The following is a 243069-nucleotide window of genomic DNA, read 5'->3' as shown; positions in this document are numbered from 1 at the left end:
TTGCTTTGGCTCCCTGCCTCCCACTTCGCCTGTAGGGTCTACCCTACTGTCTGAGTTTTTGCCACCGCTTTGTTGTCCTGACCCGACATTCTCCGCTGCCCGCGTTTCAAGCGCTTCGAGCCGCCTTTCCAGATCGGCGCTCCTTTCTTTCTCTTCCTCAAGCTCGGCCACAGTCCTTACTAACTGCGCGGCCTGGGCCGCCTCCACTTTGACGGAATTGTCAACTTTCGCCTGCAGTGCTACCCGCTTCTCCTGCTCCTCCCTTAGGTCAGCCTTAAGCTCTTCGAACTTGGCCGCCCAATTCCCTTCCAGTTTTCGGACGGCTTCCCGGACACCCTCGCACGACCCGCACGTGAAGCTAGATCCCTCCGCGTCTGCTAAATTCTGGAATGTAGTCTCGTCGAGGAAGTACCATTGCAGACACTCGTCGCACTGCACTTGCTCGCCGTCCCCCACGGCCTTCACGTTCTTCCATTTCATCGCTAGGCCCTCGTCCCTAAGCCCAACGAGCAAGTTCGCCAAATCACTCAAGCAAAGCCGACTCAACCGTTATCCCAAACAAAAATAGAGAACTATCACTGCGTACCCCATGTAAGAATCCGAAGGGCTAGCTGAAAGAATTAAATAAGCCTATCAAATAGGTCCCTCCTACCCCCTAGGCCTAACGGGGGAGCCGCCAGAACTAGACAAAGCCGGTACGTTTACTACTCTTACCAAGAATTCAAAATTTGCGCCCCTACTCCATGCAAAAGAAAACACTTCAAAACACTAGCTAATAAAGATGAAAGAGCACTTAGCCACGAACGAAGTCGCTGAAGCCTCGAGCAAAGGAGCGTCCGCGAGCAATCCAACCGCAACCGCTAGAGTTACTGTATATGCTACCAAAGGCATATACAGTAACTCTAATAGAGGCGCCACTGAAAGCCACCTAGCGGACGCTTCCAACAGTACACGCGATAGCAGTAGCAGACGACAACCCTTTGCAGCAAGGATGACTGAAGTTCGCGGCTGCGATTTCTCCTTCGTTCGGGTGCCAGGCTGCTTCTTCTGCGGTGACAGCTATAGGGAAGATGCCGACCTCTGTGCGAGCGGGTATGAAAACGATGTTACCGGTGTTTGGGACAACATGGTCCACATACGTGCACTAGGTGTGTCCCGCAGACAAACGCCATGAACCCCATTTACATGACGTGGAGCTCATGTTCACTAGCCGATAAATTTTGTTGAGTGATGCGATCTCTCGATGGTTTTTTTTATGCGAAGCATACTAGCCGCACAACCACGCTCTTCCTTGCTGCGCCGCGCGCGGCCGCGTAGCTACCATATGACGTCATAACAGCTGCAAAAGCGGAGGCTCAACCAAGGAGGTTAAAGAAAAACTGCTACGTTTTTTTGCTACGTGTAGCTACGTTTTTCTTCAACCTCCTTGGGCTCAACTCGTGCGCTCGCTTGCGGCCGCGTAGCTACATAGTCGGGTCTCAGCTCGTGCGCTCGCCTGCATGAGTTGTTTCTTCGTCTAGCCGAACCAAATATAGCCAAGCAACAGCAGTTCACAAGGCTAAACAGTGGTTCAACAACTAAAATAAAGGCTAGTATGCTTCGCATCCTGGGCTTAACCTTAGCTAAGCCACAGCCATTTTTTTATTCTACCCTTGCCGCAATGCTGCTTCTGTACCTGAATTATAAGCACCCGTCGTTAGTGCAGACTTATATCAAACAAATCCGCACGGTGCAATCTCTGCATATGCCGTTGTGATTTTTCTGCCGATGAATACATGTGACATCGCCGAATAAGTGCAGTCGAAGTCGCCTCAAGAACAGTAATTGCCAATTTATTGATGGAAACGCGTACACTAGCCAACGAAGTCACCAAACACACAGGTTAATAAAAGCGCGTGTTAGTGCTGTACTGCCGATGCAATTCTGCTGCATACGCCGATGAACTACCGTTCCCGCTGCAGTTGGTGCAATTTCAAATTCTCTAATGGTGCTGCTTGGAAACGTACAAAGCTAAAGACTGACTAACTTTTCAGTACTTTTTTATATTACTAGAGAAAGGTGCCACATGATATATTTAAAGGCAGAGCAGCGCCAGTCAAAGTAGATGAGCGCTGGCGGCAAGGCCCGGTTTAGTCGTCTGCAGCGCAAGTATAAGAAAGAATTCAGTTGAATACAAAACTCACATGCAAGACGGGATTTGTTGTGAAACAAACAAATCACTCGGCGTGTTAAGTTTACTCAGGCAGCATCGAGGTGTGATGACTTCCCAAACGGGACGCGAACTTTTCAGCGAGAAATGGAACAAAAATACCATATGCAGCAGCTATTAGCCATTCTCGCCCTGAACTACCTATTTTCTAAACACATTTCCAAAAACGCAAACAATATCTAAGATGCCCTCGGGCGAAAAGAATAAAGCTGGTAAAGAAGCACTTCCTTGGTATCATTCCGATAAGACACGTACAGCGTGATTTTACCCTTTACAAACAAGGCAGGGTGAAAACTTCGCAGCTCAAAAGAATCGACAAGAGTTATGCATGGAGCAACTAGTAGCAGTTAAACATGTGCAAAGCCACGCATAAAATAGATGTAAAAACATGAAATGCGCGACAGCTGGTGCGAGGATTTACCGCGCCACACGAAACCAACAATTTCAGTTCTTGCAAACTTCAGTAGCTTTAACATACAACGCAATGCCCTCGTGCAGTCGTGCTGCCTAGCTAGCGCAACGCGGTAATGAAGCGGAAAACGATATAAGTGGCAAACAGCATTCCGAACTTTAGCGAAATGCCTTTAAACCTCATGCTGCACAGCAGACGAACTTCGTTGCTCACGCGTCTAACTATGATCGAGTGGAAAAGAACACCGACGAGACAAAGGAAAGGATGAGAACAAGAAATTTCCCTTCGAAGCGACGATCCGTTTTTGCTACCGTTGCTCCCGCTGATGAGGCTTTGCCGGGAATGATTAGAACCGTATCGCCGGCACGTTTTCACCGGTATTTGAGCCCCCCCCCCCCACCATGCAACAATTCTTCTTCGCTGTCCCTGAAGCTTTGGCCACCCCACATGTGCGAATGATGTTGCCTATCTTGCTCTGAAAACGTGAATAAGACAGAGAAGCACGATCAACGACACAACAAACTACGGCGCGCGTCAGGCTCCTCTCCCGCGTGTTCTGCGCAAGGCCGCCACCAGTGGCGCGTCCGTCGGCGTGCACGGCGAGTATATGGCATGAAAGGAAGCAATTGCCATCATGTCCTTTTGCTCACACTAGTCTGTGACGCACCAAGTGTTTGTGCCAACTGTGAGCCTCACATGAATTGTTCTGGCCCTTGCCAGTGCACGGGGATACACATGCTCAGAAAAAAGTGCAGTAGCTGCTGGAGAATGCACTGGTAGAAAGAGCGAGTAGGAGGAGGAGTTATGTCTCATAAAAATTGTTGAATTCGCAGTGCTCATCTGCACTGAAACATGCGTATTATCCTGTGATTCTAGATGCCGGCTACCTCGAGGTGAAATGCACCATTAAATCTGATGGAGGACAAACTCTGACACATGCACAGTGGCGTAGCAATAGGGGGGGGGTGGGGCGGGGGGCCGTGGGCCCCGGGTGCAAGGGGCCTGTGGAGGGGGGGGGGGGTGACAGAAGACCTATGGGCCCCGGGTGCCAGACGACCTAGCTACGCCACTGCACATGAATTCCGCCAGATATTCCAGATTCGGAAAAGACAAAGACAAGAGGAAAGCTTGTAAAACTACAAAATGGCAACTTTATTGAATAAATCAAAGGTTGTTTCCAGTAAGAAGCACCTGCACCGACAAAAGCTGTAAGCTGCAGTAAACGTTACACTAAAGAAAATTAGTGCACTGCCGTTACACAAATAATAACCACAATTTCACTACACAGATGAACGCAGTGCTTCCTCATCTATGGCCATCGTTCTCACCTTTTGCTTTCCTATTCGCCACGTAAGCGCTACATATTAAGGCATCGTCTCAATGTTTAGTGCAATGCCTTTGTCACTGGATAACTAATAAAGAGGTAGATATACCAGCATTAGAGTGTTCATCGCCTACTTTTAAGACTCATGAGCCGGCTCTGTTTTCATAGGGCTGGATCCAGCTCCACAGATTCACCACTGAACTGCAGTTTCTTACAGGAGCATGGACGTCTGCCTAAATAAAGTTTCCCATTTTTAATCACTGCAAGTGCCCAGAGGTTTTATCTATCTTTTACTCACGAACATAGGCGTACGTTATCCTTTTCATTCAATAAAGAGGTGTAAAGATCGGTGAAAAGCTATTGAACGTGTTTGTGTTTTCGATCTGCAGTCACCGAGAAGGCTCGAAGGCTCGAGCACTGCACCATGCCGGTTCCCTACTGTTAGCTTCGCCGTAACGCACGTGAAGCATACACAATGTATTGCGGTGAAGCATACCAAGCGTGTAAAGGGGCCACATTTGCTGGATATAGTGCGATACTCGCGGCGTTCGCCGTCACGTCCCCTGTCACAGTACAAACACAGAGGCGCCTGATAAATGTACTGGCAGGCTTTCGGAGATATTTCGGACCTAGCTGTGGTGATTTGAGCGCTTCTTTCGCCAGCCTAGCACGCTCTGTATAAACGATTGTAACGGGAATTCGGTATGCGCTCCTTATATACAAGCACGCACGCGCCTCAGAGTAACCACGAATCTGTACCGCGTGGCTGATCAGTGTTGCTGTACAGCTTCGGCAAGGGTCTACATAGAGCTATGAAACATTGCATGGTAACGTCCATTTTTCGCACTTTACCATTACACGATACGATATGTGTTTCGATTAATCAAAGCGTCAGCACGGCTTAATGCTTTGCCAGTGTTGCTGTACAGCTGTCAGAATTATGTAGGGCTATTAAAGTGCTTAGCGATGTTCAGTTTTCTTTCTTTCACATACAAACAGTAAACTGTTTCCGTTCCCGCGAATCCGCTGATCGAAGTGTGCTGCATGCTCAGCTACATTAAGAAGTAATGCATCGGCACGGCGTAATCCTTTGCCGCTGCTGCCGTGCAGTAGTCACAATTATATACGGCTATTACATTGCATGGCGAGGTTCAGTTTCCTTACTTTCACGCACAAAGTACAAAGAGTTCAACTCAAACAGTTTCTGTTCCTGCGCGAATCTCCTGAAGTGTGCGGGTACGCTCAACGACACTCATAGACGATACATCGGCACTATGTAATGCTCTGGCATTAAAGTCATTCGAAAAGACACCCGACTTCCAAACGTATCCCCCTGCGACTATAAGAATTTAATAACCTATCGTAGCAACAAAACGCAACGAACTCACCTCGGACGCGGCTTCGCCACCCCAGCGAACCTTCTGCCGATACTGCGACGCCACATCGGATAGGGTCGAATGGAGCAAACAACTTTCTCCTCTGTAGTACCTAGACGAAGACAAATTTCAAGGACCACAAGTCCCCACATTTTCTCTCTCGCAACCTCACCTCCTCACTCATGCACAGGAAGAGCAGCTAAATATTGCAATTTTGATGTGCAGGTCGGAATCAGCGGCATATAATGGATCAATCTTCATAACACATGCTAGTTGGAAGAAAGCGCTACTGCAGTCATTTCTCCTAGCTTGCGAATTTCATGCGTTACCACGAATCGAGCCCAGTTTGGTGCTAGATTAGAGTTGTTTGTAGGTGCAAAGCTTCTAGGGCTCCCGCTAAATCAGTGAAATAGCGTGCCCGGCGCAAAACTCAAACGCAATTTGCATCTCACACATGCACAGTGGCTTCGACGTTACTTCTTTGGGGCCCCTATTATAAAACTAACAACACATATGGGCCCTAGCCTTTGAGGAAACAGTGCGAAGTTTAGTACCCGTCACACACTACATAAATCCATTATGTGGCGTTCGGTGACTGCTGTAAGCAAAGCATGTGACGATGTAAACGTGGACATGTACTGTACACTTGCGGCATTTGTTGTCTGCTGCACACACGCTTGCCAAGTGAGGGCGCCCAGGGAGGAAACGGGCGAGAAGCACAAGTGTGCTTGCGGCACCCTTGGGCGACACACGGGGAATGTGGCGCAAGAAACGCTCAATAAGATTGCTTTTCTTCTTTGCAGGCAACTGATAGCTAATATATTTTGCTCTCTTGTAATATTCAACGCTAAATATTATTAAGAAACGCATGACAGTATAGTTGAAAACATTTTGCAATGATGTCCTTAATCCAAATGTCTACAATAATTAACGCATAAGACAACTTTCTTTCACATCATTGCAAGTTCAATGCAGTGTCTAGTAAGATTTGATACAGTTCAATTGTTTTTAGTTTAATTTATTAAAGTGATGGAACTTCTGTGCATTGTAGGAGTCAATTCTGTGTGGAGTCGTCTGGGGAGCCCTGCGTCGCATGAGACGCTGCCAAAGCGCAGGAGAGGTCCAGGGGAGGAATTCTGCAGGAGTCCACCTAGTGGACTGTCCATTTTGACCGCTGCTGATTGGATGCAACTGTACGAGGAAGGAGGAGATGAGCGGTCCCAGCCAATCAGCAGCGACCGAAATGGACAGTCCACTAGGTGGATTCCTGTTGTTACGTTTCGCCTACGACGCGCGGTATAGCCGGCGCGGATGCAACGGACGCCGGGGCTTCGTTCAAAGCGGCGGACATTTTGGCCCGTTCGGAGCTCCCGCAAAGCCTCCCCGCCAAGCGCGTCCAGGCCTGTTTCAGTGCCACGTGTCTTCGTGTGTGCGTGTGTGTGTGTGTGCCCACGCTTGTCAAAGCGCGGCAGCCGGGGAGAGGAGCTCCCCAAGTGTGAAGCGAGGAGGTCTGACAGGCGCCGGGTTGGCGGATGCGTCACTACACTCGCCTCAACATGTCTCTCAGCGTGTCCGTGCCAGCCGTCACGTGGTCTCGTCACGAGGCCTTCCTCTTGCCCTCGACTACGAGAGTATAAGAGCAGCTGCCCCCGGACGCCGAGAGAGAGGCTCCGATTTCTTCTGTTGAGTAACGTGCACTCCCGTCTCTCCACTTCGGTCGACCTGACCGGCCGCTCTTTTGCGATGTTAGAATAAACAAGTTGTTCTGTTACCAGTTGACTCATGCTTTGCCGGGACCTTCAGATGCTTCCAGTGCCCCAGGCCGCCAGGCCAACGCTACCCTTGGGGCTTGCGACCCATTTGCAACAACGGGCGTCAGCACTGAGATTCCAACAACTCGTGCCAGCGGTGCGGTTCCAACAGCTGGTTGCCAGCGGTGAGATCGCGACAACGGAGGCCAGCAGCGAAGATATGCAGTTGACTGTATGCTGAGCAGCACAACGACCATCCGGGAGCAGTGCAACGAGCCCTGTGTGATGACTGGTTGCCTGCAGCGGAACGACTGCGCTGAATTCTTGGCTGCGAGGTTTGGTGAGTGCGGGACTTTCTTCTTCTGAGTTTTGCCAGGCTTTTGTTAGTGTCAGAAACAGAGCTGGTAATTGTGGTTGTCGTTGCTGCCGGGTTAGTTTGCGGCAAGACAATAGTAGGCAGTAGAGAAAGCAGCATTCAGAGCAGCCATGGATTTGAAGTCGTTGCGCAAACCGAAATTGCTGGAGCTTGCAAGAGAGTTGGGTCTGGATGTCTCAGACAAACTCAGAAAACCAGAACTGCTAAGGGCTATTCTTGAGTTAGAAGCTGAGGATGACGAGCTGTCGGAATGCCTTGAGACCATTGAGGAGAGGGAGACGGCAAAAAGACAGGAGCGCGAACTTAAAGAACTAAAAGAGAAAGAAAAGGAGGAGCGCGACCGTCAACACGCTTTGGAAATGAAGCGTCTCGAGATAGAGATGGAACGCGCTCGTAATGGAAGTCAGGCACACGGTGCAGGAGAACGAGTATCGTTCAAAATGACTGACCTGATGCGGCCGTTTAAGCTTGGAGAGGACATTGGTTTGTTCCTGGTGAACTTTGAGCGAACGTGCGAGAAGCAGGGGTTCTCTCGGGAAACGTGGCCACAGCGCTTGCTCACTTTGCTACCCGGCGAGGCGGCCGACGTAGTCGCTCGCTTGAATAGAGAGGAGGCAGAGGATTTCGACAAAGTGAAATCGAGTCTGCTAAAGAAGTACAGGCTGTCAGCGGAGGCGTTCCGTCGGAAGTTTCGGGAAAATGAGAAAGGCAGAAGTGAGTCATATACAGAGTTTGCCTACAGGCTAATGTCAAACATGCAGGAGTGGCTCAAAGAAGAGAAAGCGTTTGGTGACCACGAGAAAGTTCTGCAGTGTTTCGGGCTGGAACAGTTTTATAGTCGGTTACCTGAGAACTTGCGGTACTGGGTCTTGGATAGGCCAGACGTTAGTACGGTTGTTAAAGCCGCTGAGCTAGCCGAGGAGTTTGTGACGCGTCGGGCTCGCGGAGCTAAGGACGGTCAAAAGGGTGAATTTGGCTCGAAGTTTGAGAGGCCGAAGTTCACGCCCATGAGAAAGCGGTTCGAGACGCGGCAAGCGCGCGTGTGTTATACGTGCCAGAAGCCGGGTCACTTTTCAGCGCAGTGTCCGACCGAACCTAAGGAGATGGCGGCAGCCGAAGCCGAACGCAGAAAGCGGCTCGAGACGAGGCAAGCGCGCGTCTTATACGTGCCAGAAGCCGGGTCACTTTTCGGTGCAGTGTCCGGAAACAAAAACAAAAGTCGTGTTTTTGTCATTATGCAGCACTGACGAGAACATGAAGCTTCTCGAGCCTTACATGCGAGACCTCCTCGTGAACGGGAAAGAGTGCCGAGTGCTTCGTGATTCCGCAGCTACAATGGATGTAGTTCACCCCTCTTACGTAGAACCCGATATGTTCACGGGCGAGTGCGCATGGATCAAGCAAGCCGTGGAAGCTCATAGCGTGTGTCTGCCCGTAGCAAAAGTGCTTATTGAAGGACCTTTCGGAGCGCTTGAGACGGAGGCCGCAGTGTCATCTATGCTGCCCCCCCAATACCCGTACCTATTTTCGAACAGGTCCGATCACCTCCTGCGCGAGAAGGGGCTTTTGTTTGGTGAAGCTAGCGTTCAGGCCTTAACCAGATTGAAGGTTCGGGAGGTCGCTGCAAAGGCGGTAGTTGCGGGGCCGACGTTGTCGAACAATGAGAAAGGGTCAGAGGCGCAGCAAGCTGATATTCAGAGCACGCCCGAACTGAATAAAATTGAGCCTGTAGCGTTAAAGGCACCAGATACTGGAGAGGAAATGCCCGACACGGGAAAGTTAGAAGAGCTATCTGCAGATTTGCTCATCGCGCCTACGTCAGACGGACTTAATAGGTTGCTAAAAGTCAGCCGGTCGGCTTTGATAGCCGAGCAAAAGAAGGATGGCAGCCTAGAAAACATACGCTGCATTGTCAAGGAAGGTATCGCCAAGAAAAATGCTCGCTTTGTGGAAAGAGGTGGGGTCCTGTACCGGAAGTATCTAGACCGCAGGGGGAGTGGAGTTCGATCAGCTGATCGTGCCTCAATGCTATCGTCAGGATCTGTTGCGCTTGTCGCATGGGGGTTCGTGGTCCGGACACCTAGGAGTTAAGAAAACTAAGGACCGTCTCTTGCAAGAGTACTATTGGCCAGGGTGTTTTCGGGACGCAGACCACTTTGTGAAGACATGCGACACCTGTCAGCGGGTGGGCAAACCAGGGGACAAATCGAGGGCGCCGTTGAAGTTGGTACCTATCATTACGGAGCCTTTCAGACGGCTCGTTATTGATACAGTGGGACCTCTGCCGGTAACAGCCACGGGGTACAGACACATTTTGACTGTGATCTGCCCAGCGACAAAGTTCCCTGAAGCAGTGCCGCTTAATGAACTCAGCTCAGTTGAGATAGTCAATGCACTACTGTCCATATTTGCGCGAGTTGGTTTTCCTGCGGAAATACAATCAGATCAGGGCACAGTGTTTACGAGCGCTCTGACGACAGCCTTTCTCGAAAGGTGCGGGGTAAGGCTGTTACACAGCTCAATGCACCACCCCCAGTCGAATTCCGTTGAGAAGCTCCACTCCGTCATGAAGCGCGTGTTGAGAGCATTGTGTTTTGCACAACAAACTGACTGGGAGCTGCATCACCTGGGGTGATGTTTGCATTGAGGACAGCGCCGCATGCGGCTACGGGGTTTTCGCCAGCTGAGCTAGTGTACGGTCGCTCGCTGCGTTCTCCGCTTCGCATGCTTCGAGACGGATCACTGCCCTCTCCAATGGCTGCAGACCATCTCTTCCACAAATGGCCGCCTCCTGCGCTGGAGCCTCGCTTTGCAACAACATTCCTTTGAGGTGCGTTACAAAAAGGGGAGTCTCAACGGTAACGCCGATGGCTTAAGTCGAAGCCCCTAACGTGGGAATCAGCCTCAAAATTGTTTGTTACTGATGTTTTTCTTCCTGAGGCAGGATTTTTAACCTATTGCTTTTGTGTAGTGTTTCAAAGTGATGATGTGCTTTCTAGTGCAATTTTCCGATTTGTGGACGCGTTCTGAGTGCTGCTAAACTACTGTAAGGAACTAGGCAGTAGTATAAAAGGGGAAAGAGCCTGGCAGGGCTTAGTGAGGGTTGTGCCGTGCTTGCTGACTGAGCGGTTGACTTTCGGCGTAGTTCTAACGCTTGCCGGGAACGAGAACAAAAATGTCAACTCTCCCGAAGTCACTTTGCAGTGTCCTGTGTGAACCTGAACGAGAGAACGAGGCCTTCTCTGTGCGCTGCGCTCAAGAAACGCCGAAGGACGACCGACTTCGGTTATGAGCATCATCAAGCGACATCCCTCCGGACAGCGGATGCAGTCCCCTGACCATCGGGATCTCCTTCCCCCGGCGGGGCGGTCTGTTACGTTTCGCCTACGACGCGCGGTATAGCCGGCGCGGATGCAACGGACGCCGGGGCTTCGTTCAAAGCGGCGGACATTTTGGCCCGTTCGGAGCTCCCGCAAAGCCTCCCCGCCAAGCGCGTCCAGGCGTGTTTCAGTGCCACGTGTCTTCGTGTGTGCGTGTGTGCCCACGCTTGTCAAAGCGCGGCAGCCGGGGAGAGGAGCTCCCCAAGTGTGAAGCGAGGAGGTCTGACAGGCGCCGGGTTGGCGGATGCGTCACTACACTTGCCTCAACATGTCTCTCAGCGTGTCCGTGCCAGCCGTCACGTGGTCTCGTCACGAGGCCTTCCTCTTGCCCTCGACTCCGAGAGTATAAGAGCAGCTGCCCCCAGACGCCGAGAGAGAGGCTCCGATTTCTTCTGTTGAGTAACGTGCACTCCCGTCTCCACTTCGGTCGACCTGACCGGCCGCTCTTTTGCGATGTTAGAATAAACAAGTTGTTCTGTTACCAGTTGACTCATGCTTTGCCGGGACCTTCGGATGCTTCCAGTGCCCCAGGCCGCCAGGCCAACGCTACCCTTGGGGCTTGCGACCCATTTGCAACAACGGGCGTCAGCACTGAGATTCCAACAACTCGTGCCAGTGGTGCGATTCCAACACTGTCGAATACCTCCCCAGGCCAGCCTGTGTTGGTGGAAGTACGGCGGAAGTCACTTGCTGTTTTTCGCAAGAGCACTGGGACTGGTCGCCCAAATGTCAATGTTGCCATAGCAACTGCACTCCTAAAGCTCTCGCCGGTGCTCTCGGCCTCTGAAAAGCTAGATAAGATTTTTGGGCCCGTGCCTTTTTCGCAGCACATTCTGTGTGCGAGGCAAGCTGACTGGAGCGGGTTGTGTAAGTTTCAAAGTTGTGTTTAGGCTCTACGAGTGTAAGTGTCAACCAGCAACAGAGATACTGAAGTAGTTACGGCGTGCGTTTTCATCTTCTTCAACGTGCCACGGAAAAGCACAGGAGTGCACCTGCTTCACTAAAACTGTTACAGAAGTTTCGTAGGCTTTGTTTTGACGCGCTTCAGCAGCCCACACTTCTGGCAGCTCGTGGCAATGCAAGTTCAAAGCTCCCACCTATCTGCTCTGGTGAGGTGATAGGCGCATAGGCAGAAGGCACACCAACATGGCTTCAAAACCGTGACGTCAGGGCCTCTCCTATCTTGTTTCTTGCCTCCATGGTGCCCGGGCGCCGCCCGAACTGCAGCAGACAGGCGCGAGTCCGTGCACCGGCGTCACGTGAGTGACGCTTGCAGTGCCCCTGCAGGTTGTTCTTGGGGCTAATAACTGCCGGTCCATTAGTAACTTGCCATCTTTTACCTCCGTATTCTCATATGATCCTCGACTCGACATTCTTCTTCCACTACACCAAGTTGAGCGCAGAGCCGCCCTTGGACTGAAGGCACCACGCTTCTAGAGAACTGCTGTGGAGTGCCAGTGCATGACCTTCCAGATTGCCATGGTCACTGAAGCGCAATGACTTCTGTCGAGGAGCGGCACTGCCGGCCACATTCTTGAGGAACTTATGGGATATTCGTAAGCATGAAAGCATAGAGGACGATTTCGTGGAACTGCTGAGGAATATATATATATATAGAGAACTGAGTACAAGTTGTATGGGAAGGTCGAAAAGGAAATGGAATGGCGGGAATTCACCAAGGACTGAAGCAAGGATGTCCTCTGTCTCCACTGTTGTTCACACTTTAGGTTAAGGGCATGGAAAGACGACTGGAAAACAGCGAATTAGGGTTTGATTTAGCCTACATGCATAATGGACAAAAGCTGCAACAGAAGTTCCCTGGACTGATGTATGCGGACGACATAGTGCTACTAGCAGACAATAAAAGTTTTACAGACACTTGCAAATATCTGCAGCAATGCAGCAACAAATCTAGGCATCAGGTGATGATCTTCAATGAAGAGACACGCAATAATGTGGTGTCAATCCAACAGCAAGTCATACCCATAGTCATGCACTACAATTCCCAAGGCATACACATAAACGAAGGAAAAACTTACTGAAACACCCACCAAGAGAATATGAAAATAAAGGGGAAGTGGAACGCTGAAATAATGAAACACACAGCGTTATGGGGCCACAATAAGCATGAGGTGGTGTCCGGAATCTGGAAAGGAGTAACGGTGCCAACGCTAATGATGACAAATGCCATTCTGTGCTTAAAATTGGACATATTGTCAGGGTTGGAAGTTAACCAAAGATTGGTGGGCCAGATGGCTTTCGGAGCCCACAGCAAAACCACAGACGAGACACTGCAAGGGGACATGGGTTGGGCCTGGTTTAAAGTGAGAGAAGTGCAGCGCAAAATTAGTTTTGGAGAAAGACTCAGGAACATGGATAAAAATAAACGGGTGGCTGAAATGTGCAAGTATCTGTGTGTGAAAGGCGCGGACACATAATGGCTGAAAATGTAAAGAAAGTTAGCAACCAAGTATACGGTAAATGAAACTGTACTACAGTGCCTACTGTCACTGTACATAGACAACCAGGAGTCATCAGAAAGAAAGTGAGAGAAACAGAGACAGTTAATCAGATGCAGAGAATGGATACAAAAAGGACCATGGAGATTCCCAGAATCAGAAGAAATTAGAAGGGAAAATCTGTATGATAACACAAAGGGCAGTGCCTTGCTATTTGAGGCTCGAGCTGGTTACTAAAGGACAAAAACACACTGGAGCAAATATTTCAAACTAGATGAAGCATGCGCATGCTGCAGCAAAAGTCTGGAGACCACTCAGCACATCCTAATGAAATGCAAAGGAATTCACCCAGTGAGAACTGTAGGTAACGCACACCTTCCAGAAGCGCTTGGGTTTAAAGTGAACGGAAGCGTCAGCCAGTCAGCAGTCTAGATAAGCAAGAGAAACTTAGAGTATAGGTGGAAAAAAGCTGGTAAGATATTGCTACGGCATGAGCCAGGCGAGGAGAGGGGGAAGAAGACGTGAGCTGGTGCAGCCTCAGGACGCCATCTTGACTTTACCATCAATCTCGTCCCTTGAATAAAGCCGGTTTAACATTAACCGTAACAATATTTATACAACCGAATCTCTTAGTCTCTAGTGGTACAAGGTAGACCTTGAAAAAAAAGAAAAAAGACTAACTCACTGGAACTTTGAATAGTTATTCTTTTAAGGATATGTACAGCATGCATATTTCAATAAAGTTATTATTCTTCTTTTAAGCAGATGTATAGCATGTACAGATGTATAATCATGTATAGCATGCCTGATTAAATCAAGCAGGCTGACGGCTATTTGTCCCTGCCCCATTTCAAAGGGGATGCCATTAAATCATCATCATCATCATCATTGAGTGCTTTCTTGAGTTGGGTGCAGGACATTCAGAAAAAAGATTTTGGAACCCTCTAAGAGGACTAGCAGCACCAACTGAAAATTTCCAAACTTTCTAAGGCAAGAAGACTGTTACAGACGGTAAGTGTGAGAGCTCAAAATTTAACACAGAAACTTTTTACTAGAAAAATACAGAAGAAAATCTCCCCAACAACACCGAAAGCAGGATTAGATGAAATTCCTATGCAGCTAATCAAACAGCTGGGTCCATAGAGAAAAGCACAGCTGACTGTAGTACCATTAAGCAAGTTATTAAAGCTGAAAATTCCCATTGGGTGGCATGAAAGCTGAATGAACCTCAGCTATTAGGGCAAAGGGAATAAGGATAATACAAGCTCGTACAGGCCAGTAATGTTGGTGACGTATATAGAATGGCTAAATGCAAGTCATAAAATTAGAGCTGTCGAAGTGGGTGGAGAAAAGTGATATACGTACTGGGTGAACTACAGAATTGGTTCAGACCAGGCAAAAGCTTAGATAATAATATCTTTGTACTATAACCCACCGCATAGAGATATCAACAGTTCATAATAGACATTTATGATTAATTAGTATTTCTAGATATTAAGGGAGCTTACAATGTAAACAGGGAACTACTATCTGATATTCTCAAGCACGAGGGCCCAGATGACGATTTTGTGGACCTGTTAAGGGACATATATAGGGGCAACCAAGTACAAATCGTGTGATAAGGCCGGAAATGTAAAGAACTAGTAAATGTTTCCGTAGGACTCAACCAAGAATTCCCTCTGTCTCCATTGTTGTTCATGCTTTATGTTAAAGCAGGGTGACTAGAACGAGTTGGTGTTCTTTAAAATTATGAGGTTTTACGTGCCAAAACCACTTTCTGATTATGAGGCACACTGTAATGGGGGACTCCGGAAATTTTGACCACCTGGGTTTCTTTAACATGCAGCTAAATCTGAGTACACGGGTGTTTTTCACATTTCGCCCCCATCGAAATGTGGCCGCCACGGCCGGGATTCGATCCCGCGACCTCGTGCTCAGCAGCCCAACACCATAGCCACTGAGCAACCACGGCGGGTAATGGGTAGGTGTGATAAGCGCGAAGCATTTCGCCTGCCGGGCGCTGTTGCCTTATGAGCCGATGCCGTGAGGAGCCGTAAGGATGCTACTGCTTGGGGTGTGGGTTTCTGTCACCGATTACCCTCGGCACCATCCAGAAAGGCAGCTAGCTGTGTAGTTTTCTTCTAGGGCTATTGGTTTTTGTTATTGTATGTGATGTACAATTCTACATCTGACAGAGCTCACACTTGATTAGGCGTTGGAATTTTTCTATTTACAGGAAGCCATGCGAGAAAACTTAGGTTCTTTCATGAACAACTCAATCGGGCTGTGTGATTCACTCACTTGAGAACAAGCTACTCATTTTTATTTCACAGGTCGCTTCCTTGCTTAATCTGCTTTAGACATATATATGTGGCAAAAAATAGGCAGCTGTGGTACGTGTTCCCTACCTAAATTTATGGAACCATGAATGGAGGCTTGATATGGCAGAAAAGATACAGAAGCAAAAGAGATGTGGGGATGCAAACTGGAGTTACCCCACTATACTCTATTTCATACTATCAGCGAATGCTGCAGAAGCTATGCACATAATGTGCTCATCCTCCCCCTCGCGTTTCACAGTGTACTTGGACTTTGATATGCAACACTCTCCATATGGAATAACTACTACTAGTACTACATATATTACAACTACAACTTGTGGGTTAGGCTTACACATTATTTGTGCACTTTTCGCACGTCCCTTATGCAGTGGATTATGTGTTGGCTAGTGTAGCCGCTGGTCGTAGAAATGTGTCACTCCAGTGGTAAGTAGGTTCAAGTCTGCGACACCTTTAATGTAATAAGTAGTACCTCATACTTTGTGAAGTTAAAGCATGAGACACATCTATGAAATTAGATTATGAGACAATGTTATATTGAATTGAATGACACATATTTGTATCTATCTTTCATACGTGAAGCAATATATATTGGTAGCCAATGCAAGCTGTGAGAGAACCCTCTCACCCTTCGTAGCATTGCCAGTCATGTATGACACAGATTACTTATATGTTACAGGAGAACCTAATAGATACGATCCCGTGCCATACAATTTCCCGCACCAATGTTTGCAATTGTGAACACAAAAAATTACCCAATCCAGTTACACTTCTTTTTAACTAGTTAATATGCTCCTGGGAAACACTATTTTTCGACAGCAACATTCAGTAAATCGCCAAGCTGCGATCGCATGGCACATTTTCTGACCACAAGATCCCACGTGAACAAGTACAGGTACAAAGCAGGCACAATCGAGAGCAGTAGGTGCCCACCATGGCAGCTTCTCTGCATTACTTGCCCACACATGCCATGTGAAAATTCCAGCACGCACTCAGCTTCCTTTACCGGCACCAGCAAATCTCCTTCGCGGCCATCACACGTTGCATTTAGGGATATCGCCGCCGACCCTATTGCGATAAGTATCTTCACTAATCTGTTTAACAGCATGCGTGTGGGCGTAGTGCCATTAGAAGCATATTGCATGCACTGGATGTGCATGCAATATTAAAAGCCATTATGTCTTGCAAATATACTGGTGCTCTGGTTTGGCCATGAAATTGGGGAAGGGAAGCTTTCACCTGTATTTTATTTGCTAGCATCCAACCTTCTTCAAGAAATAAATACGAATAGAGTATTTAATGAGACTACTATGCCAGCCTGAAGTGAATAAGTGTAACTCTTCACTGTACCTTTAATAACAACATATATGCACAATGCTATTAACAATTACAAGGTCTGTGTATGCCAACTAGTACTTCCACTTTAGCCGCAAGTGACCAAGCAGTTCCTGCAGGAGAACAGCTATTACACTTCTGCGTTATCAATGATAGCCATTAGCTTGCAGCATTCTCCTAATGTACCACTGGTGCCACATGAACCAATTCCGTGACCAGTCCATGGCAGCTCCACGAACTTGCAACTGTGGCAAGGAAGAAGGGAATGAGGATGCTGCTGTGGCAGTCCTGAGCGAGTGACGTTCTCTGCAGCACGTCGCCCTGATGGCCTCACATTTTTGCACACACTTGTAACACAAGCTTGTTCTGATGGGCTCGCAACTGTCGGGCAGATGACTAAGTCTCACTGCAGAAGTATGACGCCATGTCAGAGGCGGCAGGTACGTCGGACTTGTGCCAGCTGAATGTGTAGACAGTGTCCACTGTTGGCTGGGCGTACTGCTTCTTACGCATCCAATATGCAGCACTGAACTGTTCCCATCGTCACTGCCTCCAGCAAAACTGGTACTCTTCGGCTGCTTTTGTTTTCGATGGATTACACTGTCATTCTCTGTCGATGCATCCTTCAAAATAGTTTTTCTCAATTCTTTGCTGATGTCCATTGACCTTGGCGGTGGTTGGCCACTTTCAAGTGTTCTACCTTTCATCCTTACTGCTAACTCTGGATCCAACGATGGTGGTTTGTGCTTTGACTTGTACACAATTCGACGCTTGTTTTCCATGGTTTCTGCTGTCTTACTTGATTTGTCAGCACGCATTTTCAGTGAACCATTGGTAGCATTTGCTTGAGCAGCACCATGCCTTTCTTTCAGCTCGCTCTCTTTAGGACCTAAACTACTCATTTGTGGCTGTATGGAGAGACTATCAGATTTTCCAGTGTCCACCAGCTCTCTGCTGTTATCTTTAGACACCGAAGCCTGCACATTAGCTTCCTGCTGTCCCTCGCTGGTCTTCTTGTACGCGCTTATATCAGAGTGCAGCACGTGGGTGGCTCCCTCTGTTTTCAGTTCTTGCTTTTCGTGGCTAGAGACAACCTTTTCTATATCTACCACCAGTGAAGAAATGCCACTTAACTCCCATTTTTCATTCACGTTGCTTTGATCAGCTGCTGTAACAAACTGACCCACAGGTTTCGTTCCCTCTGCCTCTGCTTTATGCTCGTCATGGCTAGGAATTGCTTCATCCCTTGAAGAGGATGCACGAGTCTGCTTAGACCCTCGCTGAGCAACAGCAATTTTCAGTGACCTGCCAGGTTCAAAAACAACACCGTATGCTTTGCTGAATGCCTCCTTCTCCTCCTTAATGCGGGCTGCCAGTTCCTTGCCTATTGAAGGATCTGGTGGCCACTCAAGAATAGGCTGGACACGTGGAGGCACCTTGTGGCCCATGAGGATTTCTTCAACTTTCAGTGGAGGGTACATCATGGGCTGCAGAAGACCCTTCTTGACTCGACACGCACCGTGCGTTGGTGACAGTTCGACGACTCTCACAGATGACTGCATTAACTGTGCACATGCTTCCTTGGAATCACTTTCTGTGGATGATTCAACTGTGCAAATAAGCTGCTGCATTGTTGGTGCAAGCGGTTTTCTTGAACCATTATCAGCAGGTGGCAACACTGTGTTCACTGGTGGTGGCATTGCCTCTGCAGAACCACTCTGAGAAGACAGTTCAGTTGTGCTTATTAACTGTATCAACTGCGCACAAGTTACCTTGGAAATGTTTTGAGCAGACATTTCAGCAATATCAGAACTATTTTCTTTAAAGCTGTCTTCTTGAGGGCTTGTGACAATATCAGAACCTGTTTCATTGGAGCTGTTTTCTTCAAGGGCTGTGTCAATATCAGAACCTGTTTCTTCAGAGCTATTCTCTTCAAGGGCCGTGACAATATCATGACCTGTTCTCTTGAAGCTGTTTCCTTGAAGGGATGTGACTTTTGTTGAAGTTACTTCTACCACTGGCACACTCATTTCGTCTGCAACATTTTTGCTTACATCACCATTTAGCTTGACATTGCTACTCCCACGTTCAAGGCTTGGAAAACCTGCAAACCATGAAAGACAAACTTCATGAGCATGTCTTTGGCAAATCAGCCACCACAAGCAAGAAAACAACCAGCAGCCAACCGTGAGCCTTCAAGGCCAGGCCTACAGATGCCTAAAACAACCAAATACAGTATTCACTTCAGTCTTGCAAGCATTAAGCCATGTGTCACATAAAAAACAGCAACTAAATCCACCATCCTGAAAATAACTTGAGCAGCTCTTGCTAATTTCAAAGGTTTAACAGCTGGGCTCTGCTGCTGGCTGCAGGCACTAAATGGTTGCATAGCAACAAGAGCTAATAAATCTAGCGAGATGACCTTAATCTAGACCTAGACTGTACATACCAGGTACTAGACCACCAACGCAAGAAACCCTTCAGATTCCATGTTTCAAAATGTCTCTATAGTGAAGGGTGGTCAGTAAGTTTACCTGCAGATTACAGAACGGTGATTATGTCACCCACTTGGTATATTATGTAATAAATACGCAGAAAGGGCGCTGAGGAAAGAGACAAATGAACACATTAAAATTTGTGTTCTTACACTGCCATTTCTACATTATTATATTACCTGCCAAGGTGACTCACGGCTATGTCCCTCTGTCACAACAGGCACTTTCGTGACAATGCAATGGGGGCAAAAGGCAAGAACGTCCATGTACACCCATATTTATTTATAAGCACAATTAGGGAGCCTAGATGGTCAAACTTAATCTGAAGCTGACTGCTTTATTTATCACAGCTCAAGTGTTCATTTGGGACGTGAGAGCTAATCAGTCAATTATATTTACATCTGTTTAAATAATGCTATTATTAGTGCACATGACTAAAATTATGTTTTTACCTCAGGTAGAAAAGGCAGCCACATCACAATGTTCATTTATGACACTTATCTTCATTACGCATTCTGTCCAACATGTTTTTTCACATGTAAAAAATGTGCCTAATAGTTAACACCTCATTTAGCATACTTGCTACTTGCACAATTTTCTGGTGTTTGAAACATTTACTAAAGCCTAGATCAAATTAATTTCTGCTGGGATAGCATAAACACGCTTGTAGAGCACTGGTGCATCAGAGTTCTACCTAGACATCTCCCTCTTGTCATTTGTGTTTATACACAACTGTGCTGTTCATGAATTAAGCCTTAAATTGCTGCCCCCATCCTCCCTACCCTTGATTCAGCTCCTTGTAACTTTCTTTTGCGAAACATCAATATCTGGCTTTGAAGGTAAGAGATTGCAGCCTGATGAGGCCCCTGACACTGTGTACAAGCATTTTCAAGATAAAAAATTCATTTATTCATTTAACTACCCTCGTACTGCAAATTTTGTAATGGCTGAGACCATGGCAGTGTTTTACATTTGTATGCAGTGTAATCTGACGTGTGGTGTGCATTGTCAAGCTGCTTCAAGGTGCAGATGTCCCTTTTAACAGTGATTGTGCAATGTTGACAGCGTAGACTATGTTCACGGTGTCTACAAAGTTGACATTTCCAAATTCCCTGAGTTTTCCAGGTTTTCCCCGAGTGCCTTTGCAAAATTCTCTGAGTGACACAGAACTTTGTTCTACATCAAGACAGGCTGACACTATGCCACCCGATGCCGTCACTCTCTAGTAAGCATGCTAAGAAATGACATAATCCAGCTTGAATAGTAAGGAGTATTATTTATTTTATATATAAAAAAAATCTCTAGCGAGGGGTTAGTAAAATGCACAGCGAATAAAATAACTTTGAAAAAAAAAATGATAAAACTCATTGCAAATCGAGTGGAACTTTCTCAAATATAAATAAAAACGAGATGCAAACATAAACAAATGTTTTCGAATATCCACTTCAGTCACGAATTATGATCGACTGTCGATACATATGTGAGAAACATAGGTAGTGCTTGAGACTCTACTGAAAGCAAATCAAGGTGATAGAATAACTCTTTGAGCATCTTATGATGAGTCATCACAATTACAGAGTAACTAAATATTTGAATATTGTAAAGTAAGCCATGCTACGCTTCTTCATAAAAAGGATTAAATCCCCCGCTCGAATTACATGCACAAGTTATTCATTAGCCTCAAGCATTTCAAGAAATACAAACATATACATATTTCAAGGTTGCTATCGACATGCCCCACATCAAGCGTCACGTAAAACATGGTAGTGCCTTCACCAAAGCGATACTCTATAACGATACATATCACTGAGAAGCAAAATGGAAGTAATTTAGGTTAACAGAACGTTCCATTTGCCGTAAGCTTAATGTTCATGCTCTATTTCTTGCTACCACTGCACAGAAATGGCAAAAATAGGTCGCGTCTACAAACGTGCACGCCGTGACTGAAGGTGATATGAGCTACTTTTATAAATTTATAGCAAGCTCATTGGTGTGAGGCCCGAACTTCATCACAAATGAGATTCTCAACAGCTGGTGTGTTAACCTCAACTCTCCTGACATACTCTCAGCCCGCACACAACAGCTCAGTGTTGCATTTCACTGCTTTAGCGAGTTTATTTCGGTTTGGATGAGGAACACCTGCATTCCAGTGTCAGCCAACACTGTTTTTTGAGCTCAAGCTCCTTAAAAAAAGCAGTGGCAGGCATCCTTTCCCGTTCCTTCCTCAATGCGTAGGTCCTTTCTGTTCTCGTCCTCCTCCTACCGTGCGTTTGCCCCCCAGACCATTAGAAGCATCCTCTTCATCAGCTGTACAGTCAACGTCCGATTTTTCGGACTCCCTAAGGGCCGTGAAAATGTCCGTAAAAATGAATGCATGGCTTTTACTGCCATTAAAGCCTCAAATTGCCACACGCACACCCGAAAAGCTCTACCAGAGAGAGAAAGAGAGGGAAGAAGGAAAGGCAGGGAGGGTAACCAGACTGAGTCCAGTTTGCTACCCTACACATGGGGAAGGAAATGGGGAGTGAAAGAAAGAAAACATGAGTCTATACTGCACTTTCACATGCACTAAGTTAGGTGTAGGATGTCTATAGTCGGGCACTCAAGTCTGTTGCCTTCAGATAGTGAAGAAGCGCTCAAACTGCTTTCTGACCTAATAAACTATGAGGCTAGGCTCCCAAGATCTTTGCTTCTGTAAATAGCCTGTCATCCACCCTACTCAAGGCACACTGGAGAATTTGACATTGCTTATCAAAGCTAGAACAGTTGCATAGAAGATGACTGATGGTCACACTTGCACTTAGCGCACATTGGTGAGTCCGCCATTCCGATACTATAGCTGTAGGAGTTGGTGAATGCTACTCCTACCCACAGCCGACACATCAGTGTTTTGTCACGTCATGATAATTTAAGTTTCAGTGATGGGTCGAGGCTGTATAAACGGCACTTAGAGTTCTGTTGTGTGTGCCAGTAACTTAACGTGATGGTACGAGCAAGACTACAAAGCTCTCTTGCAGCGTCTACCCTCGATAAAGGTATAAGGAGTGTCAGTGCGCCATCCTGGGCACGTCGGGCAGCGTCATCGGCGAGGTGATTACGTACGATGCCACAATGTCCCGGCAGCCACTGAAAGATGATATCATGTCCAAAAAGGCCTACCAGCACGCTTTTTAGGCATATCGGTGCCCGTACTGTGACAGGAGATGGCGGATGGACACGTGTATAATTAAGGAATAGATACTGTGCCCTGTGAAGGCGGCAGACCCAAGGGCTGGAAACCGGTCTCGGAAAGTGACATTCACCTGCTCACTCAGAGCGGGGACCCGATACCCAGGGTCGACACCATCAGAGCCCTGGGTGTGTTCATCAAATCAGGTGGCAGCAACGGCACTGCGTTGCGCAAGATCATTGCGAAGACCGACAATACTTTTTGCCTGGTGCAAAGGGTCACGAACAGAAGTCGTGGCCTCAAGGAGGACAACCTGCTTCGGCTCATCAATGCCTTTGTGCTGTGTCACTTCACCTACACGGTGGCCATGCACAACTGGCTCAGAGCCGAGCAGGGAAAGCTTAATGCCCTCATTAGAAAATTCGTCAAGAGAGCCCTTGGGCTTCCAGTCAGAATGCATACCGAGGACCTCCTCCAACTTGGCATACACAACACCATGGAGGAGATAGCCGAGGCTCAGGAACGGGCCCAGCTAACTCGGCTGTCCACCACGCCCGCCGGCAGGCATATCCTTGAGGAGATCGGACTCGCACCCACCAAGAACTTAGCTTGAGCTTTATCTTATCTCTTGAGTTGGACACTTTAATTCTTTGTCGTTTCTTTATTAGGTCCCTTCTTACTTGGGAGAGCTTGCCTACTGGTTGCCTTGGTGCCTTGTCTCCTACTTCAATTGCTGCCTCTGAAGCCAGCGTCGTTACGGTTTCGTTCATTACCTCTATGTCATCCTCCTCATCTCTCTGTTCTAAGGCTGCATATTTGTTTGCAAGTACCAGTCTAAATTTGTCTGCTGTTACCCTTACTGCCTCTAAGTTGACCTGCTTTTCTTGATCAATTTTACTCTTTCTCTGTTCAAATTGAGGTGAACCCTAGCCCTCACTACCCTATGATCACTGCACTTTACCCTACCTATCACTTCTACATCCTGCACTATGCTGGGATCGGCACAAAGTATGAAGTCAATTTTATTGAGGTCATTGTATGATTAGCTAGAAAAGTGTTTCATCATCATCATTATCAGCCTGGCTACGCCCACTGCAGGACAAAGGCCTCTCCCATACTTCTCCAACTACCCCGGTCATGTGTTACTTGTGGCCATGCTGTCCCTGCAAACTTCTTAATCTCATCCGCCCCCCTAACTTTCTCCGCCCCCTGCTACGCTTCCCTTCTCTTGGAATCCAGTCCTTAACCCTTAACCCTTCGAGGGTCAATGACGTAAATATACAGCGCTGCGAACAAGTCCGCAAATGGTTGATGCCGTATATTTACGGCACCGTCCGTACATTTAAAAAGCGCGCCCATTTCCTAACTTCTTCTTTTCTGCCATGTGCTGCCACTATGTGGGAATACAGGAAATTTTTTTCGCGTGCCTCCCTCTCTGGGTGTTTTGTTGTATGGTTTGTTTTCGCGCTAGTTCGCTCCCGCACGTCTATATAGTACCGCCCGCCCATTGGGGCGCGCGCGCGCGGGCGGGTGGCGGTTCGGGTTTTGTTTTCACGGGCAGTTTTGGCTTCTTGTGCTTGCAAAACTGATGGCTATCTTATTACTAATCGCTCAAAGGGTGACCGCCTCTTTCCCGCTCATTCAGTGCATGCGTTTCTGCTGCATTCTTGTTTTTTTTTTTTTGACACTCGCCAAAACTAACTGCCTCTGATTGGCGATAAGATGAAGATTAGCGAAAGTTTGTCACATGTTTGGCTTTTTTGACGGGCACACAACCACACAGTTTTCGTGAGTGCACGCACCTACGCAGTTCGATTATGCTATGGATGTACATACTAGATATCAGTGTAACAGCAGGAACATTTGAGTCTTGCAAAATATTCTCGTGTGCGCATTTTCAAGGCCTTGAACTGTGTATAAAAATGCATCAAATTTTTGAATATTATAAGTTTATTTCCTTTTTTATTGTTGTTATTCATGAATAAAGAGTACATATATACCAACACAAAATATTTTTTTCTCACTTTACGATCTCCCTAAGAAGAATTGAAATCTGCAATAAAACAAATCGACCCTGGGCAGTCGCATATGTCGAAAAAAAAATTGACCCTCAAAGTGTTAATGACCATCGGTTATCTTCCCTCCTCATTGCATATTCTGCCCATGCCCCATTTCTTTTTCTTGATTTCAACTAAGATGTAATTAACTCGCGTTTGTTCCCTTACCCAATGTGCTCTTTTCTTATCCCTTAAAATTACACCCATCATTCTTCTCTCCATAGCTCGTTGCGTCGTCCTCAATTTAAGTGGAACCCTTTTCTTAAGCCTCCAGGTTTCTGCCCCGTAGGTGAGTACTGGTAAGACACAGCTGTTATACACTTTTCTTTTTATGGATAATGGCAACCTGCTGTCCATGATCTGAGAATGCCTGCCAAACGCACCTCAACCCAATCTTATTCTTCTGATTATTTCAGTCTCATGATCCAGATCTGTGGTCACTACGTGCCCTAAGTAGATGTATTCCTTTACCACTTCCAGTGCCTCGCTACCTATCGTTAACTGCTGTTCTCTTCCGAGACTGTTAAACATTACTTTAATTTTCTGCAGATTAACATTTAGACCCACCCTTCTTCTTTGCCTCTCCAGATCAGTGAGCATGCATTGCAATTGGTCCCCTGAGTTACTAAGCAAGGCAATATCATCAGCGAATCGCAAGTTACTAAGGTATTCTCCATTAACTCTTATCCCCAATTCTTCCCAATCCAGGTCTCTGAATACCTTCTGTAAACACGCTGTGAATAGCATTGGAGAAATCGTATCTCCCTGCCTGACGCCTTTCTTTACTGGGACTTTGTTGCTTTCTTCATGGAGGACTACAGTGGCTGTGGAGTCGCTATAGATATCTTTCAGTATTTTTACATACGGCTCATCTACACCCTGATGCCTTAATGCCTCCATGGCTGCTGAGGTTTCAACTGAATCAAACGCTTTCTCGTAATCAATGAAAGCTATATATAAGGGGTGGTTACACAGTCGGAACCCACGATAACGAAATACCGCAACAACGAAATTCCCGCGACAACGAAACATTTTCGTATCCCCGGCGAACGCCCATAGGATTCAATGCATTTCGTACCTCTCGGCAACGAAATGTAGCTGTACTGCAATCTCGCATCAACGAAATTTGCCGGAACGTAACTCTGCATATTGCGTAAGGCTAGCAGGCTCCAAAATGTGCTCAAATGCGATTGTTTTGCATTAAAATTGCGTAAAATACCACCACATTACACTTGTGTGGGCGCCGCCATTTTTGTTCACAAGAACAACCAAGCACCGGAAGCGATCAGTGCGCTGGAAACACGTCATGGCCACCATCTTGCTTGTTGATCGCCCGTTTGAAGCGGCACCATGAGCGGCATGCACGTTGCTACTGACATGTGACGACGGTGTTTGCACGCCTACCAGGTGAGATCGTTGTTTGAAACGCGCGTTCATTTTGCGTTCCCCGCGGTTGACGACTCTGCAAGGCCTAGGCCAATCGCGTGAGGCGAGACTGAACGCAAACTGGACGCGCGTTTTGAACAACAATCCCCGATCGCGGCAGTGCACTGCGTAATGTGCGCCTCGGTGAGAAAAATGCTGCAAAAACAAAGAAATCCACGTCCCACCTACGTGGAATTGTTTATGGCGCTTGAGATGGCGGTCACGGCATATGGAGTGTCATGCATGGGGCCATGATTGACCGATCATCCGGGAATACGCATCCCTTGCTTCAAAAACGCTGGTTTTGGTGCCATCCGACAGGCATCGTGTGCGGATTCTACGCCGGATGTAGATTTGCGCGAAAGGGCCGTTATCTCGATCGTTTGCCTTCGCGTACACGAGATACGATCACTCTTGCGATCGGCACCGGCCGCGGTGGCGCCTACGGGCAACAGCGTGCGCTGGAGAAATGCTGCTGCATGCGCTGTTGCTCTGCGTCCGGTGCCGAGTTACGCAAAATCTCGGCAAGTGATCGCACCTCCGAAAGCAGTTGACCGAGAATTCGGCGCTACGGCAGTACTGCCACTGCTGGTCGACGCATGCGGCACACTTTGTACTGTCAACAATGCGGTTCTATATCCTCGAGCAAAGCTTGCAAAGTAGGCTAACGGAATTTGGACAGTAAAGTTTTGTTCTGCGATGCATTACCTATCTGTGCTGTCTCTTTTCGCAACAACGAAATTCTCGCGATAGCGAAATTTTCGCGTTTCCCGCCGATTTCGTTATTGCGAGGTTCAACTGTATTCCGCACATTTCTCTATCACCTGATTGATAGTGTGAATATGGTCTATTGTTGAGTAGCCTTTACGAAATCCTGCCTGGTCCTTTGGTTGACAGAAGTCTCAGGTGTTCCTGGTTCTATTTGCGATTACCTTAGTAAATACTTTGTAGGCAACGGACAGTAAGCTGATCGGTCTATAATTTTTGAAGTCATTGCCGTCCCCTTTCTTATGGATTAGGATTATGTTAGCGTTCTTCCAAGATTCTAGTACGCCCGAGGTCATGAGGCATTCCGTATACAGGGTGGCCAGTTTTTCTATAACAATATGCCCATCATCCTTCAACAAATCTGCTGTTAACTGATCCTCGCCAGCTGCCTTCTTCCTTTGCATAGCTCCCAAGGCTTTCTTTACTTCTTCCGACGTTACTTGTGGGATTTTAAATTCCTCTAGACTATTCTCTCTTGCATTATCGTCGTGGGTGCCACTGGTACTGTATTAATCTCTGTAGAACTCCTCAGCCACTTGAACTATCTCATCCATATTACTAATGATATTGCCGGCTTTGTCTCTTAACGCATACATCTGATTCTTGCCTATTCCTAGTTTCTTCTTCACTGCTTTTAGGCTTCCTCCGTTCCTGAGAGCATGTTCAATTCTATCCATATTATACTTCCTTATGTCAGCTGTCTTATGCTTATTGATTAACCTGTATTCAGCACCTGTAATAGGCACACAGGCCAAGGTAGTTGCGCACTCCCTTCTTGTCGGCGGGCTGTGGAAAGTCAGTGATGGCATATGTCTTCTGCGGATCAGAATGGAATCCAGATTTGCTGATGACGTGGTCTAGGAACAGAAGTTTTTCATAAGCGAAACAGCCCTTTTCTGGCTTCAGGGTGAGTCCAGATGACTTGATCGCCTCTAGTACTGTGTGAAGTCGCCTCAGCTGATCTTCAAACTTCGTGGCAAAGACTATGACGTCATCCAAGTAGACGAGACAAGTTTGTCACTTCAGTCCTGCCAAGACTGCGCTGGAACATTGCAGGCACGGAGTAAAGTCTGAATGGCATCACCTTGAACTTGTAGAGGCCGTCTGATGTGACGAAGTGGTGTTCATGCAATCCTTCTTGTCGACTTCCATTTGCCAGTACCCTGTAGTGAGAACCATTAACGAGAAATATTTAACACTGCAGAGCCGGTCCAATGCGTTGACTATGCATGGGAGGGGCTATACGTCCTTCTTTGTGATCTTGCTCAGCTGATGATAATCCATGCAGAAACACTGAGTTCCGTCCTTTTTTTTTCTTCACCAAGGCTACAGGAGACACCCACGTCTCTTCAAAGACTGGATGAGTTCGTTGCGTAGCATTTGATCGACTTTTCGCTTGATATTATCGCTTCTCGTTCTCGCATCAAAACTCTGTAGAGGCTCTGACGGAGTGGCCGGGTGCATTCTTCAGTTATTATGCAATGCTTAGCAACTGGTGTTTGTCGAATCCTCAATGACATCGAAAAGCAGTCTTTGTATCGTCAAGTAAGACTGCTGAGCTCTTGCTGCTTACTCATGGGGAGACTCGGATTGATGTCAGAGGCTGGCTTGGGAACCACAGCTGTCATCGTCGATGCGGCAGAATGCGAGAAGACCGAAGTATTGCTGGTTTTTGCAATTTCCTCTTATGTGCGATCGTGGTCTACTTGCTGCAGTGTTTGTACTCCTGGTTGAAGCTTGTCAGCATTACTTTCACTTTTCTTCCTTGCAGTCGAGTGATTCCTCTTGTGACAAAAATTTTGTAGTCTAGCAGTAGATGTTGGTGGCCCTCCATGATTCCTTCTACATCTTCCAGTGCTTTGGTGCCGATGGAAATGATGATACTAGAGTGAGACGGGATGCTGACTTGATTTTCAAGCACATTGAAGGCATGGTGACTCAGAGAGCACTGTGGCGATATCACATGGTCTTCCAATAGCGTTACCAACTTAAGAGTTCAGGTCAATGATTGTGCCGTGTTGGCTCAGGAAGTCCATGCTGAGAATTATATCTTGTGAGCACTCCTGGAGGACGAGCGTCGCAGGGCATATCTTGTCATGAACTGTAATTCTTGCCGTGCAGGTTCCAGATGGCGTAATCAGGTGTCCTCCAGCTGTCCAAATTTCTAGACTGTCCCGTGCAGTCTCAACTTTCTTCAATTTGGCGGTGAAAAATCCACTGATGATAGAGCAGTCATCTCCAGTGTCTATAAGAGTGGTGACTTCATGGCCGTCGAGAAGCAGGTCGAGGTCGGTGGTTTTTTGTCTTGCGTTGAAGTTAAGGCGCGGCATCGAGTAATGGCTGCGTCGCATTGTCCTAGTGATGTTTTGTCGGTTAGTCAGGTCTTCGTTAGGTGCCATTTTCTTTTCTTCAAGGCTTTGTTCGGGTGGCGCAGTGTCGTCACTACATTGTTGAGAAGGTCTTTTCAGCGTCTTCGGCGGTAGCGGAGGACCTTTGGCATTCTGCTTTTAGTTTTCCACATATGTATGGCTTACGAACTGGTGACGGGCCAGTCCCGTGCATGGGTGGCGCTGCAGCAACAGGTAACATCTTGGTGACAGCGAACGTGAAGGATGTCAGGGCCTCCACTGCATTGCGGCGATGTAGACGACGATGTCATGCAGTCGCTCACCAAGCTGTGGATGCGGCACATTGGCAACAAACCCTCGTAGTCCCAAGTCGCTGTATGGGCATCGGTGGTATACATGGCAGGCTTGTCCACAGTGATAGCAGAGTAGGTGGTGGTCTGGAGCTCACCATACATCTGTCTTCCTTGGGCAGCTGCACTGGGCGACAGGCAGACCCAACGTTACTAGACTAGCTTCAGTTTTCAAACTCGGCGCCGTTGCATGGAACCGCCACCTGCCTGCGCCTTTGTGGCGCTGCAGTTGCGCCCAGCTTCACTTCCTCACTAGCCGGCTACGCGGGCGGGCCGGACTAAGCACGCAGTGCAGCGTTGGTGTATTCTGTGGTTCGTTGTGGACGGCGAATTTCAGCAAGCATGTCATCCGCGAAACTGTAGCCTTCGTCGAGTTTGTTAAGAATATCAGCAGATGATGTCGACAGTTCGGCGCGCACCTTTTCCTGTGCTTCCAGCAATGCGACGCTTCACTCGGCGTGCAACAGAGCGATTCATCGTGCCGACTGGGAACTTTCTGCGAAATCCACGGCACACGCTCGTGCCACTGCTCCCGCGTTCGTCGCCGTCTTCCACAGCAGGCTGCATTGCCGTTCATAATTCCAGCATAGAATTTCACTTCTCTTCTGTCGTCGTAATGAGGAGGCCGCGTTTACAGGGATATGAGCCATTGCTTAAGGAAGTATGAGCCACTCATTATCTTACGTTACGGACAGATTTAATTTTGAAGAAATTTAATTTCGAAGAATCACAAGCGTCAAATGGCGGGCGAAGGCTGCTAACCACGCCGCCGAGCAAACTCGAGACATCGAACGCAAGCAACAACGGCGGACTGCGGGCAGACCGTCAGTGACGTCGTTCTCTCCATCGCTACCGATTGTGTGAGTAACCTCATAATTGAGAAATACTTTAATGAACCCTCCGGATTAACCCAGTGATAAACACAGGGGCCGCATGTTTCAGCGTCGCTGGATAACCATCTTCACGGAGTGGAAAAGCCGACGACTTTTTTTTATGGCTTGTGTGTTCAAACACTGACTTCATCTTTCTTTTTGTAGTGCTTCTTTGGCGTGGTGAGAAGCTTCGGCTGGGATGAAGATCATCTTACAATCACGCACTTTGCCAGATCTTCAGGCTCCTGAGCCTAAACTGCGCGAAACGTTAAGACGACAGGAAGAAATACAAGACATTTAGAAACGTAGCTTCTGCGCTTCAATGTATGCGTTTGTTCCTTTCGTGCAGTTTATCCTTCTTTCAGTATGAACCAACGGGCCTGATAAATCTTATTGCTGTAGGTGGATACCGCTTTCTCATGGTGTCACTAATTCGGACAAGAGAGAACACCAGTGAGCGTAGAACACGCACAAACTGCCCGTCCGCGCGAGCTCAAGGCTGCGGTGAGGCGTCTGCAGTGGAGCTCGATGGAACGGCGCTGCCATCTGGCGGCTGCCACAGAAGTGGTGACAGAGGCTGTAGGCGTGCTGGCGGAGAGTTTTACAACTGACGCTAGTCTAGTAACGTTGGGCAGACCAGCTGGTGGCCGCAGACAGCGGAACTGCGGTACTAAGTGGCCCTGGCGTGGGTGCAGTGGGAGACCCTGGTGGAGGGCGACAGCGGCATAGGTAATCGCTTCCAGCAGGGGCTGCAGCGAATCTGGTTGCACCTCAGGAACTCCGAATGATCGCTGAACTTTTTCTTTGATGATGTCAGCAATTGAGGCCACCTGAAGCTGCAACCTTGGAGCTTCCGCAGTTCATCGCGAATGACCACTCTAATGGTCTCCTGCAGGTCGTTGGTGCCGAGTAATACACAGAGCTACACAAGCTCTGTGTAGCTTATGGCAAGTGTTAAGCAGTTGTATTGCCTTGTCCATATATTAAGCATCTTCTCAATGGTTATGGCCTCGAAAACGAATTCAGAAACGGTTTTGTGCGGGTTACGTATCAATTTGGCAAAGACTTCTTGCTTCTCACCCTGCACCAAGACGGAAACTTTTCTTTCTTTTTTGACATGTCGGAGTCGGCATGTCTGAACAGGCGAGTCATCTCCTCAGTGAAAATCGCAATGTTCTTATTCTGTAGTTGCACTCGGGTTTCCAAGAGAACTTTGGCTCCTTCCGTGTGTATGACATTTGTGAATGTCTTCAAGAAGTTCTCACGAAATTGGTCCGAAGTCGCTAGGGTTGTCTCTGTTCTCGAACCAGGTCCGAGCAGCGTCATCCAATGAAAACAGACATGGCCCAGCCTGTCCTCGCCACTCCAGTTGTTGAATGTCACAGTCCTCTCATATGTCTCCAGCCAGGTTTCAGAGTCTTCAAACAATGGTCCACGGAAAGCCGATGGCTTCCTGGGCTGTCAAAGTACAATGGATGCTGACGATGCTTGGTCTACATCGTGGCTCCCTGCTTGGCCTTAGTCTTTCTCGTCGTTATGGGCTGAAGCCCGTGCTCTAAGGGCAGGTTTTGTAGCCTGAGACTAGCTCGACGGTTTAGGATGATGTTGTACTGTCTTCAGAGTTCAGGCTTGGATCATGGCTTTTCGGGGACATCCGGTACATAAACGCATGAGTACCTCCACTAGATGTCACATAGTAGTGACAGTGAAAAACACAGTAGCAAAAACTGTGAATCCCGAAACTAACTCTTTATTGGGCATACCTGTGCCCAGAAAACAGTTGCACTCAAAGCACAACAATAGTGGCAAACACAGCCGGTGATTGTCGAAAATCTGATCCGCAGGTCAAGCATCAGCTTTTACACAGGAATCGTCGAAGGTTCCAGCGTAATCGCTGGTGCCCACGTGTCTTCCAGAAAGTACTACACAATGCACGTTGAGCATACAACCAGATTACACAAGGTTCGGTAACAACGAAAAGCATATAGAACCATCAATAACATTCGAGAAACTTCCGATACATGTAGGTGCATCTTGTGCTGAGCAATAACGTATAACATTTGTTAGCCGGTGAAAAGCGGTCACCCGAGAAAGGTAAACAAGTACATGTGTCAATAAGCCACATTTCCTTTCCAATAAAGTTTCAGCTATCTTACAGCACTTATCTCGCCTTTTCCCTTCTTAATATGTTGTTTATTGTTGTTATGGCTAACCAATGCTGTTTTACTTGGTAGGTAGTTTGTGACCAAAAGCTGCAGTGTGGTGCCAAGTCGCTTACAATCTCTTCACAATGACTCAACAGTACTCAGAAGGTAAAAAAATCCCCGAATGCAAGTGGGAAAACAAGCAGAAGCATGAATGGCGGCCACTTTTTCACGGCTGCAATTCTTGCAACCCATGCAAAGTCATGACTGAATAAATTGGGTGGGGCACCATACGAGTGGCCAAAATTTTGAGTGCAATTAACCATTTGATTGCAGCTATCAAGCAGTACTATGGGCAAGTCCAAATTATTAAGAAGGTTGGGCTCTGGATTGCTACTTGCCATGAGGGAAGGCAAGAGAGAGAGAGATAAAAGGCAATACAATATACAAGATGAGAATGCAAGATATGTAGGGTTGTGTAAATACCGAATAGTAGATTTCTAATCGAATATCGGATCAAATCAAAAAGTAAAAGCCACATATCGAATTGAATGTAGAATATCAGAAGATTTCTCACAGAATTTCATGCTTACAAATTTCGTGCAAGAAAATACGGGGCTGCACACGTTTGGGAGTCTCCTAGCATTGCATAACAAGAATGTAAAACAAGCTATTGGTAACGCAGGTTGTTAGGAATGGTCGTACGGGGTGACAACGTGCCAGCTTTCAGCCCGCTGCACGTGTTCCAATCCGGCCGGATGGGGCACACTTCGGAGAACTGCGAATGGCCGGCAGCCACGTGGCGCGTGGTCAGCTCAGGAATGTGGTCCTCGGCCGCGCCGCCCGAGACAAAGCAGAGTTCTACGAAGCCCTCTGACGTCGGCTCCGGCCCTTTTCACCTGTGTGTATGTGCGGCACGTGTATGTGAGTCATCCTCCTCCTCCAACAGCCCTCGCCCTCCTCCAAAAGGACGGGTCATCTACGGTGACGCCGAACGATGACTGGACGAACGTTTCCGTTCGCTTGGAATCAAGGGGGGAACAAGTGCTTATAAGCAGCGGTTGTCGGCTGCGAGAGCGTGCTCGTTGTGTGCTCGTCGTCGGGAGCTGAGTGCTCGTTGTCATGCTAGAAATGTACTAGTGAGATGTGTGCTCGTAAGCTGTTTGCTGTAGGTTAGTCTTGCGGGCTCCATATGGGAGTCACGCTAGACTGTCGATGTATCATCATCATCATCATCAGCCTGGTTACGCCCACTGCAGGGCAAAGGCATCTCCCATACTTTTCCAACTACCCCGGTCATGTACTAATTGTGGCCATGTTGACCCTCCAAACTTCATAATCTCATCTGCCCACCTAACTTTCTGTCGGCCCCTGCTACGCTTCCCTTCCCTCGGAATCCAGGCCATAACCCTTAATGACCGTCGGTTATCTTCCCTCCTCATTACATGGCCTGCCCATGCCCATTTCTTTTTCTTGATTTCAACTAAGATGTCATTAACGCGCGTTTGCTCCCTCACCCAATCTGCTCTTTTCTTATCCCTTAATGTTACACCTATCATTCTTCTTTCCATAGCTCTTTGCGTCGTCCTCAATTTAAGTAGAACCCTTTTCGTAAGCCTCCAGGTTTCTGCCCCGAACGTGAGTACTGGTAAGACACAGCTGTTATACACTTTTCTCTTGAGGGATAATGGCAACCTGCTGTTCATGATCTGCGAATGCCTGCCAAACGCACCCCAGCTCATTCTTATTCTTCTGATTATTTCACTCTCATGATCCGGATCAGCAGTCACTACCTGTCCTAAGTAGATGTATTCCCTTACCACGTCCAGTGCCTCGCTACCTATCGTAAACTGCTGTTCCCTTCCGAGACTGTTAAACATTACTTTAGTTTTCTGCAGATTAATTTTTAGTCCCACCCTTCTGCTCTGCCTCTCCAGATCAGTGAGCATGCATTGCAATTGGTCCCCTGAGTTACTAAGCAAGGCAATATCATCAGCGAATCGCAAGTTAGAAAGGTATTCTCCATTAACTCTTATCCCCAATTCTTCCCAATCCAGGTCTCTGAATACCTTCTGTAAACACGCTGTGAATAGCATTGGAGAAATCGTATCTCCCTGCCTGACGCCTTTCTTTACTGGGATTTTGTTGCTTTCTTTATGGAGGACTACAGTGGCTGTGGAGTCGCTATAGATATCTTTCAGTATTTTTACATACGGCTCATCTACACCCTGATTCCGCAATGCCTCCATGACTGCTGAGGTTTCGACTGAATCAAATGCTTTCTCGTAATCAATGAAACCTATATATAATGGTTGGTTATATTCCGCACATTTCTCTATCACCTGATTGATAGTGTGAATATGATCTATTGTTGAGTACCCTTTACGGAATCCTGCCTTGTCCTTTGGTTGACGGAAGTCTAAGGTGTTCCTGATTCTATTTGCAATTACCTTAGTAAATGCTTCGTAGGCAACGGACAGTCAGCTGATCGGTGTATAATATTTCAAGTCTTTGGCGTCCCCTTTCTTATGGATAAGGATTATGCTAGCGTTCTTCCAAGATTCCGGTACGCTCGAGGTCATGAGGCATTGTGTATACAGGGTGGCCAGTTTTTCTAGAACAATCTGCCCACCATCCTTCAACAAATCTGCTGTTACCTGATCCTCCCCAGCTGCCTTCCCCCTTTGCATAGCTCCCAAGGCTTTCCTTACTTCTTCCGGCGTTACTTGTGGGATTTCAAATTTCTCTAGACTATTCTCTCTTCCATTATCATCGTGGGTGCCACTCGTACTGTATAAATCTCTATAGAACTCCTCAGCCACTTGAACTATCTCATCCATATTAGTAATGATATTGCCGGCTTTGTCTCTTAACGCATACATCTGATTCTTGCCAATTCCTAGTTTCTTCTTCACTGCTTTTAGGCTTCCTCCGTTCCTGAAAGCTTGTTCAATTCTATCCATATTATACTTCCTTATGTCAGCTGTCTTACGCTTGTTGATTAACTTCGAAAGTTCTGCAAGTTCTATTCTAGCTGTAGGGTTAGAGGCTTTCATACATTGGCGTTTCTTGATCACATCTTTCGTCTCCTGCGATAGCTTACTGGTATCCTGTCTAACGGAGTTACCGCCGACTTCTATTGCAGACTCCTTAATGATGCCCACAATCTAGTCGATGTATGCCTAGTTTTAAATGTAAATCCTGCAAATAAATCCTGCTCGCCTAGTCCTGTCGCACCAAGGTCCTCCCGACCAACTACAACCGCTCCAATCCCAATAACTGAATGGCAGCGGTGAGATCGGCCTGTGGCTCCTAGATCGGCCTACGACTCGGAGACAGCAACGGCACCTGACGGACGTTGGCACATGGTGACCGACCAGTATCCTGATCAAGTTGGAGGCGACTTGGGATTGACCACCTCTTGCAACTGACTGGATACGGTGGAGAAGGACTGGTGATATGGTGCTGCTTCAGTGGGTAAGCATTTGGTTTTGGCTGTAAAATTTACCAGGCTTCAATTTCTCTGTGGTTTTGGATTTGATTCGCTGGGATCTTTTACTTGTATTTTGATTTGCGTGGGTATCGCAACAAGTATTGTGTGACAGCAGAGCCAAAGCTTAAAGTAGCGACCATGGTCCTAATGTGTTTGACGAGAGCTGACCTGTTGTGGTTGTGTGAGGAGATCGAGGTAGACGTAGAGGAGGACTTGAAGGAATCAGAGATTCGCAAAACCATTCTATAAAGTAACAATGATTTGAAATTCATCGAACAAATGGGTAAACGAATTCTAAACAAAAAACGGGAACAGGAAGCAATTAGGCAAGAGCAGGAAGAATTTAGGCAAGAACAGGAAAAAGCTAGGCAGGAACTGAAAAGAATTTCTCAAGAAGAAGGCCTAACAGAAATAACGAGGCAGTACACTGAGGCATTGAACAAAGAGATTGAAGGTTTTGAGAAGTTAATCGATGCAAGTCAACAGCGGCTGGAGAAATCTGTAGGCTGGACGCAGCGAAAGTGGCAGGAAGTAGACAGCAGATTTCAGTCGAAAGCCGAGAGAAGTAGCAGTACCTGCGAGACTAGCAGCACGTTCACAGGTGAACTCGAAGTGCTAGCAGCTAACAATGCCTTAGTGGCGACAGAGGCCGTTAAAGGCCAGAGCGAGAGCGACGAGGTGCTATGCCAACAGGTGACTGTAGAGACAGCTAGGCCAGCTGCGAACAAATTGGCACAGTTACCGCAAGTGTGCGTCGCATCTCATGGTAGCGAGGTCGTTAGCGAGGTACAGAATACTGCGGACTTGACAGACGCGAGCACCCATGTCGATTAAGATCTGCGTGCCGAAGTGAGGTGCCAGCTGGACGATGCAGTTGAGGGTAGGTCGCAGGATTGCAAGCTGCATAGCTCCAGGGAAGACAACTGAACTGTTCAGGGATCAGTGCGACTGTCCGCCAGTCTAGGTAGCCAAGAGAGGGATGATTTAGTTATGAATCATTCGGACTATGCGGCTGAGACAGCGATGGAGACCAACGAGCTGTGTGCCAATGCACAGCGTGAGCTGGGCAATGCAGTAGAGGGCAGTTCGCAAGAGTGCGAGTTGCATAACTCGAGTAAAGCCTGCTGCATTTTGCCAGAGTCAGTTGAGCTGTCCGCCAGTCGAGGCAAAGATAGAGTCGATTTAAATGATTATCAGTCAGACTGTGCGGGTAACAGACTGATTCGGGCCGATGAGATGTGTAACGGCCAGCACGAGGCGCCAGAAGGCGACATGCAAGAGAATGCAAAGAGAAAGCGCCGCCGAAAGAAGCGCCTTAAAGATAGGAATGCGGTGACTAATGTAGCGCCGCCAAAGACGGCGAGAGACCCAAAAGGGCAGGGCACGAAGAAAAGAAAGGTGCGGTCGTCACTGACGATGTTGACGCATCAAACCTGTTCGAGCCACCGGTCAAAGGGGAACCGCGAAGCATGTTTTGCACGGACGCGGACAAAGGGCACGGGGCAGTTAAATTCCTCGTCGTTCCGTCGTTCTCTTCGAAGCTCAGCGTGCAGTATGAAGAAGCGCAAGGTGGCAAGACGAGACCAGGTGGGGAGTCGCGACGCGGTCAATCGAGGTCATGATGAAAGCGGGGCGCCAGGATGCAAATTGGCAGGGGACTGTAACGTCTTGGGGGAGCTGATAGTGAGTCAGCCCTTTTGTTGTGCCCCGGTAGCCAGAATAGCTTTCAAACCGCGACCACCTCAAGTACGGCTCAAAAGTGAGTCAGTTGAAAACGTTTGGAACGGGAGGCAAACAGAGCTTCCGTAGAAGTAAAACGTTCTGTTTTGTTTTATTTTTTGAGCATCGGATAATTTTCGCGATTTAAGTTTCTTTCAATATGTAAAAGTATGAGCTTTGTTTGTGTTTTGTTAGAGAAGCTTGAGATTTGAAAGACGCGTTTTTTGTAAACATGTAGTATTGCGAGGTGTTCATTAATAAGTATACAGTCGAGCCCACTTATAATGGCCCCACTTAAGACGAACGCTCGCTTATCACAAACAAGTCCGGCATGACTGTCAAAATATACGTTTAGGCTATGGCGCTCGGTCTCAGCTACAACGAATGCCCGCGAGCCTAGCTGATCGGCTACAGCGAACGCCTTGGTGTCGCGGACCACTTTCCACGTGGCGAGATCCGCCGACCCTGTGCTGTGCACGCTCCGAGAATTGGCTTTCCCGCGGTGTCTTGCCGGAGGCACGGAGGAGCGGCGATGCGGCGAGGGGATCGCCGCGATAACGAGAGAGCGAGAAAAAAAAAAATGCCGGCCCAGCACGCATCAGCAACGTAAACACACAAGTCGAAAGTGCCAGCTCATTCGCCACGGGACCCCACTCGTCATCGTCGACGTCAGGGCAGCGGCGAAGTTTTCCACCAATTGACAACGTAGCACGTGATCACATGCTTTCGTACCCCCTCTTCACCCCCACCCCCCCTTAACGCCGCGCCTCACACCTCACACGACTGCGGGACTGTCTTTTTCTTACTTGTGGTTGTGCTAGCGTTGTCGGCGTTGTTTCCTACTGGTGTGCTCCTGTGCCTATCCGAGATGGCAGATTGGCCGGCGTCTACTTCGACAGTGAAGCGAAAAGCTTTGGACTTGGCCACGAAACTGTTGATCTTGAAAGACCTTTCCCCAAGGCGCGAAAAACCACGAACTGGTGAAAAAGTATGGTTTGTCGAAATCGACAATATCCACGATACTAAAAGAGAAGGACAAAATCTACAAGAGTGCCGCCACGGACTCCGCGACGAGGAAGTGCCTACGGAAAGCCACATATGCAGACGTTGAAGACGCGCTTCTAAAGTGGTTTCTTGATACTCGAGCACGCAATGTTCCCATCAGCGGGCCACTGATGTTGTCCAAAGCAAAGGACTTAGCGTTCCTCCTGGACTTCCCAGATTTTTCTCCTGGCAATGGCTGGCTCCATCACTTCAAGCTCCGCCACGGAATTATTTTCAAGACCATCAACGGCGAATCGGCATCGGTAAGCGACGAAGACATCAACACATGGATGTCTAAAAACTTGGCCCGTGTATCAAGTTATGCTGACAGGGATGTGTATAACGCCGATGAAACGGCGCTATTCTATCAAATGCTGCCTGGCAAAACGCACGCTACGAAGGGTGACAAATGTGCTGGCGGCAAGCACAGCAAAGTTCGCACAACTGTGCTTTTGTGCACCAACATGGATGGAAGCGATCGATGCTTGCCATTTGTCATCGGTAAATCAAAGAGGCCACGTTGCTTCCGCACATATGTACCAGTGTGTTACAGGCATAACTCGAAGTCGTGGATGACACACGAGTTGTTCGCGGAATGGCTTATTGACTTTGACAGCAGCATGGCGAAGTAAAGGCGCAAAGTTCTTCTGATTCTCGACAACTGTACCGCCCACCATGTCCAAGCTGTCTTAACGGCAGTTGAGTTGCTTTTTCTGCCGCCAAATGTAATTTCAAAAGCGCAACCGCTGGACATGGGTGTAATACGGTCGTGTAAAGCGGCCTACAGGCGCCGTGTTGTGCAGCGGATGCTGATTGCAGTTGATCGCCCCGCTGCCAATGTGCCTCTGCAGGTCTCGCTGTACTCGGCGATAGAAATGATCAAAGCGGCGTGGATGGAAGTGACACCCGAATGCATCCGGAATTGTTTTTGCAAGGCCGGCTTCGCTGATGCACCTAAAGCAGGCATTGAAAACACTGAACAAAGCCAGCCTGACGACGACTTGTGGCGACGCGTTGTTGACGCTAACCTGGCCGGCTGCGATCTTGATTGGCAAGATTTTGTTGATGTGGACGACGCTGCTGAAGTTGCGGAGTCGTTTTGCGACGAGACCGCCGTCCGGGAAGTGCGGGCATCAAGCGACGCCGAAGCATCGGACGATGACAACGATCCGTCGGAGCCAGCACCCGTAAGCGTGACCACAGCAGTGAGCCATATTGAGGCACTTAAAAATCTTGTGTATTTTAAGGCCTTGGGTGACGAACACATCGCAGCTTTGAACAAGCTTGAAACCGCCGTCATTGGGTGTGCTCTGACGAGGCAGACAACGATCACCGATTTTTTTTCTCAATAAGTTTTTGTTTTGATTGATGTCAATTTTTGTGTGTGGCCCACATACCACGAACTTCTGGATAGAACGAACGAAATCCGCGTGACGCTCGGGTTCGTTATAAGCAGGCTCAACTGTATAGGCTTTCTTTTTTTGTGTGCGTGAGGAACCTGAAGGTCAAGGTTATCGTTGAGAGGCCTATCGTAACGCGCGTGTGTATTAGTTAACCTTCTTTTGTTTTATGTGTTTTCTTGATTTTTTAAGGTTAAGCGCGTAGATCTTCAGTAAGTGCTTGATTTGCACTGAGAAGAGCTCTTAGGTCCTTTAGCGCGCGTCCTGTGTGGACGGAGTGAAGCAGATTGTTAATGACTTGGTTGTGCTCGTGTGTGTAGAGGGCAGCCGTATTCTGGCTTCTCTAGTACGCGTGCATAGAGCTAGTCAGTAAAAGACACATTTGTTCAAAGGTTCCTCTGTGTTGCGTAAGTTACGCAAGTTTGGTTGTTTGTTTAAGGAACGTGTCCTGTGTGGATTAAAGGAACAAATGTGAGTAAGCGACGCAAGTACGCGTTCGGAATAGGGACCACAAAGTTAGCGCGTTTGTGATGCCGTACCTGTGGAGTTGGCCAGACGGTTCAGTGGCAGCAGTACATGAGATAAGTACGCCACTGTGATAGGATAAGAACAGGCTGTTCGCAAAGTTAGGCTGCTTAAGTTATGTTTGGGTATTGGTGTTTGAGAGCCTTCGGTTTAATTCTGTGTAAACCTTTGCTCTTGTGCAGTGCGACGGTCGGGTTTGGTCGACCTCAAGAGGAACGTGAACGCTCGCTTTGGCGGCACAAAATTTTGGGGCAAAATTTGGGGTTCCCAGTTGAGTGACTTGCATTGAAATTTTGATAGGAAGCCTGGCAGGTTAACAGCTAATTCCGGGCGTTTGAACGCTGAGCGGTATTGTGTTGCCGGGTCGACTCTTCTGTGCCAGTTGTAAGATGGTTGAAGGCATTCCAAGTACGCAGGGGTTGCAGAGAGCAAAGCCATCGTCTTGCTCGCCAGCCATTCTCTTCCTGCCCAGCGGTTGCCAGCACTGGCCAGGCGAGATTTTCCGGGCCATGGAGGAGCTGTTAGGAATGGCCATACGGGGTGACAACGTGTCAGCTTTAAGCCCGCTGCACGTGTTCCAATCCGGCCGGACGGGGCGTACTTCGGAGAACTGCGAATGGCCGGCAGCCACGTGGCGCGCAGTCAGCTCAGGAATGTGGTCCTCGGCCGCGCCGCCCGGGACAAAGCAGAGTTCTACAAAGCCCTCTGCCGTCGGCTCCGGCCCTTTTCACCTGTGTGTATGTGCGGCACGTGTATGTGAGTCATCATCCTCCTCCAGCAGCTCTCGCCCTCCTCCAAAAGGGCGGGTCATCTATGGTGACGTCGAATGATGACTGGACGAACGTTTCCGTTCGCTTGGAATCAAGGGGGGAACAAGTGCTTATAAGAAGCGGTTGTCGGCTGCGAGAGCGTGCTCGTTGTGTGCTCGTCGTCGGGAGCTGAGTGCTCGTTGTCATGCTAGAAATGTACTAGTGAGCTGTGTGCTCGTAAGCTGTTTGCTGTAGGTTAGTCTTGCGGGCTCCATATGGGAGTCACGCTAGACTGCCAATGTATGTCTTGCCTAAAATGTTAATATGTAAATAAATCCTGTTCACCGAGTTCCTCTCTACGACCTTCAACTCCTTCAAATGGTGGCAGCGGTGAGATCGTCCGACAAATCTTACAAGGTACATAGAATTCAAGATATACAATATGATCTACTATTATAGAAGGGAACACCAAATTAGTATGCCAGCACTAATTACAGCTGAGTTCTAGTGCATAGAGGTTTGGAAGATAGTTTTTATCAATAGAATTTCTGTTGAACAGAACCAACTGCTTATTTTCTTCAGAAACTAATGAATTAGTGACTTTCCGTTGTACTGAATAGCAATGAGATTCAGTTTCATAGTGGATTAGTGCTTTGCGGCAGTCTTTTATTTACTGCATAGCAAGTTTTGCTTTCCTGTTTTTCTCTATAATGCAGAAGGTCTATCTCAATTTTAGGGCATGTGGGTTATTTAAGGCCAACCAGCGTGACAGATGAAAGGACCACGTATCATGTGACTCATGTAGCTGGTGTTGAGAGTAAAGACCAGGTGCCATCCATGCCGTTTCATAGTCACATTAAGCGGGATTTGCCCCCTGTCAAAGGCTCTAAAACCTGCAGGGTCACGGCAAGTTTACGAGGCACTCCCCAACTTGTTCATCTGCCGTTTGCATCAATGCATGTGACCAGGTCATGACACTTTCGCACCCGATGTGTAAATCCAAAGCTAGTCATGTGTCGCACGCAGTGCTCCTGTTGTGCTGTAAATTTGGCACCAATTGCTGTAAATTCAGCAGCAAGTGCAATATATCCTTGCTCCAATAAGAGTTCTAACATGCTCGGTGGCTCGGTGACTATTATGTTGCCGATGGTTGCAGGTTCGTTTATCTGCCATAGTGGCCGCATTCTGATTGGGCCGGAATACAAAACGCAACCTACTCCTTAGGAGTAGGCATCTTTCGATCAGCAATACCATGAGCAGAACCAGGAACGAGTTTGTCTACACTGTGCCAATGCTGTAGCCCGGGCACAAGAAGAAGCTCATGCAGCCGAGCGCAAGCAGCAACTGCGCACCCAGGATCTGGCAGCTTACCAAGCCGTCGTTTAATGAATTGTTGAGATTAACCCAGTGATAAACACTGGGGCTGCAAGTTTCAGCCTTGTTGTTTAACCATCTGTATGGAGTGCTTGTGACATTTTTTATTTGGTTCAAACGATACTTGGTTGCGCCAAATATAAAAAAAAAATCTGCTTACTAGTTCATAGGCTAAAAATAACTCCACACTCGTTCAATATTGCTAAAGCTGTAGTGCGAGGTTCTTGCATAGAAGCTTAAAAAATAGTTCTAGCACTTCGTATTTTCTGGCAATATCACATTTACCCATACAGCTTTGCTCGCACTTCCCAGAATGGTATTTGAAACATACGTCATAGCTGAAATCAGTGGCAGCGATATCCGCAAACACGCATTTTGTCTTCAATGCATATGGACGACGACGTGCGCAGGAGAACTGTTCTACTGGCTGCAGCACCATTTTTTTCGTCATGATACAAAGTTGTGAGCTACACTCTGTTGGCACCCCTACTCCTCTAGCCACCATACCTGAAGGACAACCTACAAACCTAGAGTGAACAGATTTCTGTGCCTATATGCTTCCTTTGTTGACATCTCTACCTCCCCATGGACCGGGTGACTGTTGGTGGTAAGCTGCCCTGATTAGAGATGCTCGGGTCTCTGTGGTGTCGATCGTTCGTTTTGAAAGGTGTCAATTCCAGAACCACAACCAGTTTGCAGTGTGAAACATTCAATTCTTTGCTTTTTTTCTTGGAGGAAAGAAAGAGCAGAATAGACATTGCACATGCAATTGACAACATTCATGCTCCACCTAACAATTTCAATGCCACCCACCTGGCAGTGGCCTTATGTCCAAGCCAAGTGGTGCACAGAGTGTGCGAAGCTGCTGCAGTTCTTGAAATCCTGTCACTAATGTGACTGCCTGGCCTGCTGTGCCTGCAAATGCAAAAGGTGATCAACACACCCTCAATTTTATGGTACAGTACAGTACACCATGATGCAGGAGAACTATTCTCGACACCTGGCAAAGAATGCACAAAGTGATACCAAATCTTATCCGGCTCAGAAAGACCACAGTAAAGAAAAGACAACACTTACCAAAGCAAAATCTGTTTAAGAAAGGATGTAGGAGGACATTAGCCGTCAGATACACGGGCCTGTGAACATTCAAAACTTTCGAGTAGTGGATAAAATATTGTCCTATCTGCTTTGGTCCTCAAATCCTTCAATAGAGTAGTCACTAGTGAAACCTGATAATAATAACACCTAATTTAAAAATTTTTTCTGAAATTCGGAAGCCTACTGCCTGCAGTCTCAATGTTATAATTTTTCAGTACTAATACACATTTCAGGATATCGACGCTTCCGAAACACCAATCGTTAGTCCATTTCCAAGCTATGTTAACAATGCCTCAGTACTGCGAACTCAAGGATGCCTGAATTTCACTGCATCCATCGTGGCAAAAGAAGCAGTAGGCTAAAAGATGATGCAGCATGCAAATAAAACACTTTGGACCTTGCTTCAGTGCAGAAGAGAGGCAGGAAACAAGCAAAACAGTTAATCTTTCATTAGTGCTAGAAATGTGCTTATTTTTGGTGCTCCTATGTTTTCACATTATATTTCAAGATGTAGTAGTCAGAACGTTACTCCGATACATAAAATTATAGTCTGATCACTGGTGTTCTCAATAGATGTATAGCAGTAATAATCGCTCAGACAATTTTTCACAATTCTTATGTGAAACATCAAAGAAGCATCTCAAGGAACATGAATGAAAATAATAATTTGCTATTATAGTGCAAAAACACTACTAGCCTACGAACCTAGATTTTGCCTCTGTCTGTATGAAGTCTCTTCATACAACCCCATGAGTAATGTGCAAAGAGGCTATGCTTGCATGGTATCGCAAGCACAGCCATTCTCTTTTGAAAGTTTTTACCCATGCATTTCGCTGCGTGTGATGTCATAAAGATATACCAATGACATTGTAATTGCAAAGCATTTAATTCGCAACCGGTCAAACAACAGCTTAGCAATGCCTAGCTTGGTGCAAGAAAATGGCTAATTTAGTTCAAGAAAATGTGCTCTCGCACGATATTCTTTCGTTGACACAGTCAAACCGTCTGTCATTTTTTACTTTAAGTACCGAGAGTAAAAAAAAATGTGATGTATACAAAATATGCATCTAGTTCCTAGTTCCTAATTCTTTTAAGTCAGATTATGCAAAAAAAGAAGTTATTATGAAGATTTGTTGGCATGAATTCTAGCCATCGTGATGCCCATGCCATGCGGGAAAGCAGTAGCTTTGCAAATGTGAAAATGGGCAAGTTTCTACTGTACAGGAGGCATTCGATCTTTTGAAATGCTAGGAGACTCCCAAGCATGTTCAACATGGTATTTTTTTGCCAAAATATGTAAGTATTAAGTTTTGTGAAACATTTTCCAATATTCAATTCAATATTCATTTTTTTTCTTGATTCGATTCAATATTCAATTTGAAATGTACTATTTGGTATTCGCACACCCCTAGTTTATACAACTGAGAACCAGTGGGCACTCAGCACTTGCTTTGTCCATTATTCTAGCATTCTTGCTTTTAAATTGGTAAGTGAATTCACCTTTGTGACTTGCTTCAACGCAAACTAAGCAGAAAGAACACAGTGCACACGAAGCTACCACCACTCGGTGCACTCTGTTCCTATCGCAGGGCCCGTATTCTGAAACGTTCACCTTCTGCGAAACTATCGCCTTGGCCACGCCTCCGCCAAAGGCGCGTGCTGATTGGCAGTTTTAGCAAAACCAGAAAGTAAACAGCGTCTGCTAGTAGTTCCGGCCTACGTCATTTTAACGTCATCGTGTCGACGGGTGCTCTCGACATATATTGAATAAACGAACATGTCTTTTGGCGTTCGGTTGGTGGTGGAGTGTAGTTGAGATAAGACAGGTGGTAGTTTATAGTATCCTCCTTGGTGGCGTCCTACACGCATTGTTTTGCAGCTATATTTGTTGATTCATTTAAAATAAAACATTTCACACTACCTTATTCAATTTATTCTGCCTAAAGTGGCCGTAACCAACCGTAGTCAGCGTGCAAAACTCGTACTGCGGCCACTGCACTCGAAAACAGCACACCCAAGCCGCTCTGCACAAGCAGGGTGCGCTCTCTCATGCGATGCGAGGCGTTCAACATTGTGTTTTCGTAGTGCACGCTGACGTTACGGGTAAGCAGTCGCTTGATTTATTGAATGTGACTATCGTGACGGCGAAACTATCGCGGAAGGCGAACGTTACAGAATACCACCCCAGATCTTTCAAGACAGGTTCCTGTGCATCTCGCTTCAATGCCAACTAAGCACTGAGAACACAGCACACCTGAAGCTACCATCCCTCGGTGCACTCTGTCCCCATCGCAGATCTCTTTCAAGATAGGGCCCGTACGTCTCACTTCAGTGCCAACTAAGCAGTGAGAACACAGCGCACACGAAGCTACCACCACTTTGTGCACTCTGTCCCCATCGCAGATCTCTTTCAAGATAGGGCCCGTGCGTCTCGCTTCAATGCCAACTAAGCAGTGAGAACACAGCGCACACGAAGCTACCACCACTTTGTGCACTTTGTCCCCATCGCAGATCTCTTTCAAGATAGGGCCCGTGCGTCTCGCTTCAATGCCAACTAAGCAGTGAGAACACAGCGCACACGAAGCTACCACCACTTTGTGCACTCTGTCCCCATCGCAGATCTCTTTCAAGATAGGGCCCGTGCGTCTCGCTTCAATGCCAACTAAGCAGTGAGAACACAGCGCACACGAAGCTACCACCACTTTGTGCACTTTGTCCCCATCGCAGATCTCTTTCAAGATAGGGCCCGTGCGTCTCGCTTCAATGCCAACTAAGCAGTGAGAACACAGCGCACACGAAGCTACCACCACTTTGTGCACTCTGTCCCCATCGCAGATCTCTTTCAAGATAGGGCCCGTGCGTCTCGCTTCAATGCCAACTAAGCAGTGAGAACACAGCGCACACGAAGCTACCACCACTTTGTGCACTTTGTCCCCATCGCAGATCTCTTTCAAGATAGGGCCCGTGCGTCTCACTTCAGTGCCAACTAAGCAGTGAGAACACAGCGCACACGAAGCTACCACCACTTTGTGCACTTTGTCCCCATCGCAGATCTCTTTCAACATAGGGCCCGTGCGTCTCACTTCAGTGCCAACTAAGCAGTGAGAACACAGCGCACACGAAGCTACCACCACTTTGTGCACTCTGTCCCCATCGCAGATCTCTTTCAAGATAGGGTCCGTGCGTCTCGTTTCAATGCCAACTAAGCAGTGAGAACACAGCGCACACGAAGCTACCACCACTTTGCGCACTTTGTCCCCATCGCAGATCTCTTTCAAGATAGGGCCCGTGCGTCTCGCTTCAATGCCAACTAAGCAGTGAGAACACAGCGCACACGAAGCTACCACCACTTTGTGCACTTTGTCCCCATCGCAGATCTCTTTCAAGATAGGGCCCGTGCGTCTCGCTTCAATGCCAACTAAGCAGTGAGAACACAGCGCACACGAAGCTACCACCACTTTGTGCACTCTGTCCCCATCGCAGATCTCTTTCAAGATAGGGCCCGTGCGTCTCACTTCAGTGCCAACTAAGCAGTGAGAACACAGCGCACACGAAGCTACCACCACTTTGTGCACTTTGTCCCCATCGCAGATCTCTTTCAAGATAGGGCCCGTGCGTCTCACTTCAGTGCCAACTAAGCAGTGAGAACACAGCGCACACGAAGCTACCACCACTTTGTGCACTTTGTCCCCATCGCAGATCTCTTTCAACATAGGGCCCGTGCGTCTCACTTCAGTGCCAACTAAGCAGTGAGAACACAGCGCACACGAAGCTACCACCACTTTGTGCACTCTGTCCCCATCGCAGATCTCTTTCAAGATAGGGTCCGTGCGTCTCGTTTCAATGCCAACTAAGCAGTGAGAACACAGCGCACACGAAGCTACCACCACTTTGCGCACTTTGTCCCCATCGCAGATCTCTTTCAAGATAGGGCCCGTGCGTCTCACTTCAGTGCCAACTAAGCAGTGAGAACACAGCGCACACGAAGCTACCACCACTTTTTGCACTCTGTCCCCATCGCAGATCTCTTTCAAGATAGGGCCCGTGCGTCTCGCTTCAATGCCAACTAAGCAGTGAGAACACAGCGCACACGAAGCTACCACCACTTTGTGCACTTTGTCCCCATCGCAGATCTCTTTCAAGATAGGGCCCGTGCGTCTCGCTTCAATGCCAACTAAGCACTGAGAACACAGCACACACGAAGCTACCACCACTCGGTGCACTCTGTCCCCATCGCAGATCTCTTTCAAGATAGGGCCCGTGCGTCTCGCTTCAATGCCAACTAAGCACTGAGAACACAGCACACACGAAGCCACCACTACTCGGTGCACTCTGTCCCCGTCATAGATCTCTTTCAAGATACACTCTTAAACAAAGGTACACCCTTTGGGGTGTGTATCTGCCACACAACAATAATTGTCATCTGCCTTGCTTGCATTTCCTTTCTTGAAAATGCCGTGCCCGCTACTTTCCTGTCAGGAATCCTATGTCATGCTGATAATGCGCATGCCGTTCGTTACTGGGAAGTACCAGGCTCTCAGCATTAAAGAAAGAAAATGCGGACAAGACAGATGACGTTTATTGTTGTGTGGCAAGATACAACACAAAAGGTGTTATTTTGTTTTAGAGTGTAGGGCCCGCGCGTCTCGCTTCTGTGAGAACTACGCAGTGAGAACACAACGCACACAAAGCTACCACCACTCGGTGCACTCTGTCCCCATCGTAGATCTCTTGCAAGATAGGGTCCGCGAGGTCGCACCATTCGTAGTTGCCGGGGTTTACGGTTAATTATGGTTGATAATAGCTTGACGTGAATGGATAAGATGCTAACGAGCAATAACGGGTTATAATGATCGGAACATCATCAGCGCACCTAGCACCACCACCTGCAGCAGTTTCCTTGCATCATCATTTACTTTGCGCTGCCATCCGCAGCAGTTCCGTGTCGCCGCAGCGCTGTCGTTTCTACTGGTCCAATCAAGTTTCATATCATTGACAATGACACCAAGGTGCGTGAAGATGAGCAAGTGGCACTTATGCATACTTAGACAACTCTTGGAGAAATTCCTGCATGAATTTTTTTCGTCACTGTTCATCATTAGAACAATGCCATGACTGCTTGACGGTGGCCACAAAAGTGTCACACTATTGGCTCAATTTGCCAATTAAACATCAAATGGCAGCTTGCCTCTGCACATGGTTAGAATGATCGCTCACCATAACGGCCAGCCCGTCCAGAACGGTGGAGATGCGTCTCCAGGTCATACGCCACGTCAAAGTGGATGACCAGGGTGACCCTTTCTGCATCAATACCACGAGCTGCCTGGAATACAGTAGATCATTATTCACAAACCGGTCTGCAGAAGAACAATAACAAACATCTGTGGTAGGTCTCATCTGCATACCATCCACGCCTAGCTCTACTTCTTTAGCTCCACTAATCCATACAGTATAATGACATATCATCAGAGGGGTTGCAGCATCTCCTGATTCAGTGTGATTACAGAAGCCACAAAGGCAAGGAAACCCATGCAGTAGTGGCACCAGATTTTCCTATAGGTTGTAAGGTTAATCCTCAATATAGCAAAATTCTCGCTATAACGAAATATATAACTTTTTATAACTTCCTGTCCATAGAACACTATGTATTTTGAACTCCGATATATCGAAGTGTGTTTACACATGGTTTCAATGTAACAAAATTTCACTGCCACTTCAGAGAACCGAGATAATAAACTGAAACTGCCACGGGTGCAGTGGTTCAAATGGCTGAATTGCAAGCAGTTGCTTGTGAATGCACCTCTCAAATTGCGCGACATGCAAGAGTGGGTCGTGGTATTACTAGTAGAATTAAACGCAAGACCGTCTCACCATGATATTCTGTATAAAGTCTAAATGGGACAAGATCCTACCCCCCCCCCCCCCACAACATGTGCTGTGGGTGTAGGAAAAAACGTGTGAGGGTGAGGCTATACATGAGACCGACTGTGCCGACAGCGACGACGAGCAACAGGAAGGGCGGTCAACAGAACAGGCGTGTTTTAGAGGGGTGAAAGGCAGATGGGAGAGAAAAGAACACATAAATGGGTGTGGCGAAAGCATGCGGTGGCTCAATTTTCATCCCCCACCCCCAGGAATTCACATTCCATGTTTCGGCGCAGATACCTAGTAGCTAGATTTATTTATCGTAACCAATAACAGGGCATGACAACATTATAGTACAGTTGAACCTCGCAATAACGAAATCAGTGGGGAACAAGAAAAAATGGGCTTTCGCAAGAATTTCGTTGTAGGGAAATGAGACAGCACAGATAGGTAATGCATCACAGAACGAAACTTTACTGTCAAAATTCCGTTAGCGTACTTTGGCAAGCTTTGCTCAAGGATATAGAACCGCACTGCAACAGTACAAAGTGCACCGCATGTGTCGATCAGCAGTGGCAGCACTGCCGTGAGGCAGTATTCTTGGTCAATTGCTTAGTCAAATACAATCACTTTTGCAAGATTTTGTGTAACTCGGCACCAGACGCAGAGCAACAGTGCTCCACGCAAGCAGCAGCATTTCTCCAGTGCACGCTGTCGCCCATAGGGACCGACCCCTCTGTGCCGAGCACGAAAGTCATCGTATCTTGTATACCCGAAGGCAGTCGATCGAGATTACGGCCCCTTCGCACAAATCTACATCCAGCGCCGAATCCGCATGAGATGCCCGTCGGGTGGCACCAAGACCAGCGTTCCTGAAGCAAGGAATGCATATTCCCAGACGATCGCTCAATCACGGCCCAATGCATGGCACTCCATGTTGTGACCGCCATCTCAAGCGCCATAAACAATTCCACACAGGTGGGACGTGGATTTCCTTGTTTTTGCTGCATTTTGTTCACCGAGGTGTGCTTTATGCACTGCACTAGGTGTGAAAAAACCGTTGTCACATGTTGGCAGCAACATGCGTGCCGCATTGAATGGGTGATAATCAAACAAGATGGCAGCCATGACGTGTTCCCGGCGCACGCGATCACTCCTGGCGCTTGGTTGTTTTTGTAAACAAAAATGGCAGTGCCCACACAAGGGTAATGCAGTGGTATTTTACACTATTTTAGTGCAAAGCAATCGCATTGGAGCACATTATGGAGCCTGCTAGCCTTCCGGTAAATTTTGTTGATGCAGGATTGTAGTACAGCGACATTTCAATGTCAAGATGTATGAAATGCATTGAATCCTCTGGCCATTCGCTGAGGATCCGAAAATATTTCCTCGACGCGAGAATTTCGTTCTCGCAGGGTTTCGTTATCGTGGGTTTTGACTGAATACAGTTAATTTTGTCATAGAACACTCATGAGAGCTTACGGTGCCACGGCTGCTCATTGTTAAATACAAGTGTTGTTAAACCTGGTAATGTTTTAAGTGGGCTCAACTGTACTTCTTTGGCTTAGTAAAATATTTTAATGCCTGTCCCCCCACCTCTCTCTCTCTCTCTCTTTTGTGCAACCCAGTTATACAAGTGATTGGCTATAACAATGGGATTTTATTAGCATTTGAATATTCTTATAAGTGGGTTCAAGTGTGTGTGCTTATCAGTCTAGCATTTTGCCTATTTCTCCCTTAAAACCTCTATTCTAGCTACCTTGCAGGCTTGCCTATGCCTGTAGTGAACCCGGTCCTATCAATCTCTGTCCGGCACTTTTTTCACCAATATTCTAAACATCTCTTTGCTTATCACAATGGATGACCGATTAATGCTTCCATCAACTTTGAATCCCAGCGCTTCTGGAAGGTGGCTGTTACCAACTGGTCTCGCTAGGTGAATACATTGGCATTCTATTAGGATATGGTGAGTTGTCTCTGGATATTTGCTGCAGCAGACACACGCTTAAATATGATGCAAATATTTGCTCCTTCATTCACAGCCAACTCTAGCCTCAAAATAGCAAGGCACTTCCATTCGCGTTATCGTACAGATTTTCCCTTCTAATTTCTTTGTTCCCATTCTTGTGAATCTCTGTGGTCGTTTCTGTTTCCATTCTTTGCATCCTATTCGCTGTTTCTCTTTCTCTCACTCTCTTTCTCACTATCCTGGTTCTCATTTACACTTTCAGTTACCCTGTACTTGCTTGCAAACTTTCTTGACCTCTCCCTCCATTCTGTGTTCACACTTTTGAGGTACAGATACTTGCCCAATTTAGTCACCCATTAATTTTCAACCATGTGCGCGAGTCTTCAAAACTTATTTTTCTCTGCACTTCTCTGACCTCAAGCGAGGCCCAACCCATGTCACCCTGCACTGCCTCATTTGCGGTTTTACTGTGGGCCCCCATAGCCAACCAACCTACTGACCTTTAGTTAACTTCCAAGCCCACGAGATGTCTGATTTTAAGGAGAGAGACATTTACGAATGTTAACGCTGGCACCATTACTCCCATTCCAGATTCCTTGCACCACCTCTTATTTATTGTAGCCCCAAAGTGCACTACGTTTCATTATTGCTGCATTCTGCTATCCCTTCATTTTTAGATTATCTTGGTGGGTGCTTGAGTAGATCTTTCCTTCATTCATGTGTATATGCAGGCATTTACATTACTTGACCATAAGAATGAGATACCATTGAAGTGACACCACACGATTACTCGTATCTTCATTAATTATCACATTTTCCTTTGTTTTGTTCTTGTGCCCTGCTCTGCCTAGGCTTAGGTTTGTCACTGCAATGCCACACATGTTCGCAAGTATCTATAAATACCTTGCATTGTTTGCTAATAGCACTATGTTGTCCACACACGTCAACTCAGGAAGCTTCTCTTGCACCCTTTGCCCATCAAGGATGTAAAACAAAACACAATTCACTGCTTTCCAGGCATCTTTCTATGCCATTAACAAAGTGTGGGGCTGTGGCACCACCTAGTAGTGCTAAACAATACCACTGCGCACATATTACAGTTTCTGAGGTAGACAATAGGAAGAGCACTATGCCACACAATCTCAAAGTCTGCTGATGAAAAAACTTGGCACAATGACGGACAAAGCATGGCAGGAGGAGTTGCTCCTGTGTGAGCATGGCTCAATTTCCAACAACGAAAGGAAGGGAAAGCCACAAGAACACAGCAGCAATTGCACTTGATTACCATTATCTGCATTAAAACAAAAAAAACTAAAAAAATTTTCCCAGACAAAAATTAGGGGGTAGGTACCCTTTAACCCACAAATTATAATTCCAGAAAAACATACCAAATTTCCGAAATCTTTTTATGTAGCCATAATAATTTCTATGTTATTCTGATTCTGAAAATTTATTACTTGATTGTTTTCTGCTTAGATTTAACACAAAAATAAAGCATAAAAATGAAAACTGCTCAAGGGGTGCTTTCCCTCAATGCTGACCGTAACCTGTCTTTGGCAGTGGGAGCAGCACATCGGGCTGAACGAGTGTGGCTCGTCATTGGAAATATTGGTACAACCTCCCGTGATGAGTACAGCTTGGAATCGGGGTTAAAGGGTTAAGCCTCTAAGGCTCATTGCCATACATGTATGGCAGCAACGAAACATTTGAAAAAACATGCTGTCTCGAAACAAAAGGCCTCCAGCATCACACTGGAGGTGCTTCAAGCTTCTAGGAAATATTGTGCTTGACTGGCCAAAACTAATTTCTCACTTTGCTCTGTGGTGGCTGCCACCACAAATAGTTTGGGAGCATTCCTGCTTTGCTAGCTTTCTGCCGCATGCTCACGCACGTGCTTGTGGACCTTAGAATTGGCAATCTCGCACATGTTCTTTCAAGTCACCGGGGAGGGGACAAGTGATTTCTATCTGGCTTCTTATTTTTCAGAGCGTCGCCCCAAGATGCGTGGTGATGCTCCAAGCGTTCATTCATGGCGTAGTAAACCAAAAGACAAACGCCGAAAGAAACCACCTTCTTGCCTCCCTTGTCACCATCGCAGATACCAAGAGCTTCAAGGTTGCCATTCACGAGGCTTTCTGGCAATTTTGTTTGTCAGTCTTGTTAATTGTTCTGAAGTTGTTCTTTCTTTTCTTTTTTCTAAACAATGCTCATAAATTATTATTCCTTCTTTTAATGCTCTCGGGCCCCCTTCGAAGTATGTTAAATAAACAAATTTCACGGTTTGCGTGGACTCACGAGGTCGGTGGAGACAAGGATGCGGCAGCGGTAGGCCTTCAGGCACACCAGGGCCTTGATGCGTTCAGACTGCGCCTGGGCTCCGCTCAGCAGCTGTGCTCTGTGGCCTGTGCGGCGAAGCCTCTCCTCCAGGGATTGCGCTCTTCCGAGAAGTAGAACAGTGGAAGGGTCAGAGCAATTGCAAAAACACCTCGGTAAGCATAGCGGCAATGAATGACAAGATAATTGATGACATAATCAGTTACAATTAGCAATACAGTAGCAATAGCCGACGTTCCAAACCTGACATTTATCACATGTTTTCGGCTACCGCAACCACTTTGCCACACGCAGCCAGCAAAAGCATGGCCTTCGAGATCTGTATTTGTTACCCGGAGGGGTCTGTCATTGGGACTGGATTTGGACACCACTTATAGTTCAGTCAGGCAAGAAGGCCCGCATGTATGCTTCACCTTGGAGGACAAGGTCAGATAAGCAGACACAACTGCACCTTTCAACAACAATAGCTGTGCTGCACTCATCCTACCTATTTGTACCAATATTGCCAAAGACGAGCCATACTCATCAACTCAATTTGCATTGTGCATTTAAGTTTCAGCAGCTGCACCTATTCTTTGATGCTTTATTCATTTCAGATAATGACTCTTGAACCTTACATATGTGCGAAGGAACGTCTCTTTATAAAGTCAGATTTCACTGATACTCTCAGTTGTTATAAGGAACAAACCACACATATAATGTTTTTAAATGTGGATGTAATGCACAATAGTTTACTGGAATAAAAAAATACTCTTAATTTCTTTACTTTTTTTACAAAAGAACTTGGGAGCTAATATGTTCCTTCAAATCCAGCTATATATTTCGGATACACACTGGCAGTTGTAAAGCCCAGTTCAGATATGGCTTCACTGCAGGAATGATCTTTAGTTATAGCTCAGATATAAGCAAATTAAATATGGTGAGGTGGTGTAGCGAGGTGTAGGCCCCCTCTCCCTGACTTGCCTCCTCCTCTTAGAGCGAAAGCTCTACTCCTTGAGGTACAACTCCCAAAGTCAATCTCGGCGTGCCTTTGACCTTCAGCAAGTGTGAAGGTGTGACGTCACGTCACATGATCTATGGAAAGGCGTTGCAGCTGCGCTCACTCGAGCCTCACCACTGTGTGGAACATGACTAGGCAGGCTTTTTTTAAATTTATTTATTTAGCAAATACTGCCAAATTTAGCAAATAGTTAGCAAATATTACAGGCCTTAGGCAGGAATGAACAATAAAAACAGAGAAAACATACATTGCAACAGAAGAAGCGAACAATGAGACTCGACCAGAGTCCAAAAACAGTGAAATCAAGTACAAAAGCAAAACAGTTGGCTCAAAACAGATTACATGTGTGCCCTATTCTTCACCCAGGGCTTGTTCACCATTTCACGCAAGTTCATCATTTTGGAACTGACCACGTTTCCTGGCAGACCATTCCACTGGGAATGGGGAAGAAATGAGTATTTAAAAACATTTGTTTTACACGAAAATGCACCGACTTTTTTAGACCGCCAGGAACGCGTAGGGCCGTAGATAAGGGGCTCAACTAAAATGCCTTCCTCTAGTTTTATTTTATTACGATAATACAAGTAAAATTTTAGTCGTTCATGGTGACGTCGCATGTTCAGCTGTTCGAGTCCTGCGGTGTGCAGTAGGGCTGTTGGGGATATATTCCAGCTTTAGCAATTAAATATAAACCCGACTGCCTTGCGTTGGACATTTTCTAGTTTCACTTTAACAGCTGCTTTGCCGGCGCTTGGTGGTCGCTCAGTCATGGACGGAGCACACGCCTGTGTGAGCACGTCGACTCTTTGCCGCAGGCGCCAGGCTCAGTCTGAGCACCCTGCCGATATAGCTCACTGGGAGACGCAGTTAATAACCGTGTCTAACCACGCTTAACAGAGCAATCGCTCGTAAAACTAGGTTCAAGCCACGTTGAACCCCAGTCACTTTCTCTCTCTCTATTCTTTTCTTCAGGCGCTCTTTTGTTTCGCGGAAATGCCCAAGCCGTTCACCTTGCTGCTAGTTACTTCTGCACTGCAAGCAAGGTCTGTGACATGGACGTGAAAGCTGAGATGTTGCTTCTGCTGTTCATATAGTGTACATCAGTGAACTAGTACTATAAACACACGAAAGTATTGCGATCGGCGCACTGCATTAGTTCAGTGTATGCAATGGCCAAGCCAGGTGAGGGGCCCTTTAAATGTGCTTCATTGGGTCTGAGAATGGTGACTGCAAGGGAGCAAATTTATTTGAAGAACAGCAGAGAGGTCAACCAGAGGTAAAGTCCTCTAGCATACTACTGTACAGTGAAGGAAGGAGAAGACAAAGAGTGTGATAGGAGATGACATAGGATAGGTCGCAGGATATGAATGCACAACTAACAAAATATTTTGCTCAGCTAGTTGGTTCATACTTGCAGAATTTAAATCTTTATTTCGACAGAAAACAAATTTAGCCCTGTCAAAAGAATTCAGCAATACCCATCTCACTATGACTGGTAATGCGTTTAGCAGTGAAGCGACGCAACATATTACCACCACCAAAACTCCTTATGTATGAGACGGGCGCAAAAGCAGGGCTCCTCTTTTGCGCTTCTCCATCAACACTGCACCTTCTAGTGACAGCGGCATGGACCTGCACGTGACCTACAAGATGCATGGCGTGCGAGCACTGAGAAATGCATGACGGGGCAGCAGGGCTCCTCTCCTGCACTTTTCTCTGGACATGCTGTGCCATCTAAGTGGCGTTGCCGGGAAGTTCGTGCGTAGACTCCGGTACTAGAAGATGTGGGGCGCTCCGGTGCATGTGAATGGCTGCACATGCACTGATGCACAGCCAGTGGCAGATACTCGGTGACCTAAGTTGGCAAGACGGTCATTCACGAGCAGCACATGCCCAGTGCACTTGTGGCGCAGCCTGTTGAAGGGTCGGCTTGCTGTCCTTGAGGAACCTGTGTGATGTGGGTTCGATTCCGCCCAGCAGTGGAGAAAACTTAAAGGAACTTTTTCCTCATTGTAGAGCAGCAAACACCTACTGGCCCAACCCAGTGACCCAGGTTGGCATCAAAAAGGTTTATTGAAGGCCAGCATAACAGACAGAAAGATGTAGTCTCAGTCGCTGAGAATTTCTCTGGGGGCGCACGCCATGATGCATGATGAAGTTTCGAAGAAGAAAGGAGACAACATCACACGTAGTGCTGGCTGGTGGAGTGGCTTTTTCGGCATCAAGTGCTCCACCGTAACAATGACCCAGCCAATAGTTGCCAGCTGCAGTAAGTGATAACAGACAGCAGAGGTCATGCAGTCGAATGGGTGAGCGGGGCAGGGGAGAGGTTGGATGGTATCAGTTGGACAATGAGGTGGTAGTTTGCAGTGCTGACAGTCCATGCATGAGCAAACAAACTTGCAAACAAACTAGCAAACGAAGTTGTGCATGCCACGTCAGTAATACTGCTGGTGCTGATGCTCGTAACGTTAAAGAAATACCAGCGTGAGTGCCAAGTTCTTGGAATGACGAGCAGCCATTAACGACTGTCTGGCATGTAACCGGACCTGTAGAGGAGCTGACTGTGTACGGCAAAATGAGAAGTCTGACGGCGAAACGAGCGAGGTGCTAGGATACTGGGCTGCCTGGAGATAAAGTCCATGAGGTGGGCGATGCAGGAGTCATGTTGCTGCTCGTAAGCAATGGTGTGGAGATCGGTTGAGGACAATGCGGAACCAGGAGTGGAAAGGCAGTCAGTAGGGTCACACGGCAGGGGAGAGCATGACAGAGCATCTGCCTATGAGTGCTTGCAGATGGATCTGTATACTACTATGTTACTCTTGCGTTCAAAGAGCCTAAAAAGGGTCTTTCAAGGGGGACAGCCAACAAAGCGCATGGTGGTCTGCAACCACGTCAAAAGGGCAGCTGTAGAGATAAGGTCGGAGCTTGCCGAGTGCCCATACGATAGCAAGGCACTCCTTTTCTGTGATGCTGTAGTTGGATTCAGCATTGGTCAGTTTGCGGCTAGCATATGCAATGACATATTTGGCACGTCCAGCTGTACACTGCGCGAGAACAAAGCCGAGGCCAGTACCACTAGAGTCAATATCAACTCCAGTAGGTCTGTGAGGGTCAAAGTGACGTAAAATTAGAGGTGATGCTAAAATACAATGAAGGGTGGTAAAACCAGCATCACATTCTGTGAACCAAGACGACAGGTCATAGAAACTTGCCCCAAGAAGTTCAACGAGGGAAGGTATGATTGTCGTGAAGTTACAAACGAATCGTCAGAAACAGGAGAAGAGTTCAACAAAACTTCTAGTTTCCACATGTTCATTTGCTTAGGGAACTCTTCGATGACACAATGTTTTGCAGGGTCAAGAAGAATTCTATCCTTCGACCCCATATGTTCTAAAAAGATCAGTCTTCCTGCGGTGAAGTGGCAATTTAAGGGGGATATGGGTCTTAGAAAGCGAAAATGGCAAAAAAAAAAAATATGTTTGGAAACTATTTATTTTGGCATCTGCAATGCCTAATCTATGCTATATCAAAATGATTTAGCTGAAAGCACACTGTACGTGTCCGAAAAAAATTATTTTGTAAGCACGGATGGCGAGAAAGCTTATAATCCTGCAGAAACACTGGAGTTCACAGAGCCACCTCTTGTCTTTCCCATTGCTGAGGGCCACCAACTGGGTATTGTTCAAAAGCTCAAATTTCAACCTTTTCATTCCCACACTCCTCGCCCAGAAATACCGCATAGGAAAAATGCAAAGAAAAAATTGTATTCAATTCACACTGACCGGTGGTTAGACAGCGAAGCTGGAACGACAATTAGAACAATTACCCATTGCAACGTAGCTTGAAATTACTCACATGGCGACACTCACATGCACTTTACCTAATTATGTATTAAGCCTAAGATGTTTCAATGGTCTGTGACTTGGCTTGCGCCAACAAAGAGTGGACCAGGCATAAGCGAAATGCATTTAACCACACTATCGCCGGGCCTTGTATATACGCTGCTCTTCAGGAGTCCTCACTAAACGTGGCCTTCCCATGATACTGTCACAACACAAATCAGCTGCTAGGCAGATTCTTCTTTTACATACGAAAGCGTAGTTATGTCACTCCCCACTTTGTATGCTACAGTTGCTGCTCGCCGGCAACTGCAGCTGATGCAACTGTAATCTTAACCGGGAAACGCTTGCAGCGAACGCTATGTGATAAGGTGAGCTTTCTGGTTATTGTTTTCTTCCCCCCCCCCCCACGGCCGGTGCTGCCGCTGGATGGATGGACAGATGGAAGGAAGGAGCATCCCCTATGAAACTGGGTGATGGCAGTTGCCAGGATGCTCAGCTTTTAAGTTTTGTTAACTGTGTTGTAAGTTATTAAAATTCGCCATTTTCTTTTAAATACATCTTCCGACACTTTTAACCTTATGTCACCTCTCTGCTTTTGAGCCACCAATCTTCCAATCGCTTTTTGCTAATTTCCACCGCATATTTATTTACAAGACTATTGTTATCTCTAAACCCTAGGGCCTCAGGAAGCGTGACTGTGCCCACATCGACATCGGGATGGACACATCACATTTACGTATGAGGTGTTCTATTGTTTCTACAGATTTACCACACACAGTACACGTGTCTCCGTCTTCGTTAAATTTACTTTTATAGCTCCGCGTTCTAAGACATCCTGACCTAGCTTCAAAGAGTAGGGCACTGCCTCTTGAGTTATCATAAAACGCTTCCTTCCAGCTCTGCTGTTTCCAGTATCGATATGGTTCCACACTAGGCTTCTTTTCCATTGAATTTATTAAATTTTTACCTTCCGCGTTTTTAACCAGTCGTTTAATGCTCTGTCTTTCTTCATCCTCGTGTCTGGCATACTTACTGGTTAGCTTCCTAGTTCTTTTCCACCACTGTGAGTCAATGCTCTTTCTGTATAGGTATTTAAATGCCTTAGCTGGCCACATGTTATTGTCCAATTTCCTCAGGCGTTTTTCATATAGGATTTTACTCTGAGCTTCCCGTGCTCCGAAAGATGCCCAGCCCATATCCCCCTGTACTGCTTCATTTGTGGTTTTCTTGTGGGCACCTAGTGCTAATCTTCCAACAGCTCTCTGATTTACTTCTAGTCTCGACTGAACTTCATACCTTAAGCACAGGACCGCATTCCTGAAAGTAAGCCCTGGCACCATTATTCCTTTCCAAATACCTCTCAGTACTTCATACCTGTTGTACGACCACAATGCCTTATGTTTCATTAACCCGGTATCTCTTTGGCCTTTTGCTATGAGAGACCGTTCGTGCTTTTCCGTGTACATCTGCCCTTTGTTTATCCATACCCCCAAGATATTTGTATTCGGCCACTCTGGATATTTCATGGCCTTGTATTGTAAGCTCCTGATCAGTTGTATCGTTGAAAAACATCCCACCGGACATAGCTGCGCTAAAACTGAAACCTAGACTGTCTCCGTCATCTCCACAAAACTTAACCAGAGTTTGCAAATCTTCCTGGCTATCTGCTAACAGTACAATATCGACCGTATACATTAAACCCGGTAGTCGTTGCTCAAAGAACCTTTCCACCTAATCTTTACGACAGATTATACCCTAGATCGCTTCCGTGTAGCCTTCGTTCCATACTTATCATATAAAGCATGAACAGCAGCGGTGATAGAGGACAACCTTGCCTTAATCCTTTGTGTACCTCGACAGTTGTCGTACTCTTAATTCCTTCCCATGCTATTTCAACATTATTTTCTCTATATATTTCCTGTAGAAAACCAATTACCTCATGACCGATACCTTCATATTTTAATATGTTCCACAGGAGTTCCCTGTTCACGTTGTCGTATGCACCGCTTACGTCCAGGAAGGCAAAATACAGAGGTCTATTTTCCACTTTAGCTATTTCTATGCACTGAGTAAGCACAAACACGCTATCATCTAAGCACCTACCACTTCTGAACCTGTTCTGAAGTTCTCCGAGTATTCTATTACTTTCTACCCATGACTGCATTTTTAATTTCACCACTTGCGTTGCCAGCCATATATAACTGATGTTATCGTAATTGGTTGGAAGGATTTTATGTTCGTCTTATCGCCTTTTCCTTTATAAAACAAATTCATTTTACTCTGTTTCCAGCTGTGCTGAATTTGCTTATTTGTTATGACTGCCTCCAATGCTTTTATCAGCGCTTCTTTGCTTCTTGGGCCAAGTTCATTAATTAACTGCACTGGAATTTCGTCTATCCCTGCGGACGTGCATTTTAGAACATTTGCTTTCGCCTTTCTCCAGTTAAGATTGGTCAGTTCTAAGCTGTTTTCTATTATGCTATCCTGTGTTACTCCCTCATTTGGGGCGATTACCCTATCGTCTTTCCTAAATGACTCAGCTATAACTGAACCAATGTAGTTCACAGCGTCATCTCCCTCTAAGCATTTTCCCTCTGCATCATGAATCTGTTCCTGCTTTCTGTGATTCGCTTTACCCAGCCAGCTTATATGGTTCCAGAATTTTCTTGACCCCCCTTTAGTTGCATCGCGAACTTCAGCCAGCCAGTGATCAGAGGGCTGCTTTATTTTAGCCTGGACGAGGACCTGCACTTGTTGTTTCTTTTGTCGATAAGATTCCCATTTTTGGCCTATTTCCTCTTCAGATAACTGCGCCCTCTTTGCTTCTCTGCGTTCCCGTGATGCCAACCGTCGTTGTTCGATGGCCTCCCTAATTTCCTTATTCCACCAACTTTGTGGCTTCCTCTTTCCTCTTCAGCGGTTTAGTGTTTCTACTTCTTTTATTTTTGTACTAATGAGTAGTTCTAACTAATTATAATCCCACTTTTCCATGGGATGTTTCTCTATTGCTTCCTCTATGCCGGCCGCTATTTGCGCTATTTCTTTGTCATGCAATTTTGCGTACTCTTTTTGACTTCCCTTCATTTCTCTTTTGAGCAGGGCTCCCAGCTGTAGACTAATACGCTTATGATCACTTCCGAGGCTGTACTTCCCCTCTTCGTCTATTTCCATTATTACGAGCTTGCTATACATCCCCTGCGACATTAAGCAGTAATAAGTGGTCGTTTGCCTCTTACGGGATTCCCACGTGATCTTTCCCTCACACTTAGTTTCTCTATTTACTATAACTAGGTTGTGTTGCTCACGGAAGTCTAGCATCAACTTCCAATTACAATCTGTGTATCCATCCAGATCTTCGATGTGGCCATTCATGTCCGGAAGCAGAATAATATCGGCACCTTCTCCAAACTGCTTTATATCGTCATTGAGACATTTCACTTGATCCTTGTTATCTTGCCTGCATTTGCCCACTGTCCTTAAATAAACTACTCCTAGCCATGTCTTTTTACTGGCAATTGTACCTGATAGCCAGACATGTTCTTTGCAAGTTGAATTTATTCTTTGCCAATTTGTTCCTTGATGTATCAGCATACCTACTCCTCCTCCCTTCCTCTCGTCGTTTTTCTGTGGCTCCCTTCCCAGACGCAGCCCTCAATAAACGGTGGGTCTTCTAGAAACATGAGATGTGTTTCGCATAGCGCATATACACCTACTTCTTCGTCCTTTAACTGCTGTTTTATTTTTAACAACTTCGCTCTCTTTCTACCGCCTTGCATGTTTATGCACTTGATCCTGGTGTAAAATTTCTTTTTTGCAGTTTTCTTTCTAGACTTCCTCATGGCCATTTTATTGGTGTCAGCCTCTATTGTTGTACTTTCTGTTGTTTCTACCTAACCCTACGTCCTGAGGCGCAGTGGACCCCCTAAAGAAGCTACGGCCCGACCTGCCAGGCGCCAGCCAATCTCTGCTCCTAGCCTTCCATTAAAGTGGATGCCATCTCGTGTAAAGCCTCCGCCAAAGCCTGCTCTCTGCACTTCTGTTTATGTCTGCCACTTCAAAGCCTTTCTCCTGGCTTAGCTTTCTCATCTCCCGATTAACAGCCACAACGTCCTTGGTAATTTCTCCATTCCATCCTTGCACCTCCGGCACTGTGCATACCACGATCTGGACTTGCTGTGCTACCGCCCTTAAATCGTCAACTCCCCCCCCACCGCTAATCTTTCTACTACTTCTGCGGCTTCACCATTCAGAATGTTATATAGCACCGCTGCTACCACTACCAAATTGCACTCTGCAAAATTCTCAGATAGTTAGCTTTTTGTCGCTCTCCGTACTGCCTGGGAACGCCCCGACTGCTACCCACTTATCACCCTTTACACGCTCCATTATAGTTCTTTTGCACATACCCATATTTGAATCACCTCCGCTAAGCACTAGGGTATTCCCTTCCTCCTTTCTAACTTCCAGATTATGCTGCCTCTTATCCTTGGCTATGAGCTCATTCCTTGGGGTTAGCTTGTTCCCCTCCTCTCCATCGCCTCCTGACTTCCTAGTTGCCACGTGTGCATAGCTATTCCTGTCTGAACCGGCCTGACCTTTCCTATCGCTGTCCATGCCTGTGCAGGCCCCATCCACATAGCTGGCGCTGGAAAGTCTGCCAATGTGACTTCGCATGCAGTGTCAGCCATTTTTTTCGTCCAACAATTCACTAAGCTGCTCTTGGAGTTTGCACTTCTCTGCCCTCTCTACCTGTAGCACCTTTTCTAGAGCATCCATACGTAACGCTAGGCTGGCGTTCGCTTTGTCAGCCTTGCCCAGGCATGCACTTAATACGCAGCATTTGCACATAAAATCCGCGCCTTCGGCCTCCTCTACAGATTCGAACCGTGTTTCTTTCCAGTTCACCGACGCCTCACACTCCTTGCTTTTAACCTTCACTTGCTTGACCATCTTAGCAGCACTCTATTATCGCTACCACAAAAGCTAGGAAAAGAAAACCACTTGCAACTATGTGCTCAAATAAAATTCTGCCTGCCGCAAAAAGCCAATCACCTAGAAAAGAAATACTAGCTACCTGTCTACACTAGTTAACTCACAAATGAGCCCTGTAAATCTATAGCTGCCGGCCGGAAAAGACCCGGCCGTTAGGCCACTGATCTGCTCTTTCGCGAGCACTTCACCTGACTAGCCTAGATCTAAAAGCTAGCCTAAATCTAAATTCTCAAAATATTAAAGGAAAGAACTCATCTATTTGTCGCGGTCACGACGCTCTCGCAGTCGTCCGTCCGTCCGGTCCCGGTCACCACGCGTAATTCGAAGAGCACCGAAATAAGTGTCCGCACCGCACAACTGCCAACTGAACTGCCAACAGCACCAGCAGACAGCGCAGAGGCGAGCGCCATTTGCCGGGGCTGCAAGGAACCCAGCGGCGCAGGCGGCGCACCTCCCGAGTGTTTGCTGACATAGACAACAGACCCGTAGGGAGGCAGAGCTATACAGCTTCGCTTTCAAAAATCAGCGGCAGGTCTGACTATGTTCGCGATGCAAGCAGCCCTACTACTGGCTCAGAGTGCCAGCATGTTGCGAGGCGCCTTACGATTGGCTGTTGCTTCGGAAATGGTACATCGACGCTGCAGGCAGGAGGCTCACTTGTTAGGCCTACTTCGAAGTTGATCCACCATATCTTTGTTGATCACACTCTAATCACAAGCAGCAGTTATTCGATGCTTGTTTTAAGAAGTTCGAAATCGGACTCGCCTACGGAAAGCAAAGCGCAACCATTACCTAATCATGCGGTGACAAAGAGGAAGCGCTTGTCACAAGGATAAGGGCTGGCATGCAAGCTGGTTATCAGATTACGCTTGCGTCATGCAATTGCATAGTGTGTCGACAGTTTAGCAAAGCCTTGTGTCATGCAGTCATGGAGTATGTGACAACGAAGACGTCGCACGCGCGCCATTTTACTTAGCAAACCCTACAAGGCCGTAGGTGTACCTGCTCTTGTTCTTGCAACTTTCCACGCAGCCACAGGTTCTTGCAGTCTAGACCTCGTTTTGAGACTAGGTATGTCTATAATGACGGTATTAACCACGACAGTGCATTCGAAGCACTAAGAGATGTGAACGAGGCAGGACTGTGCCTGTGGCTTAGAATTTGTACTGAACACAATGTGGGTCTTGTACGCGTACCACCAAGCATGGCTAATTTTGCAGTGCGGGTGCTGTTGTGAGATACGAACGCTGTGACATATGACCGCTATGACATACGATCGAAGACATTGCCTACCTTTATTTAAAGAAAATAAAATTAGTGGAGGTGCCTCATGTTTCTTTGAAGCGATTTCAATAAATTTTGTTTCATGGCGTTCAGTGAAAGCCAGGCTTCATTCTAAAGCCTTTCTTTTTATCATAGGCTCAATAGCTAAATTTCCAACATTTGCAAAACTATGACTGTGATTTTCTCAGCTTTTTTTTCTTTTTTTTTTGAGATGCCTCTGGCCTTACAGAAGTATTGAGGTTGTTTCCATTAATGAATTGAAACAAAAGTGTTATCGTTCATTTCACTAGCAACTCAAATACAGGCTAAAGCTTTCGTTTTTCTAATGAACTTGATACATTTGTAATTAGTTGATACGTAATCTAATTACTGCAAGATAATATTTTTTCTCCAACTTGGAAGTTGTTTTTGATCCGTGAAATAGCTGTATAAATGTTTTGTAAGCCCTAGCCTGTGTGGTGGACGTTTGAGAATAAGTACTTATTTCTGAAAAATGACTTTGCGAATCATAAATTACTATAACAACCCGTAAGAATTACCTCATTGGAATATCACATTTTGTCATATCTTCCTTTCTGGATGGGATACTTGAAATATGTTAACACATTTGAAATCTTCATTGAATGACGCACCTCAATGCTAAATTTTGTCAAATTGATAAATAAAAGATTTTTGGAACCCTGATCCCTCTTAAACCTTTGAGGGTCGTTTTTTTTCGCCATATGCAACCGCCCAGGGTAAATTTCTTTTATTGCAGATTCCAATTCTTCTTAGGGACTCACTTCGAAAAAAATTTACCGTAGTTTTTCTAGGGTGACCACAAAGTGAGAAAAAATATTTTGCGTTGGTATATATATACTCTTCATTCATGAATAACAAAAATAAAAAAGGAAATAAACTTATAAGAATTAAAAATTTGATTCATTGTTCTACACATGGTTCAAGGCTTTGAAAATGCGCATACGAGAATATTTCGCAACTCTCACCTGTTCCTACTCTTACACTAATATTTACGCGCATAGTGTAATCGAACTGTGTAGGTGCGCGCACTCATGAAAACTGTGTGGTTGTGTGCCCGTCAAAAAAGCAAAACGTGTGACAAACTTCCACTAATCTTCATCTTATCGCCAATCAGAGACAACTAGTTTTCGCAGTGCCCCCTCAAAAAAATCAACGGAAACACATGCACGGTGGCATCCTTCCTATACGCACCCTTGTGAGCACTAAACAAGCGAAAACAAAGCAGTCGCCCTTTGAACGATTAGTAACAAGATAGCCATCAGTTTTCGAGTGCAAGAAGTCGTAAGCGCCCGCGGCACAGAACCCAAGCAACAACCCACCCGCGCGCGCACCAATGCACGAGCGGTAGTATGTAGACGCGCGGGAGCCAACTAGTAGCTCTAAAACAAACCATGCAACGAAAACCGAGAGAGGGAGGCGTGCGATAAAAATTACCCGTATTCCCACATAGTGGCAGCACATGATAGGAAAAAAAAAGTTTGGCAATTGGTGCGCTTTTTAAACGTACAGACGGCGCCATAAATATACGGCATCGACGATTTTTCGACTTGTTTGCGGCGCCATACATTTACGTCATTGACCCTCAAATGGTTAAGGTTGAGATGTAGGCCAGCGTTTGTTACGAATGTGAGGACATGTTTTAGGCGAAAGAGGTGCATTGTGAAGTCAGGAGCAAAGGCAACAATGTGGTCAAGGTAACAAATACGTATGCCACTTCAAGCCACACAAGATGTCATCCATCATTCGTTCTGATGCAGTCGGCACATTACAAAGTTCAAAGCGCGTAATGCTGACCTCATACAATCCGTCTGGAGTGACAAATGTAATCTTTGGGTGGTCAGCTTCCATCATTAGAACTTGCCAGTAGCCAGATCTAAGTATAATGCTGAAAAAAATTCTGCGGCCTGTAAGCTATAAAGAGCGTTGTCAATTTGGGAAAGGGGATAGACGTCCTCACAAGCGATCCAATTCAGTCGGCGAGAGCCAACACAAAAATGCATAAAACCATCTTTCTTTGTGACGAGGACGAAGGGAGAGGCCCAGGTACTGTAGGAAGGTCGAATGACACCCCAACGAAGCATATTGTCGGCCTGCTCTGTAATGGCCTTTTTTTCAGTGGCAGAAACACGGCACAACTGTTGGGAGCAAAGGCAGGTGGAATCCAGTATTGATGTCATGCTATTAGATAGCTGGAGTTCGTCCCAGAGAAGACTGTGCAAAGTTGAAGGAAGCGCAAAACTGCTGAAGCAGGTGAAGCAGCTGTGAGCTCTGTGCAGGTGTACGGCCATCGGCAATAGGGGCATTGAAGGCAACCGTGGAAGAAGCGTCTTCGGTGGTGCTAAGTCCACTGAAAGAACTGATCTCAGCAGGAGTTGCATCACCACCCGGTATGTCGGCAATGAGCGCAGCATCAACCGGCTGGACATGGCTAAGACATTCGCCATGAAGCAGCATGAGAGAAGAGGCAACGTGAGGCATGAGCAATGTAGTGGAGCCTCCTGTAGCATCAAGGGTGGCGGTGAAAGGCAGCGGGAGACCTTTGTGCGTGATGAACACACCTGACAGTGTAAAAAGGACTGTCGCTTCTGATACACTGGTGTAGGATACAAGAGCACAAGAGCTGAAGAGAAGGGGGGAACACAAGTATCATACTGGACAACCAATTAGGTTGGAGTAGGTGGAATGTAGTTGAAAATCGGCTCACACCATGGAGAGAAGAGGGCAACTTCAGCATGCGTGCAGTCAATAAGAGCATCATAGCACGACAGGAAATACCATCCTAGGATGATCTCGTGCAAACAGGTGGACAGTATGACAAGCTCTATCGAGTACAAAACATCCTAGATAGTAACACAAGCATACAGGCTGCTAGAGGTAGAACGGCTTGTGCACTTGCTGTGTGGTGTAAAGCAAAAACTTGCGGAGTGATGTCGTGACTTTTCTTTATGAGTGGCGAAGTTTTGCACGCACGACGGAAACAGCAGTACCATTGTCCACAAGCACTAACGTACAAATACCTCCAATAAAAACTTAGAATTTTTGGAAGCAAGGAATTTGGAATTTGGATGGCGGTGCAGCTCTTGCCCCAGTAACTGCGGCATTCAGTTTTCCAATTCGCCAGGTGCAGGACGACGACGCACTCCAGACAACTAGCGACGGCATGGCGAACATGAGTGGTGGTCGATGAACGACAAAGAAGCAGGAAGTCAGCAGGGGGTCAGCAGAGTCCTAGGGCGACTGCACCTTGGTGTACAGAGTGTAGCAAGTAGAGTGGAGCTCATCGTAGCTCTGGCACAGCTGCATTACTTCAGATACAGTTCCTGGGCTCTTGCAAAAGAGTATGGGAAAAAGATGGTTGTCGACGCCCTTCATGATTTGCTAAACTTTGTTCAACTCTTGCATTGACACGTTGGTGAGTTTGCATCATGCCCTCTATGTAGTTCATCAGTGTCTCACCTGGTTGCTGTGCTTGCTCACACTAACGTTCAGCGTGCAACTTGTGGACAGCTAGGAACGTATTCTACGACAATCCTTTTTGGCGATACTATTGCCTCAGTCATCAGGCAGGCACTGATTGGCTGTTTTAGAAAGACCGGAAAATGAAAAGCGCCATCTGATAGTCCCGGTCTACGTCAATATTACATCACAGTGTTTTTGGGTGCTCCCTACATATTTGGAATAAACTAACACGCCTTTTCGCAGTTGGTTGGTGGCGAAGTGTAGTAGAGACGTGGCAAGAGAGGTGGTACCATATAGGTCGAGGTTTTTTCCAAAAAATATTACTAAAAGGTCACCCCTCGACTTATATACCGGCCCTTGGCACAACATGAATAGTCGTCTGGCAACATGTAGGAGCGCAGACCTTTCGGCATCCGCATCGTTATCGCCTCCTTGGTGACCGACGCGGCCCAACAGTTTGTATGGGTGTTCTGTGGCCCAACAATAACGTGGCCTATGCAGTTGGACCAACGCCATCTTCTCTTTTTGTGTAGCGATCGTTCCTGGCATTGCTAATTTCCCGACAACCCGCAAAATGAGTACGAGTACTCAAACTCAGTTCACCGCGGCGTTTAAAAAGAAAGTCATCAAATATGCTGAAATGCATGGCAATTTGCCGTCTCGGAAAAAGGCGTGCGGTACTGCCGAATGCAGAAAGACAAGCTGTCTGCCTGCAATGCACGGAAGACGTCCTTTCGCGGGCGCCGCGCAGTGCACCCGGAGCTCGAAGACAAGGTGGCGGATTTCGTCCGCGAGCATCGTGCCAGATCTTTGCCAGTGACAGCGGGACTCATCCGCATCAAAGCTATCGAGATCCCCCGAGAATCCGGACTGCCCAAGGAACAATTCAAGGGCTTCATTTATTGGGTTCGTCGCTTCATGCGACACAAGGGATTCGCACTTCGACGACGCACATCAATCTGCCAGAAGCTGCCAGAGGCATACAAGGACAAGCTGGTCGAATTCCAGCGCTATGTCATCCGCCTCCGGCAGCAGCATGGCTACATGTTGGGACAGATCGGCAACGCTGATAAAACGCCGGTGTGGTTCGACATGCCGTCGCCCACCACAGTGTGCGAACGCGGCGCAAAAGAAATCAAGCTTCTTTCATAGGGAACGAGCATACGCGCTTCGCGGTGATGCTGGCGTGTACTGCAGACGGCACAAAGCTGCCCCCATACATAATCTTCAAGAGGAAGACGCTGCCGAAAGAAGCTTTCCCGTGGGATTTTGTTATTCGCGTGAATGAAAAGGGCTATATGGTCGAGGCCCTTATGCTCAATTGGATTAAGGCCGTCTGGAATTGGCGACCCGGCGCACTCCTGCGGTGTCCGAGCATGCTCGTCTTGGATGCCTTTCGCGGGCACTTGACCGCAGGTGTGAAGAGGCACTCCGCGACGGGAGGACGGAACTCACCGCCATTCCGGGAGGCATGACGTCAACACCTCAGCCACTGGACGTCGTACTCAACAAGACCTTTAAAGACCGTGTCCGTGAACAATATAATCAGAGGATGGCCGGCGACAACCCGACGACCCCAAACGGCTGGCTGCGCAGGCCGCCTCTCACCACTGTGGCCACATGTGTGTCGCAGGCTTGGCGCTCGCTGCCCGACGATATGGTGGTGCGAGCATTCAAGAAGTGTTGCATTAGCAACTCCTTGGACGGCACTGAGGATGACATGTTGTGGTACGCAGCCAGTGAAAAGCAGTCGTCTTCGGACGAGAGTTCAGACTGCTCAAACGAATGAGCAGGTGACGAGTCTGGCGGCACCACTAAATGAAACGAAGTTTTGGGCCTTATAATTTTTATGTTGACTTCTTTGCTTCAATGTAAGGGGGTCGACCTATATTCCGCCTCGACCTATATTCCGCATTATACGGTAGTTAATACAGTCGAGCCCAACTATATTGAGCCCGTTTACATAAAATTATTCTGTATATCGAACAATTTCAGAACACAGCATAGTTACAATAAGTATATATAGCAAAAATTACGCTTACATCAAACAAAAATAGCAGCGACTTCCAATATATCGAATGTTAGGCGGCGCAAAAGTGCCCCCAGAAGTTGGCTTTCCCTCGCGGGCATGGGGAAACCCACCGGCACGGCTCCATCCAACCATTCTCCCTACCATGACCGTGCTGCGTCAGGCGAGCTGTCGGCACCCCCCTTCAAAAAATGATCCTGGCCCGCCCGCAGGGCTTGCTCAGACAGCCAATCAGAGGCTCCTGTGCACACGTCGTGCAAGATGGCACAAGTAAGAGTTGTCTCGCTGCTTTTCTGGTTCATTGTGTTTGTGCATTGTGAGCCTTCTCCCACAGTGTTGCCATGTTCAAGCGGCTGAATTTGATCGTAAATCGAGTCGAATGCAGATGTTGCCACAGCATGCAAGATTCTGAGGAGCACTCACAGCAAGATCTTGAAGAATAAGGGGGAGGTTAGGGCTAAAGCGGACAAAACGACTTGGTGCTCGTGGCACCTAATGCGTATGCCCAGCCGTGTATAAGACATCGAGGTGGCCGTGTACAAGTGGGTTATCCAAAATCGCTTTAAAAGTTCCGGCTTCTGCATGCCCGGTGATGAGTCAAAATTCTGATGAGTGCGACGAAGTCGTTGCCGGTGTTGCCGAAGTTTGGAGCGAGCTGTCGGAACTTCCGGAAGTTTGTGAGTGCGGATGATGGTGTCACGACCACAGGAGAGCCCAAAAAGACTACATATCCGACATCGTACCGACCCCAAGTGAAAGTGGGCACAGTGAGGAAAGCAACGACAATCTTTGCCCACATACTTCCAAGGTTACTGGTGCCCTCATACTAGTTCAGTGCTTCTGCGCAAATGTGGAAGGTTGCGGCCTCAGCTGCACTGATTCTTTAGACAATGTGGAGAAGTGTGTGCGTTGTAGGCAACGAAATTGCCAAAGCAGAAGAAAATGCAGGACTATTTCATGCGAAACTAAGCTAGTTTCACCAATAAAGTGATTTTATAAATGGAATATGCTTTTATCACGTCCAATTCTTTAGCAGGCTTATATCGAATTATGCCCTATTCAAACTGATAGACATTTCTTTGTGAGTTTGATATATACGGGTTCGACTGCAGTTCTTTCTTGGTGGCGGCTAGCGTGTGGTTTTGTACAGCAATATTTGTTGTTTGTTGATCAACTAGTGCATTGTGTTGCCTTTTGTTAGCGACAATTTTCGGTGACAGTGTCTTGGGCATGGTAGATCACAGTGTCCGGGAGTAGAGTTCCAGGATGGTAGTTGTGATGGCTACCTCGCACTTCCACCAATTTTAATGAGGTTTATTACAACAGATGAGTAGCCGCTGGTAGGAGGCCCAACAGCAACGCAAAGTCCCAGTGCGAGCTCTCCCTTTCAAGCCACGCGTTCACAATGTCGCCGACTGTGCTGCTCTTCTTCCTTACACTAGTTCTATTTGAACAAGAACTCACTATCACTGGTCGCTTTGTTACCGCTTTCGTCTCATGTAACGGCAGTGTGCTGAGCAGTGTAGCATACATGTCTCTTCGCCACATTGGTCTGCACATGGCTCTCCTGCCCAACTTGCATTCTGTCCTGTTTTGGGCACCTGAATGTCGAAACTTTGCATGAGTACTATTTGCTGTTGCAGTTAGGCACAAAACACTTCTTGCCCACAATTCATCTCAGTCTGTCTCTGTGAGGCAACACCACCACTCGAGAAGCAAACTTCTCTTCCCTGTCTTGCAAATAGCCCCGTTTTGTTGTTTTCCGTAATTTAAATAGAGCATGGACCACTAAGTGCTCATAGCTAAGTAATATGTTGCAAATATAAAAGCTTTTCGCCTGCTCGTACCAAATATGCTAATGCTCATGGGCATCGTCACATGCCACCTGCAGGAGCAAGAAATGCAACCGCACTGTTGGAGGTACTGCCAACCGTTACGGTGCCTAGGGGGATTTCACGATTACAGTGGAAGATGGGAAGAGCGAACAAGTTAGTTCTAATTATTTCAATGCACTTTAAGTGTAGCAACAATTATTTAAAGACTCAAATTTCTCGCTTTTTCAGCCTCCTCACGTGCACTGCCATGCAGCTGTACTCGCGCAAAGTACCACCATTTGTGAGATGCACTTTGCCCAGCGGCCCTCGCGTCATCGAAGCACCTGTTCTTTCACCATGGTCCCAACTAGTGGCGCCATCGAAAGCACTGCTGCGTTCCCACAGCCCTTCGTAAACCAGCAAAATCCCGAACTTCGCAAGCAATCGCACCAGCACATCCCATGAATCCCTTATCCATGCTGAAAGCACCCAACCACACACATTCATGAAAAAATCTCTTTTCACATGTCCGCGACCTTTCCCTGCTAGCTTATCACTGTACTCCCTGCAGAGGTGGTCCTTAAAAGGCCTAACTACATTTGGAGATTACAGCAGTGCAAATTCATGCAGCAGACAAACCGGCCCCTACATTAACGACCGGCTGCAGGAACATGCAAACTCTCTAAAGACAGGGCGAGGCAGCAACCTCACCTAACACTGCAAAGAGTGCAGATGCTTTCCGGAACTGAGCGATAAAAGATAAAAATCAAAGGACATGTGAAATGTTTGAAGCTTACAAGATAAGGAAAAAAGGAGGAGATTGTGCAAGCACATCCTCAACTATCTGCTTGATAAGGAGATGGAATTATTCGATGGATGTCTACAAACACACTAGTATGATGACGCAGAGGGCAACCAGCCTTCTTTACAATCTTCAAAGCCTCAGCAATGCTGGCTTTAAAGCTCGTCTTGGGTATGACCGCTTCCAGGGCCAGGACCTGGGCTTGTCGCATGAACATATCACAAATCATTGGCAAGGTCCATTGACATGTTTTAGTGACATACACTGTGAGCTCAGCTTCCAGCTATGGAACGTGTGTCAACTTCAGCCTGCAGAAACCTCTTCACTTGTTGTCACAGCTGAAAATACAGTAGAACCTCGTTGATATGCTACTGTTACGTAAGTTTTCCCAGCGCCAACGTTCACAATTGAGAACACAAAAAATGACCCATTTGCTCATACGCTCATTTTTTACCGGTTCATACGTTCCTGGGAAAAAAAATTTTTTTGGCACCAACACTCATTACGTCGCCAAACTGTAATCGTATAATAAGTTTTCCGGCCGCTAGATCCCATGTAAACAAGAAAATGCACGAGGTGCGCGCGTTCGAGAACAGTATATAGCTGCTCACTGCGGCAGCTTCACTGCAATACTCACCCACCCGTCTCGCATGAAAACACCGGCGCGCACCCAGTTTCTCATTTTGGTGCCAGGAAACCTCGGTCGGCGCATGCGGCATTTTCAGCTACCACAGCCGATATTACTGCGATAAGCATGTTTGCCTATCTGCAGGTTTCGCAGTGCATGATGACGTCAAAAGCGTAGTGCACGTTTTTAATAGGCGATAACTGAAATGTGCCGCCGTTTCCTGCTGCAGACCACGATCGTATCAGCGGCGAGCTCCACCACTGGAAAAGCTGGCGCTACCGTCGGCGTGACGTGGCATGAGGGATCATGGGGACACAGCGGCCGTGTCGGCTGCTTCGGAAGCACCGAAGCGAGCTGGAAATCTGCTCCGCGGTTCTGATTAGGTGGTAAGGCTTTACCGCCTTGGGGGTGTCAACTTGACAACATCTGAAACTACTATAATAGGTAGTGGCTGCCTTTGGAGGCATGCAGCATGGTAGGATACTGCTCGGTGCCGCAGTGCCGGACGTATGCAACGGAGCCTGGTGTCAGCCTTATTCACATGTATCCGCTGCATGCGTGAAGCTTGGCTGGTGAAATTTAGAACCGGCAGACAGCCATCGGCTGCAACTCGGGTATGCAGCAAGCACAGATGCGAGGAAGATTTCTGCTACGGCGCCGGGACTGCGCGATGTTCGGTGAGTAGTAGAAAACGTGCACTGAGATGCTAGCCCGCACCCACTGCTCGGCTAATGTCAGGACGGTTTGGTCTATGAACTTGTTGATGCTAGATACTGGCAAGTTCACTTGAATGAAAAGGGAGAGGTAAGACGCACATTAAAGAAAGGCATGGCATATGGTCATGTTTGCGTTAAGAATTAATGCACTGGATTACAAAAATTAAGCAGAGGGACATCGCACACTGAGAAGACCGATAAACATACAGTCCGACGCAACTTGAGAAATAATATTGAAATGTCCAAGAATTTAGAAGACAAAAAAATATTGAATCGTAGCAACGGCGCATCGCAGTCGCCGTAGGCATCAAAGTCTCCATAACAAAATTATTTTTGGACAGTTCTGATTACGTCCACGCTACAATGGTTGCTAGTGTACTGTCAAATGCTCAAATTCTGCGACCTAAAGCTCACGGCACGCAAACACACACGGTGCAAAAACGCGCTCACAGCAAAAGCAAAACATTGTGCGTGGACATGCATGCAGATGTGCGGTCGGTCGCTGCGGACCCGTGCGATCGCCGCATTGAAGCTTCATTCTGTTATGCCCCATTTGTTTATACAGACAGCCTACTATAAGAACATATTTCACATAGTTTACTTTCAGCGTTTGCCTACCTTTCACGCAAGAAGCCGGTTCGAGAGACTCCTTCGCGGCGACCGCATGTAGTGGCATTCGCTGTACGTATTCGGTAAAGAGATAGCGTCTGTAAATGATTCTGTGCTTTAAGTTTGCCCAAATTATTATATCGACAGTGAAAAACTTCCCTCGTTTTGAGAGTACCTACATAAATGTCCAGGAGGCTGCCGCGTGGTGTTTTTATTGAGCGCTGTAAGCGAAACCTATGAGGAGCGGGCCGCGTGCCCCCTCATACTACGCAAGGGAGGCGCTTCCAACAGATAGCGACTCCATAACTCCTCGCCCCCAATACGTTTTCCGGCCCCTAGAGCCCACATGAACAAGAACAGGCGCAAGGCACGCGCGATCGAGAACAGTACATATATGTAGCCACCCATCTCACGTGAAAACGACAGCGCGCAGTTTCTTATTCCAGTACCAGCAAATCTCCACCTGGGTCGTCGTTGTACGCCGCAAGCACAGCTATTGCCGCCAAACCTATTGTCATAAGCGTCTTCGCCCATCTGTTTTACAGCACGTGGTGTGTAGTGCCACTGGTAGCGTACTGCATCCTTTAAGTAGGCTTTTAGTAGGGAATGGCAGTTAGGTGTGGGCATCACGTTTCGCTTCGATGGCATCCGGTGTCGCCCAACAGCTCAACTTCGTTTAGGTTTCTTGTTGCCCTCTTAAAACACCACGCAATATGAGAATAACAAAATGTGTTTTGGCCCACCGGAGCACCACCAGCTCGATGCACGTCAGCGTCTCGTGCTGCAACAATCCACGTGATGCTTCACGTTACATAGATGTCAACAACAGTTGAGTCAGTCAAATTGATTTAGCTACTTCGGATCGCACGTTTTCCCGGTTAGTATGTCTTTTTCTCACATTTTTTTCCCCGAAACACATGAACGAGGTTCTATGGTATTGCCTTGCTGCAGATGCTACTCATGCGCTACCCATTTTGAAATGTCGACCTTGCATCCTGCCACACTGTTGTTTCATTTCTTCTACGTAAAGAATGGCAACCCTTTCAAATATTGACGTGAACGAGTACCAAATGTTTATATCCGGAGCACTCACGACAATTGACAAAACAAGACAGTAAAATGTGGCCAGCAGTCAAGTCAAACGCATCAAAAATAGAGCCAAATAGGAACGCATGACCAGTGTTGGGTCTTCCGTTGACAATCAATATTTTCCGGAAGTGCCGCCATGACAAAGAGCAGCCCTTCTATAAACTATCAACACTCTCCAATGAACACTGTGGATGCAGCGAAAATTCTTAAAAATTTTAAAAATCCTTCCAAACAAGTGCATGGAATAGCCAAATGCTACAAATGGATCCTTAGATCAAACATAAAATTGTAACCACTATGTGGGTTCCCTGATATCTCATTAGCCTCATCTTTATTGGCAGTGCCACGCTTATATAAATTATAAATCGACACCCCTTCCCAATCTTAGATATTAAAAAATATGGCTTACAATTATGCGGATACAATACTTAAGTTTCTGACAGCTAGCAACATTTATGTTACGCAATTCCAGTGAACTCCTGAGCATATGCAGCACTATGCTTTCTTGCACAAAGCTTGTAAGCATGAAGCTATCTGTAAAACTTTGCGATATTCAATACCTGATTCGATATTTGGCTATTTTTTATTATTCTATTTGACATTGGTTAGGAAATCTACTATGTACTGTATTCAGTATTTGCACATGCTTGCTTTTAAGACTGAATTGCTGCGGCAAGGAGCAGCACATACCTGGCCTGTGAGTTGAGGAACACCAGGCACTGAGAGAAGGGCATTTGACGCAGGAGTTTGTCCAGGGTGCGCAGCTTCCGCGAGAACCAGGCTGCCTCGTCCGTGCCCTCGGCCAAGCAGTACCACTGCGACACACCTGCAGCAGTTGTAAGCAAGGAAGGACTCCTGGACTTGGGGGCCACTTCTGGTGTACACACACTTCTTGGCAATGCACCTCAGAGCCACCTAGCACAACATACCATGAAAACCTCAGTTCATCAAGGGCCCCTCACCAGGCCCCATCACAAATTCTACACAGGAAGGTGTAAAACTTCATCCACGGAGCATCTTACCAAAATAATTTTTCAGATCAATTCGGTATTGGAGCAGATGGGAGAAATTAACTGTCCCGTTACCATGCTGCCAGGAGGCGAGCACTGAGAAGAGGCATGTGCGTGTGCGACTCTCTCGATAGAAGCCGGGACCCCTCGAAAGAATGATGTGTGGCATTTGATTCGGAATTTAAGCTGCATTCGTGGCGAGCAGTGTCTTAATACTTTGCAGACACAATTGTCAGCGCATAACATATACGCTACGTTTGTTTAAAATGGTCAGACCTGGTGAGGAGCTCTTTAAACTGCCCCAAAACTGCTCTGAAACCTGGCCACTTCTGCTTTGTTTCACACCTAGTGCCCTTTATGAGCACCAACAGTGAAGACTGCAGGGCCACTCTGACATGTCATCCAGGACAGAGTCAGCTAGCCCAACTGCATGGCAAGTTTCCTTAAATTGGTTCAGTGTTTTTCAACTTCTACAGGCTATTAACCCTTTCGCTGTCGGACCTTTCTGGCCTTGACGCACCCCCAGTGTCCGCTTGGTTTCAGGGAACGAGCATAACAGGGAATGAACATAGCAATTTATTTTTCATTATGATTGGTATACAAATAACGTAGTCAATGCTATATGCACATTTCAGTGTTCTGCAGCTGCTGTTAGTAAACATCATCATCATCATCAGCCTGACTATAAAATCCGTTCAACATCCGAATCTGACGATGTGGAACCCTCTTTCTCGCATGCGACTCTGTCCGAGTCCGAATCCGAGCTCGGCTCGTATTCTAAATCGGAATTGAGCCACCGCACCAATGAGCAGACGAAGTTCCCGCGCGCTCAGCCATCTGAAAGTAACCGCGCGCTGGGAGGCTGCGCTTTCAGTCGCCCGCACAACGGAGAGAAATGGGACGTTGCGTGATCAAGAAGACAGAGGGAGATGGAAAAAGGCTAAACAAAGTTCGAAGGGCTTTACGTTTACTGCTGCAAGTCAGAAGCGAGGGTTCGGCGAGAGAGCGAAAGCAGCAATCGAGTCACTCTTTTCGGAGAGGCAACGGCACGTGCGCCTGAACTTCACGCGGCGTAGCAGACACACCAACAGAAGAAAAATAAAAACCTTCAAACCAGCGGAGATGGCAGAACAACCCTTGAACCCATAACCACACGCGCGCAACGCATGATCCAGCGAACGCGGAGCCACCGCGCCACTTAGCAAAGAGAAAGTGGGGAGTGGCAGTCGCACCGTACTCTTCAATACATGGGTTAACACAGGTCGGGGAGAATATACGAACTTGTAGAAAGAGTCAACAGATGGCGTGGCCAATTCAGGAGCGCCAGCTTTGCGCGCAGGCGCGAAATTTTGAACGCACGATAGAGAACGTACCGGTACGTCAGTGACACCGTGGGGGGGAAGCGCGATGACGTACCGGTACGTCCGTGACAGCGAAAGGGTTAACCTTGTCAACATGATGCTAGTGGTTGATGTAACTGTGGTATATTAATCAAAGCAATAGAGGAACGCAAGAAGACATTACGAGAACACAAGCTGAGCACTCTGCGCCCTAACACATTTTGACCCAATGCACAGTTAGAGAAGGGACAGGCAGGAGTGTGAAGCCCAGGGAAGCCTCTCAAGCAGTGGGTTCCCAGCAACAGTTCTCACCCTAATAGTACAACTGAAAAAATTCGCATGTGATGTACCTGTATATCTTGTATGAGAAATAAACCCAGTTTGTAACCAGTTCAGGCCAGTCCCCTGAAATTAATTCGGGATGCAGCAACTGAGGCCAGCTGCAGACTGAAAATTAAATTTGATTAGTGAATTTTTCAGATCAGAAGTCACACCTTTGTATAGGTCACCTCCTTCTTTCCCCTGTTTCGAAGAAAAAAGTGGTACGTAAGTTGCACCTATTTTAACTTGGTCGACATAATGAAACGATACACAGATGTGCACTCAGCGAAATGCCAAACTTACCCATTTCAGGGTACTGAAATTTCATTTAAAATATTTTTACGAGCTGAAAATTCCAGTAGAAAAAAACCTTCAACCAACACTCCTCTTAGGGATAGTAAACCAATATTTATTGCTGCTCTCTCAAAGCCACCAAAGGCCTCGTTCTCTGACGCACTGACAAAAATTTCAGCAACTTCAGTTGGCGGTCTCGCTGGGTAAACGTCCTCGGCCTCTGAATAACTTCTACGTCACATTATGCACGATGCTGGCATTGCCTCTGCGGCGCAGCATGCTCGAGACAAACACACAAACGATCACAACAATTTAGCCTGAACGCATGTACATATAATATATGCATACATAAAGCAAGATGGCCATCGGAAGCCGGAAGCACTGTGACTTTTTGCGCGGACAACTGATGATTACGATGATGATAACTAAGTCGTGCTTTTTGTAAAAGTAAAAATTGTGGTACCCTTTTGGTTATTTATTGTGTCACTTCCATGAATTGAACAGTTTCCTGTGAATGTGCTTTGCTGCACTCCTAAAGCACCCAGTCTCAGTTTCCCAGCAGAAAAGGGGAGAAACTTTTTGTGCTGCAGGGCCTAGAACTTTTCGCGCAATTTGAATATTGATACAAGATCACCTCGTCAGAAGCTACAAACTTTACATTTCCAGCACCCGTGTAGATGCACTAGATTCATTGTTGTATTTAACTAATTAATGCAGAAATTAGAATGTGTAACCTGTTTTCTGACGTCTGCCATTCTCGATAATCCAGTTTTTAAAAAATCACATTTTGACCTTGAGCATTCTGCTTTCAGGAATTTTTCACAGTTTTTGCAAGAACGGCCAGCATAAGTTGTACCTGTATAAGAGGCACCAACAAAATTTTGGGACAAATAAATGCGACTTACTGTATTTACTCGAATCTAACGAGCACGTTTTTTCCGACAAAATGGGTTCAAAAATTGTGTGCGCCTTAATATCGAGTACGACCCTAAATCTTTGTTACCATATCACCATCGGCAATTCAAAATAGCTGCCTCGAACACGCTTCAAGCCTAGCTGCCACAGCTTCCTCCATGTGCTGTAGTACATGTGCTTAGGTTAGTCCACCATCCGTCTTCCCGCTTTCTGCGTTTCCTCTACGAGCATGGAAGAACCGACTGCGAAGACATGCCAAGTGTTCATCACTCATGCAGCGAATAAAAGGAAAGCAATCACGTATACGGAGACAGAGAGAAATCGGGCCACATTAAGGGCATTCAGAGTTCCCGTAACTTATGCGCGGGATTGGCACAAAACAGCAGAAGCGTTCCACTCCGGTGGTGGCTGCTTAAGGTTTCGGCTGCACAGCCACAATCTTGAAAGCAATCTGTGATGGAGACAGAGTGTACGCATCTAGGCGCATCGTGCTGTGTTCTCGTCGCTTAGTTGACGTTGAAGCAAGAGGCCACACAAAGGTCAATTCGCTCGCTCCTGCTACTGCACTTTCTGCCTCCAGCCTTCTGATAAAGTTTCCGCAGTCATTGAGTGAGCAGCCCTGCTCACTCAACAAGTATGTGTGCTTCTGCGCGCGACACCATGCTTGTTAATTTAGTTAGTAAGCGAATGTTTAAAAGTTTATACGGCCGATAAAAGTACTATCCTTACTTTTCATATAGCTGTCTACTAATTTGCTATTGCAATCGATGCTTCGCCTTTCGGATGAAACTGCTATTTTTTTTATTTATCACAACTTTAGCACATTGGGAGTAAATGTTTGTCTTTCCAAATGAGAAAAAGTTGTATTTCTGTATGAAATAATGAGGTGTGCAGTTCTGTAAAGAACTCCTTTTCTAGGGTTATGGCAAACGGGTGCATGTTACAATCGAGTAAATATGGTATGCACCAAAAAATACAACTGATGCCCTCTTTAGAGATTATTGCACCCTCGCATTCCTTACTTCACACCAATTTTGCACAAAAAAAGAACTCACCATTTCGGCCTTGCAAAAGTGAATATCCAGCGAGACTAGAAAACCACCGCCACTACAAGTGGTGAGGGGAGTATGCAACGCTTTAGAGTAATGGTAGTAGTGCTATTTCAGAATAATGGTAGGAATAGGAGCAATGGTAATTTTGACAGCACGCCGCCACCCATAGCGGTGCAACAACAACATTGAAATTACATGGCGTCTACCAAGTTGACATTTTCAAATTCCTTGAGTTTTCCAGGTTTTCCCTGAGTGCCTTTGCAAAATTCCCTGAGTGATGCAGAACTATGCTTTATGTCAAGATGGGCTGAAACCATATCGCCCGATGCTGTCACCCTCTAGTAAGCATACAAAAGAATTAAAAGAAAAATGACTTAGTTTAATTTAAATACTAAAGAGTAGTGTTTATGCTATTCAAAAAGAGAATAGAAGGGAGGGTTTAGTAAAATGCAGAGCAAATAAGATGTCTTCGAAAAAAGTTGCAAATCGAGTCAGACATTCTCAAATATGAATAAAAAGGAGACGCATACAGAAGCAAATATTTTCGAATATTAGCCACTTCTATCAACTGATAGCCAGCTCAGTGGTATGAGGCCCGAACATTGTCACAATTGAGATTCTCTCTCAACAGCTCTTAAGTCAACCTCAACCGTCCTGACATACTCTCAGCCCGCGAACGACGCCTCAGTGTTGTGTTTCACTGCTTTAAAGAGTTTAATTTGGTTTGGATGAGGGACACCTGCATCTCAGCATCAGCCAACACTTTGTTTTTTGAGCTCAAGCTCCTTCAAAATGGTGGCAGCACGCTTCCTTTCCCGTTAATTCCTCAATGCGTAGGTCTTTTCTGTTCTTGTCCTCCTTCCGCCACTCGTTCACCCCGCAGACCACTTGAAGCATCTTCTTAGTCAGTTGCACAGTCCACGTCCGATTTTTCGAACTCCCGAGAGGCCACAAAAACGTCACAAAGATCGACCAGTTGGAAAAAATTAATGCATGTCATTTAGTGCCTTTAAGGGCTCAAACCATCAAAGTCACATTCGAAAATGCTCTGAAGGCCTGCCGGTACACGTATTATGCATATCGGTGCTCGTACTGTGACAAGAAATACCGGGTGCACGCGTGTATAATTAAAGAATACATACTGTGTCCCGTGGCAATAGCCCCTTCCCACGCTTGTTATGCTTCACTGCAATACTTTTGCGTATGCTTCACCAAGTAACATTTGTGTACGGAGGTGAAGCTGACTTTCGGGAACCAGCATTATGCAACGCACCGTGCTTTCCAAGCTTCTAAGTCAATCGCGAGGACCACAAAGGCGGAGTCCGTGCCATTACTGACAGCAGCGAATTCTTTCAATAAAAACACGACAACCAACGCCAAGAAGCTTCATAGCGAACGTCGAAGCAGCTAGGCATAGCGTTGCTGCCGTGGTGGCTACGGCTGCCAGCGGATCTGCGTGCGAGAGCGCCGGTTCCAGGCGGCAAGGTAATCAAAATGGCAGCGGTGGTAGCTTTGATTAATGCCGTTTCGGACCTGCGGTCCCGGCAAAACGTCCGGAAAATCGGACGGCGAAGAGTTCTTACGTCAGAAATTTAAGACGTTCTGATACATTGACTCTATAGGGTACGTGGTGGTGCCGCGAAGCCGTTCAAATTATCGGGAATCCGGAAAGTCGGTCGTTGACTGTACACTGGAAACTCCTCCAGCCGACGACAGGGCGTCAAAGACGATTTATTAAGATTCCTGCTGTTACTCGAGCCAGCATTACCTCAACTTTCGACCCTTTCAATAACATTACAGCTAATCTTCCCTGATAGAAGCACAAATTCCCTGAGTTCTCCCTGAGTTTTTCCAGACTACTCAAAATCACTGAGAATTCCCGGTTTTCCCGGTTGGTAGACACTCTGAATTAGTTGCAAGGCTGGTTGTTTTATTTTTGAAAGGCTAGGGACGTCACTCCCTATGTCACAAGCTGCCGTCGCCGCTGCAGCTTGTGCAAAATGTATACGGGGAGCGCTACGTGCTTTGCATTGCTATCATGAGTGCCTTATCATCAGTTATGTGGTTTGGATGCTTGTTTTGAGCTTGGTGTCTATTGATATGCATGCTGTCCTGTATGTTGTATGCATGATTCCAAAGAACTTGCGCATCGTTCACTTCACTTTGCTGAGTGCTTGTAGCATCTGCCTCATGAGGCTATGAGCATATGAGCTATGAACAATGCATATTTTCATGGCTACAAGTGCTTACAGGAGTGTGAGCGTTGTTGATGATAGTTTTCTGCCGACGAATGCGAAAGAATCACGGGATCCTAGCGACATACAGCTTTGCTGTAAAGGTGCAAGCATTCTGCGAGTCACAATACAGTATGTGCAATTTCGGTTTTCGGAATCAACATTAAGCTCATTGGAGACAACAGTGCTCACCCAACAGAGCAGGTGTGTCTGCTCCCAGACGAACAACCATGGGCTTGTGAAGCAGCTCCTCTTCTAGGACGCGCGCCACTTCCGGGGGGTAGGTAGCACTAGTCGCCACCACTTGGCGCCTCTCTGGTAGCGATGCCCACAGCTTCCTGCACGAACAGTGGAGTGGACATATGCCCTAATGTAGCTGATGTTTGCCAGCGGGATTCTTCGACTCTTTCACGAGGAGACAGAATACCATATCAATGACAAGTTCATGTCAGCCAACCTGTGAAGTTTAAAATTTGTAAAATTCTGAAGAAACAACACCAAAGTGAAAAAAGGGGGAAAGGCAAGGAAGAGCTTGCACTTACAGAAAAATCTTGCCCTGAGCACATACTTTTTCAGAGCCTTTTATTAAAGATGACTTACCTTTAGATACAGCAAACCACCACCAACAAACTTGGCATGGCAAATACTGACAGGCAACACATCATCTTTAGACCGCAGTGATATCTCCAGCAACAGTGATATTGCAGGTTTCGCCTGGTTCAGAAACCTGCTTGTGTAAAAACTTGCCTGAAGCACATACCCTTCTTTCCTTGCTTCACCATCAGAATGACTTCCATTGGAAGATTCGAGGATTCTGGTAAAATTTTGGAGAGGGGCACACGCCAATGTTTTAGCGACCAATCTTATCACACTGAAAGCAATGGATGAATAAAGTTTCTGTTATGCTTCATTTCATCATACAGACAGCCCACTATAAGAACGTACTTTACATAATTTTGTTTCAGCTACTGCCTACTTTTCACGGAAGAAACCAGTTTGGGTGACTCCATCGCAGCGACTGCACACAGTAGGCGTTAACTGTATGTATTCGATAAAGAGATAGCATCTGTAAACCATTCTGTGCCTTCCGTTTGCCCATGATTATTATTGTGACAGTAAAAACACCCGTCGCTGCGAGAGTACTTACAGAAATTTCCAGGAGGGCTCCTGTGTTGTCCCTCACACTATTCAAGCGAGGCACTTCGAACAGATGGCGACTCCATAAGTCCTCACCACCCGTACTATGTCAAAGGAGTGCCGCAGTACTGACAACACGAAATTTTTTTGTCCCATTCTTTTGTGCTTTTAGAGAGTTGTCGAGTTACAGTACAAAGCTTAGCTTAGTCTAAATTGCCCTGAATAATTATTTACAGGCCCTTCTTCATGACAAGTTCAAACCGTGCAAATGTGCGTGTGCATGCGTGTGTGTGTGCGTGCGCTTCAGTGGTGCCTAGTGCCACGAGGGTAGCGATTAAGAGACTTAGATAGGCTAGTTGGTTGTTGGCTTGATGGAACATGGTTATAATGGCGCGTTTTGAGGACAGGACACAGAAAAAAGCACTGTCCTCTGTGCTTTCTATCTGTGTCCTGTTTTCAAAACACGCCGTTATAACCATGTTCTATCATCCCATGAGGGTACCCTATCAGGTTTCGATGACATGAATAGTGTGCTTCTCCACATACGAAACTGTCCTCCAATTAGCGTGCATTTTAAACAGGTCACATTAAAGGGACCCTGAAACACTTGTCTAACTAATCTGTCTAGCCTTTGCAAGTACTCCTGTCTCATTTCACGAGTGTACAAAATTATCGGACAGCAGTAGTCACATGCAAAGTAGCTTTTTAACTTTCAGTTTGTGCGGTCTTAATGTCTCACAGGAGTACCGACCACCGCGGGTTCGAGCTTAGCGAGCCACAGGGCCGCGTCAGCCGTCAGCCTCTAGCGCCGCTGCACGCGAGCTCAGGCCACAAGGGGCTACCGAGCGATGCACGCAAGAACACAGTATTGCCCTAAGTTGACGGAAACCGTTTATTGTGTCCGACGGCACCCAACATTGCACAAACGTCCAGTCTTCGGACGGCGGGGGACCAAAGGGGTCCCGCACCAAGGGCGGAAAATACAGTCACAACGGAGCCCAGTGTCTACAGGCACAGCGACGTGCCTGTAGCACGTCACTGCGAGAGCACAGGCTCAAGCTGAGACACGCCGCTAAGAAAAGTCCCGGCGGCTATGCTACTTCCTTCGCGATAACCGATGGGCCAACTCACGAGAGCTCGGGCAATCTCCTTTGGCTTGGGCCTCCGATAAGTGTGGCTCGGTGTGGTATAACCTCGCGCAAGCACTAGGCACCCGTTCTTTGGCTTAGCGTCGGGATAGGATCAACACGAGGTACGCGCTCCCCGCACGGGTGAAGGCACCGTGCGTGAGCTCAGTCCTAGTCACAAAGGTGTCGGCGGACGAGAGGAAGCATGTACGTATTGGGCGTTTGTGCAGTGTCGGGTGCCACCGGATACAATAAACGGTTTCTGTCAACTTAGGGCAATACTGTGTTCTTGCATGCATCGCTCGGTAGCCTCTTGTGGCTTGAGCTCGCGCACAGCGGCGCTAGAGGCTGACGGCTGACGCGGCCCTGTGGCTCGCTAAGCTCGAACCCGCGGTGGTCGGTACTCCTGTGAGACATTAAGACCCCACAAGTTCAACAGGTGCATATCGCCACATGTTCGTGATGAGCATTGGCTGGCAGGTAGACAGCCAAATCGTGATCTTGGAAGGCAAATGTTTTACTGGGCAAATTCGTAAACCACGGTACCAATCAGCCATGGCAATAGCAAGAAGTTCAGTAAGTACTTGTTTAATTGAATGACATGGCTGTGACACACTGCCCTAGTTTAGGGACATCATTGTGCCTTCTAGGTTAACTCGATATAGCTGCTCAAGTTTGAGAATGTTCCAGAGTAATTTGTTCCGATGGGTACACATTTAAAGGACATGCATGTCCTGCATGTGGCTGCAACATTCTATATGTGTAAGGACCCTGATAATGTGAGCCCACCCTGCCAAATGACACAAATGTGATAACACATATCACACACACTCTGACAAAACAGATGCGGCAGTGTTCGCATTGCAAGGGTGCCAGCAATTGCGGCTCTTCGGGCACGCACCTGAGGTCTTCCTGGAACCCCTCCCCAAGCAGCTGGTCGGCCTCATCCAGCACCAGGAGGCGCACCCACTCCAGGGAAAGCTGGCCCTGCTGGATAAGCTGCAGCAGCCGCCCTGCACCAGCCCAGGATGTTTAGAACCGCTCACTGGGCTTTGGTTCATTGGCTTTGGTTTACTGTGTTACACACAATGAACCAGTTTCACGATTGTAAAGCTGGCTTTACTGCGAGGCAGTTTCCAAACAAATGGCAGTTTTATGTGTTTTTGCAAAGATTGCATATGGGCACAGTTTGCTCGTCTTCCGACCCAGAAAATGTCAGGCGAGGGTCTTGCGACTAAACCATGCATGAGAGATCCGTAGCTAGTGCTTTGTCTTTACTTTAACTGCAAATGCCGATACCATAGCTGGGCAAATGTGCAGTGGAAATAACTGCACTTGCAAATTTAGAAAAGGCTGTATTATGCATCTGGCTATTTTTGAACGAATAACAGTTACACTTGTAAAGTTGCCAGTGTTTAGCTCATTTCTTAACATTTTATCATTTTCATTTACAGCAAAACCAGTCATGCTGCCTTGTAAAGCCAGCCAAAGCTGCAAGCTGTTCTCGCAATTTTTTTTAAACAGCTCTTACATTTCTTATTTTTTGACTAAGGAGCACAGGGGGAGGCTACTAGGATGATTCGTAGTCCTGCATGGTCATGAGGGATAGTACAAGCCAGTCCCATCAAAACTCAGGCGTATATAAAAAATGCAAGCGCAGAAACTTCACAACCTGAAGTTGACAAACATTACTCTGCAAAGAGAAAATGTAGGTGAAATAAAGATAAATGTGTGCAGGCAGATACTGTGAAAAAGAAAATGTTTATGTGGAACAGTAAGAGCAGCTGTCTGCCTGGTTTTTCGTATTGACCTATCATTTATATACACACCAAATTATGTGCCACTGTTATCATCCCCTTAACGCGAATGTGGGAACCAGTGGCCCTCGTGACTGTCAGTGCAACAAAGCGGCATCGGTTGGATTCGAGACAATCGCAACCAGTGCCGCTTCATGGCACTGACAGTCACGAGGGCTGCTTGCTCCCGCATGTGCGTTAAGTGGGGCGATGACAGTGGTACGTACACTGTAAAACCTCGATGATACGATCACGGCTGGTACAGTATATTGAAATTTGACCTTTCAAGCAAATAAGCACAGTAGCTGATGAATTTTTCTAACACGAAAGGGGCAGCAAATTTTTTCTAATTATTGGGCAATTGCTGAACCCAAATTCCAGTGAGAAAAAGATTCCTTTTGTTGAATTTGACAGTCGGTGACAAAAGATACGGTTTCATATTGTGTCAACGATGTCTTCGCATCGGTGGTACGAAGCGAAGCCAGTCACGCTTTTGCATCCACTCTGCTCCCGTGGCTGATAATGTCACACAGAGTGGGATGACCATGAAAAGCGCTGGCAGAGGGGAAGCGAATGCTTTTTCTGCCTCTCGCTTCAACGCATCTCTGAAATTCGAGATTACGCAACCTCCAGTAATAAACGCGTGGGCAGACAGCGCACATGTTGCCATGATACCTTGGTGCACCCACTCTTTCCACACCCTGCAGATTACCTCTCAAACAGGATGCGGGATGCGTGTGCACTCAGCCGCGCTGACAGCCATGTGCTGCTACGGCAGCACTGGAAAACGAGGCGCACGCAAACCTGGCCCAGACTTCCTCCCCTTCCTCGCACTTGATTGCATTACCGTGAGCTTACTCCCTATTCCCTTTCCCCTCGCTCGCACGGAGAGACACTGCTCATCAAGTCACCATCGTTCTCAGCTCACCCTTGCACACTTTCACTCACATTCAAACCATACAGTACGCATATTGTGACAGGATCTTATCCCACCTGGACTTTACATGGAACATGACATTGCTCTTGGTCACATGGCTCGTGATTTGAGAAGCGCGTTAGGAAGTAGCCACTTGTTAATTCCACCATTTGACCATCTGTGTCCGTGGAAGTTTCCAGTTATTGTCTCAATATTTCTTCATGGCAGCAATAAAATTTAATTATATTAAAATCGTGTATAAACACACTTCTTTATTTTTAGGTTCTAAATACATGGTGTTCTCTGGACAAAAAGTTATAAAACTTTAAATATATCGTTATATAGAGAATTTCGTTATAATGAAGTTCATTATATCGAGGTTTAACTGTATTCCCCAGAAGAAATACATTGCATACAATGCGCAGAAGGCTGGCTGTTTTAAATGAGTTGCCATGCCTGCTGTGGATCATAAGAAACGTGCAAGCCACAATCACAGCGGTGGCCAAGCCAGTGGAGTGGCTGGCATAGTGGGATGTCGGTCAGCTGTAGTTGCTATGCAACCGGCTATGCACCAAAACTGCACAATCTCTCACTGCACAATCTCTCAAGCAGACTGAACTATCCCAAACATCCATGGAGGATAAGAAGGTAGGAAACGTGAGAGACTGCAGCAGTGGTGAAATGGTAGAGCACCCACCTCATATGCGCAGGGTACTTGGAACAAATCCCGGTGCTGCCGGAAACCCCTCAGTTTTTCTAATGGGGAGAGACGTCCTCCAACGTGGTGCTCAGCTTCTTGTGCAGATTCGCATTTCGAAAAGGGGCCCATAAAGATTTCTAGGCGTGGTCTCTGGGCACCCTTTGTCCAACTACAGACGGCCCTGTTGCAGAGCATCCGCCTCAGCTGGGGAAGGCAGACTAGAGCTGCCGCCAAGTATCTACTGGTAAAGTAGGTACAAATGCAGTGGCGGTCACATGCCCAGTCACTGCGGGACCCCAACGCATGGAAAGGGCTGTTTGTCGAAAACCTGACAGCGTCCCCACCTAATAGCTGCACTGGGATGCCACATGGGAAATTGCCACCACGAGAGCGGACCTGACACACTTTTTCAGTGTTTTGGTATGCCCACAAGGTCTGATGGAATTTGCCAAGTGCAGGCACCTTACCCAGAACAATTTTTTTAGAGAGAATGATGTCAGCCAGCCAGCCTTCGCCAGCCCGCCGGTTTGTTCTCTGTGGGGTGAGGGCAGGTGTGCATGTTGGGCCAACCTTGGTTCCACATTTTTTTTATGTGACGCTCACTCAGCTCACTATTCTCTCCCTTTTGGTAGACCACATTGTGCATTTCTCGCCATTTGTTCATCTCGCACATTTTCGTTGTGCAATTTATTTCCCGCAGTAATTCCAAGGAAACATTTTTGCTGTTCATCGCCATCATGTTCCAAAACCAAACGCCCCTGTCATTCAAAGAGAAGCTAGACATTCTGCAGAAGGTGGACAAACATCAGAAAAGATAAAGGAATGACCTCACCAAGGGGTCAGGCTCGACACCGTCCACCCTGTGCACGATCATCGGTCAGCATGACCTGATAAAGACAAATGTTCAACCGGGCCAAGGGAACGTTGATGGCAAGGTGCTGCACAAGAAGGCCACCGGCATCACATTCTCACATGGCATTAGGAACTCCCAAGCCTTCAGGTGTTAGATCCACCGGTTTAATGTGACGCATGAATTCATTTGCCAGGCTATAAATGGTAAAGGATAAAAAGAAGTGGACGAGGCAGTCGTTCACGTTTGGATGGGAACTTTCCCTCATCGCTGGATTCTCAATGTGCCAAGGTGTGCAGTGGCATGCAAGAATGTTCAAGAAGCCACATGTGCATGTTTTTACACCTTCGAGAAGGCAATCATTGATGGATTGGGAAAGAAAAAAGCCAGAAAGATATGAGAGGCACATCAAAACATACTGGAGCTGTTAAAGGTGCATGGTGAAGCCAGGAGCGAAAACTACGTCATCAAGGTAGCACAAGAACGTGTGCCACTTCAAGCTGCGTACAACTGAGTCTATCATGCCCTCGAAAGTTGCTGGTGCATTACAAAGTCCAAAAGGCATAACATCAAATTCGTAAAAGTCGTCAGGTGTAACAAAAGCTGTCCTCGGCCGATCGGCGTCTGCCATGGGTGCTTGCCAATACCCTGAGCACAAATCTAGAGATGAATTCTGCGCCTTGCAGACTGCGAATCGCATTGTTCAGGGGCAGGAGAGGGTAGACGTCCTCGTGAGTGATCTTCTTGAGGTGCTGGTAGTACACACATCTTTCTTCGTGACAAGGATGACAAGGGATGCCCGTGGACTGTTGGAGGATTGTATCGCCTTGCGGCGAAGCATGTCGTTGAACTGTTCGTTGATTACACGACATTCCGCAGGAGATACACGATATGGACTTTGCCACAATGGCGGTTGTGAGCCAGTATCAATCCGATGAGTAACAGTTGACATCTGGCCCAGGGAAGATTGCCCTAGATAAAAAGAAGAACAAAATTCTTCTAAGAGGCACAGGAGCTGAGACCACTGGACCAGTGTAAGGCCATCGGCAATATAAGAACTGAACACATCATTGGCAGGTAGGTCACACGTAGAAACAGCACTGGGCTGCACTGGGCCACAGTAATGGTCATCGGGGAAGTCTGTAACTTGCATGTCCTCGATCGCTTCTACATTGCCAAGACATTACCATCGGAGCAGCATCACAGGGTATGGGAACGGGTTGAAAACAAGAATGGTGTGGTAGCCCTGTGTGATGTCCACTGTCGCAAAAGGCAGCAGCAAACCTTTCCGAGTGAGAAAGCAGTCAGATGGAGACAATGGTGCAACAGCGTCTCAGATGCAGGGCATGGACACAATCGTTGACGCGTTCGGAGGAATGTGGGAGTCAGCTTGGAACAGTAGTTTCCTAGAAAGCGAAGAAATGTCGGTGAGCAGCAAATCTAACAGCGGCGAGAGTTATATTTCGGCCCGCGTGCAATGAATAATGGCATTGTGGCGCAAGAGGAAATCCCAGCCGAGAATGACGTCATGAGAGCACGAGGAAAGGATTACGAATTTTATGGCGTATAAAACATTGGCAATGACAACACGAGCAGTGCAAGCCACTAGGGGTAAATATTCTGAACACTGGCTGTGCAGAGAGATAGCCCAGAGAGGGGCATCGTGACTTTTCGAAGTAAGCAGCAAAGCTTACTGTCCAGAACACATACGGCGGCCCCAGTGTTCACAAGTACAAATGCACGAACACTGTCAACACTTTGATTACGTCCAAGGGACTGCAGTGGGGACTTTCACATTTCGACAGTGTTGCAGCCCTTGCCTCTTAGACTGCGACAATTAGTTTTCCTTGTCTCAAGCGAGGGGGCGAGGTCGCATCGGCGACAGAGAGTGACGGCGAGGAGACGGCGAATGGCAGGTAGTTGGTGTTGGGTGCAAAGTTGGAGACATAGCCGAAGAGTGGTCGTTATATGGACGGGTGGGCTGGCTGGTCACGGGTAGTGGGGCGCTAGTCGGCTGCACACGATTACAAAAACGTGCAACATGACTGGTGTAGCCGCACGCAAAGCATACAGGCCGGTTGTCAGGAGCACGCCACCAGTCTGCCGGGGCAGGTCCCACCCATGTCACAAGATGCGTAGTAAGGGGCGGCTGCTGATACGACTGCATGGCAGGCTGCAGTTGGGGCCTAGCCACGATGATGGCATAACGGAGAGGCACACTTAGAGAGAGTGGTTGGGTCCACGCATTGACTTCAGCATAGCTCAGTGGTGCAGCCAGCAGGACATGTTGGGGTGGTGCAACGACTTCAGCGTAGCTTAGTGCAGCAGCCGCAGGAAAATGATTGCGCTGGTCTGGTAATACATTGACAAATTCTTGCATGATCACGCAATGGAGTGGAGGCACAAAATTCGAGGCAGGTTGTTGTGTATGCGGCCACTGAGTGAACGTCATCAAGGAGAACTGGCGTGCAACTTCCTCCCGGACGAATGTTTTCATTTTTGCAAGCAGCGCTGACTGGTCGGAGATGGTAGCCAAAGCAGCAATGTGTTCGCCGTGTGATGAAGGGTGACGTGTCAACGAGCGCTGCCTGCGTAGCTCCTCATAGCTTTGGCATAGTGATGATGTCGGTCACGGACTGAGGATTCTTTGCAAGAAGCATGTTGGAAGCATTGTCGTCTATCCCTTTCATGACATGTCAGATTTTGTCGGACTCTGACCCCATCGTGTTGACTCTCTTACGGAAGTCCAGAACATCCTCAATGTAGCTGGTAAATGATTCACCCAGTTGCCATGAACGTTCTCGCAAACACGATTCTACATGCAGCTTGTGCACAGCTGGGCGACCAAACAGAGCCGAGGATCACGTCGGAAAATCAGGCTCATGGTTGTTGTACCAGAGGCTGGCCACACCTACGAGATAGAAGAGCATGTTGCTTTGTTTTGTGGGGTCGTCCCATTTGTTGTGGGTGCTTGTTTCACTATGTTGGCTGTCATCCTTGAAAGATCCCTCAGGTCATCTTATCCGACGGGCACTTCGCCTGCAGGACTGCGATATCTGCGTGCTGTACCACAGTGGACGCCAGCATTCTGACACCGATTCCCTCTCATGCTCGCCCTTACCTGATGACAATGCCTGTTGCTCACTATACCAGTTTACCATTTCTTTGCTCAACCTTACCACCATCGCTTCTGAGCAGTGCAAGGACCATTGGATTGCCTCCCTTGTAGACTTACTTTCTATTTCATCAGCACCACCAACCACTCGCACGCTACGTTGTCAAGCTCACCATTTCGCCATTCACGACAACTTGCTTCACCGATGCAATTATAACCATGACGGGTGCCAGTGTTTATTAGAAATACCTCGCAGTCTACGTTCTGACATATGTGCAGCTTTCCCCACCAATCCACAGTGTGCACACTCAGGAGTTCTCAAAAGTTATCAGCGCCTTTGACAGCGGTACTACTGGCGAGGGGTGTACAGCTACGTTCAGAAGTTCGTTGACTCTTGTCTCAATTGCCAGTGCCAGAAATCTTTACCCCTGCTCTCGCTAGCCAGTCTGCAATCTTTACCTTGCCCTACCCGGCCTTTTGGGCGTGTTGGCATCAATTTTTACGGGCCCCTTCCTCTGACGTTGGCTGGAAACTGTTGGGCCATTGTGGTAGTCAACTACCTCACATGATACGCCAAAACTGCCGCACTCCCGACAGCTACAGCGCGCAAAGTTGCCTCCTTCCTGCTTTGTCAATTCATCCTGTGTCATGGGCCACCTCAGGAACTGCCCAGTGATTGTGGATGCGTCTTCCTGTCCGAAGTAGTTGAAGCCATTCTTAAAGAGTGCCACGTTGCTCATCATACAACTACTATCCTCAAACTAATGGCCTTACAGAACGCTTCAACCGTATGCTTGGCGACATGCTTGCCATGTACGTTGCCTCCGATCACACAAATTGGAACGTCATTCTGCCTTTGTGACCTATGCATACAACACCGCTACTCAGAGCACCACCGGCTTTTCACTGTTTCTCACTGTACGGTCGGCACCTATCGCACACCATTCACACAATTCTACCATACCGGCCGGACACATCTGAATGTGCACCCATTTCTACCACGGCAAGACGTGTTGGAGAGTGCCGCAATCTCACTCGGGCCTTTACCTCCAATGATCAAGAGCGCGAGAAGAGCACTCGCGATGACGCCACTTCTGTACCCACCTTCCTTCCTGGAGCTCTTATGTGGCTCTCGGTTCCTTCCACTGCACCTGGTCTCTTTGCAAAACTACAATCCAAGTCTGAATGGCCCTACCGTGCCATCGAACGCGCATCCCCTGTCAGCTACGTGATTGAACCCGTTGAACCGTTTTCGGACCTATAGTGTCATGGACGAGACATTGTCCGTCGAGCACCCCCCTGTGACATCGGACGAGGATGACGCCACAAATGCCGTGCCTGTGTCTACTACGTTCGCCGAGGTGCTATGGCACATACCGTATTTACACGATTGTAAGCCTACCACTTCTTTAAAATTTGAAAATCTGAAGTGGGGGGTCGACTTACAATCGAAACCGAAACATGGCATCGCCAGAAAAGCGAGACCAACGGGAGCTACAACGTAGTTACAATTTTATGTTTGCTCTATGGCCCCACCCGTAGCTTTTTGCTATCCCGCGTGTTTGTTCGCTTTTCGGAAGAGTTTTTCAACATTTTTGAGAATTTTACAGTGCACACAACACTCATGAGAGGGTGTCGATAGTTGATGGAAGCGCCGCTGTTCCATTCGCGGCGGCACCCTCAGAACGGCGTCGCTTGCGGGGAGCATCGGCATGGAAGAGTAGACACCGCTCGTGGGTTTCTCTTTGCCTGTTGCGCTTAGCTTTCTTGACGAAAGGCATTGGTTTGACACGTTCCACTTGACTGCCGGCTACGTGCTACTTCTGTGCTTCCTCAGTCGTCATGAGTGCTCCAGGCCCACTAATCATTCGGCACTCAATCACAGCAGCGTTCAAGAGGGCTGCCATCCTTTACGCCGAAGAAACAAATCGCTGCGCAGCGGGCCGCAAGTTCCATGTTCCTGAACGGGTGGTGCGAGAGTGGCGACTGCAGCGAAGCGAAATTTTCACCTGTGGTGACAAGTGAGGAATTTCCGACATGCCGATGTCTGGATGCTTTCCGGAGCTGTAGGCTAAGCTTGCGGCGTACGGCGCTGAAATGCGCGACTGGTCCCTGCTAGTGAATTGCGACATGGTCATGAAACAAGCCCGGATCTTCGCCTTTTTAAGGACCTGCTCCACCATGAGTACGAGTGGCTGTCGGCAGAAGACTGCGAAATTACGCCAGCCGGACCCTTCAAAAGAGCCTCCCTGACGGCTGCGTGTGGTTGGGTGCATTCGGCATGGGCTGCTGTTCCACAGTTGTGGTGCAGTCGTTTGCCAAATGTGAAATTTCGCGGGACGACGACGCATTGTGGGACTGTAGCAACGATGACGATGGCAGCACTAGTGAAGATGAGTAGTCCAGTGACCATGTCAGCTATCAATAAATTTTCGTTATCGAATGCTCCCTCGGGTATGCTCTCTTATTTTTTTTTTCCTGTCGCACGATATGGGGGGGTCGACTTGCATTCGAGTCGATTTACAATCGTGTAAATATGGTAGACGGCATCCGGAACTTCATGTGTTCATGCGACACCGCAGAGGACCTCCCTTTGGACATTGCCCAACTCGAGCGAAAGCTCCTGGTTCACGGATCAAACAAAGTCAAAAAGAAACTTACCAACTTTTTTTAAAGTTCGCGCTGGCTGAGGGGGAATCGCAGCAGTGGGCAGTGGAGTGCCGTAAAGGTTCGTTTGAAAAAAGCATGATTGGTACCTGTACTGCAGCATTAATTCTTATCACATTTACTTTTTTGGTAATTTGGGTTTCCAAGCCCTGCAGAGTATGTTAATAGTTTACATTGAAGTTTCTCGTAAATCTGTTGCACAACATAAGTAGTATTTTTATAGGCATAATTTATGTGCGGATTTTACGACGCCCTCATTTTACTACACTTTTTCGCGGACCCGAGAAAGTCATATAATCGGTGTTCTACTGTATTGAAAAACTCAAATGAATGTGGCAGCTGTTCCTCAGTTGCGCTATCTGCTAAGCAAATAAACTTTCTATTTTTTCATTCATTATATATTCATTTATTATATATTTATTTAAATACTTGCCACGCCCAAAGGCATTACAGAAAACAGTGGTACACATCTACTACACCTGTCTATAACGAAGTAAATGCAATTCCCCGTGAAATACCCATGAAAACCCACGGTTTTAAAACCTTGCTTTAATGAAGTAAAATCGTACAGCCAATGGATATAAAAAAATAGCTCAGTCTTCAAAACCAAAAAATATTGATCACTGTGCACCAAGCAGATTTCTTTCCGCCAGGTTTGGCACTCATTCTGCATTGCAGTTCATGATTCCTGTGTTGAATACATAGAACACCGGTCTCCCAGATTGCTATCTTGGAGGTGCTACACCTGGCTGCGCCCCGCCACATATCAAAGCGATGCTTGCGTGCCACCTGTGAAAAACCTGCACCTCCACTTCTCTAGCTCGCTGTGGCACAATGCACTTGCTGGCGCAGGTGTGACCTCCAAGATTGTGCTGGTGCGATCTCAGAAGCCACAAGATGGCCAAGCCAAGCCAGCACACTCTCACCTGCGTGGCCACGAAAGAGTGGCAGATCGGATAGTTTCTCTTCACACATCAAACACATGCCAAGCTCTGTCGGCTGTATACTTCGATGAGTTCATGAATTTTAGCAAAAGTGAAGTTATCTCCGAAAGTCATTAATGTCACCAGAGAATACCGCACAAGTTGCCTAGTCGGTGCACCGTGTTCTGGGTCATGTGCAGCTCAAACATGACTAATAATGTTCGCATCATAGCGTGCTTAGCTGTTCCCCTTGACTGCATCGCTGTTTCACTAGTTTCGTAGAAATATGAGTGAGCCAAGTGGAAAGTTGATGCGAAAGACCATCACACTGGAACGAAAGGAGGCTCCCATGAATTCTGTTGCCTCTGGTGCTGAAAAGTTGCGTGTTGCACATGCCAGATATACTTTTGCCGTTGTTTTATTTACATTTTATTGTGTAAGCGGCTGCACAGCAGTTTGGTGGGCCGCGGTGCCTAAGCCTTCTCTGGATGCTTAATGTTCATAGTATTGGGCATACACTGCAGTAAAGGGCAATAATTGATATAACAAAGCAATGGATGTAACGAAGTAACTTAGGCTTCTCTTTCAACAATGTTATGATGAGGTTCAAGTGTAGTAACAAAGACACACATGTGCTGCAAGTGTAAAGGGAGCTATGCAGATGGTTTCCCATATGGTAACCAGAACACTAACCCCCAACTTCCTTTGTCATAACCACTTGCATATGCATAAGCCTGCCACAACCAATGTGCCTTACCCAGAGTGCCGACGGCCACGTGGCATTGTGTCAGCTTCTGCAGGTCCTCTTTTATCGGCACACCCCCGATGAAGGCATACACCCTGAGCTCCGGCATGTCGCAGCCAAGACAGCAAATCGTGTCACATGACTGAACAGCTATTTCACGCGTCGGCGCCAGGATCAGAACCTGCACATACGACACACCCATAACTTTCTTTATGCTTAATAAGCAATTGCAATAAGTACACAAGACGTTTCAGAGAACATTAAAGGTAAGCACTGAATCAATCTACAATGTTAACTTACCATCCCAGAAACCTCAGATTTGTTTGATGACAAGAGATCACTTCGTTGGAGGCAAAATTACAATGATCAATCAATTTATGGAGAGTCCGTGGAGGGCATGCTCAGCCGTATAAAATTCCTTTGATCACCTGGGTGAAAATTGGCACTGCTATAGTGTTGCATACATGTGAATGCTAGGAAGTTGTAACTCTGGAATGGCATTTCAAGGGGTGGGAGTGCCCAAAGTCCCTTTCGAGCAAATTTTGGAGCAAGTAAAATTCCATTTTGGAGCAGTTTCAAGCAGTCTAAATTTTATTTTGGAGCAATTTGGAGCAGATAAAATTTGATTTTGAAGCAGTTTGCAGAAGACCAATCTGAATTTCGGTGGAATAATGGAATATGGCAATGCACTTCAAAACTATGACTAAACACGAAATAAATCAACATGAAGCACATCATAGAAGCATACTTTGTAGCTACAGTGTACAAGAATATAGAATAGTGGGTCGAGTCGCAGCACGGAGCATGCTTTTCTGTAAAGCCACCCAAAGTATTGGTGACACTACGATGAAACTATATATTCCTACACCGATGATCATGATGATAGCGGAAAACGCTCTAAAATTATGGTCAAAAATGGTCCAAGCAACACGGTGAAATAATTTCTGGGTCAGTATATTGACACGTGAACTCGTTTATCTTTTACGGGCGAGCGCTTTTCACTGTCTAACAAATGTTATCGCTCAGCGCAGGACACGCCTGCGTGTCTCGGAAGTTTCTGGATGTTACCAATGCTTCTGTTTGCTGTCTGTTGTCACCGAACCTTGTGTAATCTGATTGCATGTATGCACGATGCGAACGGTGTAGAATTTTCTGCAAGACACGTGGGCACCACCGATTAATCTGGAACCTTCGATGACTGATGTATAAAAGCCGACGCGCTTGACCCGCTGATCAGAGTTCGACGATTGCCGACTGTGTTCGCCGCCATCATTGTGCTTTAAGTGGAGCCTATTATTGTGGGCACAGGTTTGTCCAATAAAAGTCAGTTTCGTCATTCACCGTATTGCTACTGTGTTCTTTGCCATCACTACTACGTGACAATATGTCACCACAGACCCAGAGAGCCACAATAAACCCTGGCCTGGTATAACATAATAATAATAGCAGTACTACTACTACTACTACTACTACTACTACTACTACTACTACTACTACTACTAATAATAATAATAATAATAATAATAATAATAATAATTTATTTCTTGCTGAAGAAGAACAGACAGCGGAACTGCAGAAAACGCTGTCATAAACAACTCGACTGAGCCGGGGTCTCTAAATACAAAGCAGCAGCAACAGGCAATAAAAAACAATTCATCACACCCATGACAGCTTCATGTTTAAATAAACAAAAAAATAACACTAGCCAAAAACGTAAGAATACCAAACAAAACATCATCCGCACTTACGTGGGCACAGACCAAGTTACTTCATCAGAAGCATGATTACACGTTTCAGACCATTGTTAAATAACACGTGTTAAATAGCAGCAAGAATGAAAAAATATGAAAACAATATAGATAAGACAAAGAAAACCTTCTATATGAAGCTTACACATTCTTATCGGTATGATTCACACATGGAGCGAATTCTTCGTTGGGTAGAGGCAAACAAGTTGAAGTTAGCAAATTTGTTCGCGTTGAGAAGAGAAGGAAGTGCATGTTGGAGGTGCTCTTACCCCATATTAATGCGCGCTGTTGGCACCAGCCAATCTTCAGGGTGCCTGAAGGGGTAACTTTTTATTTTCTTGCAAATTTGCGAGATGCCGAATATGATTTATATTATTTTTCGTTTCTATTTTAAAATGAATGCTCAGCTGATACTGTTACAAACAGATTTTGACTATACCAGTTTCAAGAAAAAAAGCATTTGGTGGTTGTTCCATAGTTTGCATTAAAGACATTATGAAGAAACTTTTTATGCAAGATATAAATTTCCTGTAGACAGGATGGTGTTGCAGTGCCCTATACCTGCTGGCAATAGTTGATACGAGAATAAAATAATGAGTTGTAAAGGAGCAGCATAAATGGCTTAGGAAGAATATATCTAACGCGGCCAATAGCACCAATTATTGTGTCTAATTGCTTGACAACTTGGTCCACATGAGCAGCCATGACATAGCTGAAAGAAACATTACGCCAAGACATTTAAACTGATCAACTATTTCTAGTTGTTTGGAGTTAAATAATAATAAGAAGTTTATTTACCACATAAGTACACTGATATATACAAAGCGGTAGGGATGGCAGGATAAAAGCTGCATAACGGCAGCTTGACTAGTCCCACCTCCCCATGAACAACAGGCAGCAACATGGCAAGATATTCGTAGTACATTCTTGTGGCAAGGTCAATATATACATATTCACAGACACATATATAGACACACATTTATACATATTGTCACGTGGTAGTGACGGCGAAGAAAAGCAGCAATACGGTGGAATACAAAACTAGCTTTTATTGGGCGAACCTGTCCCCACAAAAACAGGCTACGCTTGTAGCACAACGATAGCAGCGAACACGGTCGGCGATCGTCGGAAATCTGATCAGCGGGTCAAGCACGTCGGCTTTTATACAACAGTCGTCGAATGTTCCAGACTAATCGTTGGGACCCGCATGCCTTCCACAAAGTTCTACAACATTCGAGTCACGTGATGAAATCAGATAACACAAGGTTCGGCGACAACAGACAGCCGGGTAGAAGCATCGATAACTTTCCAGAAACGTCGGATACATGCAGGCGCGTCCCTCGCTGTGCGATTACAGTTGTTAAGCGGCGAAACGTGGTCGGCCGATAAAGATAAGCACACGTGTCAATACCCCCCTCTTAAAAAGCATCGACCCGATGCTGCAAACAAACGAAGTTAATAAACAAAAGCACTCGTAGCAAAGAAAACAACAAGAATAAGGAAGTTCGTCAGCGTCCGTAAAAGGGTTTCAGACGCACCACGTGGACCACTTCAGATCGTGCGCGGCGCCGCTGTGAATGCGAAATGCCGTCTGGCACGACCTCATACTCCAGAGCGCCAATACGTCGGATGACCTTGTAGGGTCCGAAATAGCGTCGGAGTAGTTTCTCACTCAGTCCTCGTCGGCGTATCGGGGTCCAGACCCAAACACGGTCGCCAGGCTGGTACTCGACGAAGCGTCGTCGGAGGTTGTAGTGTCGGCTGTCGGTCCTCTGCTGGCTCTTGATTCGCAGGCGGGCGAGCTGTCGGGCTTCTTCGGCGCGCTGGAGATAGCTAGCGACGTAACATTCTCTTCGTCAGTTACGTGCGGCAGCATGGCGTCAAGCGTCGTCATCGGGTTCCTGCCGTAAACCAGCTTAAACGGCGTGATCTGTGTTGTTTCTTACACCGCCGTGTTGTACGCAAAGGTTACGTACGGCAGGATCGCGTCCCACGTCTTGTGTTCGACGTCGACGTGCATTGCTAGCATGTCGGCGAGGGTCTTGTTCAGGCGCTCCGTCAGACCGTTCGTCTGCGGATGGTAGGCAGTTGTCCTCCTGTGGCTTGTCTGGCTGTACTGCAGAATGGCTTGGGTGAGCTCTGCTGTAAAAGCCGTCCCTCTGTCGGTGATGAGGACTTCTGGGGCACCATGTCGCAGCAGGATGTTTTCGACGAAAAATTTCGCCACTTCGGCTGCGCTGCCTTTTGGTAGAGCTTTAGTTTCAGCAAAGCGGGTGAGATAGTCCGTCGCCACGACGATCCACTTATTCCCGGATGTTGATATCGGAAACGGCCCCAACAAATCCATCCCAATCTGCTGGAATGGTCGGCGAGGAGGTTCCATCGGCTGTAGTAATCCTGCTGGCCTTGTCTGTGGTGTCTTGCGTCGTTGACAGTCTCGGCATGTCTTGACATAACGGGCGACGTCGGCGGTCAGACGCGGCCACTAATACCTTTCCTGTATTCTCGACAGCGTCCGGGAGAATCCGAGGTGCCCAGCGGTTGGATCGTCGTGTAGGGCGTGCAGTATTTCTGGACGCAGCGCTGACGGTACAACAAGAAGGTAGCTAGCGCGGACTGGTGAGAAGTTCTTCTTCACGAGCAGGTTGTTTTGTAGCGTGAACGACGACAACCCGCACTTAAATGCCCTAGGGACAATGTCGGTGTTTCTTTCCAAATACTCGACGAGGCCTTTAACTCCGGGTCTGCTCGTTGCTGTTTAGTGAAGTCTTCCGCGTTTATTATCCCAAGGAAGGCGTCGTCGTCCTCGTCGTCTTTTCTTCCGGACTTGTATATTACCGTGACGTCATATTCTTGTAGTCTGAGGCTCCACCGCGCCAGCCGTCCTGAAGGGTCCTTTAAGTTAGCTAGCTAACACAATGCATGATGGTCACTGACGACTTTGAATGGCCTGCCATAGAGGTAAGGGCGGAATTTAGCTATAGCCCAAATGATGGCGAGGCATTCCTTTTCAGTCGTAGAATAGTTGCTTTCCGCTTTTGACAGCGACCGGCTAGCATACGATATCACCCTTTCAAGTCCTTCTTTCCTCTGGACTAGGACGGCACCGAGGCCTAGGCTACTGGCGTCAGTGTGGATTTCGGTATCGGCGTCCTCGTCGAAGTGTGCAAGTACCGGCGGCGACTGCATGCGTCGTTTGAGTTCTTGAAATGCCTTGGCCTGCGGTGTTTCCCACTTGAACGCGACATCACATTTGGTTAGATGTGTTAGCGGCTCCGCGATGCGTGAGAAGTCCTTGACAAAGCGCCTATAGTAGGCACACATGCCAAGGAATCTGCGCACTGCCTTCTTGTCGGTTGGCTGCGGGAACTTTGCGATGGCAGCTGTCTTCTGTGGGTCGGGGCGTACTCCTGATTTGCTGATCACGTGGCCTAGGAACAAAAGCTCATCGTAAGCGAAGCGGCACTTTTCCGGCTTCAGAGTGAGCCCTGATGACTTGATGGCTTTTAACACTGTCGCAAGCCGCCTAAGGTGATCGTCGAAATTTCCGGCGAAGACAACGACGTCATCCAGGTAAACAAGGCACGTCTGCCACTTCAGTCCGGCTAACACCGTGTCCATGACGCGCTGAAACGTTGCAGGCGCCGAGCACAGTCCGAATGGCATGACCTTGAACTCGAGAGGCCGTCTGGCGTGATGAAGGCAGTCTTTTCGTGATCTCTCTCGTCGACTTCTATTTGCCAGTAGCCAGACTTGAGGTCCATCGATGAGAAGTATTTAGCGTTGCAGAGCCGATCCAATGCGTCGTCTATCCGTGGAAGGGGGTACACATCCTTCTTCGTGATCTTGTTCAGTCGACGATAGTCAACGCAGAAGCGTAGGGTTCCGTCCTTTTTCTTTACCAGGACTACAGGAGAGGCCCACGGGCTTTTCGACGGCTGGATGATGTCGTCGCGCAGCATTTCGTCGACTTGTTGCCTAATAGCTTCACGTTCTCGCGTCGAAACTTGGTAAGGGCTCTGGCGGAGTGGTCGAGCGCTCTCTTCGGTTATTATGCGATGCTTTGCAACTGGTGTTTGTCGAATCCTCGATGACGTCGAAAAGCAGTCTTTGTATCGTCGGAGAAGACTTCTGATCTGTTGCTGCTTACTCATAGGAAGACTTGGATTCACGTCGAAGTCTGGTTCGGGGACAATGCTCATAGGGGTAGATGCGGCTGAATCCGAGAGGACAAAGGCATTGCTGGTTTCCACAATTTCCTTGATGTATGCGATTGTCGTGCCCTTGTTGATGTGCTTGAACTCTTGGCTGAAGTTGGTTAGCATAACTTCCACTTGCCCTTCGTGGAGTCGAGCGATCCCTCTTGCGACGCAAATTTCACGGTCGAGCAGTAGATGTTGGTCGCCCTCGATGACGCCTTCTACGTCAGCGGGTGTTTCAGTGCCGACGGAAATAATAATGCTGGCGCGCGGCGGGATGCTCACTTGATCTTCGAGCACACTCAAGGCGTGGTGACTACGACAGCTCTCCGGCGGTATCGCTTGATCTTGTGACAGCGTTATCGATTTCGACTTCAGGTCGATGACTGCGCCATGTTGATTCAGGAAGTCCATGCCGAGAATGACGTCTCGTGAACACTGTTGGAGGACAATGAAGGTGGCAGGGTAAGTCCGGTCATGAACAGTAATTCTTGCCGTGCAGATCCCAGTCGGCGTAATCAGGTGTCCTCCAGCGGTGCGAATTTGAGGGCCTTCCCATGCAGTCTTAACTTTCCTCAACTGGGCGGCGATGGGTCCACTCATGACGGAGTAATCGGCTCCTGTGTCTACTAAGGCGGTGACTGCGTGGCCGTCGAGAAGCACGTCGAGGTCGGTGGTTCTTTGTCTTGCGTTACAGTTAGGTCTCGGCGTCGGATCACGGCTGCGTCGTGTTGAACTGAAGCTGGAACGTCGCGTCGTCAAGTCGTCTTTCGTCGGTGTAGTCTTGGCTTCCTGACTTCGTCGGGACGGCGGCGTGTCGTCATTAGGTCGTCGAGATGGTTTCTTCGTCGTCTCCGTCGGCGACGGAGGATCTTCGTCAGTTCGACGAACAGCAACCGCACCTCCATCGGTTGCTGTTTTTAGTTTTCCGGATACGGGCTCGCTGACCGGCCCCGGGCTGGGCCAGTGTATGGTCGGCGCTGCGGCGACAGGTAGCGGCCTGGTGATGGCGAACGCGACGGTCGTCGAGAGCTCCACTGAGTAGCGGCGAGGTATTCGGCGATATCGCGAGGGCGTTCACCTCGCTGCGGGCGCGGAGCATTGACGGCGAAACCTCGCAGTCCCATCTCCCGGTATGGGCATCGGCGATACACATGGCCGGCTTCTCCGCAGTGATAGCAGAGCGGACGGTGGTCGGGGGCTCACCAAATGTCCGTCTTCCTAGCGTAGGTGGGCTGGGCGACGGGTGGGCGTGCTGGCGGCGGACGACGGAATTGCGTCGTTGCAGGGCCCTGGCGTGGTCGCGGAGGGGGACCTTGACGGCGTGCGACGGCGGCGTAGGTCATCGCTTCTGGCTGGGGCTGCGGTAATTGAGGTTGCACCTCAGGAACCCCAAGCGATCACTGAACCTCATCTTTCACGATGTCAGCGATCGAAGCTACTTGAGGCTGCGACGAAGGCAGGACCTTGCGCAGTTCTTCGCGCACAATGGCCCTGATGGTCTCTTGAAGGTCGTCCGAACCCAGTCCTTGGATGGCATACTGCGGCGTGTGCCCCTGGCGGTTATATTGCCGGGTGCGCATCTCCAGAGTTTTCTCGATCGTCGATGCCTCTGCCGAAAACTCAGCTACGGTCTTCGGTGGGTTACGAATAAGTCCGGCGAAAAGGTCTTGCTTGACGCCGCGCATCAGGAAGCGAACTTTTTTCTCCTCCGACATTTCCGGGTTGGCGTGCCGGAAAAGACGGGCCATCTCCTCCGTGAAGATCGCGATCGTCTCGTTTGGCAGCTGCACTCTGGTTTCTAGTAGTGCTTGGGCTCGCTCTTTTCGCACGACGCTTGTAAACGTTTGCAAGAAGCCGCTTCGGAACAGGTCCCACGTCGTTACGGTGGCTTCTCAATTCTCGAACCAGGTCCTGGCGGCGTCTTCCAGTGCGAAATAGACATGCTGCAGCTTGTCGTCGCTGTCCCAACCGTTAAACGTAGCGACCCTCTCATACGTCTCGAACCAGGTTTCCGGGTCCTCGAATGTTGATCCGCGGAACGTCGGAGGTTCCCTGGGCTGCTGCAGCACGATGGGGGACGCTGGGGCTGCCATTGTGGTTGCCTTGTCCACAATCTTCTTGGTCTTCTCAGGTAGAAGTCCGTGCTCCGGGGGCAGCTGTTGAAGACGGCGGCTTGCTCGATGCTCCGGGACTACGTTGGTGTTCTCTTTGCGGTCCGGGCTTGGATCACGGCTTGTCGGGGGTGTCCGGTACATGAAAGAAAAGCACCTCCACCAGATGTCACGTGGTAGTGACGGTGAAGAAAAGCAGCAATACGGTGGAATACAAAACTAGCTTTTATTGGGCGAACCTGTGCCCACAAAAACAGGCTACGCTTGTAGCACAACGATAGTGGCGAACACGGTCGGCGATCGTCGGAAATCTGATCAGCGGGTCAAGCGCGTCGGCTTTTATACAACAGTCGTCGAATGTTCCAGACTAATCGTTGGGACCCGCATGCCTTCCACAAAGTTCTACAACATTCGAGTCACGCGATGAAATCAGATAACACAAGGTTCGGCGACAACAGACAGCCGGGTAGAAGCATCGATAACTTTCCAGAAACGTCGGATACATGCAGGCGCGTCCCTCGCTGTGCGATTACAGTTGTTAAGCGGCGAAACGTGGTCGGCCGATAAAGATAAGCACACGTGTCAATATATATGTATACATACACACATGCATATACGCATACATGTATGCATGAAAATCAGAAATGACAACTTAGAAATAGCAAAGAAATACTTTTCAACCGACAAACCAAAAAGTTAATTATTCACAGAAATTTTGCAGTAATGTGCTCTTGCATATATGGCGTATGTTTGCAACACTTAGACTATATTTGTTAAGTGTTATGATATGATACCATTGTGTGAAAAAATCTGTTTATTTTTCAGCCAGTAGATTACTGCTTTTGTCTTTTTTTTTATTACCACGTACATGATTAGATTGTGACCATTTCTGCAGCAAGATCGTCGTATTGCATGCTCGAATCAGTTCGTGAATGCCATTTGCTAGGAAAAAAAATGCTTGTATCTTCTGCATATATTATGAATATAACATTTGGGTTAGTGCTCACAATGTCATTAAGGTAAACGTTGAAAGTAATAATAATAATATATGGGGTTTTACGTGCCAAAACCACTTTCTGATTATGAGGCACGCCGTAGTGGGGGACTCCGGAAATTTTGACCACCTGGGCTTCTTTAACGTGCACCTAAATCTAAGTACATGGGTGTTTTCGCATTTCGCCCCCATCGAAATGCGGCCACCGTGGCCGGGATTCGATCCCGCGACCTCGTGCTCAGCAGCCTAACACCATAGCCACTGAGCAACCACGGCGGGTGGTAAACGTTGAAAAGGAGTGGCCCTAATATGCTTTAATATGTTGCCTTGTGGGACAATAGAATAAATGAGTATTGTACGTAGTATGTATGTCGACTGTCTGTTTCCTTTTACACAAGCAAGATTTTATTGGTTTTGCAGCCTGTCCTTGGATTCCATAATACTATAGCTTCTCTAGAAGTAACTCATGCTTAACAAGATCAAACGCTTTTGAAAAGTTGACAAATATTCCCATCACAAAAGCTGTTTTCCATTTGTGACAGAATACATTCTTTTTGTTCTAAAAGTGCCAGTTCAGTAGATTTGTTTTTCTGGAATCTGAATTGACATGGGATGAGCGAATTGTATTTATCCATAAATTTAGTAAATCTAGAACGTAAAATTTTCTCTAATGCTTTGGAGAAGGCAGAGGATATGGACACAGGTCTAAGATTGCCTAAATAATTTCTAGCTGCCTTTTTAAATAAAACAGTTAGTTTTGCAATCTGCATGTTTTCTAGAAATACTGATGTAGCTAAACAAAGGCGTAAAATATGCGTGATTGTTGGTGCTGTGATATCTGCAACATATTACAGGCTTTATCTGAACATCGTCAATGTCTTGACATCTGGTAACCTTTAGGCTGAGTATAACTGTTAGTATTTCATCCGTTATCATAGGATCTGGAAATATTGTATTATCAATGAAAGTTTGTGTGCTCATGTTTCCGACAACGATTCATCCGTCTTTATTTTTGTAGAAGAATCATTGAAAGCGTTTGCCAGCTCAGTTCCCATTAGCTCTTTACCATCAATATTTAAGTTGCACATAACTTTTCGATGACTGGTTACCGAGTTTATACGGGTCCAAATCACATCATGGAAGCCGTTCTTCGCATCTAGATATGTGGAGTATTCCGTTTGTGCTGATTGCAGCTTCTTTGTTGACCTATTTCGAAACTGTTTAAACAAACGCAGATCGTCAGCCACACGTGTCATTAGAAACCTTCTGAACAGCTTATTTTTATACTTAGTTTCATTCCGCAATTCAGGTGTGATCCACGATTTGCGAGTTTTCCGAGATGGTTTACATGTTCTAGAGGAAAAGTAGGAGTAGTATAGCTGTTTAAAGAGATCAATAAACTTATTATAGGCTTCCTTGGCATTATTAAAGCAAACAATGCGGGTCAACTGAACTTGTTTAAGAGCATCCCGAGACTCATCAAGAGCAACATTGGTTATATGCTGGTATATAATACCTTCTCGCAGTTTTAATGGTTGGGTTGGTGCATCCATGCACAAGAACTGGCAGATTGTCCTTGAAAGGGCATGATAAGGCACTAGTCTCAATGTTAGGATCAGAGAAATTAGTAATGAACAAATCTAAAGTAGACTGACTTTCAGTTGTTATTTTAGTAGGTATTTTGAGTAGATTCGTAAAACCATTCGAAGCCAATACCATCTTAAATTTTCAGTAGAATCATTACTGCTCGTATGGATATTGAAATCCCCTCCAGCAATAAGCGCGTAACCACCATCTGCTACACAACACCAAAAGGGGTCATAGAATTTTTTTAAAAGTAGCTGTATTTCTGCTTGGTAGGCGGTAACAGACAAGAGTAAATAAATTGACCCAAACACAATGACACTATCCCATAATCCGGCGCAAGTGTACTGAATGGGCCCAGCATTCCACCATTTTCATCCGCGTCCAGCAGCAGTGCCACTCCCTGGCCACGACCAACATGCCTGTTAAGGCAGTATGTTTTACAGTTTGTCATTTAATAGACAATACCTGCGCTAGTGCTCCATGTTTCACTCAACATTGTCACGGAGAAGTTAAACTGAAATTCACTGAAGAATTCTTCTACTAATTCTGCATTATTTTTACCGATGGTGCATTGATATGTACCGATATAATGGATGCGGATGAAAAAGATGATGCAATGCGGTTTAGGTCAATCGGAAGGTTATACGAACGTTGTATCATTTTTTTTCCTTAAATACTGAACCCACACAGTAGTTATTTGGGCTGGTCCTCGTCGTTGGCTCCTTTGATACGAATGACATTCAATGACGTTCAGAATCTTTATGGACGAGGATTTTCCCATTTCTATGCCAGACAGAATGATAGCTGCTGTCTTTTGCCCTTTCTTTCAAAGTTAAATGCGAGTCTCTGTTATATCGAGTCATGCTTTCCCAAATAGTGATCCGTGGTTCACTATTTCTGACTTTGTTCTTGGCTTTCAGCCACGAGTGTCTTGTCTGTCTGGTGAAACGAGCAATCATTGCTCGTTTCAGCAATGATTGCAGCAAGTTGCTTTTTCATCCACCTTCAATTCCATTAATTCATAATTCCTTTATTTCATTCAGTAAGTACAAGTAATTCCCCATGTGTTGTCCTTGGTGTCTTTGTTTATTGGATTCTTATGAAATGATTAATAGAAATCGGGCCCCTCAGTTAACCCCCTTTCTTCTCATTCATTACATAACGAGGGTCTTGAATTCGGCAACATTGATGCCTTCAGGTAGCATGTGTGGGTTTATTGACCAGTTGCTGTCACCCAAAAAGACAACATTCTCATGACACCTGCCGCAGAAAGGATGTTCATCCGCCGCCAAGGTTTGCAAGTGGTGGCGCTGGCTGACACTCCCATGGTTAGTTTTAGTAGTAACACATAAATACCCCAGAAAATGGATGGGAGAATGGCGCCGCGGTAGCTCAATTGGTAGAGCATCGCAAGCGTTATGCAAAGATGTGGGATCATTCCCCACCTGCAGTAAGTTGTTTTTTCATCCACTTTCATTTCCATTAATTTATCATTTCTTTCATTCAATTAGTAAGTACAAGTAATTTCCCCTATGTTGTCATTGGTGTCATTGTTTGTTGGCTTCTTATGCTATCTGTGTGAATGCATTTTAGCACTATAGCGTAGGAAGTGATAACGCTAACCTGCTCCCATTTCAAAAGCTCATAGCAGCCATGTAGTGACACGAAGCGCCGAATGATAAGGCAATAGTATAGATTGACGGGGAACCATGGAAGTCCCTTTATTCTGATGGCAATCGCTTATATACAGATGATATAATTGACAGCGCCCCCTATACACAACATATTCCCCCCTCATAAGAAAAAAAAAAAAGAAAAAAAGGAAAGAAAAATCAATCCACTTTCGCGCACTCACTTCACAGCACATGACCCGAACGACATTCTTGCAGTCAGGCAAGCTCGTAGTCTTGATATCGTGCAGGCATTCTTCTTGTTCGTTTCAGCCTGGTGCATGGTTGTGCTGTGGTTGTGGCCAACTGCAACCGAGAGATGTCCTGCTGATTGGGAACCTCTAGTATAGACTCCATTACTGTGGGCTGTGCACCGTCAGATTGGGTAGCGCTTCCTTGGATGTCTTCTGATGGCACCATTCCAGATTCATTCCCGATGGTAGCAGGGTGTTAAGAACGGCCAGCTGCAGTGCAAGTTTTGCCAACCAGTTGCGACCGCCGGCATCATCTTTTCCTGGAGCGCCGCCGCCAACCTCTAACCACGGCATGACTAAGTCGACTTTGTGTCGGGAACAATACGCGCGTCCTCCACTCTCCGTCGCTTCAGCTAGGATGCGTTTGACGAAGCAGGCTTTGTGCTGAAACCGCCACCATTACGCGCTAGCCTCGTTGCCGTTGTGACTGAATGAGTTTGACAGGCCAACTATTGTTACCGAACTCCCCAACACGGACCTGATCTGCTATGAGTGGGGGAGTTGCCGCGGGAACGTCGTCGGACACCCCTTCCCACACGCCGACCAAGACGCAAGACAAAGGCTACCCGGGCGCACTGCATGGGGCTCCGAGTTCTACGAAATTCGTGTGATGTCGGTTTCGGACCGAGAACCTGTGTGTGTGTGTGTGCGTGTGTGTGTGTAAACCGTCCCGCGGAGAGGCGGCGTGTTTACGATGACTGAACGAACGTTTCCGCCACCTTGGAATCGGGGGAGCACCGAGTGTTTATAAATGGCTGTAGTGCGGATGCTCGAACCACTTTCTTAAGCAGTCATATTAGACTGAGACACTCTCTCAAGCAGTCGTGTTAGACTGACGTACTTTCTCTCACAGTCATGCTAGACTGGTGAACTGCATGTAAATACTGTAAATAAACCCTTATTCCTCGTTCGCGATGAGAAGCAGTCCTTCCCTTCATCAACGTCCTCAGCGTGGATAAGTTGGACGACGGCATGGGCCAGCTACCTTCGAATTCATGCCGGACTCCAATCTTGACAACGGGTTACGAGCGATGGGATTGAGCCCCCAATCCTGACAAGGGGTTTTTCGCTCCGCCATCTTCCCCTATGTGAAGATCCAGGTCGCAGGAAAACCCTGAGGCTGCACTGTGTCATGCTGTAACCGCGTCAGCTAGTGCTTGTGCCTGTCCCTACTTTACCAATTACTGTTAATTTTTATGCGCTCTATTTCGTACCATTTGTCAGCAAAAACTAATTTGTGCCCACTCATCTCTCCACCTGGATCGGCAAAGAAAACTTGTGTTTGGTCATTGGTCTGCCTTGCTTTATTTTTACGAAATCTCCTGGCTCAATGGTAGACGCTCTGGCACCTCGTTTTTCATGGGTGTACTTTTTTGTTCGTTGTTGCTGCTCCGTAACATGCTGTTTCAACTTTTCCATGGCAACACGCGGCTCCTCGAAAAATTTCCTTTCTGGGAGGCCAACAACATCCAATCTTGCTCTAGGTCTTCTTCCATGCAGCAGGTAAGCCGGCGACGCTCCTGTAGTTGCATGTGGGGTGGCCCTGTAAACACCCAGGTAGTTCCAGACTGCCTCTTCAGTGGTCTTCGTTCCAATGCCACAACCTGAATATATTCATTGAGAATGCGGTTGAACCGCTCAATCTGACCATTGCATTGTGGGTAGTACAATGTTGTAACGCAGTGCTGGATTCCCCGATCTCGTAAAAACTGCTCAAAACGTGTTGACATGAACTGACACCCATTGTCAGTCACAATGCTTTTCGGCTACCCTTCTCTCGCAAAAAGTTCCAAGAGCACTTTCCCTACTGCCTGTGCAGTGATTGTGGACACAAATGCCACCTCGAGCCACTTGCCGTGGTAATCAATAATAGTGACTGAAAACCTGCACTCCGGAGGGGCTCGCTCCATCGGCCCAACGATGTCAATTCCAAGCTTTTCCCATGGCTTCTCGGGCCACTGTACTGGCTCCAACGGGGCCATTGTCTGGTCCTCCAATGCCTGGATGCGATTCATGTACCATGATGACCAGCCTGGGAGTGTCGCTGGGGGAACGACCTGTTCAGCGTGAAACAGTTGCCCGTCTATAACTGACAGTTCTTATATACGAAAAAACAACCTTAGTTTTCCAGCTAAACAGCCCTTTTTGGCCATCTGGACATACCATGCTGCACCACCTCATTTAGCAATGAATCCTCAGCTGTTGCTGCTTGCAACTCACTCTTTGTGATCATGCTGGGAACGACAGCAACTACTTCCTCCACAAGTTCTTCCTCTGCAGAGGTCCAAGGTAATCAAAAAGCGCATCCGCAATGACATTGATGTTCCCTTTTGTGTTCTGCACAGTGAAGTTGTATCTCAAAAGTCTAGCACACCAGCGTTCAATACGCAGTGGGCGTCTTCCAAATTCATTTGTGGACAGTAGTGTCACCAAAGCCTGATGGTCAGTTCGTAAAACAAACTTGCGGCCCCACAGATAAACATGCCAATGTTCGCACGCCCATAAACATGCCAGCGCCTCTCGTTCCCCGCTAGAGTACTGTACTTGCGTTCTGGTGGAGTTAGTGTCCTCAAAGCGAATACCACTGTACGTACTTCTCTGTCAACTACCTGCTGTAGCACAGCTCCCAGTCCATATGCTGAGGCATCAGTGGTCACTTGTACAGGCAAAGAGTCGTTGAACATAGCCACCACCCCACATGACGACAGCATCTGCTTGGCCCTGCAAAAACTCTCCTCAGTGCTCTGGTCCCACACCAACTTCTGTCATTTACAAAGAAGCCGTCGCAGCAGCTCCACCACCTCTGCATGATTGGGAAGAAAATGGGAGTAATAGCCAACAAGACCAAGGAAAGACCGTAGCGAGACAACATCGGCAGCCGTTTGTGCTTTAATCACAGCATCCACCTTTGACTTCGGTGGGGCAAGACCACTTGCACTCACATGATGACAACAAAAGGAGACTTGCTTGACAGATAACAAGCATTTCTGGTTTAGCTTCAGCCGCGCCTCAGCGATCTGATCCAATACCTTGCGAAGGTTACGGTTGTGCTCGTTCTTAGTCTTTCCAAAGACTATGATATCATTGATATAAAGCAACACACCCTTGCAGCCTTTCAAGATTTCTCGCATCATTCACTGAAACGCGGCTGGTGCCGATGCAAGGCCAAAACACACTCTGCGGAACCTAAATAAGCCTTTGTGCATAATAAGCGTCATTATTTTCCGACTCCCTTCGGCTAATTCCACTTGATGGTAGGGTGCAGCAAGATCCAGTTTCGAGAACCATGCTGCTCTGCTCAGCGCATGCAACAGTTTCTCCGTGTGCGGCAAAGGAAATCCATCAATGACTACTGCTTTGTTTAGCTCGTGCAAATCGACGTATATGCGAAAGGTTCCATCTTTTTTCTGCACAACCACTATAGGAGACACCTATTCTGCAGCACTAACCTTTTTTATAATGCCTGCATCCAATAATCTTGCCAGTCCAACCGCTACTTTCTCTCGCAGCGTCACGGGCAAGCGTCAAACCTTCACTCCTACTGGTTTTACATCTGCATGCCGCTTTGCAGAATGTACAAAGTTAATCGCTAATCCCAACTTATCAGCGAAAAGAAAGGAAAACTCACACAATTCAGGAGGAAGTGACTAGGGGCTGACCGTGACTTGTAGGCACTCCAGTGATGTGCAACTGTAGCTGGGGCACTGCATCGAGTCCTAGTAATGCCATGCTTTGGGGAACAACGTAAAAGCGAAGGCAAGCCGAGTTGTTCCCGCATACAACTATGGCTGTGAACCATCCCAAGACTGGAATTTTCTTCTGTGAAAAATCCTGCAGCGTTGCTGTAGCCGTAGTCAAAGGAAACCTGTTGGCGAACTTGGCTAGATAAATGTGGTCTGGCAAAACAGACACCGACGACCCAGTATCCACTAGCAACTGAAGTGGCTCATTCTTAATAACAACGTCAACGACCAAAGTCCTTCGTTCTACTTGTCCGACCACCAGTACCGTGAGCACATCCTCCTCGCTAGCACCGTCGTTTCGGACCGTCTGCACGTCCCGCTCCGCCGACCTGCCACAGACCGCTTGAAAATATCCCATCCTGTGGCACTTGGAGCAACGTTTCCCCCGTGCTTTGCATTCCTGTGAATTAGCTAGGTGCCTTGTAGAGCCGCACTGGTAACACCTGCTCACCGGCGTCATTGCCGCATTGCTGTCTGGGCTTCTGCTTTGAGATACGTGCTGCACTATGTCCGTTTGTGACGACCCTTGGTGATAGACTGCAGCACCCTCCGCTGCCTGCTCGTACGTATGCAGCATTTCTACTGCCTCTGCCAGTGTAAGTTTTGACCCCTGCACGAGCGATTTCTGTCGCAACTCAGTGCTCCGTACTCCGTCAGCAACCCTGTCCCGTAAAGCCGCCTCCTAGAAATTCCCGGAGTCGCACGTCTTTGCTAACTGTCGGAGAGCACTGACGTACTCTCGTATCGGCTCATTTGGCTGTTGCTGACTTAACGTGAATCAACGTCGCTTGACCAGTACGTTGACGGTGCTTGAGAGCTGATGCTCCAATAGGCCCAACGCCTCGGTGTAACTATCCCCTTCGCTTGCCTTTGTCTTGTCTTTTCCTGATGGTTTACTTGCCTCCGGCCTGGCTTTTGTCATGTCTGGCATTCGTGCCGGTTCTGGGCCAAATGTGCGAAAAACATGGCATCCCTCGACCCCAAGACATTGCAGCAGAATGGCCTTTTTCCGTAATGGCAGTTGCGCGTCCATCCCTGTCGCTTCAAGGAAATTTGTGAAATCATCGAGCCACTGCTCACATGGAATTGTCACATCTCCAGGAGTCTCCTTGAGTTAATGCTGCTCATTAAAATGTAACTAGAACACAAAAATACTGTGGTTTCTTGTTCCCTTAAGAGTAGATAAAAAGCATCAACTAAGTCCATTCTTAAGCTGAATGAGTTCATGCTAAACGCAACGCATGGCTCCAATATGGCAAATTAGCCTTGGTTCTTAAATTTATTTACATACGATTATTATTCGCAGCTCGATCAACAGGATTAAGTGCCTCCAACATAATGATATCCGACATCATTGGTCTCACACAAGGACATATATATATATATTTTTTTTTGCTTCAAACCATCACACCAAGCACTTTCCTTTACCACTCAACATAAGCATCTAGTAGAAATTGTTTGTTTGGGGACTAGATTCCATTTTCCACACAATAAATATTAACTTCAATTATGAAATGTTATATGTGCTTGTTGTGCTGAAGAGTGCTGTGCCAGGAAGAGAAAACTTGATTACATAAGTATGACCAAAATTAATTATTGAAATTTGTAGGAGTGATGTGCCAATAAAACATGAGTAATATATATAGTCACTGATTTCTTGTCTAGAGATAGTAAGCCAGAACAATGTCTCACTGAAATACAGAGTACATTATGTACTGCTGAGAGCAAAAGTGTGCGTAAGACATGCATGCACCAAAGCACGTCACTTTCTCGCTATAGATGTTTTGCACCAGCCGCTTACGCTTTATGCAAGCACGCCTGCTGTTTTTTGCACAGTTGTCCCTTGCTTATATCACATACGCTTAGGCTGCACAAGGAAGAGGTACTGTTCCACAAGTCGCTAAAAGCAGAACCAGCAATCCATAATTTAATATATTCCTTGTCCACTCTAACTTCATTAAACTTTTGTGTGTACCTACAGTTGTAATGACAAGCAGGCAAGTGTTAATATAATAAAGTTAATAATACTTGTTAAGATTAGATTGTTTAAAAAACACCAGATATTAACACTTGCCTGCTTGTCATTATGTCCGTAGGTACACACAAAAAATTAACAAAACTAGAGCAATAATTAAAGAACAAGGAATACATTAAATTATGGAGGCAGTATTTGCGGTGCAGAATGGTGACTGTTAGCCAGCCTTCAATGACCCTGTCTGAAAAGGTGATAGTGTCATATATTCTACTTATTGTGATACACAATGCTGCTCAGCTATTCTTGACTTTGCGCAAGTGGGAGTTTGGATTTCTCTCTCCTGCACATTTTTTTTTTTACATGCATAAGTAAATATGAGCAAACGGGGTGAATGTCTGAGCTCAGTATCCGTCCTGCTTTTCAGCTCCAGTTTGTCTTTTGCACTGCTGCCTCATTATTATTATTTTCTTTCTTGCTTTAAGTATAAATTATCATCCTTCACAGCTTTAACTTCCGAAAACAACCTTCCCAAATCAAGTAGCAAGTACTGTTCAACCTAGAGAATGCACCCAAACTGAGGCTTTGAAAGTCAGTGATCATTTGAAACTGAAAGTGTTCACAATGTAATAGGCCAGCTTACAAAAGACAGGCATAATTTTCCTGACACTTTTGGGAGGTCTGCACACAGAAGTCTGCTCCACAATGAAGCTAGTCAAAACAGCTAAATTTTATACCACAACGACTGCTTCTAGCTTCACAGTTGAAATTTACATGAAAGGTACTAGCAAAATCAGGCATCAGCTCCCAAGGAAGGACAATACAATTAGAGGATGTGACGCTTCTTTTATTTTTTGCCTTACAGCTACTCCATGTATACACAGTGAGACTTCTCTTGTGCAGAGGAGTTGTCTCAGTTGCATTGTGGGTGTGCAGACACGAGTGGAGAGCTGTGTATGCAGCTGTCAAACTAATAAGCAAAGTGCACAAGCATTTTTGCACTCCACTCCATAACAGTGTGGCCAGTGTTGCAAGAAATCAAACTACATATTTTAATTAATTTTCACAATCAAAATTGCAGGACAATGATGCTGTGGGCAAAGGGACTAGAAAATTATCTCAAAAGTATCCACTAACCACTACACTCAATAGGCAGTAAGATGGCAGTGAAAAATATAATACGAAAAAGCATTAGAAACATGTAGGAAGGTATATAGTTAAGTATAAATGTCTTGGGTTCTCAGCACAGAAATGAATGCAGAAAAACAGATGTATACCGAGAACAAACAATGATAAACAGCAATGGAGTGATAGATGCAATGAGCACCTAAGTAATAAGCATTACCAGGACAATTTGAAAGGAAAATAATAATAGAAATGTGCATGTGGCAGACTAAAATGCCCTACAATACTGACATTCCAAAGAAATGTAGAGTAGGAGGCAATAGAAAAGCAATACTGTTAGGGTCCAAGGTCTATTAAATCAGCAAATGTAGCTGTAGGAAGTGCAACATCTGATGTCCATGCCGGATTAAAAAAAGTGGAATGTCCCAAATCTTGCAAAACCATGTATGACATGTACTCTGGTCATATTTCAAACAGGAAGCACTTTCAAGTGAACTGCTTCTTTTTCTGGGATTTGCAATCTCCTACTTGGCAGCACGATGGTGTAGCCTCTGTGGAACACTCCACCATGGAAACCAGTTCTGCGAAATCCCGAAAGATGGACAAAGCTTCACGAAAGGAAATTATTGTCATCTTTTGTACCTTTGCACTACTATCAGGTGGATGACGATCCTTCCCTTTCATGTAGCCGGTACGTGGGGTCAATCTGTGCTGACAACAGCCACTAACCAAGCACCACTTGGAGAAAAGCCAGCCACCAGCAGCAAAGCTCACCTGCACAGCATTCTTGGATACGTTGACAGCTTGCAGGGTGAGCACAGAGAAGACGCATGTCTTGCCGGTTCCTGACTTTGCCTGCACCACCATGTCTGCAAAGGGTGGGACAGGGAGATGAGATACACTGCAGCTTGTAACCTGACTGCTGTACAGTCCTGCCTTAATGTAACAAAGTCGCAATAGTAGTAAATTTTCTTTGGAGCAGCCAGTGCATTTATTTTCCAGTTTATTTACCCTAAAGGTGCCTTTCAAAGCATTACTTGAGGGGGACGGAGTGAATACAACTGAACTAATCATAACATGCAATATAAAAGACCACATAACACAACCCGGAACAGCAGACTTCTGTATAAACAGTAGCATTAACGAAGGCAATGATGTGAATAAGCATATAACAAATATACAAAGATAAAGAGAAAAGCTGTTGCAAAATACATTGGCTTTACAATAGCAGCTAGAAAGCCTGTCCAAGCAAGAAAAAAGATTTTGAAATTTTATGTAGGAAAAGCAAGCACATGATTCATTGAGATACCTCCAATGTCACCAGTTAATCAGTTGGTGTCCATAAACTACACAAACCTGCATGCATCACTACTTTGAAAGTAAATCACTGTCATGCTGTAAAAAAAAATTTTCCTATCCTACTCCATTTTCTTGAACACCCTCAGCCAAAAGTGGTGGTACAGTAAAACGCCACTTGAGTAAACGTCTTGTAAGTTTTGTCAAATACCCTGCTATGACTACTGTCATGCATTGGAGTAATAGGTGAAGCCACTGTAGTGCAAATAAAAAGAAACTCAAAGAACACAAGACACGACACCACAATCTTTGTGGCGCTCGGTCTTTGTCCTCATTTTTATTTGTGCTACAATGGTGTCACCATGTATCAACCAACTGCAGCCCAAGAACAAGTTATACTAAGGAATAGTATAACTAGTTGTTCTTTTTTATTACAGCTCACAAACTGCTAATTCAAGCAGAGTTTGAGCTCTTGCATACATAAGCTCCTCCATTCCTTTGACCTAGCACTCATTTCAATTCAAAAAGTTAGAGCAGGTCCAATGCACTTGCTAAAATAAACATTAGCAAAGCTTTCTAGAAATTTTTCAATTAAGTGGTGTTCAAAGAGACGCAAGATGCAAACAATTTATTTTATTTCGAGGTTAGTGCAAGGAACTGTTTACATTCTTCTCCCAGTGCACAAGTTTTGTTTGGCTTCACTGTAGACGATTCATGTTGTGCAACACATTTTGCAGCAAACCGAATAATATGTGGCTGCCGTCCAAGACAGAGACCTCCACCATGCAATCACAAATTACACTAAGCCAATGAGTTATATATGTGCTGTCCTGCAGTTATAAGAAAGATGAACAGCCACACAATCCAGCAAAAGGGCCCAAGAGAGCTATCACTTAAACTTCACCAGTGCAACTTGCAGCAGTGCTAACGCCTTTACAGGAGATTGCCTTAGCGCTCCCAAATAAGGGCTGCATTTCTTTCAGTCTTTAAACATTCACATTCAGAAGTGCATATATTACTGCCAGAGTAAACTGCAGAATTTACTGTACCCTCTATAGCGACTGCCATGCTAGCTTTGGAATTGGGTGCAAGGCTACTTATCTCTCCTCGTACTAACACCATCGATTTATATTTTATTAATTTGCCCTCGTGCAATTAGAATGTGGAACAAACTACCCCAGGGAGTTGCTGCTAGTACGTCCGAGGTGCAATTTGGCAGCTTCTTGCTGGATCTATAATGTGTACATTACGGATTTATCACAATGATCTTTCTTTTATTTATTCATGTTGTTGTTCTGCATTATAATTTTGTATAACTTATTTCCGCCTTTGCTGTAATGCGTAAATGCCACTGCAGATAATATAAATAAATAAATAAATAATAATTATGTAAACCAGTCATAGCAACAGCCGAGGACAAAAGGCAACAACATTCAGAGAAGATGGCCCTTCATAGGCAACTGTCAGACATCAAGCCCAGTTGTCTGGCAATCTGTAATGTGCAAAGACATATGTGTATGCTTTGACACATTCACTGACAATGTTTAAAATGTGCAACAGGCTAAACATCATCACTGTAAAGCAAAGCTTTCTTTCCCTGCCCCCTTGGATCTGAAGTGGCTGCAGTTGCTTGTGGGTAAGTTAGGATCTTGGCATATTTGTGTGTGTGCATGTGTATATATGTGTGTGTGCATATATATATATATATATATTGTGAGACGAGGTTTAGGCAGCCAGTCTCCTCTTTATTCTCTCGAGTGAGAGCCCCACCACCAGGCCCCAAAACGGTGATGATGAGTATGTACAGGTGAGAATATGAAGCGTATGAATAATGCTCACACTAATTTCCCGGCACGCGCAAGCGGCCAGCCAGGCCGCGACTTAGCCAGGAGGGGAACACCGAACGAAGCGTTTTAGGCGCGAAACGTGAACGATCTCCGAACCACGACAACGATGGTCGGAAGAAACGTCTACGGGAGTAACGCGATAGTTCACGGGGGATGTTTGTTCGTTAATAATATAGGGTCCAAGAAAGCGGGATTCAAACTTCTCGCACAAACCGGGTGTACGAATGGGCGTCCAAAGGAGCACTTCCTCTCCAGGACGAAAGGAGACGTCGCGACGAGAGATGTCGTAACGTTGCTTGCGATCTAGCTGACTGACTTCTGTGTTGAAGCGAGCACGTTGACGGCATTCCTCAAGTCTCGAGACGAACTGTTCGGGTATACTGGCCGAGGTGCTGGTTGGGGCATTGAAGAAAGCGGCGTCGATGGTGAATGTCGGTGAACGGCCGTAAACTAAGTAGAAAGGTGAGTATCCCGTAGTTCGTTGGATAGCGGTGTTGTGAGCAAAAGTCACGAAAGGTAAAAGTTTGTCCCAATTGTCGTGGTTTGGCCCGATATACATTGATATCATATCTATTAGTGTGCGATGAAATCGCTCGGTTAAGCCATTTGTTTGTGGGTGATATGCGGATGTTGTCTTATGAACTGTGCCACAAGCTCCGAGTACTTCTGCTAGCATTGTTGACATGAAAGTCTTGCCGCGGTCGCTTAACAGTACACGAGGTGCACCATGGCGCAGCACAATGGCATCTAGAAAGAAGGTGGCAACGTCGGAGGCCGAACTAGAGCGTAGAGGAGCGGTCTCTGCGTAACGTGTGAGCTGGTCAACAGCTGTCACGACCCATCGATGACCCGCTGGCGTTATGGGCAGAGGGCCGACTAGGTCTATCCCAACGATGGCAAACGGTGTCTCGGGACATGGAATGGGCTGTAAAAGCCCAGCAGGAGGCGAAGTCGGTCGTTTCCGCCGTTGACACTGAACGCAAGAAGCAACGTACTTGGCCACAAAGGTAGACATGCCTGGCCAAAAGAAACGGCTCCTAACGCGGTGGTATGTTTTGTGGAATCCCAAATGGCCAGCAGATGGGTCGTCGTGCAAGGCTTCAAGGACTTGTGTGCGCATTGAACGTGGAAGAATAGGTACCCAGCGGTGTCCGTCGGAGTTGTATATGTAGCGGTACAGCACATCGTTGTCAAGCTTAAATAGTCGCAGTTGTCGACGTAATCTGGCATTTGGTGCAGATGTAGTTCCGCACAGGCGTTGGATGATGCTGTTGCAGTAGGGGTCAGAACGTTGACACGAGGCGAGGTGAGTGACGCGATTGGAAGGTAACGTGTCAGTAACCGATAGAGGTAATAACGGTAATAACGGGAGTGACGACTTAGTCTCATCATCAAGTGGCGAGCAATGAGGAGGTGTACTCGAAGCTAATAGTGGCAGCGGGCAGCGAGAGAGAGCGTCGGCATCTTGATGCTTTTTCCCAGACTTGTAGACAACGTCAAAATCGTACTCTTGTAAGCGTACCACCCAGCACCTCCACCACTTGTGAGACGAGGTTTAGGCAGCCAGTCTCTTCTTTATTCTCTCGAGTGAGAGCCCCACCACCAGGCCCCAAAACGGTGATGATGAGTATGTACAGGTGAGAATATGAAGCGTATGAATAATGCTCACAATATATATATATATATATGGTCACCTGCCTTTCACAACCTTCGCTTCAGTAAACTTTTGGCAGCCCTTTTCTCGTTGGGCGAATTGTACCGCAAATGAAAGTGTCTTCCTTTAGAAGTCGAAGAGCAAGCGGCAAGCTCGTGTAGAAGTTGTCCAAGTACATCATGCGCCCGACTCCCTTGTAATTTTGCATGGGTTTCAAACATACATCTTCGGCATCACCTCAGTATGTCGAGGGCAAAACGCTGGAAGTCGGAGTTGAGGAATCGCACTGCGAACGTCCGGCTTGATAGAGAGCCATAGCAGAACCAGAGCCTAGCAGTTCTGCTATGAAAGCATAGTCAGAAATCAAAGACGCCATTAAATCACTTAGAATTATGATTGGAGCAATCGAAGCCACTCTTGACAGTTTCGTGTAAAGTTTCAAATCACTTAGCAGCAGACAGGACGAGCTTGAGAAGCCCGTGTTTGACATGAGTCAACCACCACAGCCTACTAAGGGGAAGAAGCCAAGCTCCGCCTCGGCCGAGCAGACAGCTTCTAGCAGCATCTTAAACGACCACTTGACATCCAAGTCTAATCATGGCGGCAAACCGTAAGTGAATTAGAATCTGGCAGTGGAACTGTAGGGGATTCCAGCGCAAGAGGAATGTCCTACAGCAGTTCATCAGATCGCATCAGGAAAAGCGGCACGTCATCTTTCTACAAGAAACACTGATTCGGTCTCCTTACCAGGCTACAAAGCATATACCACACAGTAAAGGAAAAAGGGGCATCGGTACTCTGGTAACCAATAGAAGCACTTCCATCTCCCATGACATAAGCGATAATTCTAGAAAAGTGGAGTACTCGCTGGTAGAAATTATACCGGGGGATCTAAACAAGCACAGTATCTTCATACTCAATATATACAGCACACCTACGGACCACAGGCAGAGGTTTACAACAATTGTTGTGAAAGCAGCCAGCAAAGCAAGGAACTCCCCCCAATCGTAGCCGGGGACTTCAATACTCCGCATCGAGCGTGGAGGTACCCTCAGAATACCCGCAAAGGTGCCGACCTAAGGCAGAGTACAGCTAATCACAACCTAACTTTAATTACCAACCCGGCGTTTCCAACCAGACTCGGTAATTCCTGCACCAGAGATTCTACACCAGATCTCACCTTCATCAAGAACGTGGAATCGGCGAACAGGACCAACTTGTCAACAGACCTGGGTAGCGATCACAACATCTTAGCCACCAGCATTAACGTGGAGAAGAAACACCTCAGAAATTTTAGAATCACAGATTGGGACTTGTTTTGCAAAATCAGGGAAGAACGTAAGCAGTCCCAGGACCCAACCCCTACCCTGGACCAACGGTCAGAGCAGGTCAAAGAAGATGTCAGGATGGCCACCAAGTCGATCCAGACCGACCTCGAAGTCGACAGGATGGACAGTCGTCTGGTGCCTCTTCTGGAAGCCAAGAAGTCGCTCCTTGACTGGTGGAAGAGATACAAATTCAATCACAAACTCTGTAAAAAGATTGCAGAACTGAATAGAACTACAGAAGAACATTGTCAGGATCTAGCCAAACAGCAGTGGGATGAAGTTTGCAGCTCGGTGGATGGTCAAACGAGAGTAGACGGTAAATGAAACCTGCACAAACACCTCTTAGATGACATGAACTCCAAGTCTAATCAAAGGCAAGCGATTGAGAAGGTCCTCCATGAGGCGAGGCAATCAGAAACTGAAGATACTATTGCAGATCGGCTGGCAAGGAGATATCTTCAGGTCGAGAATGCCAGTCCAATCGACTACCATGCATACAAGGGCGAGCCAAATCCAAAGCTCAACGAGCCATTCAGCACTAGCGAAGGTAGGGCGGTACTGCCCAGTCTAAATGGCAAGTCTGCCCCTGATCCAGACAGAATCTCTAATAGAGCTCTAAAGAACCTGAATGATGCCTCCACTGAGCACCTCACTGAAGTAATTAATCTGGTCTGGGAGTGGGGATTGGTGCCGGAAACCTGGAAGTCAGCATCAGTTGTCCTCATTCCAAAGCCAGGAAAATCCCCGGGCCTTGCAAATCTTCAGCCCATTGCTCTCATGTCCTGTGTGGGTAAGGTGGCAGAGAACATCATTCACAACCATATTTCGGAACACGTTGAGATGAACAATTTATTCCCATACAACACAATTGGATTTCGTCCGGCTTTGTCCACACAGGATGCGATGAAGCTCCTGTGTGGATGCGATGACAACGCAACCAGAGATGTCAGGGCTACAACCCTGGGTTTAAATCTGGAGAAGGCTTTTGACAATGTGTCTCACGTTCCCATTCTGAATGCCATATTGGAGCTCAATCTGGGTGCTGCCTTTCGTAGCTATATAAGCTCCTTTCTCAAGGGGAGGCAGGCGACACTCAAGATTGGTGATCTCAAGACAGAGGCATTCAAGCTCGGACCTAGGGGCAAGGGGCAGTGGTTTCTCCACTTCTCTTCAACATAGCAATGAGGGGTCTCTCGGAAGAGACCTCTGCCATTGATGGGGTCAGTCACACGCTTTATGCAGATGATATAACCATCTGGTGCACCAAAGGAAGTGAAGGGGAGGTTGAAACAGGCCTCCAGACGTCACTAGATGAGGTCGAGTCATATCTGGAAAATACGAGACTCAGATGTTCGCCTAGTAAATCCGAGCTACACCTTTACAGGCCAATCAGAAAGGGTCCCAAGCCTAAGGGTTGGAAGCCGCTCTCAGATGTTGATATCAATCTAGGGTAGCTACAAGTGATGGAAGCCTCATTCCCAGAGTCAACTCTATCCATGTACTCGGTATGATTAGGTAGGACAGTCACTCCACATATGATTACTTGGTTTCCGGCACACTTGGGGCCTAAATCTGGACTCGCTCACCAATCTCAATGACATTGCCTACTCCCAGGCGCGCGTACTAACTCTTCGTGCAGGAGGAGGAGCCCTGTCACAGTCCAATGTCCAAGAGTTCCAGGACCCTCTATTCACCTTTAATGAATTCACAAAACACTTCTACCTGGAGAGAAGAATCTTTGCTCCACCACACAGAAAGCTCGCAAGACCTCAAGCTATAACCCTTAGGATGCTTCAGACTAGCTCTTATCCTAGTCTGGCCTCCATGCACTGTTTATTCTGGGACGTTTTTAGCTCACAATGTCCTAGCTGCGGGGATACATGCAACTTAGAACACATGCTCTGGCGGTGTCCCTTGTTACAAGAGGATATGGACATCACTGAACAGAAGTGGAACTCGGCCATCAAGAGCTCGGAATATCATCATCAGCTTTGGACTGTGCAGACAAGCTGCGATGCGGTGGTTAGGTTAGGCCTGACTGTCCCCATGTGGGTGCGGCCTGCGGTGCCGCCTTAAGAGGTGGCACTTCTCAGGACCCTTCATATCTCAGTTCTTCGTATCTGTATCTTTGGCGTGTCCGACGCCAATTGGTCAATCAGACTTGCCAGCACATACGTCGACTCTTAGCATGTAACCATCTTTTGTACATGCCTTGAAGAGCACAGCAGCAAAATTTTGGTTCAATTTCTCTACCAGAGGCTGGATCTCAAAGACATGAACCTGCGACTCTGCAAGCAGTTCATTGTCCGCAAAATGCCACAACCTCAAAAGTAGGAAAAAGTGGACACGGCTCATATACTGACGAAGGAGTTCAATGCCATATAGGTCACTTTTTGCTGAGTAGTGACTCAGAGTAGGAAGACAGGCGAGACCAATACAAATCAGTATTCCAACAAATGCTTTCATTTCTTGGACACTGCTTTCCGTCCAATTCAACCGTGATTTAGGTTTGGGTGTACATGTAGTTGACTCCAACACTTGTTGTGCGAACCTGTTTGTTTCATCGACTATCATTTGCCAGATTAGGGTGGCTAGAAGGGGAGGTGTGAATACTGGCGGCGCTTTCCTTCGGGCGCGCGTGACCCCCTTGCGCACCGATGCCACCAGGGGGAATGTGTTGCTGCCGCTCACGGCGGGGTACTCGTAGCCGCGCGTTCGTTATTCTATGGCCGCGCTGGCCTGCGCCTCCGTGCCTCCGCTGTCAGTTGGTCTCGTCGCCTTTTTTGGAGTGTTCCTCGCGACAATCTGTCATTCGAGGGCGAGATGCAATCAGCAGCGAAAAAGGAGACGGAGCGTTGGCGCTTTGTGCCCGGATGTGATAGTGGGTGCAGGAAAACCTCAGAAAAAGTATCTCTTCCGTGCCCCTGCCTGCAAACAAACGTTTGCCAAACGGGATTGAGCAATCCCAAGGGCCAGGCCAGGCTCATTGAAGCTATGACATCGAGGTTCCCTGCAGAAGTCATGAGGTTATTTTAACATAGTTTTTGTCTCAAAATGGTGCATGATTGTTGTCTTTGGTATTTCAGACAGGGCAGCAAGAAAGAGGCCACCCTTGAAACTCTTCCGTTTCTTGATGAATGGGAGGCTCAAGGGCTCGGCTTTCTTAGTAACAGTACTTCAGAGGGGCTGAGGATGACCATACATCCAACAAAACACCTTCTAAAGTACCTTGCAGAAAACGCTAACTTCATGTACATGATGACTTCGAAACTGAGCCATGACCGCCTAGAGCAATTAATGTTTTGGCGTTAATTTGTGAGACAAGCGAGTGGGGCAAACAATCATCCTACCTCAGCTCAATCCATTCTAGTCATAAGGTATGTATACGTGCAAGCTTGGTAATTAGCACCTATGTTTTGCAGAAGTTCGGCATGCTTATCTAACAAATGTCGCTTGTGCACATCCACGTGTCTAAGCTTCTACAGCCAAGCAAGGAGCCCCAAGAACGGCAATGTGTCGTCGGATGTCCTGGAGTTATTGTTATCTGTTAAAGAGGTGCTGGCTGAACAAGAAAGCCACAGTGAAGACAGCGTGAAGGTTCTGCCAACTGATGCCGTTGCAAGTGGCATTTGGACCACCAAAGTTATGTAGAGCACCGCAGCGACGCACGGCTAGTTTATTACATTGCAGGTTATGTGGCGAGGTGGTGTGTTTTGCCCACACATTGTGAAGACTGCAAAGCAGCATGTCTTAGTGATAAAGGCAATATCCCCAGAGAACTTCCACCAGAGGCATCCAAAGAGCGGGACCTTGGGGGCATTTTATATCGCTCAGTATCGTTCTATAAGCTGGTCAATGCCCTTGAAAAGAAACTCACTCGTTCATTCGGCCACACGCTTGCATGCCAAAGCTGTGGCCGAAATCTTGCAGTCAATTCGTGATGTGCCAAAAATTGGTCGCCTGGACCATTCTGCTACCCTCACAGCCTCAGTTATACGTTATTATTGCCACACAAGGATTCACTTTTTGCTTAAAGGTGTCAATCAGCAGGGCAGCGAGAAGAAACGGAAAACAGTGAAACCTTGTGTGTTGTAAAGATATGACAATTTTTTTCCTCACTTGTAAATAAACGACTTTATGACCTGATCTGTTGCTTCGATCACTGTCCGTAATCATGGGAAATTCCTTATATGAGCGTCAAAATGACATGCTACAGGTCTACAAGTGCAGACAGGAAGTCTGCACTTGTAGACCTGTAGTGCAGGTCAGACAGAAACAAGTGCAGACAAAAAGTGGTTTGTAAATACGTCGAGACGAATTATCAGATAATGTCTCTTAATCTGCAGACATTACCTGATACGCACAGGGTGATTGACTACTGTACGTGACTACGTCATAGGGTGATTGCATAGGGTGATTGACTACTATGCGTACGTCAGGCATAGGGTGATTGACTGCTGATCTCGAGGACGACGGTCGCATTTTCAGAGAGGCGAAATGCAAGGCACCCGTGTGCCGTATGATGCCAGTGCACGTTAAAGAACCCGAAGTGGTCGAAATTATTTCGAAGCCCCCCACTAGCCCTTAACACCCTTTGCCGCTTCACGAAATGTGCAGAGACAAAACGCGTTTGAATCTCGATACAGTGCGAACTGGGCCCGTAAAATTTCATAGGAGTAATGATGTGGGCTGACATAACATCATTTTCATGATAAAGATTCATTCTTTGACGCTCGCAGAAAGCGCGCGATACTCGAAACAGGCTCACTTTCACTTCACTGCTAGACATGCAGCCGACGCGAGGCTGGCGAGGCGCTCATTTCGGCTGCCTGCTTCCCGCGCCTCGGTCAACAGCGCCGCCCCGCGGCATCGGTGCACTGTGGGGTCACGTTTTCGCCGCCGGTATTCACACCTCCTCTTCTAGCCACCCTAGCCAGATATCATCAGTAATAAACATTGAGTACAAAGTCGGGGCATCATGGCTAGATGGCAACTGAATGATAATGGGCAGCCTAGAGTGCGGTGTCACACAAGGTGAAGTAGTCGTTGCCGGCGTACATTTCTCTAGAAACAGGTTGAGAAAAACAAGAGTATCGTCGCCTGTACTGTCCGCCTTGGAATCATCAGTCAGGTCTGAATGATGGGCGTGCTAGCTGAGGTCTAGATATGTGACGGTTCAAAAACACCATCTTCATCACTGACTTCACTGTCTGTCCACTGCTGAACATGTAACAGTGAAGCACCTGACTGATCAGCCAGTGATCGCAAAGTTCCTGGTGCATTCTTCCGGCCAAAACTAAGTTTGTTTGTTTCCTCCGCGTTGCGCTTTCTATCGGGTCCATAAAAGGCATGAGCATCATTAAACATGCTTTGGGAGCAGCAGGAAAAACGCATATACTTAGTCCAACGGCACGTATTCTACTTGTCAAGCGCTCGTCCTTGTGTTGCCCCTATTCTTCGTCCCTGTTTGTTTGCGCACAAAAAGTTTTAATATGAATCTGTACCAACTAGGCCGACTCGCAGTTATACTTCAGTTCATTTCTAGTTCTTCCGGCCCTCTTTCTACTTGTCAAGCGCTCGTCCTTGTGTTGCCCCTCTTCTTCGTCCCTGTTTGTTTGCGCACAAAAAGTTTTAGTAGTATGAATCTGCTCCAACTAGGCCGACTCGCAGTTATACTTCAGTTCATTTCTAGTTCTTCCGGCCCTCTTTCTACTTGTCAAGCGCTCGTCCTTGTGTTGCCCCTATTCTTCGTCCCTGTTTGTTTGCGCACAAAAAGTTTTAATATGAATCTGTACCAACTAGGCCGACTCGCAGTTATACTTCAGTTCATTTCTAGTTCTTCCGGCCCTCTTTCTACTTGTCAAGCGCTCGTCCTTGTGTTGCCCCTATTCTTCGTCCCTGTTTGTTTGCGCACAAGAAGTTTTAATATGAATCTGTTCCAACTAGGCCGACTCGCAGTTATACTTCAGTTCATTTCTAGTTCTTCCGGCCCTCTTTCTAATTGTCAAGCGCTCATCCTTGTGTTGCCCCTATTCTTCGTCCCTGTTTGTTTGCGCACAAAAAGTTTTAAAAAGGCCAATAAAAGTGGTCAAACTGTCTGGGTGCACTGCGTCATCGTCATAAATGACACCTGCTGAACTTTGGGCTGTTTCAAGCTACAAGAACGGTGGGTTTTCTTTGCTGGCATGCATCAGACGCGCTACGTCCCGAACACTGTCACGAAACTAGAAGCTCGAGTCCGTATTGAAAAGTTAGTCAGGTGCTAGGAACCTACTGAGCTGTTACACATACTGTCAGTGGCAAACGGGAACTGCAAACTTTCGCTTTCGCCACACTGACACCCGCTCACCGAAACCGCAGAGTCCGAGAGGTATGGCACGCAGCTGAATGGGCGACGGTCTGACAAAGCCCGACTTGTGAAGGCCGCTAAGTAGCTGCCTGGAAAGCAGGAACTCTTCGAAAGTGGCGTTTTCGTCCTCCGATTGAAGTACGTCCTGCGAACGCCACTGCGTCTCCAACTTGTGCGCTATGCGGCGAGTCATGGTTGCGAAAACAAGGTACAGTTCACGGTTTCGACGCGATCGCTTTTCTTTTGACGTGCGGCAAAAGAAAACGCTATCCACGAGCGACCCTCATAATTTTCACATCACAACGCGCGCGAATCGCCATCATTCAAATATGCGCGAAGGCGCCACAATACGATACATGTGCGTTCCACTCATGAAGATTTTACTTATAGGATTGGCTAGCTTTGGCTTTTTGGTCGCGCAAGGCAAATGCGTGCAGCGTGAGCTGAGAAGCTGGTTCAGCCCCTCTCCTACTTTTTCCTCTCCACCAGGGTCGGCTGCGAGCGCTAGTTGCGGCGGCTGCTCCAAACTTGAATCACGTTCTTTTGCCTCCGAGAGTTTAACGGCGTCTGTTGGTGATCCCGGAGGCAGGTCCCGTGGTTTCTCGTCAAGCCATTGGTCGAGCGCGCGCCAGCTACGGTGGCTAAAAGCATAGTTTCCTACAAAAATTACTATTTTTGTAGAAAACTCTATGGCTAAAATGGCCCTTCTAGCCACCGTACGCCAGCCTAGCCGGTCGTCCTTTTCTCCGCAACAGGAAGTAGGGTCGGCAGCGAGCGCCGTCTCTCTGCGACTACCCCGAACTATAGGAACCTCCGCTCCGATGAGAAAACTAGCGACGCGGCAGGCATCTAGTACAGGAGGCACGCACTCACTGGTCGTGGTGTCACGACCGGCTTTATTACTTGCGTGGTGTTACTAGTTGCAAAGTAGTTAAAAACTGCCGGCACCGGTTTCGTTGTATCGTTCTCGTCATTATTTTAACGCGTGGACGGGCCAGCGTGGGCCATCTGTACGAGATGTTCAAGCGAAAGCTGACCGCGCTTGGATTCAACAACACGGACAATTTCAACATTCAAAGCAAGTGCAGCCTCAGTCACGTTGCCACTCGCTACATCAAGTTTCAGTTCGCTTACAAGCACGCCAAATGTGTACTTGCGACTGCGCTGTCCCGTGCCGCTCAAAATGAGTCTCACGAATATGAGCCAGAATGAATCTGGGCTGCTGTTTTCATTTGGCATTGCGACCGTCTGCATGGTGTAAATTCGTGTACATAAAACGGCATGAAGCTGAGAGGCCTCTCGATCTCTCTTTTGCCATACTTGCCCCCCCTGCTTTAGGTGTGACGGCCTAATGAGCGAGCATTCAGTTGGCAAAACTGCTATCACGGCTGCATAGGTGCTGGTCGGCGGGCGTGCAGTATCGGGCACTTTATGTGAGAGAGTGAATGAGCAGTATTCAAAGCCAGCTTCAATTGTTCGAGGATTGTAGCACCAGAAATTGCAGAACACAGAAAGGAACGAACAGACGTGGTCGTAACGTCTGTTCGTTCCTTTGCAGGCCCGTGTTCTACATTTTCTGCTGTTACAATCCTCGGAAGAACGAACCAGCTAGCTCAGTTAAACGCCCTTTTGACCATTTCAATTATTTTTACTTTAAAGTGTCATGTTGATTACCGTCTAATCGCCAAGCAGAAGTCTGCACAGCATCCCAGGCAGCCGAATCATTAGCTCTTTATTTGCAACTAGACTGCCTGTAAAAACTAGTTTAGTCCAGAATTAGTAAAAACCAGTTAGAAACCAACACCTATCATTTCCATTGGGCTATCGTCGCAGCTGAAGTAATTGGGTGACTTTGACATGCATTGTTTTTAACCTCCACATTTTGGGCATGCTAACTTCTTTATGGGATATGATGCAGCACATGCTATAGAGTGTGTTGTTTTCCTGCCAACACTTGCATATGTGAGCTTCTGCTATTGTACATCAAGGCAACTTCAGTAGCTGTCACTGTCGATCATCATTGTGAGGCCTACCAAGCCAAAACCCACTGAATGAACAGTGTCAAGGAAAATGCTAGGCCATAATGCTGAGAGATACGAGGAGGGCAGTGTGCATGAAAGATAAATTAAATTGATAGTGTCTTAGTTAAAATGGAGATATGGTGTTGGGGCCGTCACAGCTGTCTTACTCGTCGATTCTTTTTGTGTGTGTGTGTGTGTGTTGCTGTCCGTTCATATGTATTTCTCTTTGTGCTGTTTTATTTTTAATTCTACATTTAGGTATTCACTACACTGCAAGCTCTGAATTTCTTTTGTGTGTGTGTGTGTGTGTGTGTGTGTGTGTGTGTGTGTGTGTGTGTGTGTGTGTGTGTGTGTGTGTGTGTGTGTGTGTGTGCATATATATATATATATATAGTTGGTGGGCCTTAGTGTGTTAATTCACACCTCTTACTTGGTGGTGGCAGTGATTTGCGATGAACTGTAAGCCATAGTCTTTAACAAAGAAATATGTAATCTGTAGAAACAGTCGTGCTTTAGAGGAGCGCAACGAGTGCCATGGGAAGGGAAAGGAAGTCTACGGTTGGCAGGCAAGTATTAGATGAAGCGGTAAGACCAGAAAATTTGCAAGCAGTGTATGCAAGGTTTAGTTGGAGCAGTACAGGTGTAATGGAGACCTCTGGCAAAAGCCTTTAGTTCGCATGGGGCCTGTGTAGAAAAGCTGGTGAGCATGATATCCCAAAGTGCCAACACAGTCAGTGCAGGAAAAAATATTTCACAACCTCTAGTGATGTGAATATTCTTTTGACAGCAAGGTTAATTCCCAGTGTCATTCTTTTCTAAAGTTGGCGAAGTGCAGAGAAAAGAATTCTTAACGTAGTTCAAGAGAAGGATAAGACACAGTCAAGAAAATGAAAATTTCAATGAAAGAATTTTGCAAATGCATTGTGGAACTAAAACCCAAAACTACTTTAGCAACATATTTTCTCAATGTCATCAGTGCTAAATAAATGTGTTGTGGGTAAGTTGTTTCAGTCTGTTACCGCCACGAAAAAAATATATATATTTGAAAAGGTAGGTTCTGGCGAGGTATGTCATTAAAGATTCAGTGTGTCAATTCAATGTGCTACGAGTAGCTTTAGATAAGGGTATCGACTGAGAGACCAATAAGCGTTATTCAATGAGAAAAGCAGTTTCAGTCTTCATTTTCTTTCGTAACTGTAATGTACGAATATTGTATGCCTGCATTAAGGAGGAGGCTGGTTGGGGAGTCAGTTGAGTGGTATTTGTAAGAAATAGATAATAAGAAACATAACAAAATGAGACGAGAGACTTCATCGCTGATGGACCTCTTCACTTGCTTCTATTATGTAAAGGTAGTGTACTTGTGATGATGTTTGCAAGGGAACTAATTCTAGTGCATAATTATGTTTTTCGATGCCTACCTCACCAGGCCAAGGGGAGTTCCGCAGCCTGGTGGCCTGGCTTGAGGACCAAAAGATCCGCCACTACAAGCTCGAGGAGCGAGCTGCCCTGCGAGCCCTGGATGCCCCAGGATGGATGCAGGCTTTTGAAACGGTCTGCGCACTTTCTGTTTTTCCCCCCTGTTTGTGTTGCACACCACCTTCCAGAGTACGAACTTTATTCAAGCCTCAAAGACCCAAGTTAGCCATGTATAATGAAAATGTGTTGCTGCTTTGTAAGCTGTCCTACACTTTCCCTCACATCCGAGGTGCGGTGGTTATTCCACAACACCAGTTCTCCTGCCACCTCTTAGCAGTCTAATAGTTGAATGTTTACATCGGTGGTACCACCGTAACTTCTAACAAGCCATTCTTTCCCATAGTTACAGAGTGGCCTGTTATAGAGTGGCCCTTTTTTTTCAGCTCCCTAAATCACCCACCGTACATCACGCCCCCTTCATACATATCTCATCGCACCGGTCATCCGCTTCAAGTTGCACGCGCACGTGCCCGGACCACCACTTTTCAAGCATCATTTTTTATTTGAGCATCAAGGGACTGGAACGGCCTTCCACATGCAATCACAAGCCCATCTGCATTTACTGAAGCTGTTGTCACCCATACCTCAAAATGAACGCCTGTTTCTAATGTTTATTTTATTAACCACCCCTTATGTAATACCCCTCCAATGGGCTTTTTAAGGTAATAAAGTGAAGTGAAGTAAAGTAGTGGAACACACTGCCGGATAAACTGGTTGATGAGCATGATACAGAAAAATTTTTAAAGCTGCTGTTACATTTTAACCCTTAAGTGCCATTGCATTTGCTTACTCACCACTCCACCTGTTGTAGGAATGCTTTATTTCTTTCTTGTGTGTGTCTTTCAGGCATTGTGCGGTGTACATCACTTTGATGTCCCCTATTATTGACGTTATACCCCACAAGGGACCCTTTAGCCTGAATAAATGATGACAATGAAAACATAAATGTCATAGCATATTAATCTTGTCCCTTGCTCTGTAACATAATGTTACTGTATGGTCGAAACAAAAATATTCTTTGCAAATGTTTGTCCATCTGAGTTACTGATACCTCAAAGACAGCGAAGCTCTACAAGGGACTTTTCACATCCTTCAGAAGTCCTGACAGTCTGTTTCACCATGGCTCTAAATTTACCCAAGACTTTGCAAACACTTCATCATACCTGGTGCAGTTCGTTCGCCATAGCTGAGCTTTGTGCAGTCAGCGCACTTGTCTAAAGTGCTTGAATGCTGTACTTTCAGCTGCACTGGCGCCATCTATCAATAACGCTTGTTTCTATATTGGCCTCGAGCTCCACCACTGGAAAAGCTGGCGCCACCGTCGGCGTGACGTGCTATTAGGGATCACGTGGACATAGCGGCCGCGTCGGCTGCTTCGGGAGCGCCGAAGCGAGCTGAAAACGAGAGTTTAAATTCCCTCGTACGCTGCGGTCCTCATTTAGTGGCGAGATTTTCCCGCTTCGAGTGTCTCCTTTACCACGCTTGAAAGCACTACAATAGGTAGTGGCTGCCTTTGAAGGCGCGCAACATGGTAGGCTACTGCTCGGTGCCGCAGTGCCGGACGTACGCAACGGAGCCTGGTGTCAACGTAGCCGCAGGACAAGAAGCTGCGTGAAGCTTGGCTCGCGAAACATAAAATCGGCAAACAGTCATCGGCTACAACTCGGGTATGCAGCAAGCACAGACGTGAGGAAGGTTCCTGCTACGGCGCCGGGTCTGCGATGTTCGGAAAACGCGCACTGAGACGCTCGTCCGGGTCCGCTGCCCGACTTATGTCATGAAGGTTTGGTCTATGAACTTGTCGATGCTATAGATACTGGCAATTTCACTGGAGTGGAAAGGGAGCGGTAAGAAGCACATTAAAAAAAGCATGGCATATGGTCATGTTTGTGTTATGCATTAATGCACTGGATTACAAAAAAGAAGCAGCAGGAAATCGCACGCTGAGAACACCGAGAAACATACAGTGCGACGCAACTCCAGAAATAATATTGAAACGTCCAAGAATTTAGCAGAAAAAAAAAAGATTGAATCGTCGCGACGGCACATCACAGTCCCCGTAGGCGTCGAAGTCTCTACAATGAAATTATTTTTGAACAGCTCTGATAGTGCCCACGCAACAATGGTTGCTTGTATACTGTCAAATGCTCATGTTCTGCGGCCTAAAGCACATGGCACGGTGCGAAAACGCGCACGCGGCGAAAGCGAAACAGTGCGCGGACAAACATGCAGACGCGCAGTCGGTCGCTGCGAATCTGTGCGATCGCTGCATTGAGGCTTCATTCTATTACGCTCCATTTAGTTATACAAACACTATAAGAACATATTTCACATAGTTTGCTCTCAGCGTTTACCTACCTTTCACGCGAAAAGCCGGTTCGGGAGACTCCATCGCGGCGACCGCGCGCAGTGGCGTTCACTGTACGTATTCGGTAAAGAGATAGCGCCTGTAAACGATTCTGTGCTTTCAGTTTGCCCAAGATTATTATTTGGACAGTAAAAAACTTCTCTCGTTTCGAAAGTACTTACAGAAATGTCCGGGAGAGCTCGCGCGTGGTGTTTTCAGTGAGCGCTGACAGCAAAACCTATGAGGAGCGTGCCACGTGATCCCTCATACTACGCCAGCGAGGCGCTTCCGATAGATGGCGACTCCGTAACTCCTCGCCGCCAATAGCTTGCATCTGAGCATGTGTCGCCAGACTGGTGGAACTGTGCTAATTGTTTTTGTCTTGCTGGTTAACAAGGCTTCAACAGCTGCGATCGCAGTGGTTATATGAGTAAAAGTTCAGATAACACGTCTCAGAGCGCTCTCCCTTGAAAGTTATGCTTCGTGTTATCTTTGCTTTTGCTCAGTGGCCCTGCAGCACTGATTGCAGCTGTTGAAGTCTTGTTAACCGTTAAAGCAAAAGCAATTAATGCACTGCCATCAGTCTGGCTGCGCATTCTCAGCTGCAAGCTATTTCGAACCAGGTCTTATCGGTAGATGGCGCCTGTGCAGCCCAAAGCAAGGCGTTCGAGTGCTCCAGACAAGTGTACTTCTACTGTACTTCTACTTTCTATTCAAAGCTTGATCCTGCATGCTGCATCAGCTGCATCCAGCATCCAACTGTGCATTCTGCACAGGCTGCATTGCGGATTGTTCTTCAACATTTGATACCGACCACACCACTGCTGGCCTTCATCAGCATTGCACAAGAACCGTTGTGCATCTTCCCTTAACCGCTTTTCCTGTGCCCTGTCCACTCGTTCCTCCGTATTTCACCTTTTTGTGATGCTATAAAACCTTTCCTCATGACTGTCAACCAAGTAGACAGCTTACCCATCCTTCGGGTTATTTACCACAGCTATATACCGAGTGACTGTGACACCACATTGCTAAGCCTAAAGTTCCACGTTTGTGGCCATATTTTGATGGGGGTGTAAGACGCTGGGGTGTCTTTTCAGTTTAGTAAAAACCTTCTCAGTCTTACTCAGTCTAGGTCATCTTGTTATTTCACCCTTGTAGCTCAGTTTCTGCTCTGGAAATTAAAAGGCAATCACTCAGTCAGATCATTCTATGCAGTAATAAATATGTCGGACATGCACATACATTTCAGATACATGCAACTTAAATGTTAAGCACAGTAGTTTATCCAAGAAGGAATGTTTATTCAGAAATGAATAGGCACATTCAGATTAAGATTTTATTGAAGGACACAGATTCACATCCCGAATCCTGGAGGGGCTAAAGGGCTAATTGATCGTCCTCAGTAAACAAAATGGTGAACGCGAATAGCAACAATCTGAATATCTGGCAGTCGTACTGCGCAGGTTTCCAGAGGTGCATCGGGACAGCTTACTAGGTCTATTGTGGAAAAGCCACAAGTTATATCGTTACAGGAAACACTATGTAGAGCAGAAATATCTCTCTCTGGGTACCGCACGGTAGCATACAGGGGAGAAAAGGGGCAAAGGTATCGCTACCCTAATCAGAAAGAACATCTCGTTCGTTGGGCACGAGGTCTCTGCATACAAAGCGGGCCTCGAGGCACAACTAATAGAGATCATACCCAACAGAACAATCAATTCTAACATCTTCATTCTTAACGCGTACAGCGCACCATCGGATAGGAAATGAGACTCCAAAACATTACTAGGCACCGCGTCTAGGGCAGCGAGAAACACAACTCTCATTGTTGCTGGTACCTTTAACGCCCCCAATATGGAATGGGGGTATGGTTACAAAAATGCAAAAGGGATAAACTTGGTCTTCAATGTTGCAGAGCTCGGCTTAATACTTGTCACAGACCCAAGGCTCCCCACCATATCCAGTAATTCAGTCAATCGAGATACGACCCCCAATCTTTCCTTCCTTCGAGGTATCAAAGGCACGTGGGACAACCTCCAGGAGGGGCTAGGCAGTGACCATCACATACTTCTGTTGTGTGTCAAACCCAGATCACCCATAAGATATGAGTATGTGGACTGGGACCTCTTTCGAAAAATCAGAAATGAAAGTCCCGCCAAATGAGACGTATGCTGATCTGCTAGAGAATCTCAACATGGCAGGCAAACGAGCAATGAAAAAGTCATTGCGGATCTGGAGGTTCCTAAAATGGACTCGACACTCGCTCACCTTCTGGAGGCAAAACACGCCCTCTCGGCCAGGTAGAAGACCCAAAAGCGTAATCGTAGACTCGGAGTGAAAATCGCACTTTTTAACAACGAGATTGAGTCCTATTCGGCTCAACTTGCCTGACAGCAATGGGATGAGACGTGTACCGAAACAGACGAGCATATGCGAAAAGGTAGCAAATGGAGCTTATTGAAAAGTCTCCTTAACAATAAACAGTCTAAGGGCACCCTTGGCCTTGCGATGGATAGGCTCATAAGGAAACAAATTGCAAGCGGTCTCAACGAAAGGGAATTAGCCAACAACTTAGCACATACTTATCTCGCCCTCGCCAAAGACGAGGATCACCCGGTAAAGTGTGTAAACTACATGGGACTCTCGGCACCTGATCTAGACGAACCTTTCACCGTGTCATAGATCAGACATGTTCTCTTCAACCTAAATGGCAGATCAGCCCTGAGACCTGATGGAGCCACGAGAAAACTCCTCCGGAACCTAGATGATGGGGCAATCGAGATAATCATGGCCGAAATCAATAAGCTATGGAAAACTGGACAGGTCCCGGTAGACTGGCGTACCGCAAGAAATGGTACTTATAACGAAACCAGGAAAACCCCCACGTGTAAATAACCTGCGGCCTATTTTCCTTACATCATGCATCGTCAAGGTTGTGGAGAACACAAAACATAACCGGATCTCTGAACATATTTAAAACTAGGAGCTCTTTAGACACAACCTAATTGGCTTTAGACAGGCATTGCCCACACAGGACGCCATGCTTTTGCTTAAGAGAGCAGTTTTTGATAACCCTACTCACGACGTGAGAGGGATCCTCGCATTGGACCTTTCCAAGGCCTTTGACAGGGTCACGAATAGACGCATCCTGACGGATATTTCCTCTCATAACCTGGGTCAGTGTTTTCATGACTACACCAAATCTTTCCTCGCGGATTACAAGGCACACCTCCAACTAGGCACGGTCTTGGGAGGACCCTACGAGCTAGGCACCTGCGGCACCCCGCAGGGCTCGGTCATCTCCCCACTCTTCTTCAATATAGCCATGCACAAGCTCTCCACTCGCCTCACTGCAATCCCAAACATGGGTCACGCCATTTATGCAGATAAAATTACGATCTGGGCACTGGATGGCTCGCTAGCCATGCTTGAACACTCGTTACAAAGCACGTTAGAGGCTACGGAAGACTTTCTTTCAAACACGGGCCTTGAACTCTCCTCCGCTAAATCAGAGCTGCTGGAGCTAGGACTCCAAAACACCATCGATAAGCTAATGGAAGCTTACACAGCGGCTCAAATAATGAGGCTATCATCCACTAAGCCAGGGATCAAGACTTTAGAAGAAGCGGGTATCCAATCCAGACATGAACCGGCTACCAAAGTTAGCTTGACCCGGGAAACCAGAAGTCACAGCATAGTTGACTCTGTCCCGCGAAACATCTGCCCAGTGCATAACGAGGTAGAAGATTCGCAAGAGCCAAGTCCGTCCTGAAAAAGATTGATCAGCAGAAACTAGATGCCCTCTTTGGCGATGCTGCCAGATATGACAGTGGGGATAAGTTCGCTGTCTTCGTTGTAGACATGCGGGGCAACCTGGTTAATGCAGCCTCTGTCTATACGAAGTTTGCCCATGTGGCGAAAGACGCAGCAATTGCTCTGGCTTTTCACAGCTCAAAAGTTCCCCCTATTGTCTTCTCTGACTCGCACACGGCAGTTAGATCCTTCTCCTCCGACCTCGTGTCTGAACAGGCAAACAGTATTGTGAACAAAGCACTTCAAAGAACTCGGGAGAGCAGCGAAGGAGGATACCACCTCTTGTGGTTCCCAGCCCACTTAGATGGCTCAGTTAACCCGCTCGGATGTAATCCTAACGAGCAGGCCCACCGGAGAGTGCACGATTTCACGTATCGCGCTTTTACGGGTAGCCGGGCTTGGAACGAGGTCAACATCCACAAAGATCCATTATGTACTTTCCACGAAATTGTTTGCCATTATTGGCTGGGTTGTAGAACATTTCCACCAATCGCCCCCCACCCCAAATTGAACAAACTTTAGGCTAGCACACTCAGACTTCTGCAAACCCATTCGTATCCCACTCCTCGGTTCCTTATCAGGATAGACCCTGACCACTCACAGTCGTGCCCCAAATGTGGTCATGACTCGTGCTCTTTTGAACACATGCTCTGGCTTTGCTCAGCCTTTAACGCCTCTCCACCCATCACAAAAGAGCAATGGGAGGAATCCCTCAAGAGCAGCAACCTCCACATTCAACTCCAGGCTGTCCAGAGGGCCCACGACATTACAGCGGGTCTCCCGGTCCCATCATGGGCGGAGCCATGACTTGATCTTGGGGAGCCTTCTGCTCCCCTAGATCTCAGTTCCTCAGGACTCAAATAAAGTTCTTGTCATGTCATGTCACATTCACATGTTCTCATGATTCTGGAACATGATGGCAGGCTGATGACTTAGAAGGCTTGGGAACAGGTGACCTTTTGTCATTGCTAAAGCTGAACAGTTTTATTGGCCTTTATGGAAACTGGAAGAACTGCTTATTCGAAGCCAATAGCTTATTAAAACCAAATCACTTGCAAGGTGGAAAGTAATGCTTAACAACTTTTCTTCCCAAATAGCACAGTAAGGCTCGTTGCTATTGCAGTCCCTTGTGTAGTGGGACAAAAAGTTATCAGTTATAGTCTAGATGAAAACGGCTTTCGTTGCCTCCCTGCAGAGCTGCATTTCGGTCAGTGCAGTTTATTTTGGGTCATACGAATTCCGTTCATGGCTACGAAACTGTGTTCAATATTAAGCATCTTGACCGTGCAGTACCTACAAGACCTGGCCTGCCCGCACAAGGGTTCGGACACAAAGACCGTGCTAGACTGGCTGCTCGGAATGGCAGTGCACCTTGAGTACTCGGATGACCGTAAGTGGCCCATTTTACTGAAATTTTAAAAAAGAAAGCGTTTACTTTGGTTAGTAGCTTTTGGGTGCTTGGGAACATACCGTATCCTGCTGCAAATTCCATTTCATTCAGCTTTACAGAGAACAATTCAAAACCACAAAGTAGACTCAATGAAGACGGCATGGTATGGGTTATGTGTAGACAGAATTCAAAGCGGCTAGGTTAATTACGACCTGTGCATTAAATTGCCTATTGAAGTGCTCGAGAGCGTACATAATTTCGTGTACTGTTTCAAGTAAACCAGTCATCTACGGGAAATATTTTAATTTAATATAAATTATGCGTTTCTTCTTACAACTGCTCGAACGAAACAGCTTCACTGGAAATTTGGTTGTGATTCTGAGAGGTCACATAAGTTTGCTGTCATTTTTTTGTCACGTTTGTAGTTGTCATCCCTGCCATACTGCTGTACATGTTAGGAGTGAAATTGCAGATCAGCAGTGTTGTGTGGTCAAACAGTTGTCTTTTTCTTCTTACTCCTAGTATCGGCATACATTGACTTCTTTCAGGCACAAGTGACAGACAAGGCTGCTGTTATACCAACTGCTGCATATTATGCTAAACATGATATGATGTGCAGGGTTCGTACATCTCCTTGAAATTGTTGAAAACCCTTGAATTTGAATATGTATATATATATATATATATATATATATATATATATATTTAAAAGCCTTTCAAGCTCCTTGAAAATAAATTTGCTTCTTGAATTCCTTGAAAACTGGTTGGAGGCAACCCTTGAACCTTCAAAGTAACAACAAACTCCACGTTGGGGCTACGGCATGGACACTGTCTATCGGGAATCGATCCCAGATGTTTTCTTTTTACGATGTTGCTAAGCGATGCAATAGAGTGCTTTAGTTTGGCATTTTTACACTCCACTCAGCAGCCGAGCAGAGCAGAAACGCGAATGCTCAAGCGCCCTCCAATTAGCCACAAGCGGGCTAGCAGAGCGAGAAACACGGTCCGCTTACAAGCTGCCCAAGCAGAGCGTCGCTGCTGTCTTTCACTAGCGAGGGTGGTCGTTGCACGTGCCCTCTCGCGCTTGCATTGGGGCACCTCGCTTGCCTCGTTCTTTCCAATGTGGCTGTCTCCAGTGACAGGTTCTCGACCATGCCGTGTGCTTCAACCACGCCTTTATGTTCGTATTGCGCAGTGCAAGCCACAAAAGCGATTTCGCTAAACGAAGGTTTATGCTTGCTAAATGAAGTTGCAAGTGCTGACCCATTTGAAAACCCTGTAGTCTGGGGGATGTGGTGTGTGCTGTGCAGTGTGTTTGCGTCAGAAAAGATTGGATTGGATGCGGAATGCAAGCTCTCTGGCTATCTCGTGGCGCTCACCAAGACTGCGCTTTATTTTCCATTGAATAAAATGGACTGGTAACGCATTGCAAGTGCACTTCATGGCCAAATAAGTTATATATATTTGTTTTACATTATAGAAATGTTCAACAGGTTTTTTTCATTTCATTACCCTGAATTTGACCAGAGGGGGCGGCAACTACGAAAGGTCCGCTCCACTACGCTAAACGTGTAACTAAAACGTGAAAATCACCCACCTTACCCAGGCAACTTAGAGCAGAGCAGATCATAAACACGCTCAACTAAGACACTCTAATGAGGGATGTCCACAGCCACCAATGGCAGGCTTGTTTAAATTACCATTGTTGTCATGGAACCAGACAAAGCCACATCAAGTGACAAAGTCGTACCACTATTGTTCTTTTGCTAGTTCATTCACACTACAGCCATCATGGCTTGATTCTTGAGCCCTAGGTTCTAGCAATGCCTGGCGGAAAGCAAGTTCCAGCCATTTGGCTTTAAGACGAAGCTTTAGCTCGGGCCCAACTCCGATGCGCCCTATTCAAATACCTGTAAAATGCAGAAACGTTTTTCTGAGATAACCACTGGGTTGATTCTAATGAAATCTGTTGCATTTTAGAGAGAAAGTGATGTTAGAGTCATTGTTGGAAGTGGCATTTTGATTTAGGATCTGAATTTTTAACAGCAATATTCAAAAATCTAAGCGTCAAAAAGACAGAAGCACGAAGTGTACAAATACAGTCGAATCTCAGTAATTCGAGCTCAAAAGGACCAGAAAATTTGTTCGAATTAAAAGGAGGACTTGTTCTTCAAATACTCGTGCATCCTAGCATGATGCACGAATGGTGCGAGTCGTGAAATATCATGGCGCAGAAGCACACAGCGTGCGAGGACCCCGAAAATGCTTGCGCCGGCCAACGCTCACTTCCCGGTAATGGCGGAAAACGAAACTTCAGGGAGCGGACTAAGCTGGTGCCAAGCCACATGGAAGCGGGCACATGTGGAGACCATCGAAGGTGAGGGAGTTACGAGGGAGTTGAGAGGCAGGGTGAGGGGAGCGCAGTTGCGAGGTGGGGCAGGAGGGAAGCGGATTTGCTTTGCCACCAGCTTGACGGATGGCGCTAATTACCTCTGCCACCTAAGCCCCCTTACTGCCACCCAGGACAGCCACGGCAGAGTTGCCAAGGCTCGACTGGGCCTCCATCGCTGTTTCCCACTGCATGTTCGCATGCTTTTTCCTTCGTCTGCTGACAGATCGGCGCTGCGTTTACATTCTTTGTCTTGTGTTCTTAACACGTCATGTCTTATGAAGATGATGAAGTCGTTGCCACTGGTCATAATCACGTTGGTGTGCTCCCTTCTGTTGTGGCGTCGCCACATGCACAAGATAAGAAGAATGAGGTACTCGGTGTCGCTTTCACGTTCTTGTATTCAGGGTCCGTCTTGTATGGAATCGGATGTGGCATACTGTCTCCGACAACCTTTCCATCGGGACGTCTCGGTTTAGACTCGTCATAGTAAAAAAAAAGTCGCAGTTTTGCCCGAAAGGCAAAGCATCGATTGCGATAGCAAATTAGTGGACACGCAAGGATTGTAGTTTTACCGGCCATATAAACTCGTAGACATACCGTATTTACACGATTGTAAGTCAACCTCTTAAAATTTGAAGATCTGAAGTGGGGGGGGGGGGGGAAGGGGGTCGATTTACAATTGAAACCAAAACATGGCAACGAAAAAAAAGCGAGACCAATGGGGTAGAACCCTCCTCCCCTGTGCCTCACAACGTTGGGTGCCTTGCGCACAATGGTAGAGGGCGTGCTTCCTCGCTCAGTCTCTTTTGCATTGGCAAGATTGAACCACGATCATAGGCTCCCCTCGTACGCCTTCACTCGCACATACGGCATAGGGTGCGCGGCAATGGTGATATCGCCCTTGGACTTTATACGGAACATCGCACGCGGCGTTGACAGGTCTCTCTTAAGCTTTTCCTCTGTGGTAAGGTCAAAGCAATGCTGGTCGGAGGTGCCGTGATCTGGCGTGCGATCTTACGCGCTGATGAGAGCATTGTTGTAGTGTTCGAGTTAACCTTCGCAAATGTTTATGCGTTTGAATTATCTGGCGTTTTCACCCATTGGAATACACACAACTTTGACGGGACCACAGCATCAGTTCGAATAAACTGAAAGTTCGAATTAAGCATGTTTGAATTAACAAGATTTGACTGTAGGTAGGTCTGCACCATTAACAGATATCGCAGTTCTGTCAATTGCATCTGTTAGAGCATCCAAAGCGGACAAATTTGATATAATAATTTATATCTTACATGAATTTGTTATTGTTTACAAGCATTTTGCAAAAGTCGTACTCACATATTAGTGGCGTGTGTAAGAGCCATGTATAATACGAGGGTGAATCAGAAAGTCTTCGTTCCTATTCTTTTTTAACCAAATTATGGTTGTAAATGCGAAGTCAACATATCCATTCCCAGCGGTGGACCTTCCTTGGACCGACCTGGCCTTATCTGCCAGTAACGATGCTGCTGTCAGTTGTTGAAGATGGCAGTTGTGCTTCACACGTCCATGGCGTACAAGCAACGCAGTGTGCTTCATTTTCTATAGAATGAGGGACGAATGGCCATCAAAATCCACAGGGAAATGCAGCCTATGTATGAGGAAGGTGTCTCGCTTTCATAAGTGTGAGGTGGTGGTGTTGTGAGTTCGCAAAAGCTCGACGGTATTTCTGCAGTCCAACGGTGGTTCCACAGTTAGCCGGACGAATTCTACCACAGGGACATCTCAAATTTTAGTGCTGCGATGAGACAAATGTCTGAACCGGTGTGGGGACTACGTGGAAAAATAGTGTAAGGTACGTAGAATAGTACGTATACTTGTAATTACCTGTATGGACCTTCATTTGGCTAATAAAAAATAGGGGCAAAGACTTTCTGATTTGCCCTCAGATATCAATTTTGTCCACTTTAAATGTACAATAAAACCTCGTTAAACCATAGCCACCTAAAAGGTAGGTTCGTTTTAAAAGTAGTAAAGTCAAATCCCCAACTCAGCAGCCATTGAACATAGTACGTTTTGTATCCACATAAGCCGTACCAGTTTATTGTGCACATATCAGTTAACATGTAGTGCTTCCACTTTTCGTTGCGCAATCACGGCGGTGCATCGTCCCCGTCGGGCGTTCCGGCAGAACAACAAGCCTCAGAGATCGGAACAGCGACCTCCAAGTGCCGTTCGAGAGGGCGTTGTGGCATCATGCAAGCAAGGACTCGCGCCATGCCGAAGCTCAGATAAAAAACAGCGGGTGCTCAGCGTAGAAGAACAATTTGTCATCGTTCGTGCTATTTAATGTGGCACGAAGTCGACACTGGCACACGACAGGGATCTACCGTTGACTGCGGTGTGTGGCATTTGGAATGCGAAGAGGTTGCTCGGCAATGCTGCTGCGACCGTAAAAAGAGGTCGGCTACAAGGTTCGACTTTTCGCCATGTTGCCTCTGTTGTTGCCTAAGTGTTGCCTAACAACACAGAAAGCGACAGCTCAGGCAATTGAGGCCCAACAGTGACAGAAAAAAACTGCATGTTACGTCAGCCTCGTGAATGCAATCGTCACGACGAGAACAGCACCCTGCATGGAAAAAGGCACCCCGCGACTTCTGCAGCGCTACCACGCCTGTGCACGGAGAATATGCAATGCCAACGAGGAATCTGCCATGCTAGTGTTTGCCGAGAAGAGGGGGCTGGCTGAGAGGCTGGCTCGCAGCTTCAGTAAGTTTGAGGCCGCTGTCGTTGCTGCTGGGCCGCCGCACCATCAAACGAAAATAAGACTTTTGTCGGGGGAAGTGAATATATACTGCATGTTTTTTACCCTTTCATGACACTCTCTCTGAGTTTTGTTTTTGACAGATAAGTGGGGGATCTCCTGCTATTTCAGTTAAACAGTACTACCATTTAGTACACACTTTTTTGGGGCTCTGGCCAACTATGGTTTAATGAGGTTTCACTGTAGTATTAGATACAGTTTACATATTTGTGATATCGCTTTTTATTGTTCGGTTAGAGAAGTTCTAAACTTGGTAGTGTTGTGTTCTGAAAATTTTTCTGGAAAAGATTGACAACCTAAATCGAAAGTTTGTTTCCAGCAGTCACTAGATTTTAACATTTCTTTTAAATGCGACAAGCTTCATCAAATTTGATGCAGTGGTTTCCCATGTCCCATGTACGTATTCAGATAGGAGTCCCCGAGCTGCTTAAGCTTCCTCTTAATGCAATGAGTATCTTTGACTGAAGTTGGACACTAGTAATCATGCTGCTAGAATGCAGTTGACATCATTACAATGGAGAAGTCTACTTTGAAAAGCCACCTGAAAAACTCTTAAAAGGCCCCTAAACCACCCAGAGGTCGAAATATAGTTGTGGTGTTGCAATTCTGCATGATTCTGCACAAACACATAGCCGCGAGAATTTTTTGAAACGGTGCCGTAAAAGCGGAGTTACATGCGTTTGATAATTGAAATGCGGCCTTCACTTGCTTTGCTCTTTCCTTCGCTATGCTCCTTTCGTCGATTGGACTCTCCTCTTCGAATGTTCCTCCAAATGTCACGTGACATACGTCACCGCCAACGTGCTTGTCAAAATACTGTCCACTTCTGGTTTCCGCGACTCCGCGCTTCTCGGCGACCTGCAGCTGCTGCCGTGATGGCCCGTGCTCCTGTGAAGTGTGCCACTGTGGACCCTGTGTCACGTGCACGTCTCGAAAGGCTTGCCAATATAATGGATCCGTATGGTGACATGCCTTGCTAAAGTACCTCGGCTGGAGATGAACAGACACTGTCGCCACCTTCCCCAGATCGTGGCGATGATACGGTTTCGTAGGTTCGGCTGTTTTCGCCCACTGGCTGTTAGCTCGTTCCGCGCTAATACAGTAGCATCATCACTGCGGGTGTGTGTGCGGTCTATGCGGGGCGAGTACAAATGCCGAGTAGAATGTTTGTTGCAGGGAGGTGACAGAAGTCTTTGCTAAAGGAAGCAATGACTGCAGGCAGCCGGTGTCACATTGTTTAGTTTTTCCAGTTGCCGCTTTTAGCACCGCAAGCCTTCTAGTCGTCACAAAACGCTGTTGGACTCTGTTTGTTCACACACCTAATCAGACCACCAAGCACACCTGTGTTGGAACGCGAGCGATTTGGCACTTACTTTGTGGGTCGCAGTTACCAATACGAAAGTGCATACAATCGAGCAACACGAGAAAAAATAGGGAGCACGCATACCTGCTAGCACACTAAATTGGAAATCGTAGTTTCTTGTTAGACCAATTGACAGCATCTGCTCCTGGTGACTTCACCAGACGAATCCTGGTGACGTCACAACGAGTGCTGGGGACACTGGGAAGGCCCGGAGAGGAGCACAGGATTGTTTCTTTATTTTGTGCCACGCCCGCGACGTGTAACGCTACTGCATTTGGCATCATTGATTGTGACGGCATTCTGAACTGGATGCCCGTGTTTACTCGAAATGTTTAAAGAATATCGCAGGTGGTTTAGGGGCCCTCTAAAGCATGTTACCAACTCGTCAGCTGCTTAGCTGCATGACATTACGGCTAAAAAGGAGGTCTCGCGTTTTTTCAGTGTACCTACGTGTCCAAATAGGGTTTGTTTCCCCCTCCTTGAATTTGGAATCCTCGAATTTTGCATCAATATTTCTGTATGAACCATGGATATATGATATCAAATAAATTAATATAACTGTATATTTATTGTATTACCCACTGTGCCATTCTACTGCAGAGCACAAAGCCATGGGTTTGATTTGTGGCCACCAGGGTTACATTCTGGTAATGGCATAATGCAGGAAGCCTGTGCTGCTAGCAAGAGCGAAGCATATGTTTAGACACATGTTAAAGAACCACTGGTGGTCAAAGTGACATCTATCATAGGTCACAGTGCAGTTCTTGAATGTTGAACCCCTTCAATAACATTGGTGTTCCTACGTTTAAAATATCCCATGCTGTAAGCAGGCAGCCTTGCAAAAGCAGCGTTAATATTTTGATCATTATATGTTTACATTTTATAAAATGTATGTGAGTAGCATTCTGAGTGGGGAAAAAAAGGGGACACTGGTGTTGCTTGAGAAATAGCAGCGTAAAAGTAAATAGATAATGGCAGTGCAATCCGTCCCTTGAAGATGATTGGCGACATTAATACAATTGGCAATCTATCTTGCAATGAGTGCACGATTAATTTGTGGCGATATATTTTATATGCTACGATAATTATCATCAAGAGCAGCACATGCCCAGTGGCACCCAAGTCGGCATGAAAGGAAAACGGTTAGGTCCAGACATTGATACGGGAAGGTGTGTGAAGTATCCTAAGAATGCTCACCGTATAAATAGAAAAGTGGGCAGGGATAAATGTGGAGTGTTGTTTCATGATGTTTTGATATTGGGTTAATATGTGCATTGTTACACATGTACCTGCGTGCTTTTAAGCACACTAATTTTCCTGAATGAAAGAAGAAAATGAGCGCCTAGAAGTTGAGTCACTTGGTGCGTGCGTCTTGCATCCTTGTGTGCCATTTTGTTGTGTGCCTGTGTGCAGCGGACAAGTACGTGGAGGCCAGCAAAAAGGCAGAGCAGGACACGGGCGCCCCCAAGATGGTGCACGCAAACCCGCTGGACGACTTGGACTGTGAGTGTGGGCAACGCTTGTCATTTGGGGCATTCCCCTGTGCCAACCGTGCTGCTCTGTGTGCGGCTAGTGCAGAAGGCAGGACCCCCAGTGCTAGCAGCACTCAGTCTCCATGTAATGCAACCACAAGTGGTACCGCAAGCTCTGTAAGCAAGTAGAAGAGGTCAGCTCACCATTCGTTGTGCGTGGTCAAGCAGTGAGCTTGTTTGCACAGCCGGGGAATGTAACCCAAGCATTTTGCAGCAAGAGGGGCTCACGAGAGACTGTGTCCCCCACGAAGCCTTGCTCTCTGGTGCATTCACTCAGTGAGAAGGGCCATGCTTCGCACACAGTAATAGAGTCCCCTAGTTTGGCAGTCCTCGTAATCTCAAGTTTCTGAGACGTGGTGCAAAGCATTCGCTCTCATTGTGGCACCAAGCTCGTGGTCATCAAGTGAGGTCTGCTCATGTTTTCCTGAGGGCATGTGGTCCCGATAAAACTACACACCTTACTTTCTGTAGTTGTCTCCTTGCTATCTCAGGCTTTCGGATGAAACTGACTTCTTTTTTAGGGGGACCTCAATTTATACCTTTTCAAACCTTTGTTTTTAATTTGTGGGCGCCATCTGATGGTGGCTGCTGGCACTAAGCACGATCAGCCATGGGTCGAAGACTCGCGGTGCTGCACAATGCAACACACTTGAATCTCAGACGCCTTAAGTCACATCAATGGTTGCCATCGGCGCGATCTGCACCACATATGCTGGTGCTCATAACCGTGTTATTATGGCCTGACCTTCTTGCGATTCATTTAAAAGTGCTTTATGATAGGATGCTAGCCACCAGGAATGCTTTGGGAATTTGTGAAGTTGTCTTTACTGCTGAAAATAAACCTCAAGTTAACTAAATTTGCGATTTAACAAAGCTTTTCGCTGCAAGTACAACTTTGTTACATTGACCGCAGTCGACTTTCGCTATGCAGTTAAACCTCAATATAACGAAATTGGTAAAATCGACAATTTGCTTCGTTATATCGCAATTCTTTTCTATTGAAGTTCGACCTGTTATGCAAATTAGTACAGGCGCCAATCGATTTTTCTTGCCAGGAAAGAGGCCGCACAATTTTCCTAATTATCAGGCAATTGAAAGAAGCAAATTTGAATGAGAAAACAATTAATTTTGATAAATTTAGGAGTCGACGACGAACGATACGGTTTCGTGTCACATGCCTCGGCGATATATTCTCGGTGGTACGAATTAAGCGAAGCCAGCCACACTTTCGTGTGCACTTCGCCCCCGCGGCTGATAGCCTCACCCGCATTGGGACGACGCTATCATGAAAAGTGCAGGCAGCGGAGTCTGCCTCTCGCTCCAATGGGTCACCGAAACACGAGAGTACGCAACCGCCAATACTTAACGTGCGATAAGACAGCTTACATGGTGCCACGTCGTCTCGGCATGCCCACTCTTTGCACAGGCAGCAGATAACCTCTAGAGCATGGTGCGCAACTGCGTGTGCGCTGAAACGCGCTTACAGCCAAGGGCAGCCACAGCCGAGACACCTGCCAATTACGCCCCACTCCGCCCCCTTGTGCGCGCTTGATCTCATTACCGTGAGCTCGTTCCTCTGCCCCCCTCTTCACCTTTGCTCAAGCGGGAAGGTGGCACTCGTGAAACCACCATCTTCCTTCTCTCACCCTCACACACTTTAACTCGCACCTAAAGCACACAGTGCATGGGGCAGGATAGGAGCTTGTCGCACTTGGACTTTATACGGAACATGATGCGGCTCCACTTTGGGGGTCGCTCTTGTTGGGTGGTCCATGTGACCATCTGCATCTGCAGAAGTTTCCATTTATTGTCTTCGCATTCCGTTGTGGTGGCAGTGAAATATTATTATATTGAAATGGCATACAAACTCACTTCTTTACATTGAGGTTGTAATGCATGGTGTTCTATGGACAAGAGGTTATGAAAAGTTAAATACTTCATTGCATTGAGAATTTCATTATGTTGAAGTTCGTTATATCAAGGTTTAACTGGATTGACAGAATCCGTAGGCTGGATCGACTTATTCAGTGGGCCAAATAGAAAGAAGAGATGAAAAATGCCCAGAGGCACTGCTGGGGGTTCATTACTCAGTCCTAATGCAAACCGATCTGCATTTCTTTTTTTTTGCAAACAGAGCAGGCAACAGTGCCGAGCGTTAATTGAATGATTCAGACCATAAAATACAACCTGGTTGCGAAATATAAGCGAGGCCAAGGCAGAGGTTAGTGCAAATTATTTTTGAACACATTTTAAGGGAAAAAATTCACCGATGATTAGGATGCTCCCCAATGCAAAACTTGAGCGAAGCTCTATACGTGTTTCTATTTTGCAGGCCAATGTTTTGTATTATGATTATATAGGTTTATATTAGGAAGACAATGCTGTGAGTAGTGCACTTCATTTTCATACAGATGAGGTGCGGTTCTCTGGCGCCTTATCGTAGCCATCGTAGCCGCACAGCCCGTCTTGCGCAGCACTAAACTTTTCCGCCAACGACGTGAGCCACCCTGTGTCGCGCAGAAATAGTGCCACCAGTGCCAGCGGCAACAACACCAAAGGAAGCATCACATCGAGCCTCACTCGTAGCAGCTTGCCATCGCCCCTTGCAGGAGCAGTGATACACGTCGCACACGCTGGTATTGTGGACTGACCTCAGCAGCTGACGCCGTGGACAAGCGTAGCCCTCCCCACCTCACGACACCCTGGTCCCCCCTTGGAAGCGCAGATTAAATCGCCCACGCCGCGGCGGTAGCCATAGTCGCCGGCATATCAGCGCGTGCGCAGGCCGTTTCCCCTCCGATCCTCCTCCACTTTCCGCCTCGTGCACTCTTCTTTAATTTCACACTGTGCTCTGTGTTTGCTTTGATCTTCCGCTGTGCTCGTTTGCTCGGTTACGCTGAGGAAATATGCCGATGATGCACACCGACGCTCAACGCAGGATTCGGCGCTTAAGAGGAAGCTTTAGCTCAGGCACAACTCCGACGTGGCCTATTCAAATACAGGTAAAACGCAAAAACACTTTTCTGAGATAACCCCTGGACCAATTTTAATGAAATTTGTTGCATTTGAGAGAGAAAGTTAAATTCTAGTAACTGTTAGAAGTGGAATTTCGATCTAGGCCCTGAATTTTGTTCAAAGAATTTTCTAAAATTCTAAAGCTAAAGAAGAAAAATAGAAGCACGAAGCTTACAAATTAATAGCTCTCCGTCAAGAACACGTATCACGGATCTGAAAATGTCATCCATTACATCAATCAAAGCGGACAAATTCGATACGTCAATTTATGTATTACGTGATGTTGATGCATTGTGTACAAGGGTTCCGCAAAAGCTGTATTTCCATATTACTAAATTTTTAGATTCATGCGTAACATATCAATTTTGTCCGCTTTAGATGTACTATTAGACGTAATTCACATAATTGTGATATCATGTTTTATTGCTGAGTTATTGTAAACTTGATACTTTTGTTTTCTAAATATTAGCGATTTTCCCCTATTTTTAATAAAAAATTGAGGACCTAAATCAAAAATTCGAAACTAACAGTCTAGATTTTAAGTTTTGTCTTAAATGCAACAAACCTCGTCAAATTTGTCGCAGTGGCTGCCGAGAAAAAAGCGAATTCTCCTTTTGCATGTATTTAGATAGGAGCACCCGAGATAAAGCTTTAAATGTGCAGATCATTGAATTCTTGTGCCTAACAGGCAGCTTCCAACAGCTGCAAGCTTTGTTTGGAGTCTGGTGTGATGCCGTGTGTTTTGCAGTTGACTGCCAAGAGTTCCGACAGGGCGTGCTGGCACTGGCGCAGTACCTTGGGGTCACCCAGCATCCGGATCACCTTGTGACACTGCAGGTAGGCCGCTCCTCAAATAACAGTTTGGCCAATGGCAAGCAATGCTGGTTTGGCTGTGTTGGTCCTCTCAGCAAGCCGCAGTGGGAAAGGATGACCTGTTAGCGTTGCAATTTGAAGGCTAGTTTTTGGACATTCTGGAACAGTGCCATAAGTTGAATACCTGCCAACAGTCCTGATTCCATAGTGTTTACAAATCTGGGCTCTTTCAATGATATTATGAATACTGTGTCAAATTTCACAAAAAGGTAAATTTTGTTTGAGAAAATGTTTGAGATGTTAAAAAATGGTGCGTGAAAGACTGCAAGTACAGCTGAACCTCGAAGTTAGTTAACTAAGCATTTCACTTTGTTTTATTGAAATTTCACGATATTCAAATTCTATGTTTTATGTAAATAAGTACAGTCACTGATAAAGTTTTCTTATACGGAAGGGGCTGCAAAGCTTTCTTAATTATCGGGCAATGGAAAAGAAACGCAAACAAATTTCACTGAGTAAATAACTATTTCATTGAATTTGTGAGTCAGTGAGCAGAGATATGGTTTCATGCCATGTCCACGATATCTTCATATCAGTGGTTCGAAGCGAAGTCTGCCACGCTTTTGCATCTGCTCCTCCCCACGGCTGATAGCCTTGCCCCCCAGTGAAATGACGCTATCATAAAACGCACAGGCAGAGACAAGTGAATGCCTCGTCTGTTTCTCACTTCGGCAAAATGCGAAAACACCCATGGACTTAGATTTAGTGCACGTTAAGAACCCCTGATGGTCCAAATTATTCCGGAGTCTCTCGCAACGCCATGCCTCATAATCAGATCGTGGTTTTGGCACGTAAAGCCCCATAATTAAAGTTTTTTTTAATTTGCTTTGCACTTCTACGTGCCTCTGAAACTCGAGATTACTTGACCTCTAGTGCTAAACGCACCGAAAGACAGCGCTCGCGAAGCCATGGCCATCTTAGCTCGCACAGCCTTCATGTAGCGGGGATGCACGCACTCACCTGCCTCCCCTCCCTTTCCCCTTTCTCATGCGGGAAGACGGCGTGTATCAATCCACCATCCTTCTTGACTCACCCTCATGCACTTTCCATTGTACCCCATAGCACATGGCTCACAAGGTGTGGTAAGATCTTATTGCACTTGGACTTTGCAGGGGGCAACACGATGGCGAAAGATCTTGGGGCTACCATTTTACCATGTGCATCTGCGGCAGTTTTCATTGGGAGCAGTGAAATTTCATTATAGTGAAATTGTGTATAAACACAGTTCATTATATTGAGATTCAGAATACATGGTGTTGGACAAGAAGTCATAGAAGTGAAATATTCTATTATGTAGAGGTTTAACTGTAGATGCATAAAATAACTTGTGATGGTTGCTGTGCCCATAGGTTGGCAAAATAAATGGAACTCACCCAGGCTCACTCACAAAATATAATTTTTGCTTAGAGCTCACTCGGACTTAAACTCACCAAAATTCTACTCAGATGGGCTCACTTAGATTCGAACTCGCGGGTCGGTCTGAGAATGAGTGAATTTACCAACCCAGGCCCTTAGCGCCCTCTAGTGGCTGTACGAGAATGCCATATAGCGCAAGCATAGCCAAGGCAGCCATCCAACTTCCTTTCCTCTGCCACTGTGTAGCAAAAATGTCAGATCTCTGTACCCATAGAATTTAGCTGCAATGAGTGCAGGATAACATGCACAAGCTAGACTGATGGGCTTAGTAGTGGAGTTCAGGACAATGGGCTCGGCACATGTATCTTAGGTACTATATTAAGGTACTCTTTTGGTATGTTGTACATGTATCTGTATCATGATACATTCGGCAGGACATGTATCAGTATCTGTATTTTCAGTACTACGTTATAAGGCGTATTGTGTATATTAAGACATAAGATAGACCTATGCCAATATCCATAAGGACACCCAGAGTCACTGACAGAACACGAGGTCGCGGGATCGAATCCCGGCCACGGCGGCCGCATATCGATGGGGGCGAAATGCGAAAACACCCGTGTATTTAGATTCAGGTGCACGTTAAAGAACCCCAGGTGGTCGAAATTTCCGGAGTCCTCCACTACGGCGTGCCTCATAATCAGAAAGTGGTTTTGGCACGTAAAGCCCCATAATTTAATTTTAAGTCACTGACAGAAGTTAAAGTCTATTCTGAAGGGACACTTTTATGCCAACTCGTTTTTACAACAACCAAGCGTGATTGAGAAAATCGAATGCTATGTAACACTAGTATTAATAATAAATAAAGTTTTACTAATTATGTTTTTAATTATAGCCGTTCGTTAGGTTAGATTAGGTTAGGTTAAGGAACGGCAGAGTGGAAGTCAAGCTAGTGCTTATAGCATACCATTTTGCTAGAATCTTTGCGCTTAAAACCAGTTTCAACAAATACAGACTGAACACATGTTGGGAAATGTATTTGCTGTTCTGGCTACAGTATTACATACCATACTTTACACAATGCAGAAACATATTATCTGGAACATTAGCGCACATTGCTGCGGATATGAAGTACTCCGATTGAACTTTACGAGCACTAATCTAGTCTCTGCTAAGCAACTGCACAGATGCTCTGGAATAGAATTAAAAGCTGCAAAAGGGGGCCCTTAGAAATTCCAAGTTTTACCCGAAGACGAAGCATGGAAAGTGATTGCAAAGTTTAGCGTCGCACTGAAGGTGTCTCAGAATGGCTGGTGTCACGAGCTTACCAGCAACGTTGCAGGTGTTGCACCTCGATAATGCACAAGACAGGATTAAAGGAAAACCGGCGGGGTCATTCGGCGTCCAAGGAAATGGCTTACCTAAACTTGGCTTGACATTGTGATGATTGGGGGTTCAATCCCATCGCTCGTGATCCGTTGTCAAGATTGGAGTCGGGCATGAATTAGAAGGTAGCTGGCCCATGCCGTCGTCCAACTTATCCACGCTGAGGACGTTGATAAAGGGAAGGACTGCTTCTCATCGAGAACGAGGAATATGGGTTTATTTATAGTATATATATCTGTCTAACATGACTGTTTGAGAAAGTACATCAGTCTAACATGACTGCTTGAGAGAGAGTGTCCTGAGCAGCCGCACAACAGCGGTTTTTAAACACTCGGTCCTCCCCCGATACCCAGGTGACAGAAATGGCTGTCCAAGCACCGTAGGCGAGTTGACCAGGCACTGTAGGGGAGACGAAGCACCGTAGGGGAGACAACCCGGCACCGTAGGGGCATTTATTCCCCGAACTGCAGCGCGCCCGCCGGCCACCCATTGTCTGGCGTCTTGGTCGGCGCGTGGGAAGGGGTGTCAGTAGACGTTCCTGCGGCTCAGTAACAATAGTTGGTCCGCCGAGCCCGTTTAGTTACAATGGCGACTTCGTCAAACTCGGCTCCAGCGACGGAGAGTCGAGGACACACGTATTGTTGTTCACACACAGTCGACTTAGTCACGCCGTGGCTAGAGGTGTGCGGCGACGCTCCCGGAATGTTGCCTCCACAGTCGCAACTGGATGGCAAAACTTGCACTGCCGTTGTGGTACCTGTGGTACCACTGCCGTTGTGGAACTTCCGTTGAGGCAGACGGGTCAAAGTGGGCCAAAATTGGAGGCGTGGTAAGGAGATGCAGCATGGTCAGGACCCCAAGAAAAAGGAGCGTCTTTCTTCAAGAGGTCGGTAAGGGGACGTGCTATGGTCACAAAATCCTTCACAAAGCGTCGGAAATAAGAGCACAGCCCTACGAAACTACTAACGTCCTTGGTAGACTTCGGAACAGGAAAATTCGTAACGGCGCGAATTTCCTCCGGATCGGGTCGCACACCTTTGGCATCTACGAGGTGTTCAAGGACGGCGATTTGGCTGGTGAGCGAAATGAAATTTTGACGAGTTCAACCGGAGACCGGCGCGGCGGAACACGTCAAGAATCGCTGAAAGACAGGTCTAGATGCGTGTCGAATGTGGGCGAATAAACGATGACATCGTCCAGATAGCATAAACAGGTGGACCACTTGAACCCCTGAAGCAAAGAGTCCATCATTCGTTCGAAGGTGGCGGGCGCGTTACAAAGACCGAAAGGCATCACCTTGAACTGATTAAGGCCGTTGGGGATAACAAATGTAGTCTTCTCTCGGTCCATGTCATTGACGGATATCTGCCAGTAGCCGGACTGTAAGTCGATAGAAGAAAAATAGGTGGCACCGTACAGGCAGTCTAGAGCGTCATCAATACGTGGCAAAGGGTACACGTCCTTTTTTGTGATTTTGTTCAGGTGGCGATAATCTACACAAGAGCGCCACGCTCCATCCTTCTTTTTGACAAGTACGACGGGAGATGCCCAGGGACTCCAGGAAGGCTCGATAATGTCCTTTGCAAGCATCTTTTTGACTTCCTGTTGGATAACAGCTCGTTCCGACGCAGAAACACGATATGGACGTCGGTGAATAGGGTTCGCATCGCCAGTATTTATGCAATGGGTCACGACGGACGTTTGACCTAAGGGTCTATTGTCAAAGTCAAAAATGTCGTGATAGCCTTCAAGAACGCGGCAAAGAGCTTCAGCTTGAGCAGGGGTAAGGTCAGAGGAGACCATCTTCTTCATGTCGACGTCAGTACCGTGCGATGACTTCTCAGCATGGGCTGAGCTGTAACGATCTTCCACTGTGAATGGCTCGACCTCATCATCCTGCAAAGCGCTAATTATAGCAAAGGAGATGCCCTGAGGCAGAACTTGCGCGGTTAGCGCGAAATTGACAAGTGGAAGGCAAGTGCGGTTGCCAGTAATTTTCAGCACAGTGTGCGGCACGGTAACACCATGTGTAAGCATAACGGCCGGAATTGGTGCGGCCACGTAATTGCCGTCAGGTACAGCTGGTGAGGACAACAAGTCGACGTGTGTCACAGATTGAGGCGGTAGGCGAATAAAATTCATGCAGCTCAGATGGCTTGGAGGTGGGTCCCCAGGGTCGGCAAGAAGAGGCAAGTCAAGGCGAAGTGAGCCGGCCGAACAGTCAATCAGGGCAGAATGATTGGCAAGAAAATCCAGACCAAGAATGAGTTGGTGAGGGCAATGCTCGATGACAGTGAAGAGAACGACGGTTTGTCTCTCAGCAATGGTGTGGGGATGCGTGACTCTCACGCGTCCCCAGATATCTTGTTTTCCCGCATAGCTCCTGCGGTGTGGCTTCGCCGCGTGGCCTGTGTGATGCCCGCGGCAGTCGATGTGGTTGGGGCGCAGTGCGAGAGATGGCGCGAGTGTTGCGCTGCTAACGCCGCCTCACGGCAGGGTTACTTGGGGGCGCAGGGGAGAACAGGCTGCCTCTTGGGCGGCGGGCCGGGGAACGTGGCGGACGTCCCGCGCGTGCGCCGATCCATGCTTCTGTGAGACCGTATTGCATGGCCGCCTTCGAGCGCGCCACCGTTCGCGTGACCGTACGCGCGAATGACCAGGTGTTGGGATCCAGCATGGGGTGAACATATTCGCTCGTTATCCGGTCGCGGTGAGTCGGACTTCTAGATTTGTCGCGTGCCCATCGGCATGTTTTGTGGGTAGCAACTCGGCTAGCAGGCACTGATCTACGAAAGGTGCAATAAATGTCCTTGTGATTGTTTGCTCTACTGTGTTGTCGTTCCTTTGTCCCAAGAGTATGGGAGGAGAATCCCACAATGGTGAGTCGGGCAGAACACATGCCAACAATAGCGACAGTCCCTCCATCGGCGACTTGTACAACTCGGTTCGGGGCAGGCGTCAGAACTCTCTTGAGCCGACGGCGAAGAGCAGCACTCATAATGGACACATGCGCCCCGGTGTCAATCAACGCGCACACAGGAACATTGTCGACGAGAACGTCCAAAGGATTCTTGTTCGTGGGTAAGGTGAAGCGAGGATTTCGTGCCAATGTCGTCAATGCAGCTTCACCTCCAGAAGCTGCACTGTCTAGTTTTCCGGTCAGGGGTGCGGCGAGTAGGTCGGAGAAGGAGCACGGCGTGACGGGGGCGAGCGAGATTGGCGGCGGGAGGGAGAAGGCGAGTGGGAGTAGTGGGGTCGTGTCAAAGGTGTCGTAGGGTCGGATGATGGAGCGGGCATAGAAGGGGCGAAGGAAAAGGATGCGCTAGAGGGGCGAGGGGGGTAATCAGGATAATAGCCCGTCGGAGAAGTCTAGCGGCTGCGGCAGTGGCGAGCGACATGTCCAATGCGTCGACAGTTAAAACAGATCGGCTTGTCGTCCATGGTTCGCCATTCGGAGGGGTTGCGCTGTCCATAAGATGAGTAAGAAGAGCGCGGTGGGGATGTGCGTGGAGACAAAGGTTCCGAGCGTACGGAACGAATCGATTGCAGGCCGACATTGCACAACTCTTGACGGACGACGGCCTGGATCAAGGAGATTGTCACCGGAGAATGATCAGGTGACGGGAATAAAGGGGCCGCCGGTTGTGCCGCTTCGGCCTCACGACGAACGATGCGGGTCAAGTTGTCACATCGCGACGGCTGGTGGAAGAGGTCATCACAGGATGACGTAGCAGCTGTGTTGGGAAGTCGCATGATGTGCTGGGATACCCGGTGGCTTTTAGCATGCTCGAGACGGCGGCACTCCTTGAGGATGGTATCGATGCTGGTGACGTTCGTAAACACCAGTAAATTGAAGGCGTCATCAGCAATGCCTTTGAGGACGTGATTAACCTTATCTTCCTCAGTCATGTTCGGGTCAGCCTTGGCACAAAGGGCCGACACGTCGAGAATGTACGACACGTACGACTCGGTCGACGTCTGTACACGTGTGGCAAGGGCTTTCTTGGCACTGACTTGTCGACCAAACGGATTGCCAAAAAGGTCGCGTAGCTTGTCTTTGAAGAGATCCCAGCTCGAGATCTCCTCTTCGTGAGTCTGGAACCACGCCAATGGAGCTCCGTCGAGGTAGAAAAGTATGTTGGCAAGCATAATAGTCGGATCCCACCTGTGACTGGTGCTGACACGTTCGTATAAGCGGAGCCAGTCGTCAACATCAGGACTGCCGACTCCGTTGAAAACACCAGGATCCCGAGATGGGGAAACGGCGAAGTAAGTCGGGGCTGCAGGCGGAGACGCTTGCGTGGATGAAGTGCCGCCAGCAGGAGCCGAAGTTGCATCGTCGCCGTTGCGACCGCTGTGAAGCTCCATGACGGGTACGGGGAACGTCCACCTCCGCCAAATTAATGTTACATGAAGCTGAAGCCGAATACTATTTACAATTTATTTACAGGGAAGCTCACGGAGACCAAAATGGCGACGCTATAAAAATCCGGCACACACGTCGTCTTCGTCCTCCTCAGTGCATCCACACTGTGGCGGCTGTTCCGTAGCAATATGTTTATAATCTAAGCTATATATATTGCCATTTAATGATGCCTGGAAACAATATCTGTACAATGAAATGCATTGTTTATAAACATTGTTATGTCCACGTAACATGTGCAATGTGTTCAATGCAGAACATGCAGATTAGACACCGAAGCTTAATGTGGCACAATTATAACATTATACATACGAACAGGTTCCTATATAAGACACTGACCCGCTTTACGAATGGACTGCAAAGCAGTGCACTATTCCGGTGATAAATGTGGCATGAAGAAATTCCGATTGCCCAGGCTATTTTCACTAACAGCTGCTGTAATATCGTGCTGTAGAGCTGCTGGAGCTGCTTTTTTCAGCAATGTCATCGTTGCAAGGCATATTCAGATCATGCTCTTCGCTGAACTCCCTGTAGACTCCAGGCTGCAAATCACAGGAATCATTATCTTCTTGAAGGCAACGCTGAGAATTCCCATTACGGCACGCGCCCGCATAAAGGAACGCGCCTGCAGTGTCTGCAGTTGTAGACAAATTGTTGTGCTTCTGCTGTTCCACATCGATGTCTTGTGATTGCACCTGGCTTTCCTTGAAAATCATAGCAACCACTTCCTTTCGAAGTCAATCAAAGTGCTTTGCCTTGGTCTAGCGGGACATACCCTTTATGTTAGCTGCAGTACTTATAAAAGATCAGGTGCTACTAGAAATATGGCACATATGTTTTCTTTTGCTTTCGGCGGTCACGTACTTTCAGGAATTTTCTGTTGCCACTGCTGCAGCAGCTGCCGATCAGATGGTGCTGCGAAGAGAGAAAACTTCTTCCGTCCTTTGCCGTATCCGGATTTGTAGCGGGGCATAAAACACTCCATCAGTTACTATTCTGTTGTTCTGCCTTGTTAAGCACGCATATCATCATACCTTGTTTCATCGAGCATGATTAAACATACTGCACACATAGTAAACAAAGTGTCGAACACAAAAAAGGTCCTACCACTGGCATACATCGACACGCTTTGGTGCGCGTCGACAAGCTCGCACTGTTGCTTGACCATTTAGTCTTCAACCGTCCAAATCCGGCCTAAAACAGCCTGCTGTAAACTGAGCTTGAAACGTTAAGTTAGTGATATGTATGCTTCTTTAAATATATATTAAAAAAAAAGGTATGTTTGAATAATGAATGCATGCCTGCCACAAGTTTCTCTTTAACTTTCTATTTTACTGTGTAGTTGTCTGTCTACAAGATCGCTTTGCTAACACCTGCGCAACCATGTCATGTCACATCAAAAGCTGTCGTACGATTTCATTTTTGGTAGCTCATTGTGCTGCCAACTGTGTGAGAATTAGGTGTGCACGTCTAATATCTGTATTACAAATATATTTATGCTTGTTGCTGTAGGAAAGAAACGTGAGAAAGTGGGTTGTGAGAAAATCAGAAGAAAGAAATAACTGAAATATCTGTAGCACTCACGAAAAAACACCTAAAGCAGCTAAAATTTACCAAGTCCATAGGTTGTCTCCTTCTGATTCTTGTTTCTAACTTGCCCATGGATCGCCTCATTTATTTTTCTAAGTTATTTTGAAGCATTTACACCGCATCGGGAGGCCTTGACATTGAGCAGCATTTAGTTTATTGCTAGAAAAATTTTCACTGTGTAAAGGCCGTGTTCTAGTGTAACTCATTTCATTATGTCGTTTGTCTTTCTTGACATTAATGGTATGACATACACTTTCAGGCAAAGTTACACCCTTTGGGGTGTATCTCTGCCACACAACAATAATCGTCATCTGCCTTGCTTGCATTTCATTTCTTGAAAATGCCGCGCCCGCTACTTTCTTGTCGGGAACACTACATCATGCTGATAACGCGCATGCCGTTCGTTACTGGGAAGTACCAGGCTCGCCGCGTTAAAGAAAGGAAATGCGGACAAGACAGATGACGATTATTGTCGTGTGGCAAAAGGGTGTAATTTTGCTTAAGAGTGTACTGTCAGATACTACAGACTTGAGAATCGGAGGGTTTTAATAAGTGTCTTTCGTTGCCCTTTACCAAGTCGTGCTATTGAAGCAATTACTCAAATGTGTGGGGGCTGCTCATTTGCGTAACATAAAAAAAATATATATATAAACAAGTTATTTTCACAATTTATACAATTCATACACCATACAAGAAATAAAATATAACAGTTTATTTATTGTTTTCCGCCTACCATGATGTTTTGATTGAGAAAGACATTCAATTTGTTAGGTGCGCAATAATTGCTGTGCCATATTGTTTTATTGCATATCACTGGACATGGTAGCCACCTGTTATTAAACCTCAGAAGAAATTAATAGCAACATGCATATGATAAGGCACATAGCATTTTAACGCTATAACTTTAAGGGCCCTGTGAAGCAGAAAATCTGGCGTCAGCATCCCGCATCGTTTCGGCAAACATTCCGAACCATGCAAACCAACCACACCGACCCTCCATGTAGCGCAAAGAAGTTACTGAACTAATTTAATTTTTAAAAGTAAAATATGTCAGAAAAACCGTAAAGTACCACTTACACATAACCTACAGAGATGATAGCGTTGGATTGTTTTGCGAATATAATTGTAATTCATATGCCATATAAAAGCATGGAGGTGTGGTGTTGCGGGCTGTACAGGCGTGACGGGGCTCGGGTTGTCCTGACCGCTTGTTGAGACAGACTGAAGAAGAAAGTTGAGCGCTGTCTAGACAGCCGTCAAGAACCCTGTGGAATAGACAGACTAGTGCAATGTTGCGCTGGTATTGCAGGGTATTCCACTAGAGGGCTTTGAGGCAATCCTCGTAGGCTGGCATGAGCTTGCGACGACTGAAAAGACGGGAGTAGAGGCTGCGTGTTGCCCCACATTGAACAAAATCAAGTTTGTCAGGGACGTGAGTTTGGTACAGGGACTATACTGATGAGTACTCAAGCCACGACAGAATGCTAGATGTGTAGAGTGATTGGAAAACCTCAGGTCCACAAGGGAGGGAGGCATGGGACACAAACCGAAGAACGTGACTATATTTAAATACACTGCTGGTGACATATGCGGGAAAGTAGGTTGGGGACGCAGCAGTTTTGTTCTGGCTTATACGCATCACAGCCCTGTTTTCAGTGTTACTACAAGGTTTGTTGTTGCAGGCCCAGTTATTCACCTTTACAGAACATATTTATTTGATGCACATATGCTGTGTATCGGCATAATGCTGTAATGGAAGTGTTAACTTGTTAATTGAACACATTCCACGAAGATGCGTTAGAAATTGGTTTTAAGTTAATGTTTTTCCTAACTATAGTTTATAGTATCACAGTGAGAAACATTTTAGTGGAAGCTGAAGAGGTTTGGGAAGTTTAAGCAAAGCGACTGCACAAAGCACTGATGACACCTTTTCCCCGTCCCTGCAATGCACTCATACCATCTGGTCTAATCTTTCCATAAAAAAATAAACAGAGAGAGAGATCAAAAGCCAATTACAGTTTCATTAACTCAGTGCGTGCTGCTTCTCAAGCAGCCATCGAAGCAATCCTGGTACATGCGGCTGCATGCATAGGTCTTGTATGATGCAGGTCTGCCTATGCATTGCACACGGTGCACATAATTTTCGCAGTGCTCAAGTACAAGGACCCACAGACTCAAACATGACAGTGCTGTGTGTTATGTTTCCTTCAGTGCGTCGGCGCTCTTAAGTGCTGCACGAGCGATTTATCTCGAACTAGCTCATGAGATGCCTGCAGTTAAAAAAAGTGAGTGAAGGAGCACTGTGAACTTGTACTGAACTGGCTTTCAGATGCTGAATCGAAGAGCGCACTGTCAGCTGAAAGGGACGGCATGACTGAAGATGTACTTCCCATTGTTCGGCTACTAGTGTCTTTCGCTTTCGAAAGTTATCGTCGCCACTGAAAAGAGCACAGAGCTCGCCCGTTAAACTTGAGTCACTTGAGACCAGATAATTCACACATGAAACACGCCACACTTCACAACCCGAAGTTCTGCATGGTTCATTCACCACACCGCAACGAGCCAGGAGTGCTATATTTCAAATCTCTGCAATGCAAACTGAACTAAATAAGGTAAAGATGTCCGAATTAACCGAATGCAAATTATCGAGGGTATCAGGAAAACAATAAAGAAGTGCTTACTACGTCAACACGCTTTGATTTACTGAATGAATAGGCAAATACTGTTTCTATTTTTCACAAGATCAGTGCGGAAGCGGCAGTTGATCTCACGACTGATTAACGCTCGCAGCAACGAAGGCCTCGCAAGTTCCTTCACAGCGCGGCTGCGATGCATGTCTTCACCGAGATGCTTTTCGCTACCGCACGCACATCCTGTTAATTTTTTTGCCAGTGCCGCCAGGTCGCCGCTCTTCGCGACGTCGACGGCGCTGTTCAGCCTCGACAGCGTTGCACCGAGTAAAAACAAAACTACTGTTTGCCGCAACAGCTACGGATGAGACTGCGGCCACTGTTGACGGGATCATGGCCTTGCGATTCTGAACGTGCGCAGCCGATGCACGCACTGAGTCAAAACGAAACTACTATTTGCTGCAAAGGCTGTGGACGATACCGCAGCCGCTATCGACGCAGTCGTGGATGGAGATTACGCAGTGATGAAGGCACACGGCCAACGCGATGCTATGTATGGTGGTAAAAGCAAGAATAAAGGCTGCAAAGGCACAAATAGACACGAACCGCTCTGGCATTGCTGTCAATCGCATACGATTTCCACTGATGATGCTATGGCCATGCAAACTCCACCGCTTTGTTTCAGTGAATGCCGTTTTACAGCGAAGCTGTTTATGGGGACCCTGCACCGTCGTCAGAGTTCGCTAAAGCTATCATCATCAGCAATGGCTCGAGCATCGTCGTCATCTTCCACAGCTGGCTCAGTTGCCGCTCATCATTCCAGCATAGAATTCCGCTTCTCTTCTGTAGTCGTAATGGGGGTATTTACGGGGGTATGAACCACTGCTTAAGGGTGTATGAGCCATTCATTGTCTTACGTGATGGACAGACTTAATTTTGAAGCACAAGGCTGTGATTGTGAAACGTTAAACTCCGTCATCTGCCGTCAACTCAAGAGCAAGCAATGCAAGATTCAATGTCTCCAGACAAAGCACTGCAAGTGGAGGAGGCACACCGAGCAGTGCAGACACAAGAGACAACAACTTAATATCAAGTGGTAGAAGCGACAACACAAGACCAAGCAAATACAACATTACACACAAAATGAATTTTAAAAAAATCAGGTGGTTTTCATTTAATGCCAAGCCTTGCTCTCATTACTGACACGCAAATAAGGGACGGAGCAACTTGCACGCAAAAAAGAAAAGCATGGCGAAACGCAGACAGAAACCTTATATGTGGAAAAAAAAAAAAAGGAAAGCACACTGGGAGAACTGCAAAAAATAAAAACCTCCTAAAGCATGCTTGCCATGCAAAGCACGCAAAAGCAAAAATGAGGTGCACGAAAGGTGAAACAAAAGATTTACAATAAAGACTGCTTGCATAGTATGACTTGCATGTGTAACACTAGGTGTAACTAGCACAGCTTCACTGTTTGACCATTTCCACGGACTGGAAGAGGCCGGGATTTTTTTTCTCTCTCTATTTTGCGTCACACATTTGCTCCGAGAGTTGTCCGAATGAACCGATCTGTGGCCAAGTATGTCCGAATTAACGAGAGTTTCATTGCATTAAATAACGCATACACCTGCCGGGACCAAAGTACGAGTGCGAGTTATCCAATTTTATCCGAAATATTTCATTTCCTTCAACAAAATTTCTCAGCTGGCGTCGTTCACTCGCCAGTCACGAAATCGACGGCTGCGCTAGGCCTATGCTGAACGCTAACATCAGCGGTCAGCGAGTACTGATGATCCAGACTGTGAAATTTGAATCCATGTTTGCATTCGTTTTGAGCACAACAAAATATACACGCACCAAGCACAGGCGCTACGGCAATCGTGATTTGGTTAGATGTTTTAGCAGACGATCATTGAGACCGGCATAATGACAGTCGGCAGGTTGGATGTGTCACTGTCGCTCGAACTTGTCATGGATTAACGTCGCACTTCCGCAACCCACAGTCGACAATGTTGTGGTAATACCACAACATTGTCGCTCAGGAACACTGTCGTGTGCGTTGTGCGTCGTAAGAATACGGACGATCATTGGTGTCGGCATCTTCGCATCGGCAGACATCATCGGCATAGCTGCCACAGGCCTTGCAACCTCTGATTGGTGCACGCTGGTGATGTCTGGCTGGTATTCTATCATCGGAAGTCAGCGATAATCTCCGCACGTCGGGAAGCATCAGCCTGTTCGTGACCGACGCTTTTGATGCACCCCGGTTCATAAATTGGTGCAGACAAATCACCTATGCCAAGAAGACATACTAAGCTCCGATGGGTGGATCCAACCGATGGGCAGCCTAGAGGACCGGCGCACAGCCCTGGAGTCTCTGCTGGCTTTTATTAGGGAACTCTGGCTTTCACACCATTTGTGGGCTCCCCTTCTCACACGGCACCTTCGAGTGCTGACACGTTCTCCGCTTTCCCATTTTTTGTATTAGGCTGAGGAGCCATTCCATTATATAAAACGTTTATTCTGTGTCTAAGTTTTGTACTTAAACCTAAGGCACATGTCATCATAGTAAACTTTTCCAGAAAGAAATGTGTGTCAGAATAGAGCTAATGCAGTATTTCAGGGCTGTGTTCTACTGATGTTCTACAAAGTTCTTCCGCTGACGCCTTGCTGCACTTCATTCTCTTGTGCAGGGCGTTTGTGCATTGATCCAGGAGCGACTCTCCACTACCAGCCAGGAGGCGATCAAGCAGCGCAGCACACAGGTGAGACAGATAGACATCTTGTCACATTTTTTTAAATCTTAATTTTCGGGGTGTGCAAATACTCGAATGTTCAATTTCTCGAATCAGATATCTAATACAGTCTACGCTCGTTACAACGGATTCGGGTACAACAGACTTTCGGGTATAACGGACCATATTTCAGTCTTAGTTTGACCTACCTATTTTATTAATGCAGCGAAGTCTGCTATTAAAAGGCCGCGCCACAGCATACTATTGGCTACAGCGGGTGAAATTAGTGGCAATTTTTTTTCAAAATTGGGCGTACAAAACATACTTCTGCCTTGTTGACACGAGCTGACTACTGCCTACTGCCTTGCAAGGGTCAGCCGACGATCACGGCTCAATATCACGCACACGAGGGAGGAAGGCAGGGTGAAAGGCGCCGTCTTCTTTCGCATGCGAGGCATGGGGGAGATGAGAGAGGGGGGGGGGTTCTATTCCGGTGTCTGCTGCATATGGCGTAGCCACTGTATCTTGAAAGCAATCTGCAGTGTGGACAAAGTACGCATAAGTCCCCTGAATAAAACCAAAAGTAGCAACATACCTTTATCTTTCTGCTGCCACTACTGTGAGCTGCATGCAAAGAGGCAGGAGAGAAGGTCTGCGTTTCCGAATTGGTTGAGCGCCGTTACATGCTATTTGCCGCGCTTTTTTCTCAATTTTTTTTTCTTCTTTTCTGAGTCTCGGCGCATGCGCCACCATGACAATTGACCGTCAAGTTTCCGTGGCGAGGCATTTGCAAAGGATTTCGCATGTTTTAGCCAAGTTTCATGGCTAACCACATCATTGCAGAAATCGTTTTTTTTTTAATTATTATTATTATTTTAGGGATTGATTTTAAGAGTACTGGAGGTGCAAACGTGTACGAACGGAGCTTTATTATGGAGCTCAGGCATGCGTAAGCTTATGAATGGGTGCTATTCTCGGTGCTTGCTCAGATTTGTTTTCCTGAAAGCACTATCGCCAACAGGTGTATGAAGCTAGGGAGTGCATAGGCTGTGTTCTGTCATATATTCTGCTAGAAACATAACACGCATTATTGTTGAGGTGCTGAGAGTGCGTAGCTTTGTCAGTCGATGCTTTTGTTAGGCACTGCAAATATATTTTCCGAGGACAAGTTGTTCATTACCAAGTGCAAATGATTTTTAATATTTTGAGTAGGTTTTCTCCTTTTCGCCGTCTCGGCAGAATAAAGTTGTGCACGAGTTTGTTGGCTCATATTGACTTGGAACTGCACAAATGAAAGGGGGAAAGTGCTCATTGACGGAAACTATTTCTATGTGGAACTTTCGTCCTTGCATACACTTTGTTTACGAATGAAGTACATGATACACTGTGGCGTTTGCGCTTGAGAGCCAACGGCACCAGTTTGTCATAAAAGCGTAGGACCAGTTTCACTGCATAAAGAGATGCCAGCGCCATGCTGAAACAACGAGAATAGCAGAGATGTTCCGCATTGGTTACGCAAGTAATGCCAGCGTCATGTAGCCATGACGCTGGCATTATTCAGGCAAAGATGTCACACACCTTGCTTTCCGTCTTCATGGTACTACAACGATTCAATTATAAAGTTGCACAAGCTGGGCACATGGCAGTTGATTAGGTTTGCGCATGTGTTTACACACTTCAAGCAGTGTAAACACATTTGAGTTGTTGAATTAGCAGCTGTTTAGTGCTGCACACATGCAAATGCATCACCTTTCGCGTGTATCAGCAAAACCTTGACTTCATCACAGCCCTTTCATGCCAGGCAGGTGTCGGTAGAAAGCCAAATAAAGAAACTGATCAATGCAGTAGGAATAACTCGCGAAGCGGCTTGATCTGTGCAAGCCACGACAGTGTTTTTGCCTGCAGGTACACTATTTGTGGACGACGTAACACTCAAATAAAGCTGTGGCAGGTACATGATCATCGTGTACATCACGTATACGTTATTGGCGAGACAAAGAGCTCGATTTTTGTGCTAGAACTTTACACTAAAAGGAATTTGTCCACGAAGCTAGCCTGAGAAGGCTTCTAACTGGACTTCTAACTGACAGGCAGCCAACCCAAAGCGGCAAAACGAGTGCACAGTTACGGTGCCGAAAAACCACGAAAATCATCTGTTTTTACCAGTTTCTTAGCATTCCAGTATTTCTCCTAGCACAGCACACAATAAGCAAGCCTTAAATATGGTAAAAATCCATGCACAAACACCCAACAACAATTTTTAATGTCTCACCTCGTGTAACTCTATGGATGGCCTTGGAGCGAACGACCACACTGCGAGGGCAAGCGCTGAGAGAAAGAGTGAGCAGCGAGGAGGCCGGTCGAGTAGGAATGTTGCTACCTTTAGTCTCATTCAGGGAGCTTAAGTGTGCGCCCACGTGGGCACTGCATCTTGGAAGCGATCTGCGATGTGGACAAAGTGCGCCCAGTGCCGGTAGCTTCGTATCCATTGTGCTTTTGACGTTTAGTTCGCGTTGAAACGAGAGACAGCACGGAAGTCAAGTCTCGCGGTGCTGCTGCCACGCATGTCTTGCTTAATTTGCTATCATAATGCATGCTTCGTCTTTCAGGCGAAACTGCGACTTTTCTTGTTTTTTACTTTGGACATTTGTCACTCACTCTTTGCAATGGAGTTGTTAGACATCGCAACGAAAGTTTCGGAAGTGAGAAATTTCGCATATTACGGGCTTCGAATAAAACACGTTTTTTGTCAGACTATCAGGGTCTGTTGTAACAAGAGTCGACTGTATTTGATTTCTCGAATATTTGATGTTTTGAATATCGGTGGCTTGGCGAATGACCTGGCCGTGGTCGGCGCCTTGAAGCGTGCAGTGTTACGACGGCATGCAATCTCTGTCGGTACAATGTTGACTATATCGATCGAAACGATTAATGTGATGCAGATTCAGGGAACCACAACAGCAGCGCTTATGGAAAGCATGAAAGCATGTGTGAAGATCGGTCTGATTAGCCACTGCAATTCATGCTGATCACATTGAATACGCGAGTTTAATGTTCACGCATGCAGATTCGTGCAGTTCGGAGCTTTCTACCCACATGCGACTTGCAGACCAACTTAGCACGCTTGTTCGCGGTAGTTGCCAGCTGGTCGACCGTAGACCCGAACGCTTCAACAGCCGTCAAGCTAACCCGTACGCACGATTTTGCAACCGGTCACTGATGAGCCATTCAGAGGAACACATTAGCAACAAGCTCTCCACAACGATTTGCAGCCCATCATCGCACCGACCGGCGGTAAATTTTCGTCATGGTCACACCACTGGCCATTGTCTAGCCCATTAGGCTTAATCGGAGATTCGTCGTGAGGTGTCGGCGACTAAAGTTACGGTTACCAAATCAACGCAGATCTATTCATATGCCAATCACACAACCCTCGGCAAGCCTACAAACCACCTCGCCAACGAAAGCGAGTGCACTGGATGATCGTCGCACGTTCACGGCCGCCATCTTTGCAAAGTACCGTGCAATGGCTCCTCGTTCTGAACGCTATTCGTAGGTGCACAATGGTTTCTTTTCATAGCCCCAAGCAAGACCTGTCACAAGAATAGCTTTGGATTTACTTGGCAGGCTCGAAAATATGTGACAGTGTACTGACCACTGGATGCAGATGCACTTAAACAGACAGTAAATGGATGCAGACGAAAAAAAAAGGGGGGGGACATTGCCGTGGGCCTCCCCATTTGAGAACTCTACCGACCGCAGTCAAGGCGTACGGCGGCAATGACCGCACAGAGTGCTGCCGAGTGACGTGATGCGCATTACCCACTGTTGCCTGTTGTGCAGATTGGCATCTTAATAAGCTGACAATAACCGACACAAGGTTTGGGTACGGGCTAGTTGGTATTCCATGGTATCAATCGTCACTCACAGCGCATACATAGACGAGAGACAAAAAAGGACGACAAAGACAAGCGCTGACTTCCAACTGGTTTTTACTATGAGAAACATACATATGTATACTGGGACACCAAGACAAAAGCGCCCCCTACAAAGCAACAACCTGACATGAGTGTGCATTCAAAATTCATGACCTAAGAACAACGAGAGCACATGTGCGACCTCAGAAAAACCAGTTCTTTGTCAGTTAATGCAATTGATTGCTTGCTAACTGATCACCATCGACAATCGCTGCTGCTTCGATGATAAGTCTGGTGCATTCATTAGAATGCCTCGCTAAGATAGTGGTTTCTTCGAAAAGCGGGATACAGCCGCACTGTGCGCAATGAACACCTAGAAACCCTTCGCGCCCTTTGCGCACTTTATTGCTGTGTTCTTGTAACCTGACGTTAAGACAAACCAGTTGGAAGTCGGCGCTTGTCTTCGTCGTCCTTTTTTGTCCCTCGTCTATGTATGCGCTGTAAGTGACGATTGATACCATGACAATAACCTACAGAAAGTTGCTGCCATAAATATGGAAAAGCCCTCCGCTTTCTAAGCAGCAGTAGAAGATTGCCATTACGCACAGTACGGCCCACTATTAAACTGAAAGCCACATTGGTATGTGGGGCAACTTCGCTATTCCTTCAGCCTCAGAGGGAAAAAAAAGCACTTAGTTCTATTTGGCAGGTATTCTATCACCGAAAAATATTTTCAGACCTTCGTATACGAATTGAGTAGTTATCGGTGCTGGCATACTAATTTGGTATTCCCTTTATTTAGAGTAGAGTGTACTATGAAATTCGAATCATAGGTGAGCTGAATTACTCATAGCTAGCAAGATTCTTGTTAAGTGATTAGCCTCCTGAGCACGTTCCAGCCCTGTTTTTGGCATAAAGTTTGGAAGCATAAATGTTCGTGTTAAATTTTCTGATACATGTTCAACATTCAGCATTTTTTTCTCGATTTGATTCGATATGCCATTTGAAATCTACTACTTTTCGGTATTTGCACACCCATACTTAATTTGCTCGGGGGTGGGCATCACGCAGGTAGGTTATGGAATCAGAGCAGGAAATGAGTGTTGGTTATCATAGCGAGAAAGTCGCTAAGCTTGGTGTTAGTTCAAGCGCATGCATTATAGATAATGAATTGAACGTCTGTATCTTAACATGCATTTGAAATTACGATGTGTGCAAGCGGTGGGATGTTTGTAGAGGTTGGGAAAGAGGGGGTAGTTAGGTGGTGACTAGATGCTCTCTTATGAAATGAGAAGAAAACCACTACATTTTTGCATCTATCTGAGACAGGTAGGAAGGGTGCCCCAATGTGAAATGGCAGTTGTAAAACAGGCCATTAAGCCCTCTGCGTGTGCTGTAAAGCCACACTACACTTTAACGTGAGTGTAAACGGCCCCGTGTAGCTGAATATTCAGTGTTGGTGTCATAGGACGGCGTTGGCGCCCCGTGAGTGAAAATTGCCACACGTATTTAGGTATATATGTATATGCCGCACCTTGCTGTGTGACGTGCGGTATATGCGGGTTATATTGCCACATCATTCTATCACTAAAGTTGCCGGTACCTTGTCTTGCATTCTTGACAAAGTTATCCTCGGAATATTGAGAATGACAACGCACAAACAAATGTCACGAAACAAAACACCGACAGCGCATGCCTTTTATGTTAACTCTTCTTGGACTGAAATATTAAAAGTGCGAAACAATAACAGAGGCCTGAAAATGATGTAATTTTTAGTGCATCTGTGCCTATCTCTGGGATCAACCCACGCAAGAGGCCACGTTTCTACCAGAAAACTCGCCTTTGTGCATAGCGTTTGCCACCAGCATTTTTCGGCGAACATTTTGGTTGCGTAAGCTGCAGCTGCTGGGAAACGTAAGAAGCAGTCGGGGATCTTTTAATACAATCGCGTTCTGCTGTTGAAGGCGAAGCTTAAGCGTCCCTCAAATTTTTTCCTTCTCAATGTGCAGTGCTTTTTCTGGCATGTGGTGGAATGTGCACACTTTTGTCTGTATCTCTCACGCTCTCTGTCTTATATAATGGGCGGTTACTTTGAAAAGTTCTGCGAGAATGTTTTTTTTGGGGGAGTGCCAGTAGAAGAGTGGTTGACTAAGTATGTACAATTAAACCTCGATGTAACGATCTCTGATATAGCAAAATTCTAGATAACAAAGTATTCAGGTTTTTGTAGCGTCTTGTCCGTGGAAGACCATGTATGTAGGACTTTAGTATAACAAAGTGTGTTTACATGCAACTTCAATATAATGAAATTTCACTGCTGCCGCGAAGAAATACCGAGGCAATAAATAGAAACCTCCGTGGACGCAGATGGTCGACTGGTTGAATTACGTGCAGCCGCTTGTGAGCGCAACTCTCAAATAGTGCACTGCGCGATTGAGCAGAGTAGCATTACGTTTCGTGTGAAGTCCAAGTGTGACAAGATCCTATCACACTTCGCGTGCCGTGTGCTTTGGACGAGAATGAAAACGTGTTGAGGATGAGCCGAGGAGAACGATGGCTCGATGAGTGCAGTCTTCCCGCACAACAAGAGGGCAACAAGGTGCGAGGGTTGGTGCGCAGCTCCTCCTTCGGTGCGGCAGTGCACGGATGTCATAGCAGCTGAGCACCTGCGCACCCCACACACGCCCTGTCTTCAAAAGCATTCACTCCCCGCCGCTGGTGCTTTACAGGGTAGCGTCGTCCGACTGTGGACGACACTATTAGCCGCAGGGTCGGGGAGGGCGCGGAAGCACAGCTGGCTTCACTTCGTACCGCCGATATGAACGGATCGTCGACACAGGTCACACCGTATCTTTCGTTGCCGGCTTTCAAGTTCAACAAAATTAATTTTTTTCTTATTTGAATTTGCTCTTTCCCTATTGCCCGATAATATGGAAAATATTGTGCCATGTTCCATGTCAGAAAAATTCGTTGAGGACTGTACTCGTATAAATAAATCTCATTCCATTATAGCGAAATTTTGATATAATGAAGCAAATTGCTGATTTTCCTGACTTTGTGATCTCAAGGTTCAACTGTGCCCTTATCCTTGTTTGCAGGGCAAGCCTTATCCATTGAAAGAGAGCAGCCTAGGCTTCGACACTGGAGGTGAGTACACACTTGGCAGCCTTCGTTTTTTTTTTTATAGGACTGCCCTGTTTTGTATGCAAAGCCATAAGATCATTAAATTCAGATTCCATAGGGCCAGAATAAAAAAAAAATCTGGATCTTCTAAATGGACAGAGAAAACAGTAAAGAAATTCGTATCTTTGTTTGATTATTATGTCTGCAAATCTCACTTGGAATTCTATGATTAAACAAAATCTGCATGAAAGGCACAATTTTTGTCAACTTATGCAAAGGGTGATCCCATGAAACAGTGTGCACACATATTCGCATACCCTTTACAAGTAACATTTTGCTCTCTCGCATATATCCTCTCCTGCAGTATGGCAGTAGCAGAGCCCTCTGAAGTTCATATGCATCAACATGATTTTCACAAACGAGTGCATCTCCTTACTTTTGGTGTCAATGTGTTGGCTAGCAAAGCATGCATTGGCGTGTAGTCAAAGAGTTTGACACCAGCACGCAGGCTGCGAAAATTGATGCACATTTGATCCCGTTTAAGAACAGTTTTGCAATATCCGTCACATCTCACAGGCTGCATGTTAGGATAAGGTAACAATTATGTTCCATAGCTGTTCCTTTTTGTTAGAGGTCTGCAAATACCTAATTGAAGATTTTCGAGTCGAATATCGTATATCAAAAAACCTTTCACAAAGTTTAATGCTCGAAAAAAAATTTTTGGCCATGAGATGCAGCGGTGCTGCACATGTTTGGAAGTCTCGTGACATTGCATAACAAGAATCTAGCAAGCTATCAGTGACATAGCTATTTGCACAGCCAGGGCTGTTGCATTGGCAGCCAGACGGTTATTACTCGGGCGCAACACTTAGGGATGCACTGAGAAGGGATTTGATGTTTCCTTTGACACGTTGCTGAGGAGATACGTCTGTAATCGGTAAATTTTTTCTTGGCTACAAAGGGAAGACCACGGGGGTAGAGCTTCTTCACATGTACATATTCCTACAAAGAGTAGTATGGGTAAGTTTGGCACCAGTTCTGGTTTTGCTTTTTCCGACCTTGCATTGCCTTTTTGCTTTAGGAAAGGCAGATAATTATCTTGGCATGAATTTTCAAAGCTAACCAATGTTCACATACATTGCATATGTATTTAGCTCTGAATTTTTAAGGCGAGAGAACTTGTTCACCTTAAATAAGCAGAACATCTAATTGTTCCATAAAGATTTTGCAGCAGTTTCTTGTGGCACAGCTTCATACTCTATTAAAGCAAATCTGTTAAGGGGAATTTCACAACGGTTTGTGTGGGGCAGTGGTATCTAGTGGGCATTGTGGTCGGTATCGGATGTGAGCCAGAGAACAGTGAACAATGCAGCCTGCGTTGGAGCTGTGAAGCGTCCTTATGACCACGACGTCAGTGAGAATGCGGAACTTGCACTGCCGAGTCTGCTCATTCACTGGCTTGTACACGACGATGGTTGTGATTTCCAGATGGGTTCACCTTGTTTCCACATAGATGTTGCATAGACTTGTCTTGCACCCTTCGACAGCCGTTTGTTGCTGAAGTTGGTTCTTTAGGCTTTTGCAGAATTGATTTGCCATGATGTGTCTCCGTGTGCTTTGAATTTTGGTCAATTTGCCATCGCACGTGATCTCCTAGCTCCCTGGTTAGCGCAGACGGTAGAGCGATCGCCCCAGAGAGACGTTGGTCCCGAGTTCGATCCCTGGACTAAGACATTTTTCTTCAACTGCAAAGCTTCTGAGAAACCAGCAGGGGCTTCTTTTGTAGCTTTGCAGTTGATAGTCAAGTGGATGACAATTTTTCCTTTCGTTAAGCTTCCTCCACCTTGTGGGCTTCCGCAGAACTGATTTGCCCTACTTTAGCCAATATTTGCAAAATAGCATTAACCTGAATCGATTCTCACGCACGAAGACCAGATGACATTGCATCCAACACCCAATTGACACCCTGCAAGCCCTGACAGTGCTGAAGCATTGGTGCCTAAGAATCAACAGGGATTTCTTTGGCAGGGAAGAATGGCTGTTTTCATCAGCAGGGTCGCTTAGGAGGTCCGATTTCAGTGTTAGTGCCAACCACCTGCCGAGTATCATTTTACTCATATTTGAAGCACTGCCATTGAAGTTGTGTTTTCTTAAAACAGCAAAGTGAGTTCAAAGCTTACACTCGTGGGCAAGTGCCGCTAAAGCTTTCCATGGAAAAGCCTGCTCAGGACACTATCGCCCTAGCTACACGGGCATGCTAACCACAGTCAAGACGCACCTCAGTTACCGGACTGAACTATGGTTATCGGTAACTATAGAGCAAAGTTTACTTGGCAACGACACTAAATCTCACTAACTGACAAACATATAACTATTGATGCTGTTTATCTGCTACAACTGAGATGGGAATAGCCTCATTTTGCTTCAGTTCTTTGATTGTGCACGGTTAATGATACTAAGTAAAGCCAATTTAAATATATTCAAGTGTGCTTAAATTTAATACTTTAATCCTTTCAGGGTCGATTTTTTTTGCCATATGCGACCGCCCAGGGTCGATTTTTTTTATTGCAGATTCCGATTCTTCTGAGGGACCTAATTTAAAAAAAAATTTACCATAATTTTTCTAGGGTCACCGTAAAGTGAGAAAAAAATACTTTGCATTGGTATATATGTACTCTTTATTCATGAATAACAACAATAAAACAAGGAAATAAACTTGTAAGAATTAAAATTTTGATGCATTGTTATAGTTCAAGGCATAGAATATGCGCAGACGAGAATATTTCGCAAGTCTCAAATGTTCCTGCTCTTACACTAATATCTACGTCCATAGCCTAATCAAACTGCTTAGGTGAGCGTTAAAAAGGCAAAATGTGTGACAAGCTTCTGCTAATCTTCATCTTATTACCAACCAGAGGCAATTAGATATTGCGAGTCTCTCCCCCCCCCTTCCCCCCCAAAAGAATGAAAAGAAAAGGGAACGCATGCATGGCAGAATCCATCCTATGCTCACTCCTGTGAGCACTAAACGAGCGAGAAACAGGCGGGCGCCCTTTGAGCGATTAGTAACGACATAGCCATCAGTTTTGCGAGCGTAAGAAGCCGAAACCGCCCACGAAACAAAACTCAAATTGCCACCCGCCCGTGCGCGCACCAATGCGCGAGCGGTATTATATAGATGTGCCAGACCAAACTAGCTCTAAAACAAACATGCAACGAAAACCGAGAGAGGGAGGTGCGAGAAAAAAAAATTCCCTGTATTCTTACAGAGTGGCAACACATAAAATATATACAGTTGCTGATTGGTTTTTCTTACACGGAATGGGGTCGCAGAATTTTCAGAATTATCGGGCAATCCAAGAAAGCAAATTTGAATCACAAAACAATTCATTTTGATAAATTTAGGAGTTGGCGATTAATAGTACAGTTTCATGCCGCGTACGTTGATGATATCTTTTCGGCGGTACGAATTAAGCGAAGTGAGGCATGCCTTCTTCGCATGCACTCCGCCCCCGCGGCTGATAGCATCGCTCGCACTGGGACAACGCTATCAGAAAAAGTGCCGGCAGCGGGGAGCGAATGCTATGTCTGCCTCTCGCTCCAACGGGTCTCCGAAACTTGAGATTATGCAACGTCCATTACTAAACATGTGGTAAGATGGTTTACATGGTGCCACGCCGTCTCTTTTGCACACGCGGCAGATAACCTCTAGAGCATGGTGCGTGGCTGTGTAAGCGCTCAACTGCTCTTGAGCCATGCGCAGCCTTGGCCGAGGCACGCCAACTTACGCCCCACTCTGCCCCCTTGCGCGCGCTTGATCGCTTTACTGCGAGCTCACTCTCCTCCCCCACTTTCCCTTTGCTTGTGCGGGAAGGTGGCACTCGAGAAGCCGCCATACTTTTTGTCTCGCCCTTGCACACTTTCACTCGCACCTAAAGCACACAGTGCATGCGGCTCCACTTTGGCGGTCGCTCTTGTCGCGCGGTTTGAGAAGCGCGTTTGCGAACAGCTGCTTGTAATTAAATCATTTGATGATTTGCATCCATGGTAGTTTGCATTCATTATCTCTGCATTCCTTTTCCGAGTTCTGAGTACATGGTGCTCTATGAACAAGAGGCTTTGGAAAGTTAAATACTTGGTTATATCGAGAATTTCATTCTATTGAAGCTCTGTATATTCATGTTTAACTGTACATCGCTGCGCGCCGTGGAAAGAGCTGAAATTTCACACCAAATGCTGTTTGCCCCTGTTTGCACTACAGCAGGGGGGTTACAATCTTGAAAATACATCTTTATTCACACTGCACACTTCCTCACATGTCAGTCAATTCCACTGAGCGATAGTTCTTACAAAAAAAGAATTTGCATACAGGTTCGTCCTGGCCTGGTATTCCCTAATTTTGTACTTGTGGTCAGTCTGTTCAGATATATAATTTTGCTGTATTAAGTAACTTTCACTATCAATTCCAGTTTTGTTATTAAATATTTGGTATAAAAGCTTTAACTGCAATTTCTTTCGGCATGACGAAAGTGATTCCCACTTCAGCTCTTTTTTCATTTCACTGCAACTATAGTTCTTACCATACCTACCCAAGATGAACCTGGCTGCTATGTTCTGAATTTTCTCAAGGTTATTGATCAGACATGTTTGAGAGGGGTCCCATAGCGTACACGCATATTCCAAGATAGGTCTTATACGTGTTAGGTACGCCGTGCTTCTCAATTCTCAGGCAACATCAGTTATATGTTTAATCTTTTGCTTCATTCAATGAATTAAAGTTCAAACATACAAACCAAATGTCTGCATGTTTTTGTTTTACTTCGTACCGTAGCAAGAGGGATGCACTTCCGTTCCGTCTGCTTGTTTGCACGTTGCGCACGCAGAGAACAAAACTACAGTAATCCTTCATTCTGACGAAGTCAACGGGACAGCGAAAAAAATTTTTATGTGCAGTAATTCGATATAAGCTACCACTCGAGAAAAGCTAAAGCAGTTGAGCTTTAGTTGCACCACAACTGCAAGGAAGTCAAAATACAAAGTGTTCTGTGAAGCAAAACATTATTTAGGTGCAAAAAAGGTAGTGAGCTTTTGCTGTTTCAATTCTCACTGGACGCGAGCAACCCCTGCTCTCATTTTACCAAGCATTGCACGAGGCCATGGTTGCCGCCCATGCATTCAACTTTATTTCGCAGCAGGCATAGGTACTTCCACATAAGCACCATAGCTAGCACTTCACATGGCTCTTCGTCCGCCGGCTCTGCGTCTTCGTCAGGGCCACCAACAGTGTCAATTAGTATTTCCACATCCGTCGCTGGGACAACCACGGGTGCAGCAGCGTCTCCCAAAGCGAATGTTTCGAAGTCGCCTTCTACCTCTTGGCCAGCCATATTATGAACAGCCTCGTACAGATCGCTGCAAGTCCAGTCATCGTCAGGCTGGTCATTGTCGGGGTCACTGACGACAGCATAGGAAAAGCCGACATGTGCAAAGCAGTTGGCAACTTTTGAAGGTGCGAGTTCTTTCCATGAAAAGTACAGCGAATGGATCGCACCAAGCAAATCAATGTTGTACCTCTTGCTGGCGTCATACGCTGTGAGCATGCGCTGCAAGAGAGCCTTGTGGTACAGCTTCCGGGTGGTCTCAATGATGCGCTGATCCATCGGTTGCAGTACCGTGGTTGTGTTGGGAGGCAAAAATTCCACAGCGATCACATTGAGGTTGTCGATCTTCCCGTCGCTTGGACTATTGTCAGTTACGGAAGGCACTTGCCGATTCTTTGCCTTAAACCGTCTACCCAGAAGGCGCAAGTAGTCCTCAAAATCAGCAGCAGTCATGCATGCTCGCTTGTTACTTCTGGCACTGAGAATGTGTCTGTTAATAAACAAGCAATGTCTATTGCACCCTGTATAAAGGTCACAACTCACAATTGAGAACAAAGTTCTAGTTAGTATATGAGGGAAATTGCACTAGACACAAATATGTGACACATGTTGAAGGCCACGCTAGCATAGTAAATATATAAAAGAATACGTAAAATAGCAAAAGAACTTGAAGGGGCCCTGAAAAACATTCTTTGAGGCCTCAAAAACGTGTTTGAGGGAGTGTGGTAACTTACAGTAATACATTACTGAAATAATTTTTCGAGAAGACTTAGAAAGCATAGATACTTCGAGCGCAGTATTTAGCTTCACCATTCGCCCTCATGTCCCATGTTCATAAAGGAGAGGAGGAGTGCCGGTGGCGATAAGCCGTTATGACAAGAAGGCTCGTCAAGGGGCCCGCAGTATTTACGCTATGCAGCAGCCATGCTCAACTGTAAGCACACGCCATGGTTGGAGCGCATGCTCCAGCCAGACGGTGCCATGTGGTGCGAACCGACTTTCTTCTGCATAGATAGCAGGTAAATCCAGATTGTGCACTATGTAGCACTCAATACAGAGCACGTCTAGCCAGAAGCAGCCGGGAGTAAGCTCGCACTGGTATGTGTCTTTTGTAGATGCTAACCGCCATACGTTGCGCAGCAGGCGTAGCGTATTTATTGTCTGGTCTTAAGTTCCATGTAGTTCGAGGCTAGTTGGGTGTTCCAGACTGATAGACATTAGCGAGGCCCGACAGCTACGACATCGATAAGCTGTGTAGCCAAAGTTTCATTCCTACATAGACAGGCGCAGAGAAGCGTGAGCTGACCATCGTCTGCTCGTGCTTCTAGACTGATTCCAGCTATTGGCTAATGGCAGCAGTGAATGGGAATCTGCTATGGGACGAAATATGGCAGCCACCGGAAACTCCGAAATGGGTGAGGAGAGGGCTTCTGTTTGAAAAGAGAGCGTTCGAGGAAAAGATGACTTCATACTGCATTTGTGAGCCCCCATACACACCGTGCACAAGTGCAAACTTTGGCCAAGATGTTCGCAGCAGCATATGCCATCCGTGAAATCTGTTTTTTCACTGAGCTCGAGGGGTAGTTCAGGACCCCTGTAAGCTGCAATGGAAATGAAGAGAAATTAAACCGTAACAGTCAATTGGTGGCAACTTTTGCGGTACCTTGGAAGTTCTGGCTAACTGGACTGATTATCCTGCAGACCCTGTGCTGAACCAAGCGGCCAAGGTGCTACGGCTGCTCTACGTGCAGGACCTGCGTGACCTGCAGACTCGCATAAACGAAGCCATTGTGGCCGTGCAGGCCATCACGGCAAACCCAAAGACCGACACCCGGCTGGGAAAAGTGGGCCGCTAGACGCATCCACCACCACCGCCACTGCTATACTCCAGTGCCTGCTCTCTCAAATGGACACATCTGTGTGTGTGTGTGTGTACGAACTGTATGCTGGTCCTGTTCAGTGTTGTGCATAAAGCTGCCTAGCAGATACGCTTCTCGAGTTTGTTGTCTTTTACAACACAGCTGTTAATTAAGTGGAGCTTGACAGCCATTCTCATGAGGTCATGGCTGGCGTCCGGCGATATGCTGTCAGCCAGCAATGCAACCTGCATCCGAGTCCTGAATTCCTGCTTCGAAAGAGGGCTGATGTAATTATCCTGTATCCTGGCTGGTGCATCTGTAAGTATCAATTATTATACCTAGTGTACCTTACCGACAACAATGTCTGTGCAGCGTTTTTTCAGCCAGTAATCCATAATTTTTGCTGCTCACATCACGTTTTGCCAGCTCTACATTGGAGTTCAGCTAGTAGTTTGTACGGCTTCAGTGGTGAAAACTGATGCGTGTTCAGCAACGCAGCCTACGTTTTAGCCCCAATACAAGTCTAACCAGGGTATTGGTGATGAAATGCTAAGAACAGCCAGAAAACAGGTCCCTAGTATCCGGAACACACTTATACAGCTTAGCTGTAGCTGTATTTAACTGTCATGTGCAATATATAAATGTGTATAATAGACGAGAAAGCTTCATGGTTTGTAACTCTACTGGGACTTCCTGACAGGCAGTGCAGTGGCAGAAAACATTAAATTAATATAATAAATCAACCTACTGTGAACGTGGCTATGATAGAAGATGCAGCATAGCAATACTGTCACAGAGAATCTCATACAACCTTCAACATTCTTTGAAGCAGTCCACTAGACGCCATCCTCCAGGTTACAGCACAATCTTGCTTACGTGTGTCTGTTCAAAGGTCATGGAACATATAATTTTTCCCATGCCATAAAGTTTCTAGTGCGTGCTAAATTCCTTCACTCGTATCTCAAAATGGTTTTCAGAAAGGACTTTCTTGGTCATTCAATCATTCATTCAATCATGAACTGCAGATAATTTTCCCTATGCTGTCCTTGGTGTTGTCATTGTTTGTTGTCTTAGGATATATCATTCATAGAGCATGTGCAACATTGTGGCCGGTGGCTTGGATGTCCCATAGCCAGTAAGCCAATGAGCTGATTCTGCGTGACCACATTGATGGCACAGTTGCCTATTAACAATGGCCTGAAGCGTATGTATGCAACTTAGTCTTGTAGACATACCAATTGTTGGCATGGTATTACACCTACGAGGGCAGGAGACCCTTTGCTTGCCCACCAGAAGGAAGCACGAATCACAGGTACACTTATTTGCATAGGCCCAATCACATTTTGTTTTGAACTAGGGTCAGTATTCGAGCTAGCTGGTATGGCGGCATTTTAAGGCAGGCAAAGCGCAAAAAACACGGACAGTGGAAAGAATGGATGAAAAAATACAGAGCACTATTTCCAACTGAATTTATTGTGCAAGGAATCCTGTATATATAAGCATTCACCATTCACAGCCATAACGCATGTGTCAGAAAATATTCCATATCTAGATAGCCAACACCATTGCCCATCAAGGCAACGCCCGAGCCGCACACGGATAAACAAATTAATTATGCGGTTTTTCATGCCAAAACCACAATCTCGTTATGAGGCATGCAGTATGGTACGGCACGGTACGTGCAGACACGCCCTCATAGAAAACAATGCCGTGACAATAATGTAAAACAAAACAGAAAAAACATTGTAGCTCAAAAAAAGATTGCCGAAAGGATAAAATGGCGATGCAAAAATTACGTAAAAGGAAAATAGCACCATGAAACACTCAAAGTGCTTCCCCGGCGAATAAAAAGTCATAACAGGTGATAAAAATGGTGTAAAACACTGAGGCACCAAAAACGCATGTGTCAAAACTCTAGGAAGAGGAAAGAAACGGACAGGAGACGAAGAAGAGAATGGTCAGAAAAGCTGGTGCACGGCACCACTTAATTGAGCTCTTTCCTTGAGAGTGACGCACTTGGCAACCGGCTTGGCACTAGTTGCGTGAACGCAACTAGTGCCAAGCTGTTCAATACATGACGCTTCAAAGATTTCTCACGCGGTCTGATCCCTGCAACTCCCGATTCTAGCAGTTTGGTCTAGAAAAGGTGAACTCACGTATGGCACACAGTGCAAAGGCATATTGCTGCCCAACTTCAAGTTGTTAGCGTATTCTCGCAGGCGATTATTGATACATCGGCGTGTTTGACCGATGCAAACACATTCACGAGAAAGTGGCACATTATAGACGACGCATTGGCAGGACACTATGTGGGTATGTTTTTTATACCAGTGTGCGTCCTGGGCGTTGCCTCAATGGGCAATGTTAGTCGGCTATCTAGATATGGAATGCTTTCTGACGCATGTGCTATGGCTATGAATGGTGAATGTTTATATACAGGCTTTCTTGTACAATAAATTCAGTTGGAAGTAGCACCCTGTATGCCCTCGTTCTTTTTCCACTGTCTGCGTTTTTTTGCTTTTTACCTGCCTTAAAACATTTCGTTTTCCCCACTGATATCAGTAGTGTACTTATGAATATTGAATTTAACGAAGGTATTTTCGGTCACATTCAATTTCGTCATGAGGTTCGACTATGTAACCTAAGGAGAAGGGACATCCAGCCATGATGTAATGTAACCATCACCTACACTTATTATTAATGAACATTTCAGATACAATTAAACATTGATATAACGAATTAGCTAAAATCGGCATATTGCTATGCTATATTGAAATTTGATTTTTTATGCAAATAAGTACAGTCGCCAATTGATTTTTCTTGCAAGGAAAGGGGTTGCAGAATTTTCCTAATTATAAGGCTATCGAAAAAACAAATTTGAATGAAAAAACAATTTATTTTGATGAAATTTGAAAGTCGGTGATGAACGATACAATTTTATGCCACGTCGACGATATCTTCGCATCAGCGGTACGAATTAAGCGAAGCCAGCCACCCTTTCACGTGTACTTCGCCCCCGCGACTGATAGCGTCGCCCGCACTAGACCTAAGCTATCGTGAAAAGCGCCGGCATCGGGGAGCAAATGGTTCACCTGCAGGGTGTCTACCAAGTTGACATTTCCAAATTCCCTGAGTGACGCAGAACTTTGTTTTAAGTCAAGACGGGCTGACACCATGTCAACCGCTGTTGTCACACTCTAGTGAGCATGTAAAAAAAATCATAAAAAATACTTAATCCATTTTGAATACTAAGGAGTAGTGTTTATCTTATTCGAAAAGAAAACGGAAGGTAGGGGTGCTCAGCGGATAAAATATTTACAAAAAAAAAAAAGGTAAGACCCATTGCAATTCGAGTAGAACATTCTCAAATGCAACTAATACGACTAACACTGGTGTCACACAGGGCACTTTGGTTGCAGTCAAGCTTGATCGGGATCGAATTTCTCGGTCGTGATTGGCTCCTTTGCGCAAGCTGCACGAGGAAGTCAATCGCAGTAGAGAGTTTCCATCCGGACCGGGCTTGAACGTGATCAAAAGTGCACCGTGTGACACCGGTATAAAAAGAAGATGCTACAGAAGTAAATATTTTCAAGTATGAGCTAATTCTATCAACTCACTTGGTATGAAGCCCGAACTTTGTCACAAGTGAGATTCTCTCTCTACTGCTGGTAAGACAACTTCAACTGTCCTGACATACAACGCCTCAGTGTTGTGTTTCACTGCTTTAAAGAGGTTATTTTGGTGGTTTGGCGGAGGGACACCTGCACCTCGGCATCAGCCAACACTTTGTTTTTTGAGCTCAAGCTTCTCCAAAAAAACGGTGGCACACTTCCTTTCCTCAATGTGTAGGTCTTTTCTGTTCTCATCCTCCTTCCGATGCGGGTTCGCCCCACGGACCATTTGAAACATCCTGTTGATCAGTTTTAGTCTGTCCAATTTTTCGGACTCCCTAGGGGCCGCGAAAACGTCTGAAAAATTGGGCAGTTTGAAACAAAATGAATGCCTGTCTTTTGCTGGCCATTAAAGGCTCAAATCGCCACAGGCGCATCCAAAAAAGCTCTGAAGGCCTGCCAGTACACTTATTAGGCATGTCGGTGCTCGTACTGGGACAGGATATGCTGGTGCACACGTGTATAATTAAGAAATACGTGACAATTCCCCTTTCCCACGCTTGTTATGCTTCACCACAATACTTTCGCGTATTCCTCACCACGTAAATTGCTGTACTGAGGCAAAGCTGACTTCCAGGAACCAGCATTATGCAACGCGCCGTGCTTTCCAACCTTCGAAGCGATTGATGAGGACTACTAAGGCGGAGTCAGCGCCAAAACACGGCACAGAACGGCAAGAAGCTTAATAGCCAACATCGAAGCAGCTAGGCCTAGCGTTGCCGCGGTGGTGGCTACGGCTGCCAGTGGATCTGTGTGCGATAGCGCCGGTTCAAGGCGGTGAAGTAATCAAAATAGCGGCGGTGGTGGCTGATTAATGCCGTTTCATACCAGCGGTCACGGCAAAATGTCCGGAAAGTCGGACTGCGAAGGGTTCCGATACACTGACTCTGTGGGGTATGTGGTGGTGACGTGAAGCCGTCCGAATTATCGGGCATACGGAAAATAGGTCGTTGGCTGTTCACTGGCAACTCCTCCAGCCGACGAGACGGCGTCAAAGATGATTGGTTACGATTCCTCTCTTGAGTTACTTGCACCAGCATTAGCATTACCGCAGGTTTCGTACCCTTTAAAAAAATTATTGCTGATCTTCGCCGACAGAATCACAAATTCCCCGAGTTTTCCCTGAGTATTTCCAGACTATCCAAAACCACTGAGAATTCCCGGTTTTCCCGGTTGGTAGACACCCTGCGTCTCCCTTTTGCTAACGAGTCCAAGAAGCTCGAGATTACGGAACTCCCAGTAATAAACGCGCGGCAAGACAGCTAACATGATGCCACGCCGCCCCGCCACGCCCACTCTTTGCACACGCGGCAGATGGCAGATTACCTCTAAGCATGGTGCGCGGCTGCGTACGCGCTCGGCCACGCTGTTACAGCCATGCACAGCCACGACCGAGAATGAATGAATGAAACCACGTTTATTCCACATTAAAATGCGTCGAAGACGCTGCGGTGGAAAGAGGAGACGCGCGCCAGAAATCGCGAAGCGCCAACTTACCTTCCCCTCCGCCCTCGCTTGATCGCTTTACCACGAGCGAGCTCCCCGCCCTCTTTCCCTTTGCTCGCGCGGGAAGGCGGCACTCGTGAAGCCACCATCCTTTTTGTCTCACCCTCGCACACCTTCACTCGCACCTAAAGCACATAGCACGCGGGCCGCGATAGGATCTTAATGCACTTGGACTTCTTACGGAACATGACGCGACTCCACTTCGGCGGCTGCGCCGCGCGCGATTTGAGAGGAGAGTTTGCAAGCAGCCGCTTGTAATTCAATTATTTGATGATCTGCGTCCGCCGAAGTTTCTATTTATTGTCTCGGTATTCCTCTGTGGCATAAGCGAAATTTCGTTATATTGAAATTGCACACAAACGCACTTTGTTATGTTGAGGTTCTAAATACATGGTGTTTTATGGACAAGAGGTTATGAAAAGTTAAATACTTTGTTATATCAATAAGTTTGTTATATTGAAGTTCATTATGTCAAGGTTTAACTGTACCTGCTTGGTGCCACAAATGTGCACACAAAACTTCACTGCGCAGTACACTGTCACGTCCAACGTTACTAGACAAGCTTCAGTTTTAAAACTCGGCGCCGTTGCGCGGAACCGCCACCCGCCCGCGCCTTCGTGGCGCTGCAGTCGCGCCCGGCTTCACTTCCTCACTAGCCGGCTACGCGGGCGGGCCGGACAAAGCATGCGGTGCAGCGTTGGTGTATTCTGTGGTTCGTTCTTGACAGCGAATTTCAGCAAGCATGTCATCCGTGGAACTGTAGCCTTCGCCCAGTTTCTTAAGAATATCAGCAGACGATGCCGACGTGCTGAGTACCTGGCTGCATAGGCCGCTATCGGAACGATGTCAACAGTTCGGCGCACCACTTTTTCTGTACTCCCAGCAATGCGACGCTTCGCTCGGCGTGAAACAGAGCGATTCCTCGTGCCGACCGGGAACTTTCTGCGAAATCAACGGCACGCGCTCGTGCCACTGCTCCCGCATTCGTCGTCGTCTTCCACAGCTGGCGGCGTGGCCGTTCATCTTTCCAGCGTAGAATTTCACTTCACTTCTGTCGTCGTAATAGGGAGGCCGCGTTTACGGGGGTATGAGCCATTCCTTAAGGGAGTATGAGCCACTCATGGTCTTACGTAACGGAAAGATTTAATTCTGAAGAAATTTAATTTGAAGAATCACAAGCGGCAAATCGCAGGCGAAGGCTGCTAACCACGCCGCCGAGCAAACTCGAGACATCGAACGCAAGCGACAACTGCGGACTGCGGGCATACCGCCAGTGACGTCGTTCTCTCCGTCGCAGCCGATTGTGTGTGTAACCTCATAACTGAGAAATACTTTAATGAACCCTCAGGATTAACCCAGTGATAAACACAGGGGCCGCACGTTTCAGCTTCGCTGATTAAGCATCTTCGCGGAATGAAAAATCTGACTTCTTTCTTTCTTTCTCTTTCATTTTTTTTTTTTTTTTGTGGCTTGTGTGTAGAAAGACCGACCTCATCTTTCTTTTTGTAGCGCTTCTTTGGCTTGGTGAGAAGCTTCGGTGGGGATGAAGATCATCCTACAATCACGCACTTTGGCCAGATATTCAGGCTCGTGAGCCTAAACTGCGCGAAGTGTTAAGACGACAGGAAGAAATACACGATATTTAGAAACGCAGCTTCTGCGCTTCGCTGTATGCGTTTCTTCCTTTGGTGCAGTTTACCCTTTTTTCAGTATTAACGAACTGGCGCGATGAATCTTATTGCTGTAGGTGGATACCGCTTTCTCGTGGTATCACTAATTCGGACGAGGAAGAACGCCAGCGAGCGTGAAACATGCGCAAACTGCCCGTCCGCACGAGCTCAAGGCTGTGACGAGGCGTCTGCAGTGGAGCCCGATGGAACAGCGTTGCCCTCTGGCGGCTGTCACAGAAGTGGCGACAGCGGCTGTAAGCTAGTCTAGTAACGTTGGTCACGTCTTCCTTTGACTCTCTGCAAAGCACGGGTAGCAAATTCACATATATGCGAGTTAACTTATGTAAAACTGGGTAAAAGCCAAAAGCATCACGTACACATGAGCATGATGGCAATGGGTTATAATTTGAACATACCACAAAACATACATGGAAGAACCGAAGGCCAGATTTTCTGGGTGAGAGCTTTTCAACAGCATTTTGGTTTTGAAGACGTCGGTAACAGCACAGAAAACAGACCCAAATTAGGAAGACACAAGTGCCAACTATCAACTGTCTTTGTTATCACATTGTACAATGAATAAGTTCTAGAATGTCATGCTCTTGACCCATAATGTCAAAGGATGAAAGCACGAAGAAAACGCAGACATCAAAAGAAACCTCGGTGCCCTTCCACTCTGTTAAGAAGGATGACCAGCAAAGCCGTGTACGTGGGCTCCTTAATCCTTAATTGTGAACTGCACCTGTGCCGTGAGTCAGCCTGGTATTACACTATCTTCGGGATCGACCCACATATGGGTATTGCTTAACCTCTGCTTCACCTCCACTGTGGGTTGGCTCGGCATTGCACTATCTTTGGGATCAGCCCACGTATGGTGAGTTTTGTGTCTACACGGACACGAGCCTGGGGAAACTAGCCCTTAACAGCTTCGCTGTAAGAAGAAAGGAGACGAGAGGACTAGCCAAGTCAAGCTATGTCGGGATGCCTTCCATTAGCCTAATTGAAAAATGAAACCTCGTAACTTGGCCGTGCCAGTGGTGATGTGATGCATCACAGTTTACACAAAGACATTACAGGCCGTGATACCGCAGTTTCCAGTCTACAAGTACCACCGTTTCCTGTCTTCAAGTTTCAGTCTACAAGTAGTGCTACAAGTGTTGCCATTAATTTTTTTTTTATGGAAGAGCACCAGAAAGGGCCTTTTGTTTTCAAAGCTCAGGTGTTCTTTGAGCATACTGCATGTTAACTGCTGTAAAAAAAACAATCTGTGATGTTCCAGGCCTTGCTTGCTTTGTCAAGAAAATTGTTCTAGTTGCATCTGCAATATCTGCCAATGGTACCCTTGTCACCCGATTGCAGTGAACTGTCTATACCATCAGTATTAACAGGATAGTCCATTACTACTTCACCTACTTGCCTCAAGATTTCAGTGCAGCCCTTTGTAACATTATTCCCTTCATCTCCACATGATTCAGTTGGTAATACTGCTCCACGTCTTCAAAATTGCTGGTGAAGGCTTCAGTTTTAATTGTCAAGGCTTTCTTGAGGCAATCGGTGCATACTTTCAAGCCTTCAAGTCATTCAAATTAAGAGCTGAATGATCTCATTTATTGAAGCATGCTTATCAAGCCCAGAGTCTGCTTTGTCTTCAGCATGGAAACCATTTCGGTTATCAAAGATTGAAGCTTCCTGTTGAGCAAGGATTCGAGTGCCTAAATTTTTTTTTTTTTTTTGCAAAGTGTGCATTAGTTATCATTCTGCAGACACAAGAAACTAAGCAGCCAGTGTGTAGTTAAAAAAGTACAGAGCAAAACATACAGAGAATACACCAACCTGCAGATCTGAGCAGAAAACCGGCAAGAGTTCTTTCCACTGCAACTGCAGCTTCAAAACTTTCTAGTCTCTATTACTACTCATGCTACTTACTGTGCCTTATTAAACCAACAAGCCAAATGTTGCTCCTTTCTGCAGTTTTTTTGTGGCTTGTAGAGTGCATTTCTGTGAAGTGTCACAGATTTTAATCATGTTGCGTTCTCGGTTGACTGATTCACATTCTATGCACTATGCAACCTACACAACTACTTGTACAATATTTTTCCCTAATTTCAACGATACATTATTTGTATAGGTTGGTATCTGATCCACAGTGTTTGTAGGAAAGCAAGACCAATGCCACAGCTGGCCCAATCTTTCTCATTTAAAGAAAACCCATAATCTGGCTAACAATGCTGACAGGCAAGAGGTGCCACCATCTTTGTCTGTATACAGCATTGCCACCATTCAACCTCACTTTTATGTTTATCATTTTCCATCCCCCATTAAGTCTTCGGCTTCCTCTTAAAGCCAAGTGCCTTGTAATGACTACAAAAGGCATTCAAAAGGCATGCTTAATAAAGTTTTTCGCAAAAGCTATGCAGGACTGCCACACAATTTCACAGCAGCAAGCAGTAGCAGATGCATTCGTGAAGTCTATTGAAAGACTTTATTGAAGCTTTAGAAGGAGGTGATCATCTACAGGACATGGCATCTGGAAAACTGTTTATTACCAAATGAGCATGTTGCAGTTGACAAAAGGGAGCACAATGCTCTGCAAGATTACCAATATTTTACAACCGGTCAGTCTTCGGAAGGGGTCATCCACTGATGTCACACACACACAGTGTGCCTCCTTCTTCAAGGCCAGTGTCCTCAAGACAGAGCTCAACACAGTTCAAATCTCTATGTCACATGCGCACAAGTAAAAACTAGGCGAGTTGGTGGAGATGCATAATATAATGGTGCAATATATCTGTCTTGCTGCACCATTTATGTGCATATTAATGTGAGCAACTACGTAATGTTACTTTCATTGTATAGAAAGCTTCCGGAGTACTCACTGAACACCACAGCGAACAATAGAGTAAAGTTCATCGTAAGCTTCATCTGTTGCCATCGTTTTGCAGATTTAAAAAAAAAAAAAATTTGTGACTTGCCACTCAAACATGAGTTGCACCCACTGCTGTGTGCACTTATACGCTAAAGCAAGTGTCAATGCAGAGATCTTGTACACATCTATTATTAGAACACCTTATTTTAGATGTGCCAAAGCCTCACACCAAAATGTCCATAAAAGCAAACATGCCTTACAATGCACTCAAACTTGGTCTTCCAAAATTTATCTAAAATAGCTATAATGATTGCACCTGTATTATTTGGACAGGTGAGCATTATTTGAAGCGGTTCTGAAAGGCTCAGCTTATTAACTTAATTAATTAGCTACAGTGCCATCAAGACATTCCTGCAGGGGCAACAAATGTAGACACAATTTTCAGTGGTCACAAAAACAGAAAAGCCTAATGTAGAATTTCACCAACTACAAGACTAAGCTGAAGGGGAAAAAAAGGGGGACAGAGCAGAAAACAATTTGAGCAAATATGCAAAATTAGTGTAATTGAACCATTTGTGTTTAATTAAATCGGTCAATTGATAAATTGTACAAAAGTTGTGCAAAGCAAGACTATGTCGTCATGCAGCTTAACCTGCTCAGTGTCCAGGTTACGCGTTCGCTTGAGCAAGTAGCATCTAAGCACATCGACCCATATTTTGGCTACAGTGATTTCTAAGTGTTTACAATAACTAGGGGTGTGCAAATGTTCAATCGAATTGTATCCGATGTGAAAATTCACTACATGAAGCTCCTGAATATTAATTTCTTTTGAATAGTATACAAAGGATAGAAACACTTATTGGAGTCCCAAAGGAAACAAAGTGATAGATGACAGGTCTCTTCTAAATGATTCTGCATCTTTGGAACCTGCCACCTAAGGTGTGTAAATGCCTTGGCGTGGTGTGAAAACAATATTTCAATAATTTGTCAATTTTTCACTCACTTCTAATTTAAATACAAAATTTTTAAGCAACGTAAGGCCCCTGCAGCATACTGAATTTCTGACAGACCACTGTCGCATAAAATAAAAAACTGAATTGAAATTTCAAGAAGTTGTTTTTTTCTTGTTTAAGTGCACAGAATATAAATTTGTTATTTCAACCATTAAATTCTGACCAGAAATGGCAAAAAAAAAAAAAGACGTTATTGCAGTGAACTCTGCGTAATTCGAGCACAATTCAAAACTTCAGCTAATTCAAAGAAACCTAACAATCTTGTTTGTGCATTATGTTTTCAACGAAATTTGTAGATGCTTTACGGTTACTTCAAGCTTTCTGGCTTCTTAGAACAGAGGAGTGCAGCTGAGAGTAGACTATTTGAGAAGATGTTTACGATACATGCGAAGTCAAAAATTGCCAATGTTTCATTTTCACACTGCTGTGTGTATAGACAGATCCCACTGCCAGATGTCACTACTGACCAAGGTTGCTACGAACGTGACTGGATTGCATCTATTCACATCTGTGTTCTTGTCATACATTACTTTAAGTGCAACCAAGCTTGCATGTTAACCGTTATGGAACATATTTATCGACCTATGAGCAGTTTGAACAGATTAAATTTAAACAATATTAAGCTACTGCTTGGGGTCTGATGTATTGGAAATAAAAAAGTGATTAGTACGTCCTTGTGAGGCTGACACCAGCGAATTGTGCCTGCCTAGCCATACCAATGACAACATCAGCCTTTTTCACGTCCACTACAGGACGAAGCCCTCTAGCCCTCTACCAGCAATCTCCGTCAGGCAATTGCCATTTTAGGCAGGCAAATTTCGTAGCGCCGTCACACTACCTAATCCACAGCGGCCAGAAGTTGTGCGCTTGAGGCTGGTCAAATAATACAGCCGCACCAATGTGGTTTGTGTTGTTGCTAAACATTCTTGCACAAAATTTTCTAGAGACTAACTTAATAGCGCACTGTGCTTCGACGAGTTGTACATTTCCTGCATCACACTCTCTCTTGTGGTAGTGCTTAATCTTTGCAAACTCCTTGCGCTGATAAATATTAAGGGAGCTAGATTGATCGATTATTTGTCTAGAAGTGTATCATTGTTTTCCACATCACAATAGGGCTATTTTTTCTTTACCTACACTGGCTACATGAGTGTAGCTACCGTAGGGAGTCGCCATTTTTCTTAATTGATGTAGAAGAAGTGCAGCTCTGTGCACCTACACAATGCCGTTTCTTATAGCAGAAGTGTAGTACGAAAACTACACTTTCTACACCCTAGTTTTGATGAGTGTAGGCAGCAGATGACAGACAAACAGGCTGGCTTAGCAAACGCAAAGTGCCATTTTGTCTGCAACTCTCAGCGCTATCTGTACATTGTGTACATATGTGGTGACAAGAGTGAAGGTTCACTGTAGGGACAGCAGCGAAATGCTCGAGTGACCGTGTGCTGCAGAGGAAGGTGACCTAATCTCCCAAGAAGAAAAAGTTATCTTAGTCGTAGCTCTTTCAGACCACATGCTGTATTATGTACATGGAGAGGTCGTCTTAGTGCGCTGAGCATTTTTATTTATTTTATTTATTTATTTATTTATTTATTTGAACCTCAAGGGTCCCTGGCGGGACATTACATGAGGGGTGGGCGCAAGAACGGCGGTTAACAATGAATGTTACATGAGGATCATGACGATGACATGGCTTCCTCGATGGCAGTCTTGAAATGGACTGGATCAGGGATTAGTGCTAAGTCATAGGGAAGGTCATTCCAGTCGCGAGCTGTGTGGACAAAAAATGATTTCTGAAATGTAGTTGTTCGGGAACGATGCGGGATGACGCTGTTTGGATGGCCTGTGCGGGGTGTTCGACGTACTGGTAGGATGAGGTTGCTGTCACGGGGCGAACAATGGATTGCGACAATGGATTGCGATTGCAACAATTTGTGATGTATTTAGCTGCAGTTTGTCTACATTTTGTTGGTGTAAAGAAACTAGTATGTCGGCTGTTATTGCTCAGGCAAGGGCATATGTATGCAGGGTGTTTCCATGAAGACAAAGTAATATTCCAAGATAGCCATTCTGAAATAAAAGAATGGTTTCTTCAGAGAATGCCGTTATCTGTGCCACACACAGAGTGACAGGTGATATGTGATAATTAGTCACTAATTAACAAAACTTTCCATACAAGCCATATCAATGTTTTGATTTGGAAAAAGTGCGCTAACCCGTGGAACTGTGGCACGATAAATTTTGGCGATCAGAGCACACGAAACCAAAATTGAAAGGCTGCGGCGAGCGCGAAGCCACGCCCTCTGAGGTGACGTAAGCAGAACGTTGCCTCAAAGGGTGTGGCTTTACATTCGCTGCAGCCTCCCAATTTTGGTTTCGCATGCTCTGATCGCCGAAAGTCATCGTGCCACAGTTCCACGGGTAAGCGCATTTTTTCCAGATCGGAACATTGATGTGGCTTGTATGGAAAGTTTGCTTCAATTTCCCAATTACAATGAGCCCACTGAAATTAGAAGTTAGAAAGTTGATTATTAAAATGTTGTTAATTACACACTAATTACCGCACATCACCCATCACCCCGTGGTCGCCACTGCTGACGGCACGTCCCCGAAGGGACCGCCTTTTAGTTCAAGATGGCCATTTTTAAATATTACTTAAGGTCTTCGTAGAAACACACTGCACATGGAGCTGGTGGGTGCGAAGCCAGGCGAAGTGGAATGCCAGGCACTTTTGTTTGCTAATACAGAAGACGATGCACAGTCTGCTGTGATTGGCTATAGTGAAGTGAGCATATATGACATCATAGCTAGTCTGCCCAGAACTACACTCGTCTGTACAAGCCTGTACAAGTGTAGGTAAAAGAAATAGCCCTAATACGACACTGTTCCGTAAAGAATGGCTGCCAAAGGTCCTGCTGCTGCTCTTCAATTTCAACTGCCAATGCCAAAAAGGATGAGTTGACATAATCTTCACGTGACCTCCCTCTATGCCACCCTCTCTGAATTGGCCAGTGCTGATGTCACATGACCACACTCCACAAGAGGTGACAACACCTTGATTTCACATCGCTGTCATATTTCTCACTTACAAAAGACGGATTACAAAGCCTGATCTTTCAATCTAGTTTGACTTCGTATTTTCTCTTAGTGTCCCAAGCAGACTTGTCCCACACCACCATGTTGCAAGATGTACTCTTTAGCTGTGGAACCCAGCGCAATGAGTGCTGTTGCAAGCACTTCCAGATAATATCCCTCCGCACTGCCCTTAAACAGACCGATGATCGCAGCATCACTCAATGAAAAAGCAGTGCAGCATACCAGTAGAATGAAAGGAAAGATTCTTGTCGACATGGCAACTGGCAGGCAGTCTGCTCGCTCATCACACACAGGACCGGAGCACATGTTACCGCCTTGTCAGTGGCAGGGTGTTAATGATTATTCACGGGATAGGTTTGAATGGCGCACCGAAAGCATAGCTTTTTATTACGCACTCTTAAGACGCATTGAAGCGTGGGAAAAATGTTCAGGACAAGAGCGTCACTTGCAACTGTCATCTTTCCTGTCTTGAACTTCTTTTCCACCTTCGGTTGCCTCTTAACATTGGCTAATAAGACGAACCAACTAGCCCAGCAACGAGTATTCATATGTTACATGTCTTTTTAGTAGCTCTTAAAATAGAGTTCATGCTGTGTCTTGGCACAAAACTGTACCTGACGACGAAATTTTGATGATGAAAAAAAGTCACGACATTTTATTCGTTGCACACACAAAAAAATTCAAGGCGCACTTAATTATCCCTATGTGGAAAAATGTGAAAGCATTGCGACCGCCACGTGGTGCTTAGACATTATGCCACAATGCAAGGAGGTCGTGGGTTCGACTAAGGTCGAGGGATTGAGTGCCTTAAGTCTACCTCAATTAACTTTGCCTTAATTACCACCAAAGGTGGGGGGGTTTGTATCCTTTTTGTACCATCATGTGGTCAGACCACCAATGCTGGACTGCCTGCCTCGTGAGCCATTTAATGCTTTCGCATCAAAACAAACACTTGCAGAAAACAGCCCCCAGAAGAACACTTCCAGCAGCGTGGCCAGCCCATCGTGCAAGGACCGTGCCCACACCTAAAGAGTATAGCTTACACTGCGCACACCAGAGACCACTGTCCATAAAAGTGTGAGGGACACAGAATTTGCAAGAAAGCCAAGTTCCTGCAAAGCCTCGGTACACAGAATTGAAATTCGAAAGTGTAGACATTTCAGCCCGTTGGTACTGTACATCATTAAATAGTTAAACTAAAGCAACACACGCAAGACCCAAAGAATACAACGAGAAATACCAGCGCTAACTTTCAGCTGACAACCTGATGAAAACACTCCAGCGCCTTGGGCTGCGGCACATGTGCCAAGGACAGCTACAACCACTCCTAACACCATGAAAGTGCACATGATGAAAAGACATTGCATGCAAAGAATAAAATGACCTAAAAAAAAGAAAAGACCAGATAATTCAAAGAGACGGTCATTCTTTAGCATGCTAAGGTAAGGAGGTCACTGAAGCAGTGGTGGGTTGGGGCTGGACACTTGTGCCAGCGTGCCATCTCTTTCACTCAGAGAAAAAGAAATAATTCCTTACGCTGCGGATACAGCTCTTCAGGCATGCACGACGTGCCCAGTATTTTGCATACTGTTATTCTTGCATGTTCGAGGTTGCCTTCCAGTTTTCCTAGCTCGTTTACATCATTTTGTGCTTTGTAAGCAGTGCTTTAATGCCCATGTATACCTTCGTGGCAATGGGAGTGACTGTGGCTGGCCTTGCACATGCCGCCACAGTCCACAGAGGGTTTTCATCGGGTTGTCAGCTGCAAGTTGGCACTCGGATGTCTCATTCTCTTTTTTCTGTCCTGTGTGTATCACACTATCTTCACTTTCGAATTCCAAGTTTCAGCACGTAGAAGCCTTTCTAACTTATACAGCGAGACACAAATTACAAGCTGCTCACCTTAAAGGGTGCCTAAGCAGCTTTGGCCATTTTAAACAGACAAGCGCAGCCTATATATTGCGTGCTGGCGACTGTATCTGCAAAGTATTACAGCACTGCGTGCCGCAAAAACAGCTAAAGTTTTAAACCAAACGCTGTGTACCCTCTGTCTTAAAGAAGCTCGACTCCCAGCTCGAGAATTGAGGTCACACGCACCATGATGTAAAATGCACCGTTAGTAGCTACGTCACTCACCACGGCACGTGATTTTGGTTAATCATCCAATGCGGGAGATGCAATGCCGCCACTGTAAATGCACGTCACAGCAGAAAAGGAAAAGAAAAAAAAAGACAAGCAGGGGGGGGGGAAGGCTCAATGCCCGAGCAAGATGCAGTCCCTCGGCTCTGGTATGGGAGAAGGCAGCGAAGGAATACTGCACGTGGGATACTAGCCGAGAAAAATGGGAAGAGTGTCTCCGTTGGCAGTGACAGTTGCCGCCAGGCAGCACTGGTAACAGGAAAGCTAATTTCTTTTTATCTCCTCCAGTGATGAACCGATTTGAAAAATTATTTTAGGAGAAGGCTCCTCAGACGGCATTTTACAACTTCCACTGTATGGAGACCAAACATAGGAATAACTGCTGAAATATTTTTCTAAGCTTGACACTGTTATAAATTAGCAAATAATGAGATTATGCCCACAGGTAATTGCAAACTTCAGCTTTAACTATGGCTTTTCTTTCATCCTTTTTTTCCTTCCACTCCCAGTGTGTTTAATAAGATCCCACAGTCAAGCAGGCACTGTTAAATACAGTGATAAATACATTTCTTCTTGCAAGAGCTGTTTCTCATATGCACACTGCCTTGTGCCTCAACAATTTACACTACGGCAACACTTCTCAAAAAAGAATTTGCAAATACAATATGTTAAGGGCCTCAGCAGTGTTAGGCACTGGCAACCTAGAAAACACTGTTTTCAAAGGTGCACAGCACCTTCCTTTTGAGATCAGCGCCTTTTTCTCGTGAAAGGAGGCACCCATTCACTCGCACCATGGCCTACAATATACAGGGCCCTTTGTGGGCCGCCCTGTCTCCGAGGGCATGCTCATGCAATCTGTGTGACGCAAACCGGCCTGTCTGAATGTGGCAAAAACCAGTGCCAGACAATGGTAGCAGACGACGAGCACTAAAGCAGAAGACACACCGTTCACTAGTGGCATGTGGTTTCCCACAATACCACCTAGAGGGAAACCTGGCACTACTGTCTATGTGAGTTTGTTAAAAGGAGCCGCAACATCATGCGTCTGCTGAGCACTCGGCTCGTCTTTGAGTATGTATAGCTTGTCATGAAACATGGTAATGGCTGTGCAAATGAAGTCCTGTCGGAATTAAATCTTCAAAACAACACGTTTTTTTTGGCATGTCGCATTTATGTTTGTTCAGATAAATAAGATTTAAAAAACACTTTTAAAATATAGCAAGTCATCAACCGTACTGCATTTCCAACTAAATGTACAATTCAGGCTTCAGTGTTTAGCTTTAATAATAAATTCTTGTATAACATTGTAATAAAAATGACATCTTATTATATGCAGTCCCAGCAGGGACCAGTGTCGCCAGACATGGTGCCCTGGCTTTCGAAGGAGGATGCCAAACCTGAAGCTCGCCTTAGTTACCAGCACTCCCACGTACACAAGGGCAACACTTTTCCCTCTAGGTCGTTGTGGGTAAACTTCATTAATACTGGAATGTAGTAACTGATATAAAACAAGCTGCAAATTGCGACATCATTGAGATGGAGCAGCACTGCATTTCATGTAGTCAAAAACAAATGAAACTCTACTAGTGCAGTTAAATTTTCTCAGAAAAAAAGAATGGAAAATAAAAGTGACAGATGTAGCCAAATTTTCAAGGTAAGCTGTCAAAGGTAGTCAAATTCACACAGTCAAGAAGAAAATCAAGGTGCCACTGTTTTGTTGCAGTAAACTCAGTTTTCATGACAAGGCTGTAATGACACTTCAGCTTAACTGTGAACAAAACAGGCCAGTGAAGGCAATCATGTTATCAAACTGAGTTCACCGCAAAATTCCACCCATGTGCAACATCTGAGCAGAAATCAGCCAATACTTTAGCTGCACAATTGATGTATGCCTGGCCCTCCTATTCCAGTAACATTCACAACGTATTCCTACATTCTAGTATCAAAGTCCTGTACGTTAAAGCCCCCCCCCCCAGTCTTCTGCTTTCTGTTGTTTGTCACATCGTCTACAGACAGCGTCCAGCTCAGCCAGCCTATTTCAAAACTAGTGCTGGCAACATCGCACTCACCACCCACATCTGCCTCGAACAGCCTGCATGTTCCACCCTCTCGGAAGGCCAGCGAGCACTCAGTAGAGACGTGAACTTCGACAAGACATCATACATGGCATAATGCCCAGTTCCGGAACTCGTCAGTCAGCACAGTCATAACAAGCACGTGAAAGGTGCAGTCGCACATCATGTGGCATCAAATGCCTGCAGGTACCAGTCGGGCAGTACAGCAAACTCCCCGGGATCGGCGAGATGCGTGCAGACAATCTCACCAGATGAGGGCAGGTACTGGAAGAGGTAGACCACCCTGTGCAGACCACAACAAAAAAATGCATTCGGATCACATGCAAAGCAATCCATTTTCAGGCACATCAAACTTGTCCAGCTCTCAAGCACGACGCTGTGCCGTGGGGCGAGACACTGCAGGGGAGGCGCTTCGGATTACCTTTGACTGCCTAGGGCTCGCACAAAAATAAATCAGCAAACTTCGGTAATTCCTCTCGCACGGAAGTGATTTACTGCGGCAGCAGCAGACTCTCACAGCTGACACCATCACCTTCTAAACAATTTCCTTGCTGGCAAAACTTGACTCTGGCAAGGTCCATCTTGGTTCATCTTGAAGGTATATTGAACAAGCATGATGGGATGAGGACAAGAAGACGACAACAGGTCTAGTGCTGACTACCAACTACACTTTAATAGAAGAAGCACCAAGCATTTATAGCCATGTCAAAAAAAAAAAAAAAAAAAAACATTTGGAGTGACAGGAATGCGCACAGCTGGCACAGGTTCCTGAAAAATGTGACGACCAAAAAAAATAGAAAGAAATTATACAAGCATACTGTACAGCAAAAGACAATGATAAGGTGTCAGCATGGCATCACTCGCCCTTTAAAACAAGATATGTTATTTCTGGATAAACGCCTGCACCTGTAGATGTAGCCACGGCCTAGCTGTAGAGCGCCTGCCTCGGCTGCGGGAGGTTGTGGGCTCGATTCCCAGCGTTGCCGGGCACCCAATGGTAATCAAATGGGCAAGAATGTACCCCAACCTGGCGTTCGGATTTCTTCAGGAGCCTGCGCACTAAGCTTCCATCGAAACCCTCGTGAGCTTAAAAAAAAAGAAGAAGAAGTTTGGGCTGCTCCTATGGCGAGCATGGGAAACCCTGTGGCACACCAAATGTACTTATTGAGGTAGGGATGCCTTCAAGTTGGTGATAAACACGCCTTTCCAAGTGTAGAGGTGTCCGAGCACCGGTGGGTACCCAGCGGCAGCACTGGCCTCCCACAGCCGAGGCTGCACTCGTAGGTGCAGTTGTTTATCCAGATATAACATCTCTGGTTTCGAGAGGCCGAGTGACGTCATGCTGAAACAGTTATTTTTGTCTTTTGCTATACAGTATGCCTCTACAATTTACTTTTTGGTTGTCGCATATTTTTCAGGAACCTGGTGCTATTAGACAGCGTAGTGCATGTGCATTTGTTACAGTGAGTGGCTACTGTAGATAGTTTTTTACATTGTTTTTACGCTGTCTTGTTTGGTCATTGAAACATTGCCCAGTCTGACATGACTATGGATGGCTGGTGTATCTTTCAAGAAAGGTTATTTGGCACTCAGTGTTAGTCCTGTAGTTGTTTTCTTGTCCTCATGTCACTGCGCTGTTTCAGTGTACAGTCGCATGCTAGATGACCTGCAACATCCTTGCCCACGGTCGAAGGAGCTCCAAGACTGAACAGCAGCTTGGACACACGAAATATTAGTTAAATAAATATGTACCAGTAGTTAAAACTGTGCTTAGGTCTGCAATTTTTCCTATGTCGGCACAGTCGTGCAGGTCATGTTGCCCGCAACTGTACCTTCAGCTTCCTTGCAACGCACACAGTGTGGTGCTCATCCTGTACAGTACTAGTACAGTAGAGCCTCATTCATACGTATTGGAAAAAAAATGTGAGAGAAAACATACTAACTAGGAAAATGTACAATGTGGAGTCACAGAAGATTGACAGACTCAACGTTAGTTGACATCTAGATAACGCGAAGCGTTGCGCAAATCTTTGCAGCACGAGACGGCGACGCGAGTTGAGCTGGTGGCGCCCCGAAAAGAGTGTTCTAGTTTTTACGGCTTCGGCATACGTACGTTTGTGCTCCTCGAATTTGGCCCAGGTCAGCAGCGTGTTTGAGCGGGGCATTTTGGCAAGAAGGTTTGATGTGCCCATTTGGCGCGAATCGCAGCAACACTAAACGTTGACACGCTTCGATCTGGTGGGGCCCAAGCAACCCAAAATGCACACACTACGTTGTCGTTTTCCTATGGTGTTGTGTTTTATGACAGTGACAGGAAGCCGAAACGAAATCAAGCTGGAGGGCAAACGTGCAAACAGACAGGTGAAGGTGCTTATTGCAGTAGGGTAGGTGGCAAAAGCTGTGAATGTGGCGCACAACGACCTGGGAGGAGATTCGCTTGTAGCTTAACAGGAAATTGAGCGCGCACCGGCATCTTCACATGAGAACACTGAGGGGAAGCTCCTCCAGCGGACGGCTACTGTTTTTGATTGCGTGCGCCTGCCGCTGCTTCTTGTTTACGTAAGATGTGTATCATTTGATCATAGTTTGGCGATCTACTCAATGTTGGCACTGAGAGGTTGTGTTTTCCGGGAAAGTATAAACTGGTAAAAAAGATGTGTAACTGTACTGGGCAAGTTTTCGTGTTCTCGATCATGAACGTTAGCACTGGGATATTGTAAGTAACGGGATCGTATCAACGAGGTTCTACTGTCCACATATTACTACATGCACAAACCCCACCATTCTTAGAGTGTGAGCCAGGCACGACACCTCACACAAATTACCCAGAGATAATGTTGCACGTATAGCGCAGTGGTTTCCCGCTGCAAAGTGTATGTTACTGCAGGGACATGAGTTTGAATGATACAACACTGATTTTTTGCAACAGCTGAAAATGAGAAAGGGTAAAAACAGAGAGCCATGGATAAATAGCGACCCCTTGAAAAGAATTCTGATTTCTTGCTAGCTGAGATATTAAAATATTGCAATAGTTCAACCAATTCTGCAACAGGTTAAACAGTGACACTAGGAAAGCAAAGATAGCCTATCATGAAAACATGTTCTCGCGCATAAAATCGGACTTCGCAAAAATATGGAAGCTTTAACTGGAAGAACAGTACCATGCAATGCACCTAAACAAATAAAAGTTAACAATATTACTTAAAAGCAATATTACTTTAAAGGGTAGGGAGCTTGCGATGCAATTAATCAGTACTTTGTGAATGTGGTTGTTGGTGATGAGGATACAATGCAATATGAAGTGGAAGCAGGTAACCAGCTAAATTCTCTCGTGCTACACGAAGTATCACCAGATGAGGTGTGCAGATACATAAAGAACAAAGGAGCAACGGTTCAAGTGGCTATGATTGACATAAAGATGGCTCCAGTGAAGACAGCCGCATTACCACTTAGCCCTATATTACCATATCTCATAAATTTTTCATTTCTGGTGGGAACTTTCCTGACAAAACTTAAAGTGGCAAATATTACTCCTATCCATAAAGGCGGCAGTGCTTATGAATTGACAATTTATTGACCGATATGCGTGCTACCTGTATTCTTGAATATATATAAAAGATTTATAAATAAGTGACTTACGAAATATCTCGACAAATGAAATCTATTGTCACCATATAAATATGGTTATAAAAAAAAAAAAACACGGAAGAGGCTCTATTAACCCTTTGAGGGTCGAATTATTTTGAAAAACACTTTCCCAGGTGGTCAAATTACTTTATTGCGGATCTTGAATGTACAAAATGTATAAAGTCGGGAATAAATAGTAAAAGATAATTAGGAACAGTATTTTGGTGTCGGCATCACTCAGAACTGCAAAATGTTCAATAGTATTTCCGAGCGTGGTACTCCTTGAAACACGGGTCTACGCACAGCGCCTTATCGCAGTCTGCACACCTAAAATGCGTGTCTAATCTCTTGGAGCGAGGAGTTGTGTTCGCTCACACATGACATCTCTGCGTGCGTTGCCGCGGAGAGCGAGAACACCTCGTGAGCGGCGGTGATAAACAAGCTAAGAGCAGCGCCAATCAAGATAGAAATCAACTTCCACCACCCCTGCGAGAGCGTGGCGAAAAAGAGAAAAACCAGGTTTCACGCGCCTCCGTTGCGATCACGCGGCGGAACCGAAACCGCGTTGCCACTGAGAGCGAGAATACCTCGCGAACGGCGCTGATAAGCAAGCTAAGAGCAGCGCCAATCAAGATAGAAATCAACTTCCACCGCCCTGCAAGAGAGTGCCGACAAAGAAAAAAATGACGTTTCGCGCGCCTCCGTTGCGATCATGCGGCGAAACCGAAACTGCCAAAGGGGCGTTGCCGCAGTCTGAGCGTTGCGCTGAAGCTAGCAATCAGCTTTCTTTATCTCCCGAAGAAGGTAGCACCAAGTTCAAACGCATCTTTTAAGTGCTAAGAGGTGGCAGCACCTCCCGGTGAGCACACATCGTCAATATGGCGCGAAATTTCAAACGGAGGGTCGGAACCGTACCCGTACGGCAAAGACCTTGCGGGACAAAAAACCGCCACCATACATGTATGGCGAAAACCTTCAAAGGGTTAAGTGTAAAATACTGCATAACAGAAAATATTGAAAATAAAAAGTTCACGTCAGGTGTCTCCCTTGACTTTTAGCAATAACTTTTAGACACTTTTAGCAATCACCTGATACCCGCGCTAAGATAGTTCCTTTTACCCAAAGCTTAGGCCTAGCATACCTGCCAAGTCCGTCTACGTACTATCGGCCCGTATGGGTTTACGAATCAACAAGCCTAACAAGCCTAACTCTATATTTCAGCTTCCACATCGTCATTTTTTTATGTCTGCAGTGTCAGTACAAGAAGCGATGAGCGCCGATGTGACACAGTATAAACATACGTATATGTGCTGTCGCCAAAGGCTACCACCACCAGCCTATGCTTCTCTGATGAAAATATGTGACTGGACGGAGGTGTCGATTGAAACGCATAATTGAACTAAGAAAATGTTGCATACCCCTGCATGAAGAACAAGAAACGGGTATCAAAACCGGCAGTAACAGCCCATACAGCATCCCGGCTCAGCAGTTCATTTAGGACTTTCTTCTAAGTTAAAATACCAATCGCAAATTAAAATCAGTGTTGTGGCACTTCCAAGCATACTATTGAATACAGACAAGAACTTTTCCTTTTTGATACAGGCGTAAGTTTTAGTTGTGGGGCAATAGTGCATTTACCATGTCTGTGCAACACGGGTTTGCAAAACTAAGACTGCACCTAGGTCTTAATATGGCAAATTATTCACACCTTGCCACATGTTAACGTGGTGTAGCGGTAAAGTACAGTGCTTGAGATCTCTAGGTCAGACGATCAAATCCTGGTGGTAGCGTTTTATCTTTCCTCATTTTTTTTATTGCACTAAAACACTCTCTGTTGCTTTCTGTATTCAAAAAATATATACGGTGCCCAGGCACCTCGTTTTTGTCATTCTAGAGCGAGCTCCTTTTCACACCACTACCAGCGCCTCCCACTACGCCGGACCTGCCTAGCACCCCAGTATCCAGTGTGAGACACTGGGCCCATAATCCGGCATGGCATTGGACACTGGGTTTTGCAATAGGGCAGTCACGAGAACAGCAGTTTCCACACTGCTTTTGCAAAAAATAGAAACAGGATTTGCCAAGTCATTCAGTAAATAAAAGCCTGTTGACGTTGTAAGCACTTCTTTATTGTTTTTCTTGATACCCTCGATAATTCGGCATTCGGTTAATTCGGGCACCCTTCTCGGTCCCGTGAAATCCAAATTAACAAGGTTTTACTGTATAGCATATGCATTTAAACATTCCAAGGAACTGGGAGTTTGATTCGTAAATATATGACTCTCCTTAAGAGATTGCCGAAAATGCTCAAGGTGTTGTGGAGTGATGGAACAAACACCTACTGCATGTCTGCTTGGTAGGGATTTTGTTTCGCTTATGCGCGCATGGGCATGCTTAGATGGTCACCGATACTTGTAATACAACATTGGCACTGACAAAAGCAGAGTAAATATTTGTAATAAATATATCAAGTAAAGAAGCCCCTTCCGGCATAGTCCATGTGGAGTGTGAAATCATATTATAATAACAATTTGCCCAAATGACAGATATTAGTTCTTTTGTTGTTTTGTATCAGCAAGCAAGCATGTTAACATTAATTTCCCCATGAAGTAATATGTCCATTTTTTGATCTGATGTGTAAGCAAACATTTCCTCAAGGATATCTATAAATTGCTGAAAATCACCTGAAGGATGCCTGTATAATATACAGAACACTTTTCCATCGCTAGGCAAAGTCAGGGCCTCATCGTCAGCAGTTTCTGTGCTCAAAGAATCCACACTGTCAGAATCTTTCGTTTCATTAACGCAATGCTCCGCCCCCTCGCCTGTCCTCATAATTCCAGAAATGGCACTGGTAACCAGGCGGGCAAGAAAATTGTGATGCTCTACTATACCAAGTCTCTGCAAGCATTATTGCGGTAAATGTTATTCCAAATGCCTCTAAGGACATTGCCATTTTGTTTTCCTTATTTACAAGAGAGTGCAGATTCTGGTGGAAAAATTATACTGCTGATTTTAGGCATTTCCAAAATGCTTAAATTGACATTTTCTCCTTTCTTTCTTTCTCACATATGTTTATCATTGCTATTCTGCCCTATCACTGCTGCCTGCAGATGCTGCAAGCAACATCAGGTCAGGATATGCAGAGGGTGCTTTGTGTTTCTTCCAAACAGATCCTTAACATTTAAGGTGGGGCTTATAGCCCAATTTGGCCCGCTCTGGTGGATAAACTGAAAAGGCAGACTGCGGTACAAATCACAGCATCTGCGGAGGTGCTAGTCTTAGGCCTGCTGCTAAGCAGTCACTGCTTTACTGTATTCCAAACTTTCCAATTTGAACATGTGCCCTAAAGTGAATACTTAGAACGTTCGTTAGGAACTGTTCTTTTTTTTTTTCTCCAATCAAACACTGCAATTTTGTGCACAGATAATGTTTTACTGTCCCAGAAACCCAGATGAAGAAGCTGAAAGTTGCTGTCTGTCGCACGTAATTTAAAATCAAATTTGCTTGAGCTAAAAATGAGAACGCTTTTTGTTATACTAATGTCGAAAAGTGCCTTCGAGTTATGTTTATGGCTGAATTACGCGCACCTTTCGAAAGTGATATGGTGTCTGCTAGAAATGGGCCACCACTTCTAGAATGAGGCAGTTACACTGGCTGCCGTCCAGGTGTGTGCTTCTAAGCACATCCTGGCTGGAAGTTGAGCATCACTACAAGCAGAAGGAAGCCAAACTTACTCTGGGTCGTCCTGTGTGGCGTGCTTCTTGATGAAGGACAGCAGCTGGTTGCAGAAGTTCATGCACACCGCACCAGACCACACGCCCTGCATTAAATTTAAAGAAAAAAAAGATTACTGTAATTGCTTGATTGCACTTTCCTTCCGACAAAATTCAATAAAATCTGACATGCACATTAGAATTCAGTACGAAACGAAAACTGCAACAGGTGATGTAAAAATTCAATCCTCAATCTCGAATTGGAGACGAGATGACGTGCCCTGGACAGTTGTCGCTCCGATGCAACAATTTTCTTTTTCTAAGTGAGAAAAAATTGCAGTTACTCTCTCTTACCACGGAGAACTAGTGATGGAATACTCAGTTATATGGCATTTTGAATTTTTGAGGTATGAAAACTGAGGTACATGTTACAATAGAGGGACATTATAATCGAGCTAAGACAGTATTTATAAATGTGGCCATGCCAGGCAGATGCAGGATATTTTTCAAAGCCAGAAAGAACAGTTATCAAGGCAACTGTCAAATGCTTTTAGAAAAGAGAGGGAAAATAGAAATCCAATAGTACAACGTTGTGTAGTACTAACACTGCACATACCATATTTTCCAAACTATAAGTCGCAGTTTCTTTAAGAAAAATTTTTGTCAAAGCGTTTTAAACGCATAAATCAGTTATGCCAGCACTACTAATACGAACATTCTTTTTTTATTTTCCTGAGCATGTAACACTGCTCAGGCAATGCCAGCGATATGCTCTCGTAAAAGTAAAAAAGGCTGGTGACAGTGAGCTAGTGATGCTGCCGGCTGAAGCAGCTGAACTTTTTGACTGTGTCGGAGAACAAGGCCTTTGATAGCTTCAAGTGAAGTGCAATAAATGTTGCTTTTCTGCTCCAAAGAGCTAAGCAGATCTAAACAGCAATGTTGGTTGAAGTTTTTTTCTGCTAGAATTAGCGGCTGCTAAAAATTTCATTTACGGAAATTTATTGCCCGTAAGTGGGCAAGTATGGCACTTTGCAATGAATGTACGAGGGTGCAAAATTGTGTTTCATCATGCCGACCAAGTAAATATAGCTGCGTCATTTACTTACATACCAATTTTCTCTTTCAAAATCGCAGAAGTGGGTGGTGCGACTCATACAAAGGTGAGACTTGCAGCACGAAATATACGGTAGTTCGGCTCTTTCTATATTTAAATAAAAGTGTTAGTCCCGTTTGACACAATTCCTCCGATCTTTATGGCTAAACACTTGGAAGTAGTGAACAGCTAAAATATAAAGTCCATTTTACTAAACATGTGGGGGCCCTTGCGCCAGTATTTCTAGGTGAATTTACCTCCCAAGAGCAACCACAGGGTGCACCAGAGTAGCAGAATTAGCATCTAGAGCACCCAAACATTTGGCTCATGGTGTTGTAGCAAAACCTCTGCTTGCCTGCCATCACTAGCTGAGCTTGCCATTTGTGCTGTTGCACTACATGAATCCAAGCTACTTCTGATTGCAAGGGATTGGCAAGGGCTCTGTAGGTAAAAGTGCTACATCTGCACAAATGCACTTTATATGGCTCTTACCTAGCTTTCGGGGTGTGTCATCGATTCCTTGGTGGATATATTTGTGATTAGTATACCGTATTTTCTGAACTAGGAGTTGTACATTGTATAAGTCGAACCCTCCCCACCTTTTGCGAGTTCTGAAGGAAATGCTTGTATACAAGTCGTGCTGGTACATAAGACACACATATTTTGACTTGCACAGCGTGATGAAACACAAATTTGTATGCTTGTACACTCATTGCAATATGCCACTGTAGTTACCCATTTCAAGGCACAATATTTCTGTAAACAAAATTGTTGCGAGCTGCAAGTTACACAATAAAAAAATTTAGAGCAACTCTTAGGCGCAGAAAGTTTATATTTATTGCATTTCCTGTGAAGCCATCGAATGCCTTGTCCTTCGGCGAAGTCAGAAAGTTCAGCCACGTTGGTTGGCAGCCTTGCTGGGACACCGTCGTCGGCCCGTTGCAGCCATTGCTTCTATGTCATGGTTTGCTCAGGACGAACATGCAAAAAATTACGACATGCCTGCCTGGACCTGAACTATGGTCATACCTAAACACATGCATTCGAAACATGAGATCCAAAATGAGAGTAGTAAATTATGACGAGAAGTTACTAACCTAACTAAAGGTGAAGATATTACCACCCTGAACCAAACAGTACGCCGAATGGAAAACTGTCAGGTTTTAATTTAGTCTGTGCTTTTAATAAATACCGTATTTACTCGAACCTAATGAACACTTTTTCCCAATAAATTGGGTACAAAAATTGTGTGTGCGTTACAATCGAGTACAAACCTAAATCTGCGTTACCATATCGCCATCAGCATTTCAAAATGGCCACCTCGTACCCACTTCGAGCCTAGCTGTCGCAGCTTCCTCCATGTGCTGTAGTATGTGTGCTTAAGTAAGTGTACTGTCATTCTTCCCAGTCTTCTCGTTTTCTGCGTTTGCTCTATCAGCAGGGAAGTGCCGACTGCAAAGACTTTCATGATAACGATGCTGCAATTAAAAGGAAAGCGATCACGTGTGCTGAGATGGACGTAAATCAGGCCGCATCACGGGCGTTTGGAGTTACCGGAACTTGCTTGCGGGACAGGCGTAAACAGGAGAGGAGTTCTACTCCGGCGGTGACTGTGTACGGCGCGGCCCCTATCTTGAAAGCGATCTGTGATGAAGACAGAGTCTGCGCATCTAGGCGTACCACGCTGTCTTCTCGTCGCTTAGTTCACATTGAAGTGAGAGGCCACACAGAGGTCAATTCGCTCGCTCCAGCTATCACACTTCCTCACTCCAGCGTTTTGATAGGGTCATGTTTGGCTGTAAGCACGTGACACCATGCTTGTTATTTTAGTTAGTAAGTGAATGTTTAAAAGTTTATGCAGCCGATAAAACTACCATCCTTACTCTTCATATAACTATCTACTAATTCACTATCGCAATCAGCGTTTCGCCTTTCGGGCGAAACTGCGACTTTCTTAATTTATTGCAACTTTAGTGCATTGCAAGTAAATCTTTGTTTTTCCAAATGAGAGAAAGTTGTATTTCTGTATGAAAGAATGAGGTGCGTGGTACTGTAAAAGACTTTTCTTTTTTTAGGTCACGGCAAACGGGTGCGCGTAACAATCGAAGGCGCTCTTTTTTCCCTTTTATTTGGTCATGGAAAACGGGTGCGCGTTACGATCTAGGGCGCATTAGAAGAAAGTAAATACGGTGCTTTGTCAATGTTGGTAAGCCGCTTAGTGATGGTACCTGAAGCTGACACTGCATTTTATAACCATATCACTTCTCTATCAAAATCTGTGTTTCTTTCACCTACTTCCTTCAAGAAATTGCCATTTTAGTCAACATAAAAAATTATGTGTCTGTGAGCTATGATGACATAAGATCTGTTTCCATTAAGCGTGATGTGCCTTTTACATGGGACATTTTATCTTAGCTTGCTAACCTAATCTTTACAACTGGCGCATTTCCTAATGAATTAAAGATAGCTGAAGTGTGTCCAATATACAAAGGTGGTAATTGAAGGGAAATGTCACCGGCCTATTTCCGTGTTGCCAATATTTTCTAAAGTGTTTGAGGGTGTCATTATGCACGCTTGAATGTTTTTTCACTGAACACAACCTCATATTTGTTTGCCAGTTTGGCTTCCCAAAGAAAAAATCTACAAAGCAAGTGTCACTTGTTATTAATGATAAAATTATCGAAAGCATTGAACACAAGCAATACACTCTTTGTTTATTCTTAGATTTTCGGAAGGCGTTCGACTATGTACAGCCTGATATTCTCTTTCACAAGTTAAATAATTATGGCATACACGGTTACATTAAACCTACTACAGAATTATTTATGTAATAGAACGCAACACGTACGGGTGAACAATGTTTCTTCTAACCGGCTAACTATCACTTCTAGGGTTCCTCAGGGGTATATTTTGGAACCACTATTGTTTCTAATGTACGTCAATGAAATTACCAATCTACCCGGTGCTCATCACATGATTATGTATGCTGACAATACAAACATAGTTTTTGCAGCCAAATCTCTAATGCAAGCAGAGGGTATGGCAAACAGGTAGTACTTAGATAATTTACAGTTCTGGCTGCAATGCAATAAATTTTCCTTAAATTTATCTAAAAGAAGTTACATAATTTTTAGGCCCATTAATACTGCCGATTTACATAAAATCAGCATTCAGTCCGGAAACATAACAATACACAAGGTTGACTGTATTAAACTTCTTGGCATGTGGTTCCATCAAAAGCTTTCCTGGAACACATATATGCCAAAACTGACATCTGAAATGAGTAAAAGTGCGGGCTGTCTCTGCAAAGTAGCTAATCTGGTGCCTGTGTGGCTAAGACTGCAGATCTATTATTTATTTATATACTCTAAATTAACCTACAGCATTCTAGTATGGGGAACCACTACTACTACTACTAACTATCAGAAACTGCTAATACTACAGAAGAGAGCCTTGCAGTACAACCATGGTTACTATGACAGACTAAAAAGATTTGTCCACGTTGCCGTTATTTTGCAGATATGATTTGCTTAAAGCGAATCGGGTCTACCATTTTCCTTTGCTGCAATATATTAAAAATAACAAATTACACATTCAGAAGAACCCTGTGTCTAATGACACATGCTATTTTTGTACACAAATTCACCAGGCCCCGAAAACATGTAGTACTAACTATAGCAAACAAAAATCAAATTTTCAAGTAATTGCACCTCTTAATAAGGTCTCCACAAATATTAATTTTGGTATGTCTTTGAGCGTATTTGAAAAACAAACTAAACAATATTTAATTGATTCTGATGCGTATTTTGTATAGTGTCATTTTTTTTCGGTTGTCTGCTTGTTACCTGCTTATGTATGACACTTGCAAGTGAGCCTGAGAATATTATGTTTATATTGTTATATTTTCAGTCAAGTGGTACGTGATGTCAAACTGCACGGGGGAGCCGAGGCCATTGCCAGGCCTTACAGCCTTTAGCCCCGGCTTCCTCCTTTGCAACAAGAAGGAAAGTAAATTTCACTTCGCAAAAGTGAAATGGCTATCAAAGCCAGAAGCACTGCGACTTCTTGTGCGGCCGTCTATGATGATGATAGCCAAGTAGTGCTTTCTGTAACGGGTATACAATCTTGGGTGCCAAAATGCACAATAAAAAATTGTGGCACTTTTTCCTTTTTTCTTGCATCAGATTCAACTTCTTTAACCCTTTGAGGGTCGATTTTTTTCGCCATATGCGATCGCCCAGAGTCGATTCTTTTTTATAGCAGATTCCGATTCTTCTTAGGGATTTACTTCGAAAGAAGATTACTGCAATTTTTCTAGGGTGACTGTAAAGTGAGAAAAAATATTTTGTGTTGGTATATATGCACTCTTCGTTCATGAATAACAACAATAAAAAAGGAAACAAACTTATCAGAATTAAAAATTTGATGCATGTTTATGCATAGTTCAAGGCTTTGAAAATCCACACACGAGAATATTTCGCAAGCCCCAAATGTACCTGCTCTTACACTAATACGTACGTCCATAGTGTAATTGAACTACGTAGGTGCGCACACTCAAGAAAACTGTTTGGTTGTGTGCCCATCAAAAAAAGCAACACGTGTGACAAACTTCCGCTAATCTTCATCTTATCGCCAACCAGCTAGGGCAATTAGTTTTCGTGAGTCTTAAAAAAAACATAAGAAACGGAAACGCATGCACGGCGGCATCCTTCCTATGCGCACCCCTGTGAGCACTAAACGAGCTAGAAACAAGCGGTTGCCCTTTGAGCGATTAGGAACGAGATAGCCATCAGCTTTGCAAGCGCAAAAAGCCGAAACCGCCCGCGACACAAAATCTAAACGGCCACCCGCCCGCGTGCACGCCAATGCGCGAGCGGTGGTATATAGATGCACGGGAGCAAACTAGCGCTAAAACAAACCATGCAACGAAAACCGAGAGAGGGAGGCGCGCGGAAAAAATTCCCTGTATCCCCACAGTGGCAGCACATGACAGAAAAAAAAAAGCTAGGAAATTAGCGCGCTTTTTAAACGTACAGACAGCGCCGTAAATATACGGCATCGCCCATTTTCGGACTTGCCGTATACTTACGTCATTGACCGTCAAAGGGTTAAACTGTACCCGCTTAAACAGTAGTTTTGTTTAAAAAGTAGTAAAGTCAAATTCCTGACTTAGCGGCCACTTAACATAATGTGTTTTGTATCCGCATAAACCGCACTAGCTTACTGCCTACGTATCGGTTAAGACGTAGTGTTTCCACTTTTCGTTGCGCAAACAAGGCGGTGCGTCGTCTCTATCGGGCGGCTCAGCAGAACAACAAGCCTCAGACATCAGAGCAACGGCCTCCAAGCGCCCTGCGCATTTGCACGTGAAGCCACATTAACATCATTTCGGCGCTGTGCCAGAAAGCGTTGTGGCGTCCTGCAACCAAGGACTCGCGTCATGCCAAAGCTCTAATAAAAAAGAGGCCGGGTGCTCAGCATAGAATGAAAATTAGACATCGTTCGTGCTGTTGAACGTGACACGAAGTCGGTGCTGGCAGGCGACAGGGATCTGCTGTTGACTACGGTGTGTGGCATTTGGAATGCGAACAAGTTGCTCGGCAGCGTTGCTGCGACCGCAAAAAGATGTCGGCTACAAGGTTCGACTTTCCATCGTTGCCTCTGTTGTTGCCGAAGTGTCTACTAGCGACAGTGATGAGGACGACACAGAAAGCAACAGCACCGGCGATTCAGGCCCGACAAAGGTAGAAGCTACACGTTACGTGAATGCAATCCTGAAAGCAATCGTCGTGACGAGAACAGCACCCCTCAATGAAAAAGGCGCCCCGCGACTTCTGCAATGCTACTGCGCGCGTGCACGGAAAACGCCAACGAGAAATCTGCCATACCAGTGTTTGTCGAGAAGAAGGGGCTGGCTGAAAAGCTGGCTCGCAGCTTCAGTAAGTTTGAGGCTGCTGTCGTCTCTGCTAGGCCGCCGTGGCATCAAATGAAAATAACTTTTGGCATCAAAATAACACTTTTGTCGCGCGAATTGAATAAACACTGTGTTTTTTCCCCTTTCATCGCACTCTCTCTGAGTCCCGTTTTTGACAGGTAAGTGGGGGATCTCGTGGTATTTCGATTAAGCAGTACTATCGTTTAGTACATACTTTTTCCGGGCTCCGGCCTACTACGGTTTAACAAGGTATCACTGTAATTCGATCATATTCACATATAGTCTGGAATCCCGAGGAGCAATGCGCCTACGAAGAGCGACGGCAGGAACTGAGACGAGAATGCAATTGTTGCTGGTGGGCAGCAAATACCACATATGAAGATTGTGCACAAAACGCCAAGCATATGTGGTACGTTGCTCTTCATAGGCGTGTTGCTTCTTGGGAGTCCGGATTATACGCGGGCTTCCCATTATGACGACAGAAGAGAAGTGAAATTCAAGATGGAGAATGGGAACTTGTCTTTCGTTTTTTTTTTATATACATTCGTGTGGACGATGAGACTGCCGCCCCAAGGAGCCAGAGGAGAGTAGACACGCGTGACGTTTCAAAGGCACCGCCACCACAGGAGAATGGAAGGAAAGGAAACTAGATACACAAGTGCTTGGAATGACGACAAAGAGAGGGCGGTGCGAACGTAGATATGGCTGAAGCAGTTGGCCTTTTGGGCTAAGATGCGATCGTAGTATCTGTTCTTGCCATTGTGAATGGGACCGTTTTGGGTCCCAGGTGTGACAAGGGAAGTTGAAGGGCACATTACACGTCCCAGGACCCACCACCCAGAGTCCATAGGGGTATGTGCCATTGTGCTTGGACCTTTCTCTGCGCTATCACAAGGCTCAGCTTACATTTTTGTTGATGCAGAACAAAAATTCACGGGACCCTAGCCATAAACAGCTCCGCTATAGAAAGCGGCGGCAGCGAATGTTGCTTAAGTGATGGACAAGACTTTGCTCAGCCACTTATCAGCGGTGTGCGCTCTGCACTGAACGCGTGCGCAGTGTCACTCTTTGGCTGTTTGGTTTGTGTGCCTAATCTCAATCTAACCATCTACATGTATGAACATATCAAGGGTTAGCTACCTGGGACATCCCGCTGGCCGACACACCTGTTGGCTAGGCCTAGCTAGGGCGGCTCGCCAGGAGTCGGTGACCAAAGTGGCGGATTGGTGCCACGTTAATGAAACGCATTGCTGTAGCTGTGCGGCACTTGGAAAGCAGAAGAATCATCTTGACCACAAAAGTGAGGGCATCGGCAACACTCGAATGGCGGCAACATGGTTTGCGGCCACTCTATTTTCGACTTTGCGTGCTTGCGAATCAGTTCGAGAAACCGAACGAAACACTGTACGGCGTCCAAAATTTCGGTCGGCATTCTACATTAGTTCTACGAAGTTGGTGGCAGTGCCGGGGGAATTTCTATTAATCGAGCAGATCTGAAAATTTTGCCAGCGACTGACTTTCTTCTATGTTGGTTTTCTTTTATTTCTGTGCTAATTTGTCTACTTCATGCGAAGACTGTGGATCCTTGGACATTAACCTTTCAATGTTTGCAAATTTAAACAGATGAAAATATCCTGGTCAAATGATTCGATTCCCACATACGTGCAGCTCTTGGTTTACATGTTTGCACGTGTGCAAACATGTAAAACATGTTGTAAACATGTTGTTTTTGTCACAGTGCGGCACCACTTAAAGTGATGCTTGCAACTCTGGCCACTTATGCTATAAGTGGTCATGCTGTAGTTAGGAAAATATGGTATACGTAAGAAAAATTTGTCCACCAGGTACGTGTGCGAACAGACAACTTCAGCGAGAGATATGTCCAACTGGGTATGTTACTGAACTTTCTGCACGATATGGAGTGACATTCATTTTTATAACTTTCTCTTAGGGGTGTGCAAATATCTAAATTTTCCAATACGAATTGAATACGAATACTTAGCTTTGAATATTGAAAATGATATGCACATGCATTTATTAGCAAGTTGGGTTAACTTGTTATGTTGGAACACTGCAATTGCATTGTCAACATTGAAAATTTACCGACAGATACAATACTCCCTAATGCGAAATTTTAGCACAGATCTATACGTGTTTTCATTTCACGATGTGTTGGCTGGTGCAAACAATTTGTCTTGTGCGATACGTTGCAAACAGAGTGAAATGTCGCGCGACTGCCTCGCTAATCTGGAGATCGCAAGAGCCAATGCATGGGCGACACGTGGGCGCGATTCACAGCAGCCGCTGCTGACCGGCCTCCCAGACGACGCACCCTACAATGGCGCCATCTCGTAGCCATCGTCGCCGCACTGCGCTTTTCTCCTCACGCTTTTGCCATATCCTCCTCCTCTGCTCCTCTGCCTCGTGGTTCCGCTGTACACTTCTCTCCGCTTTCCTTCTCGCATACTTCAACCCCCGTTCATTTTAATTATTCTCTGTGCTCGTTGCCTCGGTTACGCCGGCGCCCGCGCAGTGCACCCTCGCTGTCCGCAAACCCGTGCCCCTTGCTACTGAGAGGCTGGCTTTCCCGCAGAGTTTAGACGTTCAACGGCTAAGTGTGCTTTACAGGCGAAATTTCGCCAGCAGCATGAAATTGTCACAAAATTCAGCACGAAATCGCCCCAACGTTCTTAGATCAGATAGAAACAAATGCTAAGAACCATGTTTGCTTCCACACAACTAGCAGTATATTCGACTGGAATATTCGTATCCAACCGAATATTCGAATATTTTCGAATATCTATTTTTCAAATCAAATACGAATAACAATGATGTAATATTCGATAATCGAATTTTTTAAATATTCGCACATCTCTAGTTTCTAGTCCTTCTTTTTTCTTTTTTTACTGTGCCTTAAAGGAACACTGAAGAGAAAAATTATTTGAGCTGTGATAGTAAATTGTGCGCCCACAATACCAAATACCACAGTACGAAGAATGTGGTAAGCCAGAACAGGTGCAAAAAGCAGAAGCAGAAAAGCTGCCGTGAAGTTCTCGCACTAGCTCGTCGTTACGTCATGGACTTTTGACGGCATGAGCTAGGGCTCGTTTAAGTGTGCTAAAGATAGACTTCCTTGTGTTCTAAAGAAGCCAAAGGTAGAACACGGCGAACTTCATGAACTTTTACTGAGCCAATGCGACCCAAACACACAAAAAAAAAAAAAAAATTTGAAATCTGTGATGTCGCATTGACAAGATGGCACTGAGGTTTCAGAGCGAAATACAGTACACAAAAGTGAAACTGACCTTCAATTTCTCTTCATTAATCAAGATATCATTACAAAATTAATGAAGATAGAGCTCTGAAATAATACCTGCCTCATCAGGCAGGATCGATTTAGCGTTTGACATTAGTCTAAAGAAAACTGGGTTGTAGTTGTGCCACTGGGTATGAGCTCATTCTTGGCCAATCCCTCAGAATGGACACAAGGGGCCGGATGCCTCAAGTGTATTTAGATATGTGCCGTGCTTCCCCATGCATACATCTCTCACCAACATTCTTCCCTTGACAAGCATCTCCTTTATCCTCACGATGCAGACGGCTAACAGCTGGCTACGTCACAAGGACAAAGTAAACAACATGGCATCCGGTGATTTCCTTCCTTGCCCTTCACTGTCAGAGATGCAACTGCTAATGCAGATTACAGCAGAAGCAAGTGTGAAAAGGTATACTTTGTTGTAAAAGCTAGAAACATACTTCTGGCGATGCGTGCATTAGCAAACCCTCGGTACCATGGTCAAATAAAGAGCTCAAATATCTTCACACTCATTAAACGAAACACCTTCTAACGAGCGCGACTTCAAAAGTCACTCATCATTGTTTCTGTGGTTTTATTTGTACACAATGTACACATCATCTATGACGTTTTGAGTGGCATAAGTCTGGCTGTGAAGACTAGAAATAAATCTGCAGCTGGAAGTTATCACACTGCTCTTCTTGTGTGCCTGTGGTGTCTATGCCCCCCCCCCCCCCCTGTGCCTGCGCTACAACAAATGAGAAAACAGCTACAGGCAATGAGGCTGTGCTCATGGCATTTACTACTGCTGCTACCTCACCAACTCAAATACACTTTCTATCATTTAGATCCCAACATGGTGTTAGATCTCCGTGTTTTCCTATCTCGAAATTATGGTGTTGTGCACATGGTGATATTCAGCCTGCAACTTGTGAACATCAAGATTCGTAAAATCACTAAGATTCGTATGTGGACAAGAACTCAAAATGGGGAAGGGGGGCGGGGTGTGTGACACACACTTTTTAAAAATAAAGCTTGCCCTGAACAGAGGCTTTTTCAGGGGTACAAATGTCCTTTATTAAAGATGATTTACCTTTAGGCACAGCACACAAGCAGCAACAAGCTTCCAGCAATTGCTGACAAGAAAAACATCGTTTTCAGATCACAGTGACTTTTTCAGCAACTTTACCGTTGCTGATTTCGTCTGCTTCAGAAACTTGTCTGTACAAAAATGCTCAAAGGAAGTACCCCTCTTGCATCCGGCCACTATTAGACTACTTCCAATGGAAGGTCTTAGACCCAATGAGCAAAATCTTCGCAAATTCTGGACAGCATCTATTCCTTGTAAAACTTGACACATCATTTGTGAAAGCATAAAACAAGCTGAAATTCATAAACTTCATGGAAAATTCAGGGGAATTGGCAGGTGTGAATTATGCTGTAGTGAGGCTGCAAGTGAAGTTATCACTGACCTTGGCTCTGTGGGTCATCTCGCGGACGTCCAGCTCTTCGAGGGTGCCTACTAGACCATTGTCGTCACGGAAGCCACACAACACTCGTGGGATCCCCACCAGGAATGACTGCGCCCACCACTTGAGCAGCTTGAACCTGCGAAAACAAGAGAAGCAATAAAGTTCTGGAAGCACGTATGGAACTAAGTTAATGGCAGTACTAGTACTAAGTTATTGCATATTTGCAGATTAACCTTATCGAACACTGAAAATGTCACTCTTATTGCGTGTGGAGTTGGTACGCCAGTAAAGGCAGAAAACTGAAAGATGGGTGGCAACGCCACACTGAGGTTCCCGCAATAGCTGTCCGTGTCTTCATGGACTTGGACGGCGCCTGCTCGCGACTAATTACCACTTTGGCAATACAGTCGAACCCACTTATAACAATATTCAAGTGCCAAAAAAAATTCCATCGTTATAGCCAATAATTGTTATAACCGGGTTGCATGAAAAAATCAAAATAGGGGGATGGCAGAGCTGATGTGTGAAAACTATAATAGCGAGGAGGTCAGTGCCCCTCCCCAGCACCTTCCTCCATCCAGCTGCTGATTGTGTCCACTCATTTAACTGCTTCCTGGGAGTTCTGATCGCGTGTAACAAGCTGCGGCTGTCGGCAGCCTGCCCTACCGCATCATCGCTGCCGCCATCGTCGTTGCTATCTGATGCAAGCACGTTCGCAACGATTGCCTCATCGGTTAGAAGCACTTAGTTTCCAACTCAATAGCCATGCGCCTTCTTTTCACTGGCAACGTCGTGCATTGCCGATGATTAGCGGGTTCATCGGCCATCTTTCGTTTCGGCGACGAGTCAAATTAACTGTTGGTCAAACGAGGCGTGGCCAGGAACGATTTCGACGCAACTAACAAAGACAAACCCGAGCGATTAAGCTGTTTGCAGAACTGCGCTGAGTGAGGAGCCAGCGAGCAACCTGTGAGCAGCGCAGTTGACGCGGTCCATTCGTGTTCGGACGGGTGGAACGGTGACGGCAGACAGGTGCATGAACATGGCTGGAAAACTAGCGCTTGGCAGCTGTTGGAGGAGCGGCCCATCTTGCAGCAGCTGCAATTTCCCGTTTTCTTTTTTTTTCAAGGATTTCCCATTTCACTACCATTTGGCTCGGACACATTTTATTGTTACAACCAATAATGCGGCATCGAGGCACTGTAGTAAGCGGGTTATTTCACCATGGAATACCTACAAAAGTTGACGGTGCAGCAGCTTCTCATTGTTATAACCGATATATTGTTAAAACCGGTATCATTATAAATGGGTTCGACTGTAACAAAGAATAACTACAGTTCTAATAACTAAAAGAAAAATTTCTAAAATAACTAAAATATAAAAGTAATATGTAAAAAGAATAATAACCTGAAGAACAAAAGAATAACAAAGAATAATTTAGAGAGTTCTGACAACCGTCTTCCACACAAAAAGGAACAAATATGCGAAAATAAAAACAGCTTGAAATTCATCATGTGACAGGGACAAAGGGTGCTGCAGCTTTCATGTGAAATTCAGAAAGGGTAATTTTGGCCTTTATTGTCTCCACTGGGAATTGAGCATTTCCCGCAAAATGAAGCAGAACCCCCGTTAACTCGAAGTTGCAAAGACAGGGAAAAATCTCTAGATAAGCGAAATCACCAAAATAAAAGCCTACTGGCTGCACACAGACCCCATGGAGCATTTCCAAAATGCCTCCAGGGTAATATTCTCAGTCATTTTCGTGTGCATTGGCTCTGGACACACCGGCGTCTATGAACAAGACAGCGTGCCTGGCACAGAGTCAGCACGATTGATCCTGATGCAATACTTGAAGCCAGTCATCCGAGCAAGACCGCTTCCAGACATCCAAAAAGCTGACACTGCCAATTCTTGCATCGTAATGAATTCTGGACAATCGCACTTCGAAAACAGAAGCTGAACTGTGGAATAGTTAATCTGTCGTTTCCTTTAGCAGATGCCCATGAGTGATGTGGCATTTACATGTCGCGCAAGCATTAAGTGAGCCTCTCAATCAAGCAGGGACCTCGCTGAAACGCTGTGGCTAAGGAAGCCTGCTGGCTTCTTTTGGGCGCAGCAGGGGCTGATTGTGCCTGTGAAGAGTGCCGATCATTCTGCTCAAATATCTATTAAAGGGCCCCTCACCAGGCCACGTAGCAAATTTCGGCTATACGCTGGAAGTTGTTGCGTGCCGTCTAGAGAGCGTTCTGCCACAAGAATTTTTCAAATTGGTTCATTAATAGCAGAGATAGAAACATTTCAGTGCCGCGAATCAATTATTTCAGGAGGCGAGTGCCACTGCCAAGAGAGACAGCTGCTTGCCCCGTCTAGACTCCGCAGGTGAAATTCCTTCCGTGCAGTCTCTGGTACTGCAGCCCGAGGATCACGTGACGCATACGTCGAGGGCCCCTCTTTCATTTTTTTTTTGTTCCTCACTTTCTTGCTACGCGGCGCACTTTCACTGATGGTGTCGAGCTGTTGTGATTGTTTCGTTTCATGCATCGCACAATTTTGCACTCTGTGCACGAGAAAACCTGACTAGCGGTGTCAGTCAGTGCTTAGTGCTACACGGATCACGGAGCACGACTGCTCACTGGAACGTGGTAGAAAATGAGTTTCGTTGTCTGCGCACACGACAGCACAATGTGGGAACAAGCAGACTAAATGGAAGTACATCTCTCTCGATGCAGTGCGAAGCAAAACAAAAGACATGCAGACATTCAATTTGTGTGTTTTATTACTAATCTAAACTTTAATTCATCTATCGAAGCAACAGAGTGCATAAATAACAGATGTTGCCTTGAATAATTCTCGAAATCATGTGCCACTACGAGCGACATCAGAACACTGCGGTCATGGAGGAAGGAAAAATATAGGAGGAGGCATTAAATCACACAGCAAGCCCTGGCAAGCAAACGCTTCGTGAAGTCACGGTGGTGGCCCAACATATGACCTCTTTCGTCGAGATCACGGAGAAAGAATCGAGATTTGCCAAGACGTTTGGTTCCCAGTAGCTATGCCAGTAGTTTTTATTTGGTGCATGCTTGTTCAACTGCCGCGCTATGGCTTTGCCTGCAGAGTGGGAACACTATAAGCAACCGCACACTTTGACATGTGATCACGTGTTCGGCCACCAGGCTTGGCGTCAATCACGTTGTGGTATGCTCCCTCCTATCTTTTTCCTTCCTCCATGACTGCGATGTATGTAGGCGCACTTGTGTGATATCCGTCGACTCTCCGGCTCTCTGAATCTCTGGCGCCTGTGAAGACAAGGGCAAACGGCGTTCGGTTTGAAATTTCAGCTCTTTCTGTGGCACGTAGTGATGTAATACTTAGCAGACACGATCGTTAGTACACATTGTATGCACCGTGCTTGTAAGCTAAAAATGACCGGAGCTGGTGAGGGGCCCTTTAATACACTGTGACCACATTAATGTGTCACAGACAGGGTCCTAAAACGACAGAAAGAAAAAAAAAAGAAGCAGAGACCCAAATCCCAGCTCACCACTGCTGCATGACGCCACAGCAAAGTGGCAGCGAGCAGCCGAGCAAGTGCACGTGAGTGGCGATTGACAGAAAGACGGGGGGGAAAAGACAAGCAGCAAGTGCGGCCCGGCACGGCTTTGCTAGCAAGCTGCTGCCAGCTTAAAAGTGAGTGCAACCAATGCCGCCAACACTACCGCTGTGCCTTTTCCCTGGTATATTGTCTATATTTTGAGATACCCAGAGTCTGGTGTAAATACTTCGAGATAAGCAGTGAAAAACACTGGGGTTGACACAAGGGCCGGAAAAATTCTTTGACTTACTCGACGAAATGAAACCTCACTCACACATTTCGGATAAAAATGCAAGAAGAAAAAAACCCTTACCATCTGGGAAAACATGCGATCAAAAGTCTCCATTAAATTTGATAGCCTAAACTGTACCTTAGATCCACGTAAGGTGAAGCGTTAAGCGAATTGTTGCAGCACGAGATGCCGACGCACGGCAAGTTCATGGAGCTCGAGTGGCTCGCGACGGGCTTTGTCGTCTTTGCAGCTTCTGGAAGCTTACATTTGCGCTCCTCGAATTCGGCCTGGGTCAGCAGCTGGGGGGAATTTCAGCCTTTGACGTGCCCGCTTGACGAGAATCGCGGTGACACGAAATGCTGACATTCGTGGGCTGGCGGGTCCCGAGCAAACTGACCCACACATTATCGTTTTCCTATTGCATAGTGTTGTATTACGGCAACAGGAATCCAAAATGAAATCAAAGTGGTGGGGTGACGCTGGGATACGATGCCTACAACCAGAGCAAAACATGACACTCACTTCATGCTACCTGTAGCAGGGAACGGCGGCGCATTTGAATTATCGCCGATTAAAAGCCTGCACTACGCTTCCAATGGCACTACACCCCACATGCTGCAAAACAGATAGGTGAAGATGTTTATTACAATAGGGTTGGCAGTGACAGCAGTGGAATAGGAAACTGAGTGCACGCCGGCACTTCCACATGAGACGGGCGGGTGAGTAGTATTGCGGGGAAGCTGTTGCGGCGAGTGGCTACTGTTCTCAATTGCACGTGTGCACCTCGTACCTTTTCTTGTTTGCATGGGATCTGGCAACTGGATAACTTTTTATGATCACAGTTTGCCAATGTACCAAATGTTGGCGCCAAAAGATAGTCTTTTCCGGAACGTATGTACCCGTCAAAAAGATTCACAGACGATTACGATGCTCCTTAATGCTAAATTTGAACGCAGTGCGACATGCGTTTTCATTTCGCTATATATTGGCTGGCATGGACAATCTGTCTCGTGTGGCACATTGCAAATGGAGTGAAGTGTGGCGTGACTGCCTCGCTAATCTGGAGATCGCGAGAGCCAGCGTGGGCAATTCACCACAGCCGCCGCCGACAGACCTCCCAGACGATGCACGCTACTTTGGCGCCATCTCGTAAAAATCGTCACCGCACTACGTTTGTTTTCTTCTGACCTTTCGCCGTACCGTCCTCCTTCGCTGAAAACCTCATGGTTCCACTGCACCATCCTCCTCCAGTTTCCTCCTCGCGTATTTCATCTCCTACTGCACTCTGCGTTCGCTCTGTCTTCTTTTGCCGTGCTCGCTTGCTCGATTACACCGACGCTTGCGCAAGGAACATCCGCTTAAGAGGAAGCTTTAGCTCGAGCCCAACACCGACGCGGCCTATTCAAATGCATGTAAAACGCAAAAATGTTTTTCTGAGATAACCCCTGGACCAATTTTAATGAAATTTGTTGCAGTTGAGAGAGAAAGTTAAATCCTAGTGACTGTTGGAAGCGGAATTTCGATTTAGGGCTTGAATTTTCTTAAAACGATTTTCAAATATTTGACCGTTTGAAAAAAATAGAAGGACGAAGTTTACAAATTCATAGCTGTGCATCAAAAACAGATATTGCGGTTCTGTAAACGGCATCCATTAGATCACTGAAAGCGGACAAATTTGATATGTAATTTTACATCTTACGTGAATTTGTTACGTTGGTTACAAGGGTTCCGCAAAAGCTGTATTTCCATATTACTAAATTTTTTTATATTCATGTGTAACGTATCAATTTTGTCCGCTTTAGATGTACTATTAGATGCAATTCACAGAATTCTATTATCCTTTTTAGTTGTTGAGTTACAGCATTGTAAACTTGATAGTATAGTTTCTTGAAAATGTTTGATTTTTGCCGGTTTTTAATAAAACACTGACGGCCGAACTAAAAAATTCGAAACCAACAGTCACTACATTTTAAGTTTTTTTTTAAGTGCGACAAACCCCATCAAATTTGGTGCAGTGGTTGCCGAGAAAAACGAATTCTTCTTTTACATGTATTTAGATAGGAGCACCCAAGCTAAAGCTTTCTCTTAAAAAGTATTGGGAAACATCTTGTGTTTTCGACTGCGAACATTTGTACCAGGGATCGTACATAACAGGTTCGTATCAACTAGGTTCTACTGTATTTTAAGATATAAGAGTTCGAGTTAACAAGGTTCTACTGCAAACGAAAACACAGTCTTAAAGAACATTTAAGGGTTCTAAAGCTATTTATAGTATCCCTTTAGTACCTCTTTAAAGGCGAACGGCCACAAAATTTCACTCGGGATAAATTGCCTATAAGTGCACAGTGTATTATCTATGTAGTTTTGGCACAGCTGCAGGGCTGGTAATTGTCTAATTTTCTTAATAAATAGCGCTTAAGAAGATGATGCGTGCAGCTGGCAGTGAGCGGTAGCGATACGGATGTGGCGAAAGTCCCAGAACTGTACACGCCTGCTGAACAATGAGTGCCTCTCTCGGTATGCTTTCTCAGTGAACACGCAATTTGAGCTGCTGCAAAAATGCCAATGCGTTGTGTGGCTATCGGGTGCTCGAACGCATACTTGAACACGAATGACGGCTGTGGCGTACACAACACTGTGCAGTGGAAAGCCAAACACACCTTTCCTGTCAACACCGCTTTCAGAGCGCAAGCTAGCGCTGCAGGCAAGTGCAACGCAGACCAGCTAACACGCACAAAGCATGTAAACTGCACTTGACGAACCTGCACAGGCTACATTTCACAAGTAGTCGCTTACCCTTGCATGGGTAACGATTTCTCAGTGTGACTAAAAGTATGATGAGCCATGATGGCGTACTAAAAGCAAAGGTACAATTAAACCTTGATATAATGAACTTCAATATAATGAAATTCTCAATATAACAAAGTGTATTTGTATGCAATTTCAATATAACAAAATTTCGCTTCCGCCGCAAAGGAATGCCGAGACAATAAAAGGAAACTTCTGCGGCCGCCAATGGTCAAATGATTGAATTACAAGCGGCTGCTCAACGCACCATTACATTACAATGCACCTCTCAAATCGCAGGCAGCACGGCAAGAGCGACTGCCGAAGTGGAGCTGCATCATGCTCCATATAAAGCCTATACACAATAAGATCCTATCACGCCGCGTGCACTGTGTACTTTAGCTGCAAATGAAAGTTTGCGAGGGTGAGACAAGAAAGATGGTGGCTTCACGAGTGTAGCCTTCCCGCGCGAGCAAAGAGAAAGAGGGGGAGGTGAGCTCGCTCATGGTAAACCGATCAAGCGTGCACATGAGGGGTGAAGGGGGGGGGGGGGGGGCATAATTTGGCGCTTTGTGATTTCTGGCGCGCGTCTAGGCCATGGCTGCGCATGGCTTTAAGTACAGCTGAGTGCATACACAGCCGCGCACCCTGCTTTAGATGTAATCTGCCGCGTGTGCAAAGAGTAGGGGTGCTTAGATGGTGTGCCACCATGTAAACTGTCTTACCATGTGTTTAGTATTGGTGGTTGCGTAATCTCAAGTTTCGCGGACTTGTTGGAGCGAGAGGCAGACGAAGCTTTCGCTCCCCGCTGCCGGCGCTTCTCATGATGGCGCCGTCCCAGTGCGGGTGACACTGTCAGCTGTGGGGGCATAGTGCACGTGATAGCATGGCTGGCTTCACTTAATTCGAACCACTGATGTGAAGAAGATATTTGTCGACGTGGCATGAAGCCATATCATTCGTCACTGACTCGCAAATTATTCAAAATAAATTGTTTTCTCATTCAAATTTGCTTTGTTCGATTGCCTAATAATTTGGAAAATTCTGCGGCCCCTTTCTTGTAAGAAAAATTTATCGCCGACTGTACTTATTTGCATAAAGGGTCGAATTTCAATACAACGAAATTTCAATATAACGAAGCAAATTGGTGATTTTACTTACTTTGTTATGGTGAGGTTTAACTGTAAGTTGTATTCAGGGGTAATATCCTCCAGCACTCATTCCCAGTGGTGCATCATATTCAAGACATTTCGTCCATCTCTACATTGGACACATTTAGGTAGACAAACACAAGCTTTTCCGAGACAGCGCCAGAAACTGTGTCAGCAGGAACCGCATGCTGCATTTGTCATGAAGAATGCGACGAGGTGGCGATGGTGCAGACATGATGGCAATAAGCGATGCCGGAATGCAATGCCACCAGAGCAAATCTGGCGAAACATTACCACAGTCGGAGTCGGGCTGACCTTATGTGCACTTTGCTGATCAGATGTTTTGATCAGATGTTGGTATTTCATTGCTGTCTTTCCTAGTTTTGATTTTTTATACTTCAATGAAGTTTTGGTCTTTCCATCCCTCACACAATTCTGCTTCGGTAATTCCTAGCAAGTCAGTGTCTGAGTTTGCACCTTGGATTGTGTTCAGGGAGTGATGTGGGGTAACTGTTACGGGGGGTGTCAGCAAAAGCTGTGAGTGTTGCAAGCTTTTCCTTTTGCAGCTTGTCACAAACATCAAGCAGGAGGTCACTGCTAGCCATGTTGCTAGCTTTATAGCCTGGTTTAATTGTGTCAGTGAAGGATTTTGCTACAAGAAAGGGTAATATAATTCTTACTCGTTTTTCTGGCTTTTTGCTGTGGATGATAACGTGGTATCATGGCAATGTCTCTTTATGCTGAACGAAAACGCTCAGAGAGCCTTTGGTGAGTACATGCTTTGAAGCGGTATGATCAGGTAGCAAAGGAAAGATACCTTGTGCATGTTGGTTGTAGTTGCTTCAGCAATAATGAGAGCCTGTCACCACAGAGCCCAACAAGGGGGCGCTACAACTTTTAACAGAGAAATGGCTTGCACACGCCAGCCATACATCACTGCTCTAACACAATGCACTATATTCAAGGTAAAATTTATCGTACAAGGTTAACCCAAGCCACCTGAGAAAGACAGGAAAAGTGGGAAGAAAGGAAACAACTGGACACTAAGGAAAATTGATATGAAAGTAAAGTTTAAAGGAGAGGGACAGGAAAAGGGGACCACTGCTTTCCCCCATATGGGTAAGTCCAGGGTTCTGTCTATATGAAGCCGAGGCCAAAGGGGTGCGTCTAAACAACTTGCCTAGATCCCCAGGATTCCCTTTTCTCCGAACATGACTCAGCCGCACAAGGCTGAGCACAGGAAGGTCTAACCCCCATGTGTCAGGGGTCCATGGTGTCGCAACACACCAAATGCATGCTAATGCAAACTCTCCTGTGGGGTTCCAACATTCAGACTTGAGTGATCCCCATACCTTCATTTACCTTCTTCTGATCTGGCAATGGCAGGGTCAGGTATATGAGAACTGTAGCCGAGAAGTTTGGGCATGGAGCTCTTGGAGCATTTATATTAGTGTACCAGTTGCACAACTCCATTTCGTCCTCTCTTCAGAATATCAGCTATCACATCCGGTTTGTAAATCATACTGCCATCACTCTCCAAGTCAAAAGGAGATTCCTTGAGAGATGTGGTAGCACAACACAAAAGCCAGTGAGGTTCCTTGTGGCAGAATGCTTGGAAACAACTCCCCTGTGAAGTAATGGTTTCAGGGTGAGTTTCACTACACTGCCGATATTGCAAAGCGTGCTGGTAGACATAGTGGGATGATGAACAACTGCGGTGAGAAGTGTTGTGTTTATACCATGATGACCCCTCTTGCCCCTGGAGATCAAATGGCAGGAAAGGTGAGAACATAGATTCTGCAATAGGAGTGTGGTTTAGCAGACGCACCTCCACATTTCCCCATAGAACTCAACAGAAACATCTACAATGGCATTGTCCGCAGCATTCTCCTCAACGTTGCTTTGAACAACGGCAAAGGGACAAGAACTACTGTCCATAGGTCAGCATAGTCACGAGTACACTGACTCACTCCACACTCATTTCACAGATGTGGGATAGGGGCGTGAGAGAGTGACAAAGGGTGCGAGTGCTGGTTATTGAGAATACGAATGAAAGTCTGTGACAGTGAGTTTGAATGCACGTGAGCATCAACACGAGTGAGTGCCGACAAGTGCAAGGGCACATGAATGTCGAGGAGCACACAGCCTGTGAAAATATCGGTAAGCGAGTCTTATTCTGCTGACCCATGAATGTCGTCATTACGCTCACCAGGCTGCTGTGCATGCACTCTGAATGTGGCGCAGCCGGTCTATTGAAGCAGACTATTTGCAGAGGACTTACCGACAGAAGTTGCGGTACTGCTGCTCAGAGAGGCAATCTCGTGAGGTCTTCAGCTCAATGTAGCTGCCCGTAGAGCCTGGCTGTGACTGCCGACCATGTCTGTGCACCCGAGGGTCAACACCATCCACCTCGGCACCAAAGACGAGGGAATGCGACTCGAGCCGACTTCGCACTACTATGCAGTACTCCTCGCACTCGTTCACCACCGCGTCCACATCGGGCACACCCTCAGGCTCCGCTGCGTTAGTTACACACAACAAAAGACCCAGCGTTACCAACAGTGCTAACCTCACAGCCTTACTAGGAAGTCAATTACACCAGGTGTTTCAACTAATACACTGGCAAGACTTACAGATTTAGTGCCTATTTTATTGAGTACCATTTCAGTGGTTCTTGCTTCAACAACAATTGAAAACAAAGGAACAAAGAAAGAAAGGGAACTACTGAGAAAAGAAATAAAGCTTGGCATTAAATATGCCTGTTACTGCTCTCTATTGTTTGAACTTTGAACCCGCGAGCAGTACTTACTTGAAGAAAACACAATTGCACAATATGCTACCGCATAAGTAGGTGTATAATGATCACAAGTTGTAAGAATTATGGCATGAAGACAGTGCCGTTAATGTTGCTCATCTTGTGCGGGCTTTAAGAGTACAGTGTGCAGCAACAGCAAACGAATGCGGATGACAAAGTGGCATGCCAACCACACAAGGAAAAAGACTCACCACTGACCATGTACTGCTCGAACTTGTAGCCCCAGAATGACATACGGTCGCGGCGGGGGTCAGCTGCATCCTCGAGTCGCCGCTTGCGCTCTGAATCTGTCTCGAAGGCACACAGGTAGATGCTGCCTCGAAAACGGCACGCCGCCAGAAGCCAGTCCTCGCGTGCCTCGTATGCCGTGCATGCCAGCCGCGTCAGCAGGCCCCGGTAGCAGACAAAGTCTGTGTGTAGGCTGTGCGTGATGTGCGTCATGTAAGACAGCATGAAATCAACAGACAACAAGGAAGGAAGGAAAGAACGAAGGAAGGAAGGACTGCCAATCTTCGCTCTCTGCTCTGAGTCTTTGGTTCCCATTCGGGTAATTTTTATGCACAATTCACAAAGGAAACACACCTGACACAGTAACATAACCTAACACAATAGTGTGTTGAGTGTTTCAAGTTAAAAGTCTAAATGAACACTTCAAGTTTTGTGCTAGTCCTTTTCTAAGCAAGTTGCCAAAAAGAGAATACCACAAAACAGCCCCTTTAGTTGTGTTTTCAAAGATGTCTTTCGATATTATGCAACTTTGGCTTGAGCCCCAAGTACTTGGGTGCCAGCTGAATCAGTTGTTAATCTTTAATATGAAACTGCGCCAATCTCTATCCTTATAACAAGTGCACCTTTACAATTACCGATGTACCATTCTATGTTACCGGTGTATATAATTTGTTTATGTTTATACTTTTGTACACAAAGAGAAAGAATGGTTAGATTGTTAGCGCATGTGTCATACCCTCCATCTGTTCCAGTATTTATTACGCTTCACTTGCAGCATGTCGTACCAACGCCGAATTTCTACCCTTCTGAAGTTCTTTTTTTTTTTCATTTTTCAATGTCTATTTGAGTAAAATAGCACTATATTTAGTATTATGTGATAATCATAATTGCAACTGTATGTGGGAATCAGGACCTTTGTCAAGGATACACACCTTTAGTCTTTCCTCGACCTTAAGCTTTCAAGAAAATAAAATGATCAATCAATCAATCAATCAATCAATTAATCGAAAACTACACATGGTAGAGCAGAAAAGAGTGTCTTGCATGGCGCATTTGCTAGAAAGGCTAAATTAAACTGTGGGGTTTGATGACCCAAATTATAACAGTGGACTACGAGCAACGCCACAGTGCCCCCTAAGCTCTGGATTACTTAAGAGGAAGCTTTAGCTCGAGTGCTCCTATCTAACTACATGTAAAAGGAGAATTCGTTTTTCTCGGCAATCACTGCACCAAATTTGACGAGGTTTGTTGTGTTTAAAAGAAAAACTTAAAATCTAGTGACTGTTGGTTTCGAAATTTTGAGTTAGGTTGTCAACTTTTGATTAAAGATTGGCAAAAATCTAAAATTTTCAAAAAATAAAACTATCAAGTTTACAACTCTGTAACTCAACAACTAAAAATGAGAATACAATTCTGTGAAATGCACCTAATAGTACATACAAAGCGGACAAAATTGATATGTTACACACGAATATAAAAAAAGTTAATAATAGGGAAATATAACTTGCAAAACCCTTGTAACCAATGTAACAAATCCACGTAAGGTGTAAAATGACATATCGAATTTGTCCGCTTTGAATGGTCTAATGAATGCCGTTTACAGAATCGCAATATCATTTCTTGATGCAGAGCTATGAATTTGTAAACTTCGTGCTTCTATTTTTTTCAAACGGTCAAATATTTGAAAATCATTTCAAGAAAATTCAAGCCCTAAATCGAAATTCCGCTTCCAACAGTCACTAGAATTTAGCTTTCTCTCTCAAATGCAATAAATTTCGTTAAAATTGGCTCAGGGGTTATACCAGAAAAACGTTTTTGCGTTTTACATGTATTTTGAATAGGCCGCGTCGGAGTTAGGCCCAAGCTAAAGCTTCCTCTTAAGGCATTCTTAAGGATCACTTGATGTGCAAGTGTCCTTGTATTCTGCCCCATCACAATTCGACCTCCGTGGCCAGAAATTGAACTCACGACCTCGGGCTCAGCACCAGCATTGCAGCGGGTGCTCCAGTGGTTCACTAAACGGGACAAAAAATTGGTCAGGTGCAAAACTGGTACAGTTAATTGGCAATCAAGTACGCTGCTTCCCTTGCAGGCTGGATACAAGCATCTTGAAATGAAGGTCCACCATTTGCTGCTAAGCAGTTCCTCTCAACAAAAATCAACTCTCTGCATCTGGTCCATTTCTACGGTCATCATTCAATCTCAACAAGTCGGAAGACTGCATATTTAGGTGCAATTAGCGTTGATTGTAGCTTACAATTCAAGAGCCATGTCTCTCACAATAAAAGACATAAATATGTCTTATGGCATATGCATGCTCATTACAGCTTTACTGTTCTTTTTGCCCCCTATAATGGTTTCATTGTACATACATTTTCATTCACTCTCCTATCAACTACAGTGTAACTTTTTGAATAATACATATAGGAGTCATTAACATGTATATTAAAAACTCATTTTCATCATGAGCACTCTTCAGTTGACAGAACAATAGACATTCGTCTGCAAAATGTGAACCTCACACGTTAGGAACATTAGTAATACAGACAAGGAATAACAGAGGTCCTATCCCAGACTCTTAGAGAAGTTTTCCAGACGCGACAGGCAAGGAAGTTGAGGGCTCGGCAAAGCTGTCCACAAAGTGCTGTCAATTCATCACCGCGCTTCATCACTGTGCTTTTCGTCGGGCTGACAACTGATTGCCATGCTACACCACTATCTCCTTCAAAACCGTCATGTGTGCAAATGCTGATCACCGACATCAACAAGGTGGCGGCTTTCCTGGATGCACCCCTACCAGGCAGGCTCATTCATCTGAGTTCAGCCACATCATCAACATCTTCAGTACAAGCCGATGACAAATACGCCACTTGCACCAGTAAACTTCAGTGGGCACGCAAATGGCGCTACCGGCGAGGCTCTTAATCATTTCCCCTTCGAGATGCAGGTTGGTGAGCAATTATCGTTATACGCTAAGCGATCTAATTACCTGTGTCTACTACTGTTCCCGTGCCCATGGGTATTGTGCGAGGTGTTAACTGAATGCTTCTCTATGACTTTTATACTATTATGCTCCGGTGACATTGAGACTAACCCTGGTACTCATACTCATACCAAATCCCTTTTAGAAATCGATTCCGTCACTAATGACCCCGCTGAACAAATGAAGGTTCTCTTTCACTTTATTAAAGATGTTATAACCGCTCACTTCGAAGTAGCAGGTTCCAAGCTGACTTTTCTGCAGATGCTAAAACGGTTAAGAATGAACAAAAAACTTAGATACTAAAATTAATGGAATGAACAAAATACTAGAAGTGCTTGAAGAAAGAACAACACTAGACCGGTACAAGGAACAATTTGTAACAATGTGAAAATCCCTTGAAGAGCTCACCACTAGAAATGAACTGTTAGAATCTCAACTAAATGAACAAGAAGACCGGTCATGTTTACCTTAACTTTTACCTCGGTTCTTGAATGCTTTTCTTTCAATCTCATCGAGCGAGCACATCTAATTGGCTGTTTTGCACCAAGTAAATGTCGACCAATAATTATAAAGTTCAGTTGTTTTAAAACCAAAGAAAGGCTTCTTTTGATGCGGAAAATGTTTAAACAAAAAGGCATGACTATAAGCGAAGACTTTTCGCCTGCTACACGCATCGCTAGAAAGCAGCTCTTCGATTTTGGTAAAAGCCAGGCTTCTTAACCTTTCAAGCTCCGTCGTGACAAGCTGTATCTGAATGGAAAGTGCTATTTTTTTTTTTATCGCTACTACTGCCTCCATTCAGGAATTCGTGACACATTGTGACAATGCAATCAACACTGACAACCATTCACCACATACGACATGTGTATCATTGTAGGAAAATGCAAGGGGTAGTGGCTGTCTACCGTCATCACGTCCTCCGACATCAGTCCTGTTTACCAACGTTTGCAGCAATCTTAATTAATACGACCCCTTATCATTCGCAATAGACTCATGCAACGCCCAAATCATTGCCTTAAGCAAAACATGGTTGCCACTTCATGTCAGTGACGAACTTTTTCATTGCACACAGAACTACATTTTATACCATTGTGATTGCACTGCACACAGAGGAGGCGGTGTTTTCCTGGCCGTATCAAAATAATACCTCAATCTCCCATCAGCATTATCAGGGCCCTGGAAACTGTCTGGGCTTCCATTACCTTTGATCCCCAAACCATAATAATAGGTGTGTTCTACCACTCACCCTCTATGTCATCTTTATTGGCCAATGAATTCTATGACACTATTTGCCATGTACACAATCACTTTCCTTCATCGCCCACAGTAGTCCTCGGTGACTTCAACTTTCCAAACATTACGTGGAACAATAACCAACCCTCGCTGCCGCCTTTTTCCCAATAAGCTAACGAGTTTTTAGAAGCACTCTGTTTTTGTTTTTTTCACTTTCACAACTCATTACCAATCCTACATGATCCCCCACCAATGTAGCAAATACACTTGACTTAATTCTAACCTCCCATCCAGACCTGATATTTTCAATCACCCATTTACCTTAAGCAATCATTCTCCTTGGTCAGCTTCTTGGTCACCGCTTCATGTCGATTTCAACTCAACTAGTCCCAAAACCACTAAACAATGGAAGATTATACACAATTACAAAAAAGCAGACTTTGACACAATTAACAAAGAATTAACCTCATTTCTAGACAACTTCCTCCATAATTTTGCCAACCGTTCAGTCCAAACTAAGTGGAACTTGTTCGTTGCTAATGTAAACAAACTAACCAACAAGCATATACCGACTCGCAAAATTGTTCTAGATCCACAAGCGCCCTGGTATGGTCCGCATACAAAGCGGCTTGCCAACAGAAAGAAATGTTTTTTTCGCTTGGCTAACAGCTCACCCACCGAATCGAGGTGGGCTACTTACAAATAAGCATTTGATACTTACATACCTGCAGCATAAATTTTTGCCAATTACACTTCCACCACTGCTAACAAATAACGTCAACAAATTTTGGAGAACTATCAATCCCATATCTAGTGTCCACATCGCCTTGAACGACTCTTAGGGTTCCCATCTTCCACGCCAGCAATGTGCTACTCTCTTAAACGATACCTTTGTCAAAAACTTTTCCACCAAGTGTAAAAGTGTTCTGTCTGCCACACGTGAATATGACTATATACAAATGCCTCCAATTATTGTTGAGACATCTGGTGTCCTAAAACTAATTAATTATCTCGATATGAACTCTTCTCCCAGCTATTACTCAATTAGTACTAAATTCCTAAAAAGTACTAATGCTGCTAGTTCACTTGTTCTTACAAAGCTTTTTCAGCAGTCCCTAGACACGTGAACACTACCTAAAGAATGAATGATCGGAAAGGTGGTTCCCCTTCATAAGTTAGGTAACCAAAATTTACAAATAACTGCCGTCCCATTTCATTGACTAGTACGTGTTGTAAACTACTTGAACATATAATTTTTTCTGCCCTTGTTAAATTCCCTCGGTATAATTAATTTTTCACCCCAGCTCAGCACGGCTTTTGTAAAACTTTCTAATTTGAAACACAACTGGCTTAATTCACTCACAAGCTACATCAAATTTTAAATCGTTCTTCTTTTGCTAACTGTATTGCCAAACAAAGTTTGCCACAGACTTCTCTTGTAAAAATTAAATAAACTAAATCTAGATCCTAACCTTCTCACGTGGATTAAGCTCTTTCTAACAAGCCGCACTCAGTTTGTTACAGTAAATGATATTAATTCTTTTAGCGATGTACATTCTAGGGTACCCCAAGGTTCAGTTCTGGGCCCTCCCCTTTTTCTCCTTTATATTAATGACTTTCCTGCCACACTGTTTTTTAACGCACACTTGCTCGCTGATGACTGTGTTATTTTTCATGAAATAACTAATGAAACGAACGTTACCAGATTGCAACTTGACCTTAACGCAATATCTAATTGATGGAACTCGTGCTTAATGGAACTAAATATTAACAAACGTAAAGTACCACATGTATCCCGTGTTTTATGCCAACATGACACTTACCACTTAAATAGCGTTCCTTTAGAAAGAGTTAACTCGTACAAGCACTTAGGTGCCCATGTAGCTAAAAACCTGTCATGGTCAATTCACACCGAATACATTACAGTCAAATCTCGTTACTATGAACCCCACATTAACAAATTTATCAAATTTATGAATATTTTAATAATCCCCGCCAGATTTCCTATATCTTTAGTGTAAAAATATTTCAGAACTACGAATTTCAATACAGCACATATTTCAGAATAACGCACGTAGTTTATTTCCACCTTAGAACCGAGGAACATCAGTATTATGAATTCAGCTAAAAGTAACAGCACTGCAACTCTCGCGTGAAACAGAAACCGCGAGTGCAGTAGCTATCATCGTCACCATGCAGAGTGCCAACTGCTTCCCCGCAAACTTCACCAAGAACTTCAAGACAAAAGGTTTGGCGACGTTCGCGCAAGATCCAACTATGAATGCAGCTGGTGACGGCGCCAAGAAGAAGTGAAAGCAGTTTTCGCTGCAAGACAAATTGGACATATTGCAGGAAATCGACGCAAGGAAAAAGCAAATCAACGTGTGCAGACAGCGTAGCATAGCCCGACTGACCATCGCGACCATTCTGGAAGACAGAGACAAAATTGTCAAGCTTCACCGGGAATCGCAACTCGCTCCTATGAGGAAACGGCTGTGACTGCGAAACTTTAAAAATGTGGACCAAGCTGTTCTCACGTGGTTCAAAGATGCCAGACTGCAAAACGTTCCTGTGTCTGGCCCAATGCTACAAGAAAAAGCCCACAAATTTGCCGATGCACTTGAATTAACTGCGTTCGACGCCAGTGCAGGTTGGCTTGTTCGTTTCTGCCAAATGAACGGAATAACTTGACAGGTAGTCTCAGGCGAGGTAAAGGCTGCTGACAGAGAAGGCGCATATTCCTGGCGCAATGATCGTTTTCTAGAGGTGGCTGAATCGTACTCTGAAGACGATATTTTCAATGCGGATGAGACCGCATGTTTTTATCAGCTCCTGCCAGACCGGATGATGTGCTTCAAAGGGCAGCAGTGCAAAGGAGGGAAGAAGTCGCATCTTTGCATGACAGTCTTGCTCTGCTGCAATTCAACAGGCATGAAGAAAATTAAACCACTCATCATCGGCAAGTATGCAAAGTCTCGCTGCATGAAAAATGTCACGTCGGTGCCGTATGCCTGCTGTGCCAACAAACGAACCTGGATGACCAGAGAACTCCTTTCAGAGTGGCTCATCAAACTCGACGACCAAATGAGGAGGGATGACCAAAGAATTCTCCTGGTTGTCGACAACTGATCTGCTCACATTGTGAATGTTTGCTTGACGCACGTTCACTTGGAGTTTCTGTCACTAAACAACATTTCCTTGCTGCAACCCCTAGACCAGGGCATTATAAGGAGTGTGAAAGCAGAATTTTGTAAGCACCTTGTGCAGCAGTTGATTATCGACCTCCGCCTAAAGCAGCCGACTGCAATCAATATTCGTCAGGCAGCGGAAATGCTCACAAATTTGAAGGAGTCCACCATTAGCAACTGCTGGCAAAAAGCAGGGCTTGTCAAAGTGCCTGTGCAGCTTTAAGAAGACCTGGAGGTGACCGACAACAACCCAAGAGACCTATGGACTGAGGTTGCGGAACTTCTGCCTGCCGTCCCTTCCTTCGACGACTGTGTGGAGAGCGACAGCACAGCACTAACGGCAGTGAACCTGACAACTGAAGAGATTGTTAACTGCGTTCGCGAAGTCTCCAGTGACGATGGTGACCCGGAAGAAGACGACTGTGGGTCACCGAACACAGAAGATGAGATCGTGTCGAACATCAATGTTTTAGTGCGCATGAACAAAGTCCGCACTTTCATCACTTGGTGCAATGACGTACCCGATGTGGTATTGTGCAAAGTGGAAGAGGTGGACGCATTCCTAATCGGTCATGCATGCTGCACTTGCCAGAAGAAAATCACTGATTTCTTCAAATAAAGCAGCTTTGAAGTGAGTGAAACATTTTTATTTGAGAGTATGCTTGTCTGCATATGTGCCTACAGCCAAGATACACCATTTTCATTCCTAGGTTTGTCCACTGGCTTATAACTGCAAGTTTTTCATTACAACAATATTTAAAAATAAAGTATTTTCGGCGGTCCTGCGTGATTCGTTGTATTAAGATTTGACTGTTTTAACAATGCTAACTGTATGTTAGACTACTTGCGCCGTAACTTCGATAGCTCACCTTCTAACCTAAAACACCTACTCTATAAAACTCTAATACGTCCTAAATTAGAATACGCTACTTCCGTATGGAATCCTGGCCAGCTTTAGAACTTGTCCAAAATAACTCAGTTCGATTTATCTGTTCTAAATATAATAGAACTGCAAGCATTTCTTCCATGAAACATAGTCTTCCTTTGCTGTCTGTTCGACGTAGAATTGCACGTCTAGCCCTCTTTTATAGGATTTATCGAAGACGAAGTGATTTGAGCAAGCATACCTTCTTGCCTTGCTGCGATAGTTGTGTCAGAGTGGAGGCTTAATTGTGCTTCCTGTTCGAGAAACCATCCGAGACGATGACAGACGGCATGTCATCACTTGCATCGAACACGCCTCTTTGCACTGCGTTCCACATGGACATAGTGTAAGGCTTGCCACATAGACACAAAGATGGCCGATTCCTGTTTCTCCAGCAGCAAGCCAATGGAATCCGACAACGACTACACTGTTGTGCAGGGAAAACGACTGAAGAGAAAATACTGCAAGACGACCAAAGACGTGAGTGAGCAGGGCCCAAATGGACCGCCTATCCCGACTTACAGGATTGCCTTTGTGCCTCTCAATGTCCTTAAGAATTTAAATTCTGTACACAGACAGATTCTTAACACCTACCTTGGTAATGTGGCTCCGAAAGGAATTAACGAAGTGCGTTTCAACACCAAGAAAAACATAGTCGCAGTGGAAGTAGTGACGCAGGCTGGCCTAGAAAAATTGAAAACCATGCGCATACTAGGACACATAGAAGTCCAGTCGTTCATTGTGCACGGTGTCTCACTAGGGCAGTTGTTATTTCCGATGTCGTCATTGACATCAGCGACGATGAGCTACAAAGGCTTCTGTTATCAACAGTGAAGGTCATCAATTTTCACCGCTACGGTCGCTCGATGAGCATCAAGCGTCTTTTTGAGGGAGACACGCTACCTGATCATGTGAAGGTGGGATACACGAGACACCCAGTGCGTCCTTATGTGTCCTTATGTTACACTGCAATGTAACAAGTGCTTAAGCTAGGCCATGTCAGCGCTGTACAGGGTCCATTATGAGAGTAATGTGCATTTTCTGGGAAAAATAGACTTATTGACCGGACCTGTACAAATGGTTAAAATTCTTTAAGATACTCTCCTCCTGCATCAATACACTTGAGTTGACGTGTCTGCCATGCCTGGAAGGCACCCTGAGTGTCCTTGACGGGAATGTCTCTCAGGAACACTGTAATGTGCTTTTGGATGTTTTTCACAGTCTCCCAATGCTTTGCTTTCAGCGCTCTCTTCAGTCGGGGAAACAAAAAAAGGCGCACGGAGCCAAGTCAGGACTGTAAAGGGAATGGGGGACAACCGGGGTGTTGCTCCGGGCCAGGAATTGGTAACGATGAAGGACGTGTGGCTGGGGGCATTGTCATGGTGGAGCTTGACCGTATCTTTGATGTCAGCCGTCACGCACGCAACCTGGCGTTTCAATCTCTTGAGGACCTCCAGGTAAAAGGCTGAGTTGACAGTTTCTCCCTGCGGTAAAAACTCAAAATTGACGATTCCTCTGGCGTCAAAGAAGACAATGAGCATTGTTTTGATGCGAGAATTGCTTATTTGCACTTTCGTGGGCGGGGGGACGATTTTGTGTCACTCGCTGCTCTGCCTTTTCGATTCTGGGTCGTACTCGAACATCCAGGATTCGTCTCCGGTTACGGCAGAGTTAAGAAAGTCAGGCTCATTTTCAATCAAATCCAACAATTCTTGACAGCACGAAACTCGAAGTTCTTTCTCATCTTCTGTTAACACTTTCGACTCAAGCTTCGTGCAGACCTTGCGCATTTGCAGATCCTCAGTCACTACCCAATGTACCGCAAATGTGGGCATGCGTAGGGTGTCAGCAATTTGATGGATGCTCAATTGACGGTCAGAACTCAAAACTTTGCGCATATGATCCACGCTTTTGTTGGTTCTGGTCGCTGTTGGGCGTCCAGAACGGGCTCGTCGGCGACCTCCTCCTGGCCCCCCTTGAACGCCTTGTGCCACCTCCCGGACTGTGACCTTGAAATGCAAGTCATCCTTGCAGGCCTCTTGAAGCATCTGGAATGTTTCGGTTGCATTCTTTCCAAGCTTCACGCAAAACTTGATAGCGTATTGCTGTTCAAGCAAACGCTCCATCGCGCCATGTTATCCGCTCACACTGCTTGGAGTAACCTGGCAACGGCTGCGTTGGCAGGCAGAACCCTCGCCACATTTGCCGACCGGTTTTACCACGCTGCCATGGATAGTCGCGTCATAATAAAATCATGAGCATTAGTTTCATAATGGACCCTGTATGTACAGGCCAGACGGCATGCCTCCGCTGTGCCGGCAGCCACAACGTATCTTCACGCACAATAAAAGAAATGAAGTGCTCGAATCGCAATGAACCCCACGAGGTCAATTCCAAAGACTGCCCTAAAGAGAAACGGAAGATCAAAATATTGACCCAAATGAGCAAGACAAGTATGTCTCACAAGGAGGCGGCAGCATCAGTGCAACACCGGAGGAGACGAATGCATCGTCAACATGGACAAGCTGTAAGTCCAAATGAGAGCTTCCGGGTGCCAATTCCACAGGTCCAGCAGAACATAGTTGAATCGATAGATCTGTCCAAACCATTGCTTCAAGCCAGCCACTGAAGCCTGAAATCGAATGTATGGTCACGCTTGCTGGCGTTCATACAGGCCTTAGACTGGCAGCACGAGCAAGACAGGCAGACTGGCGTCGGTGACCCTAGGAGGGTACCGAGCGTGCAAAGGCAAAGGACCTGTGTTTGTGGCTGCAAGCACTCCGACTACATATAAGATAGCCGCCTCCCAAGCCGCTGGGACTAGGAGTCAGCCACGACTCTGGCCAGAAGCACACAGGCATAGCCGTGAGTTTAAAGTGTGGCACACTGTAGCAGCCCGAACAGCGAGCCAGAAAGTAAGCACAGCGTGATGGCATCCGACAGGCCACGGGCCGTACGAAGTATGAGTGCACAAACGATGGACAAACTCAAGATGCGTCCGGCTGCGCAACGAGCCGTGGCGATTCTGGCACCGCACAGCTGACAAGACGCTCAATGTGTATTAACAGCGCCCTGTTTCGTGGTACCGCGAGAATGGCCAGGAAATTCCGAGGTGTCACGATAGGGTTGCCCGAGTGTATAACTAGGCGCACAGCCAGTGAAGCCGTTCAACTACAATGTGTCAAATAATGCATGAAAGTCGTACAATCCTCGCCACAAGGGCAGAGGCTGTGCTGCGCTAAACCGAAGCAGTAGAGATAAAAAGTAAAACGCGCATGACCCGTAATTATCTGCACCAATGACTGCTGTGGCGGGAAGTAATCGGGGATGGAGAAAACGTTTGGGACCCAGTGATACAATTCTGTTTGCTCGTTATGGGAATGCCAGTAGTGATACCAATAAAGGTACATCTGTTAAAAGAATTTTGTTCAAATTGATGGAATAGGAGCTTTAGAGTGTCTTAAATAGCCACACCTAGTTGCCCCCGTCGCGGCCGCATCCACCAGCTCATTCCCAAAGATGCCAGCATGACCGCGCATGTGGTACAGATCAATTTGGAACCGTTGACTAAGCCATGAGAGCGCTCAGTTGATCTGCACCATGCACGTGTCAGCCGAGGAAACAGCCACCTTTCTTTCTTCTTTATAGTCGTGAACCTTCCTCGTTTACGGACACAGTTCTTTTGTATCACCCCGACACTTCTGAATTGACGACTCTATCCAAAGCCGCCACTTATGCCAAAGAATGTCGTCAGATTGCTCGCTTACTTACTGTGCAAGACCAGGCCAGCCAGAAACATAGCCGTGATGCAAGCTTGACTTTTGCATCATGTTCACCTGGAAAGCTGGTATGGCTATGGTATGTGTAAACTGTTCCTGGACATGCTATTTAAGATGTTTTCTTTTGTAATCAGAAAGCAATGTTAAGAGTGCTTTCCTGATAAAAATAATGAACTGCTTTTACCGGAAAACAGTTGCCGCTGCTATGAATTTCAAATGATGCAGTGTACACATGACATGGTGACACATTTGCCAAAATGGCACTTGGTGAAGTGAAAAGCTCCAAGGTATTTGCAACCGGACACTGCGGCGCCACCAGATCCCAAGTAAGCATTATCCACAAGTCACAGAGGCAAGTGGCAAGTGTTCCTCTGTGCCTCTTGCTCTCAACTCCTTTTCACAGAGTCATAAACATGGACGGGAAGCCATGTCCCCTCCCCATAAAACCAAGAGGAAGAGGGGAAAGTGGAGGCAAATAGTGAGGAAGAAAATAAAAGTAAATGCAACTTTTTTGTTGTCCAGCTGCATCATATAAAAGTTGGCATCAGACTACAAATGAAGTTTGTTAGTTGATCCATGTGAATTGTCTGAATCTCAAAAAACTTTCATTGTGTTGGGAAATGATATACATGACTAGTCTGCTTCTTTCATGCTGCAGTTTCTCACCAAGTCGGTGCAGATCGCACTATACAGGCTTTGGTATTGCCGAAGCAGGTTTAACAATGCTTTCCGACCTTGCCCTCTAGCGATTAGTTTAGGCCACGGTAGCAACCAGCTACTTCATTCAGTTAAGCGCAGTGTAGGCCATCACCGAAAATGAACTAAGGCCCAATTGGTCTCGAATACACTGACTGCGTACAACGGCCGGAGCTTTGCGGCCAGATGCCAGAGTTTGGAATAATAAACTCAAAAGTTTCGAATTTGGCCAGCGGTAAACGAAAGTGGCAGTAGTAGATGAAGTGCTGAGCCAGCAATCTCGCGACGAAGAAAAAAAAAAAAAACAATGTCTCACCACAAAAGGGCACTACTCAGTAGTACCACACTATCAGCCAACACGGCTACGATATATGCAGGAAAAGATCCGGCAAGATGAGATAAGCAATAGGCCGTATGAAAGGCCTCAGCTACTGGGGCTGCTGAAGCAGCATGCAGTGGTGACAAGATTCGGGAGGTCTAATACGCTTATGCACCTTGCCTTTGGGGTTCGGAGGGTGGAGGCGGCTCGCCGGAAGGCTGCGCAGCAGAGCTCAGTAGGAACTTGTCCTTGTTACGGAGGATCCATCGAAGCAAGTTGTCAAGCCTCTCGTTCAACGAGCGGTCCCTGCGCACTGCCACTTCGTACCCGCGGTTCAAGTCCCACATGAGTCGATGCCGTTGATTCGGCATTCGCAGATACTTCATCTGCGCGGCACCGTCCACGTACTCGCGCTGCTCGCCAAGAAGCGAGAAGTTGCCGATCTCGCGAGGCTCGCGGAAACTGGGGAACTTTCCGTTCGACTGCTCCACGGCATCGCGCACACACATGGAGGCAACGTAATCGCCAGGAACGGAACATTTTTGCCGCTCCCGCGCCGGCGCTTTGCCGCTGACGCTACCGCTCAGCGCCATAATTGACGCCAACCACTGCCCAATGTTGCTTTTCCTCGAGCCGTTCTCGGCGCTATTTTGGCGCCTTTCATTCGCCCAAGCAAAAAAACCATAGAGTTTCTATGAAAAAAACTGATAGCAATTTCTACAAGTCTGTACGGGTCCTTCTATGAGTCTGATATATATTCCTACTTTACCCATACACTCTTATAATAAGCAAAATTACACCCTTTTGCCACACAACGATAAATAGCTAGCTGTCTTGTCCGCATTTCCTTTAACGCGGCGAGCCCGGTTCTTTCCAGTAGCCATAGAGAAACTCTGTGCCAGCACAGAACACCTATACAAACTTAGAGAAGGGAAACTGTACCTTCCACAGTGCTACGGAAATAAGCGTAGCGGTGGCGTCGTGAACTAAAGTATGTGACCACAGGTGGCGCTGTACAACAGGAAACGGAAACGGGGTTTTGCACACGCTTTACCAGGTGTTCTGTG

The 243069-nt window shown here is 46.1% G+C and overlaps 3 protein-coding genes across 3 annotated transcripts; 1 reads left to right on the top strand and 2 right to left on the bottom strand.

The window, feature by feature from the left end:
- Nucleotides 1-16945: 16945 nt before the first annotated feature.
- Nucleotides 16946-129843, bottom strand: LOC126523667 (uncharacterized). The gene is made up of 10 exons (XM_050172265.3): nucleotides 129470-129843; nucleotides 117770-117864; nucleotides 97602-97770; nucleotides 86779-86890; nucleotides 83806-83951; nucleotides 77138-77273; nucleotides 54121-54262; nucleotides 49209-49314; nucleotides 43707-43808; nucleotides 16946-19065 (listed from the first exon to the last, which is right to left on the bottom strand). The coding sequence occupies exons 1-10, from the start codon at nucleotides 129660-129662 to the stop codon at nucleotides 17108-17110; spliced, it is 3159 nt and encodes a 1052-aa protein (XP_050028222.2). The 5' UTR covers nucleotides 129663-129843; the 3' UTR covers nucleotides 16946-17107.
- Nucleotides 129844-130316: 473 nt separating this feature from the next.
- LOC126523687 (RNA transcription, translation and transport factor protein) lies at nucleotides 130317-181028 on the top strand. Its single transcript, XM_050172291.3, has 8 exons — nucleotides 130317-130547; nucleotides 132920-133044; nucleotides 140420-140519; nucleotides 148491-148580; nucleotides 152373-152461; nucleotides 166576-166647; nucleotides 173633-173681; nucleotides 180740-181028. The coding sequence occupies exons 1-8, from the start codon at nucleotides 130487-130489 to the stop codon at nucleotides 180892-180894; spliced, it is 741 nt and encodes a 246-aa protein (XP_050028248.2). The 5' UTR covers nucleotides 130317-130486; the 3' UTR covers nucleotides 180895-181028.
- A 14317-nt stretch (nucleotides 181029-195345) lies between these two features.
- Nucleotides 195346-242630, bottom strand: Rai1 (Rat1 Interacting Protein 1). Its single transcript, XM_050172057.3, has 6 exons — nucleotides 242183-242630; nucleotides 228843-229072; nucleotides 228118-228355; nucleotides 218072-218207; nucleotides 206298-206383; nucleotides 195346-199216 (listed from the first exon to the last, which is right to left on the bottom strand). The coding sequence occupies exons 1-6, from the start codon at nucleotides 242593-242595 to the stop codon at nucleotides 199096-199098; spliced, it is 1224 nt and encodes a 407-aa protein (XP_050028014.2). The 5' UTR covers nucleotides 242596-242630; the 3' UTR covers nucleotides 195346-199095.
- Between the last annotated feature and the right edge of the window lie 439 nt (nucleotides 242631-243069).

Source organism: Dermacentor andersoni, chromosome 6, assembly GCF_023375885.2.
Source record: "Dermacentor andersoni chromosome 6, qqDerAnde1_hic_scaffold, whole genome shotgun sequence".
Lineage (NCBI taxonomy): Eukaryota > Metazoa > Arthropoda > Arachnida > Ixodida > Ixodidae > Dermacentor > Dermacentor andersoni.
The sequence above is the reverse complement of the archived record's forward strand: the minus strand, read 5'-3'. Positions and strand labels throughout refer to the sequence as shown.

Coding starts and splice junctions, on each gene's coding strand:
- LOC126523687 (XM_050172291.3), top strand. CDS start 130,487: ATGTTCAAGCGAAAGCTGACCGCGCTTGGATTCAACAACACGGACAAT. Junction 130,548..132,919: donor GGACAATTTCAACATTCAAA/GCAAGTGCAGCC, acceptor CTACCTCACCAG/GCCAAGGGGAGTTCCGCAGC. Junction 133,045..140,419: donor GGATGCAGGCTTTTGAAACG/GTCTGCGCACTT, acceptor TTGACCGTGCAG/TACCTACAAGACCTGGCCTG.
- LOC126523667 (XM_050172265.3), bottom strand. CDS start 129,662: ATGACTCGCCGCATAGCGCACAAGTTGGAGACGCAGTGGCGTTCGCAG. Junction 86,891..97,601: donor CGTGGCCGTCGGCACTCTGG/GTAAGGCACATT, acceptor GGGCTGGTGCAG/GGCGGCTGCTGCAGCTTATC. Junction 77,274..83,805: donor AGACACACCTGCTCTGTTGG/GTGAGCACTGTT, acceptor CAACTGCTGCAG/GTGTGTCGCAGTGGTACTGC.
- Rai1 (XM_050172057.3), bottom strand. CDS start 242,595: ATGGCGCTGAGCGGTAGCGTCAGCGGCAAAGCGCCGGCGCGGGAGCGG. Junction 229,073..242,182: donor CCACCCTCCGAACCCCAAAG/GCAAGGTGCATA, acceptor CATCACGCACAG/CCTACACACAGACTTTGTCT. Junction 218,208..228,117: donor CAGTACCGCAACTTCTGTCG/GTAAGTCCTCTG, acceptor TTGTTTTCGCAG/GTTCAAGCTGCTCAAGTGGT.